This window comes from Homalodisca vitripennis, chromosome 2, assembly GCF_021130785.1.
Source record: "Homalodisca vitripennis isolate AUS2020 chromosome 2, UT_GWSS_2.1, whole genome shotgun sequence".
Classification (NCBI taxonomy): domain Eukaryota; kingdom Metazoa; phylum Arthropoda; class Insecta; order Hemiptera; family Cicadellidae; genus Homalodisca; species Homalodisca vitripennis.
This window is the reverse complement of record NC_060208.1, coordinates 110,376,175-110,664,532: the sequence shown is the minus strand read 5'-3', so window position 1 is coordinate 110,664,532 and position 288,358 is coordinate 110,376,175. Positions and strand designations below refer to the sequence as shown.

General features: G+C 34.1%; 7 protein-coding genes across 10 annotated transcripts; 3 read left to right on the top strand and 4 right to left on the bottom strand.

Annotated features, from left to right (window-relative positions):
• Positions 1–7,600: 7,600 nt before the first annotated feature.
• LOC124354589 (UDP-glycosyltransferase UGT5-like) lies at positions 7,601–23,717 on the bottom strand. The gene is made up of 7 exons (XM_046805159.1): positions 23,561–23,717; positions 17,998–18,236; positions 13,720–14,321; positions 13,322–13,544; positions 12,373–12,481; positions 9,324–9,434; positions 7,601–7,903 (listed from the first exon to the last, which is right to left on the bottom strand). Exons 2-7 carry the CDS (start codon positions 18,224–18,226, stop codon positions 7,612–7,614), a joined length of 1,566 nt encoding a protein of 521 aa, XP_046661115.1. The 5' UTR covers positions 18,227–18,236; positions 23,561–23,717; the 3' UTR covers positions 7,601–7,611.
• Positions 23,718–31,969: 8,252 nt separating this feature from the next.
• On the bottom strand, positions 31,970–40,780 carry LOC124354588 (UDP-glycosyltransferase UGT5-like). Its single transcript, XM_046805158.1, has 7 exons — positions 40,626–40,780; positions 38,372–38,610; positions 36,451–37,055; positions 36,062–36,284; positions 35,274–35,382; positions 33,574–33,684; positions 31,970–32,272 (listed from the first exon to the last, which is right to left on the bottom strand). Exons 2-7 carry the CDS (start codon positions 38,598–38,600, stop codon positions 31,981–31,983), a joined length of 1,569 nt encoding a protein of 522 aa, XP_046661114.1. The 5' UTR covers positions 38,601–38,610; positions 40,626–40,780; the 3' UTR covers positions 31,970–31,980.
• Positions 40,781–47,472: 6,692 nt separating this feature from the next.
• LOC124354587 (UDP-glycosyltransferase UGT5-like) lies at positions 47,473–61,662 on the bottom strand. 2 transcript variants are annotated; one of them, XM_046805155.1, is made up of 7 exons: positions 61,580–61,662; positions 56,881–57,115; positions 56,089–56,693; positions 54,158–54,380; positions 50,693–50,801; positions 49,191–49,301; positions 47,473–47,851 (listed from the first exon to the last, which is right to left on the bottom strand). In XM_046805155.1, the coding sequence occupies exons 2-7, from the start codon at positions 57,107–57,109 to the stop codon at positions 47,560–47,562; spliced, it is 1,569 nt and encodes a 522-aa protein (XP_046661111.1). In that variant the 5' UTR covers positions 57,110–57,115; positions 61,580–61,662; the 3' UTR covers positions 47,473–47,559. The 2 variants fall into 2 exon arrangements, with proteins under 2 accessions (XP_046661111.1, XP_046661112.1); XM_046805156.1 differs by lacking the exon at positions 47,473–47,851 and adding an exon at positions 47,886–48,207.
• An 11,986-nt stretch (positions 61,663–73,648) lies between these two features.
• Positions 73,649–90,467, top strand: LOC124355767 (UDP-glycosyltransferase UGT5-like). The gene is made up of 11 exons (XM_046806922.1): positions 73,649–73,738; positions 77,729–77,967; positions 78,106–78,710; positions 78,903–79,125; positions 80,835–80,943; positions 82,752–82,862; positions 83,986–84,192; positions 84,343–84,474; positions 84,521–84,652; positions 84,699–84,842; positions 90,458–90,467. The coding sequence occupies exons 2-11, from the start codon at positions 77,730–77,732 to the stop codon at positions 90,465–90,467; spliced, it is 1,911 nt and encodes a 636-aa protein (XP_046662878.1). The 5' UTR covers positions 73,649–73,738; position 77,729.
• Positions 90,468–92,755: 2,288 nt separating this feature from the next.
• LOC124354583 (protein Wnt-5a-like) lies at positions 92,756–287,716 on the bottom strand. 2 transcript variants are annotated; one of them, XM_046805151.1, is made up of 7 exons: positions 287,407–287,716; positions 106,411–106,637; positions 105,424–105,604; positions 104,746–104,857; positions 104,365–104,467; positions 95,771–95,938; positions 92,756–95,678 (listed from the first exon to the last, which is right to left on the bottom strand). In XM_046805151.1, the coding sequence occupies exons 1-7, from the start codon at positions 287,499–287,501 to the stop codon at positions 95,491–95,493; spliced, it is 1,074 nt and encodes a 357-aa protein (XP_046661107.1). In that variant the 5' UTR covers positions 287,502–287,716; the 3' UTR covers positions 92,756–95,490. The 2 variants fall into 2 exon arrangements, with proteins under 2 accessions (XP_046661107.1, XP_046661106.1); XM_046805150.1 differs by lacking the exon at positions 287,407–287,716 and adding an exon at positions 268,089–268,604.
• LOC124354584 lies at positions 120,349–123,944 on the top strand. The gene is made up of 2 exons (XM_046805152.1): positions 120,349–120,555; positions 123,597–123,944. The coding sequence occupies exons 1-2, from the start codon at positions 120,410–120,412 to the stop codon at positions 123,868–123,870; spliced, it is 420 nt and encodes a 139-aa protein (XP_046661108.1). The 5' UTR covers positions 120,349–120,409; the 3' UTR covers positions 123,871–123,944.
• On the top strand, positions 125,939–132,793 carry LOC124354585. Of its 2 annotated transcripts, XM_046805154.1 has the most exons (4): positions 126,007–126,065; positions 126,607–126,662; positions 131,504–131,672; positions 132,117–132,793. In XM_046805154.1, exons 3-4 carry the CDS (start codon positions 131,506–131,508, stop codon positions 132,364–132,366), a joined length of 417 nt encoding a protein of 138 aa, XP_046661110.1. In that variant the 5' UTR covers positions 126,007–126,065; positions 126,607–126,662; positions 131,504–131,505; the 3' UTR covers positions 132,367–132,793. The 2 variants fall into 2 exon arrangements, with proteins under 2 accessions (XP_046661109.1, XP_046661110.1); XM_046805153.1 differs by lacking the exon at positions 126,607–126,662 and having other exon boundaries at positions 125,939–126,065.
• Positions 287,717–288,358: the final 642 nt, after the last annotated feature.

Here is a 288,358-nt window from a genome sequence, read left to right as displayed (position 1 = left end):
TAAGACAAGAGGGGGTTTAAATTTCGTCAGGATATTGTCTGGTCATATGAACAAATTCCCAGGGGGGATTAACGTTACCGGGGGGATAAGTCTCCAGGGGGTTATCTGGTCATACCAGGATCTTCCCAGGGGGGGGTTAAGAGATTTGGTGACTGGTAAAATTCGGACATGAGGTCATGGCAGGAAATTCCCTGGGGGGGTTTTAATGTTACCAAGGGGGGTTAACACATCAGGGGGTTGAATGTACAGGAGGTTATCAGGTCATACCAGGAAATCCCCGGGGGGGGGTTAATATTACCGGGGGGTTAATGACACACTTGGGCCTTTTTTAGAGGTATTGTGTCTGTGAACATAATAAATATTCCTCTGTCCCTATCTACTATTGACGCTTAGCTAACGCTCAGGCCAACTCCCGAAGTCACTGAACCTTTTCTGTAGATCACGTGATTTCCTAAATCCCGTTTTAAAATTTGTTTTGAGTTACGACCAACCGTTTAGCCGCTATCAAGCCCGGAATGTAAATTTTTAGGCGAAAATGTCCAATATTTTCACTTAATCGCGTTTTGCGGTCAAACTAAGGGAAATATAGTAAAAAGTCACTGGACCTTTTTTGTAGGTCATCTTATTTCCTAAAATAAAACGTTAGTCTTATTTTTGACCTCCGACCAATGGTTTCGCCGCTATCGACCCCAAAAACAAAAGTTTCGCGTAAAAGTTACAACAAAATTGTACATAATCACGTTTTTTTTTCGGGCCAAACCAATCGAGATAGGGCAAAAGATTACTGGACCTTTTTCTGTAGATCGCGCAATTTGCTAATTTGATGGGTCAATCAGATTTGAGCTACGACCAACGGTTCGGCCGCTATCGGGCTTGAAACATTATTTTTATCGAAAAAATCTCTGGAATTTCAAATGTTCGAGCGTTTTGTCGCTTAACCATGGAAGATAGAGCAAAAAATCATTAGACCTTTTTTGTAGTTCACTTCATTTCCTGACCATGAATTTTCCGTCAGATCCGAGCTAGCTCCAACGGTTCGCTCCGCTATCGGGCTTACAAAAAATGCCTGCAGGGGGTGAAGAATGCGCGATTTTTTTGGGAATTTTTTTGAGGGGTTGAAAATGAAAAATTCTCACTTTTCGGGATTTTCCTGGTGGTTACACGTGGGAAAGCTATCTGTGTACCAAATTTCAAGTCCTCTAACTCATCTGGAAGTAGGTTAGAATTAGTATACGTGAGTGAGTGAGTGAGTCAGTCAGTCAGTCAGTTACACATGCGGTTGTATATATATTTAGACTCGCCTTCGGCTCGCTGGGGGCTACGCCCCCAGGCCCCCCTAGGTAGATGCTTAAAATTCGGGGATAAGCGGAATTCGGTGACTGGTTAAGTCCGGACATTAGGTAAAATGACAAGGGATTTAAAAATTGACCTTTTTCATTGATTTTTTCCGGATTCGTCCAAACTTTTGACTTTGAGGGCATTTTGCGGCTAAACCGTTAGAGATACGACAAAAAGTGACTGGACCTTCTTGTCGGAAATTTAATTTTGTCTTTTGATTCTGGTGTCCGATTTTAGCTACGATCTCTGGTTTAATCGGTACAACGCGTGGGATAAAAAGTCTGCACTGGTCAGCTATCGTGAATTGTTTAGTAGAAACATAATAAAAACCGACCTTAAGGCAGTGTTTTAAGTCGAACAGGGGGTTTAATATCATCAGGAGCTTATCTAGTCAAGCCAGGAAATTCCCGGGGGGGGTTAATGTTACCAGGGGGGTTAACATATCAGGGGGTTTAAATTTAGTCAGGATATTGTCTGGTCATACGAGGAAATTCCCGGGGGGATTAATGTTACAAGGGGTTAATGACACACCTGTCCCTATTTTAGACGGTGTTGTGTCTGTGAAACATAATTAAAAAACACTCTGTCCCTATCTACTTTTTAAGCTTCACTAAACGCTCAGCCAACTCCGGACGTGGAGGGGGGTTTTTAGCCACTCGTTAACGTAGTAATACAAGGTCAATTCTGCAACCAGCATGAATCGCACTAATTATAGTTTGCAAAATTTAAAACACCTAAAAGTTACGACAAAGAATTTGCCATTTAGAGCATTTATCATGCTTACGGAAAGATAAACGATAGAAAGCTGCTGAACCTTTTTTTTTTTGATCCTATCAATAGCTAGTTAGAAAAAATTTTACATTTAAGCTAAGGCCAACGGTTTCGGCCCAATATCGAGCCCAGAATGTAAGTTTTTTAATTGAAATTTTTTCAACATAATCACGTTTTAAAACGGCTAAACCATAAAAGATAGAGTAAAATGTCACTGGACCTTTTTTGTAGACCACATTGATTCGTATTAAAAATGCGATTTTTTATTCTAACCCTAACCTCAAAGGTTCCGCTAACACAGAGCCCAGAAAACAATATCTCACGTAAAACGTAAAAAATCTATACTTTAACACGCGTTATGCGGCCAAACCGTTGATTATAGGGCAAAATGTTACTAGACCCTTTTTGTAGATCACGCGATTTTCTAAATCCCATTGAAAATTTTTTTTGAGCTACGACCAACCGTTTAGCAGCCGCTATCGAGCCCGAAAGGTAAATTTTTAGGCGAAAATTTTCAAAATATTTTAATGTAATCGCGTTTTGCGGCCAAACCAAATTGAGATAGAGCAAAAAGTCACTGGACCTTTTTTGTAGTTCACTTCATTCCTGATTATGAATTTTTCGTCAGATCGAAGCTAGCTCCAACGGTTCGCCCGCTATCGGGCTTCAAAGGAAAGCCTGCAAGGGCAAAACAGGGGTACGTTCGGGAATTTTTTTGAGGGGTTCAAAAAGTGAAAAACTCCGGTTTTCCAGACTTTTCCCGGAGGTTTGAAGATACGAGCGACGTGCGTGCAAAATTTCACGTTTCCAGCACTTCTAGAACTATGTTAGAATTAGTATGATTATATGTCAGTGAGTCAGTGAGTTACACATGCGGCCTGTATATATATGGGATAAACTTTTATATCAGTAGTATTTGTTATCAACAAAATGACAAAGAAGACTTGAATTAATTATCTGAAGTGCTATATGAAACGCTTTAGTCTTTTTATCTGTAATTTTAAATGTATTTGAACAACGGAAACTCTTGTGTAAAGGAGTAAACAATGACTTACAAACCATGAACCTTGAGTGGAAGGGGAGACTTCATAGACAGCAGTTTTACTTGTAGATCACTGGATATTAAACGAGCCATCCTTTCGTCTTCTTTTCATTTCCTTGGCGATAACAAACACCGCAAAGGATGATTTCTCACAGGTCAATGTTCATAATACTATGCCGGTTTATTTTTTTTATAATGTTTATTTTTAACGTAAGTGTTTTTAGTTTTTATTATATAATAATTTACCATAATATTTTTTAGACATAATATCAGAATCAGATAACCAAACATTCTTTTTGATTTTAATTGGCCATTTAAATTTGGTATATCAGTAATATATTTAATTGAGTGAAATCTTTATTCCATATAAAATGAATTTATATAGGTTTTGTTCCATTAGAAATTTTTGAGACAAATAATGAAACAATATTATTTTCGATAAAAAGAGAAAATTATCGGAGATACCGGTACAGAAGAAAAGTAAAATTACTAATTGATTGTGACATGTATATTTAAAGTGTCATGAATTGTACACTTTTGAATAAATCACGTTCATTAAATGCCTTGTTAATTGGTAGATTGTTCATTTGTCGAAGATCCCCATGAATACGACCAAAAACTATTTCTTCCTTTCCGAGTATGCAATCTACTACAGTAGCAACTACAGTTTGTTTTCGTTGTAAGCCTCTGGCAGGTTTGCACACAACTTGTCAAATCTTTAGTGTTCCATTTCTGTACTGCTCTTAGGGAAAAAAAGTTTTTGCTTTCGTTACAAGGCTCAGTGACCAAAGGCTTAATTAATTTTATTTAAGTTTGATTTTTATTTTCTACTGATTAACGTTTTTCTTACACCTCGCAACAAACAGTCAAGAACTCAAAATTAATTTATTTTATTAAGTTAATAGTAAAATGTTAGTTTTAATGGTTAAATGATGGATTGTCTTTGAATCCATTGTAGGAGGTGAACTATGAAGGTACTGCTGACTTTGATGAGCCTGGGATGTCTTGCTAATTGTGCTCGTATCCTCGCAGTGTTGCCCTAGTATCCTGCAGTACGCCATCTTTCATCTATTGGCCCAGAGGAACGAGGTGGTGGTATACAGTGCTTACGCTCCCCCGTACAGTGTAGCCAACCTCACGCACATCGATCTGCCTACCAGCCTCACAGAATTGAGGAGTAAGTCATTTACCATTCCAGTAAATGGCAGTAAAGAATATAAATACATTTTATATCGGTAAGTTATTAAAATGGTTCTTGACGTGGTATTTGTATTCATGAATTTTATCTAATTATATCTTTCAATATTAATCTTTCACATAACAAATTTTCAATGAGTTATGTTAAGGTAATAACTTTCAATTCTGAGTCAACTGTAGGCTAATTTACTAATGTACTATGGTTTAAATAGTTTAAAGTTTACAAAAACGTATGTACTAAAAGATTTCGTATGTGGAAACCGGCCATGGGCCCTCGAAGTGACGGTAAAACTGTTTTAAAATCTACGCCTGTAGGGGCATGTTAATTTTAAGCTAGTTTAACTACAACCATATAGTACCAATGACTGATAATGGGCTGTAATAGCTGTCTCTGAAAATGTCCCAGGAATTGCTCTAATTAATGTTTTCGTGCGTTCAGAGCCAGTTCAATCCTCGCCGTGGGTTTTTGCCGATTAGTATACTTTTGAACAATTAGTTACTATAATGACTTAATACAGAAAAGAAAAATGTACACATTATAACCACACAAGGTTATAGAGAAGAAATGTTTCCCTGTTGAGTTAAAGTTATTGGTTGAACTGTAGTGCGGGAACGTTTGTAAAGTAAACAAAACAAACTTATTTGTGTAAAACAATATTTGTCACAATTATGTATCTACTGAAGTTAAGCGTCTGTTACCGCTATAATTCTCTTATTGAATAAAATTATTATTATAAAATTGACAAATACTGACAATTCTAGTAATGTTTGTATTTGTGGAAAAAGGGCATAAGACACAACTTTACACTTAGTCGTACTAGTCTTAATATCCGCCGATTTTTTAAATGCTATATTTACGGAAATATAAGACACATTGACGGTTTCCCTCAAACTATAGCAAGTGTATTCTTTATGTACCTTTTAAACAAAAAAAATTATGGTTGCCTGTAAAGTCGGTTTTACGGGCGAAGATTTTACGTGACGAACGTCTTTTTCTCGGTAGAATATTTATTGATATGAATATTATTAAATTTCACAATAGGAACAAGGAATTGAATGAAAATAAGAATTGCACAAATTTTAACTATAGAAATATATTTTGTTTACTAAAACATTGTACATAATTTGAAATTAATTAAAATTTGTTATTGTAAATGGTAAAGTTGAATAAAACATTTACTAAAATTGGAATTTGAAATTCTTGCTAAACACAGTTAAATTCTAACTCCGCGCGTGGTGATTGGTCGGTTTAGTTCGTTTGTTTGGTCGCACTGTTATGACAGGTTAGAGGTTATAATTTGTTATTTTAAATGTTTGACTAGCAATACGCGCTGTTTCTTCTCAATCGACTGAATTACGATTGATTGCAGAGTGATTTAAACTAATAATTTACTTAACACTATCAACATTTGTCAATAGTATGACATAACCTATAAACTCAGTTTCTCAACTTTTGTGTCAATCGAAACAATTAATCAATCAATCATAGTTTACGATAATGAAATATCAGTGTACAATTATTTACCTTTATTGTTGTAGTTGTTGTAAATGACGAATCTAAGCACTCCACATTTTCACGAATAAACATAGTTATCTGCTTTATCCCGTGCGGCGGACCCACAGTTATCTGCTTTATCCCGTGCGGATCCCGTGCGGCGGACCCACTGGACGGGCATCGTAACGTTACCGGGCGTTACACTTTTTCATGAGTGACTCCGAGCCGCAACCTAATTTAAGACGTTGTCACGTCAAAATTAAAAACGTTTACCTAAAATCATATAGTTTTTAGCATTTTAAAAAAGTGTTACAGTTTACAATAGTAATATTTTTAGCATTGGAAAATGTTTGAATTCACCCAAGCGTATGGTTTTAGCGATATCAAAAACAAAAGGCCAACAGATTTTTCGCTTTAATGTTGGACGCGATCACTCAGACTTCGTTTTTCACGTATAAACTAACTTAAACAAATACCAAAAACGGATAGAATATTTTTCTTGACGGATTATTAGAACTAAGTATCTACAAGAGTGATCTACAACCATGGCAGTTTAATAAAATCACAAAAGACCATCTGAATGTCTAAATAATTCATGTTATATGTCACGCTAACGTCTCCACGCGTCTAAATATGTGTTGAAGATGTACTGAATAGTATTAATAAAGACGTCTAAATATATAATATTTGTGATATATTTTCCTTTTACAAATAAAAAAACAAAATGGAAATGGAATTTTTTTTGAATGGTTCATGGAGGTTTGAACAGTTCCAAGAGATGGTAGACAAGATGGAAAAAGACCCTGTTTCACGTACTGTTTAAAGAACCATAATTTTATACAAAGCAGATTTCTATTAGGTACGCTGTTACTTGAAAGTTAATTAGTTAAAGTAGTATTTCAGTAATTAGTAGTCAAATTAAGAATTACTGCCTAAATTTCTTCTGGAACCATAAACTCACACTGTATTGACAAACTGTGAAAAAATTGTTTGCTGAGTTAATCAATGCAAGAGATCAGACCCTCTTGTTACGCTTGATTACTCGTAGGCATTCCACCGGCCATCAGGAAATAGTTGGTAAAACACATTTATACTCCTATACAACTTAAAACATTATAACGGATAGGGTAAGGCTTCATACTTAAACAAGAATACAAAGGTGGTAATGAGGCAGAGTTGCAGGTTGAATTCTTTGGAGTTCCTCAGGGTGGTTGCCTAGTTAGTACCTCATTAATATAGTGTACTCATTGATCTTCCATTACTGTTAAGTTTACTGATACGTTAATAATTTTCAGCTGCACTTGACATAGAAGTCCGACCTCATAGCTTTTGCTGTAGATAATATAAATACAGATCTTCCGCGCATTCAGGAGTAGTGAGGTAAAACGGCCTTAGGCTGAATGTGAGGTATTGCACTGTCATGATGAATTTCCTCAGGAGTTTCAGCAGGCCATCAGAGACAAGGTTTTACGTGACATCTAGCGCCGGAGACTTAGTTTTAGATACAAAGATGGTGGATACTTGTGGTTAAAACAGCTGGTGAGCTGTGATTTCTAGCCAAGTGTCTCATCCTGTACGGTCTAGAGAGCAATGGGCACACTGAGAGGTCTGATAACATTAGAAGAGAATCTACTTCCAGAAACTTCCAAAATCATAGCGTTTAGAGACACTGATTCTGTTATTATTTTATGATTGATAATAACACATGTATTGAGATTAGACCAAACTACAAGAAATAGGTAAAAACAAACAACAAATCATAGAAAAATTAGTTTCTTTTCTTTGTACTAGAAACATGTCTAGTATTGCTAAAACAAAGACTTAAAACTCTCCTGATAATGAAATATGAGAAAAATATGATAAGTAACACAATGGCAAACAGAGTTATAACAACATCTACTAGTAACAGTTTGTACCACTTAAGATAAGCCGAGGCAGGCTTGAGATGAGGAGCTCCAGCATGTCTCAACACGTACTCTACCCAGTACACGACCGTGTCAGCTGGAGACATCGGCTGGTCTCTCACTATCCTGGACACTCTCTTGGCGTTCTCCTTGTACCTGCAAGACAACATCAGTCAATAACCCTTGTGTATTAAGAAAGCATGCGTCAATATGTATCCGTTCGTACACCCAAAGATAGAATGAGGCAGACTTGAGATGAGGAGCTCCAGCATGTCTCAACACGTACTCTACCAAGTACACGGCTGTGTCAGCAGGAAACATCGGCTGGTCTCTCTTGTGAGTAAAGTATCCAGTATTGTTACTTGGATATCCAGTAAGGATCCTTGGATATGTAAGAAAGCACCCGTCAATACTGATACATCGCATAAGTACTGATACATATGTTCGTATAAGTGAGGAGCTTCGTGTATCTGCATTTTAATCTTGTATTCTGAATCCCTACTTTAAATATAACAGATTTTCACCTTAACTGCTTTGCATGGAGGGAGGATAAGTATTTTTACTATAGAATAAGTAGTTAAAAGAAGACCACTGTACCCTTTCCGCTATGTGGTATTAATTAGAATCTTTCATAAAATGTTCAATTGTATTTATAACGAGCACTGGGATATTTTTCTGTATAGACAGTTTTCTGTTCGTCAGAGAGAGGGGCTGCCAAATAATAATAAATTGAATCTTCAAAATCCATATTATTGAAATCAACATGTCATTTATACTCGTATAATAATTTTAATATACAACTTAAAAATCTTTATTAGGAATTCAACAAGAGTTTTACTTACGGTACGGTCGTGACCTTCTTACACAACTACCTAATCCTTTCACTGCTCGTCTGGCTCATTAAACAGGGAAGAGTGTAATGATTCAGCACTCATCCAATCCTCTTATCTAGAACCTCGCTGAGATGTGCTCTCTGGTATACAGCGACCACGATCAAGGAAGGCTAGATCTGTTTCCACCCTGGGGGTTGTACAAGAACAAGTGCAGATTCCACCATTGATTACTGACAACTTACGAGTATATCAGTTGTTTTATTAACCTGACAGTAATTAAAATTTATTAACCACGTCACCCTTCCTTTAATTCCAACCGCTGTTAAAGTTTGTGTGTGCTTGTGTGGCCCACTGCTCTGTCCTATCTAACTATGCAATGTTATTCCATTATAACTTTTAATATATTTACGCTATAACATATTTTTGTTTGTGTTATTTATTTAATGTGAACAACGAATGTTACATAATCTAAACTAGTGCTGCAACTAAAAATAAAGTGCTGCATTTTTCATTCAGGTTATTTGTGTTTTAAATAGGTCTGAAAGGCTATTTTTATTTGCATACTACAGTCTCTAGCTTTAGAAATTTAAATTATAGCCATAACTGACATTCCTTTACTTTTTAATACCAAAAAGTAATCTAAATATTAATTATAAATTCAACTATTGTAAGAAATACTATAACATATTTTGCAAGTCATTTGAGAAGTTAAAATTAGTAATAACATATTGATAGTAGAGTACCTTTGGTCTTTTATTATTGTTGTTATTGCATTGTATACAGTTTCCTCCGTCACTTCGTTGAGTTCCAACTTGACTCCGACACCAAGACTTTCGTAGAACTTCATGTTGAATCTGTCAACAAGTTTCAACATTGTGAGCAATTAATGTGATCACGACTTCACGCATATTGAAAATATGTTACGAATAGCGCTATATTTAATAATAATACTTTTGAATTGTATTTACTCTAAAACCAATCTTAAACCATGATCACAAAGAAGATGTATAGGTTTTTGTATATGTATAGGCGTATTTTGAATTTTGATATTTTAACTCACAACTATTGTTCCACCAAACCATACATACATAATATATTATACATATTTAAAATACACATACTCGCTCGTACAAATATACTCCTTAATATATATATTCTCTATGCCTCTAGCGAACTCTCTTGATGTAAACGTCAGGACACTAGGCTACTGTAATTATGTAAGTTGTAAATATGCTTTCATAATGTTTATCATAATGTTATTAATATTAGCAGGCTAATAGAAATTAAATGTTAAAATAGGAAACTATCACTCATGCAGCAAAGTATTATGGGTCACTTTTTGTATATTCAGATTATCTCGTATGTTTAGATCAATACTGGTGTTGTTTGTGTGTGTGTGTGAATGTCACTATTGTTTTAATTTATCATTGCTGTTATTTAGTTATGGAATTCAAAGAGAAATGTGATTTATGTCTCTACTAGTAGTTACCCGCGGCTTTTTCTTAGGTTTTGCACCTATTTGAGGACTTCTGGTCTGAGTAAATTATATTTCCGGCGACTATGTCGAGTTTGCCATCTTCCCACGATCAAGAAAATGTGTTAAGAAGAGTATATATGGCCATTGTATTTTCTCCGGTTTTTGCATGCTTTTACATAGATGATTTGACTTATTTCTCAATCATGAAAAAATATCACAGATCAGAGAAAGTCTACGTCTGTTAAAAGACAATTAAGATGGGTTTTTATAACAGTGCTTAAATGTATAGTAAAGGTTAGATAGTTCCATAACTTTGTCTTTTATATTTAATGATACAATGCTAAAAATGCACAGTTAAAAATACATTAACCATAATTATGTATTTAAGTGTTTGTTTCTTTATAAAGTGAAAAATATTTCAATATTTGAGAACATTTAAACCTGGAGTTAATACATTAGTCAAACGCACAGTCCAGCACACTTTCATCTAGCATAATTCTTGTTACAACTGCTTCAAAGGCAGTCTACAGAGCCAAATTCTGACCATCCCATTAGGACATTTTATAAGATAGATTTCAAGGTATTTTACTTACTTAATCGGTGAAATTTAAAAACGACATGAAAACCAATGCTTAATCCTTAGAGAAATGACACACTATAGATGTAAACAAATTGAAGATAGTGGTTACATAAATTAAAATGTGATTGTGCTGTCATAAAACAAAGTTTACACAGAAAATGTTATTGAAATTGACAAACTTTTTCAAATAACTTTAGAGACCAAGATGGGATTTTAAAGACCAGTAGGAAGTAGCCCGGAGGGATTTTCAAAATAAGAATAGGGCTATATTTATCCCAGGCACCCAAAGAATGGCCATGTAAAATTTCTAAAACATTGGTTCAAAAGTTTACGCGTGAAAACAAAACAAAAGTACTTTCGCATTTATAATATTATTAGGGTTTTGGAAATTAGTGCTTGTAGGTCTATTGTTTGTCTTCTGTGTGTAAAGCAATCTACACCTTTTCTGCCAGATTACTAAAAATCACGTCAAAAAAAATCACTTCCAGAATCATTTGGTTTGTATAATTTTCATTTTAGAAATACAAAATCTTTCGTCTCTTACTTATATATTAGTCCCTTCTTCCACAGATAAAATCATGACTTTCATTTAATCAGCATATGAGGCGATAAAAAAGGTTTTGAGTCGAACAAAAAAGTCTAGTTAGTTATGAATTAGAAGAATAAAGCAATATAATTGACCACTAATCTTTCTGAATTCTAGTCTTGAATTTTTTGTATAATTAAAATTAATCCAATATTACCAGGAGAGTATAATTTATAATAACCAGAAAAAAGGCTATGGTGACCAATGGTTAAATAAAACTAGGACTATGCGGTGGTTTATTTTGTAAAATGCAATTGTGTTAGGTGAGTGTACACTTATAGAAAGATTTTGAATAAATAGTTTTTATAACTTTAAGATATGGCTAGCCTAAAACGAAAAACACTAAAATTAATTTTGTTGCTACTTAGTTAACTAGACAAAGTTATAACAATACTGTGAGAACACATTTTAATCAACGCTAATATAGGTTGTTTTGCAAATAATTAAAGTATATACCCAAAATTAATGCTTCTAGCCATTTAAAATCCAACTCATGGCCTAGCTTTTATGTATACTCTCCCGTCCGTCAATCAGAATAACTTCCTCTATTTCACAGTATTGTAATTGTTTATGTCACTCCGTAGACTAAACAAATAATAAAACTCTTATATACATATTTTTATGAATAACATGATATTTGAATTCTTGTCTATATTATAAATAAATATTTTATACTTGCAATGAGTACTCTCAAAAGCCACCGAGAACCCTCCTCCGGACCCACCCACCACCTAGTTTACCCCCTCTCATCGGGTATTGTTTGGGCCGTTGGTAACTAGGATGAAGCAACAGCAATAAGGGAATCAGCTTAGCACACTCCCCAACAAGACCTTCATACGTCTCAGATAACAGGATTTGACATTGACCATTCATCACATGAGCTATGGTGCATGTATCATGATTGTCTCTTTTTTTGTTATAATCTGACATTTGATAGTTAATCTCAGGTATGTGGTGGAGTATTTTGATATATTTGATCTCAAGTGTATTTTTAAGTATTTTACCACTTGTGTTCTATTTGTGTGTTCATGGATAGTATATGCATGCCTAACCCCAGGTTTTGTCACATGAAGAATAGAGCAGATCTTGAGATACTGTAGTGTTTCAGGACTATCTTGTTATTGTATCTTAACACTTTAAAAGGTTTACCTTTGTTCACTAAAGAATGGTATGCCAACGACTGGAACTCCTGCATAGAATGCCTCGTGTTGGCTGAACAGTCCTCCATGAGTCAGGAAGAGAACACAGTTAGGATGACCTGTAAAACATAACATTTATTCTTGGTTCTGTAGACGGAATACATTAATTTACACACCTATTTTTATTTGATGAACAATAAATATATTGCAGGAACTGAAAGACTAAAATAAAATAAAATAATTTGGTCATTAACAAAGAGAAAATGTTAATGTTTTAAAAAAGTGGTTTTAATAAAATTGAAAATAATGGATGGTTAGATAGGAAGGCGATTTTTGCCATTCTTGCTATCTTCATCATTGATCTCTGTCAAATCACTTCAATATTGAATTCCTAGTGGAAGCATACATTTTGGTCCATTAGTATTGGATGTCTCGGCGTTAAAAAACCTACTTTCAATTAAATATGTATATTTAATTGGAAATGCGTTCCCAATAATCGACAGTCAAATAATTCACTAGTATATATATTCCACGATAAAATATTAAACATAGTAGTAAGTTTAAAGATTTGTGGGCTTCCGTTTTTATTTGGAAACGGTAGAGATTAAATGCAAACTGTTGCCATCTTACAAAATTAATAGGCACTATAAATGCCCAAATTGTTTTTATCATAGCACCTTGTTTTCAAGAAATAGCTAATAGCCATGCAAAAACTTTTAAATTTTTGTGAGGTGTATATATTATTTTAGTATTTCAACGACTATTAATGGTATGCACACATTACATTGTCAGTAATGTAAAGTTTGAGATTTCTAAATAACAAGTAAAATATCAAAATAATAAGATATTCCCTATTTTACCACTTCAAAAAAGGTTATAAAAGTACATATCTTATAAAGCAACAATTAAAATGGTCACCAGTACAACGGATTATTAAATATATACTTCTGTAAACTTACCCAACACTGTTGGCTGAGGCACCCATTTCGTGAGCTTCACATTTACAGGAAGTCCAGGTATATTGTCAAGTTCAATTTTCCACAGGATCTTCTGAGGCAATCTCTTAAATGCATTGACGAATGCTTGAAAATATTTACTTGGCATAACATGAGCAGGTACAAATGTACCCAAACTGAAGAAAATTACTCCTTCTTTAGCATTGTCAATAAATGATTTTATGTCCTGAAAAACACAAAAAATTTTATTTAAAATAACTGTGTTCCTCGATCGGTAGGTATTTACTCTGGTGATAAACCAATATTGATCATTATAAAGTATCTAATTTTAAGAAACAAATATCAAATACGAAAGTATTTAAATATAAATCAAAGACAATTAATTGAAGTGTTATACGTACCTGAGGTAGAGGAGTCATGTGAGAAGACATATGGGCTCCCCCAATGGGTATCATATTGGGAGTGTACGGTCTGGGATATTCTAGGGTTTTATGTGAATTTATAAGAGTTATAGAGATTTCATTCAGCATTTCTGAGACATCGGGCATTGTGGGATCTTTATAATATTGTTCAACTAACCTTTGGTGATTAGGAAGGTGTTCAAAGTGATAGTATATAAAAGTAAGAACTGTAGACAAGAAGTTCTGTAGTCTTTCCTTAAATGACATGTTGTTCGTGAATGGAAAGGAAACTACTTCTGGGATGTGTGAAATGGATAAGGAGTTTCCGGCAATCCAATCTACAAGACTCCAGGTAACAAATCCTTGGAAATTTATGATAGGAGCATTAAACTTGTGGCTCAGCACTGAGAGAGATTCTTGACCCACAATTTCAAGGAAAATTAGGTCAAACCGCTGGTCTGATTTTAGCAGCTCCTTTATGTTTTCATTTTCAAGGACTTCTTTGCTAGCCAATGTTGTCATTTCATAAAAGGTCTTCATTGAAAATCCATAAAATTTTGATTTGTCCATTATCTCTTGGAACTGTTCAAACGTCCATGAACCTATAATGACATGATAAATGTGTTATTAATACATTAACTCAATTTAATAAATTATAGATAGAACAGAAGATATTTTAGCTGTATGTCTATGTACTCTCTGTAAAAGAGGCTTTTGCTAATTATAGTTGAATAGATGTAACTTCCGTATTGGAAGCGTGTGGAGGGGCAGCGAGCAGTGGGGAGACTGATGCCACGGTGTTGCCGCGTTGGTGCGGGCACTGCCGTGAGCGTCACTTTCTTACCGAACACTGAGAAGAGAACATCAGACGGTGCGCGCCAGCGTACTTACCAACAAACAACGCGTCAGTGTGTGTTGTCTTTTGATTGTTTACACTAGTAATCAGAAACGAAATTTCTCTAATTTAACACAAATATGTGCGATATTAATATGTTACCATTATACTATATAATAATCTACAACTACTAAATAATTCGGATATCGTGAAGGACAAAATAATTTGGGTACTCTGAAAACCTAATATTGCATGCAATATTGCATTCATAGCACGAATATGTTTATTGCGGGGGCTGTCAAAATACTTCAAACACCGTCAGCATACATTCTGTTGACGTATATTTCCTGTGTTCCTTGGTCAGTTTGCACTCTATATTCGTCAGCAAAATCTTCAAGGTCACTAGTTTCACTGTCACTGTCATCTCCATTCACGTGAATTATCATTTCCTCTACTGCTGTTTCAATGAGACCTTCTTGTGACCCACGCTTCTAAAATAGATTTTTTGTGTGCTTTACGATATCCGTCCATTCTAGGGTTGTAACTTGTTGAAGTCCTTCTTCGGTTAACCTCCTAACTTCAGTCATGTTAAATGTTTTATTGTTCCGAGCAACGTATCCCTTAACTTGTGCCCAAATCATCTCTATTGCATTGAAATGGCAATGGTAAGGTGGCAGTCTGACAATTTTATGTCCTTGGGCTTTAGCCATCTCATCTATAATATACTTGGGGACCGGTGGTTTATTCATTTCACATATTTCTAACAACTCGGCTTTTGTAAAATCTTCTGCAAATTGTATGTTATGCTCGCGAAGCCACGCCTGAATTTCCGCTTTTTTGTTACGTTGCGTTGGGGCCTTATCTAAAATCTTGGAGTGGTATGGGGCGTTGTCCATAACAATAACCGATGGAGCAGAAAGGTTAGGTAGAAGTGATTCTCTGAACCATTTTGAAAAAGTGTCATGGTTCATTTCTTCATGGTAGTCTGTGGTTTGCTTTGAAGCAAATAACAAGCAATAATTAGGAACAAACCCTCCAGATGTACCAGCGTGCAGTAAAATAAGCCTACCGATTTTGCCAATATGCCTTTGCCGATGTGGCAACAGTGCCTGTTGCTATGGCAACCGCGTCAGACGCTCCTCGCTCCTATTGGTCAGGTAGCCAACCAGGCAGTTCTCCCTCTCACTCCAACGTCAGAACGCCCCACCACGCCGATACAGAAGTTATATCTATTCGACTATAGCCAATACCCAATATTCCCAATTGGGAAGGCGTTCAAAGTGGTAGTACAAAAAAGTAAGACTATTAATACAAAGTCTGAAGCCTTTCCTCAAATAATATTTTGTTTGGGAATGGAAAACAGCTAATCTCTGGATGTTGGAAGGACCATCCATATATAGGTGTCCCACGAGTAACCTGACAAACTTCTCAGGTGGTTTTCTCTCATAAAAATAATTAAAAAATTCGTATAACTGTATGTCTGGAAAAGCTTTATTAGCGAGTTACTGCTAGCGAAAGATTTCGCTCGAGTTTCTAGGAAAGGACGAAAATAAATGGAAACTGATTCTTTGTTTGAAGTTTATTTTTGACGATTGCAGGATTGTGAAGGGAACAGAAATTTTCCCGACATTTGCCATCGTTTAGTGAATCAAAAAATCAGTAACACTACGTTTCGAGACTGTTATCCGATCTCTTCTCCAGGTAAATATACAAACTAGGCTAAATAAACAAATCATACCAAAGCGTTGTGACACGCCTGACGTAAAAAATAGAAATAATAGAAGTAAATAATAAGTAGTAGAAATAATATAAAGTGTCTTTTATTCATGGAAGAATCATTGTTTACAAGATATGGAATTCTAAATTTGAAAAATAGTCACCTGTGGTCATCTGAAAATGCAAAAGCAGTTGCAGAGTCGACATTTTCAATTTGATTTTTGATAAATGTATGGTGTGGTATATTTGGGAACAAGTTTTAGAGAAATTTTTAGTGAATCAACTGCCAGTTCTATTTGAAAATGTACCACTTAAAAGAAGACATCACATTATATTCTAAATTATTTACAAAATGTTAGAGAACACTAACAGATAGACTATCCTTTTCCAGGCAGAAGGATAGGTTGGGATGCACCAGTTAATTGGCCTGCATAGTGCTGTTGACGCACGTAGTGAGGTTTTTTTGTTAATTCAGAACTTCATAAGTATTTTTGAACTCTACAAGAACACTTAAGGAGATGACGCACTATAACAAACACTGCAAATCCATACTATTTGGACTAACATACCGAGCGCAGCGAGCGTCTGTTCATTGCGAATGGAATCATAAAGTAATGTACCAAACTGAAAGTGAAAATTTTAGGGATGAGAAAGCGTTGAGGGGCAGCGAGAATGTTTTGCATTGATAGGGGGATACGACATTTAAGCTTATAAAAGCTTATATTATAACTAGATTCAGCAAGGGAAAGAAGGTTGTGTAGCGGGGAGAGATCAGAGAACAAGGAATTACAATGCAAGCATTAGGTTACAGGTGTTGTTATTTTCCAGGAATGGAAATCGAGGATACAAATGAGCTGGTTGGCTTGCAAAAAAGCAAATATCACTTTTGATATATTATTTAATCGGACATATTATGGATATGATTGTTTAGGTTTTTGCCCCTGTCACGTAATAGTTACTACGTACGAATTTGTTTAAATTTATCAAAAACGCTAAAATAATTTGTTCCTCAAATATGCTTACTTTAATTTAAAAATTGTTATGGGGCTTCTTCATGTTACTTCACAAGTCCTCTCACTAACAAAGCTAACAGACTTCAGAATTCCTCTCCCTTCGCTCAAGATTTTTTTAAGTGATACTGATATCTTTTAAACTATTCAATAAAAGATGAAATATTGCACAGAAATTCAAGTGAGACTATCTTCCAATGAATGCCCACTTATCACTTATCTCATGAGTTCTATGTCATTTAGATAAATTTGCGTCCATGTAATTCAGCAGAAATTTGCTTGCTATGGCGCGGGTAACAACTTTAAAACAGTGACACACAAATTTACAAACATCCACAATAAACATTAATGTGAAAATAGATAGAATTGGTGGTACATACATGTATGTATGTATATATATATATATATATATATATATATATATATATATATATATATATATATAGCGATTCAATGTTTATTGAAATTAAATAAGGCAATTGCCATTTATACAATTTAAAACACACACACACACACACACACACACACACACACACACACACACACACACACACACACACACACACACACACACACACACACACACACACCCGCACGCACGCACGCACGCAAGCACGCACGCACGCACGCACGCACGCACACACACGATCGATGGAAATCGCAAGATGATAGATTATTGATATTTATTGATATTTATTAAAACGGTGCATGACTTACTCGCTAATTCTGCGATACTGGTAGGTAAATCGATGTACGTGAGGTTGGCTACACTGTACGGGGGAGGATAGGCACTGTATACTACTACCTCGTGCCCTCTCTGAGCCAACAGACGAAATATGGCGTACTGCAGGATACTATGGCTCTTACTAGGGATTGGCAACACTGCGAGGATTCGAGCACAATGCGCGAGACATCCCAGGCTCATCAAAATCAGCAGTACCTTCATAGTTCACCTCCTACAATGGATACAAAGTATAATCCTTCATTTCATAATCATAACCAAATATATTAATACTTTTAACTTTAAATGTTGGTAAATTAAAAATGGTTTATTCATTATTATAGCGGTGGAAGAAATATTTTTGTCAGCCGCCAGGTTACATAATTCAAATAAGTTTAAAGAAACCCTGCACTGATCATTGGATTGCGTTTCTCTGGGCGTTCTTAAAGTTTCGATACCAAAAAGTTGATAAAAATGGAATAAGCAGGCAATTACACACTTACATGGCAAGAGTATCGAAAATTAAGAATCAATTCGTACGAGATAAGAAATTGACCAAAAGCTATGTACTACAGCAGTTTGCATTTAAACAAGAAATGAAATGAAATTAAATGAAATGAAAATGAAATGAAATGAAAAATGACTTTATTTACAGAGGCGAAGTTAGGACTTAAAAGTCCTCTCTACCACTTAACCTCCAAAACAAAACAAACAAAGTAAAATATAATCATACCTATACACACACATCATCATACATTGTAAGTGACACGTAAACTAAATCACTTTAATAGTTACTTACATATTGGATTTAACATAATAATGTATATATATACCAATTATAATTAAAATAAACCATGTCGATTAAACTCTAACAAAAATCTCTCTTAATGCAACATGCAACTAATAAAACTATCCTATCCTAACAGCATTCATTCCCCATCCACGCAACTTACATACAGTTACCCCAAGTGTGACCACAAGAACCACCAACCGTCACTCCCGCCGAGCCCGCAGCAGAAAGGCCCTAACCTCCGCCCCAAAGCGATCGCTCTTGTCAATACTTCTGATGTTGTCTGGGAGAGCGTTCCACAATCGACATGCGGAAAACAGTGAAAGATTTATTATATAAGGCTGTCCTATGAATTGGAAATTGATAATAAAGATGCACCCCTACGAGTTCTACGTGCACTAATATCAGACATAAAAAACGAAACTTTGGGCCAGATAACTTGGACAACCATTGTGGATTAGTGCGTGCAACAGACTAAGTACATGAAGATCTCTAAGTTTCTTTGGATTTTAATAGGGATTAATTGCTCAAAATAAGGAGATACGTGTTCATCACGTCGTAAGTTGAAAATGAACCGAATACAATAATTCTGTGCACGCTGAATTTTATTAGAAAGGTCAACAGTTCATGTCATTGATCACCACGTCACAGTAATTGAAGTGAGGTAAAACTAGAGTTTTCACCAACATCACTCTAACATCCAACGGCAAGTACTGTGCAAATCGCTTGAGGCCATGTATACAGTCAAAAACCCTATTACACATTAGTGACACCTGATCAGCCCATCCAGGCTTTTGTTGATAGTTATTCCCAGTTTTTTACTTTTTCATTGTAAACTATTTCTTTGTTGTTCAGTATCAGTCTTGAGCAGTATTAATGTCGATTTTAGTAATAAGCCTTTGATAGGCCTATTAAAATACAGTTAGTCTTGGTTTCATTAAGTTTCAGTCCATGTCTGCAAGTCCAGTAAGCTATTGAATCAATATCAAAGTTCCATTACTTGTACCACAAGTGTCCATCTCATTAGGTGAAAAGTGGCGGTAAATTTGTAAATCGTCAGCGTAAAGATGGAACTTTGAGTGTCGGATACTAGTAGTTATGTCATTAATGTAGAGTGTAAAAAAGAAGTGGTCCAAGTACAGAACCCTGAGGCACCCCTCGGATGACAGGTTTCCACTCGGAGCACCCATTGTCAGTCTTGACACGCTGCTGTCGCTCGGAGAGATATGACCCCACCCACCTGACACAACCATCAGAGAAACCATACTCTTCAATTTGATCAGTAAAAGAGGGTGAAACACGCAGTCGAAGGCCTTGGAAAAAATCGAATAGAGTCAAAATTGTAGCTTGTCGCTTTCTTGTCCATAGCAAGTCTTATATCTTCAGTGATTTTTAAAAGGGTGTGGCAGTACTGTGGTGAGGGCGAAACCCAGATTGAAATACCGACAAAATATTTCCACTGTCAATAAAACGGGAGAATTGTTGGTGGACTATTCTTTCTAAACACTTGGATAGTGCCGGCAGTATACTAATAGGTCTTAAATCAGATGGAGCTTTAGGGGAAGAACACTTATTTAAGGGACGGATTTGAGCACGCTTCCATATATCTGGAAAAGTTGAGGACATTAAAGACTTATTAAATATTGCAGTAATAACTGGGAGGGTGACTGGCAGAGTGCTCTTAATGAACTTGATTGGAATGTTGTCGGCCCCGACTGCATTGCTAGACGTCCTCATGACCGCCCTGAACACCTCAGCCTCAGTCACCGGAGTGAAAGAAAAACTGATGAACAGGTCTGTCAAGCGGAGAGAAGCCTCTAGCTCTATGACATAATCACGAGCACGGGACAGATCAATGGGGACGTTAGCAAAAAGTTATTGATTATATTTGGATTTTAAATGGGTTTGTTGGTCACCATCAGGTTTGCCCACTCCCAGCTCTTTCAAGTTTCGTCCACAGGGTTTTAGTTGATTGTTTCTGAGAAGGGAATTGTAGTAAAATCTAATTTTAGAATTTCTAATTTGCTGCTGTGTCTGATTTCTCAGTCTTTTATATAAGCTCCAATCGTGCTGATTCTTTGTTCGCTTAGCCTTGCGGAAAGCGGAGTCTCTCTGTCTTTGAAGATGGCGAATAAAGTCAGTAATCCAGGGAGCAGGCTTTTTTGTTACACGTTTGAAGACTATTGGAGCATGTTTATCAAACAATTGAAGAATTAGGGAATTAAATTGAAAAATCATATCATTCACGTCATCAGAAAATAGTATTTCATGCCAAGAAATATTGGAGGTATCGAAAATCAGAAGGTCAAGATCAATGTTTTTGTAGTTTCTGTATTTAATAAACTTTGGATTAGGTTTTGGGGAGAAGAAGTTTGTAGATGCAAAATATCAAATCATGTTTTGAAAATATCAAAGAAAGGAAGAGTTTTGAATTGCATTAAATGAGAGATCGTCAGTAAACGACTAATTTACAAATTAAATAGACAACTGTTTATGCAGAAATAAATTACTATTTATGGCATTTAAAATAAAACAATGTTTATAACAAAAATCGTGCCTTTATTTTTATTCTGCATCTATCTTCTGTAAATAATTTTCATTTTGTTTTTTCTTAAGAAATTCTGATCGAGATACCATTTTAAAATGTATTTTTATATCTAATAATATGGTTTATTAAAATTTTTTAATTGTGGATCAATACGAAATAATAATTATTGTTATTATTAAGGGTTTAAGGGTACCCATAAACTTATTAATTCAATACCCGTTTAAGCAGCCTATGCCAGTAATCCATTTCCTTAACAATTCTCATGTTAGGTAATTCTCAACTACGGGTACATCAATAAGAAATATTTCATTATTGCACTCTGCACTTTTTCGTGTCCATATTTAAGTATTTCAAATAACTAAAACCGTTGGAAAATGTGATTTTATTTTTGGAAGATGAAGGAAATCTTTCAAGAAACAACGTAAAACAAGCCTTAGAATTTGAGTGCCCTGAACCACTCTCTTCTTCCCTATGATATACGAATATGAAATATGTGTTACTTTGTTACTCTTATTTTGTTTGCATGCATCTCATAACAACATTGAGATTTTTAAATTATCAATCCTTGATTTTTGTAAATGTTTAGTTAGGTTTATAATAATATTGTCAATCAAATATACAGTAACACTGTCTCATGGTCAACTGATTAACAATGATCAAGCAAACCAATCATTATTAAAAGTGCAAACTCTCATTAATTTTCCCGCTATTCAATGTTGATATTTTAAAATTATAATGGATTTATCCACATTAATTTTTGAGTCTATAGTGCTCCAGTGGCAGAATCATAAGCACTTGCGAAATTAGTTTCTCATCAACTTGTTAATAATAATAGGACTATTGCTACTATATGAAAGTGAACTAAGAAAAAGATTTTTGGGGTTTTTTCCAAACTAGATTCTACTTATTTTGACTTACGTTTGAAGGCTCTACTTTGTTGATGGAATGTTCTTTTGTATATGAATATTTTAATTATTTTTCTTTAATCTGAAATAATGTATTTTATTTCACGTTAAAAAAATAAAAACGCACACAATTTCCTGACAGTTACTAATTTTAAAATAAAAACTTACTTTCAAATAAAAACAAAGGTGCTATAACCTTCACAGTGTAGGGTCCGTAATTACGCTTGATTGAGATCAGGAGGTAAAGACAGTAGTTACAATGATTAGACAGGGGGAGTCGATGTTAGGCCGGCTATTTAAGTTAGTGAAAATTTATTTTTGTGTTTAGTAATAATAGGTAAGAACATGTCATTGTGAAAGGCATGAAATTAAGAAAATAACGGAAGAAGACAATAAACTTATATTAACGTCACCACAAATATTTTGTAACCTCATTTGTGAATTCATTCATTAAAATGCAAGTAGGATATTGTTCAATATATATATATATATATATATATATATATATATATTTATTTGTATGTCTATCTTTAAAAAAATATATATTTTTGAGTAAAATAAAAAAAACAATGGTGGAAAAATTAGTATTGAAATTTTTATACATATTTGTTTGTATAGTCATAATTATGTTAAGCTCATACTGTACTTATAGTATACATGTAGGTTTCGTATCAGATATATATGTGAATATATCTAAGACACCCACTACGTGATTACACTCAGGCAGGTTTATTTATGTTAGAATCAGTTTAAGTTTATATTAGATTTAACAGTTTTAAAATATATAAATATAACCTCTATCGGCTAAAAATAGAAATATTTGTTTGTTGTCACACTATACTACTAAAAAAATGTTTTCGTATCACAATAATTATTTATAAATTGAAAATTCGGGTGTCTATTCTTTCTGACTGGTTATATAATATACTCATTAAAATAATTAATTAATTGCTTATAATTATTTATATTTTCCGATAGCTGTAAGTATAGTGATAACTGCTCAAATTTATTTAGATTTAATAAGCGTTTATCTGATTTAGCTAACATTTACAGGTAATTTTTGGTCAAGGTAAAGTTTTAAACTCAATATATCCATATTAATTTCATCTATGGAAGAGATGTAATATCAACAATAGGTAAACACATTAATAACAGACGTAATAAACGGACTTGTAAATGCAATTCCATGGTATTCCAAAGGTATTGTTTGCACGAGAAACCCAGCACGAGAAATATTGTTCTGTGGTAAAACAAAAAATATTGTTAAAATAAGCTGGTATTGGTATAGTTGTTATACATAAGGTATGGACATTTACCTGAGCTGAAACCAGACACTACTGGTGTTGAGGACGCGCAGAGAATGACTGGAAGATAAACGGAGAGTTCAATTGTTGTCCAAGGACCTAAAATTGCTTTCAATGATTCCTCCCCCCTTTGAGTTTAAGCTTTGCAAGTCATTGCTTGTATCCTTGCATAACAGTTTCCGTTGTGTAAATATACATAAGAATACACGGAAAGGCTGGTAGATTCCAAGTAACACTCAAGATTAAGATAATTAATCCACGCCTTCGTTATAACTATTTGATAACAAACTGTGATGATATAAATGTTTACAAGAGTCAAACGTAGTTCCGTATTTGATATCTAAATCATTTCCAGAATAGTTTAAAAAAATGACTGAGCATATACTTATCACGATGAGAATAATATGTGTGTTCTATAAATTGCTCGTGTACCAATTTAATGTGTTATTAAATTGGTTTACTTAGCAAATGCCATGACTGGGTTCTTGAGGGGTGAGTAACTTGTAGATTGTCATTAAATATAATATAACATTAATTTTTATTACAGTGAAAGTTTTCAAAACATACAATTTTATTAACATTTAATGTAATATAATATTTCTTCACCTTCAGTACTTCGTGTATTTTTTACGTTGAAATATTGCAAAATGAATAATATAGTTTAGTATCCGTATTCAAAAATCAATTAAACTAACCTGCTACAGAGATAAACGAATAAATAAATAATATATTACATATAAAATCACATTTGAAAGATTGTAGAAAGATTAATTTTATAAAGTAAGTAGTAAATTACCCAAAAACCTATGACATTAAAGTTTAAATAATTATATCGAATATACAGATTTGTACTTGGATGGAAAATTTGAGGTTTTGAAACAAATCCATTGTTGTAATTAATTATTACAATCGGTCGGCAGTATTCAGATTTTTATTAAATCTAGGTTTGATGATATTCTACCTAATTGTAATAAATACATTTAATACAGGTATTATTTAAATTATTTTAATATAATTTAAAAATTTAATCATGACAACGGTCGCAATTCAAAACTCATCTTTACGAAACTTGGTATGGACGCTCCACATTTAAATAGTAATGTCAAGTTCGTTGATTGGGCCATTCAAACTGAAGAGACCTGAGCCCCAAGTCAAAACCTTATCTTACATAACTACTATAAACACCTACTGGTTTGATGAGTTTTAATCAAAATAACAATGGCCATATCGTGTTATAAATGTTAATCCAGGTATAGGTGTCGTTGCGGTTTTATTCAGATAAGGAGGCGCAGCTCTAATGTCAAAACCATTTTATGAGCAATTACGCTATACGCCTTGCAATTGGATGGATTTAAATCAAAAGTGCCATGAACGTTTTATATAATAAACTAGCAATTACACGCGTCTGCGCACTCAATTTCGAACGCCTTGCTCGTGTATGAGGTCTTCTGGTTCATGTGAATTATGCAGTCTCCGAAAAAGAATGCCGAGATTTGAAAGGCCGTTACTTTTCAAGATGTCTAAACGATTAAAACGTCAAATTTAAATTAAATTTAATTTAAATAACTAAGTTTTGTTTTCCGTGTAGCATGGGAGGAAAAGTTGACATTGGATGCGCAGAACAGCTGCGCCTTGGCAGTCCGCTATTGTGACTGATACGGTTGGATCCAGTCGCGAGTACGTTTACGGCGCAGTGGAAGGCACAATGTGTTCTGTGATGCGCAGAATTGAAATCGATTGTTAGTGTGCAGCACCGGTTTCGTGTTACGTATCGAAGTCAAAATTCTCCAGATGGTAAAGCAATTCGTCTCTGGTTTAATCACCTTCGTGACACAGGAAGTGTGTTGAAATGCCATTCAACTGGACAGCCAAAAAAAGTAATAGATTTGAAACAAGGGGTGCTGTTAATCGTCACAAATGTCGGATATGGGGTTCAGAATGTATATTTCCACTTGTAGACTGATGTTGCACTGTTTATTGTCCACCAGAATATTATTGAGAGAATGTGTTCCTGTGAAATATGTCTTACGTTCAGAGCGTGTTGAGCAAGGAGTTTAGTCACCAACGTATCTTGTTATCCAACTGTTATCCTTGATATCCATTTGTGACATCCACTAACAGGTGGAAGATCCTTCAAGCTATTGACTATTGATGGTTCACACTATTACCCTGAAGATGAAAATAAGAGTAAAGTAAGGATATTGAGAGAGAGGAAACCCTTATGAGTAAAACATCACAATAAAATCAGAATTAACATTTTAAGCGCTTAGTTATCTCGACTCACTCTACAACAAAGCTAGATACATCATTGAACCATGATAACCTACTGTCTAAATTTATTTCCCAAAATTGAACTGAAGCTCGCTTTAATTTCCAGCTTCTACATGGAAACAATTCCAGGATTTTCGTTTAAGGTTAGGAATTTCATCAAACTAAACTTGCTTTATATTACCATAAGATGGTTGACCTATGGTTTTGACCAGATAAGTTTTGCAAATAAAAATAGCTCTATTGGAAAATTGATTTACTTAAAGAATATTTACTTTATCTGTAGAGAGTTTGAAGCCACGCGTATTTTAAAATTTCATCGTTCTACTCTTTAAGAAGTTGAAAAGTATAGTTTCTCCAGTAGTTAAAATTCTTTGTAAACCGTTATGGATGGTTGAACTCCATGAAATTGATTTTGTTTTTTTTTTGTAAGTCATGAGGCGTGTATGTTAAATTTCATCTTTCTTGGACATCAGGAAGTTGGAAATACAGAAATGTAGTTCATCAAGGAGTTGCAACCCAATTTCAACCCAAATGGATGTTCATATTTAAAAAAATTCTTCAGTTTTTCTTTTAAAGTCTCTATTAAAGCCATAAGTCATACGAGTAGCAGTTTTCAACTTGTTGTGATATTGAGAAGTTGCAGAATTAGTGGAAGTTTGTGAGGGTTTTGCCTTTTATATAGAGATTTATTGATAAAAATAAGTATTTGTTTTTAGTTGAAGCTCTAGGACCAAAATCTAGAATACAATAAAATATTTTATTTGTTAAAATATAAACAATGTTGCGAAGATTGTGAAAATGTATAGATATACTTTTTCTCGAAAACCCCCTTTATATAACACAAAAAAATGATGAGATACTTCATGAGCAAAGGTTGAGAAATCCTGATAATTTATAAAATCAAAAGTTGTACGAAATTATCCTAACATGGATTAAAGAGTATAGTTCAGAACAGTTGAAACAGGTAAATAATTATATATTTTTAATTCCAAATACAGTAATAGTTTTTTGAATAATTTTGATCAATCCTCAGTAATGTTGCGATAAGTTTTGATTGTTGTTTTATACTAATGTAAATTCAAGGAAAAGCGATTTTTTTTTTTATTAAAAGTTTAAATCGAAGTAGATTAAAAAAATAGAGACCCGAGTCAAGATCCTTTTCGATGGAAATATCCTCTACAACGCGCTCTTTCTCTAATAATTACCATTTATTTATTTCGTTATTGCTGTTCAATTTATTGTGGATTGTTACCTAATTTCAAGTTATGTTTAATGTTACAGTCACATTTATTTGTAGTTACACTTTTTATTGTTGTTATGCAATCTACCTTTACTATCCTATTTAGTATTGTTAGCTATTTATTACTATTTATCCGAAGTTTATTTATTTTTTTTATTCTTTACAAATTATCCATGGTTGATAAATGTAAGATATCTCAAGTTTTTTTGCATTTTTTTTAGTCTAGTCCTTAGTTTAGATACAATTTTATTGTTTCTCTATATGTGTAATACGTGTTTATGTAAAAATGCATTGCCGGTTGTTAAATAAATAAAAAATTCAAAAAATCTGCTGTTTGCATCGGAATATGCTAAAGTCTCAGGATCTCAATTTTCACAATATTGACAACAAGAATTGTGCAGTCCTTAGGTTTGCGCTTCTTCCGACTGCTTCGAAACCTCAATTTTATATGCTAGAATTTTTAAATTTAAATTCGGCTAGCATGTCACTACATGTGTTTTTTGTGTTTTCTTAACCTTATGTCCTCATGTGTGACATCTGAAGACAAGGATGGATTTCAATCCTAGAAATTCATCGCGTCAAATTGATTAACTTCATATAATGGCAGTATTTAACGCTCATTGGATTCTAAATTGAATTTCAGCACGGCTTTTTAATAATTCCTATTCTAGTTCACTAATAGTTTTGTCCTGACAAGATTTAAAAAAGAAATAAAAATAAATTGATCAGAACCTTTTTAGTTAACAAAGCCGTAGTGTAATTTAAACCTGGAAGAAAACCAATCTGTCTGTTGATTATAACTATAACCTTTACTCAATTACATTGGGCCTAACCTTAAATTCATTTAAAAAAATAAATTACGTAAAACAGATTTTAATATAAATTTGCTGAAGAACGTCAAACCCATTAATTAGACTTTTTAACACATATAATTTAAATTTAATAATGTCAAACGACAAAAATTTTAGAATAACGAGATATAGAACAACAATAAATGCTGTTTTTACTGAAATAATAAATATAAATTCTGGATTCTATTCCAGAATTTATATTTATTATTTCAGTTATTATAAACCCAGAGTTTCATTTTTAAATATAAAATAATAATGAAAATGAAAAAAATTATTTCGGAAATACATGATTATAGTGAAAAGGATACTGACCAAACTATAGAAACTAATATAAACGATAATAATGCAATGTATAAATATTTATTACTTTAGTATTTAGAAGTCCGTGATCATTTTAATATTTGACATGTAAAAAATATTACAAAAATACGTAAAACTTAATAAAAATATGAAAAATTGTATTTTAAGAATTGAGTGTGTCATATTATTATAGAATACAAAAAGTAACCATTTAATAATTAGCAAACGCACTTTCTCAAGATTTACATTCACTGCCTGTTAAAAGAAGTCACTTCTGTCGGTCATTCCCCTATCCATTTTTGTTTGTGACTGTTTAGCCTTATGGATCACACTAATCACTTCCTCCTTATCATCAGAAATATACGTGACTATTTATAGATTCTACCGAATCCAGGTAGATACACTCAATGAAAGCTGTTGCGTCAAATAATACTTCTATTATATTATACATTCGAGGTAAAATTGAAAAAAATACTTCGCATTTCACAAAATGTTGTTAAAACAATTCGGTTTGGTAACATAAGTTATGAATATTTACCTGCAATGAAACCTCCGCTGATTGAGGTCGATCAAAGAGAGTAAAAATCTCGGTCAAAGGACATGGAAATTGTCTGAGATATTTTCCTCCCAAATTTCAAGTATTAAAACTTTGTATATGAGAAGAGCTTAGGTTGTGTACTTGAATTTAATGTCACACTCAACGTCTGGGTGGTTGGTTCTATAGCTATTCTTTCATTGAGAGCTATTCTTCTCGTATAGCTCTCAAGTTAAGGTAATGAATCCACGCTATGGGTAATTCTTGCCATGGTATGTACAAGAACAATCCAGAAAAATCAAGTAACTGATAATTGAAGTATCTTATACAGTATTGTATTTGTGCAGTTAAATTGATCGATGCGGCAGCACTGACTGATATCAGAAGCCAGCGCGATTTAATGCGCGATAATCGTATTATTTATTAAGTAATTTTCTGTTTAATAAACACTGTTAAAGTTAATATTACGTAAATTATTAATATATAATACGTTAGCCTACTTGTTATGACTGTTAGATGCATTATCAGTTTAATTAAGAAAACTGCCGAACTTCAAGTACAGATGTGTACGGGCCAAACAACTGTAACCCAGCTATTACCTGAGTCAACAAGCAGTGGCAGTAAGAAGCAGCAGCAGAGTGGAGGGGCGCTGACGTCCTTGATGTAACAATCGGAAGCTGTGCCTGCACAACAGCGACAACTGTATACCCACAGTGCATGGTGATGATTCTCCTGCTTGCCCAATCGCCCAAATAATTCACTTTTAGTGTGCACCTGGAATTGCTGTGGATACTGTTTCAAAACTCGATATATTGAAACTTCGATATGTTAATGTCGTCATTAATTCATTTGTTCCTTATTAATAATTACTATACTTTATTAGTGTTTATATTGTTCTTGATTGCCGCTTTTTTCTATACGGTCTTTGTTTCTGTTTTGTGTGTTATGTGTAATTTTAATGATACGACCTATTTATTGCTTTCTGTCATTTTTTACATTAAATTATGTTTTCCTCTACACTTATGCCTGGTCTATATTGCCATTATACGTTTAATATTTAGTTTAGTAATTAGTTACAGTTTTATTATCACTAAGAACCCGACAGGGCCTTCACGAAATCGTGTCATTGTCCGTCCGTCCGTCTGTCTTCTGTCTGTCCATGTGTCTGTCCTTCCTCCGTATATGTGATAACTCTTGATATAAAGGTCCCATAGACTAATGGAGAGCTCTATTGATTTTGGGTTAAAAAGCCAAAGGACAGTCTGTCTGTCTATCCATCCATCTCCAAGCGAAAAATATAAAAATTCGATTTTTCACGATTGGTATCTTTAGTCACTACATAATGCATAATATACATTCAAGATACAAGCCTCTTACCGCTTTTCTAAACACTCTGTAAATATATTAATTTTTATGTGGGAAATGCGAACTCCACGGAGGAAGTTTTTTAAGTTTTCGATTTAGAAGTAGTATGTATGGAGTTGACACAATAAGTTTATTGTTACGTTATGTACTGTTTATTATAAAACTGATGAAGGGACCAGATTGCAGATTTAGAAATGTAGTGATACAATTTATGTCCGAAATAATAGTGATACTTTTAGTTTGTTGCTGTAGTATTTTAGAGAATAACTAAAAGGAACTATACATTGATAGATGACGATATAAAAGTAACTTCATGGATAAAGCACGAACCTTACGAAGTGTAAAGCCAGAACAGAACAAGTGAAGACCCATAAAATTTCCCATAAAAATAAGTAACCATATATGTAAATTGGATAAAAGCTATTGTTAAATAATCTTATGTGAAAAAAAAAACAATTTTGATCAATACCAAAAGAATACAGAAATACAAGCAAATAAATGCAGTAGAACACTCCCATATGAAATTAAAATAGACGAAATTAATTGTTAGGAAAGAAATTGAGCTGCTTCAATACGAGAAAGATCAATAGTTTTTTTTGTTTCTGCAATAATGTTCATGGATGGGATCGTAATTTGTGCTGGTTTTTCTAGGGTCTCATAAAGTAAAGGGTTGTTGTGGGCAGAGTGACAGTCACATACAGTGAGGTACAATTCAATATGAATATTATTTCATAAACTATATTAAATTTTACGCATCATTAAATATAAGACTAAAGAGAAGTTTCCGCAAAGTTGGAAATAACCCACGTACCGCTCAAAGAACCATAATTTTGTTCTAAATTTAGGTAGGCCGATTACTATTACGCTGCTATGTGAAAGAAAATTTATTTAGTAGTTTTGGTAATTAGTAAAATACATAAATAAAGGATTACTGCCTATGCTCCTTCTGGAATCCGGAAACTCACAATACTTATTAATAAGTATATATTGACAAAGTGTGAAAAAATTAAATTTCTTATTTTTATTGAACCACTGCAAAAGATCAGGCCCTCTTGTAACGCTTGATCACTCTTAGGCATCACCATCAGGAATAGACAGGTAAAACACATTTCTGCCCCTATAAACTTTAAATACTATAACGGATTGAGTAAGGCCTCATGCTTCAGTAAAAAACACGAGAATACTAAGACGGTAGTGAGACATCACAACTGCACATAGAATCTCTTAGAGTTCCTCAGGGTCGTTCCTTAGGTAATTCCTCATTAAACTAGTGCACTTATTGATCTTACATTATTGTTAAGTTTCCTAATACGCAATTGATTTTCAGCTGCGCTTGACTTACAAGTCCGACCCTATAGCTTCTGCTGTAGATAATATAAAAACATCAGTCCGCATTCTGGTCTGGTAATACGGCCTCAGACTGATTATGAGGAAGTGCATTGTCATGCATGAATATAATGAGGAGGTTGAACAGGCCCTCAGAGACAATGGTTGTACGTGTTAAACCTAGTTCATCAGAAAAGTTCATCAGAACTGCAGATAGAATCTCTTAGAGTTCCTCAGTTAATAAATAGTTGTACGTGTTAAACCTAGAGTTGAGAACTTCGTTGTGGTTATAAATATGGTGGGCTCTTGTGGTAAAAAAGGTGGTGAGCTGTGATTTTGAGCCAGGTGTCTCATACGTTTGTTAGAGTAATGGGCACACTGAGAGGTCTGCTAACATTAGAAGAGAATCTACTTCCAGAAACTACCAAAATCATACCGTTCACACTAAATTTTGTTACTATTTTATTATTACCAATAACCCATGTGTTGAGATTAGAATAAACTAGAAAAAATAGGTCAAAACAAACAACAAGTCATAGAAAAATTAGCTTCTTTTCTTTGTAGGAGAAACATCTTTAACATTGCTAAAACAAGGACATAAAACTCTCCTGATAATAAAATATGAGAAGAAGATGATAAGTAACACAATGGCAAGCAGAGTTATAACAACATCTACTAGTAACAGTTTGTACCACTTAAGATACGCCGAGGCAGGCTTAAGATGAGGAGCTCCAGCATGTCTCAACACGTACTCTACCCAGTACACGACCGTGTCAGCTGGAGACATCGGCTGGTCTCTCACTATACTGGACACTTTCTTGGCGTTCTCCTTGTACCTGCAAGACAACATCCGTTAACAAAATTTTGTAGCATCTAAGATACACTGATACAGGCTTGAGATAAGGAGTTCCTCCATGTCTCAACACGTATCAGCTAAAGACATCGGCTGGTCCCACACTGTAATGGACACTCTGCTGGCGTTTTCATTATACCTGTAAGACAACGTTCATTAATATCCTTGGATATGTAAGAAAGCATCCGTCTATAACTGTTGATACTGTTGATACCTCACTGAAGATACAATGAGGTACGCTACAAGTGAAGAGTCCGTGTATCTTCATGTTTAATCTTGTATTCTGAACCTCACAGATTTTCAGCTTAAATGTTTTGTATGGAGGAAGGATAGGACTTTTTACTATAGAATACGTATTTAAAACAAGACAACTGTACCCTTTCCGCTATGTGGTATTAATTAGTACCTCACATAAAATGTTGAATCGTCTTTATTATTATGGGCACTGGGTCTTTATTATGGGGGATAGAGTTTTCTTTTCGACAGAGAGTGGGGATGCCAAATAAGAATGAATTTAATATCCAAAATCCATATAATTGAAATCAACATATCATTTCCTATATTAATTTTAATATACAAGTTAAAATGTTTATTATGAGTTTAAGAAGGGTTTCACTTACGGTACCTACTTACACAAGTACCTAATCCTTTGACTACTAGCCTAGAAAATGAAAAAGCGAAGAGTTACAGGAATCTCCAACCCTCTTATCTAGAACGTTGCTCAGGTTTGGTCTCTGGTATACAGCGAACACGATCAAGGAAGGCCAGACCTGTTTCCATCCGGGGGGTTGTACAAGAACAAATGAAGGCTCCAGCAACGATTATTGACAATATATATAAGCAGCTTTATAAGTATTAACCTGACAGTAACGGTAACCTGTTAACATTTATCAACCACGTCACTCCTCCAATAATTCAAACCGCTGTGTTATTTCATTATACCTACTAATATATTTACGCTATGACATATTTTTATTTGTAGTATTTATTTAATGTGACTAAGAATGATACATAATCTAAACTAGTAATGCAACTAAAATAAAGTTTTGTAATCATCGTTAAGGTTATTTGTATTTTAAGTTTTGAAACTCTATTTTTATTTATAATCTATTGTGTCTAGCTTGACAATTTAAATTTTAGACATTCCTTTACTTTTTAATACCAAAAATTAGTCTAATTTAATTTTAAATTGAAATATTGTAAGAAAAATTCTAATATTTTTTAATAATTATAGAAAAAGTTAACAATGGTAATACAATATGGATAGTAGTGTAACCACCTTACCTTGGATCATTTATTATTGTTGTTATTGCTTTGTATACAGTTTCCTCTGAGACTTCATTGAGTTCCAACTTGATTCCGACTCCAAGACTTTCGTAGAACTTCAAGTTATATCTGTTAGCAAGTTTGAACATTGTGAGCAATTAATGTGATCACGACTTCATGCATATATTGAAAGTAACGTTACGAATAGCGCTATAATACATTTGAATTGTATTTAATCTAAAATCAGTCTTAAATCATCATCGCAAAGAAGATGTTTAGGTTTTTTTGTATATGTGTAGAAGTGTCTGGTTAGATTTTGAATTGTGGTATATCAGCTCACAAATTATTAATCCACTAAACCACAAATTATACTATAGAGATTTAGAGTACACGTACTCGTTCGTACACATGTCACCCTTTATGTCTGTTCCTATCGTCTATGCCTCCATAGAACTCTCGTGATTTAAGCGTCAGGACACTTCTACCTAATTATGTACAGTAAGTTGTAGATATGTCTTCATAGTCTTGATCAAGTTACTTAACCGGCTAAATGAAATTAAATGTTAATATAATACAACTATTACTTATGCCGTAAAGTAATAATTAGTTTGTGTGGTACTTGTTATAATGTATATTCATTGTTAATATATCTAGATGAATCAATAATGGTGTTGTTTTTGCTATTTTTTGTGAATGTTAGTATTGTTTGTTTTACTTCATTATTGTTGTTTATTAAGTCTTGGACTTCAAAGAGAATGTATCGATCGTTACGATTGGTTTTCTCGCTATTTTGAAAACTAGTGTATTTTTCCTATCGTTTTAACGTTATATGAGTAGGTTATTTAAAATTAAGTCTCCTGTCAGAATCATTTTTGTTGCACATTCTTTATTTTATTAAGTACAAAATCTTCCATCTCTTTCTATGTTGGATGGAAGATAGTAAGAGATGCATCTGTCCCTTCTTTCACAGATAAACAAATTACATTAATTTAATTGGCATCTGAGGCGATGAAAATGGTGTTGAGTCTAGTCAAATAATCTCCTATTTAGTTATAATCAGCAAATATAATAATCCTAGATATCACCCTCCGTTCTAGTCTTGGATTGTGGATTTGATTAAAATAATCAACATGTTCTCAATTTGCTAACCCACCCAATCTAATACTACCATTTGAGTATAATTTTAAATTACCATGACCACGGTTAAAGAAAAACCATGCATATTATATTGGTGAATTAAACTTAACTGCAACACAAGGTTGCCTTATTCTACGCATAATACACAATGAACAGCACAATATTATTCAAAAGCTAAACTGAACAAAGAACCTAACTAAATCCCAACTCAATTATACACATACTGACTGAGATGGAGTTTAAAATCATTGGATACCTACTTAACTTTTGACGGGGAGGAGAAGTATTGTATGTCACATTCCCAGTTATTACTTTTAGATGCTGACACCAATCGCGTACACTCAACGACTTTTGGGAAGTCGATAATTAATCTCAGGAATGTGGAACAGTATTTTGAAGAACTATTTGATCTCAAGTGTACTTTGAAGTATTTTATCACTTGTGTTTTATTTGTGTGTTCATGGATAGTATGTGCATGCTTAACCCCAGGTTTTGTCACATGAAGAATAGAGCAGATCTTGAGATACTGTAGTGTTTCAGGACTATTTTGTAATTGTATCTTAACACTTTAAAAGGTTTACCTTTGCTCACTAAAGAATGGTATGCCAACGACTGGAACTCCTGCATAGAAAGCCTCGTGTTGGCTGAACAGTCCTCCATGAGTCAGGAAGAGAACACAGTTAGGATGACCTGCATGACATAACAGGTTGGTTAAAATGATTTGTCATCAACAAAGAGATAAAATTGGTGTTTTAACTATAATAGTTTTAATAAAATAAGAAATAAAGTTCAAATGAAATAAATTATTCGTAATAAATTTTGGCATTAAAAAATTGTGCCTTTATATTTAATTGTAAAGTCTTCCCAATAATTGACAGTCTAATAATTCACTAATGTATTTATACCACGATATAAATATCATTGCAAAACATATTAGCAAATTTTTAGGCTTTCGCTTTTATTTGGGAGCTGTAGAGATGCAAACGGTTATTGTTCTTATAAATTAAGAGTTGGCTGTAGGGAAAATGATCTTGAGGAATCCCTCATACGAACATTGTCAAATCTCATGCACTTTACGACCTTATTTCTTTCATCCTAGCGTCATTGGATTTGTCTTGTTTTAACGATATGACTAATACATCCAAACACTTTTCTGTTCTTTTTAAGTTTATATTTTTCTAGTATTTCAACGATAAATTTCAAATAATTTTGAGATCTTCTCTGAATAAAAAATACAAATATCGAAGTTAATAAGTCTCCCCCTATTTTACGACTAAAGTGCAAGAAGTTTAAAAGTGTCCTTATAGGGTTACAATTATGGTAACCGCTAGTACCAACGACTGTTAAATATATACTTCTGCTTACTCACCCAACACTGTTGGCTGAGGCACCCATTTCGTGAGCTTCACATTTTCAGGAAGTCCAGGTATATTGTCTAGTTCAATTTTCCACAGGATCTTCTGAGGCAATCTTTTAAATACATTGACGAATGCCTGAATATATTTACTGGGCATAATATGTGCAGGAACAAATGTACCCAAACTGAAGAAAATTACTCCTTCTTTAGCATTGTCAATAAATGTTTTTATGTCCTGAAAACCCACAAATATTTCAATGTAAAATCATTGTTTTAATCAAAATAATATTTACCTTAGTAATAAAGTATATATGACCATTAAAAAATAACTCATTTTAATACGCTTTTTATAAATAAAATATTTTAATATTAATCTAAGTAAATTGACATTTTTGACGTACCTCAGGTAGAGGAGTCATGTGAGTAGTCATATGGGCACCCCCAATTGGGATCATATTGGGAGTGTACGGCCTAGGATATTCTAGGGTTTTTTGTGAATTTATAAGAGTTATTGAGATCTCATTCAGCATTTCTGAGACATGAGGAATGCTGGGATCTTTGTAATATTGTTCCACTAACCTTTGCTGATTGGGAAGGTGTTCAAAATGGTAGTATAAAAAAGTAAGAACTGTTGACACAAAGTTCTGTAGCCTTTCCTTAAAGGACATTCTGTTTGTGAATGGAAAAGAAGCAACTTCTGGAATGTGTGAAATGGATAATGAATTTCCAGCAATCCAATCGACAAGACTCCAGGAAACAAATCCTTGGATATTTATGATGGGAGCTTTAAACTTGTGGCTAAACACAGATAGAGATTCTTGTCCTAATGTAATTTCAAGGAAAATTAGATCGAACTGCTGATCCGACTCAAGCAGCTCTTTTATATTTTCCTTCTTAAGAACGTCCTCGCAAGACAATGTTGACATGTCAAAAAAGTTCTTTACTGAAAATCCATAAAAATGAGTCTCGTCCACCATCTCTTGGAACTGGTCAAACGTCCATGTATCTGTAAAATCGAAATTAAATAATATTAATTATATACGTAAATGCCTTTATTAATCACTATCTGAAAGTATCTGTACTCCGCTATGGTATATTATCGCACAAATTACGTGTGTGGCGATAGCTTTTGGTTTGTTAAGATACAGCAACACTTTTATTTACACCAGCAGGAAGTTTCCGATAGTGAAAAAACACACTAATTTTCATCAAATCTCCTGATAAACAATGTTTTCGTTCCCCCCCCCCCCCGACTACAATACTACTAGGCCGTCAGGGCAGCTTACCACTGGATACACCTTATATAAAATGGCCCATGGGAGAAAATGCCAATTAACTCCTGCCACTTTGAAAGATTGGCCTTGGGAATTATTCATTGTCATAGCGAAGTAACCTGTATTTTGTAGGTAGTTCCAGCTGTTTGTTTGAACGTAGTTGAAAGTAATAGTCAAATGGAATCAATTTCTATGGTTATGGTGCGATATTTTCAAACCCGTTTCTTAGTGAGCACTTAAGAAGTCAGATGAACTTGTGTACAGAGTTCCACTAATACCCGATCTGTGCTTTCAGAGATTTCGTGATGAGTCAGCCAGTGGATTTGGCGTTGATATGGATAGATGTCATTAAATGTATCGCGGTTTATCTTGGATTTGCGTGATTAGATTGCGATGTTTAAAAACCATTTCTTACCGAAACGAGTTAATCACTATCTGAAAGTATCTGTATTGCGCTACTTTGAATATCAACAACGCTCAGAAAAAACCATGAAGAATAGACATGAAACTTGGTATACAGGTTTATCTTATGCCCTAGAAGTGCACCAAGCAAGGATTTTTCTCTTGGCCATTGGGGCTAAGGAACACTGGCCTCTAAAGCTGCGAAACTTCCCTAAGAAGTGTATTGTATCATTGTGTTTTTGTTTATGATTTTTTAACGACTCAGGCTATGGTACATTGTTATAGGCCTATTTTTAACTGGTGGTGGCTAATTATGATCCTAAACAATCTTCAAGGTATTTACAGACTTGTATTTCATTATCTAATTAAGCTATATATAATTTATAAATATACGCCAGGTATAAAGTAATTATTTAATTTACATAAATAATATTTATTGTCCATTTTGAATACCTTTATTGTTTATTATTTATTTAGAGGTTATTGTACACTGATGATGGTTGAATAACAAATTACGTGTATGGCAATAAAAACATTTTTAAAAGGGGTTTAGTTGACTTTTTATTATACTAACATTTGAAGTAAAATAAATTGGAAACACATTATAAAAATGTAATGATATTTATTGACATTATTCATGACTTACTCGTCAATTCTGAGAAGCTGGTAGGCAAATCGGTGTGCGTAAGGTTGGCTATACTGTACGGAGGAGGATAGGCACTGAATACCACAATCTCGTGACCTCTCTGAGCCAATAGACGAAATATGGAATAGTGCAGGATACTATGGCTCTTACTAGGGATTGGCAACACTGCGAGGATCCGGGCACAATGAGCGAGACATCCCAGGCTCATCAAAATCAGCAGTACCTTCATAGTTCACCTCCTACAACAAAATCAAATTATAATAATTTACTTTACCATCATAACCAAATATATTAATATTTGCTTTTAAAGTTGGTAAACTAAAAATTGTATATCAATAATTTTAACAGAGAAAGAAATATTATTGTCAGTGGGCAGGTTACATCGTTCAAGTAAAGTCCAAAGAAACCCTGTACTGATCCTTGATGTGCGTTTCTTAGGGCGTTCTAAGAGGTTCGATAATTACAATGGATTTTCCCTTAAAGAAGTTTATAAATAAACACAATGTTTACAACAAAACTCGTCGGTGTATTTTCTGACGTATTTACTTCAAGTTTACTTCCTTTTTGTAAATAAGTTGTAAGTAAGTAAATAAGATACCATTTTAAAACGCATTTTGTATGTAATAATATCATAGTATTTTTATCATTTATGTTTGAATTTTTAAAGCTACAAGAAATATTAGTATAGTTTAAGGGTACCTATAGAATTTTATTAATTCTCTACCCGTCTGAGCAGTCCATGCTAGTGATCTATTTCCCTGACGATTCTCTAGGTAGGCAGATCACATATTTTTCAATAATTTGGTCCATCCATAAGAAATATTTTAGTATTACTCTCTGCAATTTTTCTTGTTCATATTTAAATATTTCCAATCACTGCAACTGTTGGTACAGGTATTTTTATTTTCAGGAAATCTAAGAGAACTCTCAAGAAATACAACGTAAAGAAGCCTTTAGCATTTGAGTACCCTATTCTCTTCTTTTAATTCACTTTTATAAACATGACCACAAATAAGTACCTGAAGAGCGGTACTCCTTCCAATTCATTTTTGAAACCTCATTTATAAATTCATTCATTACAAGGCGAGTAGGGCTGTTTCCAATATATGTATATTTGCATGTCTATATTAAAATTAAAAAAAAAACACACTGGTGGCAAAATTAGTTGCAGGTTGAGTGATTTTGATATATGTTGAGGGTATAAGGGCTCTAAGGTATAAGTATTTACCTATTGTTTACCTGATGTTAACACTAATACATTTTTTGCAGAGTTAATGCTTTCTAAATGGAATAATAACAAAAGCGAACGAAACCAACGGTTAAATAAAAACCTATTTTTGGACTGTTATTGTTTGTTGTTCATAAGTAAACTCATCCATAAGTTTACTTATGGATGAGTTTGCAACAAGCTACTCGGAGGTGAGGTATTTGGAAAGTTAAGATGATGAGACAAGGCTATTTTAGAGCCGGTTGTGTCCACGTGGTGTTCCGGTCAGTGTCACAACTTAAAACCCATGTCACTATAGTATTGAAATATTTATACATAAGCTCATACTGTACTTATAGTATACATTTATGTTTAGTTTCAAATACATATATGAAAATATCTAAGACACCCACTGTGTGATTACACTCAGACAGGTTTCATATTAGAAACAGTTTCAATTTATACTAGGTTTAACCTTTTTTAAATATATAAATATAAGCTCTATCGGCTACAAATAAAAACATTTGTTTGTGACAGATGTTCTTTCGTTGATATCACTATACTACTAAGAACGTTTTCGTATTGTAATAATAATTGAAAATAATCAAATTCGGGTGTCTATTCTGTTTTACTTGTTACATAATATTATTCATTAAAATAATTAATTAATGGCTAGTAATTATTTATAATTATGTGATAAACTGTTAAGTAACTTTTCTATTGTATTTAGATTTAATAAACTTTATAACCAATTTATTTGACATTTATATTTAATTTCGGATTAGGTTAAGACTTTAAATTCAACATTTCATAAAAATTTCATCTATGAAAGAGGTTCAAAATGAACCATATAGGTAAATCACATTAATAGTATACGTAATTAACAGAGTTGTAGATGCAATTGTATAATATTGTAAAGTCATCCCAACGTTGGACCCACGTGCTTTACACCCAGCACGAGAAATATTGTTAACCGTGGGTAAAACAAAACATATCGTTAAAATAAGCTGGTATTAGTGTAGCTATACTTAAGATATGGGCATTTACCTTAGCTGAAACAAACCGGTAGTGATGTTGAAGTCGCCCAGAGGATGAATGGCGAGTTCAATTGTTGTCCAAAGACCTAAAATTGCTTTCACTGATTCCTCCCCCCACCCCTTTGAGTTCACGTTTAGCAAGTCATTGTTTGCTTCCTTACGTAACAGTTTCGGCTGTGTAAATATATATAAGAATTACACGGAAAACCTGGTAGATTACATGTAGCACTCAAGATTAAGATAATTAATCCACGTCTTCGTTGTCATACTTGGGTGATAACAAAGCATGATGATATTAATATTTACAAGAGTGGAATGTAGTTCAATATTTGATACCTCAATCATTTCCAAATAAATGACTGAGCATATACTTATCACGATGTGGATACTAAATGTGTAACTAATGTGTTATCAAGTTGGTTCACTTAAAGTGTCATCGCTGAGTTCATTGATGGATGGGGAATTTGTGGATTGTCATGAAATCTGTTTCGTGTTTGAAGAACCAATAACATTTTGCTAGCACTCACAGTCCAAATGCCTTAAAACTTTAATCACAACTCATCATTAGCCGTCAGCTCTAGACGAATCTCTTCAGAAAGTTTAACGATCTTTCTAAAAGCATCTTCCCTTCTGCAATTCTAAAACGGGAACAACTGAATAAGGCGGTAACCCTCAGTTTAGAACTGGTTACTTTCGTTGTATTATGTCACAGCCTGTTATATTACAACTCACTTGAAAGCCAGACACAAGCCTCCGAATCACACTAATCACTTCCTCCTTATCATCAGAAATATAAGTGACTATTTATAGATGCTACAGAATCCCGGTAGAAACACTCAATAAACGCTGTTACATTAAATATAATTTTTGTTATTTATAAATTTGAGGTAAAATTTAAAAAAAATAAAAATACTCCGCATTTCTCAAAATATTGTTAAAAATGACGGTTTGGTAACATACGAGATATGAATATTTTACCTGCACTGAAACCTCCGCTGATTGAGGTCGACCGGAGAGTGGAGAGCTCAATAAAATTGTTGTTCCAGCATTTGAAATTGTCTGGAACGTGTTAAGACCTCCCAAACACCAAGTGTTAACACATTGTAAATGAGAGGAGCTAAGGTTGTATACTTGAATTAAATATTACACTCAAGGTCTAGGTGGTTCCGTATAGCTCTCGCGTTAACCCATTAATGCCCAGAACTATTTTTTTCTCAAAATTTGTTTGCATTGTAATATGTTGTTAATTACATAAGTTTAGTCACAAAAATAAGTTTAAATAATTTTTATACTCAATATTTGTTTAATTATAGCATGGGTCAAAAAGATCCCGTGGGCACATGGACATCTAAAACACATAATTTTGAGAAAGCAACATGTTTTATTCAAAATTATAAGTTGTACATACTGATATAGTTTGGACACTGACAAGAGCTTGGTTTAGTACAGTAAGATAACATTACATTATTTTCATGTTTGATTTCTTAGTTTAAAATTAAATACAACACGCAATTTATAGTTGAACTTGAGGGCTGCAAAACAAGTCAGCTGTGGTAGCTAACAAAGCATTTGTCATGAATTGGAGCAGGACACCGCTGACAGAACTTCGTCGTTTTGCTCTTACAAACAGCACAACGGGGACGAGGCTGGTTGGGAACAATCAAGTGATTTTTTGGGTGACTACGTGAAGTTTCACTCACTGAAGTTCGAAGTTTCCTCTGAGGGGATGGTCCAGGAACAGCAGGAGGTGCCCCATATTTTTGAATTAAGCCTTGTACAACTTGTCTTCTGAAACCCAAATTATCCAACTGGAGGCCCTGATTCCTTGATACCATCCGAGAGCATCGTTCATTGCAATGTCAAGTATCCAGAGTAAAATATTGGCATGTACCATTTTTTACTCCTCATTGCAATTCGGTAGTTGGAGACATTGTTGTCCAGCTGATCTACGCCTCCCATGTTACAGTTGTAATTGTGTATCACATCTGGCTGAGAAATGGGGTGAACCCCAGTTACATTTGACATAACAGTGACAACTGAATTGTCATTCCACCGCACTGCAATTACGCTTTCTTCTTCACACACGTAATTGTCAAAGTCATCTCTCTTGCATGTCTTTTTCATTTCCTTGCTCTCAATCAAAGGGCATTTATTTGTTCTGTTGTCACGTACAGTACCTGTAGCTCCAAAATTCAACTTACCGAGGCGAGAAACCAAAGATGCACTGGTGAAAAAGTTGTCAAAGTACAAAGAAAATGTTGTTCCAGAAAACTCACTTTTCAACAGATCCACAAACTACTGATTCACCTAAGCCTAATTCACACTTTCTTTGGTCTCGGCCCTGATAAACATCAAAACTCATACAATAACCTAGTTTTTGAGCAAGAACCCAGGCCTTAAAACCAAATCGTATAGGTTTCCCACGAATGAACTGCTTACACCCGTGCCGACCAAAGTAAGGAATCATAGATTCATCAATTGATAAATTAATTTCCATGGGTGCAAGTTTTATGAACTACTCATTGAGTAATTCAATAAGGGGTCGAAGTTTGGCCATTTCGTTGCCTTCTTGAAGATTGCTATTGTCTGCTACATGAAGAAATCGAAATATTTCTTCAAATCGGTTTCTTCTCATGGATTTTGAAACAAGAATGTTGTGGGAATCATCACTTTCCTCCCAAAACATCCTCCGACGTGGTAATGGTACATAGCCGCTCAAATACAAAATACCAAAAAAAACTGTATAATTCATCAACTGAAATGCATAAGTTAAATATACCTTTGGAAGCTGCATAAAGAACAGACTGCCGTGCAATGGAATCAACAATTTCCTCTGTCAATACAGATGTAAAAAAATGAACGGGATGGGATTCATCTGAGAATGTCATGGGCAGTGTTTCAGAATGTTTTGTAATAAGAACTTTTGGACTGTCTAAGTCACATTTCTTCCACTTCCAATCGGGTTTCTTGGCCTTTCCTACCTTGCGAACTTTTGGAGGGAGTGGGCCAATCTGGCTGGTAGACGGCAAATCAATGTTGGCTACAACGTCAGTGCTAGTATTACTAACGTCGTTTCCCTCAATGACCAGTTCTGCATGCGCTCGAAGCTGTGAACCGCTCAGTTTATTAGGATCATTACAATTCTCGTTTCCCGAGTCACAGTCTGTATCAGCACTATTTGCGTCTTCAGGTGGAGTAATAAATATTGTTGAGTTTCCACCTACTTCGCCTTCTTCCTCCAATACTTCAAGTATTTCTGCCACTGTCAAGTATGATCTGAAACAAGAAAAAAAAACAAATTAGATAATTACAGTAAGGTTAGAGTAAAATAGGTTAGGACTGTTTGGGTAAGATAGATACATTTGTTTTAGGTAATTTAGGTTAGGTATACTAGACAAGAAATTTAATATATTTGTACAATTTTTGTTATTGTGATTACATTATAAACCGATATGAAATGCACAAAAATGAATTCGTAGTTGTTGGAAAACGAATTAAACCATGTTTGCAACGAAAGTGACCAATAGCAGTGGAAATGCCCAAGGGGTCAAAAACGACCCATCGGAGTTTGTTCTAATTTTATAACATATCTGTCAATAATTTGACACATCTAAACTGAAAACTTGTTTTTCACATCATCTAAGAACACTGTGGCATGCACAACTTCTAAACAAAAGGTTTAGATTTACACTTACCTAGCAATATTTTCAGTCATGTTCAAGGTCGTTGGTTCATCATTTACAGAAAGTTAACTGAAACAAACATAACCTCAAATAACCGCGACTGCTGTGCCTGGCATGTGTTTAGAGGGAACTAGAGAACAGGGCCACTGACTGCTCGAGTCAAAACTACATCAATTGAATCTTTTAAAAAATATATCGTGGCGTGGGTCAAAAACGACTCCTTGGGCATAAATAGGTTTTAAGATATAGAATCCAGGCCTCCTTTATCTTTTCAGTTGATAACAAAAAGTAAGGAATACAATGTATACAAGAGTTGAATGCCTAGAGGAGCACTAAGAGAAGCTTTTTCTCTTCGTCCTCAGAATCCGACCAACTAGCCTCTAAAATTGAAAAATTCCCATAAGAAAGGCATTACAGTAACCTCATGTTATTGATTGAAATAGCCTGTTAAAATGTAATCAAATGTTCTTTGTAATCATTATAATATTACAATACAAATGTTTGTTTAATAACTTTTTATTATTTGAAATATCATTACATTAATAGCTTGGAAGCATAGAGTAAGCTTGAAAATAACAAAACTTCCTACTTCAATATTTTCTGTAATCACTGTTGAGCATACAGCTTATGCAGATAATAAAATAGGAAGTTGTAGTTAAAATTTACTTTTAACTGTAAATTTTAGCGAATAATTATTAAGCAGTGCTTGTAATAAATCAGTTGTGTAATGTAAAATATTAAAAAAAAAAAAAAAAAAAAAAAAAAAAAAACAATTCCTATCCTACTTTTTTATAGGTTTAAAGACTGTCATAAGACCCAACTTAGTACAGTAATGGGCCAGCGCAGCCCTCAGAGTTGTGTAGTGTACTCTCTAGTGGTAACAGTGCAGGGTTCGTACCACTGAGGGCGTAGTAATGAATACTCGATTTGCAAAGTTTACTTATATGTTTAATTGTGGCAAATAAACATAAAAGCACCGCTTCTAGATGTTAAAAATAAAATAACTTATTGCCACGTTGCTGCCAAATAGAGTGATAATGAACTAAATGATATCATGGGGGTGGGACTAATGGTTCCAATGTTCTAGGGAAATGCTGCATACGAACTTAATAATTATTAAAACTTTAAAATTGACTTCCCTTCATGTTTATGTCTGCTCACAAGCGCGAGTGTCAGCATCTTGGCTCGTCATTGCAGTTGTAGTCGGAAACAGTGAAAATTAGTAAACTAAAAATCTAAAATATGAATGTTACAAGCACTCGAAGTTGTGCTCATAGTTAAAATTAAACTCAGAAACTAGAAATTAAACTCGCATAAAACATAATCACGACGGTATTAGCCAATTATCGATACAAATTCATGACAACGTAGTCTCGTCAGAAAGACATCACCACACTATTATTTATATCAATCTGCCGAATAAAACATCAACCAAATTACGTTACTTTACTTTTATTGCATTACACATTTTATGTCTCGCTTGAAAGGGCTAATTTATATTATGAAAAAATAAATTCTACTTACGGACATGGCGCGCGAGGTGTTGCTTGGCAGAAGGAATGGCAGCTGCATAGGTCACGAGAGAAAAAATAATACACGTGCCAATTAGGTTATTAATCTGCCAAGAATTTAGTTCCAAGAAGATCGGATGCCACTTATATTAACCAGTAACGAGTAACAGGGTTGCAAAAATATGTATCATACAAAATAAAATTAAATAACGGTACGAGTTTAATGATTGCATTATTTTTGTGAATATTTTAAACATTTTATATTTAGATAATAATGGTGATGCGGTATATTATTATTAACTTTCCCTTAATTATTTTTAATTTATATCATATTTACATAAAAGTGTCAAAGTTTAGTTTAATGTAATCACGCATTGCATATGATTCTTGACTCGATTAGAGAAGAGCTTCGGTTGTGTACTTGAATTTAATATCACACTCAAGGCCTCGGTGGTTCCGTATAGCTCTCAAGTTAAGATAATGAATCCACGCTGGCGCCGTGTGTAATAGGTAACTTGCCGTGGTACGTACGAGAACAATCCAGAAAAATCTGGTAACTAATAATTATTTAAGTAGTTTATATCAGTGAGTTAAATTGATGGATGCGGCATCACTGAATCAGAAATCAGCGTAATATTAATTGTCATGTTAAATAAGTAATTTTCTGCTTAAGGTAATATTGCATAAATTATCAATATATATAACACGTTACTTGTTGTGACTGTTAAATGTATTTTATCAGTTTAATTAAGAAAACTGCCGAACTTCAAGTACATATGTTTCCGGGTCAAACAACTGTAACCCAGCTATTACCAACAACTAATTAGTCAACAAGCAGTGGCAGTAACTAGCAGCAGCAGAGTGGAGGGGCGCTGACGTCCTTGATGTTACAATCCGATATATATATATATATATATATATATATATTCAATATATATATATATATATGTTTTCATTTAATATATTAGAGGATCACTGACTTCTAAATATTGAAGTAATAAATATTTATAGATGTTCATTATTACCGCGTAAATTATTATCTATAATTTTGTCAGTCTTGTTGAAGATGGAGCTTTTACTGGCTACTTTTAACTTCAATACATTTAAAACACACAAAAACAATACTTAAAATTTATTTTTGTGTGTTTTAACTGTAATTATGTTGGTCATCATTGTCATTACAATCTTGTATTTCTGAAATAATTATTTCATTTTTATTGTCCTTTATTCTAAAAATAAAATTATGGGTGTATGAACTGATATAATATGAAATAAAAATTTGAGAATAAATCTTGCTAAATATCTTGTAAACACATCATCTATTGTTTTTCTACATCTCGCTGTACTTGTGTTTTATCGTTTGACATTTTAAAATTAATATTTTCTTATAAAAAGTCATTGAATGGTTTTGACGTTTCTTTAGCAAAATTTGTATTAAAATGTGTGTTTACGTAATTTATTTTTTAAGCGAATGTAAGGTAAGGCCCAATGTAGTTGAGTAAAGTTTATAATTATAATCAAAACACAGATTAATTTTCTTCCAGGATTAAATTACGGCTTGGTTAGCTAGAAGAGATGCAATCAATTGATTTTTAATCCTTTTTTAAATCCCATTAGGACGGAACTAGCAGTGAACTGGAATAGGAAATAATATATTCCGTGCTGATATTCAATTTAGAAATCAAATCGTTTATTTGTCAATTGTTATTTGAAGAGTTAAACAAAAATCAATAAAACACACAATCACAGATCAACTTCTTTTCTTTGTAATAGAAACATATCGGACATTACCAAACATAAAATTTATTAATCTCTTAACAGAGTAGTAAAAGAATACGACTGTCACCGAAACAATAAGCATCAGAATAATTACAACATCCAACAATAACAGTTCATACCACTTAAGATAAACTGATGCAGGCTTCAGATGAGGCGCTCCTCCATGTCTCAACACGTACTCTATCCAGTACACGGCTGTGTCAGCTGGAGACATCGGCTGGTCTCTTACTATACTGGACACTCTCTTGGCGTTCTCCTTGTACCTGCAAGACAACATCCGTCAATAACAGTTCTTACATCCAAAGATAGAATGAGACAGGCTTCAGATGAGGAGCTCCAGCATATCCTATCACGTACTCTAGCCAGTACACGACCGTGTCAGTTGGAGACATCGACTGGTCTCTCACTATACTGGACACTCTCTTGGCGTTCTCCTTGTACCTGCAAGACAACATCCGTCAATAACAGTTCTTACATCCAAAGATAGAATGAGACAGGCTTCAGATGAGGAGCTCCAGCATATCCTATCACGTACTCTAGCCAGTACACGACCGTGTCAGTTGGAGACATCGACTGGTCTCTCACTATACTGGACACTCTCTTGGCGTTCTCCTTGTACCTGCAAGACAACATCCGTCAATAACAGTTCTTACATCCAAAGATAGAATGAGACAGGCTTCAGATGAGGAGCTCCAGCATATCCTATCACGTACTCTAGCTAGTACACGACCGTGTCAGTTGGAGACATCGACTGGTCTCTCACTATACTGGACACTCTTCTGGCGTTCTCCTTGTACCTGCAAGCAACATCCAATAAATAATAGTTCGTACCACCTATATAGGCAGGCTTGAGATGAAGAGTTCCAGTATATCTCAACACATCTATATACAAAAAAACTTATATATCATGGGAGGACCTTGAACTTAAATCTTAATACTGAAAAAAGTAACCTAATTACATGTGTTACTATGGCACTTGTTAAAATACTAAATGACTGTACCCAGTTTGTTTACACATTTTTTTTACTCTATAATTTTGTTATTGCCATAATGATTACTTATAAGACGAATATAAGAATGATCGCTAACGTTCAGCCAAATCCCTTGGAGTGACATGCACTATAATCGAACTCGATGTTGCCTAATGAAATGAATCTTCATTCAGAATTTCAAGTTCATAGATCCGTTTGTTCTCGACAGAAAGGCGTATAGACAGAAAGATGGACAAAAATAAAAATTTTCTTGCCTCTGTAGTGATGAGTGATACGGTTAAAATGTCTTTAAATTGTGTAAAATATAATTACAAATTTGTAACATAATGAAGTTTTAACTTACCTGGGCATTGCTCTGGCGATCTTGTACGTCTGCAAGAGATCAATTTAAACGTTACCACCACCTTACAAAGATTAACCGAAAATGGATATGACTACGAAAAAAAAATTAAAAAGGACTTATATATACATATGGTACCTCAAGAGACTAATAATTTATTGAGTAAAAGGTCTAGCAGATATAGAAGATAGTGCTCCTACAAGAAGTATTAATGTAATCTGTATTAGTGTTTATATCTTTCAATATTCATGATTTACCATGTATTATTACCTTGGATTACTTATAACCGTATATATCTTCTCGTACACAGTCTCCTCCGTGACTTCATCCAGTTCCAATTTGAGTCCAACACCGAGATGCTCGTAAAACCTCATGTTGTACCTGAAAAAAAAAAAAAATATTTTACATAGCTAGCTTACATAGTAATCTGCTAAAGCCTATTGTATTTGGTAAATTCTGTTAAATATTATTAAATAACAAGCAGTTTAAAAATAACTGTGTGCAGCATAGAACAAATATGAGCCTTTTTTATACTATCACATTTTATTAAGTCTATAAAATTATGTGTAAAATGCAAGTTGTGTATTTTTTAAGGATTGTACATTTAAAAGATTCAAACGAATATTCAGAATAATGCAAATATACGAATAAACCCATATATAAATGTACCCTTTATTAATAATATCAATATACAACAGTTCAGCAAAAGTAGTATCCAGCAGTACTGAGTACTGCTGGATATCCAAGCAGACGTAGTGACAGTATTTGATAGCTCTAAAGTCGATAAAAGGTCGTAAGAAATATGACAAATAAGCCGTTTCGGAGGTCACTTTAACAACCTAACCCTTAGCGCGGGAGGGTTACATTGGGAGCAATCTTACCCTCTACTCTTCTACTAAGTGAATATTTTAATAATTAACCAAAGTGACTCACTTCTTTCTGAGCCATCTAACAATTTCTTTGTTAACGGGGTTAGTCGAATCCTCTAGGCTCTGACGACGAACTGGTGTAGGTTGCATGTGATGTAAAGAGCCGATGGCCGAGTGGTTTAATAAGGCGTCGGAATTTGAGTTTCAGTTTAGAGCAGGTTCAAAATTAAATATGAAAAAGCAAGCAGTCTGCACTGTATCGAGTTTCTTCTTTATTCTATTTGATCCTTGTAGAGCCTAGTTACCTACGAGTATGGGCAGAATAAGGTAAAAAAGGAAAATTGGCCTCACCTTTTTTACACAATAAAAATACATTATCTTAAAGTTAAATTGTAATTTGGGATTTATAGCTTAAGGGAATGTGACTTTAGAGTTTTGTTTATATAACATTTAATATTTTAAAATTTGTTTTACTTTTATCCGAATTTGGATTTGGTTCCCAGTACTTTAGCTAGTAAGATAGTTGCTCTGGGTCCCGGGCAACAATTTCATTGCATAGTAAACGTTGCTTTTAAGCTTCACATTTATAGTACGATTTTTTTAATTTCAAGCGGCTATTCTTGTTCCAAAATAATACCTTACCAACCGGTTAATATTAATATGCCTTTCCACTGTTATGGTACTTTATAAAGCACAATGTACGAAGTGTAGTGGCTGCTGCCAAATAAAATATAGACATTAGCTCATGGAAATATACCTTAGACACTTCCATAGCAGTATCGTGGATAGTTAGCATAAATATAATTCTAGTAGCGATCACTGCCATTTCGTTGCCTTAAAATACCTCCCTCATCAAATCTGTTATAATAGCTATCGCCAATCAATGTCATGTGAAATAACTACCTTTGCTCGCCGGTAAAAGGTATGCCAACGACTGGAACTCCTGCATAGAAAGCTTCGTGTTGGCTGAACAGTCCTCCATGAGTCAGGAAGAGAACGCAGTTAGGATGACCTGCTTGACATAACAATGGTTGTCAACGTTGTCATCAATATATAAGTCAATATATAATTTTTTCCTCGCTAGTTAAAACATACTACAGTTTGAGTAAACTTCCTCTTTGAACAAAATTTATATGGACGTTCCAAGTAACAAATTTCCGCCGGGAATAATGTTCAACGCCCTTTGTGTCCATTTGTTAATTGAGAAGGCTTGGCAAAACGTGTTTTATGAACGTTCTCATTGCAAACATTTTTACGTAAATTTGTGATTTGGCAATTGTGCTATGTTTATGTAAATAATTCTCAATGATCTATGAGTCATCACAATAATTATTCATAACGAAAATAGTCATGGGCATTCTATTGATGAATGATAAATCCAATCAGATCCAGGAAATCGAAACCCCATGACCTTATATTGCGTTCTACACAACGCAGGCTGTATTAATGGATTTTAAGGTGAGCTTGTGGACGCTTATTGGATGAAGCTTATGAATAAAAATAGTATTTAATAAAACTGGCATCGAGTTGTAACCAAAGGCATTATGAAACCGAATTTAACCAAACTTATTATTACAATTTTACAACTCAAATCCAGGATTATTACATCAAAACCCTGGTGTACTCAGAAGGTGAGAGTTGATGGAAACCAGAGCTCCAGTGATAACTGATAATCACAAAAAGAGTTGCGCATCATAATTACAATTTTACAACTCAAATCCAGGATTATTACATCAAAACCCTGGTGTACTCAGAAGGTGAGAGTTGATGGAAACCAGAGCTCCAGTGATAACTGATAATCACAAAAAGAGTTGCGCATCATAATTACAATTTTACAACTCAAATCCAGGATTATTACATCAAAACCCTGGTGTACTCAGAAGGTGAGAGTTGATGGAAACCAGAGCTCCAGTGATAACTGATAATCACAAAAAGAGTTGCGCATCATAATTACAATTTTACAACTCAAATCCAGGATTATTACATCAAAACCCTGGTGTACTCAGAAGGTGAGAGTTGATGGAAACCAGAGCTCCAGTGATAACTGATAATCACAAAAAGAGTTGCGCATCATAATTACAATTTTACAACTCAAAATCCAGGATTATTACATCAAAACCCTGGTGTACTCAGAAGGTGAGAGTTGAGTTGATGGAAACCAGAGCTCCAGTGATAACTGATAATCACAAAAAGAGTTGCGCATCATAATTACAATTTTACAACTCAAATCCAGGATTATTACATCAAAACCCTGGTGTACTCAGAAGGTGAGAGTTGATGGAAACCAGAGCTCCAGTGATAACTGATGATCACAAAAAGAGTTGCGCATCATAATTACTATTTTACAACTCAAATCCAGGATTATTACATCAAAACCCTGGTGTACTCAGAAGGTGAGAGTTGATGGAAACCAGAGCTCCAGTGATAACTGATAATCACAAAAAGAGTTGCGCATCATAATTACAATTTTACAACTCAAATCCAGGATTATTACATCAAAACCCTGGTGTACTCAGAAGGTGAGAGTTGATGGAAACCAGAGCTCCAGTGATAACTGATAATCACAAAAAGAGTTGCGCATCATAATTACAATTTTACAACTCAAATCCAGGATTATTACATCAAAACCCTGGTGTACTCAGAAGGTGAGAGTTGATGGAAACCAGAGCTCCAGTGATAACTGATAATCACAAAAAGAGTTGCGCATCATAATTACAATTTTACAACTCAAATCCAGGATTATTACATCAAAACCCTGGTGTACTCAGAAGGTGAGAGAGTTGATGGAAACCAGAGCTCCAGTGATAACTGATAATCACAAAAAGAGTTGCGCATCATAATTACAATTTTACAACTCAAATCCAGGATTATTACATCAAAACCCTGGTGTACTCAGAAGGTGAGAGTTGATGGAAACCAGAGCTCCAGTGATAACTGATAATCACAAAAAGAGTTGCGCATCATAATTACAATTTTACAACTCAAATCCAGGATTATTACATCAAAACCCTGGTGTACTCAGAAGGTGAGAGTTGATGGAAACCAGAGCTCCAGTGATAACTGATAATCACAAAAAGAGTTGCGCATCATAATTACAATTTTACAACTCAAATCCAGGATTATTACATCAAAACCCTGGTGTACTCAGAAGGTGAGAGTTGATGGAAACCAGAGCTCCAGTGATAACTGATAATCACAAAAAGAGTTGCGCATCATAATTACAATTTTACAACTCAAATCCAGGATTATTACATCAAAACCCTGGTGTACTCAGAAGGTGAGAGTTGATGGAAACCAGAGCTCCAGTGATAACTGATAATCACAAAAAGAGTTGCGCATCATAATGGGTCTGATGCTGAAGGCTTTATGCAGTTTTAAAGGGATTTATTAGGATATATTCCAAGTGGATATTTCAAAGACAGAAAAGCACCCAAAGAAAGATATCTCTCTGAGGTTGAAAGCTCCCAGAAGTCGAAGTTCTAAAATGCAAAGTTTCCTAAATCACAGACGGAAGCTTCTAAGAAGGTTTGGAGTTTCAAAAGGCCTTTAGCTCCGGGAGCTCGCATTGGCAGGATATACTGCAAAGGTTGAAAGTTTATTGAGATTGGGGTTTCTTATAAGCACGGAACTTTCAAATGATGAGAGTTTGAAAGCTCTTTAAACCTATAATATTCGAAATAGAAAAGTTAAATATATCTCTCTTTAAGTTATATTAATTATATCATCTACTCGTATGTATAATATACCTATGTATAATATATCTATGTATAGATATAATATATCTATGTATTCAATTTGAAATATACAAAATTAACTGCAGTGACTGTGAAGTTATTATATTGGACAAACTCGCAGAAATGTTAATAAAAGGTTTAAAGAACATATACAAGCTTTAAAAACAAATAACATGTCTAGAAAAAAACCAAATTTCACTGAAAATGTATTAGAAACTGACCATAACTGCACAAATTTTGAAAAAAACGTGAACATTTTTAGATATTCAAACGAAAGGAAAAAAATATTACGTATCTATGTAAATTATAATAAACATCCTCATAAAATTTTAAATAGCAACATAAAAATAAGCTAAAACGTTTTGGAAAAAATTATTAAATTCTAATTTTATTAACAACTGAGTCATATAAAAATAACATCTGTTTGAATGGTCCAAATGTGTACAATTAGTTGTTTATTGTTTTACTTAGACGTTAATGTACACTGATGATGGTTGAATACAGAAACACATGTATAGCAATACAATAACTTTAAAAAAAGGGTTTTATTTTACTATACCTTATACTAATTCTATCATATATTCTATAAGGCAAAATCTAAGATCTTGTTATTACTAGCGAAACGTTTACCTACCTATCACCGTTGGCTGTGGCACCCATTTCGTAAGCATTATATTCTTAGGAAGTCCGGGTATACTTTCAAGTTGTGTCTTCCATAAAACCATATATGGCATCTTCTTGAATGCAGTGACAAATGCCTGAATATATTTACTAGGCATGATATGAGATGGAACAAATGTTCCTAAACTGAAGAAAATCACTCCTTCTTTAGCATTGTCCATGAAACTATCAATATCCTGTAAATACGTAAGCCAACTAAAGTCCAAAACCAGTTAGATTATCTCAGTTTATCTAAGACATCAGTATAATTATGTTGTAACATTTAAAATAATCTATCTAAATGAAAATTACTGTTGAATCAATAAATAGTATAAATATTATAAATTAAAGTTGCTTTTTGTGTTTGTCTGTTTGTACATCAATATTTTATAAACTAGTTAACAGATTTTGATACGGTTTTCACTGTCGGCTTCTATGTGAACCAGGGCATGTTCCTAGGTATGATACATATTTTAATCATAGAAACTACAGAAACATTTGTATAATGCGAAAATTTATGTTTTAGTGCTTCCTTTGTTAATAGTGAAACCTTACGATTTAAAACAAAATAATGTACTACGAAATTTTACATTCCAAAAAGGCCTTAAAAAAGACCGCGGTGGCATATAACTTATATCTTCAAAGAATAAAGTACAGTAATCAAATTTGTCTTTTAAAGTTTACAATTTTATTAGCATTTCCGAAGCTGTTTATATAAATAAAGTTTTCATATCAATGCATTAAGGTACATTACGAGTAGGTTAAATTACTCTCCAAGCAAATAATTTCAATCCATATTTTGGTAGATAGGTATTACGTTAAAAACCCGCTTGTTTTGGTTGCGCGACTTATGCTTAAAGAACGGCAACTGTGCTCTGATTGGTCGAGCGGGCATCACACCACACTTCATTGCGAAGTATAGTAATGAAATCCAAGAATAACTAACATTTAACTAAAGGTAAGTAAACCCGATTAGTAGAGTTACTACCTTAGTATATTTTTAGATTCTGAAATTTAGCAGTTATTGTTATTATATTGTTGAGGCATAGTAAAGAAAAACATTTTATTTTTCAACCATTTTTATTCTTGACCAGAGCTGCTTTTGTAGGTATAGTAATTTATGTAGTAATAAAAAATTACACAATTTTGATAGCAAGGTCACAAAAATAACCTTCCAAGAAATTTGTGTTGTCCAGTGAAAATACTATTTTAAATATTGCTTATACATATACTTTGTAGTTATTAGTAGTAATAATATATAATGTTAGATAAGTGATCATGAATTGATCTAATTTCATAAAATCATTTGATTTGGTTTAGCGATTGGTTATTATTAGCTTAATCTGGTACATTATATTGTTAGAGGTATTATAGGAAGATTCTTATAAATATCAGAGTTTTGAAAATAAAAATTAATGATTGTTTTATGATTTAATTTAGAAATATATATGTATTGGAAAAACATGTATTGAACCCGTACGAAGCTGGAATGGGTCGCTAGTTTAAGATAAATAAGAACATTATTATATACGATTACTATACAAATATCATTCGGTTCAATTTGAGGTGAAATAAATGCTACATTAATTTCTTAAGAAGTTAAGTACGTTCTTAAGTACGTTCTTAAGTTCTTAAGTACGTTCTTGTGGTATTCAGGTTTTAGAAAATTGCATTTGGCTTTCACGATCATTCAACCATAAATGATTAGAGATAATGCTTTTATTAAGACTCTGCACTAAATGATTTTGGAACCATTTAAAAGTTTATATAATGAATTTAGATCGTGTGCTTGTGTATTATGGACATAGCAGTTATTTTGTTTCATTCATCGCAATGATAAGGTATCGTTTGTAAGATTATTTTAAATTATCAAGATAGTATATACAATTAGTGTATGAATATTACCTGCGGCAGAGGAGTATCGTGGGCACTCATATGTGTTCCTCCAATCGGTATCATATTTGGAGTGTACGGTCTGGGATAATCCATGATGTTGAGTGAATTTGTAAGGGTTATGGAAATCTCTTTTATCATTTCCTTCACATGTGGCATGCTAGGGTCTTTGTAGTACTGTTGAACTATCTGTTGGTGTCTCGGAAGATGATCCAAATGATAAAACAGTATAGTGATAACTGTTGACAGAAAGTTTTGTAATCTTTCCTTAAAGGACATGTTGTGTGTGAAAGGGAAGGAAGCGATATCAGGAATGTAGGAAATGGATAGAGAGTTTCCAACTATCCAATCTGTAAGACCCCAGGTTGAAAATCCTTGGAAATTTATGATTGGGGCTTGAAATTTGTGACTAAAAGCGGTAAGAGAAGCTTGACCCAACGAAACTTCGAGGAAAACCAGGTCAAAATGTTCATCTGATTCAAGTAAGTCTGCGACATTTTGATTTTTAAAGACGTCTTCACAAGCTAATGCTATCACATCCCAAAGCCCCTTAATCGGGAATCCATAAAAGTTTTGCTCAAGGACTTTTTCGTTAAATTGTTCAAATGACCAAGTACCTGCAAAGAAAAGTTTAATTATCATTATACTATTCTAATTATTTCATATAACTATTTTAAATAATAATATTAATATTACTAACACATTTACATCAGTGTCCAGTAACGCCTTAACAATTTGCATAAGGGTTTTACTTCGAGATCCACTTTATCATTTGTATACTGTTGTGTTAAAACTTTACTTAACTGTATATGTCATTCAGAACTGTTGGTAGGTCGATGTACGTAAGGTTGGCTATACTGTATGGTGGAGGATATGGACTGTAGACCACCACCTCGTGCCCTCTCTGAGCCAGAAGACGGAATATGGCGTACTGCAGGATACTATGGCTCTTGCTGGGGAATGGCAACACTGCGAGGATCCGTGCGCAATGAGCAAGTCCGCACAGGCTTATCAAAACCAGTAAAACTCTCATTGTCTTCTGCAATGTAAAAGTTAACCCACCATGCTTTAATTTTGTTTCTTAAAACTAATACATTTCTAAGAATATATATATATTACCAAAAGCAGAATATGTTTACCATCTGCAATTTAATATATTGCTATGCATCACTGAGAATATGACGAAAAATTTGTCTCAAACGCTCTGTTGTTTACAATGATATCCTTTTTGAGTGACACAAACTCCTAAATACGAGATAGGATGAATAATCCTGTGTACCCTCACAGCGAAAACTGCTCGGTCCCTTCTTCCATCTGTTATCTGTTGGCTGTTCAGACAATATTAGTAGTTTGAATGAAAATGTATATGGTGTAAACTAACATTTCTTTATTGTATGGCGATTAATTCCGTACAAAGGTTTTGGATAAGACTAATATTACAAAAATCAGTGTACATTCAATGGTTATCACATGTGTTATCGCAAGAAATGTATCTACTCAGTTTATCAGTTTAAGAAGGAGGTTTTTTTCGCTTACTAAATTGTACTATAAGTTGTTATCTTATCACTGTTCCTCCACCACCTTCCAACAATCCACTTACAGAGCAAAATATTCTAGAGCGTCGTGATCATGATATTTTTATCGTAACAATAGTGGTGAGTTTTAACTATTTATTTATGCAATTAAAAATGCCATTGTAATAGAACTGTTATTTTAAGATAAATAGTAAAGTAGAATATTATTAATTAAACCCTATAATTTTATAAACACTCAGGCAAATTTCACGAAATCGTTAAATAATCTTATTAATTAGTTGCAAACTGATAACGTGGTTGATATAATACTTAGTCATAACTAAGGTATTCGTTAGTTATTTTCATTATTCCAAAGGCCTCAATATTCAACTCAGCTAAATTTAAGCAGTGTATTGGCGGCACATAGGGATCAGTGTGTTGCACATCTTTATATTTCCATCTGCACAAATAGCTACCGACTACCATCTACATTTTTCCGGCTCACACATGGTTAACATGTAACTAAATCTTGAGGTATTTTAATTGTGTATTGATTTAATCAGTGTTGTTCCAAAATAACCATCCTGTTTATTTAACAAAGGATAAAGTAATTAGGTCATAAAATTAAATAGTAAAATATTATCATTACTTAGTACGTATTACAAGTTGACATTTATACAGAATTAATATTTTTTTAATACTTCTTAAGAAGATTCAGTACCAAATATGTTATTTGTAAAATGTTCTATTTTTACTGTAAATAACAATAATGTAAGCAAGCGCCTTCCCCTGATTAGAAACCACGACCTTTTCCATAAGAGAGCTGTGGACTTATAATAACTAACCTATGGAGGAAGCTAATTGACTGTTTCAAAACATTTATTGATAACATTCTAAAGTTGTTAAAAGTGTTAATCGTGTTCTATCTACAACGACTTCTGTCTAACTTCCAAATATAAGCATGTTATTGGGCCGCTATACTCGGACACTGAGGAAACAACTTGGCAACACCGCTTATTGCATGCTTAACATTATTATTGGCTAGTTAAAGAATACGTAACTGAGAGGCTCCTCCCCTCAAAGGACTTCTTTACTAGAACTTTCTGTAATTAGTAATTTAATTGTTATGAAAATGTATAGCAACAATAAAGTTGATACTTCTATAATTGAAACTGAGTGTACGAATCATAATGTCAATCAATGTGTGTGGTAAAAAGTAACTTCACCAATATTGGCCGATGTTGCTAGTGAATATTAAAAATTCAAGATATAATTAAGTATTATTGCTTAAAACATCTAATTTGAAATAAAGTTAAGTTACATCTTCTTTTAATCTTACATCAAGTTCTATACATCAAGTTAATCTTCTTTTAATATACTAAATGTGGTATGACACTGTAACAGGATATTGTACTTTAAGAATTCCGAATAACCGTTTCTATACAACATTTCTAAAATTATTTTTCATTTTAAAAAATAAAATAATTGGTTCTAAAAAGAAGCAATGCAATTAATTTTAATTTGGTTTACAATACGCGTTACAAAGTTTTCAGGTTGTATCTTTAAAAATCTATTTTTAAGACTAGGCGTTAAAAAATTTTAGACTTGTAGTATTTCCACCTCCTCGAGATTCGAACCCATGATTTCTTCCTAAGAGATCCCTGGATCTTAATTACCAGACTAATAAAAATTCTATGTACTTATTACGTTTCTTAGAGTATTTATTGATAATATTTACAGCTGTTATATGTGGAAACCCCATTTTATTCTTAGTGATTTTAGTCAAGCCGCAAAATGTAGTAGATTTGGTCACCTTGTATGGGCAGTGGGCACTGCATTCCAGGACCTGTTAACTCACATATGATGAACCGAACAAAATTAATGGGAGCTACTTGGGTCAACGACAGGACTGATGGTCGAAATACCTATCAACCTATTGCACGTATTATAGTACATTATTACAATTAATGATTATTCATGTTCTTTAGAGTTTTAATAATTCAAATATTACCATAATTATTATTCAAAATTGTATATGAGTTATTGTAAACCACGTGTTTATGCTACACTAATTGTTCGTCCCAATCCTCTTATCTAACAGACACTATTCATGTTATATGCCATTTGATAAAAGAGCAATAAAAAAAACAGTTGACCAAAATTGTAGTGAAATAAATATCTATAAACCAAATAAAGTAGAACATAAGTTTTTAGTAGATCAAAACATAATGTTGATAAATTTGAAATTGACACCCACAATGTCCCAAAACCTAAGTTTCCGTTTGTATGTCCTATATGTTTTAGATTAAATATAAATACTTATTTCTTGAGATATTTCTCAAGTTGGTTTTACATTGCAGGTATGAAACCTGGGTGATTATATTAATTTCAGGTGTGCCTTATTGAAAAGTAAATTTACCCATTTAATCTATATTTAACCACATTTTACCCATTTTAAAATGACAGGGTTTTTCAACACTTTTCAACTTGAAAATTTGTTATTACTAAGTTAATTTTAGGCTGTTACTACGACAGGCCTAAAGTGTAAAAACCTCAATCAAAACCAGATTAACGATCTAAATAAATAAAGTGTATGAAATATAATTTTAATCTCATCAGACGGCACTAACGGTGGATTTAAAACTGTGAACCTGTTCGGCTTTTGGTACAAATAGGATCTTCATATAGGTACGGTACTTAACATATAACATATAATAAATGTCATATGTTACTTTGTCTACTTTTATTTTGAAATTATCAAAAATGAAAAATACAAGCGCGTTCCTAAATATTCTAATGTGGTTTAGCCTTACCGAAATGTACCGGTTTATCTTACGTTGTAAACAGATCGAACATCTAAAAATATTAAAATATACTCTAGACCCGTGTACATCTCCGGAGACTTTGTTATATTGTCTAAGCGGTAAAGACTGTCCAGGAAGGAAGAGCCGTTTTATGCAATAAGTCAATGATGTCAAGGTTATCTGTAATTTTCAAGTTTGTGAGTCAATCTAAGCCATTTAGATAAGATAGAGATGAACGTGAGTAATTGGGTGTAAGTGCTTTGCCCTTGAATCTACCCTTGATCTTCTTTGAGTATCTTTCTTTTAATAACAATAATCAAATAAGGTTTACAATTATCGTATATTAATGAGTCCAAAAATAACTGCCAAGATATAACGCCATTTTAAGGTGTTTGGGATTTCATTGCATTTTTTCCCAGAAGTCTCAGAACACGGAGCTCTTGGTTAATTCAGATCTGACATCTCGGGACTGCTAATTCTCTGCCTGCTCAAGGGAACTACATGAACGACTCCTTTAATGTCCAGTATTAAATAGAGTACAAAAGTTGGCGAGGTCAAATAGTTCTTCGATGTATCCAAAAGATATTTGCTAATGTTAGCTACTAGGTCTGGCCGTGAATAGCGCTGTGAAACAGCGTTCCAGCGAGAATGCTGTGTTCTACCTTTTTGTGGATGCCATTGTGGAAGTGAACATTGGCCCATACTTTTCAGTTCTAAATATATGTATTAGTTGGTTATATTGATTGATAAATGAGAAAAGTAATGGTAGTTCCATAAACTCGTTTCCTTATTTATTAAGGACCTGGCAAGGACCAGTTACAAGTTAAATAGCACATCATAGCAGTATACCATGACGTTTACCAGGTGTACAAAACCATTATGATAAAATAGATCACGCCTTAGAAATTATTTATCAGCAATCTTTATTTACTTCAAGTTCTTGAAACAAAATTATTTATATACGTATGATCAAATTACGTAATTATATTAAACTCCCTTAATTCTAAGTGTAGCTACCAAGAAATACAGATATTTTCTTCCGTTCATTTACTCAAAATGAAAACAAACCATAAGTGGAGAAAAAAATTCCAGTTCAATTTAAAACCGTATTAGTATTACTTTGCTTGGTAAAACTAAGTACCAGTGAAACCACTGATTTTTCAGATTAGTATGAATAATAGTTACCTGATCTACGTGGTTACCAGTGCCGTAATCCTTGTTGGATGATGAATATTACTTACAATATTTCTATGTCAACAGAAATGCACCTTGCTGATTATCTCTTTTTGGATACGAGTGGTACTTAAGATATAAACGTGTCAATAGAAATGAAGAAGGTAGACATTTTATGTGTGTGAGAGAAGAGATTACAAATGCACAAATAAGACAACAGTATAAGCTGCAATTGTCTTCGTATTGTTTTGAATTCATTACGAGTTTGCCACGTTACCGGTAAAACCAATGACCAGTTTAAAAATATCTGGATAGGAAATATGTACCTTGGTTGAAGGTTAACTACTTTTAAACTGTCCTTAATATCATGATAAAGCAATCTCTGAAGTTCTTACTTACTTAAGAAATTTCGGGTCAGGTCGTTAAAAACGAAAATGTCAAGAAGTAGGGCTATATTATTTCACACCATACATAACACGAATTTTAAAAGTACTCATCCAATTTTGAAACCTATAGTTATTTTTGGTTCTATCAGTTCTCAACTGTGGATAACCTATATTTGATCCGATCTTTATAAGTCTTAATTACTGTACTGCATGTTGTATTTTTAATCGTTTATACATTTACTAATAGTGAAATATAAATAATAGGAGAAGAGAATGATGTTGTTCATATTGTAAATTGCTTTGAATTTATTAAACAGAAAAACTATTGGAATTCGATTTATGAAATTCTTATGAAATGCAATCTCTATTTATACCTTAAAATAATAATCCATAAAGAATGTTTATTCAACTTACTTATAATGGAACCACAATGGTTAACTTAGTGGACCATTAAATGAGTAAGAGAAGTGTTGGCATGTGCTGTGTTTATGCATGTGCACTACAATCCCACTAATATTATAAATGCGAAAGTTTGAATGTTTGGATATTTGGATGTTTGGAGGTTTGTCCTCGAATCACGCTGAAACTGCTATACACGGATTGTGCTGAAATTTGGAACAGGTATAGCTTTTGGGCTGAATTAACATTTAGAGTGCTTTTTACCACCCATAACACATTTATTTCACCAAATAAAGTCGAATTCAAATTGAAAAATTAGTTTGTTTACATTCGAATGTTATGATAAGAACGAAACTTATTTTGACAGCTGTTGACAGCTATAGTTCGACAAACTTTCTGAAACATCTGTTTACATTTAAATTTTATCAATTATAAGTGAACAGTGCTTGATCGGTAATGTAATGCAGATAGTAAATAAAACATTAATACATAAATTTTACTCCAGATTGCGCCAGTGACTAATTAAAATCATCTAATGCATTAAATACTGTTATAAAACTAACCTTAATGAACAAAGTTATGAATGTTTTCACATAAGTTACTTTAAACTGGCGGGCTTCCTTGACATTATGATATTACATTTTAACAATGGTTTATGGAAAAATAGAGGAATGAATACCAACATGCCTCAACAATTCATTCTTTCCCTGACTACAGTCCAAAAAACAAGTGTAACGCAAAACTGTTTAATGAGTCTAACTGTTTAACAAGTGTAACTATAACCAATACCTTAATAAGAATTTTCCTCTTATACCGAAAGTACATAGTAAGTAGGTAGAACTCTCCCCTAGGTCGTAATAGGCTTTTCAGTCCTACTTATGTGTGTATTTTCTTCATCAGGACAAGGTAAACTCAACTATGTCAACACGACTTTGACCAAAGTAGATTTCCGAGAACTAGATAATCTAACGTATATAAAATTTGATCGAGGCAATATGGCAAGCTAAACTGTAACATAGTAGGTAAGTGAATTTAAATGGTCTTAAGTAGGCACTATTTAACCGAAGTAGGCATCTCGGTCCTACGTAAGTATATATATAAGGAAATGAAGGAAAAATATAATATATATATATATATATATATATATATATATATATATATATATATATATATATATATATATATATATATATATATATATAAGGAAATGAAGGAATAATATTATATATATATATATATATATATATATATTGTTCCTTCTGATGAAGGAAAAATATAATATAAATATATATTTTTTTTCCTTCGTCAGAACAACAAGGCAAACTCTACTACAGTACTGGAAATATACGCTTTTTGACCGAAGTAAGTTTCCGAGACCTGTGTGATCTAAGATTTGTGTTTTCTTGATCGGGATGACAAGGCAGATTCAGCTGTGACGTTATATATATATATATATATATATATATATATATATATATATATATATATATATTATATATATATATATATATATATATATATATATATATATATAATTATTAATTAGAACCAGAAATGCTCCTACACGTGCCAAACATGATATAATAATTTAGTTAAACTCTGATACTATTTATCACGAACTTAAGTAACATCTACCTGATCTATGCCTACTTACGTTTTAAAATTTTTATAGGACTTCCATCATATTACATCATAATTGCTTTTACTAAGTAATATAAGGACTTTGGTTCTAAGATTGCGTGCGAAGCCGCGGGTAACAGCTAGTAAGTAAATAAATGGAATACTTACGAACCGGACGGTTTTATTTACTGCGCTTTAATAACTAAATACCTGAAACCAACCAAATACTCTAACTGAAATAATCATATTTACTGTGATTGTTAATTAGACTGTTAGTTTTAATTAACCAATTATTGTTATCTGTAAGTATGTAATAGTCATATGTAATAGTATTATCATATATGTCCCATTATGTACGTTCTTTAATTAGATTAAAGTTGGATTTTAAATTAGTTTACTTCCCCTAAAATTATACTTTTGTATAATCGGAATATAATACAAAGCTTAACTCATGTATTATAAATGTTACTTTACATTTGTTATATGAAATTTCACTTTCAACTCAAAAATTGTATTGCAAAGTAGTCGTAATCTCTCAATTATCTTTCTCAAAACATAAAGGGGTTAAGTGGGACATACGATCTTTAATGTATTACAAGGTTAAGCTAAAGCAAATATTAGGTGCGTATAATATAACTAATAGACATTTTTTTATTTAAACACAATGCATGACATTTTTCTAGAATTATGAATTGTTGTATAAAACTGTATTTAAATATAACAATAACTACTGGCATCTATACTATTAAATACAAATATAATGGTATTTAGTATTTAGGTAAATGGTATTGGTGTTCATGTGTGGGTTACTCAATCATGTAAAAACTACTGACCCGATTGCACTGAAATTTTACATGGACATTCTTAGGATCTCTGGTTAATGCGTTTATTTTTTTCAAAATGAAATTGTGAGTGAAGCCGTGTATAACTCCGATAGTAAATTAGTACATTCAAATTCCAATTAATATTACAATAAAAATTTTTGGACCTTTGTTGAGAATCATTTTTAATTAATTATTTATTAAGTAAAGATACACTAGTTGGTTAGTTTTCAGTTTCGTTAAGCAATAGAATAACACATTTATACAATACGTAACATTACACTGTAACTAAGAAATGTACTTTCTTTCACATACATTGTGTACACATATACTTCAAGCTGCATGTTCAAGTACCTTTCTCTACAAATTACAATGATAATATAATATAATATATTTCTTTGTCCTTATTTTGTTTTTACATGATACGCCACTCATGACTTTTGTGCTATCGAGTTTTATTTATTGTAATAAAGGGTTTTTCTTTCATACAATATTACACTCCCTTAGGGATGGTGGTTTTTATAAATGATTTTGAAAAATGTCTTTTCTTTGGCTTCCCTTTTTGGCATCACATTCTTCATCTATAAATGTTTCTCATGTGTTTCTTCTTTTAACTCTTCGTCGTATTTGAATCGTCCAATTAATTTTTTCGTTCCTTCTTTATACTGGTTTATGAGACGTGGAATGTAGAAGAACAAGTGTGTTATTTATTCTTTGCTAACTAATTATGTAATTATGTTATCATAGATCTATAAATTCATCTGAGACATGCCATATATTTTAAACTTGTATTGATGTTTTTTCGGTATTCGTAAAGAAATAAAGGTTTGAAGGAGACATCTATTTTGTGCTTAAAACAAGAATAAACACAGAAAGAAACCTGCTGGTTGGTTCATGGGCCAAAAAGTCATTCTCGAAAAATCTCCATGTAAATTTCATTAAATATGAAGCATTAAATATCGTTGACCTAAAAACAACAGTATAAATCTCTCCTAGATAATATTGTTTTCATAGAAATTTCACAACGATGCTTATTTAATTTACATGGTTTTAAAACAGGTAATATGTAATTATAAAAAAACAGTTCAAAAATACTATTTATTAAATAATGCATCTTAGTATGAGCAACAAAAATATGCTGAAAAAACTTACTGGGACGCCCAGAAATTAGAAACAAGTCACAAATAGTAGTAAATGTAAAAGAACACTTTTACACGAGACATTTTTAGACGAGAATTGGTTTTGTAGAGTCACCAAAAGATAAAAATCTTTGGACTTGAAAAGACTTGTCCAAAATATAAATTATATTGGAAAAGTGTTTCAATAACATTTACTACTATTTAAACATTTTCCAGTTGCTCCAAGATTCTTTAGTCACAAATAATTTTGTGTTGATACCTAATAGCAGATAGTAATATGGAGGTCTTAGTGTACTTTTGGGAAAGACCGAAAATCTATGTAAAATACTGTTTAAAGGACCATAAATCTCTGCAGTATAAATTCTGTGTCGAAAGTACCATAGATCGGAAAACTTAGGTGTGAGCTTCTAAGCTTAGCATTCAAAAAATCTTGATATATCGTGAAAAATTAAAGAAAAATCTGTCGAAAATCAATTAAAATTGCTTGAAAAAGTATTGAGAATTCTCGCAAAACCAATGCGAATTTTCGTTAAATCAATACAAATTCTTTAATCAGAACATGATTGATGAAAAATATCTTCAAAATAACAGAAAATCTGTTGTAAAACACTGACGGCAGAACTAAATCCTGGTGTAGAACACAATTGACCATTTTCGTGCTTTTTCACTTTGCTTGATTTTATTAACCATCCTATTCAACTGTTCAATTATTGATTGTTGAAATCTGAATCTAAATTAAAGATTGGAATCAAATTTAGCTCAGTAATCAATGGCTGCAACAATTTTAAAAACAATGTTCTAAAAGCAGGAAGAAATTGGCTTATCGGTCTGTATGAAGAAACCCGATGAGGTGGTTGCCAGGTTTCGGGAAATCAACTATATTGGTTACCTTCCATTGAGGTGGAATGTACTCAAGTCTTAGAAAGACACTAAGCATTATAGGTAGGAATATCACTTATTTTATAAGGAACTCTCGTAACACCCTAAATAGGTCGCAAACCGGAAGATATTTTAGTATTAGCTCTCTTATTGTTTTCTTCACTTTTGAAGGTATGAACGGGCTTATCGGCATTGAAAGCTATTAGGCGGCTGTGGATTTGTCAATAAAAATACAATTGTGTTATTACTATTCCAAAGAATATCCAAATCTCATTATTATATAATTTATGACCATTTAGTTTTTCAAATAAATTGTCATAGTCATATTAGACACAAGAAACCATGTCCAGCAGGGATATACCAAATATTTATACAGACAGTACTGAATGGCAGTGACAACTAGAGGTCAAGGCAGTCAAGGTCAGACACAATCAACAAATTCTTTATCAGCTGAACAGCTGGCGAGCGTCTGTTTATGATCACCACCACAACTCCTGTCTGTCGATAACCGGTCTCTATTCACCCGGAACAATAGAATACAGGAATCATCAAACTATACGAAAAACCATCCGCAATCTATTAGATTTTGCTTCTGATCCCAATCATAATCACGACACAATAGAAAAGGCAGGGGAAAGAATATTCCTAGTTACATGCCACAAACAATCCTATCAGACCGACCTCAACAAAAAATTTGGTACTTCTGAACCTCAACCACCAAGATGGAGTTTGACTTTTTCCCAAAGAATGAGAAAAGCAGTACTCCTACGTAGCATATCGTCAGGACAGAAATATCTGGAAAACCTATGGCACTGTCGATATATACTGCCATAATGTATATTGTTATTTCATAAACATTCAGACATATCCACTCTTCTAAATTGAAACCGCAAGAATAAACTAATTTGCAAAATATAAATAGTTGGTTTGTGAGAAAGAAGTATAATTTAAATACAGGGCACAAGTTTTATTTACTGCACAGTGGCAAGCAAATTTTTACCTTTCTCTTCCCTTGCTTCTCATTAAGTTATAACTTTAATGAGCTCACTATTTAGCTTGTTAAACCAAATAATAAAACTATAAAATTATAAAAGCTTATAAAAATAAACCAGATTTAATTATATTTTTAAAAACGTACAAGTACTTACGATTAAAAGTAGTTTTTTGTACTGTTTTATTAAAGATTTATATTGTAAGTAAAAATGTTTTACCAAAAATAAATTATTGTCTGATATTCTCTTTGTATTTCTTTTGGTTTTACTATACCTATTGCTATCTAATCGGTAAGAAGCAGTTAACAAATTTATAAATATTCTGGAAATAGTCAATATCAATTCAATTATCAATATCAAATAACCTTTAATTATAACCTGGAAAACCTACCAACATTTTAATTTAAGTAATGATATTCAGTGTATTTTGTAATTTTAATGTTTATTGGATTAACCAGTTATTGTCATCTGTCAGTTTCAGTTTTAACTGGTAGATCAAATTATGTTCTTTAATTATATTAAGGTTGCCTTTTAACTCGTATGTTACCACACCAAAAATCTTTGTTTAATCTAATTGAGGTACAACATGAAGCTAAAAAATGTATGTATATAGTTAGTACTTTAGTATATTAAATTGCATTTTGATACATTACATTTTATTGTAATGCATGAAATTATGTTTGGTTATAACCTAAGGGATTTAAATGGGATTTATGATCTGTAATGTGTTATCTAAGGTAAAACTGAAGAAAAAATAAATTGCAAATAACATAACCACCAAGGATCGAGTACATGTTACGATCCTAACAGGCTTCGCTAACATTAAAATCCGTGGCTCACTTCATTCTTGAGATGTCCTGTGGACAGACAATCATAAAAAAAAGAAATGTGTGTGTTCCCCGGCAAACAAAATTGAAATTGAGTTAGCCTACTGAGTGACAGTCTTATTCTTTTAAGGGGAGCCTTATTGCTATTCACTTAAGCATCAAGTCCTTTTGTGCACCTCGGAATTATACCACGAGGATAGCTAGTTAACAGTTCCCTAAGTATACAAACAAATGATGTGCAATGAAAGAGAAGATGTTCAGCATTTTCCTCCTGCTCGTCACACTTTCTACATAGCAGATGCTCTCGGAAAATGACGACTCTGAAGACGCTTCCTCGTGTGTTCCGCAATCAGATCCATAAACCCAAGAGGACACCGATCTACATCCGATCTTTATATCCTGGGAGAAGTTGTCTAAAGCACCAGCATCCTCATCCTCAGACCAGGATTTAGTTTCCACCTTCTCTCATGTTCGGCATATTGATTCCACTTCGAGATGGCTAAATAAGTTACCTAGGAATTCCACAGAACCGCTGAGACCTCGTCATGTTAAACGCTGAGCTAACTAACGTTGGTTAGGCATCAGCTCTTCATTCCCAAATAGCCCTTCACAACCAAGAACTCAATAAACAGTCACATTCGTAATAAGTTTAACTGTCGCAAACCTTGAACTAAATCCCATTTTGACGTGCACCGTCAACGAGCTTTGCATCGCTTATCTGTAAATGAGGTTTCATGCAAACTTTCAAGTCATTAGTTTTCGAGATATCGTGCTGGGAGACAGTCAGACAGAAATAGAGTAAAAGAAATTGTTATTGAACCCCAATACAGTATACATTGGTATGAATTATTTATTGTATCCTGTCATCATCTGATCAATTCTTTATAAAGCTGATTTCTGGCAAAGAATCTTAAGGATCTCTTTGGACGAAATTATTAGAACTTGTTCAAAATAGTAATGTTTTTAACAAATACCTCAAACCTTGGTGGTATATTAATAATAAAAGTTATTAATTTTTCCTGTATGCTGTGTGTATGGAAATTTATATCGAGATTTTTCAGTTAATTAAAAGTCATATTTCTTATATAATATGTTGAGGGTCTTTTGTAATTTTTGACTCTACATTAATATTAAGTTTGAAAAATATATGTATGATTGGTTGATTGGCTAAAATGATTGGTTAGGGAGAGGTTGGTAAGGAGGGTGTTCTTCTAAGGAAAAATCCTAATCAAGAGGTACGGAGGATAAAACATATTAGAGACTACATATCAGGAAGTTGCAAAGAAAAATATGACTCTTCTGTGGATTGAAACCCCATTTCGACCCATATAGATGTTTCATCCTCTTAAAAGTGCTTTTATTGTTTAAAGCTCATATGGCACATGTTAGTAAAATTTCATCTTTATAGGACATTCGGTATTTGAAAACAAAAATATATCTACTTTAGGGGTTTAATCATAATTTAAATCCCTGTAGATGTTTGACCTTTATAATATTGTTTTTTTTTTCTAATTAAGTTATGAAGCTTAACTTTTTAAGGAATTGGGAAGTTGAAGAATGACAAAGGGCTTAGCCTTTTATATACTGAGATTGTGTATATAATATTATTCAATAACATTTTCTTTTATTCTTAAAATAATATGTCAAACTCAAAATATCTGTTAAAATCCAGCATAATTTTGAAACGTATATAAGTAATATTTGGTATTAAAATATTTGTAATGGGATAACAAATTATAAATATTGTATACATATACAAGATAGAACACATATATAATAGAACACTAAGTTTTGAGTATTGCAATCCACCCTCTTTTTCAGGTTTATATATACCCGAATGTAAGATTTATATACAGATGAGGTTAAGACAGTACAAAATAAAAACCTAATATAAATAAGTATAGCTACGAACTCACCAAAGTTTAACTAACAACAAAAAAAGGTATATCAAGTAAATATATGTATATACATATGTATACATTATGTATACATATCCAGGACAGTCAGCATGAGGACAAACCATAACACAGAGCAAAACAGGAGTACTACATCTATACATGCTGCACGCACAACGTAAGTTGAGAGACTGGGGAAAATAAATATCGACTTTCCTGCGGTACGTCAAATGAAAAACAAAATAACGCAATAACGATGAGAGAGTATTTTTATCCAGGTCATAGCGTGTGTTAAAATGTTATTGGTTCATATTTCTTAGGATACTAAAATTGGTTTAGGGTTTGTAGTCTACTTAATTTTTTTAGTATTGGTAGCTTAAGTGGCCTGACTTCAAGAGAAGTTCAGGTTAATTTTATGTATGAAGCCTCAATTAGTTTACGTCTTACTTTTACGACAGTATATTTTGTGTAATATAGTTTTCACTTATTTATGATAGGCTGGGGTATACATTTTGTATATGGTACGATTTAACGTTTTTGATTTCCTCTTTTAGTCCATCTATGTCTGAGCATAAGCTCTTTAAGACGAAAGCAAAAAATATTAAATTCGGTGTATCCATGAAGTAACAACGAAAGTATCATCCATATATAGCCTATCTCTTCCAGATCAGTTTGAACTAAATTGAATCCAGGGATCTTTATTTAAATTCTTCCATAAAAATATTGGCAAAAATGGGCGATAGTGGTCACAAATTACACTCCCTTAACTTGACGTTGAATATTATTATCTAGTTCGAAATAGTTACATTGAGCTCATAATAATAACAATTCAATTATATTACGAAAATAGGAAGTTCATTTCTCCCCATTTTTATTGATCTTCTTTTAACCTATATGCAATAATTTTTAGTATTTCAAGAATTGTATCAGCTAACGTAATTAAAACGTTAAAACTAATTTATTATAACTAATATATTGGGTGTTTAAAAATTGTTCGATTTCTCAAAGAAATCTTATATTTTGTTATATCTTTAAAATTTGTAATGTATACGAGTCTATAGGAACAAGCCGAATGTTCTATAAAAAATCCTTATTTTATGACCTTCAAAATTAAGTTGCACAGATGAACTTAGACACCGTATTTATTCCTTGACAAAAAACAAATACAACTAGATTTCTTAATTTGTTTATCTTTTTGAGATTAAATAAAACTGTTTTTGGTGTGTGTTAGATTATTAAAAGTTCTTTCCAGCTTTTTCAATTGGAAGCGGACAGTTCAACACATTTTATACTGACAAATCCAATCTTGTATTGCGTTAAATTAACATAGCATAAAGGAAAAGAACTTTCTCTTTATACATCTTTGAAATAACACTTAAATAATAAATTGACGTATATTCTATTTAACAGTTTCACCCTAAAATTGTACCCAGTAGTTAATAAAAGCAACATATAATAATCGTGACAAAGTTTCACTAGATAAGAACATTAAAAAGGAAATTAACTTTACGTTTATTTTAGGTTTCATGTAATATTATGCTATTGTTTTTTTAAGAGCATTGTGAATAGTTTGTTTCTTTTTCATTTGTGTGTGTGTAACACATTGATTACTGTAAATGGAACAGAAATGATAGTAATATTTTTTTAGGTTATAATAATTGTTCAGTATTTTAATAAAGAACCTTAAAAAGTTTATTCGTAAAAATCTACTACATTGTTGTATGTACTTGCAATGCATGGATTTAACCTGTTTTTACGTTTGGAGCTGTAACTCAGTTATTTGTTATTCAATCTTTTTGAAACAAAAATTGTTGAATTGGCAATAAAATATGCTAAAAAAAGTTATCCTGGTGAATTTGTTATCAAAGTAGCCGTTTCAAAGCTAATACAATTTGAAAATTTTGAACGGCCGCCATTTTGAAATGCAATGAGATATTTGTTTTATTTTTTTCACTGAAAAGGACCAACACTAGGTTAACATAACTGTTAAGTTTGAATTCTGTATCTTAAGTGGTTTTTGAGTAGTAATTTTTTTCCCAAAAAACACATACAGACAGACAGACGCTAAACGAAGTGAAATAGGGCACCTGTTATATTGCATTATTTGTTAGTTTTGGCCTGCTGAACAATGTGACAAAGTTTGTTCGAATGGTTGCTGGACACCCTGTATAGGAAATGTGAATGTCTACATCTTGGCTACTCGAAATTGGTTTCCTTTGACATTGTGGGACGGCATATTTACAGTAGCTGAAAACAAAAACGGAGGGGCCGGACACTAACATGGTAAACAAATTGTTTACTTCTTGACTACCACTGGAGGAAAATCGAGTGCATTAGCCCGTGTACGTAGAAAATGGAATCATGAAGCAAAAAAAATAGAAATTAAATACAATTTTTCTACTAAAACATCGTCGAGACTATAATGCCTATGATCGTCACTGACTGTGGATACAATACCGACTAAATGTGTAAATATTGATATAATTCCTGGATTGAACCAAGGAAGTAGAGTAATATTGGGAACAGAGATTGGGAAGTAAGAGCATATACAACTGGTGTAATGCATTAGGTTATATTCATAGCTTAGCAAACCGAATGCCGAGGATATATACCATACCTAGTGTCCTACAAGGTAGGCATACATTTTTCTTTAGGAAATAAAACTAATCGTAGATATTATCAGTAATCAGGACAGTTTGAAAGGTTCACATCAGCTCGTTTTAAAATCTAGGCAACCAGTCGATCTAAAGGAAAGAACTCGCCTGTTTAAAATGTTTATTTCTTTGTATAAACTTATCGCTTATATTTTATAAGTTTTTGGTATTCGACAGGAAATTGTGCGCCAAGCCGTGGGTAGGTGAAATTTGTAATAAATGAGAAGGTAGCAATAAATGTAATAAATGAATTCAGATATTTAAAATGGGCAAATAAACGTCAACTGATTAATAATAAATAACGTCGTTATAAATAATTCCTTCAACTTGTACTACTCCTGGGATTGTTAATTTATTCTCAATTAATATTACAGTCGCACGTAATTCGTATTACAGTCTTCCTTATTATTCGACTGGACTAACGTTATTATTAGTTTAACATGCCTCTAGTTTAAAATAGTTAGTAGAAAACAAGCGATGACTTGCAGAATTGTCTAAACGTGAGAGGGGATCTGAGACCTTGTCAGACAATCAACACCATTCCTCTGTCGGTGTGCATGTGAGTATCATCGCTCCCTGTCATTCAATACACTAGTACATGTTTCACAGTGTGCAAAATAATGTATAATTTTTGTTTGACCTTACAAATTAATTACTAATTTAAGAAAAAGTACGAGCAGAGCCGCAGATACATATTCTCCCTTTTCTACGAATCAATTCAGTCAGTTTAAAAATGTAATTTATGCTGCTTCTACATAATCCAGGAGCAATTAGTAATTATTATTATATTCGTGTTATTTTGTACATAAGATAAAACTGAGGTTTATAACTTGATTATTGAAGGATGGGAGGACAAACGATAACAAAGTTATCGAGGACATACGTAACGGTTTATCTCTGCGGTTAAATTAAAAAAATGTTAATGTTACCATAATTATATATTAGGAAAATAATATTTACTAATTACTATTTTCAAATTGCTCACAAAGGCACAACAAACAGAACGAATTTGTAACAAATTTAGGCAATCCACTAGTTATGTTTATAAACGAAACGAAGACACAACTCTGAAAATAAAAAATAAAATAAATGTTATATTATAAATTAATACAATTAAATTTTTGCGGATTTTTTATTTAAAACATATTGATTACGTCAAATTAGATTTGTATGTTTTGTGTTCAGCTGATACGGTACTAAAATTAATTAATGAGTTTGTAGTGCTTCGATAATTTAAAATTAATTTTAGCTTGCTCTCTACCGAAATGATAAAAACTGGAAGAGTAAAGAATATTTGAGATTATAATGCGATGTTTGGGAAGCATTCGTCAAGCGTTACTCAAAAATAATAATTTTAAAGTTAACTGAGTTATGACATTTTTTTAAATTATTATCTACTTGAAGTTATATTGAGATGTTTTTGAAGCCTTCGTCAAGCGTTACTAAAAAAATAATAATTTTAAATTTAACTGATTTATAACATTTTCTTAACTGTTATCGACTTGAAGTTATGTTGAAATGTTAAGGAAGCCTTCCTCAAGTGTTGCTCATAAATAATAATTTTAAAGTTGACTGAGTTGTAACATGTTTTTAATTGTTATCTATTTCAAGGCCTTGCCTTTATAAATCTTCTACTTGTACTCCTTTGACCAGTTCCTCTTTTGTAATCTTCTAGACAAGTATAAGACAATATCTTTGCTCTGTTTCTGCCAATGTCTGTACCCTGTCTGATCTTTAAGCCCTTTAAATCGATTTCGTTTATTTGAGAGCAGTAGCGTATCCAAACAAAACGCTGAGCGAGGCGTGGTCGCGGGAAAAAGCCATTGGTTGCGCATGGGTGCACCTTTTGCTACGATGATTGACATGGGACATAGGTAAAATTTCAGTTAGGTGTCCGACATTGTTACAGGTGGCTCACAAGTGTTCTGCGTGTGCGGCAGCCTATTCGAATGCATGGAGAAATAGATGTCTGACAAAATAGTAATTAACTCGCGACTCTTGCTTCCGACAGTTTGCTCCTCCAATGTGCATTCAGACTTAGTGTTTAAGGCATCCTAGCTTGAACTTGGACATCCTATCCTGCCCGTTTTTTTTTATTTATTTTAGCTATAAAATATTTCATATTTAAACATATTTATAGTTAAGGTTAAAAATTTCAAGAAACAAACAATTTAATAAATACTTTATTAACATTTCACTCTTTTATTATTAATGTTTAAAAAATATTTTAAATTTTTTGAAACATCATCAGGTTGATATTTTACAATTAAAATTACTAGCAAGATTTTTCTGCTAGAATTGCTATTAATTAGAAGACGGAAGTATAAAATTTGAATCTCGTGTCATCTTGACCGGATAAAGAGACAATTTTGTACTGTAAAAGATATTTTTGTTGCTTATTTTTACTGCCCAGGACGGAGTTGCCTCGGTAGCTTGGTGATGTTTGTGTTTAAACGAGCAGGCTCAGACTGCATTTACAGTTCACCACCAACTCTGGACAGGGCTTCAGCTTAAAAGTTAATACCCTCATTAAAAGTATGCTCCAACAGAAAAATTAAGATGCAGAATTTGTTTATTTCTTATTGCTATTATGATTAATATAATGAAATGGGTTACTTTAGTTTGAACATACATTCTTTCCTCCAAATGATGAGTAAAGCCCAAAATCAGTGTAAAATGTTGCATATACAGACTGTTCCGTAACGGTCGCCACATATTTCAGGTGACGTTGAACTTTTGGTGACGTTTTTTAGAAACATTTGTTTTAGTCGTCAAATGCTTCTACAGTGTCCAAATGTTGTAAATTTATCGTTGGTTAGTTACCAATACAAACATAAATTTATGTCTTGTAATTTAAATATTGCGGCAATTAAACATTTAAATTTAATGTAAAATAAAGTTATTTTATAATAATATTAATTATTATTTTATTATAATATTAGTATTATAATAAAATAAAGTTTAATTAAAAGCTTCATATTTAGTACTAATTTAAAAATATTTGCTACAAAAGACTATTAAGATTTTATAGAGTCCGATGAGGTTTACGTTAGATACAAGCTCAATATTGCATTAACCCTAATACATAAACAAAGCACATGAATAAACACATGAGGAGAGTTCAAATTTCGTTCTCCTGCCATTATAACTAGTTTCTGTGCTGCACATTGTGTTCAATTCCAGGTTTAAATTGCATTTACTGGTGTCTCTATCAATATGATTATTTTACTTTACTAGGATATGCAAGTATACTTTTTAACCAACTTCATCTATGAACTGTGAGACCACAATGTTCGGCCAGGAGTAAAGAAATGCATTCATTCCCCATATACCTAATCGTTTACTAGGATTACTATGAAATGGATTGAATATTTTGTAAACAATTTTAAAAGCATAAAATACAAAAGAGTTCAATACGTTTTAGTTTGTTTGGAATTATAGAACAATTATATGAATTTAATTTACTATAATGATAAATCAATATTTTCCTTAGTAATATGAATTTATATAAACGGAGTCCTTTTGGACTTGGCTTATCTTGAACGAAGTTCAATAATTTTAAAAGCATAAAATACAAAAGAGTTCAATAAGTTTTAGTTTGTTTGGAATTATAGAACAATTATATGAATTTAATTTACTATAATGTGATAAATCAATATTTTCCTTAGTAATATGAATTTATATAAACGGAGACCTTTGGACTTGGCTTATCTTGAACGGAGTTACGAAGCCCTAGACAGAACGTTAGGAGTCATTACCGAACTGACTGTAACTCGTCCCGAGTATTACAAGCGCCTTCCGGCATTCTCAGCATCTTGTATACTGTACTGCGTGCATTGCAGACTAGACGCATTGCCCTTTGCTTTTTTGTAAAAAATTTGCTACCCTTCACCTTTTTACCTCAAATGCAATTCGAGTTTTCTTCCGAGCAAGAGAAACCACGTGTACCACGTTTTAAGTGTCTAGGACCGCATCAAAACTCATCGCATAGACGGACTGCCAGCAGAGGAAGAAAAGGCGACACGGGTTTAAGAAGGACCTGTCATGTCCCTGATATTGATATTAAATTTTTAATTTAATATGTATTTTGAAAGTATAAAAAGTACTGCCCTTATATTATTTCGCTAAAATTTAATCTAGCTTGTATTTGTTATAGATCCTTCAAGCGTTTGACTCTGTTCGATAAACATAGTGAAAGCCTTTGTAGGTCATGATATTTTTGATTCAAATGTGTAGTTATATTTATACATTTTATTATATAATTTATTTCTGTAACAGACATTTCAGTGTACTCTAGCAGCAGTACAGAAGTACGCTTATCTTCTTGAAACTACTCAAATTACATTGATTTTGTATTCAGTTTCAAATCTAATAATTTTTTTATTGTGGTTGCTATTCAAATTAAGGCTTTGTCTCGGAACACACCCGCTGTTTACTAAAGCCAGGCGTCCCTGTGGTTTATTATGCTGAGGTATTTGGTAAATGGTATCACCAATCAACAGATATACTCAAATGTGTGCATTTTACTCCTTCTATAATCTTGTTCCAGAATGCCAATAATGAAGGTATTGTTGCTATTATTGGGCTTCGGAGGGCTCGCTCATTGCGCTCGGATCCTCGCAGTGCTACCAATCTCTAGTAAGAGCCATAGTATCATGCAGTACGCCATCCTCCGTCTGTTGGCGCAGAGAGGTCATGAGGTGACAGTGTATAGTGTCTATCCTCCCCCATACAGTGTAGCCAACCTCACACACACTCTGCTGCCAACATTCTTCTCGGAGATAGAGAGTATGTTTGTTTTCATTCAGTAATAATTATTTAAAAAATGTTACTGTAACTTGTTAGTACGTGGCCATGAAAAATGAATAACTGTAAGTGTAAGTGTTTTATATAAAAAATTAAAGTGAATAAAATGTTTTTTTACAGGTTCATGGACGTTTGAGCAGTTCAAAGAGATGGTTGATGTGAATAATTGTTATGGGTTCGGTGTAAAGGCGATTTGGGACATTGCAAGTTTGGCATGTGAAGACGTTTTCAATGATGACAATATAAAAGCCCTCTTCGAATCAAAGCAAAGGTTCGATTTAATTTTCCTTGAGGTTACATTAGGTCAAGAATCTCTGGCGGTTTTTGGTCACAAATTTAAAGCTCCGATTGTAAATTTCCAAGGATTTACAACTTGGAGTCTCATTGATTGGGTCACCGGAAACTCCTTGTCTATTTCTCATGTTCCTGAAGTAATTTCTTTTCCGTTTACAAATAAAATGTCATTTAAGGAAAGGCTACAGAATTTTGTTTCGACTGTTTTAACGTTTTTGTTTTATCATTTTGACCATCTTCCCAGGCATCAGAATATAATTAAAAAATACTTAAAAGATCCAAACATACCACATGTAAGTGACATGTTGAACAACATCGCAATAACTCTGGCAAATTCTCAGAGAACCTTGGAATATCCTAGACCATACACTCCCAACGTTATACCAATAGCAGGAGCACATATGTCATCTCACATGACTCCTCTACCGCAGGTAATATACAACTTAGATTGCTACTAAAACCCTTAAAATAGTGCACTTTGTCAAATTATTATTTATTCGGTGTTGAATAAATTTAAAACATGATTAATACTTATTAATACTATTATAACACAACTTTCATTACTGTCAATGATTCAGATCTTTAAATATTCCAAGAACTCAGTTAATTTGTTTTCCTTACAGAATATAAAACACTTTATGGACAATGCCAAAGACGGAGTGATATTCTTTAGTTTGGGGACACTTGTTCCCGCACACATTTTGCCCAAAGTATATATCCAGGCATTTGTCACTGCGTTCAAAAAATTGCATCAGAAAGTCTTGTGGAAGATTGAGCTTGAAAGTATACCTGGACTTTCTAAAAATGTAATGTTGACGAAATGGGTGCCTCAACCTACAGTACTAGGTAAGCGGAGAATAGTATACACAATGAAGATCGAATGTATTATTTATAGTTTTTGTCTAGATGGTGAATGTAAATCTAGCGATAAAAATAATATCTATGTCTGGTTAGAAATAAAAATACTGTTTAACAATAGGACTTTATTTAAACGCTGCTTTTCAGGATTCTCTACGAAAACCTTATTTCGTATTATTTTCAACTTTATCATCCTTTTATTTCATTTACTTGAATTCCTTTATAACTATTCCTTTAAGATCATTCTAATAAGTAAACATACGAGGTATGGCTATTAAATAACGGGACTGACGCTGCAGTGGAACGAGTGCGCATGCGCCAACCAACAATGACCAACAGCTGTGTAGTTTGAGACTTCCTCTTCAGAATGCAGTTAGTCTCGTTTCTGTAAACAACATCGTTGTGTCATAACCTTCATTTATGTAAGTGTTGTTATTTTGTTTTGCCGGAAAAATGGTTAGCGTAATAATAGAGCAACGAATTGTTATTAAATTTCACGTTAAACTTGGAAAAACCGCTACCGAAACCTATAATTTACTAAAAGAAGTGTATGTCAGTGAATGTTTATCGCGGACTCGTGTTTTTGAATGGTTTAAGCGTTTTCAAGATGGTCGACAAGACGTGGAAGATGATTCGCGGCCAGGTCGTCCTTCAACATAAAAAACGGAAGACAATGTCGAAAAAGTTGCTAATTTGATTCGGTCTGACCGCGGGACGATTAAGCATTCGTGCAGTTGCTGAATCTGTAGGCATTGATAAAGAATGTGTACGGCAAATTTTACATGACAATTTGAACATGCGAAAAGTGTGTGCAAAAATGGTACCAAAAATTCTTACGATTGATCAACAAGCAGCTCGTAAAAATGTTTGTACTGACACTTTGAATGCCATTGAAAATGACCCAAATTTATTGGAAAGAATAATAACATGTGATGAATCGTGGTTTTTTTACTTATGATCCGGAAACGAAGCGCCAATCCATGCATTGGAAGACCTCAACTTCAACGAGAGCCAAAAAAGCAAGAATGAGCAAGTCAAAATTTAAAGCAATGATGATTGTTTTTTTCGACATTCGTGGGATTGTGTACCTTCACTGGGTTCCTGAAGGTCAAACAATTAATCAACATTACTATATTGAGGTACTTAATAAACTACGTGAAAGAGTAAGAAAAAAACGACCCGAAATATGGAAGGACAAATCATGGATTTTGCACCAAGACAATGCGCCAGCTCATTCCGCGTTATCTGTCAAGCGGTTCCTGACCAAGTACAGCATCCCAGTGTTAGAACATCCACCTTACTCGCCAGACCTAGCACCATGCGACTTTTATCTTTTCCCTAAGGTGAAATCTGCATTGAAAGGTACGAGATTTGAATCCGTAGAAGCTGTTTGAAGAGTTGACATAAGACGACTTTCAGCATTGTTTCCAACAATGGAAAATTCGCATGGAGCGTTGCAGGGATAGAGAAGGGGTGTATATTGAAGGTGATAATAAGTAATTATGTTTAAAATGAAAATATTTGTTTTTACAATATCAGTCCCGTTATTTAATAGCCATACCTCGTACACTTTCTGTTTGGCAATTGTACGTCACAACATTTTGTTTCCCATATCTACTCGTATTTAATAGGACGTCAATGGGTGTTTTCTGTGAAACATTACAAAGTAAATTGTCGGCTATTGTTGTGTTGTACAGGTCATCCAAACTGTGTTCTCTTTATGACTCATGGAGGACTGTTTAGTCAACACGAGGCTTTCTATGCAGGAGTTCCAGTGATTGGTATACCATTCTTCAATGAACAAAGGTAACTTATCATATGGAAGCTAAAACCATGAATTTCCCGTAGAAATTGTGTTGTATGATGATTATTTTACACATATTAATATAAAACACATTAGTAACCTTTAAATTGCTATTTTATTTTGAAAAAAAAATCACGCCAAAAACCGTGATTGTTGCCACTTCACAGGTTTGGACATTTAAAATGCCTGCGTAGGAATTTTATGGTTAGAATAAAAGTTTGATAGTACAGAGCTGAACACTCTGGATTCTTCATAGACGTAAATACGTATATACTACAGTCTCCATATCTTTTTAGAGGCTATATAAATGATATGATAGATTAATAAGAATATTCCGGAACTTTTGCATCGTTAATATTAGACATAAAAAACTAAGAACAAACTCAGGCATTATCTTCTATAAGATAAATCTAATCAAGACAGTTTTGTTAAGCAGTTATAAGTTTAAAATACATTCCCTCCTTAATTTATAAGACATGGACTTTTGAAAAACTTATGTCATCTGGAAGGGTTTGGTCACTGGCAACTTCCGGTTAGTGTTGAATGTCGGGAGCTAGAAGAATTATTTCCCAAAGGTTCTAGCCTCTAGAAGGTTCTGGCATCTGAGAGATTTCGGTTGCTGTACCTAGGTGCTTTCGGCCTCGTTAAGGTCATGACTTCTTAGTGATTCCATCCTCTAGAACCTCCAGTATTCTGTCGGTTAGTTTTTTAAACTCCCCAAGTTGTATTAGTTTTTAAAATACAACTGTCGGGTATGATAACCCCTCCAAAGTTCAAGTTTTGTTAAATAATGATAAAATAAGCTAAAACGTTTCGCTACTTTCAAGAATAAGAAATATGAAGTATGTTACACATATAATGATAATATATTTATTAATATTGTTAAAAAGTTTAAATTTGTATTTTGACATAGCCTCTTCAAGATGTGCACCGACAAGTCCACGATAGACAGTTAAGCGTTCAACTTACGGTGTGGTGTTACGAGAACATAGGCAATGAGAAAATTGCATAATACATTTTAATTCATAATTCTGTAAACAGGCAGAACAAATGTGACATTTTAACACGAGTCATTGTAGCCTAACCGTACGTCAGATGACTCGAAATTATGTCATCCGTAAACTTTAAATTTTACAAGAAATTGAATTTAGAAATAATATAATAATGATAAGAAATAGCCAAGAATAAGTTCACGATGGTGTACGTCTATCTGGTTTGGATGAGCATAATTTAAATCACTCAGTAGGATGGTAAAGTTTCTCTTTCGTCTTCAGAGGGGATTTAACAATTTCTTTTCTGTATGATTATCAGTCAGCAGAATATATGTCCACAGGATATCTCCCGAAATCTATCTATCCGAAATCTTCCATGCGACCCTAACGACGCGTGGTGTAGCGGACTCCTACCTTGTGGTAAAATAGTAATTATATGTCATAGATGAAAATGATTGATCCATCCTACAAGGACTTCATCTAGGGTATAATTACCGTTGCAATATAGCGTGTACAAGATCTACCGAATCTCTTTGATTAAAGATAATGCACAGTTGTAAACTAGAATATATTGTTTAAAATTGAACTGAATTTTAGTAATAATTGTTGGCCAGGATATCATTTATTTGTATTTTTTGTAGCCAATAACGTTTACAGTCTCTATATTTCCATGTTAACACTACCATGTTATCTGGTAATTATTAATAGTACAATTTGTTATATTCCCTGAAAATAAGCGCTCCCCATAAGGGTAAATGTAACATCGTCTCTAATGACGTGCAAGTACTGATGTCTCTATTTTATAACCGTGTTGACAGGTACAACATGAAGTACTATGAACAACTCGGCGCTGGGATTACTCTGGAACTGAATGCGATTACAGAGGAAAGTGTTCACAATGCAATAAATACAGTGATACATGACCAAAGGTAATACTTACTTCTGAATACTTACATAATGGTTAATTATTTACAGTTATTAATTATTTATGTTGTTTTAAATTGATTTTAACGTACTTAAAAAGAGGAGGAAGTTTCAGCCATGCCTCTTTTTTTATGTTTTTCCAGACATTTTTAAGAAACTCTAATTATTAAAACCGAACTATAGAATACAGGTCACAATAGGTCTGCACTCAACTTCTAACATAATTATCATGCATTAGTTTAGTAATTTACCTGAGAAACAGGTCGGATTCCAGATCTCGAAACGTAGTGTTACTGATTGTATTGCATCACTAAACGATGGCAGATGTCCAGAAAAGTCGTATTTTCCTCACTATCATTCCATTGTCAGAAACAAACTTCAAAAAAATAAAGTACCAGAACTGTATTTATTATTATTTTTTTAATGACAAGCCCTCTTAAGCCTATTTTAATTTTGTAAGGATAGCATTAGAAAATGATCAGTAAATCGTTTTAGAATCATCACATATAAAATTGCGCGGAACATACCCGACAGAGATAAATCACACAGACGACCTTCAATATGCCACTTTTGAAGCATGTAACAGAGTGAATAGACGTAACGTATTTTGAAATAAATTACTGCAAGAGACAAGTAGTAATCTCCAGTTGACTCATTCGAGTTTTAGGCAGCAAGCCAACGGCTGATGTAACAGTGACACCAACACCGTCAAAACCAACATATCGGTGGCACTCAATGCTAGGTAGCAGCCCATGAACATTTTTAATCTCGTTTCATAATTACAGTGGAGAATACAAGCTGTAAGTTACTAAGAATAAAAACTAAATATAATAAAAAAAGTATTGTGAGAGACAAGTCTTTTTGGAGAGAGTTCTTTTGTGATTTTGTCGGTAAGGGGGGCTTATCATTTCATATCAGGCTCAGTGTACGAATACCGTATTCTGTAAAAAAGCAAAATATATGGATGTTGTTTTGTAAATACAAGGAAAATGCCACAAGAGTGTCAGAGCTGAAACGTCTGTGAACTGGGTAGAGTACGTGTTGAGATATGCTGGAGTTCCTCATCTCAAGCCTGTATTATTGTACCTTATATGGAACAAACTGTTTTTGATGGATCTTGTCTTGCAGGTACAAGGAGAACGCCAAGAGAGTGTCTAGTATAGTAAGAGACCAGCCGATGTCTCCAGCTGACACGGTCGTGTACTGGGTAGAGTACGTGTTGAGACATGAAGGAACTCCTCATCTCAAGCCTGCATCAGTGTATCTTAGGTGGTACAAACTTTTGTTAACAGAAGGGTTCTTGCTGGTACAAGGAGAACGCCAAGAGAGTGTCCAGTATAGTGAGAGACCAGCCGATGTCTCCAGCTGACAGCAGCCGTGTACTGGGTTGAGTACGTGTTGAGACATGAAGGAGCTCCTCATCTCAAGCCTGCATCAGTGTATTTTAGGTGGTACAAACTTTTGTTAACGGAAAGGTTCTTGCAGGTACAAGGAGAACGCCAGAAGAATGTCCAGTATAGTGAGAGACCAGCCGATGTCTCCAGCTGACACAGCCGTGTACTGGGTTGAGTACGTGTTGAGACATGAAGGAGCTCCTCATCTCAAGCCTGCATCAGTGTATCTTAGGTGGTACAAACTTTTGTTAACAGAAGGGTTCTTGCAGGTACAAGGAGAACGCCAGAAGGACGTCCAGTATAGTGAGAGACCAGCCGATGTCTCCAGCTGACACAGCCGTGTACTGGGTTGAGTACGTGTTGAGACATGAAGGAGCTCCTCATCTCAAGCCTGCATCAGTGTATCTTAGGTGGTACAAACTTTTGTTAACGGAAAGGTTCTTGCAGGTACAAGGAGAACGCCAAGAGAGTGTCCAGTATAGTGAGAGACCAGCCGATGTCTCCAGCTGACACGGCCGTGTACTGGGTAGAGTACGTGTTGAGACATGGAGGAGCTCCTCATCTCAAGCCTGCATCAGTGTATCTTAGGTGGTACGAAGTCTTAATGCTGGATGTAGTATTGGTTTTGATTTTATCTGTAGCACTGATTATATATACGGTATACTACGTTATCAAGAGAGCACTCAGGTTGTGTTTAAGCAATACTGTGACAGTGTCAAAAAATAAAAAAATAAAATAAAACTATTGTTGCTTTTTGTTCAGTGCATAAAAATTTACACCGACCCCTGAAGCATTCCTTAGTAATTATTTTGCTTTCTACAAATAATTATGCGCTGAATTATATTTATTATACCATATATATATATATATATATATATATATATATATATAATATATATATATATATACATTTATTTATTCAAACTACTCCATTTCTTTAGAATAGCGCAATTTGAGCCAATTCGAATCATGCATTTATTTTCTAGATTTTCTTATGAAACCACTTAGTTTATAAAGAATGTATCGAGATCACTATTACATAATTTGTGTTAATAAGACTTTATCTCACACTGGCAGTTACTCGCGACTTTGCACGTGATATCCTATTTTATAACATGTATGTTATAGACATTTCCTTTTTAAAGGGCTAAAAAATAAGTGATACTCAATTGAAGATATTCCAATTTCCTAGTCCACTTCAGAATAATTAGACTTTAAATTAAAAGAGCAATGTTTTGGGGGTGCTGAGGTAAATCATATATTTTAGTAACATATAACAAACAACAAAATACACAAATATATCTGCAACAGTCTATAACATCGGAGTGAATAGCTAAAAGATTTCAATAACACTTCAAATATTTCACCTTTGAAAGCAAGAATATACATGTTTATGTTACGAATATCAGGATTCATTGTTAAGGGGTTCAAAAGCAAACCAAAATTGTTTCTGACTGTTAATTGAGGTTTATCATGTGAAAGCATGTCTTGTTCAAGTAAGTTATATTGCATACGTTATAGTAACGTGTGTATTGATGCCCCGTCCAAGAAATATATAAAAACAATTAAAAATATATACTATTCAAAATAATCTACTTCCGATCTAGGTTATTTTTGGTGCAGTTAGTTTATTGAGGGATATTACACATGTGTGAAAAATTTCAGCTTTCTAGACCAGCGGGAATTTGAAAGGAAAATATATAGTTCTTCTAGGGGCAAATCTATTTCAGCTCCTAGAGGTATTTGAAATCCTTTACAAATATTTACTTCATCTGTTGCGAACATAAGGAAAGTGTATTTCAAATTTCATTATTATAAGGCAGAAGGAAGTTGGAAACAAAACTATAACTCTCTTAGGATTGCAACCCTGTTTCAATCCCTAAGGACGGTTGATATTCATGAAATAGTTTTGTTTTTCTACTTAATTGTGTCAATTTTCACCTTTCAAGGACATTTGGAAGGTGAAAAGCAATATATAGTTCTTTTAGGGCTTCCAACACCATTGCATCCCCTGTTGATGTTTGATGTTTGTGAAAATGCGTTATTTTTCTATTTACGTTATGAGGCATATTTACAAATTTCAACTTTCTGGGCTAACGGGATGTTGTAAAATTAGTGATGAGAGGTTGAGTGAGGGTCTTAGCTTTTATGTATAGAGTTATCCTACATAATATCTCCCTTTAACCATCAATAAAACAAATCTATTATCCTCCTGAAATTTTCTTGTTAGAAATAGTACTTTAGCTCCTCTTTGAACCAGCTTTAATACAGTTTTGATGTTATATTTTGTTTAAAAAAATATACCTAAGATTACCTAATAAGATACGAATAACACAAAGGATTGCATTCAAATAATAGACCGGTTGTATACAAACAGGTCTTCAAACAATTTTTATTTCGCTCATTGCGTGATTACACATAAAGAATTTAAATAAGGGTTATAAGAATTAATGAAAGTTAATCACTTAGATACGTTTCCCATATATGTTCCTATATACATTTCTATTTGTGTTTTAAACGTGTACACAATACAGATAATACAACGATAACACATAAAGGGAACATAGCACAATTCCTTAGAAAAGTGACAATTCCTTATAAAATTTGTTGTTTTCTTTGGATTTTACATAATCTGTAATGCCACAAATGTTTGAAATAATATTTACCGAATAAATGCATTGCAAATGAATTACTTGATATGGCGTGCTCCTGTAAGTAAGAGATACATTAAGCATCACGGTACCGTACAATCGTTATCACGATTTCAAAATTGCAGGTGCCAGAGTTTAATTCACTCAATTATATTCTAGAAAAATCTATGGAACTAAATGTTCATTGCTTTTTGTATCTTGATGTTTAGGTCATATTAAAAAAATCGTCCTGTTTAAAAATGGGTTTGTAAAACGTAGGGTGTACTTTTTTACAGCTAAGGCCGAGTTTAATAAGAATGACACTTTAATTAATACGTAACTTGTTATTATAAATATTATTATGTATACATTATATTATTATGTATTATATATGTTAGTATTATAATATGATTATGTATAAATCACCCCACAACCGAACATAAAATTACGTCTGTAGCTAATACAATATAGTTTCCAACTGTAATTATCACATGCAGTGATGGGCGTTTAAGGGCGACCCATATTTGACGCCTAAGGACGAAGTGCTGATCTTAATTCTGCTCAGACGCTCATTCAAACATTGATGTCGAAACGATGGAACATCCCAAGTGTTTTTGAGACCAGTCATTGGGACAAATTTTGATCTGTTTTATTTTTAGGAGAGACAAAGTATCTCGTTGATAATAAAATGAAACAATTTTTTGGAAGTCTACGATTAAAGTTTCGAAGATCTTCTGTAATTTCTTATATAAATTTGAAAATAATCTATACTTATTGCATTTTGAACGTAAATGTGGTTTCTTATATCACATACAAATTATATTGTTTAATTTCAAATCAAAACTCCATATACAGAAACATTAATCAAATGCACCTTGAGTAATTGCCAATTCAATACAGTGCTACAGATTAAAAACTGTACTATTTAAATTACATAATAAGTTCATAAAATTGTTTTTTATTAACTTTAAATTGACTGTACGTCACTATTGTGAAACAAGTAGATTAATTCATGCAGAATCATTACTTTAAACGTTAAAGAAGCCTCATTTCTATATAGGCAACACTGATTTCGGTGTAACTCCAGGGGATTTGACTGATCGTTATCGAATATTTTTTACATTGGTCTTATGGGTAACCATGGCAACAGAACATAGTAAAATTAATTAATATGTTAACAAACTCAAATGCACCCATAAGAGATTCAAACATGTGACATGTTATTAACACAATTAGCTTAACTATTCCAACATTTATTATAGAACATAATTTTATAGACTTAGTGTGTATACTTGTACAATTAAAACCTTTACGCGAAAACCAATTTAGTAAACAAAAAAGTTAATAATTAATTTCTAAAAAACATTTTTTTTCTTTTAACTACAAAGTATTTATATGTTAATTTAATATTTATGTGATAGATTTTTCGTTTTGTAAAGCAAACGATTTTTGATTTAATTTATCTTACTTTATCATAAATCGAAAAGAGATTATAAAAGAAAGAGATTGTATGAATAGCTGACTAACTGAAGAAATACTTTCATACTATGCCACCAGAGAGCAGTAGATATAGTTCTGCACTTGGCCACCAGTCTCCTGGCCACATTTAGTTCAGATTTTACATGCTAGGTAGCGCGCATGTTATTTCTCCTGTTTCTATAAGTATATATTATATTATTTATTATTATTATTTATTTCATCGCTCATTGTAATAATAATAATAACGATAAAAACTATACTGCTTATTTCCACGAATATACAACATGATAAAACTTATTCCTGTTGCATTCTTTTTACAATGGACATTTCTGCTTTTGAATCATTAGTTTCATTACTCAATTTATGAGAAAACTGAAACATAAAAATCTAAATTACAATTCACATGTGGCAATACAGCTGAAATTAATCATATGTTTAAATTTTTGCAATATTTACAAATTTACTTAGAATAATAAGGGATTGCAGATCAAGTGTCTTCGATGATAAATAAACTTATTGAAACAACATGTATATGGTATATAGATATAAATTAGATGATTAAATATATAGATTAATCTGGTCTAATATAATGTCAAGTTTTGGTAGACATTTTGCCACAGTCTACTTCATAATTTTATTACTGTGTGTAATTATTTACTTCTAATGAATGAATGAACGGCTATTTAAAATACAATTAAACCCATATTACACCCATGTTATTCTTATGGTGTAAAACAAAACTTTGAAGGCCCAGAATTTTAATAAATTAACCCACTTTGCATAACTACAGATAGAAGCAAATTGTTTGATACCGCAATCGCTTAAGGTTCATAAACGACGGAAGAGTTTTATTTACAAACATCGCTCTGGCGTATTACAGATACAGATATTGTATTACCATTATTTTTATTATCAAACACGCAATATATCATTCTCGTTCTATAACACTGTTATTAGTTATTTGTTTCTTAAAACGAAGCTTTCTAGTTATGAAATTAAGGGTCATTCTTAGTCTAGTCTAGTCTAGTTCTATTCTTCTAATTAATAGTTAGGTCATTCTTCCCATAACTAGAACAATTAACGCATTTAACAACTAAACCAATTTTATTGTGAATTTACTAAACGTATTTGTAAACGTTTAAAATATAATAACTACCAGACTGCTTTGAAATGTCAAACAAACACGTCTTATGCCAATATAAATAATGTGTAATTTAATTTTTTTCTATTGCATTAAGTGTACATTTTTAATCGAACAATTTACAAAATCACAATATTGTTAATTACATTTTATAATGACAGGACCACGCGACGTGATCATAGATTGCGACATCAGCAAGTAATTTAAAGTTATAGATCTAGTATATTCACTCATACTTAATTTAAAATAATGTTCTAAAATATAATCGGTAACAAAATAAATTAAAATACTATTGAAATTCAAGATATAAAAACGTTTACACAACCAGTTTAACTAGAAAAGGTGCTTAAAATAATTTGTATATAAACTTTGAAACTTATAAACATAGTGTGTATCCGAGATTGTATTGCATTGTGAATAAATCACACATTTTTTAAAGTATACTAATATGCATAGTTAATAATTTTGTGCGCGCGCGAGACTGTGTCCATATGTTTTAATCTTAAAATTTTGCATAAAAACTTTCGGTCTGAAGGATGTTGATGAGTTAACGGATTAGGGGATGGTTTTGAACGTACACGTTTTTTTCAAAAATAGTTTAATACACACAATATGAACCTAATATGAACAATGAGGACTCTATGATGTAGGATAATGGGTACAAATAGAAGGCCATATCAGATATTAAAACTATTAGATATACTCGTAGACCTGCTGTGGCTATTCCAGTTTCAACAGAAATTGGGTCTCAGTATGAGTGATTGCCTTAACATTTTGGGAACTCGTTACAATGTCGTAGAGCTTCTGGAGGCGACAACTGTTAGCATTACTAGTGTTAATAGTCATTTTATAGTATAAAAGGGACTAAGAGTTTCTAATGATACATCTATAAATGTCCTTTAATCATTTATTCATATTGTATTACTTGCACCTTTTAGTTTTATTATTTGTTTCAGCCAAGTGTGATTAACTGTGCACGACAATATGTGCAATCAATAGTAATGTGATTTCCCAGTTCAAACACGAATGCAAGAGTCGCTATGTGAATGCAATGTGTAAATACTAGCAGTTACCCGCGGCTACGTATCAATTTCACAGACTTTGAACGTGTATGACTACTTCTGGTTCGAGAGAATTATATTTCCGACGCCAATGTTGAATTTGCCTAGTATCCACATTCCACAGTCAAAAATATCTGTCAAAAAGTGTTTATTTTTGGCCACTTTAATTTATTCCGGTCTTAGTACTTATGTTTCCATAGTTGATTTTGCCCTTGTCAGCGTATTCCGCTGGTGAATGAGCTCGCACAACTAAAAAACTCAACCATAAACAATTTAAACACCAACTATAATAACAAGCCCAGGTATCAATCCCTCTCGGTGTTTTTCCGCATAACTTCAAAAGGTGCCTACTTAAGCCAACAGAAGGCTCCTACAATATCAGGCCAAAGCCTGGACAACACCGGGACAGTATTACCTATCTTCTCTCTCTTGGTTCACAACCCCCTCTACAAATGCAGAAATACTCTTCCACATCTGTCTGTAAGAGACATGGTCCTATGGCAATCGCGAGTCCTAATCTGCCGTTTTCCTAACGTCTACAAAAGAACATGTGGTTGGCGTGCTCCGCGTCTCCATAAGGCACTCCGAGCTTTGAAGCCTGAAATAATCTAAAATAGTTACATCGTAAGTTGCCATGGCCGGTGAGGGACAGGATCAGGTAGAAATTGACCACCCTGTGTTTCCGCATCACCCATCCGCTTAGGTCTCCGATCGGACGACCAAATTGACAGCCCAAACGTCCTCGGCTCTCTCTCTAGCAACCATCTCGTAGTATAAACTCAGGCCACGGTGAATGATGCCACTTCAATCACCTCGTATCTGTTTCTTTTCGATAACCAACATGTCGGTTGGAATGGCCCCGCCTATTAAGAGGAGAGTTCAGTAAGCAGTCGCTATCCAGACTGTTGCCTTTCTCTGAGAAGCTCCCATTTGACACGCCTCTACACACCAGAGTAGCCGATATGACCACTTGGCGTTCCCGGAGGCTTCTAAAATTTGCGCAAACTCGGGATCTCAAATACCTTTACTTATGAGGGCCAGGCATTTGACCTTCAATCGAGGATCTTGTGTTTTCTTGCAAGCGGTGGATGCTCACAATCAACAATAACTACGGACAGGTTCAAACATTACCATCGGGCCCGGGCGCCTACGGAACGTATCTTGGAGAAGGCCTGGAACTGCTTTGCCTCCGTGAAGAAGGTTATCTGCCCGAAGTATCTAATATTTTCGTATTTCCAGACAGAGTTGGTCGGAAACATAGCTTCCACTATGTTGTCCACAGAGAGGAACTCATGCTCTGATTGGGCTTGAAATCTTCGCATTGGGACTCAGTAACCCAGTCTCTATGGTCGTTGTTCATGCGCTCTCTTACTTAACTCATTTCTCTCATAGCAGTTGCTCCGAGTGATTCCTCGCTTCAAAACCCTCTCGCTGTACAGAACTCCACGGTGACCTCGTGACCTATTCCCCCCTCAAACCCTCTCGCTGTACAGAACTCCACGGTGACCTCGTGACCTATTCCCCCTCAAACCCTCTCGCTGTACAGAACTCCACGGTGACCTCGTGACCTATTCCCCCTCAAACCCTCTCGCTGTACAGAACTCCACGGTGACCTCGTGACCTATTCCCCCCTCAAACCCTCTCGCTGTACAGAACTCCACGGTGACCTCGTGACCTATTCCCCCCTCCTGGGTCACTCACCCCTCAGTATCTTACAAGGTGCGGTGGCACGGAACCCTCTCGCTGTACAGAACTCCACGGTGACCTCGTGACCTATTCCCCCCTCCTGGGTCACTCACCCCTCAGTATCTTACAAGGTGCGGTGGCACGGAACCCTCTCGCTGTACAGAACTCCACGGTGACCTCGTGACCTATTCCCCCCTCCGCCGGACGCACAATATTTAATAATAATCTCTCAGGCACAATTCGTTAATAACTATGGTTTCTGCATTGAAAGTGACATGAGAGCCATTTTGAATGGTCTCGATACCTGCTAATGCACCCTAACAATTTTGAAGGCATACTAAAACTACAAGTTTCAGAATGTGTGTGTATAATTCAATATTACCAATCTAATTTAGCCTTGTATAACGTAAAAAAATTAAATTAAATAAAACTAAATGGATGTTGAATTAATTCTTTGATAGGTTTAAAGGGTGTCGTGTAGACAAAGGGGGAAATAAAGTTTCCTAATGGCACAAACATTTCAATGTCTTCACATTTAATAACAGCCTGACGCACAGTAAGATGAGCGCTGGGATGTGTACACATAAATATGAACATACAAAAGAAATATATCAAAATACAATAAGTACAAGTTGTACAATTCATCACAACACAAAATACTTCTTGGCACACCAACTTTGAATTTACACAAAGAAACTTTTATTACTCGAAATTGTTAAAGAAGTATAGATAACTATTTACAACAGCAAAGTTATTTGTACAAAACTCTTTTAGAAAATAAATTAACCTAAATTACTTAACATTAAGTGAAATATAAAAACTATTATCCTCATTTGTACACAAAAGAAAATGATGTGGGATACATTATTCACATAAAATGAACATGAAGTTATAAGCTCCTATAAATGGTAAATTGAATGAAGGTAACAATATAATGTCTATATGTACAAGAAAATAGTGGAAATAATACTGGTACAATACATTTAGGTGTATATAACAGAATGTATACTAAAAATTGACAATTATTTAAACGATATAGAACTTATTTACAGGATTTGAACTATAATCTTAAGATGTATAGTGTAAACAGGAATTAATAGATACATTTCATCATGCTTTAATATCGTAGAAATTACGTTCGATTCCAATATTAAAAATGAATACAGAATGAACTTTTGTATTCATTTAATACAAAACTTTGCTATAATTACAATGAGAAGTAACGCTAGTAATTTTTAAAACGTGAATGAATCTGATACTTTAAATGTTTATATAGATAATCAATTATTTACGTTACTAACGTTGAGTCATCAAGGTCTAACCGTTTTAAGTATGCTTTAATAATGTAAAAAATAATCTCATTGAAAACCTCTGCACTGTATCGCTATAATTTTCTTTATAAATACACAATAAATTAAATAAAACAACAATATTCTGGGTAATTAGTTCCAACTAATCGTTCAAAATATATAAGAGCACACAGAAAATGTAATAGTCTTACAATAGCAATACTTTTATTTGTTTTCTTCATTTTTTTTCTTTAGAATTTGTTTGTTATTAAATGATAACAATTAGTGATAATGTCAATTAAATAGGTTTAATAGTAACAAGGAGGCATGGCAGTACGTTTATAACAATGGGTTGTACAAGACAGAGCAAGTATAGAAGTGAGAACGTTTATTACATTTCTATCAGTTACATTTATTTTTTTATCCCGTAACAGTCATAAAGACACAGAGATATAGTCAATCCTCACACAGAATGTTCATTTCTCACTTTATTATCTGGGCTGATACGGGTTAACATGTTATTCTGAGTGTAGTGCACAAGTACACACATAACAGTCTTTAATCCCAATATTAAAAATTAATAATTTAATTCCTCTAAAAGTGTAAAAATATTTTTAAAAACTGAAATAAGCATACGTGGAAATAAGCGGCAAAAGATATTTAGATTACCTTTGATGAGGAGGGTAAGTAATAAAGTAAGCTTCACTAATATAATGACAATACTTAACTGTTTATATTAAATATAAATAAATATGTTATTATGAAATACTGAAATTATTTACGCAAAGAAAATTCATCTTAGATATCTTCAAAATTGTCTAAATTACAGCAAACTTCCACGAAGTTGGACATCTCAGCAGGATACAAGGATACAATTAGTGCAGCGTGCCTTGTATGCTTGGAGGCAGTTTAGTGCTAGATGATGCTGACTTACGTTGTAAATAGGACGGGGTAGATTGGAGATATTTCTCTCACAAGACAAAATCTTGAAAAGGGTGAATGTCCCGAATCATTTGACTTGACACCCATTGAGATTCTATTCAGTACAATCCGTTAATTTATAAAAATAAAGTACAATCCGCATATACAATACCACTGTATTGTACATCTGTACAATCTTATGCCAAAGTATAAGAGCCGCTTATGAGTATTGATATCTTCAGTCTTGTACTCACAAACTTGAGTACGTAATATTTCACGTATTACGTAATATTGGTACATAAATAAAGGGTAGTAGAGTCAAATATGATGAATATCTCCAGGACATTGGCTTGGTGCATGTTTCTTATCGACAGAGCAGCATATTATTATCCACGAGAATATTAATATCAGGATTATACAGTCAAGTAGAATGATTAGGGAGAGTTTAAAAATAATATACAACACTGTTCTGTTCAATCTTATTACAAGAGTCTTGCATTAGAAGGAACCGTAACACTGACACCCAGTCTTAAATGTTTTGCAATCGACGAAGTAGCACCAGTAAATCCCATCAACATTACTGTTATCAATATGGTTAAGTTGAGGTGCAATAAAGATTCAACAAATTACTACAGGTATGCCCTCTTCCGAAAAGAAGATCTTGTAGCTGTTAGAGTAGTGGAATTAGGAGTGTATTAGTTTATAAAATTGTATATTCGTAAATAAGTGTTCCACGATAAATACGGTAAGAAATGACTGCAAGTGGAGATGTCCAAGATCTTGAATGTTTTCAGCCAACCAAGCAGATCTCATACCTTTGGAAATACTTTTAATCAGGATGTACAATTGGAATAGTTTGGGAGAAACCCAGGAGAAATAATTAGGTGTGGATGTGTACCGATCACCTGTGCTTGATAGTCTTGTTCTCGAAGAAACAGCAGCAAAGATTTCGTTATTGCTCTGTAAACGGCGATTTCTGGACAGCAGGTAAAGTCGAGGTGGGATGGTATGGAAGAGCTCCAAGAGAAGGAACTACTTGCAGGTGTGGATGTCCACAGTCTTGATGCAGGTCTTGCAGTCGACAAAACAGCACCAGTGGAATTTGCAGTTGCAACGTTCTTTGACAGTGACCTTCTGCGTGTTGTAGCCGCGGCCGCAGCACATCAAGTTGCAGCCGTCCATGCCGTGAGAGGTCCTGTTGCAGACTCGCCCCTGAGTACCTGGTTACAGAGGGGAAATGATGGATTATCACGGTATGTTTGAACTTAAATACTATATACAATGTTCTATAGAAGGTTTTGAGAAGACCCACCGAGTGAGCCCAGTGTGAGGTTGCGAAGGCAATAGTTAGGTGACTCCTCGATGTACACCAGGTCGTTGGCGGTGGGCAGGTTGAACCTGCGGTCTCGAATCTGGAGTTTGCCGCGTTTGTTGGCTCTCACCTCTGTAGCACCGTCGTACTTATCTTTCAGATAGTCACCTGGAGCAAGGAAACATCCAGCGTTAGTATTTAGCGGTAGAGAAGTTTCACCAGAATATTTATACTACACTATTTTGAATTTATAAGGAGGCGTATCGGTAATGTAATAATAGTCAGTAATATTTGCTATGTATTCATAAGCCACACAAAATACTGCTCCAGCCTACCTGGTAGTAAATTTACAATGCACCTTCAAAGATTGAAATAGTAGAACAGTTTCTTGTGCTATCAGGTGACTAGTACTAGTCTTACTCATGAAAATTAGGATACTGATCTTTTTATTATTTAAAGCATTTATTGAAAACAATTTTTACATTTTGACTAATTTTTTTTATTGTATAGTACCTGTAACATAATTTTTATACTAGTTATTTTAGTTGTTATAGGGTTTGTAAGAGTAGGTAGGGGTAAACAGATTTAAAAATAGCATTTTACATTTAATTTACTGCAATGCGACAGATACTAAAAAATTGAGAAATATAGCTTAACAATGTTATGCGGCCCTTAATTTTAAATTAAGAGATGTACGTAACTTTGGAGATCAAGTTCCGTTTAACAAATGAATGATTCTATTAAATGACTGGAACAGTTATTTTAGGGTTCAAATAAAGAAACCTACAATAACTTAATTTAAATCGGCTTACAATAATAACAATCAATCTATTTTATCAATCCAAGGAAAGAATGCCTTTCCTTTTGGTTTGTTTTACTAAACGCAGAACATTCAAATAGAATAAAGGTGAGCGTCGGTAAAGTACGAGGTAGAATGTACTAATACAAAATATTACGGTCATCATATTAGTTGAACCTGAACTATCTCTATCTCAGATCTCAAGATGGATGGACACTTTAGACAGTGCGGTAACCAACTGTCCAACGTAAATAAATTAAGTATTCAATATTTACCTCTTACCTGATATACAGTATGTTTTCTTTTCCTAATCACAGTTCATTACTCTATTCATAGATTGTTTCTACATACAGCCTAGTTTTGAATCTTACAAGGCGTTACGTAGAAGTGATTTATTCAGAACATTTTATTAGCCAGTTTCAGCTTTCAGTTTGTTTAAGTATATTTGGTTACGTAGTATTTTTGAGGCAACATATTTTATGTAATCAGTTTTCCTATTTGGATTCTGATTTCCTAACATGGAAGAAATTTATTGCTTTTACATAGCTTCAGTAGGTATAAGGTTTGATTCTGTATTTTTCGTATATGTGTTTTGCAACGGAAATAAAAACTCATTAAGCGTAAATTGTTTATGAAAGAATTTAAGTTATGTTTGTGGTTTGTTATAATTAATAATGAGTCTATAAGAAGTATGAACCAATTAAAAATTCTTCTGAGTCAGAAACATAGCACTAACGAATTTTTCTAATAAGAAAGCTACATATGTAATGTCTCAGTGAATTCATGTAAATTAATTAATATTATATCGAGTTATTAAGTATGAATGTATTGTACTGCAAAACTGTTTGAACTGAGAAGCAATATATGGTTTAAGCGCGTTATTGCAATCATACACACCATGAAGATATGTTCTAGATATCTAAATATTTTACAAACCAACATCTTCATCCTCATACAAATAATTACATTGACAAGGACTTCATATAAATTAAAATCTACATCGATTTCTTGTTTCAGAGACGATAGTGCATATACGATTGATATGTTAGCATAAGCATACTTTTTGTTGACAGGCCGCAGTTGCTTCACAACAGGGATATCCCGGATTTTATCAGGTAAGGGCAACCCAAAATGGAAGTAAAAATAATCTCTCCTTTTTCAACATTCCATAAAAACACATAACTTCCGAGCTGGTTGATATTGTGTGTAAATGATACCATGCTGTCTCTCCATAGTTGATACATTTAATAAGATAACCTGCATGAATATTATATGTATGATTGTGTGATAAATTTCCTCCGTATCACAGCATCGTAGCAGTCTCTGTTGATAAGAAGAGACGTGATTTAAATCGACAAGGTGAACAAGCTCAGACAGAGCACTAACTCCTCTAGAACGGTACAGCCACACCTCAACGTCTCACCTCCAGGCGTTTCAATCAAGGGTTTGCACTGGGCCGTCCTTTCACCTCCAACCTTCCTCTGTAATGTTTCAGTGTAAGCGGTACATACTGTTTTGAATGGTTATTTGAATTTCCATAAGAGGTTGTGATACTGTGCAATAAAGCCGTGAAGCCCAAGTAACGCTTTACAAAGTCAACTCTGCTCCATCCCTACAAGTGCTTTGGTGTTTTTGTTTTATGTGATATTACAAAAAGGTTATCCCATTTTCCTTGGCTCAGTCAACCAGCGTTTAACACAAACTCAGTGTTTAATGTGATGAACGAATGAGAGCAGACACGTTTTTATAGTTTTTAACCATACAATAGGTTTTTTACACTCTTAACACAATTACTTTTGTGGATCTTTATTGTGTCAATTACAATATGAAAACTGTTTAAATCCGATTCCAAATGTGACTTATAGTATTCGTAACATAGATACGCAAATATTCTAGACAAACCTCTTAAAAAAGGTACACAGACGAAAATACCATGCTGTCTCTCCATAGTTGATACATTTAATGAGATGACCTGCATGAATCTAATATGTATAATTGTGTGATTTATTTAGTCATATACGAACATTTTACAAGCGTTAATAAAAATGTTTACATAAGTTCAATTGATAAATATGAAACTGTATAACAACAAATGATTAGATTATATTTACGACTTTCTACCACACCCTGTGAGTACATTCAATATCGGCGCAAAAAGAAGTATTTTAGTCCCGTTATAACATGCAAAGTTTCATATTAATCAGTCAACTAGCATCTGTTAATCATACACATAATTATATTATTAGATTGACCTAAAACGCATCAGTTGTTTTACCATGATTTTATTTAGTACCTATCGTAAAATAAATACCTAAATAAAGTTATTTTACTTCTGTAGACTATTGGTACTGTACTAGATTCGCAAAACTTCAATTTCAATGTGTTAGTTCAGAAACTATATATTAACGATAGAGTCTATAAAGGAATAAATATTCTCAAAGCACTTCCCGAATCGTTGTCCAAGAACAAATTTCTATATTTATTATAAGAATAGTGTAGAGTCTGTCTTACTTAATAAAGACTTCAAAAATTAACGAAATCTGAAATGAATTACAACTTAATTAATTTTTTTTAAGTTATTTGCTTGGTTAAATTAAAAGTAAATAACTAATTTCAAATTATAATTCAAGATGGGCATTTAATGTCGAATAAGATTTTTAAGTTTGTAGCCTAAATGGAAGATCTCTTGAAAGCTCAAGAGCCAAGATAGGAGAAGACGAACGGTCCAAGAAGAAAGGATAAAGTGTATTTGCGCTGGTGTCGCCCTAGTGAAGCCTGGGTGTTAATTCAGCTATCCACTTGACGTGAGGCGCGGCTGTTGACGGTAAATATTGTTGGTCCTAGGAATAAGCCTTGCGGTAAACCAGTTCAAACATATCGGCCGCGCCGTGCCTCGCCGCATAGAGGAAGTACTCGTCAACGTTACCGGGAGATTTAGACAAGAGTCGACTAACCCGAGCTCTCCAAACTGACAACAAGATGGCGCTTGTATCCCTTTTATAGCAGCACTTATCAAAGAGTGAAATTAGAATGAGGCTAATCCCGTTTCTCAGAGTTGTTCTGCAAGTGGGACGGATTAAGCTAAGTCTTGTGAACAAATAGACGACTCTACTTTATCTACAGTTGGTTTATCCCCGCGGCTTGTTCAGTACATAATGTTAACTCCAGTAATAGTTTCACACCCAATTCTAATACTGACAAATATGAATCCGTTGTTCCTATTAAACCTTGTACATTTCTAAAGATAAGCTTGCGTTTTTTATTGCAAAATAGATGAAAATTTCAGTTTTAGTGAATTTATTTCTGGATTCTTTTTACAACGGATTAATTTAAAAATCAAGAGTAGCAATATTATAGTTTTATTACATTACGTATATTTTGGTTATGACTTTTAATTTCCCTATTATGGCATCAGCGCTTTGATATTTCAAAATTTCTTTAGAACTGCTACGTACATTTTGGCATGCAAAAAAGTTTAATTAGATTTAACAAGTCGAAATTCTTTAGATCCTACTATAATGATTGTAAGAATTAATTAACCTGGTTACGATGAACATTTTAACCACTCTGTGGTTATCCAAATATGGTGATTGCTTAACCCATTATCTTAACCATTATTGTAACAAAGCCCATATATGACCACAAGTTAAGATGTCCGAATACTAGAACCAAAGTATTTCCACACAAAATTCGAGCCTTGGAAAGGCCCTGGCTTCTGGAGTTCCTTTGTGACATTCCAGCGTTAGAATGGTGTGTAAAATATTCTGATTTCTGGGAAAAAATGGATTTTTCGGCTAACGGGAGTATTTGGATATCGAAACTTCAAGAAGTGCTTTGCCTCTCAAAGATCGAAGGCCTTTGAGGGATTACACCTTCAAGGCCTAGCTGACTCTGATAGCTGCCTGCCTCTGGGGGTTTTCAACACCTGTATACGCTGCTGGAATCAAAAGGACTGAAATGTATTTTTGTTTAAAAATTTATTATTGACGATGAATGATTTGAATAATTACATTATTTTGCTATTGTTATATATTACGGTAATATAACCCGTTTCGAGGATTGGAATATATCCCCTTTTTCAGGAGACCAAAAGTCTTCTAATATGAGATTAAAGCAATTAAAAATCAATAAATTGTAATAAACTTACCAACTTACATAAGTTACAAGAATTTGTTAAACAATAATTGATTTGCGATTGTTTTGCATTATGTAATACGTTTTACTGACACATGAAGAAGAGGACCGAATCCAATCATCGAAACGAAGTGATCTATTTTTGATGAAATGTTCAGCTTCAATGGTTTTAGTGATTTGCTAACCTTTATAAAATTTGTTTTTTAATATAAGCTTTAGCCTCAGTAATCTAATAAGTCATTAAGTTCCATATTTCTGAAAGAAGTGCATTTTAAATCATGACATTTTAAACACAAAATGAGTATGGAAAACGCAGTTAGAAATATAAAGTCCATTTTATTACTTAACCTCATCAGGGATTGGAAAGAAGATTTTAGATTGAATGTTTCTTGCAAATTTTCGCTACTACTAAAGTAGTTTGAAGTCCACTAGTACAAAGAACAACTCACAAAACCACATAAACTAGAGGCGCCGAGCTTGGGCACTAGAACATGCTCACAAGACTCGGAGTGCGTGGGTTGGTACATTGCCATGTACATGACGATATATAGACCTTTATAACAGATATGTCCTCCAGGGTCAAATCTGAATTATTCAAAGGAACACATGAATACCTTTAACAAGAAATAATACACACGTAAAATAAACCTAACAATAAACAATGGATTTGTCCAGATAATCGAATTAAAACACTTTCCACGTCCATAAGAAGGCAGAAAACAAATAGAACTCAACCTCTTAGAATAAAGGACCTTTCGAATCTGATTTTCATGAATTACAATCAGGTCCAGTGTGTCACTGAAATCTGCAATCAATGACGACTTGTAACTTCATTAATTTTAACAAGGATTGAAATTTTTCTCCTTTTCGTATTCTGAAAAATTCTATCAAATGTACAGATGATCTGTACATTTATAAAGTATTTATCTGTGGTGGTTTTAAAGTTGTACCATCAAATTAAATTTAATAAAAGATCTTATTAATTTAATTTATCAGTACAACTATAAAACCATCACGGATAAACTTTGACGGTTAGGTTTACTTTTACGAGGACATGATTTCGTTTGACATTTGACTTGTTAGAATTAACTAAGTTAGCTGCGGATCAGGGTTAAAATTTTTTATAAATATCTTGCGATAATAATTGACTTTATAAACATAAAATAATATAATGTTATTAGAAATAATTGTCTCACGTGTATTTAAAACATTTGTATATATTAAATATTAGTATGTTACACTTTAGAGGATATTTGACGAAATTTATCTTTGTTAGTTTAAAAGAAGGATCCCAATTTCAACATGTAAACTCATAGTGACGACAAAACAAATTCAACCCAAGCAATATTTCACGTTATGTTTATAAAAATAATTTAAATGTACGATAAAACGTATCGTAATATATTAATTATTTGTATTCGAAGAGGAGAGGTTTGTGTATATAAGGCCTTGCTTTAACGAACGAACCCAACAGATTACGAGTTTAAATAAAATAATTTAGATCAATAACACATTTTACGCTTCCGTAATGTACGAGACAATATATTGATATGGATATGTAAAAACGTATATAAATAAGCATAATTCTACGTACAGTTATGTAAGCGGTATGCAATAATGGGCTAAGCATTAGCGACAGCACTTGCCTATCTGTATGTCTCTCTATCGTGTATGTCTTGAAAACTAATTAAAGTATGGATTTAAAATTGGGCATGAAGCTTAATTTCCATAGATGCAACATCGAGTTCGATGACGATGCCTATCCCTCAGTAGGGTTAGGCTAAGTGCTAGTGCTAACTCTCCGCAGGATATCTCAACAACGGAAATATATAGACTTGGAATTTTGCATATTTGGCTGAAAAAATATATTCTTCTGTCTGTCTGTCTGTTCCACAGAATATCTAGAGAACGAAATGTGCTATCGATTTTAATGTTGCCTGAAAATTAACTTCTACTAAGTTAAAAGATTGTGCATAAACATCTTTTGGCTGAGCGTTAGTGAAGTAACGGATAAATATTAATCTTTATCAAATACTTTTTGATACTGTTTCTGTTGTAAATAAGTTTCCTTTTTCCATCTTGTTTGACTTAGTTCTTTATGAACATATTTAGCCTCAAAACCCACCGTTATCACCACTGACAGCAAGACACCTAAGATCTAATATTTTATTATATATATATATATATATATATATATATATATTATATATATATATATATAATATGTCTGATATACGGTACTGTAAGCTAAAATAATTGTGAAATAATTAACTTAATTATCTTGAATTGTATAAAATTATCTACCCATTTTTTAATATTTTAACATTATGTTCTGACCATACCTAAACATAAGTTTTACTCAACAACAAAACACAATCTACACGTAAATAAATTTAACATAAAAGACAAAAACAAACCACACATATTAAATAAGATTATTACATTTTCAATGCACAAGATTACAACTTTATGTGGGTCCGCGGTATCTGGATACGGAATAAAAACAAACCAAAATACAATTTATATTTGAAATGGAATATATAATTTTAGTTATAGTGCTGAAAGTTCTATGGACTTGAGTTTTAGTTAGCGTAAGGATTTGATACTATCCATTTCACTACACTGAAGTTCTAATATAAAAAGATAAATATTAGAGTCAAAGTTATATTATACAGCATTGATACGTCAAGCCGGAGTCGCGTCGGTACGACTACAAGGTGTCGTACAGCATGATGCGTGTTTTAAACTCAACACTATATCAAACTAAAAATACATTTATATTTATGGAAAGCTTATCATTCGTGCTACTACTTGTATTCAAAGAATTTCATACAAATAAAAAAGTTGTGCAACATTTAAATTGTAGCAAAAATGGAAAACGCGAAAGAGTAAAAATGTTGGTTAAATGATCTATTATACTATTAAATTTAGCAACATAAATAACATAAATTTATTTGTATCAAATATAGCAAAATGAAATAAATATTAAAAGGTTATACATCCTGAACGAATATCAATATTATTAACTGTATACCAAAAGCTTGCGAACGCAACCTTTAAAGAGTGTGGAGAAGGAAGCAAGATTTTGTAGGGGTGGAGACAAGTGCCAGACACTTGTGTACGCGGTAGATGAAAGAAAATTAACTTTATTATAATTGGTTCCTTATCGGCTTTTTTATTGTTCACATTCACTAGATTCAAACAGAAAACTAACAGAACGCGTAAGCAAAATCTTGATCAAACAAAACCCTACAAAATTGTAATAAACCTTATCCCACTCTTAAAAGGTAAAAATTGACGAACATAATTCTACGGATCAATTTACAAAGATTATTTAGTGGTATTAGCATAGACAAGCATGTATGGATGATAACGCAGAGAAAAATCATAGTATACAAAAATGTTTAACAAAAACTTGCCTTTTGAGTAACTAGCTTAAGTTTTACAACCATGAACTATTCAGAAAATATTGTTTTAATGAACAAACCAAAAACGATAGCATTACACAGAATTTACTAGAAATTGTTTCATTCGAAGAAAGATTTTAATAAACAGATATGTATACACGGACAGCTCTTTTTACTTTGCCGCGGACACTTATTTGCAACTATGAAATGTCCTTTACTAACGAAACAAGTGAAGGCCATCAAAATGGACTCACCGATCCGCCGAAAAGAAGGCATCTGCTGCCAGCACGTGATAAGGCTGCAGGATCCGGAAACCCCGTGACACTTGCAGGTCACTTGAGCCGTCTTGATCACCGCCTGCGGATACAATTGAAAATCAAAATGACAATACTATAAAGAATATTTCCCGTAAGTGGTGGAATTAAATATACGTTTATTAATTAAATTCAGTTAGACAAATATGCTTCCAGCCACAGTACCACTTGATATGGTTATAAAGTTGGAAAAACTCATGATTTACAATGGAAAAGGTTAATGAGACAAACTGTGTTGCAGAAAATGTTCATCCATCCCATTTACAGACTTGGAAACTTGGCATTATGATTATGGAGTCTTTCCGAATGATAAAATCTTACCCTTCGACCAGCTTCGTTGTTGTGGAGGTTCATTAAAGCACGTGCCTGCTCCCTAGACCCTCTTCTGAACGTCCTCTCTCTTTCCCGGACGTCAACAAACCCCTGAGTAAACCTGAAAAATATTATAGTTTTCAAAATATTCTACCAAATATCTGTAAACCCTTACGTTTTGGCATACGATTAAAAAGTAAGCAGCCAAAGCCTTTTTTTTATTCAGTTGTCGTTATTGCTGCCCATATAATAAGTTAATTTTAGAAGTGATTGGTAAGTGGTAGTGGATTTAAAAGTCTAAACAACTAATAGAATATAAAAGTATAATTTCAATATATGGTTGTTGTAAGGAATAGTTTTTGGTATGTTTAGTATAAAAAAAATACTTTTTAGATTATTTACCCTTTTAAGTATTACGTAGTAGACCATTTTGATACGACCTAGGTTAAGGTGAAGCTGGACTTTGGGAGTAAAAAGTTCAACCACTATAAATGGTACGTGTTAGCAATTATAATTGTGGAAGCTAATTATAAAATAGAAATAAGCACCGTACACCTTCATTTTAGACACAACCAAGAGGTACGGGATAGAGATGGTTCAACTCGTATAGTTTAAAATCCAACCACGTGGTAAACATTTATTTTTCACGACTACACCACATGAAATTCCCATCATAAATGATCTCACCTATATCCATACTCGAGGTTGTCTCCACACCCTCCCCATATCCAGTCTCGGTGCAGATCTCGTGGTCTCCCTGATCTGGAGCAGCCGCAGGAGCTAAGTTGGCCATCTCTGCAAGCTCTCGCGATGGAGTAGACCACTCCAGCCGCTGCGATGGCGTGGGTGAATGCTGCCTCCCTGCTGGCTACAACAAGATAACATCTAGGTAGTTGTCAGAAAAAAATAAATTCTTCTCTTAAGAGATTCTTTCTGTTCCCCTTGGAATACCAAGTCGGGATTACTTCCTGACGTTCGAATCCCTCACCACGCGGTTATGCAAGAGAGAGAAGTAACAATGCAGTTTTTACTCCTAAGCTATCTGTTGTCGTCCATCAACGTGTGATATAAATTGCTATATGCTACTCGATGTAGTTTTATCCTATTTAAATAGTACTACTGAGGTAGATTACGTTACTACCAGTCAGGGACTGAATGGACCTGAAGCCGTTTAAGGGAAATGTGAACCCAGCAATGTGCAGTCATTGAAGAGCAGTGTTGATAACTGGTGTTACATTTCCTCTTAGTTCTAGAGGAAACCTTCGGCCTCTTGTACGGTTTACCATAAAATTTGTAAATCAGGCAGAATAAAGAATATAATTTTACAAATTCTGCTAAAGGCTAAGTGAATATATGTGATGCAAGACAGAACACAAAGCCGATAAAAGGGTGATAAATAAAGCTTTAGAGAAGAAATTACTGTAGATGCCAGGACGTTTCAACCAAGCTTGAATGTACTTTTGCAAACTTAAAAAAAATTAAATTATGAACTAGAACCAATCGCAATATGACAAGGTAAAGTGCCAGAGATAGCCTGAGAGAATAGGGACGCTAGGTATCTTTCCCACTGTATCATCTCTAGTCTTGCTGTAGATACACGATAACAAGTTAAAATATTGTTGAGGAAACATGTGACCAGTAGAGATAAAATCTTGTTTACAAAAATAAACGTACCAATTTTGACGACAGGACCGAAGACGGTGGCGTCATTGACGATAGAGCAGTTCCATCGTCGGTGTCGAAACTGCCACTGGCACTCGTCTATGCCTGCCCTGGCACCTCGGCCGACCCCAGGCATGTGGTCTTCGTAGAGATGACACAGTTTGGTCTGCCCAGGTGATAGGCCCGGAGTCCTACCACATGGTAGAGGCTCAGACGTCTCCTCCAAGAGTCCCATGTGCCTGCAACAACAAGGGCTGATCTGTGATGGCAAATCAAAGCAACAGAAAGAATGCAACAAGTAACATACATAATTTTGTACGTTAGCATAAAACGTACTCTATTCCAATTCTGCATGAACTAATAAGGAAAATAGACTGACGGGTATGTTTATGACTGAATGACAATTTATCAGTCACTACAATTTATGTTTATCTCAGAAGATGATAAAAATTATTCCACCACCAACTTTTAACATCAAAAACACAATTAATAAATTACCTTTATTCACTGATATATCAATAGAACTGTAAATGCACTATCTAAATACAGTAAACGTACTTAGTACATGATACAGGCCAGTGTGTTGTAAACCATCCGCCAATGACAGTAATGCGGTCGTTTAACTGCGCATTTAAAAACGACACCGCCCGACAAAAGGTGAGGTTATGTTCATGTTTATGGCGGGAACGACGCCACGTCTCTCAGCCTAGTGCCTGCAGTTGTCTACAGCCAGTACCAGAGCGAGAACCAATCAGCTGGTAAAATACGAGCTTGTGGAGGCGAGCCTGGTCGGTGAGGCCCCGAGTCATAATTAAACTGGGAGTTATCTTTCCTCCTTGCCTACGTCTTCATTAAACCTGGGTAATTAGACTCACCTGCCCAAACACCCCTCTCTCCCTTCCCGCCAAGAATCTACTGCTAACACAATTAACTCTTTGTCTCCAGTGATTGGATTTGGAAAACACCTCCGCCCCCTCCTATTTTAATTCCTCCTGCTTCATCCGGACCTTTCAACAGCGATTGAAAATTATGACCTGAGCAGAGGATAAAATCAAGATTTCCTGAATTTTAAAATTAAATTAGTAGTAAAATATCAATGTGCCATGATATTATTTTTCTTAATTCTTCAGTAATAATCAATGTTTGGTGTCTTAAAATGTAAAACGTTTCCAACAATATTTTTGGACAAATAAAATAGAAACTAGACCAATTAATAAGCAAACTAAAAAACAAAGTGATAGTGTCTAAAGGTTTGAAAAGGATGCCACAAAATAATTGTTACGACTATTTTATTAATGTCCATTTAGATTAAAGATATATGTAGACTAAACGTAATAGATACATAAATTATCAATTCATTTGAAGCAGACTGATTAGCTATATTCTCATTTACCGCAAAGCCATTTGTTATAACTTAACAATAAATTAATTATCAAAGCACAATGTAATCTATACTATTATATAGAAATATAATGTTATGTGCGTGCGTACAACGCGTACAAACGCGCAGGACTGTGTTACTCAATTACTGAAACACTTCTGGACCGATTGTACTGAAATTTTACCTAGAAATGCTTAGCTTCACTGGTTAACATATAGTCCTATTTCTATTTTTTAAATCCCTCTTGACCACGCCCCACTGGTTTTCGAAACTTCCTTTAGGCTTAATCAGCGGATAGTAATTGCGTTTTTAATACCAGTCAAATTCAAGAATAATAAGTATTTATTACTTATGGAAGTGTTATTACTATACACATTTAAACAGGTGATAATAAATGTTGTTATTTATCCGCCAAAGTTATTTAAACTTTAAGAATTTCGTATTACGTGTAGAATGTTTTCTTTGTCTTGGTTTATTTTTTTTGAGATTTTAATCAACGACAGTACAATAACGAACGCTACGAATAAGTGACGCTAATCACCCTAAGTACTTACTTAGACGATCTTTTTGGAATGACAATCTTCATATCTTCATACATTTACTGAATAAGGAAACTTGTCTAGTTTCTACGAGGCATATCGTATGAATGACAAAACTTGTCTTGTTATCCTTTGGCTTTAAACACGCATATTCAGAGAACACATAAGGATTCGCAGGAGTACTTATCGTGGGTAGGGTTTTTTTAGTGATATCTGTTGAAACATCGTGATGAAGTTGCCTAGTAGTATTATTTGACTAAAGATTTGGATTCTTCTCCTATTCGTCAAAAGATAACATTAGTTGGCAGTATAGGACCAGTATTACGATCACTAAGTGTCACCCAAAGTATTTGTCGAAATACAAAACTCTTCTAATAAAGTTAAGGCGACGCGGGAAATACTAAATGAAAATAGATTAAGAAATGGGTTTCTTCTTGTCCTCAGACCATTACAAATGAAAAAAGTTCTTGTTATTAGTGATCCAAAACAAGTCTCGAACTTAGTTCGTATTTACAAGGGAGTCGTAACACTTCTGATTTATTTGTATCGCCTGTTTCCAAGAGATAAATACAATATATAATCTCACGTAAACAAAATACACCTTTAATTGTTATAAAATAATATATAAACTGCTAAAATCATGTTGGAATTCCTAATCGATTTACCTCTTTACTTATTTAATTTTTTTTTTGAAAGTGGAATTTTCCCAAATAATTTAAAACTGTCTATCATAAAACACTTTCACAAAAAAGTCAATGCGGATCTTGACAACTTAAAAAATGTCTATTACATCAACGTGTTCTAAAGATTTTGAAAAAGAAATTGTAATTAGATTGTGGTGTTTTATTACTCAAAAATAGGTTTTGTTCAACAATACGTTTGGATTTGTCAAAGATAGTTCAACTGTCAGTGCGATGTTCACACTATATTAGATAAGGCAATTAATGCTCTGAACAAAGGTACATCTGCTTCAGGTGTCTATTTTGGTCTACGGAAAGTATTTGATATGGTTTCCCATGATCTTTTTGTAGATAAAATTGAGAGCATTGGTGTACGTAGCCTGCATAGAAATTGATTTCATCACATTTAAAGGAACACCGACAAGTAGTTAAGATATTTCGTTGATGATTTCATTTTAAGTTGTTATTATGATGTGGAAACAGTGAAGGCGCGAGTCCTCCAAGACTTCTTGCGTTCTCGGACCTCTCATGTTCATGTTATATATCAATGACATCAGGGATTGTGTTGTAGATACCCTGTCTAAAAAACAATCTAGCAGAATTTTATGGTCAAAACTAAAAGATCTTGGAGTCGGCAAGCCTAACACTTATTCCCCGGTTTCCCTTAATCTCGATGATATCAACAACTTCTTTGTTGAGATTCCTGTTGATCAGTCTGGGGCTCAGGAGTATGTCTCCGAGCTCGAAGGGTGCTACTTTTGATAAACCTGAGTTTTCAGTTCTCTTTCACTCCGATAACAGAGACAGATGTGTTAAAGGCTATTATAAGGATGTCCAGTAACGCAGTCGGGGGCCGATGGCATTCCTATAAGGTTAATAAAAGATACTCTTCCAGTCACTCTCTTCCAACTATCACTGCTATTTTCAATAAATCTCTGGCTACTTCAATGTTCCCACTGACATGGAAGTCTGCTTTAGTTCGCCCACTTCAGAAGTGTTCCTCTCCACAAAATCCTTCACAATTCAGGCCAATAAGTATACTCCTTGCTTTATTAAAGTGTTTGGAGCGGATCGTTCATCAGCAATTTTCAATATATATTGAAAGTAATAAAAATTTTATCAAATTTTCAATCTGGTTTTCGCTCCAACCACAGCACTACTACTTACTGCACTTCTAAAAATAGTTGATAATATACGCCTTGGAATTGATAAGAGTCAGGTAACCATTTTTCGACTTTTCAAAGGCTTTTGACTGTGTTTATTATCCCCTTCTCCTCATCAAACTTAGGAAGGATGGTTTCTCTGATGGTAGTGTCAAGTGGGTTTGAGTCTTATCTTTCGGGACGACGCCAGTGTGTCAGGTCGGGTGAGAAGCAGTCGAGATGGAGACCAGTCACTCGTGGAGTTCCACAGGGTTCAGTCCTGGGGCCATTTTTATTTTCACTGTACATCGATGACATTACTACTCAAATTACTCATTCCAATTTTTCACTTATATGCAGATGACTTACCGCCACTTTTCTATAAGAGACATACAAACTTGTGTGACTCTCATGAATTCCCGATATTGACGCTGTTACTCATTGTACTTGGAAACATGGACAAAAATTAAACGTAGATAAAACTCAGTGTATTATGATAGGTCATTCAAAGCTTGTTTCGTAAAATTGACTTTACTACGGCTCCCAAATTAAAACTAAATGACCAAGAGCTAGAATACTCTGAGAAAGTAAAAGAATCTAGGACTTATTATTGACAAACACTTAAGATGGACTGAACAGGCTTCTTTGATATGTAATAGGGTCTTTGCCCGGTGTTCACAGGCTTCATATCCTACCACACAAAGTTAAAATAATGCTGATAAAGACTCTTGTACTGCCTCACTTCAACTACTGTGACATAGTCATTAATGACATGTCTGTGGAGCTTTCAAATAGACTCCAGCGGTGCTCAGAACTTTTTGCATTAGGTTCATTTTCAATCTCAGACGTGATGATCACGTAACGCCCTTCTTCAAACAATTATCTATCTTAAAATTACAAGATCTTCGAGACTATCACTCACTCATTCTGTTGCACGCTCTTTTAAATACAAATTGTCCCAGTTATCTTTCAAACAACTTTCAATTTATGTCTGAAATAAGTGAACGAAGTACAAGGAGGGGGTACATCCTTATTATCTATCCCAGTTCATCGAACAAACTACCTTTAGTAAGTCGTTTACAGTTTTCTGCCCTGTCGATTGTGGAATGCCTTACCTATAAACATCAGAGCCATTGAAGGGCGCGCTCGCTTTGGGGCGGAGGTCAGGGCCTTGATGCTGGGGGCTCAGGGGGGTATAGCGGTTGGCGGCTTTGGAATGTGGTACTTAGGGCAACTGAATGCAAGTTGAATGAATGCGTGTATGTCTTATTATAGTATTGTAAATATTTAGAAAGTTACATTAATTATAGATTTTTTATTTTTTTATTTTATTTTAAAGCTAAGATTCTTGTAACGTATAAGGTTAATTAAATACATTTATGTTTAGTTATACATGTATATGTATGTTAGTTTAATTTTTTACGAGGTTAAGTGGTAGAGAGGGACTTTATAGTCCTAACTTCGCCTCCAATAAAGACATTTTTCATTTCATTTCATTTGTGTTTGTTTGTATACTAAGCGTCCACTATTTTAGACAGTCAATGTCGTTAGGCCTTGGAGGTTAATACGTTTGTGGAATCTAATATGATTGTCCAGTGTTTGAGATAGAATGGTTTGAATACAAAAAAAATTAAACCCAAATTAATAGATTTCATAGGAAAGCGCTATGATGGTCTCAGTCTTTGGATTGATGAAGTGGGGGTAGTTTCTGAACAGAATGTTAAGGGGGGGTCTGTCTGTTGAAATGAATTAGAATTAGAATTCAGATATAAACAATGTAGAACGGAATATGTGTTCTGAAATTTTGTACTGCATAAACTTGCACACCTTACAAACATTGCTGTTTTTCTTACAATTACTGAACTGCAGTGAAGGTGTTATCTATTGAATAGTATGTTTTATTCTCTCACATAAATTCGACACTGGCTATAACGGTCTAATGGTTTAGCTGTTAATCTATAATAACCGAATCAAGCACCGAACTTAGCTGATCCGTGGATAGCCTACCACCTGCCTTGATAGCCAGTTCACAGGTAAAACTTAGCTGTTGAACTACTATGTCTGTTAAAGAGGGCCTTACAGCCGCAACTTCCTTTGTATGGTATATATCATCCACCGTAACTTGTTATTTATGACGTAACATTTTTGGAAGTGCTCTTCCTAAAATGTAAAACCTTATATAAATTTTAAAATTTCCCTCCTACTAAAAACCAATATTATTGCCTAGACCACCTTGTTTGATTTTTATAGTAATCAGCCCCAACTGAGCTGTTAATGCCTAAAGAACACCAACATGTGCTCAAATGGATAGTGGCGTTAAAGACATCTAACACTCTGAACATCTGGCCAATGATGAGTAACTATTAACTAATGTCCGCCGCCTGTCATTAGCGGTCAACACGTTAACTAGAAGAGTTCACGATTGATTGAGACAAGCCCGTGGCAGGTGAAATCATTTTGAATAACCTCTAAACTTCAGCCAGACGATGACAATCATCATCAGTTGGAGACGCAGGGTCAATCGGTGTATTTTAAAACGAATATGAACGAAGAACGAGTGTAAAAGGTGATTTATGTGAGGTGGGGCTTTATAAGGTTATCAATATTATTCCTAAGTAAGTCAACATTAATCAATAGCTCAATCTTCAGTATCGGTCCTTAAGTTTTGCACGAAGTCCTTAATTCTTTTCTTGAACATTTTGGAGTTTCCTGAACCACATTTCACAATGCTCAATTCAATGTTTCACCAGAAGTTTCATACCATTTGATGATCAGTGCAGAAGTGAAACGATAACAAACGGTTCCAATCATCCCAACCTCAAATAAACCCGAATATCTGACATCTGATTAGCTACTTACAGTAATACGTCACAAGTTCAACTTACAGCGTATAGAATGCGATGTATAAATAAAGTCTCTCTCCACATAAGCATTCAATTTTTTTCAGATATTAATACAGAATCAAGGTCGATTATTGCTAGGTATTAGGTACTTAATTTTGACATAGTTGATACCATGACGGAATGGAACTAATTTTATTTTATTGTATTTAATTTGCTGTATATAAAAAGTAATTTCGAATTACCTTTTAATTCTGATTACTACAGCAAACTTTTTTCCTTTATTTTATTTTCTCAACATGCGATGGAACTAGAGACCAGCTTTGCTGTGTAGGTATGTTATTTAATTTGTATTGGCTTAGAGTAGGGGAAGTCTAACAATCAAGGGCCTGGAAACATTTTATTTCTGTCTGCTTGTCTCGAAAACGAACGGACTAAATTGACTAAACAAATAATGCTAACAACTTTTAAACTGTAGGTTTCCCTAAGTTTAAGATATTCGTAGATTCTCGGATGTCCTCTTTAAGAAAAAATAAATCCTTAAATTAGGTCAGACTTGTAGCAATAAAGCGTGATAAAAGAAAATAGACAAAATACAAAGTTAAGTGGGATTTGGATGTGGTATATCATCTATTCACGGTGAACTTGGTTGCTAATTGAAGAATAGGTTGTTTAACTTCCGTACACCTTATATAGGAATATTCTTTAAGACACTATGTTGATTACTGATTTATTATAGGCCTACCTTCTATATGATAATGTTACGATATGTAAATCTGGAGAAAGTTTGGAATCGTCTTTTGTGATATCCACACTTTATTCTTATCTCAGAGTTGGGTCACGCCCCTCAATACTAGATCCGAATTGGTCAACCCAAGCTCTCAGGCGTGGATCCAGTGTAGTAATGAATATGCATGGGCGAGCTACTGACTTGTTATTGGTTTTACAATCTAACTGAAAGGTTCGGAAACAGCTGATTTATAACACTCCTGGAATATAATTACAATGTAACTATTGATAACAGCATCGTCAGGGCCGTAGCAAGTGAGGGAACTTAGAGGGTCCCCTCTCCCGTAATAAAGCCTGAGAATACGTAATTAAATAATGGCCACAGTTGAGTCTGAGGAAAAACAGTGATGTCGGTTTTATACTTTCAAACATTAAATAATAATTAGTGATATTGTTTATAAATTTTTAGTACAACTGTTAATACATCAAAAGAGAATAACATTATTACCAGCTCGTAACTGTTGTAATCTGTATGATTGCTTATTAAGACATAAACATACAATTAGTTTACGTTTGAATTAATTTTTAATATAAAAATAGCCTCACCCCCTTAAAAATCTTCCCTAAAAATAAAAGTGTATAATTTATTATTTAATAAATAATTGTAGTAGTTGAGAGTAGTTTCGAGAGCATCTTAAGATAAACAGAATAAAGTTATGAAGAGACGATTACAGTGAAAGATAAATGAGGTCAATAAATAAAATATTTTATATTTAATATATATATTTAGTTTTATAAATAAATGTTTTATTCTTCAATGACATTTAATAAAAACCTAGTTATTTCCTGAAGTAATGTACGTACAAATGTTGGTAAGAACTAAAATGCTTATTTTGTGATATTTCTCCTCGAACCTAGCTACAAAATAACTCAAATTTTTTAAGTTTAATGCCTATTCTTATGCTATCATTAAACACGTCTTTCACTTGTCATTGTCTTTGGTGAAGACAGAAACAGTCAATAATCTTGAAATCAAAAATCGCCTTAAAAAGCCGACAGAACCACCGAGATAGCGTACAAAACCCACAAGGAGTTATTTGTATACCTTTGAAACCTTAAATAAGTAAAAATGTATATATATATATATGTATATATACATATTTAAATATAGTAAATTATGTATAAAATGTAATTGTGTTGTGTAATTGTGGTATTTAGTTAGTTAATTGTATACTATTAACACTATTAGCGACAACCTGCTTTGTGTGTTTAGTATGATGACGCTAATACATGTAATAAGTTAAAGCTATTATTATATTATAGTAACGAGATATGTATGGCACAATATAAAATAACCAGATTACATAAAATTAAAAAGTTTTAACAAATTTGTAAAACTTAAATTTACCGCTTAATTGAAATATATTTTTGTTATTCCACAAAATTACATCCTTATTCCTAAAGTAATAAATACAAATAAAAAAGTGTATAATAATGTTAAAGGGGTAAAAATGGCTTCCAATTAGTACAAAAGGATTTAGTGCTTAACAAAAGGGTCATAACACTTAAAAATTTCAAAAGTATCGTAATGCAAAATAATGTCTATAATTAAACTATACGTTACTGAACTTGAGAAATAATTAACTGATATTTTGTGATTACCTGAAAACTACTTTAAACTAAACAGTGTAATAATAAATCTATGAAATTATAGATGTGAATCTTTTTGTTGCTGATAAAATATAGTACATGTTATTATGTAATTTTGAAAGCATTTGAAAACCATAACTATAGCTAAAATTATAAAATGGAGCTAACAGAACCACTTTTTTACGCTTTTTAAAATGTCTCTTTTACATTAAATAGAATGTAATGAGTAATTTTGTTATTTGGGTATTTTTTAGTTGAAAATTGGGCTAAATGAGACAGCAATGACAAACAGTTTTCGATTTGATCTTAGACTATGTCGTATAGTATTATTCCTCAGTGTTCTTTGACTCATAAAAAATTAATTATTAATTTATCATTAACATTAAATTATCGAAAAAAAATACATTTCGATATCAGAATACACAAATTCACGAGCAGTATATAATTATTTTTCAATTCCTTAAATAAGTGTTGAGAACAATATATATATATATATATATATATATATATATTGTTCTCAACATAACTGTTTTATTATACATTGAAAAAAATCCCTCGATGTAAATATCAGTGAGCTTTTTAAAATGTCTCTTTTACATTAAATAGAAAATGTAATGAGTAATTTTGGTAGTTGGGTATTTTTTTTAATTGAAAATTGAGCTTAATGAGATAGCAATGACAAATAGTTTTCGATTTCATCTTAGACTATGTCGTATAGTATTATTCCTCAGTGTTCTTTGACTCATAAAAAATTGGTATACAAATTTTAAATTTGCTTTTTGAAAGCGGATGTTGTTTTATAAAATAGCTGATTTCCTATATAAAGAGTCACGCCTGCGGAATCCTTCCCAATGGTGTGACAATATCGGCAGTGAACTAACCAGATCGATGGCGGCATCTGTGAGGGTTTCAAACGGACTCAGATAATAATCTAAATGGATCAGAAAATTGTGCAAGTAGGTATATTAAGCATGAGTAGAACTAGCGCTTGGAGTGATATGTACACAATACAGTGAGACCTGCACGTACCTTATGACACATATATTACGTTTCGGTAATAATTTACTCTAGATTTTAATTCATATATTTACATACACATTTAATTTTCATTAATAAAACTCCATAAATTCGAATCTTTATTTGTACTGTCCTAAACATTTTACAAATGCTGACAACTTCAAAGTCAATTTGTGAGTTAAAAGCCTACAGTCAAAACATTCCATGCTTAATTAATAAAGAAATATGTAAAATTAATAAAGCTCCAATAAATAAAAAAATGTATGTGTTTAACTGGAATAATTTAATAATTTAAATGAATAAATAGAACTAAACAACACTTGCTGAGTTCAAGCTACAAATTGTTTGTTGTTAATAAATAAAAAAGGGGGTACTAGCTAGCGTCACTTAATCTGATGAGTTATAAATGAACTGAGCCAATAACTCAAATTAATAACAAAAAAAAATAAAAAATAACAATATAAATATAATAACTAACAATTTAAAAGCCAATAAAACTTAAAATGAAATAAGTAAATATAATAGTTAAATATGACAGGACAGTAATAACAAAACTATTAAAACATGCATCAGTAATGAAAGATAATTCATAACAGCAGTATTCTCAACATTAAAATAGTATATTTAATGTATAAATACACAGAGAGGAAAAAGAGCTATAAGGGAGCAGTCAGTTAAAATGTAGCAATTGTAAATCTGAAACATTCTCCTACAGAATAAAATGTGGCTAACTGTATAGTTTTAATTTTAACCTTTGACAGGATACAGTTTATTGAAGTGTATTAAGGTTGTAAACTTTTAATGATAAAACTGTGTAATGTTTTGTGTTTTGCTTGGAATTCTTAGAATTGCGTAGAATTTAATTCATGTGTCTGTTGTGTAACTATAAAGTGAGATTTGAAATGTCAAAAATGTGAGTTTTAAAGAGTGTAATTGATCATATCATAAATGATGATATATTTTACAGATTAATATTGAATAAAAACTACAATAAAAAATTGTCACGCACAGTTAAAGTATTATAAAAAATTAAAATCCCCAGAAGCGTATTTACCGAGCATTAACCTCAACAACCGGTTTCACTGTGTGATGAAATACTGGTTTATGCACAACAGTTTCTATGGGTCGTTAAGATTTTATTGCGGCCTGTAACAGGTTGGTATAATGTGTTCAGTTACAATCACTCACGGCATTGTAAATACAGTAGTGCATATCTCTATTCAGTGTTAATGAATACCGGTACCGTAAAAATAATTAGAGCATGTTTAATTTAAGACATTCTTAAAATAAAATATTTCTTTCGAATTTCACTCCTTTTCTTGAAGTGTTGTGTTGTAAGTGTTTGTTTTGCGCTTGATAGATATTTATGCAAAGATTATTTTATTAATAACATACAGTATACATTTTAATATACCATAATTTCAACCATTCAAGCCAGGCTTTAACTATGTAGCCCTTAACTATGAGGACACCAGTGCAATTAGGGTTTGACGGGACGTTATGGAGATCGATTTCGATTCTTGATTAGGTAAGGAAAGCTTTAAAATTTTTCTAAAGTAATATAGAAAACTCAAAATTGATAGCCTTGGATCATTATGATTTTAGTTTAACTATATAATAGTTTGAATGTTGTACTTTTATGAAGATTGATTGTTACGATTATACGTAAATTGAAACTATGTATTGAATAGCCATTGTTAACACATACAAAATTAATGCTATATATATATATATATATATATAAAATTTTAAAAAATTGTTATATTGAAATATTGAATCACAAACAGTACTTGCTCCGTCGGGACTCGAATCCGGATATCTCAATTCCTGGATAAGAGCGCTAACACTAAACCACAGAGCTCTTAATTTTTACGATTCAATTATTTTGTATTTGGCCGTTTCTGTCATATAACTTTAAATAACCAAACTATAATATAATCGTGTATACAGGGTGTAAATTAAGTCCTTATACGCTTGGATATATTCAAAACTGATAGAGATATCAATATAAAACCTTCATCATACTCATTAAACACTTTTGTAGATGTTTTGGTGGATAAGACAGTTTTTCCTCCTCTTTTCAAGGGGTTAGAAGGGGTAGCTTTAAATTTTCTAATTGAAACCCCTCTCTTGTAAAATATCATTTTAAATATCTATTCAATATTAACACAATGACATGAAGAAAACATCTCTACGACGTTCCTAGCAAGAGTTATGGGCAAATAACGCCAAACAATAATAATCTGTAGAGACAATGCAAATGACTTGCGCATATCAACACAATGCATACATAATATCTTTTAGTAAGACTTTGAGGTGCCCAGTCCTTTTACGTAGTATACTCGTATAATTTTTGTGGTGTGCATAGTTTTGGTAAGAAGTATCTTTTTGGTGCTATTACTATCTGAAGTAACTATCTGGTGCCATTACAATGTAAGTGGTTATTTGCCCATAACATTTGCTAGGAACGACGTAGAGAGTTTGTCTTCGTATGATTGTATTTATATTGAATAGACCTTTAAAATGACAAGTCACAAGATAGGAATTTGCAATTTGAAAATTTAAAGTTACCACGTTCTACCCCCCTTTGAAAAGTGCGTGCACTTTTTTACCCTCCAAAAATTCACAAAAGTATTTTAATAAGTATGGCGAAGGTTGTACATTGATATCTCAATATGTTTTAAATATATCTAAGTGAATAAAGGCGTATATATTTAACTTCATAAAGATAAATATAATTATAATATTATTGGGACTTCTTACTTCACAACGATTTAATATGATCTGTGTACATGTATATAGAGCTTAGTATGTATTAGGTCAGTTATCAACCTCGAGGAAGGAATTAGATTGTAGATCAGAGGAGAACGTCTCAAAAATAGTCATACTGATTATTTGTATTACCGACCAATATAAATTTAAAAGAGGTTCACAACATGTATGACACAATTTTCATTATAATCATCACTAACAAAAAACTATTTTCTTATTATTAATTAAATTGAAAATTTTACAATGGAATTTTACGTAGTCAATCACAGTCAATGATAATTTTTTATCAGAATTTAGAACCCAAAGATTCATATAATAATAGTTTCTTGCTGTTAAGTTGAAAGTTTTGTTATTACAAAAGGAATACTGCAATTATACTTCAACTCAATATATCTGTTTTTAAACAGCAATTCTCAAAAAAAAATTAATTTTAAGTTTCATACTGTTAAAATATATTATTGCTAAATTTTACTGAGTTTGAGCGTAACTTTAACACTTGCAGAAGGTGTGTAGGAAACGGTAATATCATCATTCATCGTTTCTTTTTTCGTCCACAGTGCCAAACAATAGAACTTATAGAATTTAAATTTAGCAAAAATATACTTGCATATATTTGTTTTGGTATATGCAGCTCCACATATATTTTTGGTAAACGAGAATGGCTAAAATTGTGGAGATTACAATGACAATGGTTTTGTAATAGTGTTTAGAGCAATAGTATTATTTACATCTATTAGTTTAAATTCAAAATAAAGGGTGGAGTCTTTAGTAAAAAAGTATTGAATATAAATTAGAAGGGCATTGTACTGTGAATAATAAACAAACAAGAAGCATACTTTGGAAATTTACCATACACATTTCTCTAGGTTTTTCTTTTGGAGAGACATAGTGAGAACTTCAGAAATGTGTATTGGCTATTTTCATATAAGGAAATCAACAACAAAATTCATCTTTGTTGTTTCTTCTTATTGGGATAAGCCATTCTCAATGTTCCTAAAAACAACTCTAGTCTACATAATATTTACCGCGAAATAAGATTATAATTTAATTACACGGAATAAATTTTCAAGTGCTGTTAAATATGTCACCGGCTTCGTGACACGTTTGCAGAAGACACACGAAGTGTCAGTTCAAGGTATAATGACGCAGAGAATCTGAGTCATCTGCATACTTATCAACGGCATTATTTATGAGCTACAGGTTGGAGTAGAGCAGAGCTACTAATGGCAAGCTGGCAGTGATAGCTCAGCCTCAGTCTGTCATGGTCGGAAGAGTTAGTCTCGCGACACTGGTCGCCCTGCTGTCGCTGTGCCTTGCTGTGCAGGGAGACAAGTTTGACGAGAAATATGGTCGACATAACATCACTCAGGGTATGAGGAGACTTTACCCCAACTATCCTGTGGATGTGTAAGTTCACAGTTTTACTTACGTTATTATTTTATTTATGCTAAGAAAAGTATGTAACATCTATTGGATGTATGCCAGATTTAACTAATAAACATGTTATACTTATTTGAGATGATAAAGATTAGTAATTTTCTCATTGACGATTTCTCATAACTAGGAACAAAGATAGCTGTATGAACCGTGCAATTTTTATGGCGTGTATTTATTTTATAAATTTCCATGTGTTTCTATTTATTTTTAAATTTAATACTTCCATTTTGCTTTCGGCCTACCTTTCTACGTGTGGTTAACGGTACTGAAATTGACAGCTTTTCGACCTTTAAAAAATAACGTATACCCATGCTTCCGTGAGCTGTCACCACAGGTACCATGTGTTGATATTATGGAAACTGTTTATAATAATACCTTGGTGTTATCTACGATGGCAACAAGGTAGCCACTTGCAATCCACCGTCTTTTGAGATTTCAGTGGCAGTAAACGAAGACGGTAAAGCCAATGAGTTGGAACAATAAGGTCCGATACCACGCTGGTTCCTTAGAGGAGCAACACATGTGTAAAACTAACCCGACTAGTGATGCTCTACAAGTCCGAGGAACGCTGTTTGTAGATACCAAGATGAAAATTGTAGGCATCCAGTAAAACTTATTTATTATAAAAACGAAATTTATATGGGTTTTGGTCTATCCTTCTATCTAGTAGGCCAATCTCTTTGCTGCTGATACGTATTAGAGTGACAATGTATTAGTTCATGTGATGACTAAGTAGAATAACTTTACTTGGCCCTTGTAACTAGGCTTAGGAACCAACTTCTGCCCAAGAGTGCAATACCATGGCTTCAGGAGTCCCAAGTAATCTCCCAATCCAGATTAAAACTGTTCTTATGGTGTGGGGAGCTGTGGACTTTCTCCAGTTATATGACTTATTTCACAAATGCCGAAAACTTTCTCGTCATTCTGGTCAATATGTTGGATAACATCCCTGTTGAGGTTGGGGTCAATGCAGTGAGACAGGGTGTGAAGAGTTTCATAATCACCGTCGCTTATCTCGAGATGCTTGAAAACATCTCTTCTTCCACGTAAGATTGCCTGATGACAGATCTTTCATAGACCACGAATCTACTTCACTAGTGCAGCAATATATGGTAGGGTGCGGTGGGGACTTCTCACAGTGAATGTCATCGGTCTCATTGATGATTTATGACTTCTTGGCGTTCGAGTAAGGAAGGCTGGATGTTCTATATGTTATATGGAATCTCATGGCCTCTGCAGCGAACTTGCACAACACGACAAAATAATTAATGAAAACAATACTCTGACTTTCATGGGAAAAAGGTTTTAATTTATTATTTTGAATGTGTCATAAATTGTTAGATATGTTTGAGACAATGCAAAACCTCGTATAGAAATTATTATAATTGCCCAGTTGTAATAATGCTAAAGAAGTAGAATAGGACTAAATCTGACATGTAAGGTGTGTTGCTTATCATGAGTTATTATTTTTTACATATAGGTATTAAATATTTGTTGGAAAGCAATCTCAATGATAAAATATCAATAAGTTAATTTATTGCACTTTGATCTAAACTAATTACACTTATCTATGAAAACTATTACCAATCAATTGAAGTACTTCATAGTAACCATGTCATCATGTAAAACGAAAAGCATTTTAGCTAATCAAGGCAACCTAATTAGAGTAATAAATTATAACTTCATTATGTACACAAATTAATAGAAGAATTATAAACCAAGTGAAGTAGGGATTATTACTGAATATTATGTCTACCTATCTGTTTAACATTTACAGACAAGTGTTTATAAATTATTATCTTCTGTAATTCAATTTGTTTTATAATTATTATGAATAGTCTGTAGCGTTCCGGCAAATTTTCGCATTTATATTTGACAAGACGATAGTTTTAAGTAGTTAGCAAAGGATTATGAATGATCTATAATCTGATTAAATCTGCTTTCAAATCAGGGGAAATAATACGTAGATTATGATTCATATAATTCTTTATGTATACTTTGTATACATAATAAGCCTATTTAAATTGTTCTCATGGTAGCTGACATCAAAGATTTATGCAACACTTTACCAAATTTGATCCCACAATACCCAAATTCACACCCGTTCCCTATGAATATTATAAATGCAAAAGTTTTGAAGAATCTTGGATGTTTGATATTCAATAACACAAAAAACCGTCGACATAATATTTGACGAAATGTAGCATGTCTTAGATACCAGAATCAAACAAAGGCATTTTAATTCCGAAATACCATCCACACATTTTACGATTACTTTATTAAAAATAATTTAAAGAATATATTTACTGTAAAGATAGTGGGTTTTTTTACTGCTGACCGAGTCTAGAACGCTATGTGCCACGCAGTATCTCAGTACTTTTTGTTTGCATTAATAAATATAAGTTTTCGTTGTATGACACAAATATCAATCACAAGTAGTATTATCTAATTTTGATAATAGATGGCAGCAATGATGAAGCTAAGTCTAAATAGTTAATTCTGAACCAACCTCGACATTTATTTAATGAATAAAATAGGGAATATGTATACTTTAGGGTACTCGAAATTAATTGTATTCCTTAAACATTGTGGGACGGCATATTTACAGTAGCTTAAGGCACAAAAGCCTTATCCTTCCCCGCATAAACTTTCTATTTCTCTTCCTCCTACTGTTTTTATCTTCGTAATTAAACAGAAACATAATAACAATTCTGTGCTTTATTGATATAGCATATAAATTATGATATACTTTAATTTTATTATAGCAAAAAGGTATTTATACTGAATATTGTTGATATTTTCCTCTATATCTGAGTCCCTGCTCGCCTGTCTTATTTCCATGCTCAACAGCTTCACCGTGACACGAACTTTAAGAGAGACGGTATAGCAGTATAATGTGAGCCCGTCGCAGTCAATCTGTTAGTCTTAGAAAAGGATAATTTTCAGCGTCGTGTGTGTCCTGGTAAAGATTATACGTATATCTAGTTCTACAATTTGTTCTGTTTGTGCAGGCTATTGTTCCACGACACACCGAAGGTGGACGGCTCCTGGTTCCCTTACCCGAAAGTGAAGTCACACGACGTCTGCTATACGTCAGCAGGAACTGGAAACCGCAAGTTCTCTATCACGGCGTTCAATGTGACCGACCAGATTCCCGGGGGCGATGGAGGCCTGGCCTACGTCACCGGAGGGGGTGTTAACTCTGGTAAACTCTGCCTACATCTCAAAACACAGAGGAGCAAGGGATACAATTTCATTATCGATATCTGGGGTTACTTCATATAAACACATACGATATTCTGCAACATTAGTTGTCAACTAAAGTCATTGTGATATAAATATAAGCTCGTTAAACAAAACAATGTCTCATTTCATTTTGTGCCCAAGTTGAATACTACTCTAATGTTTCCATAACTAGTTTTATTCAAGATTGATCTATATAGTGTACAAGCGTCGTACACAGATAATCCGGTATTATAAGCAGTCTTAGCCTGGAGTAGCAGTGGTAGCAAGGAGTAGCAGTGGTAACTGAAGTAGTAGTGTTAGCAAGGGGTAGCAGTGGTAGACTGGATTGGCAGGGGTTGCCTGGAGTAACAGTGGTAGCAAGGAGTAGCAGTGATAGCAAGGAGTAACTGTGGTAGACTGTATTTGAAGTGGTAGTCTGGAGTAGCAGTGGGAGCCTGGAGTAATAGTGGTAGACTTATTGGCAGGGGTAGCCTGGAGTAGCAGTGGTATCAATGAGTAACAGTCGTAGCAAGGAGTAACAGTTGTAGACTGTATTGAAGTGTTAGTCTGGAGTAGCAGTGGGAGCCTGGAGTAACAGTGGTAAACTTATTGGCAGGGGTAGCCTGGAGTAGTAGTGGTAGCAAGGAGTAACAGTGGTAGACTTATTGACAAGAGTAGCCTGGGGTAGCAGTGGTAGCAAGGAGTAGCAGTGGTAGACTGACTGTATTGGCAAGGGTAGCCTAAAGTAGCAGTGGTAGCAAGGAGTAGCAGTGGTAGCAAGGAGTGACAGTGGTAGCAAAGAGTAACAGTGGTAGACTTATTGGCAGGGGGAGCCTGGAGTAGCAGTGGTAGACTGTATTGGCAAGGGTAGCCTGGAGTAGCAGTGGTAGCCTGAAGTACGAGCAAGGGGTAGCAGTGGTAGCTTGGATTGGCAGGAGTAACCTGAAGTAGAAGTGGTAGCCTGGATTGGCAGAGGGTAGCCTAGAGTAGCAGTAGTAGCCTGGATTGGCATGAGTAGTCTCAGCAGGGCGTCTAAGTTTGGATTGTTTTTGGTTTGTATAATGTAAATTATATTCGGAACAAGTAATTTCTGACTGTTAGAAATGTATTGTGGTTTCGCTTTTCTACTGGAAAGGAATACCATCCTGAACATCACAACCTCCAACCTTTTAGTAATTTAGATTTAAGGAGGCCTTTCTATCTTAGCATTATTCTGCCCATACTCTTGGGTGTGCGAGAATCTTAATAAGCAGAATATATGAAAGTCAATACATTACTAAATCAAAAGATCTTAAAAACGTGACATATATTTTAAACCTGCGGCATATCAACTGTGATTCAATGTCTGTAGACAAACCGTGCGGCAACCTGGTTCTTTCAATTTTATCAATCTGTAGCATGCACTTGGTAGTTAATTGATTACACTTAGAGTTACATTTGAGCACAAGTTAAAGCAAGTGAGATTGATTTGTCCCATGCAGATTAATTTCCAAATATAAAAATGTTTAAGTGAAACATGAGAAGTTATTAACCTCGACATGATATAATTGCTAAATGTGGAGTTTTTATTGATTTGACATAATTGAAATTACTTCTAAATCACAAACAATAATTTGCAGTCGAGAGAAATTATTAAGAAAGCTTAATGACATTGGTTTTCAACACATGATAGTGACCACATGCTCGGGTGTAAACTGGAATCACTTGATACAATATAATTCAATACTTTCATATTAACGTAAATTGGACATTTATTTGATTACTACTAAAAAAAGAATCAACCTCACATTTGGGACTTTATCACATGTTATCACCAACCTTGGGCAACACACCGTAACCTAATATTACAACGATGTGGCCACTCAATAAGCCTAATACACTTTGAACTTCATCACATGGCTGCAATAACGTTGGGCAAATAAACACCCACAGCAGAGCTACATCAAGACACACTGTTTGTGGACATACGTACATAGTTTTGGGGAGTTCATGCAATTTAAAGTGTTCTACTAATTCGTACAACTTTAAAGAACATTTAAGTTTTTTGTTGACTCCTTACAACGTTGCCAATATTTGCATAAACAATGTTAACCCAGCTGTCACTTCACCTTATTTACACGGACAGTGTCAAAAAGTGACATTACCTGAGGGAGAGTCTCGCTAATAAGAATTTACATGTCAATGGTTAGTTAAGTTCACGAGCTGAGTTAGCCAGTTCTGTGCAGGCCGGCGGTTGCAGTAAGTCTGGGTATTGGGTACGTAACTGTTATTTGTTATGTACGAGTAGTTTTTACTACAAATCCTAGCTAAATAGATTTAAGGATCAAATTTACTCATATTTATGTTACAGTAATGAAAAGTTCGTGTTTAATTATTTATTTATTTGATACTACGGTACATGCACCATTTATATGTATGATATATTATGCATATGCAAGATGACAGGGACTGACAAGGTAACATACAAAGAGGAAACAATGCTGCTGTCACTGTCAGCCAATCGCAACGAACGACTATGCAAAATGGTAATGACATGCAATTAGTCTAACACACATTAGTGAGCTAGTTTTGCAACAAAACTGTACTAAATATCTGTCACGAAAATGACAACTAAGGTATCATGTTCGACAGCTATAAGATTTTAGACATTTGCAATCGTTACATGTTACCAAAATAAAACACTAAGTTTCGAGAAATAAAATCTGCCCTTTTCTTTAGGCGTAAAAACACGTCAAAACATTCTTGCTTGACTTAAAATATTTTGCAATTGATTATTTTTTTTTTGTTTTATTTCAGGTAAAACAGTGTATACAACAATTGGCATTGGTATTTTCACAATCAATAAGTTAAAGGTATTTCAGACATAAATTTAGTACATATAATATGTTTTAAATAGTAAGATAGAGTAATTACTAACGTAATTTTGTTTTAGTTGAGTTTAGATTAGTTCTATTTACTAATTTAGGAATATCAAATTATCATAGCATATTTTTATGTTAAACGCATGAATATTAGAACTGTGATATACGGTGCATAATCTAATGGTTCCATTACCTACATCAGTAATTTTTGAACTAATCATAAAGTCCAAATAATTAAATATACATTACTAAATGTATAATACAAATTTTTAAATGTACTCAAACGACATTAATATTTTATTCCTAGAGCTATTCCCTGAAACCGTTACACGAATTGTGTAATCATAATTAACATTCTTCCACGTAAGTTGTTTTCTCAAGTTCAAGATAAACTAAATATAATTTACTAGGTGATTTATGTTGCCGGGTAAGATAACATCAACTGCACAATAATATTGTCTGAGATAAGAGTTAAGCGGTTCGTGTGATAACTGAGTACAAGGTCGTGTTCTAACAACTGCAGCTGTGAACAAAGCAAACAATGCCATTACGTGTGGAGACAACAGCGGCTGCCAATCAACTTAGAAAAGTTAGGTCTATGCCTATCATATCGTGCATCTTTTACTTTCGCCTCATGTGGTCATGTGAATGTGTTCTTACAAAGTAATTGTTTTTTTGTTTTTTTTTTTTTTTTTTTTGTAAAGTTGTGGGAAAGTAGTTTTTCAAAGTTGTACTGATTACTTTTTACAATCCATCATCTCTCACAAAGTTTTTAAATAAAACATATATTTTAAAATCTAAAATTAATTAATGAATTGAGTTTTAATATAAATCGTGCGTTTCCATTTTTATTTGGATGGTTAATTAAAAGGCTGAACTCCAACTATCCAAAATTTTGGTCAAACATTTTTCAGCTGTGTGTGAAAATTCATTTTTAGGAGATGCAGATCCCCTTTGTAGTCTTGCTCTGCCCGCAACTGTGAGGATATCATTTTACAAAATAAAGGGGAGATTACAGTGCAATGTTCAAAGTAGCCTACTAATACAAAATTTAACAGTAACATAAGAGATACATGGAGTTTTTCTCGGACTGAAAGTCTGACGCCCGACCCGCTCGGCCATAGGTTCACCTGATACATGAATCAATGGTAGAGACCATGCTTCAATTATTACATGAAATAAAATTCTAAATACTTGTATCTTTTGAAATTTCTATAAAACAATATTCAAACTCTTAATAATTTTTAAGCTAAAAATCAATTTATTAACAATTTGATTAAAACCATACGTATAAAGGTATGGTTCTTTTGACGCCTTGTAGATCATTTTTAGGCGTCCTTTAAAAATGACTTGCTTGTTTACCAAACCTTAATTAAAATAAGGGTTTTTAGAATTGCTTCTATTCATTCCTTTTGTACACCTTGCAAGGAATGGAAGACCAAAATTCAATAAGTATAATTTCAACAAAAATCTATGTAAAGGGTCTGGCAGAGATTTTATAAAGGTTTGAACTGCCCGTATCTGAAACCTCACTGGATTGGACATAGACTCACTACTATTATGAGACAGAGACACCTCCTTACCTGTAACACCCTATCGAGGCAGCCAGATAACTTCAGATTAATATTATTAACCTCAAATAAGTAAGCACGGGACCGTCAGTAAAGATTGTTGCTGTGAATGTGTACGCGGCAGCGAACACCCAAGTAATGGCGGAACAGCACAAGGTCACAATGTACCGAACTGTTACGCTAAAAATGATTAGATCAATGAACACGTGATTTGCGCCGTTTCAATTTTTTATATTTCTAGGGTTTGTAACCGTGCTTGTGTGCATACAGGCCCTTCAAAACTAACCCATATACTGACAATCATGATCATGATCAATATGCAATAAAGATCTAAATAAATTCATCAGTCATTCAATGAAGCGTTAAATGGATTTTAATACTGTCTGGAAAGATAGTAAACAGCAATGTGAAGTTATTTTATTTCTGTAACTATGCTTTATAAGAGAGAAATACGAATATTTGAGATAATAAAAACTAAATAATTCACTATATTCCATACGACGAATCCTCCGCTAGCAGAGAGGAAACCTATTCTTGTTACTTAGTTGATAATGTATTCATTGCATTATAAAGTATAAACCGCTATCAATCAAGAAAGCTTGAAAGTGGCCTTTGCTAACTTGTGAATACTCTATATAAACATTTTAATTTATTTAAATTGTGCATAATGTTGTGTCAATATTTTATTACTTACTCAATATTTTCTAAATTGATTTATTTCACACTTATACGATTGTTTAGAAATTAGCTTTATATTTCCGTTAGAAACAATAAAACTAATAACTTAGCGAGGTGTTTGTATTTTAATAGGTTTTAATATCAATATATCAAGTTTTAAATATCAATTTGTTGCTATGGTGATGCATTCGCTATGAATACTTTACAACATTCAACGCATTATTATATATAATTTTAAGTGCTTAAAACTCCTATAAAGATTATAAAAATCAGTAGTTCAGCTGTATTATGAGTTTTTAACATTTAGAAGAGTGATGGTGAAGCGCCTTCATCTTTTAACAGGCAAGAGTTGTACGCATGGGAACTGCATGTTTGCCTACAACACCGCACCGCATTTAGTACTAAATAAATGATACCACCAGGCTCATCATTATCATATTTACATGTTTGTAAAGTACAATAACATAAATATTTGTCAATCACAATTGTTTTTAATAGTGTTGCTGGTAATAATATATTATCTTAACTTACTATTACGAACTTCTTATTATACATTTTTAACTACATTACATTTCCGACGATTTGGAGCGTTGATAAAACACTTTTTTTTGTGATGCAGTGCCTGTAAAATTAATTAACTTTAACCAAAATGCAGTAATAGCACCATTAATACATTACTTATGTATTGAATCTGTGTTGCAGCGAGAAATAGAGTTTACTTTTCCTGGTATGATAATTCAGGATTATACAAAAAAATAAATTAAAATTAAATTAGGATTTAAATATAAATATTTAAGTTTGTATTTTATCGTTCCCAGGAATATTTTTAGTTTTATAATTGTATTGAAAGAAATCGTCATATTATTGATATTGTTATGGTTTAGTTCAATAAGCCTAATAGAATTTATTACGTAAAACATGTACAAATTTAAGTATAAAATAGTCTCAAAGAAACATTGAGGTAAAAGCTTTGGACACATTTCTTAAAACGTGCTTTTGGCAAACACAACCTCGTTTGTATCTTCTCGTCACTTATATACAGTGAGCATAGTGTCTCATTTAAGTAAAGTACTGTTATAATACAGTCAAATATAATTTAACTTTTATATTAAACCATTTCTGTAATACGCATCATATAATACACATAATGGACGTCATATAGCAGTTTTTATTAACGTTAGCAAGCGATCACAGTTACGATATAAACAGAATGTGTTTTTTCTACAATGCCATATTAAATTCCAGTCACTTTGATCTGATTAACAGTTGTATTATCTCTACCGGCCAACAAACAAATCTATGTACGAATACATTGGGTATTTCAAATACTTACAACACCTTCGCTTACTCTCTACAGACATACTCAAGGCGGTATTTAGCCTCAACAACTACACATCTCTATACTCGTAATATTCAGCATCCTCTTCTTGGTCCTTCCATCGTTTCTAGGATTCTTCCTGTTGGATTTCCTCTGTATATTTCCTTTAACATTTTTCTCCGTCTCTTCTGATTACGTGCCCTGTCCACCTTAACCTTCTTGTCCTAGGACATACAATGGCCACGCCGATGTCCAGACATGATTTAACCGCGGCCTACAAATTCTTGCTATTGCCGAAGTCTCCGTATAAGACACTGTGCCGCTAGTAACACAACATGTAATGGTTGTTCTAGGAATGTGTTCACTACACCCAGTACTTCTGCTGTGCTTGAGCGGTCTCGCTATTACCGAGGTCTCCGTATAAGACACTGTGTCGCTAGTAACACAACATGTAATGGTTTGTTCTAGGAATGTGTTCACTACACCCAGTACTTCTGCTGTGCTTGAGCGGTCTCGCTATTACCGAGGTCTCCGTATAAGACACTGTGCCGCTAGTAACACAACATGTAATGGTTATTCTAGGAATGTGTTCACTACACCCAGGTACTTCTGCTGTGCTTGAGCGGCTTCGCTATTACCGAGGTCTCCGTATAAGACACTGTGCCGCTAGTAACACAACATGTAATGGTTATTCTAGGAATGTGTTCACTACACCCGGTACTTCTGCTGTGCTTGAGCGGTCTCGCTATGGCAGGTCTCCGTATAAGACACTGTGCCGCTAGTAACACAACATGTAATGGTTTTTATAGGAATGTGTTCACTACACCCGGTACTTCTGCTGTGCTTGAGCGGCTTCGCTATTACCGAGGTCTCCGTATAAGACACTGTGCCGCTAGTAACACAACATGTAATGGTTATTCTAGGAATGTGTTCACTACACCCGGTACTTCTGCTGTGCTTGAGCGGCTTCGCTATTACCGAGGTCTCCGTATAAGACACTGTGCCGCTAGTAACACAACATGTAATGGGTGTTCTAGGAATGTGTTCACTACACCCGGTACTTCTGCTGTGCTTGAGCGGCTTCGCTATTACCGAGGTCTCTGTATAAGACACTGTGCCGCTAGTAACACAACATGTAATGGTTATTCTAGGAATGTGTTCACTACACCCGGTACTTCTGCTGTGCTTGAGCGGCTTCGCTATTACCGAGGTCTCCGTATAAGACACTGTGCCGCTAGTAACACAACATGTAATGGGTGTTCTAGGAATGTGTTCACTACACCCGGTACTTCTACTGTGCTTGAGCGGCTTCGCTATGGCAGGTCTCCGCATAGGAACGTGGGCCACAGCGAGTCCAGACCGACCCATAGGGTTCGGGTTCGGCGCTCCTCTTGTCCACAATCTCACCCTCGGCAAGCCGGGGAAATATGACAGGTGCGTTTAAGTAGATACAAAGTTCCATAATAGTAATAGTACCACAATTACTATTATGGAAAATCCACAAATACACTCTGTCTGTATTTCAGCTGGTCGAAATTAGTGATCTCTCTTTGTTCTTTTTATCAACTAATCTGGAAATGTCCTGAGTTACAAATGGAGGCTCTGTCATATGGTCGAAGTGGGGAATTTTACTTTATTGAGGGAATCGGGTGAATAATAAGACGCCAATATAGATATTGAGATTTTAAATTTTTGTTCTTTATTGCTAGCTTTCATAACTGGATTTTCCATAATCGCAAACTCTAAAAATTTTATGATTTTTAACATGGAAATAAATCACTATCATTATCAATATTATGGGGAACACTCGTTCCTTGCCTCTCCCACAATTTATTTTATTCCTTTACTTTATTGATGTATTTATTTATTTGACCTCAGGCTCCTGTACGTCCAGCGGGTGAAGCGGCCGGCCCGGCGGGGCGGGGTCCTGGAGACGGTGCACTATCCTCCCTCCTGGTCACCCCTGGAATTTTTGACCGCCATCCAAGTGGAGGACATGTGGAGAAATGGCTCCAACGGTCATCCCTACCTGGCCGGTGGGGGACTGTACCAACGGGAGGCCACAGTACGCCTGGAGTCTGGACCTCGCTACGGCATAGACTTCCTAGTTAGATTCTACGGCCACTAACCGCTACGGTGACGAGGGTTCTGCTGCAACTTCCGCCCATGGTCGAGTGTTACGATGTAGGCATCGTCTGAGGTATTACGGAAAGGAAAGGGAGTGGAATAAAAGAGTAGCTGAAGAAAAGGACAATAGATACTTCAGTCCTCCTCCACAATGAGAGGCAATTGGGAGGCAAGAACACTATAAAGCCAACAACCACGCAAAAACTCAGATATTCCATCTTGTTTAGGCCCTTCCTCAGCAATTTTATGTTGCAATTCTTTTGAAATGTTTACGTAGCCATGAATGATAAAAAAATTCAAATATTTCTTTTTAATATTTTAATACAATTGTTGAATTTTGTGATACCTGATACCTTTTCCAAGAGATTGCTCAATGAGCTGCGTAGTTTTATTGTCCACAGTTCATAAATAAAAAAAAATATCGTCCACTCGTTTTCTTTTTTCCTTTGAATTCTTAAAGCCTGTCATCTACTTAAGGTTTTTGGCACTTCTGCCTCAATTCAACCACCACTGATATAATATAATTTGGAAAACAATTACAATTTTATCTATATCAAATATGGGTTTTTGCTTGATACACAGCCATATTTAACTGAAAATGTAGGGAAAATGTGAGTTAAAAGTAGGGATACACTGCTTAGTTTTTTAAGGATAAATATGGAGGAGTGGAACTCGGGGTACCTTTTTAGGGCAGATTTTTTAGTCACTTACAACTTTGCTCATTTCACCAAAATCGGATTCTTTTGAGGAACGGCTCAAAATTTTTAAATGTAAATACCCATTAAGTGACACACTATTTGAAAGGTCTTGATAATGGGTAATGGGTCTTTACATTTTAAAATGTTGAGCCGTCCCCCCCCCCAAATCCAATTTGGGGAAATGGACAAAGTTCACACCTTCCTCTTAGTTCAGCGTCTGAAATCTAACGCTGTCACAGACGACTTGACTGATTCCATACGCTGCACTAAGAAGAAGATGAAATGGAGCTAAAATCAACATCCTCACAGAATCAACCGTTCCTAAGATAGCTACTTAAATAAATCTACTTCATATTTAATATATATTATTATTACTTGAAATCATTAAATAAAAAAATGTTTTTTATATTTTTGTAGAAAGAAAATTGCTAAAAGAAGTTAAAATGTATTAACAGATTTCCAACTATTATACGAGTACTACAATATACAACAATTTGAGCTATGATGAGAAGGTAGATTTCAAGACGCTGCACAACTTCTTAGTCGCCAATTTTTTTTTATCTCTTCAGACGAATATGACTATAGGTTCCACGAGTCAAGTTTGTGACAGGGTTAGATTTCAGAAGCTGCACTAAGAGGAAGGTGCACTGAGTTAAACTCCACATTTATATTTAATCATATACTAACATAGGCATCCATTCATATTTTGGTACTTCTAATGTTTGACTACATCTCACACTTGTAACACTTGGTTTTAACGTCCCATAACGTAAGTTGTTCCCTATATAAGTCAAACTCTACCCAAAGGTGATTGTCGTTGAAAGACATATTTAACCACACTCGCCAAAGAACTGCCGGATAGTCACCACAAGTAACGTGGACCGTGTCAGACGAACCTCTCAAATTAGCTCTAGCTGTCCAAACGAGCGTTCTGTCCAACAAACCCGTCGAGCAGTTGAGAGGGTTTGTATGCGACACACAGTCGAATATATTCGACGAGCCATTCGACCCCAACATTGTCATACAACATGTTTGACAAAACATAAACATCGTTGATATATTGAACAAGGTAAAATACTCCACATACACACCACGTGTAGTAACAGACTTCACCGAGGTTGCATGCAAAATGTCTAATATATAGTTCATTCAATTCTCGGAATGTCCTTTAGACAGATATACAGACAGAAAACCAATACAAAAACTACTTACCATAGAACTCGCTCTTGTAGAAATGAAGTTTCATGCATAATGTAAAGTCTATATATGAAACTTTTCTCGATATATCTTGCCACATAATACATTCAGATATTTTTTCATTACATTGGTTTCATATCAAGGTTTAAATAGTAAAGGTCTACTCACCAAGGCACTATAATATGTGCAGGGATAGTTTAGTGTTAATATGTCACATGTATGAATCTTTATGGGTGTATTGGGTTTGTTTACAAATTAACTTTATTGTGTTATTTTCTCGTTGTCCTCATTGCCACCCACAAGACTAATGAGAAAATATTCCTTCATGCTTAGCCAAATCCCATGTACTGACTGACATGTGTCATAATCGAACTCAGTGTTCCTCATAAATAAATGAAATTTCATCCACAATTTCAACGCCATGAGTCAGTTCGTTTTCAAGATATCGTGCAAGCACACAGACAGACAGACAGAGAGACAGAAAGTTAGAGAGGCAGAAATGAAATTTTCCCAGTCCCACGAGTGATAGACTTCACTAAATATAAACCAATCAAAATTGCCGATAATTATTAATAACTTGGTAGTTGTTTGTTTGTTAATAACATTGTAAAAGCTTGCTTCTTATTACATTATATTAACATTTTAAAAACAAACAATCCAATAATTATTCAATTTTATTTGTATGAGTCCTTTCATTTTCATTATATGGCAACGAATTGCCTCACACAAATAAAATTGAACTATTATTGGAGTGTTGGTTTTTAAACTATTAATACTTAATTTTCATTTCGAGAACTATAATATATAATATAATACTATAATATAATGGATCATATCATTCAGTTCGAAAATAATAAAAGCAAAAATATCCTTTACTGCACAATCTTACAATTGCATACCATGCGTCAATACTAGTAAAATACTAATTATATAGCAAACAGTAAGGGTTGGGATATCATTTTCTTTATCAAAACTGGAGTTTTATTTTGCGTATTACAATATTCAAGTATTTTCTTACCCGGAGCCCATGACGAACTCTTCAACCGAGGAATACGCCTTTAACGCAAAGAAGTGCTTTGATGGAGATTTTAATTGTGTGTGATTATTAAGATGTTTAATACTCTCAGGAGGCTTTTTGATTAGTTCACGCCAATTTGAGACGGCAATCGCTGAAACGGTGCCGTTCTGTTGTTGATGTCTGAAGTCGTACCTGCCTCTTTCTCGCCTTCTAATGGTGGCAGACCCTGACTTCGATCCCAGTTCGCATTTGAAACGATAATCGATAATAATGTATGTTGCTCCATGGGACTTGGCTGAGAGTTACCGAATAACTGCACATTGGTCTTATGGGTAACCAAGATAGCAGCAGAATAAATCAATCTGTAAACAAGCTGAATATAAACATAAAAGATTTTAACATGTGACATAATAGCATTCACGTAGCCCAACTACCACAGAAAATACATCATCTTGTGGTGGCTTGGTGTGTAGTTTTTCTTTATTTAAATACCGCTATGAAACCCAATTATAGAACAACAGTGTGAATATATCGATTTTATCTGTAAACTGGAAATTTTGCATGGAACTTCACTTTTACATAGACAAAAATGTGTTCTATGATGGCATATCCAACCATGGAATTTGGCTGAGCATCAATGAAGCCTACTGTCATTTAGTAGGTTGATACAATATCTCTTTTGTCTGCCATGGGAATGTGAAAGTTTCTTTTCTGTATGATTATCTGTTCATAGGATCTCTCGAGGATGAAAGAAACCCTCTGTTTGGACCCTTGTAAACCAATCACGTATAGTATAACAACATTCTTCACCTCTACGGACACGTTATGTGTAATCAAAACCTTCATGAGAGCTCTGTTATGCATCAAGCCGAAGTTATGATAGAGACTGGCAAGTATAAACAATATTTTCTATAGTAGCATATCTTGAATAAACCAGCACCAATGTTCAACCATGTAGAGCTATTACACTGAGTTTAGATAAAAAGCCATGAAATACGTTTTGACTTCCGTAATTTGAAACTTGTTTGATCTCTGGGGATCTTTGTTTGACAGCTGATTTTTCATACTGGGGTTATTGCAAGGAAACCTAATTTGGGCTATAGGGTACATTTACTTAACTGTTAGCACCCTGCCTCATGCTCTCTCCCAATTTTACGGCCCAACTAAAAAGGATCGATATTGTCAGTTTATTCTGAGCCACCTCTTACCTTTTTTGGAATTATCTTTTAATCTGTCCTAACACGGCATACGTTATACACCTACTAAAGATTTTGTTTGTATTTGTTTATTTTGGTGCATATTCTCATTTGGTAAAAATATTCCTTGGTTTCAGACATACTTGGTAAGTACTAGTATTGGGATTCCAGGTCTCAATCCCAAAGGATAAAATTCCTCTGGGTGTCACTGAAACAGTAAAGGACCGTCCTATGAATATATAAAAATAGTAGGGACGATTAGTAATTTAGGAAATAATCTGTCTTACATGCTATAAAATAGCGCTGGATCTAGAGTGAAAATCAAATAATTGTTATCGGGTCCTCCGGAGATGCCACTGGCTGAACTATCTTTCATATTCACAAGGGGGGTTGCCAGATGGTTGGTTGGGATGAAAGATGTCTTACTGCCATCTGTATGTACTAATCGAACAACATTCATATAATTCAACTACATTTACTGACTTCGGGTTTACAGGTTTTTCAACTTCCACCAGGACTTCAGGAAACGACCAGCGCATTTAGTGAAAGTCAGTAAAAAATGCCGACCAACGAGAACGTGGAGCTATTAAGTCAAGATGGCGGTAGATAACCGTCCAACAGGAGCTAAATGTAACCGGGTCACGGATGTGGTAGTAGTCGTGGTTGAGCCACCGCTCACGCATGCGCATGCACTCCGCGTCACATTTACATTTCAATTTGTAGACGTTATCAGAGTCACGCACAACCCTCCAGATTAAATCCTAGTTTGGCTGAGTGTAAGTGAAGCTACTAACTTAGCTGCGCGAAATGCTTGTATCTGTACGTACATATGTGTCATGATATTTAGATAACGTTTTTGCACTACCTACTAGAGTATTAAAATGTTATAAAATGTGGATGGCTATCTCTGACGTAGAAAGACATCCGTTTCTATTCTGACACCTACATCAGGATTGTACGCAATTCGTCGTAAAAAATAAAATTTTTAACATAGGGTTATGTTTAACTAGTATTTCTTTGACATTGCAGAGTTCGTTAAAATTGTAATTTACTTTACAGGCCTAAACCAATCAATTCTAAGGAATAAACTTACAACTAACTTATGAAAAATCCTCTTGGTATACTTTAACAGTATACTCTGTTGGTTTAGTAATTTGTTTATTAAGAGTTTTTTTTTGTTTCCACAATAGTTACTTGTAAGACTAGTTTAAGGATTGTCATTGCCATTCAGTTGTAAGTTACGTTTACATTTTCAGGTTTCTAGGTCCTCAAGAAGTTTGTTTGAAATCGATTAAAAATTGTTTACTTAACAAGGCAAAATGATAAAAAATGTTTTGAAACAATTACATGTAATAACAAAGATTGGGCACCTAAAGCTGAGTTTCAAGCAGAATCAATACATTAACACGTTATACTAGAAGGTGAACAGATATGTATAAACTTTGATTTTATTCTAATATATATAATGGCGAGTAACTTTATATATGGTTTGAGTTTTATATATTTCCCACGTAGAAACGATTTTCTGCGAAACCTTTAATATTTTCGTAAATACCGTAACAGACTGGGCAAAAAATATAACAAATTCTATTTTTTATATTTTTGTCGTCTTCCTACAGTCAAATATATTAATTAACTCGAGAGTTATTTAACTTGTAGAGAAATTCCAAAATCGAAAAGAAATTCCATATGACAATAAAAAAGCAAAAACTGTTGCTAATGAACTTAAACAAGATGTATTAGATTACCTTTAGTATATATACTGATTTTACTTGTAGCATGTTTATTGTAAACAGAATTATATATATATATATCTTCGTTTTAAATGTAAATTTCTAGTGGGACGCAAAATTAACTATTAAAATACAAGATTTAAATAGATTTCCATAATCCCACAACGTAAATTGAATGTATTTTGGAAATATTTCAACTCAACCAGAGGAAAAATTTTCATTATTTTGAGATATTATCACCAAATCTTGATTAGTCCAGCATGGACCTACCTTAACTTAAGAGCTCTCTATGTAAATGAATCTGAGATAAAATCTAACGAAATGAATGTTTATTACGCATAAGTGTTCAAGGTGAACCAGGTCGGTAAAGAACGTAACACTAACATTCACCTTGCCATTCATCACGACGCCGGGTTGCGGCAAATCTCGACTGCTCCACGGCCCAATAACTGGGATAATCACGTGACAAGCTGCTAGCCGCCACTGTAGAGGACACTACTGACCCACTCACAAAAATAATTAATTGTTACCCATTCAATATTGTACTATAATCTATCAATAATACTTCAATGTGGACTTCGAGTTCGAGAAGATGGGTGGGAGCAATAGTTTGTATCTTTATCGTATAATGATTCCTTCTTTAAACTCCTTGAAAGGCTTAACAATGTTGTGCTAGTGTTTCTTCCCTTCTTTTGTTTTAATTTGTTGCTGAGTAATTTATTACAGGATGTTCTTTAGAGTTCCCAAGTTACAGTATCTTGTCAGGCGTCTTCACTAAATTTCATAATCCTTGATCTGATGCCGTATAGATTGCAAGCAAAACTTGCTTAGCCATTGCCTCCCTTTGTTACTACGGATATTCTAATTCTAAGTAGATTCCAAAAAGCGAAAATCTTAGGCCCAAAATGCTTTTACGCGACACAGCAAAGAAAAATTATTTCCTGGGTAGCTTTTGGAGATCAGCGAGAGTGCAAATGTCGTAGGAACAACGGCAGGGATGAACTTTGGTTTCTCTGGAATCCTATATCAAAATTAGCCCCGTATCATCCCCATTGAAATCAACAGAAAGAACGCATACTATATAAGATTCAAGGAATTCAATTTTTACACAATAGAACGAATTTTGGCACACCCTTCGTGGTAGTCGTTGTAGTCATCAGGGTGTTGCATGTCATACTTTATCATAGGATCAATTTTTGAACGGTGTTCAAGAAGATAGATTTAGCCAGCACAAGAACTGCCATTCTGTACTTTAAGATGGTTCTGGTAGTAAATAAAATGTTTCTGTACCGAGTCTTTTATACAAGAAAGTGACTAAGTATTCGAAATGCCAGCTATTCAAGTTGGCCTGCATCAGAAATACAGCGTGATATTGAATTTTCCACAAGCACAATATTTGGCGCACACTTTAGTCTGTCACAGAATATAGAATCCTTGGTAAGTTTAAGCCTCTACTGCTTAGAACAATCAACACTAGTAAGCTATTCCAGGACATCCATAACATCTTTGGAGTAAGATGACCACCAAATAACAGGAGTTGCACGAAGAGAGCTATGCGCCCACTGAAGCCCACCCTCTCTCTATGGTGGTAGTAGATGATCTCAAGGCAACCGGTATTGTTGATAAAACCAGTGCTCCAACACGGCTCTTCCAATTCCCATTCCCTTCTTCGCTGTTTTCGTTTATGTTTTTGGTAACATACTACATAGTTAAACCTTATCACTCAAATTTGCAAACGTGTGGGCCTAATATAAAATGATCTTCTCAATTCGCTAATAGATTTCTATTAGTGCTTTGCGAGAGTGGACGCATCGTGGGCATGACTCACCGCCCGATCAGTCGCGGTCGGCGGGCCGCACAGTTAACTGGCAAAGATCAATTAGCGGTCAAGACATTCAGTCTTCATTAATTAAGAGCTAATCTACCAGCAGGCCTACAATGCCGATAAGCCGTCGGCATAACAAGTTCGTGAAAAGTGGTCAACACCAAGATTAGCCTACTAACGTTTTCTTTCAGCAGAAACTACATTTCAACGAGTTGGTGTTTATTTCAAACTTAAAACTTTAATGATTTACCAATAGTAAATTGATAAAAATACTTTATCGATACCTAAAAGGTAAAAATTAGTTTAAGCAATATTAAAATTATTAAAATTTAAAACGTTTAAAAACAGATTTTTGAAGCTAAACTCAAAGGCTTTTGTTTAGGTTAAAACTAAATATAGATCAAACTACCAATTTTATATTTTGCTCACATGTTAATTTCATTTATATTTTTCAAATTTGATCGATAACATTACTTAACTTGACGATTACGGTTGTTTTATCGTTAGCCAAAGCTTACTAAAGTTTAAATATGTATGTGTACAAGAGCGTATGCAATATAACGCGAGATTGTGAACACGATAAATGCACTATTTTTTTTAAGTATTCAGACTGAAATTGGTACAAAGGCAGTGCTTGCACGTTGCTGGGATGAGGTCGTTAGTCAGACTTAACTTATGTCAAATGTTCCCGATGGAGGTCACTCCCGAGTACAAATTCTAACTCGAATAATTCACTACATTATTTAAACTATACATTTTTTAATACACTACGTCATCTCAAACATCTTGGATTGTCTCAATTTTTCGATATCCCCTAACGATTCAAGATGGCATCGTTTCATAATTTGGAAAAGGGATGGTTAGATATTAGTTATTCTAACACCAAAGAGTGTTTTAGAAATCTGAGATAATTTGATTAATGTTTGTTCCTACGTATTTTTTGTAATCTAATAACATTTTCAGATAGTGGGTGTATAAAGTTTTAAGTAGTATAACATTAAATAAATAATTGTGAACACGAAAAGTATCGAAGTTCCTAATAGATTCAGATTAAACTTGGTACAGAAGCAAGATTTGTGTATAACTTTGACGAATTCGTTAGCTAGTCTTAACCATGAAAACATTTCAAGATGGTGGTTTTGAAAAACGTTTATTCTTTATTTTGTTCGATTTATTTTAAGGTTTGAAGATGGTGACCATTTAAACTTTTATTATGCATTATAGCACAAAACTGTGTTTTGTGCTATAAAACACAAAGTGTTTTAGAATTGTCATATAATTTACAAACACGCTTACAAATATGTTTTTGATAAATCATAAGATTTCCAGATAGCGATCGTACAAAGTTGTTTTCAGTACTATTCAAAATTGTGGTAATCATTGTGAACACGATAATTACCGTAGTTCTGAACAGATTCAGTCTAAACCTGGTAATGGAACAGTATCTTACACATAGCTTAGTCGAGTTTGTAAGCCAGTCTTAACCAATAAAACCTTTAAAGATAGCGGTCATTCGCTTTTGGGCAACATTTTTATCTCTGCTAGTTTATAACATAAATCAAAATTGACATTTTTCTAAAGATTTCCAAGCAATATCAAGACATTTGTTCTAGTATATTTTTTGATACCTCTAAGGTTTAAAATTTGTGGCCGCTTAAAATGATACAACTATACAATTAAATCGTTGTAATAGAATATTTTTAAACATAATTTCAAATTAATTCAGACTAAATCAAGTCCACGCCTATACAAAGAACATTAATGCTTATAAAAATGTTTGTTTTGTAAGGTTTCAAGATTTTGGTGTTTCTAAATGTTTAAATGTGCTACTATAAACAAACCAATATTGAGAGTTATTGTCCCAGCAGTGTTTTGAAAATTAAACATTCAAATTAATAATGCATTTTTATTTTTAATTTAGAGATGCAAGCCACATGTGAAATGTAACCTTCGTCCGGACTAAGCCGGAAGGGATGTTTTCAACATTAGTTTATATTGTATAATGAACTTTTGCTATGTTTACTCAAACAGCTGTCAAATATACAAGTTTAAATTCATCGTAAATGTAGAAATGAAAATAGAAATTGTATATAACTTCTATATGTTTCACATGTTTGTCAAATTGTATTTGAAATGTTATAGTTAGTAAAATTGTTAATTTTTCAAAATGTGGAGTACAAAGTTGTAACCATAAATATTAATAACTATCTTTGGTTTAAAACAATCCTTAAAATTATGTATAACTTGACCTATGTTTACATTTGAACTTTACGGGATTAGAACCCATTGCCCTTCCTTTCTGGAATCCCATTGAAACAGGAGTAAATTGAAACTACTACTACTACTGTTAACAGGTATTCAGTGTATTATTTAGAGGGATTTCAATTTATTTGGTGATTCTAGCTCATATCGTTCTGCTTAAATAAGTAGCAGACAGGTTGGCTGGAACACCCTGTATGCTACAACGCAGTACACCTTCATCTCAATATATGGTGGAATGTAAAGAAATGTGTTTAAGCACTACCCTGAAAGGAAGATTAGTTCCGAGGAATCAGAAGAAAGGATTACATGCCAGTCTCCACCTCCTGATTTACTGCCTCGCACGGACGTTGTGAGGGCGGGTTCTAAAAAAAACCTTTCAACACCAAATGGCATTTCGCACGTCTCGTATGCAAAACCACGTTCTTATGCAGAAAAGCGGAGTGCCATAAGAAACGGCGGGAGTGCGCTCTAGCGGCAGCGGCGACAAACAGCGCAGCGTGTGGTTGGTTAGCTTGAGTAGTAGCAGGTGTACACGCGAGAGCGCGCCTTTACATCTGATACTGCGGGACTACTGATAACTGTGGACAAATTGAAATGTAAATCTGCTAGAGAGAGAAAACCAGTCTGCACTCGCCAAAGCTCTCTAGTGCAAACAGAGTATTGTGTTAAAGTCACGGAATTTTTGGATAATTTCTATTAGTGCTATATTTTTTTAACTCTGTAAATCATTATTACTTTAACATAATAAATAAACGCTATCTTTCTCCGTGCGGCCCGCACACTGAGATTCTTCGGTTAATTCACCTCAGATCTCTCACAATTCCTGATATTGTTCATAGCCGCTAGAGGCAATCCCCACTTCCTTATCCTATCACGGTTTGTTACATCAGACGTGAAAACAAGATACCTTTCTCAGAGGCTATTCTTATTTGGATAGTGAAATGTCCTTAAACATTTTAAATTCCCATAGGAAAGTGATAGAACCTGCGGATCCCAGCCCACGCACTCTATTAAATTTGACTCACAGCTCCAGAACACAAAATAAGTGGCCTTCAACAGGGATTGCAGTACATTATCACCGAGAAGTCTTGCGGATGTAAAAAGCTCGATTTTCCGATTTTAAAGTGGGCAACTGGACTAAGTGATTCTTACTTTAAACATGGGGATTAGGGTTGGTAGTTGTGTATGCCTTTCAATTGATAGTATTTACCCTGCTATCAAGCTTTAGCCTTCATTAACCTGTTGAGGACCAATGTGGTTGACACTACTCATGAATCGCATGTGTCACTATATCTGGTGCGAATCTCACCATGTTCCAGTAGGAATTGGAATGTTAGTATATTTTGGTCTTTCTTGGAAATAAGGAAGCCACCAGAATTCTACTACCACTTAAGTGGTGGAATATACACATAAACATAACTGGAATTGTGTCTACCGTCAATTGAACATTCCTTTTGCATCTAAAACAATCTTGCTCTATCATCGATTTGAAAAATAAGTGCATACTATAATACATGGATTGAGAAAATAATATTTAAACAGTTCTGAACACCAAGGAAATGTTACTAACAGCAAGACTGGATGAAGTTCTGTCGTTCTGGATTATATGGATTACCCTTATATATTTATCATACAGTGCTTATTTAAACAAATTTTAAGGGGTGGAAGCAGATGAAGCTACAGATAACACGCAAAACCAGTAATTATTACTCTTTATTGTGCCCTTCCCTATATCTTTGCTCCTATGTTTTCTGTATTTCAATTATACATTAGACCTTTGTTTGTTCAGTAACGAATATAATAAATATTTTCATTACATCTAACATCATACACTATCACTATTACAAACCACTTTGGTAAACATATATTTTTATTTTTATTCAAGATGTGAACCTAAGGAATGTTTACATGCCATAGAGTGTTAATTATTGGTCTTATGGTTAAAAATGGAGGGAGCAAGAAAAAATCTGAATAAACAAATCTGTAATTAAATTAGTAGTCTAATTATTCTAACACCAATATAATTTTATGGTAATTTGGTGTGTAGACTTTTATTATTTAAGCACTGACATGAAAATGAATTTAATGTACAACAAATTATGAATGTATTAAGTGGCAAGATATCTCGAGAAAGATTTCATCTATTATTACAATGTTGCATTGAACCTCAAGAATCCTGTTACGCGATACGTGGTTTGGTATATTCATACTTTGTTCAATATCCCCTATAATGGATTTATAATTTCCATTGCTTACTAAGTCTAGTAGTATGAACATAATCGCCCATAAATACGCAATGATTTACACCTGGATGGAGTATACCTCTTCAGTATGATCAGATGGACACGTGCACTGTTGTTTATGTTGAGACGTCGACACTGGACAATGAGAGATATATCACAGTGACAGTGACTCGGCAGTAACGGTGACATTGACGAGCGTTCCTGCATATGGAAGCGGTTGTCACTAACTTGACTCACATGGAGGGGTATAATTCAGAGACCAGAAGTCAATTCAAACTAGTACTCGTTAATTATTGCAATGTAATTTACTTACACAGATAAGAATCATTCCGACAGCTGCTTTATAGAAAGGAACCGGTTAGCAATATCAACAGCAGTCGGTAAAGAATAACAGGCGTGTCTCTACGTCATTCCGTCATGTCGGTTACAGTCAGCATTTGATAGCGGCTTCACGATCCAACGAGTGAAACGTTTAACACAATATTTATTCGTTCCATGTGAATACATGTTAGTTTTAATACATTCGCAGTTGCATATGTTTTTGGTCATTAACTGGACTGGGATCAGATAATCTACTACTGCAGTAGTTGGGATTCAACCACTATAAATGTCCACCTGTATAACTTTGGCAAAACCGTTGTAAATAAATCAAATATCAATAATTCACTAAGAATTTCGTAGATAATCTTAGAATTCTGTTTATTCTAAACTGATTTCCCATTCACACTATATGGTTCTATATCAAAGTGAACTGTCTGATACACACATTGAGACCACACAGAAGAAAGGATTGTGGATGTGCAAAATGATCTCTTCGGAATATTTAGTTTTAGTTTTCAAAGCGCACTGGAAAAAAAGGAACGTCTCAAAATGTCATAAATTGTTGCATGACAATCAACTTTTCAATAGAGAACAAAAGACTGAGAGTGCTACGATATATATTTATACTATTATATAAAAATATAATGGTGTCTGTCTGTGTGTTTGTGTGTGTAATACTCAATCAAGTAAAAACTACAGTACCGATTGCACACAGGTTTTGTATGGATACATTTAGGTTCCATGGTTAACATGTAGGTATATTCTTATTTCGAATATTTCTCCGGGCTTCGCCCTGGGGATCGAAAAGTCCCATCTTGGTACCTAAAGTTGCACAACAGCAAACAAATAACTTATTAATAATTGAATGATCTTGTTAAACGTAATCAACAACTGAAAATGTTGTTTTATGACAGCACAACCGTATGTTTAATTAATTTAACCAATATTTTCAATTTGTTAACATTTATAATCTTGAAAGCGGAGAGTAAGCTTGATAGTAGCAACACTTGAGCATTTTATGCAATCGCTGTTCAGCACATAGTATGAAAATATCCGAATTATAAAATGAAATGTTTTAATAAATAATATACATAAATAATATTACATGAATTTAACAATTTGTTGTAGTATATTGTATGTAAGCAGCACTTTCGTTTATACAGTTGCAATTTAATATATATCCTAATGTTCCATATTCTGGTGTTTCCGATCTTTGTATGGGGACACTTCCGAGAACACAATGTCAATTTTATAAGTCCATTAATTTACAAACTCTATATGTAAAGCAGTAGATACGAAAATATAACACTTCGTTTAGAAAATCTTAATATTAAATATTTTGGACAATCAAACAAAACATTTTGCTGCACCCATATGCGTTTGCCAAGGTCATGCTATCTCAACCATCTAGACATTGATTAGCTGACCACGACCAGGTGGCAGCCTTATCTGATACTTTCACCTGGTGGCAGCCTGCAGTCAGCGCTGGTTGTGTTGCGTCATGTTCACTGTACTAGAAGGTTCCCCCGGCCAGTGCGATCATTCCATTAAACAGTTCTCAGATAACGATTACTTAAACAATCTCAGAGTGGAATTTAACTGCTGGAAATTTACTGTGCTAAATCAGACTGAAGGATTGATTCACCAAGTTTCACAAGATTTAACAGTTCATTAGAGGTTACACTTAGCAGAGCAAATCATACCCATCAACATCATCAGATAAGAGCAGTTAAATGGCAACCAATACAGAAGGCTGGTTCTCATTACAGCGCTAAAGGTCGAGTCGTGCTCGGGCATTAACAGCTGATAACTATCGGTTTCACTACACAGCATTGTTGTACGTACGGCAAGTGATAGGTGACTACGTACTGTAGGTAACACCGAGCTAGCCCATCTCATCAGATGTTGTTGATTAATGACCCAACACTGATGGACGCTTGCCTGTTAATTAGCGATGGGCAGATAGCGATAAAACACCGCCTCGTGTTGAATAGAAAGCCTGATATCGATGATTAATGTCGGATGACCTATTGGGGCCATCTTACTGCCAACGAACCTTCTTTGGTGGTTCCTTAAATGGAAAAGATATTTGTTTGCATCTTTCTATTTTCTCCTCCATTAAACGTCAGATCACAATAAGTACACTTCATTAATGGCTTCCATTTAAACTTATTAAGACGGTTTGTTACCTTATTAGATTTGTTATTTTGAGTATTATAACTCACTGGAATTTAGTCTAGTCCAGTCAATATACTAAGATGTATTTAAACTACACACCCATCCATCACACATTCTTTAGAAGCAAAAAATCCTACTTAAATAACACTGAAGCTGTATTGCAATAATGTAATAATAACAATGCACTAAACCTCCACGACGTCTAAAGCTTAACAATGCAACTCCAACAGAAGTCCCGCAGTTCTATCATTCCTAACTCGTTGCCCTACAGCGGTAATAAAGTGACGTGGAGGCGTTCTGGAGGCCGCCACTGTTGATTACTTCTGGTTAATAGCTAACTACTGTGTTCCAGTTATTACCGCCGAGTGTAAGCAGTGTTGCAGAAATTATAGACTGTTAAAGGGTGATTGTTTAACAAAGTTATGTGTGGTGTGTTCCCTGCAGTTAATTGAATTGTGGTACCTGTATATACGTTACGATACGAAGAGTTGCGATCTCAAATAAAAGATACTCGTACAATACAGATGTTTTTCTGTCATAAATAGAGCCCAAAACCCTTGTTTACAACCTTAGGGTTACCTAAAATTGATTTTTGTACATGTCAAAATCCCAACAAAAGAAAAGTTCTATCGATGCAAAGACAACAAGGAATAAAATACTGAGATGTAAGAACAAAAACTTTCGAATGTTCCAGTTTATTATCTCAGTCGTTGGACCGTGAAGCCGCTGTCAAAAGCGGGCTGTAACCTAAAACATGATGGAATGGCGTGGAGAAACGTGTTATCGTCTATCGACGGCTGTTGATTTTGCAAACCGGTTCCTTTATGTCAAACAACTGTCGAGCTGATTTTATCTTTGCAACTAATTTACATCGGAATAATTAACGAATACAAATTTGAATTGTTCCTTGTTACGCAGAAGTTCGAGTTATACTCTCCAAGTGAGTTAAGACAGCGGTAACCGATCACAAACCACGGGTCGCTCCGCTGCCTTACTGCCGAATCACTGTAGCCGTTACTACCGTGTCGTTGTCTCGTCATGTCACGGTTTAATCACTCTTACTGTTACTATTATTTCACTGTGATGCACTTTTATTTATCCAAGTGTTGCCATTCTCTCCAAAGAATTATATGTCGTATCCTATAAATAAAAAATCTTAGCGATCATACATTGGTCATGTCGTCACCTTTTTCTCATTAGAAATTATTCCAACTATTGTTAAATTTTTAAATAAAAAAGTATGCTTGAGTACCACTAATTGTATGGATTCAGTTTATTATCCACTAGTGAATCTACAACACAAAACAACAACAATTAACGTACAACTTACAAACGTAATTGCTATGAATATCTTCACTTATTTATATTGGGAAGCCTTATTGAAGATGGTCACTTATTTTTGATAACCTACTTTTTCCTTTTTGACTGTTTTAAGCGTTTTCTTGAGAACATTGCCTTAAAACAGTCTATCGATTTAATACAACGTGAAATTTTTCTAGTTTAGGTACGAGTACAAAATATACATGCCTTAACAGCCAAATGGAGTTTTTAAGAGTGAGGATTTAATCTGGGGATTGTATTCAACAGGTTCGTCATCAAATTAACCTACAAGAATATAAAGTAAAAAGGTATTTAAATTGTCAGTACTATTTCGTATGTCAAAGACACACACGTGGTAAGAAGCTGCCGACGTTTGAACATCGTCGGTGATGCTTGGTATGACTATTCAATGCTAGTTGGAGTATGGCGCAAACACAAAAGACATTAATAAAGGACGCCATATACAACTTCTGCAACATAAGTTACGAACTATGTGTTGCTGACATTCAGGTAGCGATCTGAGTGTCTGCGCACAGTGGTTTGCACGCAGCGAAGGTGTCCGACGTTCAGCCGTTTGTGGAAGTCACTATGTGGGTTTTCTTGAGCAGCTGCATATTTTTCAAAGGCAAATAACCTCCAGAGCTGTAGAGCTTTGCGAGATCAGGTAGTCCGATCAACCATCCCGCGTTTATGTGTTGTACCTCGCTCTTCCTACAATTCCTGTTCTCTCCAATTACTAACCCACATCCATATTTGTTCTTATTTGTGTTAATTAAAAACTAAATAAAAAACAAAGTAATTTGAATTTTAACTGTAGCCGAACTTCATAACACTGTATTACTTTATATATATGATTGCAATCGTTACATGATACAAACATATAAATCTACGTTTCAATGATTGGAATCTATCCCCTTCTTCAGTTACCAAAAAGAGACATACTAAATAAGGTTACGCAACTAAACCAATATACGTGATCAACTTGTCAAAAGTTTGAAAATAGAATAAGTTGTACGCCAAAAGAATTATATCATATGCATAAGATTAGACACCTGAAGAAGAGGGTGGAATCCAATCCTTGAAACGTGGTGTTTTATTTTTGTATCATATAAACACGTATCATATCCACACAACATAAAATTGACATCTTCCCGAATGCTGTTATCTTTTCAAATCATCCTTCATCAATAAATCGTTTTAAACAAAGAAGTATACAAGGTTTTATAGTCAGGTACAGTAATTGAACTCATACCATTTATTCGCAAATTACTTTAGTAATATATTTACCATCATTAATTCAATTAGAACGATGTGCGCGTGCACAATGCATTGCAGGAAGCATAATGTATCAATCAACTACATAGTGTAAAACACTGATGTGCTTACACTGTAGATTTGTTTGAAGATGTCCCATACACACAGCTCCATGTAATTAATGTATCCTTACTGGAAAGCTACTTAATTAGTGGTAATAAGCTATAGTTGGAGAGGGTTGATCAATAATGTTGAACAAGAGACAGAGCTAATCACATTCAGTCGTACAAAAATATTTACTTTTGTTAAGTGGTAAGGCAATTTTCCACTAGCACTTGTATAGCTTTCTTTTAAATTTGATATATTATCAAAACGTTTATACATTTAAATTTCTTTTTTGCTGATAAAGCAAAATCTTTATATAGGGTGATTCAAAACTAAACGGCAATCTCTCGGGAGCTTATTCTATAGCTAAAAACAAGTAAAAAAGTTCATATAACCATATGCCCGGAAACGCTTCGTTAGCGAGTTACGCCTAGCGAAAGATTTCGCCCGGATTTCAGAACCCTTGGTGAAGTATTTTATACACTTGTATAAAATATTTCCAAATAATCACAGGATCTCACAAAATACAATCTTCACACGCCACAATACAAAAACCTCCATAAAGGTTATTCAAATATTACTTCTTGAACTTAATTGTTGATCAGCTGATATTGCCAACCTTTGCAAAGAAAATATGACAATAAAAAGTGTTGAATAAATGATCAGCTGTTACTCACAACCTAAACATTAGTTAATATTTTATGCAGATAAGAATATGCATTTTTGTGCGTCTGTTTTATTTTTAAATAAAGCTAAATTTCAATACCTATTATTAATTTTTTTCCTAAGTAATTCACATGAATCTTTTCAGAATTAAATGTTCTACAAATCTGTTTAAGAAAAAAATGACCTTTATTTAACATTTATGGAAGTAATCTTACGTTAAACACAAAAATGTGTTATTTCTTTGCACCAATTCTTGTGTTTTACGTAAGATATCTCTGAAAGTATTGCATTTACAGCTCTGGGACGAATTTTAATAAATTTTTCAGATATAAAAACATAAAAAACAATCGTATTTGTATCTTTGTAACTACCTTTACCATTTTTATACGGCCTGACTTCACCAAGGGTTCTGAAATCCGGGCGAAATCTTTCGCTAGGCGTAACTCGCTAACGAAGCGTTTCCGGGCATATGGTTATATGAACTTTTTTACTTGTTTTTAGCTATAGAATAAGCTCCCGAGAGATTGCAGTTTAGTTTTGAATCACCCTGTAGATAAGCAAGACAGTGGGGGCATGTGTCTCCACTAGTTTCTATAATAATCTTAGATGTTGAAAGTAAACATGTATTAAGTAATAAACCGTCCTTAGAGAGTCACCATTCCATTAATGGCCATGTACCGTTCAAAGAATCTATGACGCACATAATACACCACACATGATATCTAACTCAATATTCACTGAAGGACTTTCATTATCAGTACGGGTAGCAATACTACCGTATGATGTAAACCACTAACATCTTTTATTATATTCTTTCATATAATACTCATCGTATAAGGCACAGAATCAGTATTCTGCGAAGTAATTTGGTTTCAAGCGTTATAAATAAAATATCCAGTTTGAGAACACACCATCTCGCTAACGTGTTTACTAGACAAACATCGCACAGGGCGACTGGACTGGCAGGCATCCGCAAACAGCTGGAATAACATTTCCACCTCTAACGTGCCAACATCAGCTGATTTTATGTCCGGTAATAAATCTCTCAAAATTACCAATCGGAACATTTGAAAACAGCACACGAATTCCACCACCGGCACATCTTCGTCGTAGCTTTAGTTACTTTGATTAAAATAGTTACTTTGGCGATGAATCACTTTAGAGGTTAAAATGCTGGTTTCTGTTCCATTTAAAGAAACTAAGAAGAAGGTGCGAGGGAAAAGGTTCTGAGGAGTTCACCAGACATTAATCATCGGTATCAAACTTTATATTGAAAACAAGGTGGTGCTTTATCGCTATCTGCCCATCGCTAATTAACAGGCAAGCGTCCATCAGTGTTGGGTCATTAATCAACAAAATCTGATGAGGTGGGCCAGCTCGGTGTTACCTACAGTACGTAGTCACCTATCACTTGCCGTACGTACAACAATGCTGTGTAGTGAAACCGATAGTTATCAGCTGTTAATGCCCGAGCACGACTCGACCTTTAGCGCTGTAATGAGAACCTGCCTTCTGTATTGGTTGGCATTTTACTGCTCTTATCTGATGATACTGACAAGTCTCGTGTGTTTAAAATGCAAGTCTTCAGAGAACAAAAGGCCTGTTGCGAAAAGTTAGTGGTTTAACCTTTATTTTAATTTTGCGGAGTAGAAATGTCCAACGGGGTAAATTAACGGTTGGGATTGCTATCTACTTAGGAACTCTCGCTTAGGCAAGTGATAACGACATGAGGACTGTTCAATAGAATGGTGAGACCAGGCGGGTACCTTCTAGTACAGTGAACATGACGCAACACAACCAGCGCTGACTGCAGCCTGCCACCAGGTGAAAGTATCAGATAAGGCTGCCACCTGGTCGTGGTCACTTAATCAATCTGTCCGAGATGGCGCTGATAAAGGATGACCTTGCCAAACGTCAAAGGATTAGGAGCATTCGTTCTATAATGGCTGTCAATTCGCAAAATGGTTATGTTTTGCTTGTCATAAACGGCGGCATTTAAGTAATACATTTTAAAGGAAACTGTTGAATGGTTGTGGATGCCCTGTGTAGTTCTACTATCCAAGGCTGTCAATTCTTAGAACTCTAGGAAGAATATATAATTACCGTTTTAAATTATCTGGTACTTTATTATAATTTATTACGTGAAAGGCCTATACCAGGACCCACTGTTTAACGAGGGCTTCGAACCCCTACATATGAATCTGATTGTAGTGACTTGTTAACAAAACTGCCTTTCAGTTATAATGTTCGTTGAGTAGTACTTCGTACAGTTAATTAAGAAAGATTAGAAACAAGAAATAGGAAAATCCTAAAAAGTACATTTTCCAGTATAATTCTTACATTTTGAAAAATGCGCGTATTTAACTAAAAGGAACTCCGTCCATGCAAAATGAAAGAGTTCAATCTAAAAAAAATGTTTATTTAAACTTTGTAATGAATACATGTTAACAGCTTCTTCTTATTGGAAACCAAATGCCTAATTTATGAAAAAACACTCCAATAATTGAGAATGTTTTATTTTTGTGAGGCTTTTCGTGTTCAATGAACACATCATCAGAGCCACATACCTGAAATAAAAGTAAAGTAATAATACAAACAATTTAGACTTAAATAAAAACGCATGTCATTAAAAATATAAAGACATACAATTTTAATGGCCAGGAAGTATATCTACTGTATATGTAAAAATTAATATTTAATTAGATTAAAGGCAGTAACGGTGAATTTTGTAGAGGTCCAGGCTCATTATTTACTAAATCATTTTGGTTCTTCTGCATAAAAATAGTTTCGTAAACATCGAGGAATTTTTTGTTTTTGATTTCTGTTAATAATTTTACTTTTGAAAATCAGTGTCCAGTATGAAGTGCATGTTTTGCCATAGCCGATCTTTTCTCTTGTCAGACATGTTTTATGTCCTTGACTCTTTTTTTTATCTTCATTTTTGTTTGGCAATTGTATTTTAAATTACAGTTTTCATAAATTATTTGATAGATTCCAGATTTTTCATCATCATCTGTTTTATTCTTTGGATTTCCTAATACATTATTTAGTTTGATTTTGGAATTTGAGGATACATTAATACTGGCATGTGTTAGTGATTAAATAATACAATTTCTTTAATTTTTTTTTACTTCTTTTTGATAATTTTTCATTGATAGAGAGGTATATAAGAGCCAAAGGGTAAAATAAGTTAATTATATTGTCAATTTCTGTAGTTTTATCTCTTTGTATTTTTAATGACATGTGTTTTTATTTAAGTTTAAATTTATTGTTTGTATTATTACTTTACTTTTATTTCAGTTATGTGGGTCTGATGATGTGTTCATTGAAGACGAAAGACCTCACAAAAATAAAAATTTCTCAATTATTGGAGGGTTTGTTTATACATTAAGCATTTTTAATGAATCCCTGTTTTTGGATAATCGCTTATTTTCTGAGTTATGAAAGGTGCAAGTTTAACTACGAGTATATATTGTTTTCAACTGAGGATCGAAAAGTACTCTCCAATGACGATATACGTTGGAAAATAACCAAAATGACTTAGAAACTATGTAGAAAATGTTATCGTCTTAATTTTGCACAGTTGGAAAACAAAGGAGTCGGATTCAGCCACTCCCCCTTCAGAAAAAACATATAGAATGTATGAAAAACCTTGAACACTAGGGGGCTGAATAACGTTAAGACCACCCTTAACTGGATACACCAAGTTTGTTTACTTGTATCCAGACTGAACAGGAGGGCTGTGTGACATCTAATGTGGCAATAACTCAAACGTAATACCTATACCAAACTATATAACATAAACATTATGGTTTACTTACAAAATATATGTTATATAAATAAATGTGTACTTACAAAGAATGTATAAACTTTATTTCAATGACTTACCTGCAAAACAAACATAAATAAATATTAGTTCATTCAAAAGGTTCACCGATAACATAGTTTGTAGTTCAATTTCAATCTTACAAAGTTGTATAAATTGGAAGTTTTTCTTACTGGTACACAACATTGACACATTACTAAACACATGACAATTTACTCATATTCAAAGTGTAGAAAACTAATCTTTTATTCCTTTGACACTATAGATGTATCACAATTAGAACATGCACTGTAATAAGAAGTTGTAATTGTGTTTTTAACTACTCAAGAACACAACTCTATTTGAAATAATTGTTATAGAACACATAATTCAAATGTCCATTGTGAGAATGCAAATAAAGTAGTAACAATGTTTAAATGATTTAAATTAAGATTTTCCGATTTGTTAAAGTATTTGTTGTTGGAACAAAAATTATTGCGAGCAGGGTTCAATTTCAAAACAGGAATATGTTTGGAATATCGATCAATAATGAATTATGTTCAAACAATAATTAGAAATTCTTATTGCTATTTACAGTATTAAATTTTTTTATTAATATTTATCAATACAAATAAAATAGTACCACGACTGTATTCTTGAACGTTGAATAAGCCCAACAATTTCATTATAATAACTCAAGAACTACATTGGTCGATTGATTTTTCTTCTCTAGTATTTGATAGATATGCACAGTCAATCATGGCTAGTAAAACACTTCACTTCTCTATAAATAAAGTGTTATCTTCCAAAGATGCCGATGTTATCAACAATATTGTTATTTATTGTTGACAAGCGACATCCGTAAGTATAAATCAAGTGTGGGTGTTCGGAGGCGCGAAATTCCCTTTATCGGGCGCCCAAGACATGATTAACGGCCTCTTGACGTTTCCTGGCTCAGGTTATTGATGGGCACATAGACTTGGGTGGCTTCGGAAACCGCCTAGTTGCAAACAAAAACGGAACTATTTATAGTTGTTGAAAAACATTGAGACAGATGAATGATGAAATTTCTTAGACTGTAAACGATAAGTAAAAAAAAAAAAAAAAAAAAAAAAAACAGCTAGGTCAATATCAGAAAGGTGTTTTCACACCTATTATGTAACATAATTACTGTCTAGTTCCAAGACATATCAAGTAGTTTAAAATTGAATGGTTTCACATTTTAGTAAACATTTTTTTAGGATAAACATAGGAAATAAAATTACATTTTTACGTAATAATCTGCACAAAGATTATACGTCGTATTAGACCGATAAAGGCACAGTTGGAGGAGATGTAATCTTATAAAAGAATATAAACAAGAAACGATCCAAATCCAAACAAATGGTAGGAATTAGAGTTCATTAATCATGTCATTGTTACTTGAGTAAATAATAATGGTGTATGTTTTAATTATTACTTGACGATTCGTAAAAATGGTCAGTACGTAAATAAGCAACTCAAAATTAGATTACACTCTAATATTAGAGTTTATATTTCAAAACTTTTGCTCACCAAAATTATGAAATAACAAACTGTCCAATTAAATAAGTTTTCGTAAAAGTTTTAAATTAATGGCTAAATAAATTCCTAAATCAAATATGCAAAATCGTTTGGGCTATTAAAACTGTTAAAAACTATAAGATTGAAATAATTAATTACAGACTGTATATTAAAAAAATATAATTTTATTTACAATAAAAATCCCCTTCTTTCCAAATTACGTCACAATTTGGTACCTTTACAAGAAAAGTTAGAGAATAACTCGTATGTTTTACACAGCCTGTTTAGTTGAATTATAATCTAAATTTTTATTTATAAACTACTATGAAAAAATCTCAGTTTTAGTGTTCCACGTCTGTATTCATTTCTGTGTATATAACACAAGATAGTACAACTCTTAATTGTTCTATAATATTTGTTTGGATTCAGTTTTTCCACTGTTGTGATAACTAGATCAAGACTTTACTCAGTTTCAAATGAAGGCAGGATGATAAATTTAGACAAACTACAATATATAGATAACAATAACAATAATAATAAAATAATAATAACGTGTTTCGTCAAAGAAGTAATAATACAGCATTTCCATTTCCAAACTGTTTCGAAAATCGCATTCCAAACGCAAATGTACCCTAAGTGTCTCAGAGACATTAATCAGGGTCGGTAGAACATTGTATGTTCACTATCTGCGGTAACTTGACAAGAATATTGATTTTAAAGGATAAAATATTTTTTTTAGGACGAAATCGAATCAAATGTGCTGAACCAATTTGCAACAAGAATAGTGCAATAATTGTAGTATATCAAAAAAGTACTTTATAAAATGACATAACTATAATAATTTTGAATGTTAATAGGTTCTACATCGTAACTAGGTTCAGTCTGAACCCATTAACAGTTCTCCGCCCCATTTTATGTGTTCCACTAAACCGGTCCATATTCTAAGAATCGCATATTGTAATTTATGTTCAGAAATTCAACCGGGTCTTCTAGTTTCTTTTGAAACTCCTTCGTCAGATTATGATTACTGAATATTAACTAGTTCCAGTAATACAGATCAACAATAAAAAAGTTTAGTACATTGTTTATAAGTTTGTATGGATTAATGTGAAAATAGAAATTTTGTAAAGCATATAAAGAATAAATTATAAGTGTATCAATGGTTGAAAATATTCTGCCTTTACACTTTCTAAACATAGTTCAGAATCATAGTTTCAACAGCATCAAAGCAACAATTTCAAGCAAAAATGTTGTATGGCTATTTAACCTACACATTGCTTACCGATTTCGTTTCAATGTGTAATAAAGGGCCGTGTCGTTATGGCTGCACCTATATAAATTATACATTCATCGTACTACATTATTTGATTTGAGTTTTTAAGATTAGAATAATTTAAATGTATACTTAAATATAAATTGTAGCTATCACACAGTTCTTCGAGTAAAGTTCGTTATGGATTCCTTAGAAGGGCAACAAGAATCCGGGAATTTGCCGTCGCTGTTCGCCATAAAAATAAAATACGATTTTGCGATGATTCTCCCTCCTTCAGCTGACAAAACCTAAAAAAAAGTTAAGCACGTATAAAGACTAACAGTTAAACATTTATGGCGATGAATATGCCAACACCATACATACTTGAAAACAAAAATTGTAGCAGTAGCCTACCACTAATCAAAAGAATCACATACAAAATACACGATATATTTGATATATAAGAATCAGATGCTTACGTATACAGAAATACATTTGACATTATTTGACCTACTCAACTTTATCATCTAGTTTTACAAAATAATCACATACAAAATACACGATATATTTGATATATAAGAATCAGATGCTTACGTATACAGAAATACATTTGACATTATTTGACCTACTCAACTTTATCATCTAGTTTTACAAAATAATCACATACAAAATACACGATATATTTGATATATAAGAATCAGATGCTTACGTATACAGAAATACATTTGACATTATTTGACCTACTCAACTTTATCATCTAGTTTTACAAAATAATCACATACAAAATACACGATATATTTGATATATAAGAATCAGATGCTTACGTATACAGAAATACATTTGACATTATTTGACCTACTCAACTTTATCATCTAGTTTTACAAAATAATCACATACAAAATACACGATATATTTGATATATAAGAATCAGATGCTTACGTATACAGAAATACATTTGACATTATTTGACCTACTCAACTTTATCATCTAGTTTTACAAAATAATCACATACAAAATACACGATATATTTGATATATAAGAATCAGATGCTTACGTATACAGAAATACATTTGACATTATTTGACCTACTCAACTTTATCATCTAGTTTTACAAAATAATCACATACAAAATACACGATATATTTGATATATAAGAATCAGATGCTTACGTATACAGAAATACATTTGACATTATTTGACCTACTCAACTTTATCATCTAGTTTTACAAAATAATCACATTTTAAAAACATCACCTGGGATCTATATGGGTTTACAATGTTACATTATACATAACATACTCCTATATTTTAATAAATTTCGAGTAATAATTTACCGATTAGTTATTGAATCGGATTTTGTAAATACATTTAATATTATAAGTGTAGTTAAATACGTCTAGGCTTCATGTGAAATTATTTTGCTGTCAAAACATATCTAGACTTACTATTCTGCCTATGAATTCTTACGTAAAACATAGCTACAATACATGAAGTTAAACTATTAAATAATGATATGCATATATTGTATTTTATAGATAGAATCAAAATATGATATATATAAATATTGAAAACTACTTATTTTCACAGGTATGAAGAAGCAAGAAAAGAAATATAGGTACTTATTCTCGACGGTCGGATTAGACAATAACAAGAGAAGATACCAGAGGTAATACACAGGTAGATAACTTAGAGAACAAAGAGATGGAAGTAGCAGGACAAGAATGTCCCCGCCGTAACTGTAGCCGACAGGCTGTTCGTGTCGCCGCCACGTCGTTACTGTTGGCTGAGGAGGTGTTTGACATGAATTTGAGTTATGGTAATGAAGCCACTGTGACTCCTAGGCTAGAGATTCCCGCAGTCGTGATGTCCAAGAGGGTGAGGAGAAGATACCAGAGGTGATACACAGCAGATAATTTAGAGAACAAAGAGATGGAAGTAGCAGGACAAGAATGTCCCCGCCGTAACTGTAGCCGACAGGCTGTTCGTGTCGCCGCCACGTCGTTACTGTTGGCTGAGGAGGTGTTTGACATGAATTTGAGTTATGGTAATGAAGCCACTGTGACTCCTAGGCTAGAGATTCCCGCAGTCGTGATGTCCAAGAGGGTGAGGAGAAGATACCAGAGGTGATACACAGCAGATAATTTAGAGAACAAAGAGATGGAAGTAGCAGGACAAGAATGTCCCCGCCGTAACTGTAGCCGACAGGCTGTTCGTGTCTCCGCCACGTCGTTACTGTTGGCTGAGGAGGTGTTTGACATGAATTTGAGTTATGGTAATGAAGCCACTGTGACTCCTAGGCTAGAGATTCCCGCAGTCGTGATGTCCAAGAGGGTGAGGAGAAGATACCAGAGGTGATACACAGGCAGATAATTTAGAGAACAAAGAGATGGAAGTAGCAGGACAAGAATGTCCCCGCCGTAACTGTAACAGACAGGCTGTTCGTGTCTCCGCCACGTCGTTACTGTTGGCTGAGGAGGTGTTTGACATGAATTTGAGTTATGGTAATGAAGCCACTGTGTCTTCTAGGCTAGAGACTCCCGCAGTCGTGATGTCCAAGAGGGTGAGGAGAAGATACCAGATGTGATACACAGGCAGATAATTTAGAGAACAAAGAGATGGAAGTAGCAGGACAAGAATGTCCCCGCCGTAACTGTAGCCGACAGGCTGTTCGTGTCGCCGCCACGTCGTTACTGTTGGCTGAGGAGGTGTTTGACATGAATTTGAGTTATGGTAATGAAGCCACTGTGACTCCTAGGCTAGAGATTCCCGCAGTCGTGATGTCCAAGAGGGTGAGGAGAAGATACCAGAGGTGATACACAGCAGATAATTTAGAGAACAAAGAGATGGAAGTAGCAGGACAAGAATGTCCCCGCCGTAACTGTAGCCGACAGGCTGTTCGTGTCGCCGCCACGTCGTTTACTGTTGGCTGAGGAGGTGTTTGACATGAATTTGAGTTATGGTAATGAAGCCACTGTGACTCCTAGGCTAGAGATTCCCGCAGTCGTGATGTCCAAGAGGGTGAGGAGAAGATACCAGAGGTGATACACAGGCAGATAATTTAGAGAACAAAGAGATGGAAGTAGCAGGACAAGAATGTCCCCGCCGTAACTGTAACAGACAGGCTGTTCGTGTCTCCGCCACGTCGTTACTGTTGGCTGAGGAGGTGTTTGACATGAATTTGAGTTATGGTAATGAAGCCACTGTGTCTCCTAGGCTAGAGACTCCCGCAGTCGTGATGTCCAAGAGGGTGAGGAGAAGATACCAGAGGTGATACACAGGCAGATAATTTAGAGAACAAAGAGATGGAAGTAGCAGGACAAGAATGTCCCCGCCGTAACTGTAGCAGACAGGCTGTTCGTGTCTCCGCCACGTCGTTACTGTTGGCTGAGGAGGTGTTTGACATGAATTTGAGTTATGGTAATGAAGCCACTGTGTCTCCTAGGCTAGAGACTCCCGCAGTCGTGATGTCCAAGAGGGTGAGGAGAAGATACCAGAGGTGATACACAGCAGATAATTTAGAGAACAAAGAGATGGAAGTAGCAGGACAAGAATGTCCCCGCCGTAACTGTAGCCGACAGGCTGTTCGTGTCGCCGCCACGTCGTTACTGTTGGCTGAGGAGGTGTTTGACATGAATTTGAGTTATGGTAATGAAGCCACTGTGTCTCCTAGGCTAGAAATTCTAGCAGTCGTGATTTCCAAGAGGGTAAGGAGAAATCATCATGATCAGCTCAACGCTGAGGCAAATGCTATTTCATCAATGATATTCCAATATTTATGGACAAAAGAATTCTTATGATTCATGCACAATTGCATAAAATATTCTATTTTAAGGTGGTAGTTTTCTTTTCTTTTAGATATGTAAACATCAGCAATAAAAGAAGATTGTTAGGCTCTGTTTTTTGCCTTGAACGATTAAGACCTTTGTAGTCTTTTAAGCTTTATAACATGATAATATGTCATATGAGAAACTATTAAAGGTGTCTAACAATACGCCGGAACTTTCTTATGATCGGTGAACTAAGAAACCAGTGGTGTTAGATGCTGACGGCTTGTTGGAGTTTCTACACAAAGTTCCCTAAACCAGTAGGTTGTAAGTATAGGGAGGCTTAGAAGAGGATAAGTTGCAACTAGGAACTAGATGTGTTTTGGAACTAGGTGGTTTAGAGTCCGCAGGTTTTAAAGTATAATTACTGTATGAACCACCACTCAAACCTACCTGAAACTAATAAGGAGACTACAGCCAAAACATCTTGTCTTAATTTAGATCTGGTGTTACTGAAAACGTGTCTGTTTCATATTTCTTACACAATTAAGTTCCTGAAATATCTCAGCCTCGCTGTGGAGTACCATCTTCAATTGACATATTATATTAAACCAAAACTACCAATCAGAGTCCGAACAGGTACGATAAAAGGGGCGGATCTTTATTGTAATTGATAAAAGTTTAACCAACCTACGGCTAATATCAGCAGTACTCAACCAATATAGCTACTTTGTCCCACCTTTTCTACAATTTGAAGATATCTTCTTTCATGACTTTTTCTAAAGTGCTTCTTATTATTCTTCTGTGTTTTCTTTTTTAATTACGTTCCTTTTAAAACCTGTCAAAGACTCAATTTCTAAATTTGTATGATATACAAAGTAATTTTAAGTACACAATGCTAGAAAAATTAATTCGCTCAAGTAGATATTAATTGGTTTATTGGTTCGTAAAATACAAATTTGTTAGCAGAAACCCCAAAATGACGGTGACAGCTAGTTGAAATTGTAAACACCACTAAAAACTATTTTCTCCAATCTAAGTGTAGAATGTGACCGTATACAAAACTATCCCAACATTTATGTAACGATGTTAAGCTTTGTTTATTTATTTGTAACTGATAAAACTATTATTTAATTAAATCTAAATCTAATTAACTAATATAATTAATTGTATTGTTATTATTATTTATTATATTATCAGTTATGATTAATTTTTAAAAAATCCATTCTACCGTGAACTACTCCCAAAAGTAAAGTTCTGATTTTATTCTAACAGTCCAGATAAGAGAGGCTCCAATATCCGATGCATAAGGCGCCCAATGAGTTCGAAATAGAATTAGTCTCAAATGGGCGTTCAAAATGTGTTGTGACAGCCCCCAAAAAATGGCTATCCGACAATCCTTATTAGGACCTATCACGGTGGACCGATAATCGGAAAACGAGCCGCCATCATCTCGGCCTGCGCGGTGTCGAGTAGAGAGTATTCAGGGGTCTGTAAATCCGAGGCTATTTCCCGCTAAGTTACATCCGGCCAGGCCGCTAATTGCATTCAATTTATACACCATTTGTCATAATAGAGTCTGAGTCCGGTCCTGTACCCCGGGGTCCTCGGCCGAGTCTTCTCACTGAGTTAGTGAGCCTCACTGAGTTACGAGTAGTTTCAGAAGAGTAGATTCCTAAGTAGTGGCAAGTTTTGTAATTAAAGCTCATTATGGTGTGTAGTGATGCGAGGAAAGTGTTCTCAGTACGTTCAAGCCAAGTGCGCACGAGTGACAAAATAACATTAAAAAGTAAAGGACGGAGATGAGAATCTTATAGATGAAGCCACCTGTAGATATCCTCCTTGTTATTTATAGTAATCACGTGAAACATAATATTAAACATTTTTGTTAAAAATACAGTATTCTAATGTGATAACATAAATCTAATAAAAACCTCGAAATATGTGTAAAGTTTGAAATGTACACATTTGTATTCAATATATTATAGTTTTAGGGAAACCCTGAAAAATGTTCTAGTAGGAACTGAACTCCTTCGCTTTGAGAAATAAAAATGTTTCACTGGTGTTCATAATACTGAACCGTGTTAAAAACTGAAACTTTTCTACGGCTTTACCCTCAGTAAACTTGAGTACTCAAGCATCCAGCACGTACTGAGTCTGCCCCAATCAACGTATTGAGAGGAAAACAAGCAGTGAAATTAAATTAAAATTGAGCGAAATTTTGCTTTATTGGACAATAACTTAGGGCTATGAAGTTCTCTTTTCCACTTTACCTCAAACAAAAGGAAACCCGTCATTAAAGTAAAGAACTCAAAAACAATGAAAGGACAATTCTAAATAATTAGAAAGGATATTTTCTAATTATTTAGAATATGTGATGTTGTGGCTATGATGATGTATGATGATGGCTATATAATATATGATGAATTCATCATAATATTATGATGAAGTATGAGCTCACAAGATCTTGAAAGCACCAACTTATGTTATCAGTTTGCTATTACTATAGTGGAAAATAAAAACAATGAATTTACTATTTCCATGCGGTGTAAACCAAAATATTAGGTTTGGAAAAGATGTTTGGTTTTAAATGTGATTCACAAAAATCGAGAAGTCTCATCAATGTTTTAAGAGGATATAAACGATAACTAATTAGATAATCAATTACAAAATCAATAATACAGGGTGAGTCAGAAATATGGTAAAATATTTTAAGACGTGATTTTAGAGCTAAAAATAAGAAAAAAATGTTATATAAAGGTAGGTCCGGAAACGCTCCATTACTAAGTAATGGCTGGCGAAAGATTTTGCTTTGTTTTCAGTTCACCTGGTGAAATTAAGTGATTCTGAAAGGTTTTGTTCTTAATTTTTAACTCAAATAAGATGGATGTATAAAGAAAATCGCCTGAAAAAATCAAATAAAACCACTCTAGAGGTTGTAGTGTGAACAGTTTTTGAGAAAAAGTGTGAAATTTGCCAAAAATCTAATAACAAAAATACCGTCTTAAATGTTTGATGTCGAATAACATTGTTAAATGACCAATAAACAAATTGCTTTTCCTAATAAAGATTGAAGAGAATTTAATTCTGAAAACAACCATAATAAACAAAGTTAACTAAATGTGTAAAAAAGTTATGATATTGACTCGTCGCGTATCACACTACACAGCAATGTTTTGCTGTTTTATAATAAGGAATGAGTATCTGATTGGTAACAGCTGGTAATAATTAATTATTTAAACAACAACTGTTTAAACATTTTTAAATAATAAATAATCAACTGGGCATTTATTATTGGATGACATGTGTCACCTCATTGTCACCTGTTTTATAGTAAGGAATGAGCATCTGATTGGTAACAGCTGGTGAAAAATAAATATTTTTTAATTCACAATTTTATTTTTTAAATACAATAAACATATACAATCGCTTTTAGTCTCACCGGAAGATTAAAAAGGATGCTCTAAATGACCTCCATTGTTCAAAATGCACGCGTTCAGGCGTCTTCTCATCAAGTTTCGGACCCATTCAAAAACTCCAGGTGTCTGCTTAATGGTTTCTATTCCATTAGAAATGTTTAATCGGAGTTCTTCAATGGTATCTATTGGGGAATAGTAAACTAATTTTTTTTAATGTCCCCAAAGGTAAAAAAGTCCAAAGGATTTAAGTCCGGTGATCTTCTGGCAATAAAACTGGTCCACCTCGGCCTATTGATTGATTTGTGAAACTCTCATTTAGGTGTCCATGAACAGCCAGAGAGTAGTGCGCAGGTGCCCCGTCATGCATAAACCACATGTTTTGGCGCAAATGCAGAGGTACATCATCAAGCAGGTTAGGTAGCTCGTCTCTTAAAAAGTTCAAGTACACCACGCCATTAAGCCTGGGAGGAAGCACGAATATGACTAAATGATCTGCTAAGATTCCAGCCGAACATTTACTGAAAACTGATGTTGTGGGCGATCAGGTTTGATAGCATGAGGATTTCTGTCTGCCCAAATGTGGTTGTTATGGAAGTTAATGATAGCTGTTCTTGTAAAGTGAGCCTCATTGGTAAACAAAATTGTATTCAAAAAGTTTGGATCAGCACATTTTAACAGAAGCCATCGACAAAAACAACATGGGGAGCGTAGTCTTGTGGCAAAAGAGTTGCTGGAACATGGAATTGCTTGGACATGCTGGAAGTGGTATGGGTGTAACCGGTACTCGTGTAGTATTCTCCGAATACTAGATTGGCTGACATTGACCTGTAGTGACAATTCTCTAGTGATCTTTTCAGGATAATCAGAAATTTTATTAAGAACAAACTCACTCTAATTCAACAGTCCTATATGATCGGGCGATGCCTGCATTACTATGCTCCGAAGATTTCAAAGAATCTGTTTCAGATAGGCGTTGATAAATAGTGGCAAAAATCTTGCGCTTTGACACCTGCGGTTAGGAAAGTTCTTTTGCTAGACAGACGTCTTGCAGAAGTACTATTGCAGCGTTCCAAACCATATATTAAAATGCATGTCTGCTAAATCAGAGTTTGAATACACATGAATATTACCTTCCATTTTTAATAAATGAAACACACAACACAAAATCACTAATAAAATGGATGGAAATAACTAGTTAAAATACTTAACACAAGCACATAGTATCTTTACAGTTTGTTGTTTTGTTCAACAATGAGGTGACACATGACATCTAATAATAAATGCCCAGCTAATCAGATGGGCATAATTCTTTACCATAATTCTTACTCACCCTGTATAAAAACTAATAAATTCATTCATTATTAAAGTTTTTTCTCTTATTCAATCCATGTAGGATTATGTGTAGGAGCCAGGATAATATTACGCTTCGCCGCGACTACTATACTAGACAGTACACAAAATGGCATTCAATAACAGTTTCATTAAAAAAATCAACTAGGAATTAAATTAACATAAAGTACCATAAATATATAACAAATTTCTTATTAATATGTTTAGTTGTATATGATGTAAACGATACGTATTGAATAACAGAACCTGCTAATAACAAACCTTATTTACTTGATTATATCCTACCATTATTGGAGTAATTTATTTTTGATAGTTACTCTCACATTATTTTATTTGAATTTTGATTACGGGTTATTAAAATGTTTCAAATTATCTATAGGATGAATATTTCGTAGATAACCTAACATTTGGTACACATAATAAACTAAAAGAATTAATTTTGCAATAAAAATATGAAAGATTTCTATATTAACTCCAATAGTAGTGTCCAAATTGAAAACATTGGAAGAAAATATGTCTATGAAGAATTATTTTCCATTAACATTTTATACTACAAAAGCAGTAAACTTTTCAATGGATAATATACTTATTAGATATTATAATGAAGTTGACAATTTTAGAAGTGTAAAAATAACGGTTAAAAATACATGTTTGAATTTGTTAAACAATAATTAAATAAACTAAAGTAGATATTTTAATTAAATAATTATCGTTATAGTAAAGTAAAACATAATCGTTCACATACAGTTTAAAATATGTATGCAAAAAATTCTGGAAGAGTGTTCTGTATGATTGATTATAAATTATCAGAGTAGTAATTAAACGTATTTTATTCATTTATCACTAATAAATGGCTCTTTGTACTTAATAAATCAGGGAAGGGATGTTTAGCACTATTCTACACGTACCCGAGGACTTAAGGCTCATGTAAGGATCAAACCCATCAAAGTAATGGCTTGACTCAAACAGTATTATTTGATGGGCGGGATATCAGTACTCGTTTTGGGATTTGTTGTCCACCGGCTCTTCTTTGCGAGTGTATTTGTCTTTACCTTTTATTACAAACTGGCTTTTGAAAAAATTTTCAATTCTCTTTCAGCGTGTCAACTTAAGAACCCCGAGACACAAGATGCCCAGGATATACAGACTCAGGACTGGTTCTACAGTACCGTTCGATTGATGTATGGCCGGAATCGCGCCTCACGTGCAAGAATCTCCCCGGAGTCTACGGCCGTTCAGCTGATTGATGTCCCCGCAGACGGGGAAGATTTAAACTCTTGTACTCAGCTGCTGATCGATCTGGCTCGAACTCTCTTATTGCATATTAACCTGCTTGAACTTTGCGAAACTATGTACGGACGAGAGATTATTTCTAACGGGCAGTAAAACTTCAATAGCTTTTATGGAGTCCTAATATCGTTTGAAAGTGAAAATTGACCATTCACTATGACCCTCTTTCACAAGCAAATTATAGACCAAGTAAATGAACGAGCTGCGTTTATTATTTAATTATATACAACTAAACTCATTATTTTTACTATGAAATCATTTAACTTCTACTTCATGTGGCATTAATTTTGAAATTACTAATGGCCGAGTACAGTCCTTGAACATAGAGGTAGAACGAGGTAGAAATCATTGATGTACATATATCTTATTTATATAATTAATTGTGATTATTAGTTGCTGGAATACATTATTAGCAGATCAGCATATCATGGGTTCGTCTTTTCACATTTCCATAAAAATAACTAATTATTATTTTTATTTTAATACCTAATTTTAAAATACGCATAGACAATTTTATTTATAATTGTTCATCCGCAGGTTTTCCACATCACCTGTCATATTGAGTAATGATATTTTTCAAACCTACGTGGAAAGTATCGTCCTTAAAGATTTCCAATAGAGAATTTCTTTCCCTTGCATATTCGCAGATATCCACCACAACCACTCCCTCCAGTGTTATCCAATACTCAGAGACGGACAGATGGTCTCCCCAGGCTCAAAGGGTTCAACTCCATATCTTCCGCCTGGACGGGCTAACTGCTTTGTCCGCTCCACCCCCGCCATCCACTACCCCTGTTTGGCAGGGTAATTGTTGTCTTTACCCCCGCAACATTACCCCGCTCCACCGGCTGACTGAGGGTCGCTACCTCTTCTCTCTCTCTCTCTCTCTCTCTCTCTCTCTCTCTCTCTTCTCTCTCTCTCTCTCTCTCTCTCTCTACCTCCCTCCACTTCGGCGATATATACGCTTCGTCGGTTCTTGAATGCGGTAAATGAATTGAGTAAACAGTTACCCCACGTTTGTTTGCAGATGTCTGTCCACAATCTCGAGATTGTCGAAATGATTTTATCTCCCTTGATGCACAAAGTCACTCAAAGCTTTGCATTAAATTACATATGAGAGCTCTGTTGACGTTGTTCATGGATATGTTTATTTATTTGACAATAACACCGGCAATACTAAGAGTATTTTATGATATGGTTACAAACTTATGTGTAAATGAATTTTGTTTTAGTTTTCGTACCGTCTAACGTTTCTGAGTAAGTTTTAAACAACCTCGATGTTTAAAACCCTTTACCTAACATACAATAGCTGTAATATCTGAAGTTATGTTTGCACACTAACTAGTACCATACGGCTGCGTAAATGACACTGATGGGATCAATGTTCTATTGATGATCCAGTATTGGCTGGCTAGGCTGGCATTGGAATATTGGCTGCGGCACTCGAGTGAGCAGCGCCCAAGGTTAGGATTTGTTAGTTCAGTCTCAGTCCTAGAGACTCATTAGCTCTCAAGTGGTTCTGAGAGTCGACTCAAGATGTCCTAGATTAGCCAACTCTTGTTGCAAAATCGGTTAAATAGACATTGATCAACACTGGGCTTGAAGTTTTAAGAAAATTATTTTTGGTAATGAGAAGTATGGAACATCATATACAACTGCAGGACTGCGGAATATTGCAATTAATTCGCTTCATAAACGCTGACACAACAGACAATTTCCAAAAATTTATGCAATAGCAAATATACTATACACTTATTAGTTTCGTTTGACTGTCTTCAATTTTATCAATAACTATTTAAGCAAGGAAGAACTTTTTTGTTTAAAAATTTCTATTTTGACCTTATTTTGCCTGGAGTTTTTCAAAATTACAAGTAATTAATCGTCACAAGTTCGTAAGTGGGATTTCCTAGTCAACTATCTCATCCGATCATTGTAAAATTGGTTGAAACATGTGGTCTACAATTTTGTTATTCGTCTACTGTGTGATAATTGGCTACACACTTTACTTGCAGGGAAATGAGATATTGCAGCTGTCCGAGGTGGTGTCTTCTACATGTGGATTCATATTCGCGCGCACGTACACATTACAAATGACTCGATACGTGTTCTAGTAGCTAGGGTAAGCATTCCACACTGCTCGGGTAACTGCAATATCTCATTTACCGTCAATTTAAATTGTGTAGTTAATTCTAACAGAAAAATTGATTAGTTGAATGAATGTTGTTGTAGCTTAATAGTTCTAAATAACTTAACGCGCAAAAATAAATCAAAGGTGGTCATAATACATGTTGAGGTAGGAGAGCAATGGTAAGTTAAAATAAGAGAACATGTTCCATTATACATCACCGCCAGCTCTCCCAATAAGACTGGCCTTGTTGCATAAATTAAAACTTTGCTTAAACCATGAACCAAAGAAAACCTATCATAATGTTTTTAATTACACATAAAAACTCAATCACTGGAAATATATTTAATAAGAAGAATACATATTTTAAATATAATGCTATCCTTAATAGCTCTATTGCGACATTGTTTTATTATCTTAAAGGATATTTCATGACATGTGGATATACCTACACAAAATACAATAGTAGTAATAAAATTATATATTTCACGTAAAAATAAAACTGCTTATTGTAACATCGTAAATGAGCGATACCCAGTTATGCATTTGAAATAATGTATAAAATAGATTTTTACTGAGCACCCTATAACAATAAAAATAAAATTCAATTTTCAGCATTTTAAAAGCATAACTTTAAACATGTTTTAATTTCTGTATTGAGAGAGTAGAGAGAAAAGCTTACAAGTAACTTGTTTTTAATTTTTTATTAATGTTTTTAAGCTTCACGATTTTTTTAATGTGAAATTTTAAATTCATATTTTCACATTAAATACATGAACCGCGCTTTTTCATTAAATATATTTTATTATATAACGGAATATTAAGAATAAAATCACTTTCTATGGCGGAAACAGGTTGATCACAGCATGCCTCAGCGACGCGCGACGGCGCACGAGATTAGTTGCAAGTGAGCACGCGAGAGCGCGCCTTGATATCTGATATTGTGAGACTACAACATTACTGATAACTGTGAGCAAATTGAAATGTAAATTGTCCAAACCTGTCCTCAGTCACAACAAATGCAGCGCGGGACCGTGGCCAAGGTAAGGTTCTAGACCTGGTTATGATTACGGTTGCCAGGTGCGTCGCTATCTGCCGCCATCTTGATTAAATGGCAACTCGTTTTTCTACCTCAGAGGTGGTCTCCATTTGTAGTCGTAAATGTTACTTGTCAACCTGAACTGCACTAACTTTGGCAGGGCCAACTTCTAAATTACTCCACTTGTAAATATATTTTGAATTAATCTAAAATCACGCTATAGTAGCTATTTATTTAAATAGTTTTAACATCATTTTTTAATATTTTAGATATTTAATAAATAACCAGAAACATGTTTTGCTATATATTACAGGTTAACTGAGGAATACATTTAAGCAACCGAGAAATTTGTGAAACCAGCCATTTGTAGCAACGACCATATACAAACTTTTAAGTATAAAGGTACGTAACCATTTCATTTGCGATTTATTAGTTAATAATTAATTAAATATTTTTTTGAATACCTCAGTCATGAAGAAGATAGGATAACTTCAAATGAGATTCATATAAACTTGTGGTTGTCATATACTTCGATTTATCGAAGTATCACATTAAATATGCATAAATTATTTAGAGGAATTATATAAAGAATAATTATACAAGGTCATTCAAAAGTCAGTGGCCCTCCTGTCATTTCCAGACGGTTTGACGAATTGAAATAAAAATGTATTGGTCTTTGTAGATTAATAAGACCTTCTTTTAGCCGTATCAAAATGTGTTGGGGGGCACTCCAACGCTACATTTCATATGGACCCCCACCCACATGTAAAACACTAAATAGGGAATGAAAAAGAAACATTTTTGCTTGAACTGTAATTCGCCGTTCGTAGATGGTGGCCGCTATAATATATTGGTAGGTAAATGGTGTTTCCCGCTAGTTGCAAATAGATATCCACGAAACTTGGTTTGTGAGGGTTTTCGGGTCAAAAAATACGTATCTGATATCAGTTAAAAAAAATGATTCACTCATGTCCTAGATGGCAGCGTCAAACAAGGGGGAAGGGGATCAAGGGATATTCTTCGTTACCTGGTCATTTTGTGGCGGATCTGAATGAAAACTGGTATCTGGGGCTTTTAACCGAGAAGCACGAATGACTGGGTGACACGTATAACAATACCTTATTTGGTTGACATTATCGCGTTATAATACTTAAAAACATCTTTTCATCTTGAAGCTTTTGAAAACTGAAAAACCTGAAACCGATGTTTTTACGACTAATTTAATACATGATACAATACAGGTTCAAATAAATCAATTATACCAAACTTTGTGACAGTCATAATTCAGGAATCACAACTGTGTGGCAGTTTATTTCTGAAATTTTATATTATACAACCAATTAATAATTGAAACAAACGCGCCAAACCGACACTTCACCACACGTGTAGAACCCATATATTTTTAATAAAGTATATTTTGAATATAATAAATAAATAGACAAATACATTAAATAGATTTTAAGAAAAGCTTAGCGACCAAAACACCCTTATTAAACACGAATTCTTTTAAAACTAAAATTTATTTAAGCATTTGTCTATAAAAGTTGACAAAGTTACTGTTAATAGTTGATAAAGTTACTGTTAATAGTTGATAAAGTTTAACGACCTTAATATTCTTAATAGTTGTTCTTATTTTATATAATAATACAACTATTTTACTGTTAGTCTTCCCTGCTCTTTTATCGTTAATTTTAAAGGAAATTCCTCATGATTTTGATATTTGTAAATTTAATATGGTTTCTTTTAATGTTTCTTGTAATTATTAAGCCTTTACGCCCATATTGTCCACCTGATTTATATTCTGTTGTGAGTTGAGTGATTGTTGTATCATAGTTGACCTTTGATATTTGTTAAGTGTACCTGATAAGCTTTAATGGCTTGCTATTTCATGAAATTTGCCAATCACACTTATTTGTTCAGAAGCAGTACAAACCTTTGTCAGTAGTCATTGTCATACATACATAACATGTTAATATATTGAGAGATTCATTTATTTAAATCCAATTCAATCGATGCTTCATACATTAAATTAGCTGTCTAATCCCTCAGTCAACCATCAGTTTAAATTAGGCTACTTTGTTTGCCAATTATAAAAAACGAATTATAAAGGAAATTTTAAAATACAACTAAATATAGATTTCTAATAAAACAATGTAAATTCACGTTATAGTTTTGAGAAATTAATTTACAATGAACCAATAATAAAGTGTCATTCCCGTCCCTAATTAGCTGTTATAATGCTTCTGACGACCACCGTTTAATACATACTACGACTAATCAATGGCTGCTTATTCCATTTCAATCTTTATTCTTTAGTTCAGTTTTAATAAAAGTTAAATTCTCATAAATGTACCATACAATTAAGAGTATTATTCAATTTAATAAAAATATTTCTTTATTAACTTGTAATAACTTATTAGTGTAATAACTTAGACTTAAATAAAGATATTACTACTTTATACAAAATTATTCATCACGTAAACTAATTATCTCACTTAAGAAGAACATCATTCGGTCAGTCATTCCGTTTAAGTAACCTTGAGGGAAAGAACGATCTAATAACTAACTTATACCACCAAGGAACATACAAGCGTGCACAAAACAAGCTCTTGTCCACGTCGAAACTCATACAAAGTTATGTTTGTTCTTTGTTTAAAGTTGGTTTTGGAGGATGAGAAAATAAGAGGATTTTAATAGAAAAAGTCCTGTTGTATTTAGTATCCAAACACTCTTAATAGGTTTATAAGCAGCACTATGCATATATGTAAATTAAGACTGGTTGGGTAGTAAATAGTATCACACAAAGTAGTGGTAACAATTGTAACTGTAAAACACAGGATGTTCATAAGTTGTAAACGCTCTCTAACGCAAAAAAACACACGTTATCTCTGGTAATCTTCCCTTTAAAAACTACCCTGTTATGGTTGTAATATGGGTTGGTTCTTGTCATGTTAATGGCCGACATGTTGTATCATGACCGCTTTGACATTTCCATAACCGCGTAACAATTCACTGTTGAACAATAAATTCATCTTACTCGGTAAAGAGAGCACTTCTTCAGCATTCTGAACATTAACTGGTCACATTATATTTCACTCGCTTATTCAATGTTAATAACTAAGAGATTTTTAAAGAAAAAACTCTATTTGTTGACTAAATTCCGTTTTCCTGCGGTCACTAATGTTATATTAATAAGATTATCATAAACTTATTTGTATTTTTTGAAAAATTAATTAATAACTCCTATATTTTTATATATCCTAATATAAATTTTATTGCAAATATACGAGAAATAAAGCTATAAAAATAAATCTTGCTATTTTTACTGTTTGAATTATATAAATACGGTATATCGATCTTAAACCAAATTGCCACCTAGAGTTGTTCATGATTCAGATGGAACCTTTTAATTACGAGTGCTACTGCTTTTCGTTATTCTATTGTATAGGACTTAATTTTTAAATCACGTTTTTAACCATATCTTGTCCTAAATTCGTATTTGAAAAGTAAGAGACAGATATTAGAATATTAGGTATGATTGATTTATATACTGTATTATTGAGATAATAGATAGCTTGAATTATATGTTTGAAGGGAATTGAACCGATGAAGAAAGTTAAATTATGATAAAAACGTGTTCACTAATTAAAATTGTTTTAAGAATTTTATTTCCTTAAATTGAAATCAAAATTGTGTTAATAACTGACACTAGAATATCACATTGAATAAAACTACATATCATTTTTACTCATATGAGTACTGCAAGGCTCCTAGTATGATTAGAACAAACTGGTTCACTAGTAATGTCCATTATTTGTCAGAAAGAGAATCCTATAACTAGATAAGGTTTCAAGAACCGCTACACACTGGAAATATTTATAATGATGAAATATCCCTCTCAACATCTCAAACGATAAAGCAGCACGAAATTGTATTCCTAGATCAAAGTGGATTCACCTAGTTTGCACTGTAAATTATAATAAATAAGTTCAAATACCTATCAATATGACTGAAAACGACAAGTCATATTATTTTATTTCAATGGATTCATTTTGATCTAGGTCCAAGTCCTTTCTTTTCACGTTGGTCAGTTCATTAATCCTTAGACCTGTCACAGACCACTGACCTCTACTGTTCCACACACTCCAGTGCCGGCGCCAGCTCTGATTGTTCTGACGTGTGTCCGTCCACAGGAGAGCAGAGGTGAAGGGAGACTTAAATTAATTACCAGCGGAAAGAGAAAAGAAAGACTGCTCGCCTAGAGAGACGATCTTTTAGTCACGATTTTAAACAAACGTAACCTATCTTTCCATGAATGGATAACTGAGATTTCGATAAGGATAGTTGATCCTTCTACGGACGAAGGCTAAAGATAGTTATATGAGCATGGGAATAGCTCAAAACCCAGGAACCATTCAGATAATCCTATCCACAGGAAGTATTGTCTATCTACAAAGGTTTATATAAAAATACAAATAATGCCGTGCAAACACTCTTTGCACCAAGGCGGGTTTTATACTAAGTTGATTCGTTTACTAATTTTATAAATGTTTGGATGTTACAGCACTATGTGTACAAAGAAGCATAAAATTAGAGTTGTTCAAATTTACGAATTTCTATAGTTTGTATTAAACACATATTTATAAAATACAATATATTATTATCAGAATATAGTATAGACATACATTTTTAGTATATGGGACATTGCACAACTCATAAAAAACACACCAATCAATACTTGTCTAATCGGAATAACAATAATGTTGTCGGTTAAGGGACTTCTATTTGTGTCCAATCGAGTTTCTGAAACGTTTAAATATATTCACGACCCCAGTCTCGATAGACCCGCCCTCTTAGAATTGGTTCTGTCACTCCGGTAAGAGCGAGGCGTGCCCCTGGAAGTTCCCGTTAAATATACATGTAGCAGGTAAAGTATCCAAGTAATTAAAGAACGAAATCCAGTCCCTTATAAGTTGGTAACTATAACAAACTATTGCTCGTTAAATAGTGCTACAGACCATCATGTGTGTACGTGCAAGCCCTACAAACAACAACTGGTCTGCCGCATTCAACAGTTGATTTATCTCCAAACACTCTCTAAGGAATGTTGCGAGCCGGTGGCTGGAGCCCATTCCCAGTTTCTTTACTTGGAGACTTAAACGCTTGGGCTGCCGTATATTCACCTACCTACCTTCGCCATTACTGTTGGTAGCAAACCTCCGTTTCAAATACAGAAAGTTCTGGATACTCTGTCACTGCATCATAGATTGTTAAATAACATACAAAGCACTAATTGATATTTCAGGCATTTAAATAAGGCGTGGCATATGAGCGATTTGAAGTCACTGCGTAAAGTTGGCATGTTTTAAATATGCTATTCAAAATCTAGATAAAACATTATTATAAAAATTACATAAACAATTACGAGCATTTAATTAAACATAATTTTTAATCATGATTTCCTAAAATTTAGTGGTTACTATAACTAGTTTCATATTTTAAGATGAACATGAACATTACTAATAGATAAATGTGAAGAGAATAGTCGGTGAATGAATCTAACGAGGAAAAACCTTCAGTTTTACATGGAATTCAACCCAAAGGCATTCCAGTTCCTCTTTGTAATTGGTAGCCTGCTGAAGAAAAGATTCCGATCCATTATTGATTAGGAAAAGGCTACAATTAATTATGATAGCGGCATTTCATTTAGCCATAAAAGGTAAGCGTTATACTTACCTACCAGAGAATGTAACCCTTTTGGATGGAGAGAACCAGTTTTGCACCTAGGCAACGGTAGTGGTCTAATTACACTACTTTACTCAATTGGGGTTTGGAAGGCTTTATGTTGTACAAATTGATTAGTCCAGATGTCATGTGACACAAAAGTCCCTCCTCCACATCATTCAATACCAAACTGATGTTGAAGAAGCTGGATTTAAGGCCCAAACTACCTTTCCAAGTGTAGGCTGTGTTAGTGGTGTCCATTATAATATGTTTAGCATTACTATTTAACCCTGAAGAGTCGTTTTAAATCCCAGTGATGTTACTGCCGCTATAAACGGTAATTTTAAGTAAAACATAGTCGGCCTGTGCGATAAGTAAATCGTTTCCTATTTCATTCCCAGTGTTAAGTAGTATACTAGTTTTTACCATCTGCAAAAGTTGTCTATAATCTAAAATAAATCCCAAAAAATGTTTTCTCGACAGTATTTTGTTATGTAAACTCATTCCATTTTTTTCTATACAAACTAAAATTATTTTTATAAATATGATGTTATGCACATGCGGTCCTGTCCGAACCAGGGACAGATAATACTCGTAATCTGAGTTTGAAAATACTTTTGGGCATTTCTACCTGAATCAAAGTCATGATCTGCCTTAAATCGGTTAATTTTATAACAGCTGGTTCTTAATTTTATTAATAGAAACAATGGAGAAAATAAGTTTCATGTAAATTTGATATATTTAACAACAGTTGAAATTACAGAATTTTAACTAACAGTATTACTATAACAATGTGTAGCACAGTCGCGAAAGGGGTTTTCCATATGTGGTTTGTGTCCTCAGTTAAACTCTACCCAGTAATAAATCCATAAAGGTAGACTGAATACTATTCACAACTTTTAATGACAATCAAACTTTTACTTCAAAAAGGATTTTGCTTCTCCCCACATACGCTAAACAATGTTCATATTATCTTTCTTTTCGAATCACCAGACTCTTTCTGAAGATAGGATAACAAGAAATAGAATAGCAATCATGTCTGTTTTCTTCACTAAAAATGGTTTATAAACGATTTTTAAATTTGTACCAAGTAATGTAGAATGTATATTTTTACAATTACGATGCATAAATAAAATCCTAAAATTGTCAAAAAATTTCATTGTGAAAGGTCACAATCATACTTAAAAAAGAGAATTATAGCCAAATACATAAAACCTATTACATCATATAAGTTATTTGCTTATTCACACGTACCGTACGGTAAGACATACGCCTAGATCTGGGAACGTTAAATTAGAGACTAATCATTAAATTATTGTTTCTTATATATAGAATTAAAAATAAAGGGTGATTTTTTATTGGTGTGGTTTTTAAGTTGGCACCACTATTAAACACAACAATTAAATTTGAATAAAACAGCTGATATTTGTTTATTATCTTATGTCATTTCGATATTTTTATTGTCTAGTGCGTATTATTGTATAGTAACCATGAACAGACTTACAAAAGAAGAGCGTTTGCGAATAGTGCAAATTTATTTTGAAAACCGCAGTTCAGTTCGGGCAACTTACCGAGCTCTTCGTCCGATTTACGGACCTCATAATCGTCCATCAGAGTCAGGTATTCGAGCTTTGGTTAATCGTTTTCGTAATACCCTTACTCTTGTTGACAAGCATCGGCAGAGACGCCGCACAGTAAGGACCGAAGAGGCTGTTGATGCTGTTGCTCATAGTGTTGAAGAGGATCCAAGTGTGTCGATTCGTCATCGTGCGCAGCAATTAGCGATCTGCTACTCAACTCTATGGAATATTTTACGGAAGGATCTACGCCTATATCCATACAAGATTCAGTTGGTGCAAAAACTGAAACGATTAGACTATCGCAAGCGTCTTGATTTCGTTGAATGGGCTCAACATAAGATAACACGTGACCCAGCTTTCGCAGGCAAGATTTTTTTCAGTGATGAGGCTCATTTCTGGTTATGCGGCTTTGTCAACAAACAGATTTGTCGGATTTGGAGTGATGAAAACCCAAAAGAATTTGTTGGTATGCCCCTTCATCCACAAAAACTTACCGTTTGGTGCGCCATTTGGGCAGGTGGTGTTATTGGCCCTTATTTTTTAAATACAATGCTGGCCAGACTGTTACGGTAAATGGTCAACGCTATCGGGCAATGTTACGGGACTTTTTCTTTCCTCAGCTAAACGAACTTGAAGTGGATTTAGAAAATGTCTGGTTCCAACAAGACGGCGCGACGTGCCACACGGCAAACGACACAATTGGCCTCTTGGCAGAAACATTTGGTGAACGTATCATCTCATTTAGAGGTAGTGTCAACTGGCCCCCACGGTCGTGTGATATCACGCCAACAGACTACTTTCTGTGGGGATATGTTAAGTCTCAAGTATACGCTGACAAGCCACAAACTTTAAATGATTTGGAAGCTAACATTCGCTGAGTTATTGGCGGAATTCAACCACAGCTGCTAGAAAGAGTATTCGAAAATTGGACTTCTCGATTGGGCTTTCTACGCGAACGAAATGGAGCCCATATGCCAGAAATCATTTTTAAACGTTAATGTCATGACACTGTAGTTCAAATAAATGCATTTTTATGTCAATGCAGGTTGTTTTTCATTTTTTTTATTTAGTTTTAAAAACCGCACCAATAAAAAAATCACCTTTTATAAGCCTATGACCATGGCACTAATAAATTAGCTTATATTTATGACGGCTTTAATAAGTTAGAGCCCATTACATAGCCTGATGAGTTATCTGCGAGTAGTCTCACAGTTTATTAAAGATAGAGCTAAATAGAAAGGCGTATCTGTTGTACCACGTTACACTCACCGTAAAACCTCATAATAATCGTTGCTTTCTAAGTTTATGCAAGGATTGTTGGAACTATATGTCGAGGTCAGAGGTGAAGTGAGCAGGAGAGCGGAGTAAACATTCTTCGTCAAACTAGTTTTAGAGCAGATTTTCAAATTCTAATGCCATTGAATCTTTTTCAGTAATTAGGTTCCCAACATATTGATAGGTTTACCACGTCTATATAATATTTTGATTGAGCAAATCTATTTATAAAATAGTTATTTAGTGTTTAAAATGTGATTGGAAACAAAAATTGCATAAAATAGAGACTTTTAGTAAGGGTTGGAGGCTCCTGCAAGATGATTATCATTGTAATTATAACAATAATAAACAGTGATCCGGAACCTACGTTCAGTTTTACCTTGTAATTAACTGATAACACTCAAACTTGTTTTATTCTTGTAGCTTCAGTTAAGAGCATACAGTACACTACTCATTTTTAAGCTAAATTATGTTTTTTATTCTTGTTATTTATTCTTGCAGGATTAAATTCTCTAGCCTGTTCTTGTAAGCAAGTAAAGTTATTAAAATTATAAACTTTTGAAAATAAAACATTTTTGCATTGTAAAATTTTATAACATACTTATTATTATTTTTTTATAAATGTAGGAATATTCATTTGTATTTTGAAAAAATAATAGAATATTTTGTATAATTTATAAGATCTTAGAAGATTTCATATGTTTTTGAAGTGTGACTGAGAGCATTATTTAAATTAAGAATTGCGTTAGATTTGTAAATATATTTAGGGTAAAAAGAAGTTTTGTTTTATGTTCAGAAGAAAGCAGGACGAATCTTATGAAAAATAGGAACCAGGGAATCCTACAGGGATCATTCCAGAGGACTTGAATTGCTAACGCTCCCAGCCTTCTACTCATACGAGCCGGCCTGCACTATCGTTACAAATGTGAGGTGACGCGGGACAGACACGTTCACGAGTACAATACCACAATACCAGAGAGCCGGATGTGCCATAAAATACACAGCTCTAAACATGTTTACTGTTCACACTAACAAATGACCATGTAAGCTTACATACACATATTCTATCCGCTCAGCTAGACTACTGGCTCACGTTCACGAGTACAATACCACAATACCAGAGAGCCGGATGTGCCATAAAATACACAGCTCTAAACATGTTTACTGTTCACACTAACAAATGACCATGTAAGCTTACATACACATATTCTATCCGCTCAGCTAGACTACTGGCTCACGTTCACGAGTACAATACCACAATACCAGAGAGCCGGATGTGCCATAAAATACACAGCTCTAAACATGTTTACTGTTCACACTAACAAATGACCATGTAAGCTTACATACACATATTCTATCCGCTCAGCTAGACTACTGGCTCACGTTCACGAGTACAATACCACAATACCAGAGAGCCGGATGTGCCATAAAATACACAGCTCTAAACATGTTTACTGTTCACACTAACAAATGACCATGTAAGCTTACATACACATATTCTATCCGCTCAGCTAGACTACTGGCTCACGTTCACGAGTACAATACCACAATACCAGAGAGCCGGATGTGCCATAAAATACACAGCTCTAAACATGTTTACTGTTCACACTAACAAATGACCATGTAAGCTTACATACACATATTCTATCCGCTCAGCTAGACTACTGGCTCACGTTCACGAGTACAATACCACAATACCAGAGAGTCGGATGTGCCATAAAATACGCAGCTCTAAACATGTTTACTGTTCACACACTAACAAATGACCATGTAGCTTACATACACATATTCTATCCGCTCAGCTAGACTACTGGCTCACGTTCACGAGTAACAATACCACAATACCAGAGAGTCGGATGTGCCATAAAATACACAGCTCTAAACATGTTTACTGTTCACACTAACAAATGACCATGTAAGCTTACATACACATATTCTATCCGCTCAGCTAGACTACTGGCTCACGTTCACGAGTACAATACCACAATACCAGAGAGTCGGATGTGCATAAAATACACAGCTCTAAACATGTTTTACTGTTCACACTAACAAATGACCATGTAAGTTTACATACACATATTCTATCCGCACAGCTAGACTACTGGCTCACGTTCACGAGTACAATACCAGATGAGCCGGATATGCCATAAAATACACAGCTCAAAACATGTTTTACTGTTCACACTAACAAATGACCATGTAAGCTTACATACACATATTCTATCCGCTCTCAGCTAGACTACTGGCTCACGTTCACGAGTACAATACCACAATACCAGATGAAGACGGATGTGCCATAAAATATACACAGCTCTAAAACATGTTTTTACTGTTCACACTAACAAATGACCACGTAATCTTGACATACACATATTCTATGCGCGCAGCACAGGCTACTGGCTCACGTTCACGAGTACCAATACCACAATACCAGAGAGCCGTAAGTGCCATAAAATACACAGCTCTAAACATGTTTACTGTTCACCACTAACAAATGACCATGTAAGCTTACATACACATATTCTATCCGCTCAGCTAGACTACTGGCTCACGTTCACGAGTACCAATACCACAATACCAGAGGAGTCGGATGTGCCATAAAATACGCAGCTCTAAAACATGTTTTACTGTTCACACTAACAAATGACCATGTAAGCTTACATACACATATTCTATCCGCTCAGCTAGACTACTGGCTCACGTTCACGAGTACAATACCACAATACCAGAGAGCCGGATGTGCCATAAAATACACAGCTCTAAACATGTTTACTGTTCACACTAAACAAATAACCATGTAAGCTTACATAACACATATTCTATCTAGCGCGCAGCACAGGCACCTGGCTCACGTTCACGAGTTCAATACCACAATACCAGAGAGCCGGATGTGCCATAAAATACACAGCTCTAAACATGTTTACTGTTCACACTAACAAATGACCATGTAAGCTTACATACACATATTCTATCCGCTCAGCTAGACTACTGGCTCACGTTTCACGAGTACAATACCACAATACCCAGAGAGCCGGATATGCCATAAAATACACAGCTCAAAACATGTTTACTGTTCACACTAACAAATGACCATGTAAGCTTACATACACATATTCTTTCCGCTCAGCTAGACTACTGGCTCACGTTTCACGAGTACAATACCACAATACCAGAAGAGTCGGATGTGCCATAAAATACGCAGCTCTAAACATGTTTACTGTACACACTAACAAATGACCATGTAAGCTTACATACACATATTCTATCCGCTCAGCTAGACTACTGGCTCACGTTCACGAGTACAATACCACAATACCAGAGAGACGGATGTGCCATAAAATACACAGCTCAAAACATGTTTATTGTTCACACTAACAAATGACCATGTAAGCTTACATACACATATTCTATCCGCTCAGCTAGACTACTGGCTCACGTTCACGAGTACAATACCACAATACCAGAGAGCCGGATGTGCCATAAAAATACACAGCTCTAAACATGTTTACTGTTCACACTAACAAATGACCATGTAAGCTTACATACACATATTCTATGCGCGCAGCACAGGCTACTGGCTCACGTTCACGAGTACAATACCAGAGAGACGGATGTGCCATAAAATACACAGCTCTAAACATGTTTATTGTTCACACTAACAAATGACCATGTAAGCTTACATACACATATTTTATCCGCTCAGCTAGACTACTGGCTCACGTTTCACGAGTACAATACCACAATACCAGAGAGACGGATGTGCCATAAAATACACAGCTCAAAACATGTTTATTGTTCACCGACTAACAAATGACCATGTAAGCTTACATTACACATATTTTATCCGCTCAGCTAGACTACTGGCTCACGTTCACGAGTACAATAACCACAATACCAGAGAGCCGGATGTGCCATAAAATACACAGCTCTAAACATGTTTACTGTACACATAACAAATGACCATGTAAGCTTACATACACACATATTCTATGCGCGCAGCACAGGCTACTGGCTCACGTTCACGAGTACAATACCACAATACCAGAGAGACGGATGTGCCATAAAATACACAGCTCTCAAAACATGTTTATTGTTCACACTAACAAATGACCATGTAAGCTTACATACACATATTTTATCCGCTCAGCTAGACTACTGGCTCACGTTCACGAGTACAATACCACAATACCATGAGAGCCGGATGTGCCATAAAATACACAGCTCTAAACATGTTTACTGTTCAACACTAACAAATGACCATGTAAGCTTACATACACATATTCTATGCGCGCAGCACAGGCTACTGGCTCACGTTTCACGAGTACAATACCAGAGAGACGGATGTGCCATAAAATACACACAGCTCTAAACATGTTTATTGTTCACACTAACAAATGACCATGTAAGCTTAACCATACACATATTTTATCCGCTCAGCTAGACTACTGGCTCACGTTCACGAGTACAATACCACAATACCAGAGAGCCGGATGTGCCATAAAATACACAGCTCTAAACATGTTTACTGTTCACATTAACAAAAATGACCATGTAAGCTTACATACACATATTCTATGCGCGCAGCACAGGCTACAGGCTCACGAAAATCTTATCATCTGAGATCTAAGCCATTACTCGTTCAACAAGCTTGAATTAGATGTGCGTGTTGAACGTAGGAAAATTAATATTTTTAAGAGAAAACTCATGTGCGTACTGGTTTAAAGGACCTGCTACTCTGTTCGCGGGTTTGAAGATCATGAAGAGTATTGAACTATGATAGGTCAGGTGTGCCGTTAAGTCTAGCTCTTTAGGAGTATAATAATACCAATCACACATTATATGCTTATATTATAATTACTTCATTTTTCAAATTTAAAGGCTACTTATTTGTTCATTTAACTTATTTCCATATAATATCTGATATGCATGTTCTTAATTTGACGCATGCCATACAATATTGTACATTGTCTGTTAACAGCAATAAAGCAATTTTATTATAAGTACTATTGCCTTCATTGCAGAACAGGATTTGTTAATAAATGGTGAGTTTTTAAATTTTACCAATGTAAATTATTGCATTTTATCAGTACCAAAATATTTCAGGTAAATATATAAAGTGTGTTTTATATATATATATATATATATATATATATATATATATATATATATATATATTGCATACAGTGGGAACAGAATGAATAATTGGGACATCCTTTGCCACATGATCAGGACGTAAATGTGGGTTGGGAATATCAGGTTCAAATCTTTTTTTTTACCAATTCTGCACAGAACGAGAACACTGTATTGTGCCGTTTCTTCCTATTTTGCGTTTTATATATTAATTGATTTATTATTATTCGTTACGATCCAAGAGATCGATTTTGTTCCATCGTCAGTGTTGAGGTCAAACCGAAAGCTCACACGGTGTTTGTGGAAGCCAATACACCAAATGAATTATGGTAAGTGACCACAGACAACGGCGCGGTGCGGCGGCTAATATGGCTAGAGGCACCGTGTAATACACTGACCGGTGAATGGTATATGAGATAAGTATATGAGATAAGTTTCTAGAGCGACCCGTCAACAATAAATCAGCAGCCAGAGCAGGCAACTGGAATTAACTCGGAATTAAAACATGGCCGGCACTCGCACACTGATGTAACCCTGCTATTCGGAGTTCGGGCATTCAAGAGATCGGAGGTGGTGAAGTCTGAAAGGACTATCACCGGTTAAATCTGTGTGTGCGTTGGGTAGAATTAAGTTATTACGTAACCCTTTAAGATAACTTATCTGGATAAATTTGTTGTTGTTACTAGCAATTACAGAAATGTAAAGCAGGGAATGCAGTTTCGAAAACAGGCACAAAAAACCAGTAGTAAATCAAATATGATTTATTACAGAACGTATATCAGTAAAATCTTCAGAAAGTGACATGTTTTAATTTCGAGTTACAGGAACACTTTCTTGCAAATAAAAAAGTCATATAATTCCCCGATTCAAGTCACCTTTGCTCTACATACTATAAAATATCATTCCATTATTTAAATATAAAAATGTTTTATTGGCCTGATTATCGAAGCCCCTGAATAACTCAAGGTACCTGTCGCTCCTCGCTCGTAGATTGAATTTTCCGTCCTGTCTTCGAACGGCATCTTAAAATTACTAAAAAATTATAAAAATAAAAAAAATGTAACTGATCACCGATTACAACATCTTAAGTAAGTCCATTACTAGATTCATCGACAGTAAAATATTCAATCCATTCAGGTATAACCAGGAATCCACTGAAAATCTCTAGGGTAGGATTTCGGTTAATTGGTCAGAAACTACTCTAAAAAAGTGAGTTCATCTTCCATAATAACAAGACCATACGGTGCATTCAATCTCAAATGTTTCGAGGATTTACATCACTCAATAGATTCGCACCGTGCCCTTTAAAAGCATTAAACAACGAGAACAAAATAAGTATAACATTTAAATGGGCCCGTTAAATTAAAAGGAAACTGAAGTCTTCACCAGTTACATGTTTTAGAGACACTCCCCATCAGGCAAACAGAATCCACTGATGGCTTCTCTTAAAGTGAAAAATTACGAAATAAAACAAACAGTCCCAAATATGATTACTGTTCATACTAATTAATTACCACGTAGACCTACATATACATGTACTACACGCATCAGTGTAGATTTAAATATACGATAAGGCAAATAACACTGCCGTTTCTAGATTACGCGGAATTTAAAAATGCCAATGAACTAAAACTTAAAACTAAAAGAAGAACATAAAAATGAATTTTATTCGAAAAATTAAAGACCTTACAATTCAAACAATATTGTAATACCGTGTTTTGCTTGTAGTATTTTTACCACTTTTTTATGAGCACGTCAAATTAATTGCTGATTTTTTTTGAAATGTTTGAATTTACTTTAAATTGAAACTAGTAAGTAACTTTAGATATAAAAGAAACGCGTTTTGTGAATGATTTTAATAAACATTTTCTGAAATTATAATTTTACACGTTTTAAGGTAATCCGATGAACAAATTTGTAAAATATAATAATAAAACAAAAGAATGGTATTATTACGTAAGTTTGATTTGTATTCAGAGTGAGTAACCTGCCGCTCTCCATACACGTGACTATGCTGCAGTTCAGTTCTTCTGTGAGACAAGACAACCCGCCCGGGGCTCACTGGTACATGTAGACCGGCAGTCGTCATGTTATTGTCAGCAGCAATGTGCAGCAATACGAGTACAACCCCTTTCACTAATGAACACGGATCGGGTTTCATATGTTTCCGACTGACAACTAACCGGTTAGTTTCACAGTCATTACCGTCACAATATGTAGTCAGTATTGTGTTCTCTCCTTGCTGGAGTTAATTAGCTTTCATTACTTCACATCGCCGACAAAAATTCCGGAGATGGTAAAAATCTAATGTCTTTCTGTGTGGTTGTGTGTGTGTCTTATTCGATTACGTTAAACCATTGAGCCAAAGGTACTGAAAATCACCGGTTAAATCTGTGTGTGCATTAGCTATTGGCTAGGGTTAAGCTATTGAAAACTATTTTCCATCGGTTTAATACACAACATTTAGATATATTTATCTGGATACTTGTTGTTGTTACAATAAATTACGGACATTTAAAGTATGGAAGGCAGTTTCATGAACAGGCCAAAATAAAACCAGCAGAAAATCAAATTTTTTACAGAATGTCTATCAGGAACAGCTTAGGGTACTGACATGTTTTTTAATGGACATTCTTAGGGACTCTGGGATATATATATAGACCTATTCCTACTTAAAACATCCCTCCGATCTATGCCCCACTGGTCTTGCAGATTCCCTTTTGGCCTAATCAGCAGATAGTAAATGTGTTTTTAATCACCTGTCAGTCATGAATATACCCACTGTTTTGCACGCAATGTCATTCTGAAAAATAGGGACATCGTGGGCATATTCCTTGTAAATGACATTCTAAACACTCCTGAGTTGGATAATAAAAAGTATTCCAATCTTCTGATCCATTTTAGATTAAAGAGTTTAAAGAGCAGTGTTTTGAGGCCCTCATCTTGAGGTAAAATATCAAGTTTACAATGTAAAATAATATGACACGAAACATATTTTAGTTTTCTTTATTGCTAGTTTGTAATCAATCTTGTCTCCAACAAGAATAATAAAAAGAGGAACGCTAGAATTTGTTTGACTTGGTTATCTTGCGATAATCGCTGTACTCACTACACTGCGCCATTACTCTCTAGAGGGCACAAGAATCAGTTGTACGTAACGTAAATCTTACACATTTAAAATGACATATTTCAAAAGACCGTACTACGGATATGAGGGATTAATCAGGTTTCGCATTTGTGTTATGGGATATACGAAATGGTCACCATTACACCAAGCACAGGAAACAAGAATGTCAGATCCTTTCTAGACACCTTATCTCATAAGAACCTGTACCAGTCATCGCGCTGGCAGGTTCGGACAAGTGGTACAAGCCACTATCACCTGACAGCGATGCAAGTATCAGATCACCTGATCGATACGTACAGTTGCTGATAGCAGCCGGTCAGTACACCGTCACCGGCTGATTTATCACTGTCAGTGCTGAGGAATGCTGCTGCAGACTGCAGACTGTTACAGTCACAACTCTGAGCACATCTGGTCTCTCCGTTTCAAGGTGCATTATAAATATCCAATTCAACACGGCCGTTATAAATTATATAATTTGTGCATTAACATACCAAATCTTTAGCTGGTCAAGACGGAAGTATTTTATTTTATAGGAATATACTTTATCGTACAATTTGAACAGTTTTTTTCGCTGACATTGATCTTTTACAAACAATACTTATAATTGTATTAGTACAGTTCAGTTGAATTTGAAATTCGTAGGTTCCAAAATTATCCCTTCGTTATGATTTACACGTCCTGGAAATTAAAAGTCAAATTGTCTATTGGTTTGATATTTGCCTTTTACACTCAAAATAAAACACATAATTTATCAAATTATTTTGAACTGACTAAAAAGGTATAATTTCACTGCATCATTCTTCAACAAAATATTTTGGTATTGTTAATCAACTCTGGTCAGATGATTTTCAATATCTCCTATAAATTCGTATACATCCTGGTTAATTGTCTTGTAAAGGTATTGTACAGAAACAGGATATAAGCTCAAAATGTTTATATTATCCAGCATTTTAAATTTCATACTAGTTTCAAACTTTAATTGATTTTTGTAGTACATTTTGTAAATCTAACTACGCAGTGGATGATTAAAAAGTACGTCACCATATAAAATCAGGACACATTTATTATATTGCAACACGTACTAACATGACAGACCGATACAGGTTATCACAATAATGAAAGTTTCCAATTACTTTTTCTGATTCATATTCTTCAGTATAACCTAGTTGTTTCCCTCCTGAATATTCAAATTCTGGTTGACATTGATGACATCAACACAGCGGCATTCTTAGCTCTTTCACCAGTTTGGGCACCTTCTTAATGTCTGCCCAGTTTCTTACAGTGTGTAAACATAATAGCCAACTTCCAGTAAAGGTTGTTGACCTTGTACTCTGTGTACACACAACATTCTCTAATATAAAATACACGTAACAATATAACGTAAAGTTTAAATATCAAACAAAAAATCAATTGTTTTGTTATGTGCTATACTTATGAACGTGCTTCTTTGTTTTGTTGCTGATCACATGATCGAAGAACTCTAGAGTATGAAAGAACACAGCAGGTGTTCCCATGATATTAGGTCCATTTGCTGGGGTACGTGTGGTTTTGTTGCCAAAGAGAAATTCGACCCATACAAACTGCCGATACGTTGTTGTAAAACTTGACCTATATCCTGGCAGACAAAACAATGCCAAACGACCGATACGATACAAAGTTGCCCCCCCCCATGTCCTCGCCCCACTAAACCTCTTAACTTCCACCAACATCTTAGTTCTGGATATTTCAGCCACGGCATCCAGTGGGTGGACATCATATACCTCTCAGCCAAGTATATCCACATTTTGGTATAATTTCAAAATTAAAATAAAATAACATTCTAGAAAAACACTATGAATATTTTGTTAAGCGTTTACCAATTGGTTTAAGTTGTCCTAGATAATTAATAACTTTTATCCAAGGCGCTTTAAGATTATTGTATTAAAAATGTATACATTACAAAGAAAATTAAAGACAACACATGTCATTATCAGCCATTTTATCCAACATTTTTTTCACTTTTATACGTTTTAGGCAGTTACATTAAACAATACATAAGTACTTACAAGGTATATCTAAGGTAAGTATTCTATTTATTATACTTATTCTATTAGTCCATGAGCCGAGAGCCAATTTACAGGGTATATAAGCACACGACCAAGGTTTTATTGAAGTCCATAGAGGAATTTCTAGATTCGTTCGCCTAATAAAGAAATTCAGCTAAGCAAAAGTTGACTGCAAATTTGGAATGTTATCTATTTAGTTGTCTGGCTGTGATATAACTATTATTTATGTGTCTGACGATCGGTCCTAAGTGTGCCAAACTAAAAAATGTGATCTCAGAAAAGATTTTATTTAATATGTTTAACCCTTTTGATGCACTACCATCTCCATCTCCACTGAGGTTAGCGTGGCTGTCGATAGATATCCAATTTTAAGTAAACCAGGTTGTGTGTTTATACAATACAAATTGGCTCTCGGCTCCGAGATTCTAACTACCTTCTAAGCAACAAATAAATAATTTGAAATATGATATGAAAATATTTCTACTGCTTTCAGGTGTTGGTTAATCAATATTTTAAGTATAAATTTGTTGGAAATGTAGCCATTTATCTCGAACTGTTATTTCAGACGCAAAGATTATTCATGGAACAATACCTTTGCTGAGTAACCGCGTTTGGAATCATATTTATTTTAAGCCCAGCTGTGATGATTGCTGGGTTTCTTGAGCTCAACAATAAGATTATCACTCAGCTCGCCCGAGCGGTGTTTGTGAAGGATTAAACCTTGCCTCACTCCCGCCGCAGCACTATCTCTCTTGAGCCTTTGATCACGTAGCCGCGATGGAAGCGTCCAGTGCCGTAGCTTGGATTTCAGTTCGGAGGGTCTAAACCGACTACATGAAATTTCATGAGGAAGTTGGGAAGACTGGCGTCTTTATAGGAATATTTATTATTTTGTAAATGTAGATAAATGGTTAAGTAGACTTTTGATTAAACATTTTATCCTAACGTTACAACTCCTCGTACATCCTAACAGACCAAACCGAAGCACAATGCTTGTTTTAAATAACTGAAGTTGGCCCTCTCAAATTGAAATACAACTAAAAAAATAAAAGACGACATTTTTAGTTAACAAGGTCAAGTGACAATCCAGCCAGTTTTTATAGACATTAATTAACTGGGTGTGTTAGCTATCATGAGGTTATCCAGTATATTTTAGCGCAGGCTACAAGTTAATAACGAAATGTTTATCTGAACGAACAATGTGTGGGTCAAATTCACAGTCGTACTATCTTACAATGGAAATCAAAAGTCGTATAATGGCAATGATGAATTACAAATTTCAATCTGGCTGTTTGTCTATACGCACAATGCCGAGACAATAACAGACCCGTAGATATGAAACTTTGTATAGACCTTCATTTATTACAGGCAACACTGATTTCGATGATGGTGCAAGTTACTCAATGGGATTTTGGCCGTCCTTTAACGAATATTCTGACATTTCTCTTATGGGTAACCATAATTGCAACGAGAAAGTAGTAGAATAAATAAACAGGTAAACAAATTGAGTACAGTCATATGAGACTTTAACATGCAACATATTTACATTCATGTAGCAAACTAACCCAAGATATATAACATCGTTTGTTGACTGGATGTGAAGACTATTGTTGTTTAAACACTGCTATGAAACCCAACTTAATGAACAAAATCGTGAATATTTTATATGGCTAGAAATCTCGTGAAATATTTCATCTGTAGACTTATTTTGAATGAAAAATGTCTACATAGACACGAATGAGTTATATGATGTTGCATTAACAAGTATGGAATTTATCTGAGCGCCATTGAAGCCTATCCCTCAGTAGGCTGACACAATATCTCATATATCTGCCAAGGGATGTAACATTATTTATTTTGATATGATTATTTGACAGTCCATCTGTCCGCTGGACGCGTCGAGAGTGGAATGTGCTATAGACCTCAATGGCGCTTGTTACGCGACACGTGGTGTGGTGTACCCCTATCTTGTATGTAGAAGATTTGAACGAAGTCAGTCCAGTAGGAAGACCAGTGAATACACGCCCATTCATAAGCACACGCGCGCGAAACTCTTGTATGCATATCAGTTCTGAAACAACGTTCAAACTGGTTCTATAGATCCTAGGATTTTCAAACCGATAACATTACTTACTCAGGTACTTATGACTACTGGTGACGATGTTGACCACATCGGAGCTAAAATGTTGTGTTAGCAATCATTCGACACGGTATGAAAACTAGAAAATGTATATAACAGCCATGCCCTTTGGCTAAGAAATAAGAACTAGGTTGAGTAATTAAATCAATTGAATTCATGCAGACTTTTGAAGGGAGTGATTATCCTTTGAGTGAAGTACATGTATTTAAACCATTTATGTTTGGCTACCTGGAGGCAAATCAGAATTACTTTAATGTTCCTTTATATTAAGGGTTACAACTGATAATTAATGAAAAACAAACTGGGTGTGCCGGTGGCTGAAAGGTCTACAGCGTTGGACTTTTACACCTGACGTAGAGATAACGCTTGTTTAAATCCTGTCTGTGTTCTTAGCACTTTTATCAGTACTGTCGAGCTTGTACTGTATCGACTCTCTCCCTTATTCTGTGTGATAAGATCCCCGCTAAGGCATGTGGCCCATGAGGACGGCCAGAATAAGGCTAAGAAGTGGATCTGCCACCTCTAAACAAATGTCTATTCTAAACCAATAATAATATGACACAACATATAGAGATTGGCTAGAAGTCTCCTCCGGACTAAACCCACCTGAGATGATAGAATAAAAACAAATCGTTTGTCAAAGGAAAAAACACTTGTTAACATTCACGCCTCGGGCAATAGACATTTAAATAGCTCAATATAAATGCTAATGGTAATCTGGGTGTCAATGGGTATGAGATCTATCACAGTACATTTGCAACTGACTCAGTGTTAAATTTACATAAATAATTGATCATTCATTTAATTATATTTACACTACCTCTGAGTTATATCAGTACACTCTGAGTTCTGTCATATGAGTGTATTTTAACCTTTTCTGATGTTTATAACTATTCATTTATCAAGAAACCTAGCGTTTTTTATGTGCCCTACAATAATTTAATATATATTTTATTTATTACTTAAATTGTAAATAATTTGCAATTTGTGAACTATATTTATGTGTTAATGATAGTGATAATTTGTAGGGATTTGAACAGGACATTACTTTACCAGCTTCATAGATACTAGGAAATATAACAGTGATACAAAACATTTTAAAATTCACTAAGCCGATATAGTACATTCACACTGAACACTACTACTATAAGATGAGTAACCGGATGTTGGGAGGGAACATCTTAGTTCTTAGGCTTAAAAGGCCATGTTGTTGCTACAACATAGGGGGTTTAAAATGTTTTAATATGTGATTCAGTTTTAATTTACTATCTGGTGAGCTAAGATTGTAACATTTCATATATATTTTTGTGTCGATAATGTTTCGACGAGGTAAAACCGGAAACCTTAGAAAGAAGTTATTATGTTCCAACGCTTATTTATTCCAAATACCTTTATAGCCTCTTAGTAACTTTGCATGAGATTTGAATATGTAAAATTTGTTTTAGGTGTCTTATTTTTAAATTTCATTTAATAACAACGATTGGTACTTGTAGTCTCTATTTCCCAAACAGTTGGTAGTACTTCTACTGGCCTTGTGGATTTTACCTGTGTTTTTCATATTTTGGTGGATTTGTGTTGTGAGACACTGGAAAATAAATGTACTGCATTCCTTATGTGCGATTGGAGAAGGGAGTAGACTTATTTATGGAAACATATAGTCTGAACTATTTCGTACATAATATTTTTTGAATATTTAATGTAACATAAAATACAAGGTATAAATGAGTTTTTAATTTTATCTACAGATCCTCTTAATGTGCAAATTAAACATTATATTTTCTAGGTGATGTTGACGGTTTTCATTTTGGAATAATCTTTTTGCAATCTTTAAAGACTTTTACGATACCAGCACTTCAACCAATAACTTAAATATCACCCTTATCTGAAGCCAGGAAAAATAAGAAAATTAAATTGATTATAATTACATTGTATGAGGAGTTGCAAAGAGTTGAACCAGAATTTTGGAATATCATATACAGTATTCAGACCCCAAGAATCATATATTGAACATAAGAATATGAATTTTTACAATGTACCTACATAAAATGTAACTGGAGAAAGTGACATATTTTAATGAAGTTTTCTTGAATATTTAATTCATAATTAAAAATAATACAAATTTAAATTTAAAATACATAATTTTGCCATAAACGTCATAAACAAAACTAACTGGTCGCTCCCTGAAGTAAACTCATGTGGTTCTCATTTGGGCCTGATTAGAAAGTTTCCTAAATTGCTTACGTGGGTATAATCTTTCGTAGAGTGATCAAAAATCATTGCTTCTACTTTTTGCCTTCATAGATGTTATTTTAAAAGGGTTGAATTTCAAATGAAAAAATTTCACAACCGGAAATCTATTGCACTACCTTAATCTTACTTGCCTAAAATGAAGTTTCTCATCGCCAGGTAACAACATACAAGATGTCCGACAACAGTAAGGTTACATCTGAAGGAGAGATAAATTGATATAATTGGCTGACGATCGTTGCCTCGGGGCCGGAAACTGTCACAGTCCGGCCAATCACGGGGCTGATAATTGGCTACAGGTGATTGGACTTTTACGACAAACATAACAAACAGATGGGGATCCCAGATTTCTACAGAGATTATCCGGATGTTTATGACCTGTTTACTTGAGTGATATTAAACAAACTAATAATACTGTATACATGTTAATGTGCAAAAAAGACAAATCGGCAACTAATTCAATTAAAATTAAATCAATTTTGTTATAATTGTTTTATACAAATCCATAAATAAACGCAACGTAAACTGAACAAGGTTAAAAATACACACATAGAAAGATGTGTCAAAAACAATTACTAAACGTTATTTTTTACTTGATCTTATTTGTACTTCTTATTTGTAATCTTATTAACATTATTCACAATAGCGAATCTCCGTAGGGAAAATGATCTAATAACACTGAAGTCCGAAATAGTAAGAAATATTAACAATGCTAACATAACAGAGATGTTCAAAACATTGTTATCGACAAAAGTTTAATATAAAAAATGTACTTTAATATTTTTTACTTACAATTTACATCGTTTTAGTTTAGATCTCATTATTAACAGTTTTTATAAATGTCAAAACATGATTTGTGATAAAACATTTTCCCGAAACTATAGAAATAACTTACCTTTATATATTAACCCTTATCTTTTAACGTACTATAGTAAAATTCGTCTAGACCCGTTGTTGAACTTGTAGATAATGTATGTTTTAAGTTTGATATCAGGAGTTCTGGTCTAGAATTGTCAATAGTATTGTGATAATTCGTAAGCCAGTGAAAATTAAAGTCCGAACAAAGATTCGAACCTAGGTCTAATGGCGATAAGCTGAGACGCTAACAACTCGGTTACTAGGATGACTGTAAGTGTAGTATAATACGCGATCTTGTTGTATCAACCGCCACTCAAGTTAACATTAGCATTTATATTGAGTATTTAAATCTTTAGTGCTTCAGGCGTGAATGTTAACAAGGAGTTCTTATTTCGGTGAATTAAATAATGCGTTTTATTCTTTTAGGGTCTTAAAGGCAAAAGTTCAAACTGCATTTGTCTTGTATTTTGTACTCTTTGTAAAGTAAAAATCATCAGAACAGTTTTAGTACCTGTAGGCATGAACATAAAAAGAAATATTTTTCCATGCTCTTGTATTTGAAACGGAAAATTTTAACGAAATATGTATATAAGAAAATTATGTCTATTTCCAAGTTTTACAAAAAATAGGTTATAAATAGCACTGAATTTGCTAAAGCATATAGTACGGTACGCTACTAATGAACGCTGTAGGCAGTGCTGTCTCGATAGCGCTGTACTGTCGGTAATCACAGGTCACAGTCACGGTTCGTTACAATCACTGTAGTATTACACTAATGATCTGACATCTTAAAAGATCTGTATCACTGTATCACTCCAACACGTCACTCACACTAGTGATGCAACTTCTCTACATCACAGTGTCACAAACTGAGTTTCATTTTGAGTAGAAAGTTGTTATACAAGATCACAATGTGCTCTTCAGCTAGACCAGTGTTGTGAGGAGAATTACATATTATGTTCTAGGTTTTCTGACTTTCCCAAATAACTCTAGATATTTCAACCTAGATTAACTCTCAACAAACCATAATCTAGGTTTTAGTGCAAAAGTATAACGTTTAAAGAAAGAATATTTAAGAAATTCTAAATAAAAGAGAACATGTGAATTCCAAAATATGAATTTAAAATAAATGGATTTTTAATACGGTTTTAGTAAGAAGAGTAAATAAAGTTCTGAAGTTCCAAACTAATTTGTGAATTGTGTATTTTAGAAAGTGAAATTTGGTGATGGGAACCTGGGGATAAAAATTATTTTTTAAGGAAACCCCAATTTGCAATAAACTATTATTATCCACTAATTGTATTGAATATAAACTTTCTTCAACTGTTCCGTTGTTGAATAAATTTTAATACAAAACGATTAAATTGGTTTTACGACATTTAACAAACATATTTATACCATTGTGCTTTAACTCGAGCTATTCTTAAATTCAGGACATTACACCGATTACTGAAAGAGCGACCCTCTACAGAAGTAAAGATTCATCTATTTTTAAAACTCTTCAGGTTTTTACGTTATGTTATAAAGAAAATCATTCAAACAAATATCATTGGTTTCAAGGTATTCTAGCATTAACATGACGACACCACGAGTGAGCAGTGTATATATATCACCAAAAATCTAGCAATTGGTCAACGCCATGAAGTGCCAATCGAGTTACTATAAATCACAGAGCTGAGTCGATTACATACGTACTATTACACAACAGGATTCGATTAGTTTGGTTAACTTTCGCCACTTCTAAGTGAATTAATATTGACTTTAACAGATAATATTATAATTCCACAGTTTATCAAGTGAGTGTACTCACCACCTCGCTTGTAGTCATTGTCATATTGGACGTGTTCTCATTTACTACCAGGGAAGGCGGTAATAGACTTGTCACCGACCGGTGGGACCCCCCGGGCAGAGCGTCTTCTTTCCTCGCCTTATCGTCCTCCACATCTACATCTCCTTGTAGTCACTTCTTCACTCCACACGACCGCCGAGCCGGGGAAAGTTCATCTTCCCCTCACACAACTCCTGAATTATCAACGTTTAAAACATGAGACGCTTGGTATGAGCCCCAATTCCTATAGTGAGTGGTTGCTCTCATAGTACGCACCAATACATAAACGCGAGAGGATGGATTGTAACTCTAAAAAGAACCTATTTTCAAATTCGGCAGAAACTTTATTGGGTGAGTTTTTTAGGAGCTAACATATTGCTTAAATAAGATATATCTCAAAGTGCAGTTTTTACAGAGTATTTTGTTAATGCAATTCCTTCATCAATCTATTAAAATAAAAAGAAGTTAGTTCTTTTAATCTATCTAAGTTTTGAGGGCTCAGTGGTGCGGGATTTGAATTCTCTTAAAATTGAAACAAAATTAAATGTTTAAAATAAATATGTAATAGTATTACATTACAGAGATCATCTTGTTCATCATGTACGGTCCAACATAATTTGGAAAAATTGTTCAGCTTATTGGATTTTGTCTGAGATTTCCTTCCATAAAATTAAAATAAAAGTGAAAAAATTCCCTCCTAACTTATACTGCTCTTAATTTTTAGTCAAATTACTTTATTAATTCTGCTCCAAAAATGATTAGTTAAGTTAAATAATTGCAGTATTTATATTGAGCCACGTATTTGCATAACCTTAATTTAAAAAGTTTATTCGTGTATTGTGCAAACTGAAATCTGTTATTAATCATATGTAAATAGGATGTATAAATTTGTAACTCTATAATAAGTTTGTAATATTATAAGTGATTTAAAGCCTAACTATCTGTTCGTCAAAATAACACTAAACATTTTGGTGGTTTTGCCAACAATAATAATAAATTGAGTAATTAAAGCTTTATCTCCTTTTCTGATGAAATTTAAAAGTCATAATTATTATCCTGAGCTGCTGCACAGTGATAGAAACTTAACAGTTTTAAAATTATTACTTCTTGAACCCCTTCTGCAGCACCTGTTCGTTGTGTTCTGACTGCAACAAGGTAATGTTTAATATGAATAGTTTGCCACGGCTGGAAGGTAGCGGGCAACTGTTGATATATCATTGGGAGCTGCTGAGGAATGTTGACCTAGCCGAGCGGCGTAGACGTCGGTATTCTGCTGGTCCCTTAGGTTTCTTACATACCAACAAGGAAACAGTGCAGTAACTCGTGTTGTATTCTTGCTACCAGACACATAGTGTATGGTGTGGCGTACTCCTGCCTTGTATTAAAGTATAGGTCGTTGACCACAGCTGGAAAGAAGCGGGTTACTGTTAATGTATCATTGAGAGCTGCTGAATAATGTTGATCTAACCGAGCGACAAAATGAAAGTTCACTTCTTTCGGGCGTACCTTTCAGTTATATATATATATATATATATATATATATATATATAAACCGGACATAAAAAAACCTGTCCAACCCTATCATTGTGTTACTTAAACCAGGCCAACTATATCGGTGTCGGTGTGTCACTTAAACCAGGCCAACCCTATCGGTATGTCCCTTAAACCTGTCCAACCCTAAAGATGTGTCACTTAAACTAGGCCAACCCATCGATGTGTCACCTAAACCTTTCCAACCCTATCGTTGTGTCCCTTAAACCTGCCCAACCCTATCATTGTGTCACTTAAACTAGGCCAACCATTTGATGTGTCACTTAAACCTGCCCAACCCTAAAGATGTGTCACTTAAACTAGGCCAACCCATCGATGTGTCACTGAAACCTTTCCAACCCTATCGTTGTGCCCCTTAAACCTGCCCAACCCTATCGTTGTGTTACTTAAACTAGGCCAACCATTTGATGTGTCACCTGTCCAACCCTATAGATGTGTCACTTAAACCTGCCCAACCCTAAAGATGTGTCACTTAAACTAGGCCAACCCATCGATGTGTCACTGAAACCTTTCCAACCCTATCGTTGTGCCCCTTAAACCTGCCCAACCCTATCGTTGTGTCACTTAAACTAGGCCAACCATTTGATGTGTCACCTGTCCAACCCTATAGATGTGTCACTTAAACCAGGCCAACCCTATCGATGTGTCACTTAAACCTGGCCAACCCTATGGATGTCCCTAAGCGGCACATGATCACTGTTGAAGTAGGTGAAGCTCCCTTAGAGGTAAAGGCTTGTTGCTAGCCTGTACGTGAGGAAGTGCTGTACATTTGAAGTACAGGTGGACCTTCTTCTAAGGTGATATGGCTGAAATATAGTGCCTCATATCCCTCCTCATGGGATCTCTACAGGAGGCGAGCCCTACCACTGATCTTACCTGTCATACCCTATCACTCCAGCAGCAAGCGCAAAGGTCGTTTTAGAAGTTACTGCAATGAGAAATTTCTCAGCTTCTTGTCCTAGGTTAAAAAACGAGCAACGTCAGTATTCTGCTGCGCCATTCATACTTACCATGTAACTCGTATCTTGTATCTAGTGTTGTGTTCTGGCTAGCAAACGGAAACAGGTCGTTAACCATAGCGGGTCACTGTTGATATACGGGTTTTCTACCAGTTCTTCTTACATAGGTTTACGTACGCTCATTACTCCGTGTAAAGTTTACCGTTTTCCTTCATGCGTGTTTGGAAAGGGCAATATTTGGTTAGAACAGCAAGGTTGAATTACAATCCGTATATCAAAAACATATTATGTATCATTAAAGCTTTATTGAGATTATAAAGAATTATCTTGAATATATGAAGAGTATTTGTAAAATATTTTTTGACGTGACAACGTCTTAAATTAGGTTGCGGCTCGGAGTCACTCATGAAAAAGTGTAACGCCCGGTAACGTTACGATGCCCGTCCAGTGGGTCCGCCGCACGGGATCCGCACGGGATAAAGCAGATAATTGTGGGTCCGCCGCACGGGATAAAGCAGATAACTATGTTTATTCGTGAAAATGTGGAGTGCTTAGATTCGTCATTTACAACAAGTACAACAATAAAGGTAAATAATTGTACACTGATATTTCATTATCGTAAACTATGATTGATTGATTAATTGTTAGATTGACACAAAAGTTGAGAAACTGAGTTTATAGGTTATGTCATACTATTGACAAATGTTGATAGTGTTAAGTAAATTATTAGTTTAAATCACTCTGCAATCAATCGTAATTCAGTCGATTGAGAAGAAACAGCGCGTATTGCTAGTCAAACATTTAAAATAACAAATTATAACCTCTAACCTGTCATAACAGTGCGACCAAACAAACGAATTAAACCGACCAATCACCACGCGCGGAGTTAGAATTTAACTGTGTTTAGCAAGAATTCCAAATTCCAATTTTAGTAAATGTTTTATTCAACTTTACCATTTACAATAACAGATTTTAATTAATTTCAAATTATGTACAATGTTTTAGTAAACAAAATATATTTCTATAGTTAAAATTTGTGCAATTCTTATTTTCATTCAATTCCTTGTTCCTATTGTGCAATTTAATAATATTCATATCAATAAATATTCTACCGAGAAAAAGACGTTGTCACGTAAAATCTTCGCCCGTAAAACCGACTTTACAGGCAACCATAATTTATTTTGTTAAAACATACACATTAACATATAAATATGGTAAATACGTCTGTTCGCTATTTCTCTATCTGTGAATTTTAGTTAAACATTTATAACTAATATAGAAAGGCTATTTACCATAGTTTAAAATCGATATTGACCGATACCTAACTTACGGTCGTGTCGAAGGTAAAACTAATATTGAATGTAATTCAAATATACAGGTACTAATTAAAATACTATAAAAACACGTAATCAAAATGCTGAGATACATCAAGTGTTCATAAAACGTGTAAAATAACGTGACAGAATAACTAACAGTCTTTTCTAATGGTTTTTGGGAGCTTTAATGTGTTTTGGTGGTTTCTAGATTTGAGAGAAATTTAGCAAGATTTTATAGCTTGGTTCTTCAGTGAATATATATAAATATTTTTAATTAAACTATTAGCAGTTAATGGTGTGTAACGTCTCACAATGAAGTCTAACCCATACATTTAAAAACATAATCATACAAAAAATTTACATTCAATTGAATACATTGGATGATGGAACATAAATTACATAATTTAAACATAAACATAGCCTCGAAAAGGCAGAAAATTGGTTTGTCATGTGTTACAATCGTACAAAACTATGTATAATTATCAGTTGAAAATTCACTTTAAATGTTGAAAATATAACGCTAACTTTTATGTTAATTTGTTTCCAAAATATCAAAAATTTATCTATCGATCAAATCCTTTATAATACGTGATCAGTTTTGTTCAGGACGTCTGCGTATTATCGCCAAATCGATGATTACCAGAGTAATTAAAGATTTTGCCTACGCGTCTACATATTATTTTTCACAAGATAAATGAACGGGCCAAATTAAATTGAATCCTCTGCTTTGATGTAGGTGACCCTGTAAAGTGGTTCTTAGATCTAAATAACTCATTGACTTACAGATTCACCTCATTAGAGAGGTCCATTAATCAAAACGTCTGTCTGTCGCATGTCAAGGGACTGTCACAGGAGAGGCGTTTTATTCTCAGTTCATTTAATATTCACCGTTCCTTTTTCATTCACCAATAAGAAACTGGGTCCATCGGATAAAGTGGGGTTCTCACTCCTACAGTGTAGTATAAAGATAAGATAAAGAAAATGTATTATTGTTATTATGATTATTTAAACACGTATTCATTACATTAGTACACATTGTACACTATTACATGGAAGCGCAAAATAACTTTCAATCATTCAACACGACTGTACCAAAACCACAGAATGGATTTGTAAACATGATAGTGCATTTCTCTTGCAACTCCTCAAGACACGCTTTTATACATTGACAATTTAACCAGACCTGCGAAAACCACCGAGTTTTTGAACCCCAAAGTCTCTTTATTTATTAGTACTACCAATTTCTTTGGTAACAGTTAGGTTATGTTAGTTTTTACCAAAGAAATTATTTTGAAATTATAGTTTTGTAACCACAGAGGTTCGGGAAATCTACTAGCCTCATCAATGACGAATTTTTCAAATCATTGGCAGATTTGTTCTTTCAAAGATACGACTTTGTATAACTTTGGCAATGCCATTAAATATATACCGACCGACCTCAGGGTATGACTGGGCTTGACTGGAGGACTCGAGGATTAACGGTCATTGATTCGGTGAAGTGTGAGACGAGATATTGAGTAGAGAAAAGGACCTTTTCCAGTGATCACTGGTATTTACTTTATATATGTTTGCGGTAGTCTCAGAATTCACGTATGCGAGCCCAATGATTCCCAGTGATATAACCGCACGGAGGATGCTACTTGATGAAGAAAGATTCAGGAAATCTGAGTTGAGGTTTCAGAATAGTTCTAGATAACATGTTACAATGTTGTTCGTCATTGAACAATCTTACTTCATTTCCTACACAGTTCCTACTCTGTAAATATCGTTTTTAATACTAAAAGTCCTTGAACGGCACTATTTGCTTCACTTTCACCAGTATACTACCTGTAGGCGAGACAACACTCTTGTACGCGACAACCACTGCGCTACAGGTGGGATATCCTATCACTGAACGATCACTGGTAACCTTATGTTTAAATGATTATTGTTACAACCCAAAGAACAATAAGATGCTACCTTGACGTTCATAATCTCAAAACTAATCCTTCATTTATTTTACTTTAAAATATAGTTATTTAATAGTTTAGTAATTTAGCATTGTATTAATGTAGAAAAAACACACAAAGTACAGAAACTTATATATTTTAATTTCTTCCTAAGGTTAGAAATCAATGTCAAATTTTTGCGTATTTTCAAACAAGCTATTTTAATACATAAATTTGATTTCGTTCACATGTTTTGGCTGAATATACATAACAAATTAATGAGTACAACAAAGAATTTTTTAATATTAAAATACATAAAAAATAAATTCGCCAATTCTGTATTCACTAAACAAAATTAATTGTATCTAAAACGTGTTTATCTTAATAAAATAGAATGCTTGGTTTGACTTTTGAGGAATATTAATATGATGGAATTAAACAATAGCAGTTATGAATTCACGAGTCTTATGTACCTTATTATAATATATATATATATATATATATATATATATATATATATATATATATATATATAAAAGTTTAACAGTGATTCAAACATACAACAAAAGGTGCTAATCATAATCCATTAATTCACCGAAACCGTTCTAATTCCCATTGCTTACACAATATTATAAGAGCTCAAGGATGCTCTCCAATTGACTCTGCTGTTTGTTGCTTGGGCATTGATAGTTTGTCTTTCCCACATAATTTGTTTGTTAACCTTAAAAATCATATTTCAACTCTTTTATTCTCATCTCTCAGTTTATTGTAGTCAAGAACAAATGTGACGTAATTGTAGTTGTAAAAATTACTACAAGCTTGCTTGCCAGACTAGGGTCAGCGTGAAAGACATTGAGGTCGCCCCACAGAGACAATATCCGGGCCCAGAGAACGAGTCCCAATGAGCCGATGTTTGCCATTTTTACCACCAATATAGCTAAAACTATTTTCACACAAAACTAAAACCATCTATGTGTCCTCGGGCCATAGTTATTGTGAGTACAGACAGACAGATGTCGAATGTAGTCATCAACAACTTTTTCTGGAAATCCACCAGGGATCACTTCTGTCTGGTTTATACCTTCCAGTTGAACCTACCACTGGGCACAGCAAAAACCGATGTATCACTTAAACCTTATGGATGTCCAGGAGCGGCACATCACTAACCGCAAGTGTCGAGATTCTGGGGTCAAGGGTAACTCGAAAGGTTACCCTACTGCGGGAGATGACTGTTGGAGTTGGTGGGGTTCGTTCCCTAAATATCTCAACAAGAGTATGCCACCCCCTGCCTGCTTTGAGTAGAGAGGCTGGTTCAGAGCTGGCCTCCTTTTCTTCCGGGGAGACATGACTTTGGGATTAGTGCCCTAATTCTTCCTCCGGGATCTCGGTAGAAGGCGGCGCTTACCCCCTAAACTTACCCATCCTGTATATCCTGTCACTCCGGAAGCAGCCCTAAGGTTCTTACAGGACTAAGTACAATAAGCTTCTTGTCCTAAGAGAACAAAAAAAACCTTTTCCTCGACTTTTCATAATAGTAAGAGACTTCACATATAGATACCTCAATCTATACTATTATATACAAGTCTCATGGTATTTGTGTGTCGCCAGGACCCGGCTCTATCAGGGATCTTCTTAAGAATAACAAACTATACACTGGTTAATGGTTAAAACCTTCTCTGTTTTACGGTGTGCCTGATCAGTGTGTTCATCATGTTGCAAAGTTTACTACGGTACTTCTTGTCAGTCATATGGTTAACCATGAACGTTGCTTCTTGGTTGTAAGTAGGTTACGCATCGGCCGTTGGTTGTAATGAATAACTTAATTCCAGTCAGCCTCCCGACCGCCAGCGTTGAGTTATGGCCGGACAACCTCACTAAGAATGTGACCTTATCTCCGTAGAGAACAGGACAGAGTATTATACAACTCCTCTTGTGACATTTACCGTTACATACTACAACTTATGGCTTTACTTTGTTTCAATACTTAGTTTTGACTCGTTGCACTGTCTTGTGAATGTTGCCTCGGGCAACTCGTCTTGAAGCTCCGAGCGCTGACGCGATTGTTGCGAAACGCAATCTTAAAGATTATTCAAGCAAAGGATCGACATCTAATATAGTTCGTTATTAACAACCCATCAGTTTCGTCCGTCTTTCTTTCTGTCGTCTGTCTGATCATTCTTAGAAAGGTCCTAGAGAATTGAAACTTTTACTTTTGGCGGATGAACTCTGTTGATTATGGGATCAACATTTAAAAAGCAAGCGGTAAAGTAAAACTAACATTTTTATGCTAGTTTTATGGGTTAACCATGACGTCAACGAAAAAAACGGCGCAGATTAAAGAAATTTGGTTACTGATGTAATAAATTTTGGATTGGTTACTCACCTTCTTACTCCCATTAAGTGTGTCATGACTACCATCTCGATTTTCAGTTTCACTTAGCATCATATTATCCAAAAGCTGGCAGCCTGTAATGAAGAAGCCATATAGATAACTGATCGATCAGTACCCGGCAGAGTTCCAGCCAACCACGATAATTCTTACTCGCTTTAATTGTATGTAGATTTATGCCACTTTTGGTTTAACCTCTTTTGACTGATATAATTTTCCATAGCGAGGCCGAAAATCCCAAAATCAAAATGTATTAGCAATGTTGAAAATACTTTTGTTTGAATTTCTTTATGATAAACGGTTCGCAGTGGTTGTTTATCTAGAATAATGCCTTTGACTTTGAATAAAATGTTATCCAAATTGGTTCTGATATTTATAATGTGTAGTACAGTAATACACGAAATGCTAAATTTTAAATTATTACTAACCGCATGTAAGTTTCAGAAGTTGCACATTCACAACACAATCGCTATCCTAATATGCGACGACACAGATCAGTAAGTATTTCCGTATAGAGAGTGAACGCCGTGTACAGCCCTGACAAGACTATTTACTCCATGTGCCACCCCGTGTAAGCTGTCTTCAGTATCTGTACACGGACCTACTTACTCTACACAGGTGTAGTACCACTGCCAGGTTATAAACTCAGCCCCCACATAAGCTGTCTCGATCTGTACACTTGTCTCTTGTTCGCGTTATCTCGATAATTTTTATAGAATAGTATTTACACCGTACTTCAAGGTAATAACTTGTCGATAGTCCCGTGGATTGATAATAACGTATGTGGAATTATCCAGTCTTTTCTTAAAATTGTATGTGTTGTTTATGAGAATACATAAAAACAGAAATGTAGAACTACAAATATATGGTGTCGTGTGATGGAACATTTTCCCTCCAATCTTACAACGACCAGATTTAAATTTTAAAGTGGTAAAGTAAATTTGACCAAATCATAAATTAACTGTCAAACAACACGAGAAAATCAAGAACACTTTTGTTACAAATGAACGTTTAAGGAAGACGAAAATCAGTCAGTTTACGAGGCATTTCGATTTATTTTCATAAAATTAGTTAGATTATATTTTTAGTTATATTGCCCCCTGTTGGTTTTCCCTATCACACAATATTTAATGCACCGCTTTGATTGGATTTTTCCATCCAACTTTGAATAAATATTTTAAATTTTGAGCACGAGAGATAAACAGAAGGCGTTGTAGTATTTATCCATTCGCCTTATTAGTTTTACTAGACTAAGTTGCAAGACACATTAATTAATACTCATACTATGAAGATAATCGCATATATATTTAATGATACAAGAAAACTTAAGAGGCTATATTGAAATAACAAAAATAAACATCATTATAGTTTTAGGCTTACGAGGCTGTAGCATGACAACGTCTAAGTTTCCCGGTTTATACTGCGCCAAAATATTCTTTACAAAACATTTTTTTTAATATTTTGGCCATATTAGGGAGAGAAATAATATTTAACTCATATGTTAAACAGAATTTGCTAGTAGTAAACATCCGTCTGTAAGTTTCAAGGGGCGGAGCTCTATTGTAATCGGCTAAGCTATAAAAAACACTGTTCTTTACGAGGGGCGGCTACTACTGTCTTAAGAATTGCCAATCCTTCTCTTTCAGGAAACAGATTTTAATAAACCTTCCACCACCAATTAACAATATTGGTCGCTATTGCTTTGCACTTATTTTGACTGAAGATTAATTACTAAATTTATTTATATTCCTTGCACTCGTATAATTATAATGGGCAGTCCAATAAAACTTGATTCTTTTTAAACAGCTGTTTCCACGGTGTTGTTATGTTGAGAATCTTGATTGTTGCAATAATTAAAAACACAGCTGAAGCCATTTCAGTAATCATGGAGCAGTGAACAGTTCAACATCGTGCTTTTGTTACTGAAGTTTTCTTTTAAAATAATGAGTCTGTGACTGCTATGCAAAAATAGTTTAACAATCCTATAGAAATGACTCCACTAGTTTTTTTTTTTTTTTTTTTTTTTTTTTTTTTTTTAATTTTTGGGGGGGGATGGATGTAGTTTTAGTGATTGAGTTACTTTATCCATATAAACTAACAAGAACCTAACGATATCTCATATGCTAGCAACATTCAGTAGTTATAATTGTATTTAATGGGGGTAAGCTATATTTCATGCCGTTGAATTAACATTTAATATGTTTATTTTTTGAACTAATGGTAGTTTTATGGGATCAGGTAGTAGCGAAAAATCAATCGCACATAAGCAGAAAACCTAATTATCATTCCTTTGATATTGGTAAGTTATTTCTCACGCTGTGAAGTTGGCCATATTACATTTAAGCTCTATAATCATCATATATATATATATATATATAGTATTGTAGAAACTAACAGGAATTACTGAGAAAACAAACAACAGGTTACGATGGGAAGGGGAGATGCCAATGGACAATAATTTGCACGATTTGAAGGTGATAATATCGTGATAATGGTCTGGGAACTGAAAGCCACTTTGTATTGCACAAACAGACACCTTGGCTGTCCATGAAATCGTTAGAGAAATTTTCTTAGGTATGAGATCGATCGTAAGAGACGCTAGTTTTTGTGGAAAGTGAAATGAAAGGTATCGAAAATCTTTAAATTATGAAACGATAATTTTGTTCAAATGATATTCCTTCTAGCTTGACACAATTAAAACCGACCGTTTTAGATATAAATAATTGTTATATTACGGTCATAAAACTACATAAAGAGGTTAAAACTCATCACTTTAAAGGTCTGAAAACGGATAAGGTGACGTTTATTTAACGTTTATTAACTTATCTTAAAGTTGTTTTAAAATGTGCCAAGCTAGGATAAAAGTGAGCAAATAACGTAATAATAAACGTGGGCAAAAACATGTCGTTTCAAATGTTGCACTTTTTTGGTACCCTCCATTTTGGTCTCCACTAAAACTTACGATCGATTTATTTCTTTGAGGAAATTCCTTTACTGATTCCAAGGTATACCAGGTTTTATGATTATACAATACAAATTCCCCTTGGATTACGGAATATATCCATTTATAAAGAATATTGAGGGCAGTGTTGTCATCTAATTGCCTAATCAGGCTAGCGCTTAGTCACTTCCGCGCCTTACGAAAGTGACAAGAATTGAAATATACACGACTCTGTTTCAGAAACCAATCATTGGTCAGATAATAAACCCGTATTTTGATAGGTTCGGATGCAATTGACTAATATAACTAAATTTTTTTACAAATATACATTTTTGTCGTAATTTCGGTCTATTGTTTTATGATGAATATGCTGTCGTAAACAGTTTTTACATATTATCTATTTCAATATATTTCGAAATTAACGGATCATGACGTTTTAAAATGAATTAATTGTAAAATAAATTGTATATATTACAACAAACAGTTACAGGCACCTTTCCATGACTGTTCTCCTCCATATATACATACGAAGGACTAAGAAGCCTACTTCGGTCAAAAAGTATCAACATCCAGTCGTTAAAATTCACTTCCGGTGTAATATTTTTACGGTGCCATAGTGAATTTTGCTCTGTTACCTTAATAAAGAGGGAAAATATATGAATAGGTCACGGAAACATGCTTCAGTCAAAAGGCGTCGACGTCCGTTCTAAGACATTTCCAGTACCATAGTATAATTTGCCTTGCTGTCCCAATAAAGAGCATTTATGTAAATACATAGGACCGAGAAACATACTTCAGTCTTAAAGTGTTTACTTCCGTCCGATTAAGTTCAATTCCAATCCAATGTATTCACGATGTAACATTTGAGTTTGCCTTATTGTTCCGATTAAGAAAATGTACATTTGCAGGTCTCGGAAATGTATTTCGGTCAAAAAGCGTCCATTTCCGGATCTTGTACTTTCGGTGTAAGATATTTCCAGTGACATAGTTTTGTTTGCCTTGTAGACAAAGAAGAAAATATAGTAGACCTGAGAAAGATGATGTAGTATATACGTACAACTAAGAAGCTTACTTCATCAAAAATGCATCTGCTTCCGGTATACTATAGGAAAATCCTTACTAAGTTCATGCGACATTTCGTTTATAATAGGTATTGCGGTATAAAAGGCTGATGTTTATCGGACTCTAATCTGGGTAAGAATAGCTCGTTGAAACATGTTAGTATTTATTCATCTGTTTTTCCTTAAGCCACTGTAAAATGCTATATCACAAAGTCAACCAGTTTCGTGTGCCTCTGTGTGTAAACATTCACACCTATGCTCATTAAGGTGGATTTCGTAAGTGTTTACATAGTACTCCCTATGCATTTAAAGTTTTAAATTCGTCACTGACGCAATCTGCAGTTCAAATTTAATAGTCTGGCTTTGCAATCTGCATTATACTACTATAAACCACTATATACCTAATATTTTCTCAAATTTATTGAAACATATTTTTCAGTATTTCTGATGAACTTCTGTTGAAAGCGTGAACGTTTAATCTAGTTTGAAATATAAATATCAACATTGTTTATTCAAATTTTAAAGTATTCCAGGATACTTTTCCGATCTTTCTCTTCATATAAACCTTCCGCGAACTTAAACGAATATAAAAAAAGAAATTAGGCAAAATTGTTTAACCGTTCTTAAGATTAGAGATTAGCAACACACTTGATAATTCATTTTTATTTGTAAGATCTCGTAAGCTAATACAACGATCACAATTCTCAAAACTTATTAACAAAGCAAAATTAGTAATAAATATATAATATAGCTACATTTAAATACTATGACAAAAATTTAGACTTATTGTTATTAATAAATTGTGTCCCTTATGACCAGTTCCATCTTAAACTTTGTTTATCCTCAATCTCTCACCTGTTTGGAAATTGTAACGTGTATGATCAAAACTATTTAAAACCATGATTTCAAACAGAATTATCAACAACTTTTCTGAAATACAGGAAAATAACGGTGAAGTTTGAGGTTATGTGCTAAATGATTGCGTAATATGCCCCAGAGTTGGTAGGTTGGCGAACATTGTGAATCAATTCTCCGACCCCTTAGCACCTCATGGCTATCTCAACATGAAATCAGTTACCGGCGACAGCACACCGGGACCGCTCGCGGGACCATATCGCATCTGATAAGAGGTAACTGATAAACGCAGAGATAAGATAGGTCAGAGTATTGACTGTCTGAAGGACTCATAGCTTAAACCAGTTACAAACGGTGGCAATGGGTGATAAAAATGTTTCGTTAATATTTATATCGCTATTGAGAAAACGTATGGCTTATGACGTTAGCAATCGTCTTAAAGATAATCAAATTACAGAATCTAGCTTCAACTGGCTGTTAGACCTAACTTTGGAGTAGTAACTATTGAAAAATGTCGTATTCCAGATAATACATAAAGAAGCACTGTATCTAATATTTCTAAGAACACACGAATAAAGAGACAATTGAGTAAAAATAAATTGTTTTAGTGGAGGAATTAACAAGGTGTGAAGTAGTTATTGCCTGAACTAAAATTTCAGCAATGTTTAGGCTACTTAAAAAAGGCATTCTATTTCACCGGTGGATTTTGAATACCAAATAAATTTTATGGTATTAATAACTTCTAGCAAGACACCAAATTTATACAAGTATCTACTAGAATGTTAGTTTGTCTTTACTAGAAAATGATAGCATTTGATTTTGTCTATCAATATTTCAGGTTTTGGTAGCATCATAGATAAAGAAATACTCTAAGAGGGGTATATTTTTATCAATGGCATTGTGCCTAATTTAATTGTTTAGCCATCAAATCCACGTGAATAAATTAAACTCTGCCTGTGTTCTACGAATACCGTGTAAGTTAAATTCTCAAATTTATATATTTTTTATATAAATCAGTAACAGAATATACGAAAAACTTTAAACTATGTAATCGTTTTTTTATAGTTATTATTTATGTAGTAGTTATTTCGGTAATGTTAAATCATGCATATTATTGAAAAACATTCAAAATATTCATATTGTCATTATTCTTATCTTAATGTCATTTGATATTTCTTATTTAATCGTTAATTATTTAATAATTCATAACAAAATTTGCCATTCATGTGAATAACAATGCATGTACATGCTGTATGGAGTTCATATCCTTTATCCTCAACAGTCGGGTTACAAAATCCCTAAAAGAAAAAAATTAAATCTTTGGAAGCCTATATACCACGTCATCATTGTAGGGAACTGTACTCATGCATATTCCAGCCTTATTAAAAGTGAGATGAGATGTTTATTCCGCTAAAATAATAAACAGACACGGCAATGTTGTAATACACGTCCAAGTAAAGTTCGCTGTGCGGTCGCGAATGTTCCGGAGAAAGTAAGATTTATTAGCGGCCTGGGTCTACACACACGATAGCTCACTGAGCTGTCTTGTATAGCCTAGAGATAGTCATTACAATACTGCAGTGGGGTGGTGAGAAGGGGAGAGGGAGGGGAGGATTGCTGCAGGATCTTCAGTAATAATCAGCAAATGAAATAAATCAAACGTAAAATTGAGCTTTCGAATCTACTTATGATGTATTGTTTAATCTGCGTAACAAATATTTTTTTAATACATATCATCATATTCTTGAGTTGATAAAGTTTGTTTTGTTTAATACTCTTCTTTTCTATAAGATCAATGATTCATCCTCAAATACGTTTCTTGTTCCTTACGAAATAGTTACAATAATAGTGCTACGAACACAACAATGCATAATCTCGTAGATGTTTTGACAAAATATTATGTTTATTCGTTTATGAATTTTAAAACTTTTTCTGTTTTGATTTATAATATAGGAACCCTGTGTATTTCGTGACCGGAAGCGGACCCCAGGAAAGTTATGTATGACACGTATATTATATCATTCGCCATTGGACTTAACATAGCAGGATGGTGTAGAAGAATGATTAATAACATGAAACTTTGTTAATAATCCTTATATCCTTCCAATACCATTAGAAAATGGTTCTGAGTAATACTACATGTTTTTAGTACATCCTGTAATTTTTGGAATATTTAAACAATGAAATATAAAAAAGATAGGAATGTATATTCTGGGTAAGTGGTAAAGTCATTAAAATCCTAAATACATTTGGATGAGTGTTAATTATATCTTTAAAATGAGATATTTTCACAATTCAACTACTAAAAACGTAAAATGTTTGAGGTTCAATAATATTCTTATAAGACTAAAGTCAAGATAATTACCAGTACTACATTTCCGTGATAATACAAAAAGGAAAGTGGTTTCCAAAATTGAAAACTGCCGGTCGAAATGCGGCCTGAACTGGTTTAGGTCAGTCTAAACGTGTTCTAGATTCTTTTATCGGTAAAAGGTTTATCTTCTCAAGCCCTGGGAATATAACCACACTAATCTATTATTAAATATTGTAAACTAAAGGAACATTTTTACCTCAGGTTGTGAATATTTAAAAGTACAACCACAACGATTGCACTGAAGAAGATTACAAGTAAGCACAGCCACATTAAAGTACGGTATGCAGTAATGAGCGCGGTACGTCACTCAGTAATGACAGGTCACTTGCCGCGATAATGCTGTACTATCGGTAATCACAGGTCAGAGCCATGCTTGGCTACAATCACTGTAATACTGCACTAATGATCTGTCTCCTGGAGAACCTTTACCATACATACTCCGCAGTAATAGCTCGATAACTTAATGGTGCGATTACTCTCATCAGGTGACGTATTGTTTGGCCGCTGCCCCGTGCTGAGCTCACGTTTCTCTTGGATTTGAGCGTGTAATGAAGTGAATTCTAGACTGAATTATCTTATGAATACAATACAGTATCAAACACATTTGGCATTAATTAAACAGCAATGGTTTTGTGCAAGAATTATTCCAATATAGAAATCATTTTCTAAGGCTACTAAGGTTAGCCTTCTTATCACATCCAAAACCAGGATTCGTGTATCATTCTTGTCCCTAGATCGTCTGTGTAGGTTGTTCGTTTGTGTGTGAATATTTTCAAAATAAAAATTTTCATCCAATTTTATCAGACTCTGGTTCAAACTGTCATATTTTTTAAATTGTAATTCTGTATTAAGTACATGCAAATATTAAGCTTTGGGGTGTGAGAAACTTCTTTTTTCGTATGAATATTAGCTACTACGCCAGCCTTCTTCAAACCAGGATATTAGTGTGTCAATCCTATCTCCTACATCAGTAGTTTTTAGTTTATATGTGAAAATTGTTAAATTCACATCGCCAAGCAGTTTTGTCAGATCTGGTACAAAATGTCCTTCCTAAATAGTTTTTGATAATTTCGTTAATCGAGTATATCCAAATAGGAGCATGATGGTATACAAAATACAAGTAACTGTAGTTTTATTATATAATTTCTCTAAATCCAACAACATTCAATTCCAGAATTCATTCGTCAGAAATGACAGACAGTAGAAAGATATACTGAAGTTACCTTTCTTAAAATAATTTGAATGATCAAATTCTTGTATAAAATAACCTAATGTCATTTGTATACAAATAGGTCATTCCGTTGTTTACGAAATCCTACTAAGATATATGGTAGAATCTCACTAAAACCTCCTACTTAAAGATGAATGAATACCTGTCCAGAGTTTATTCCTAAAAAATATCAGTTAAGTCGAAATACCATATTCAAATCTCATCCACTCCAACATTCCGGTGATGCAAGGATTGAAATGAACTCGTCACAACAACTCCAGAACCTCACCACTGACAGCGACAGGAGAGCAGCGGGGGTCAGAGATTACCATCTGTTATGATTTGTTTGGCAGCCGCCCGAGTTCTCTGGTAGCCGCTGCCGACTTGATTGTTTTCAACCGCTTCGCTCCTCGACAGCTGTCGACCCAAGTACGGCCGACCATCGAACAAACTGATCGGTGGAATTTACTACTGGTTGGAAACATCTTTTTTGGGTAATTGACTCTTTTTACTTCTACATAAATGTAACCGATATCACCGATCCCCTGTGTTGTAAAATAGTTAAGTTATTTACTCGTATGTGGTTCATAGCTTGAGAACAATCGACAAATATCCTGCCAGCCTGGAAATACGATTTACTGATCGAATAATAACAACCGAACTAACCTCGAATCACCAAAACTCCTAAATTCATCTAAATATATTGAACTGTACTTTTTCAATTCTAACCTAATCCAAATTTAAAGCATAAACCAATATTACAAAAAAATGTATACTTTTGTTATCTCTTTAACGACAAGAGATATAATTTCCAGGAGAAGCGTAAGACTGCAATTTTGGTTAGATAGTGTCCCACTTCACAATGTAAAATAGAATATTGCCATGATCAAACGTGATTATTTATAATGTAAACGCTGCAGAATGTCGGAATCCACGTTGTCAGCAAAGCGATCACTATCACGACGTGAGATATAATCACAAGGAAGGCATAGAACTGCAATTGCAACTGCAGACCTTAAATCACCAAGACAACATCTGGCGTGAGGTGAGTGGTTAAGGTCTAATTAACGGCCTCTGACCTCGGCAGACGCACGCACGCACGCGTGCAGTAAGACATTACCCATCTGAAGAAGTCAAGTGGTTTTTGCGAGTCATCTCCACGGAGAGATTGCAGTAATGCCAATAATAGAGAACCATATTTACATAGAGAAGTATAAAAGTATAAACACAAAAAATTAAAACTATGTTAACTCAAAGGTTAATACACGGTAATCCTGACTTTCTAACGTAATATAATATCTTGACTATACGAGTATAGCACAGACATCACCGTACTGTACTGAGGACGAGTTGAGGTTAATTACTGTACATTCAACTTTCATGTAGTCTATATTAATGAGAGGTATTTATACTTAACAAATGTATTTGTTTTGACATTAACATCTAATTTTAACTTCTTTAAAGGGTATGGCCCGGATATCTAAAGTGTGATTATGGACTAACCCTTTCACTTTCTCGTCTTATAGTTGACTATAATAACATTTCAGCTTTTAGATATACAGTAGCAGTAAAACTGTTATTAAATGAATGAATAGGCTTTTTATTTTTACAAACGAAGTTGGAAAGGAATTACGTCCCTTCTCACATGTAAATTGCGTCCATACATATAAACTAATATTTAATAGTCTAAAGAGAACATTTGAGATACCTGATAATCAGTTTAATTGCATTGCCGAATTAGTAAGACACGGAATTGTTAAAAATGAATTTCTAAAGTGCAGCTGATGTAATGTGCTCAGATGTTATTCCGACTATGTACAGCAGCATTATGCTCCTGAAATTCACAGCAGACATGCAGATAACAGTTCTTAGACTCTCTTAAAGGCCGAAAGCTTCCGAACTTGTAGACAAACGGGTTGGGTTACAGATCTTCTTCGGCACATCTCGTTAGCTTAAAGAACGATAACTATAAAGAAAACTAACTTTTAGAACGTCCAAAACTGTTCTATCTCCCATTCATCCAAGAAGCGACTGATAAACAATAGACCATTAAAATGACAGTAATATTAAAATTGTGTTCAAGACGGCCAAAACATTAAAGAAGTATGAAATCCGTAAAGGATAGATTCCATTGTGTACGCCCGAGTCTATGAAATTCCATGTTTAGCTGGTCAATCTACATTGGAGAAACAAACTGACCTACACGAGTCTGTGAACAAATTAGCCATACAGCACGTAAGGATGCGGAGAAGTGACTTGTATTATTTAACTACTAATCCAATATGCAATTAATATAGACAAAAACAAATGTTTTTTAATCATTATATTATCCAAGATATAATCCTAGAAATAATTAGGAAATAGAAAAAAACCATATTGATCACCGGTTGATCCCTTTTCAGCCAATCACGACACATCTCGATCCCATACTACAAAGTTAATATATATTATTGTAAGTTTGAGTTTAACATCTATAGACTGAAAATGGTTCTCCACAGAATGCCAAAAAATTTCAAAATTTTAATTGCGTTTCAACGCGGTGCAAACAGGAAAATATAGTCGCTGTTTTCATTGCTTGTCTCAGTTTTTACTCGTTAGCTCTTTGTAAATTACTGCTTCAATATGAGTTGAATTTATTAGTAGTACTTTATTTTATAATCCACACTGAACTTAAATTTGGTGTGTAAATGTATACTATTACGTGTCACATAAGTAATATTGAATCAAATATTTTCCTGCTGATAATTAAAACTAAATTTGGAATTTATGACTACATTTTCGTTACGTGCCGCGTTATGCATATTAGCTCGTTTTCTTATCACGAGAGTAGGGCTTTTAGTAAATTGCAGTTATAAAAGCTGATATGAGGTTCTTTTTATTTTATAGAGTATTATACAAACATCGAAGATGGTTATTCGAAAAATGTCCTAATTTCTAATAGGTATTAATTAAACATGTCTAAGAGTTCAACATTCACATTGATGTTCAATTAAGCTCGTACAGTCATTGAATTATTTTTCGCTGCACTGTACTTTTTTCACACACGAAGTTGTTTACTTAAAATGTAATTAATAATTAACACCAACAAATTTCGATTAATGTCACGTGTTCAACAACAGCCGATATTTTGAAGACAATGAACCAAAGCGGATCTCCGATAGAAAGATCCAAGGTAAGTGAAGTAAGCTTACGGATGGAATCTTTGGAATACAAAGCCAACTGGCAGGAGGACGATCGACACCAACACAGAAGAAGGTGAAAGCGGATATTTGTAGGACAGAGGTATCAGTAGTTCGATAACATCCTAAGGGACCGGTAAGCGGCTTAACACTGTTAGAAGCATAGTGAGCCGGCGTTAGTCGTATAAAGGAATTCTTCGTCACCCGTACGCACAGGTGGCTTTCCTCTCGAGAATAGTCGTAGTTCGACAGTTGAATAGTGGAGAAGGGGAGATATCGAAAGATGGTTCTTTGTCAAGGTGGAAGTATTATTTTATATTCTTTCTAAAATGGCACATTTTTATCTCAAAAGTAAACCTTCAGGTATTTATAGGCTCAAAATGGTAGATTTTCGAGGGAGACAGAATAACGGAATATTATGTTTATCAGACACTGAGGGAGTGTTTTCGTTTGTAAGGATTCCCCTAAAAGTTATGTTTTGCGCCTTCGAACACAAACCTCTTCGAGGTTGGACCTCTTAACGAATTGGTAAGCACTAAAAGAAAAAGTTAGGTACTTTCTTTAATGAAGTTTCCTTCTAACTCAGTTATCTCTTTGTTCGTCTAATGATAGTATGGATGTTGTTGTTTGCTACGAACAAAAAGGCATTTAGTTCAATAAATAAATAAATGAAGCACACCAACTAACACTGCACGATTAAAGGCACTCTACATGCTTAGTCTTCGCGACGCTACTGTCCAACATGTCAGTGAACTCCAGTTATTTATTCTTATGTCATTGCCCTTAGATAAGTATTACTACGTAAAATCTGTTTCTTACTATAATTGACAATTATGTATTAAAACCAGTAAACGTTTAAGGGATTGTTATGTAATCCAAATAAACTCATAAATCAATTTCATAAATGGTTTTTAATAAATTTGTATGAATTAACAAAAATGAATATCAGTGTTAATAACATCATATTTAAGGGGTTGACAACAGAAATAAATGTATTAATAGACACAGACTAATAACAGATAAATAATAGGGGATATAACTGTTCTTTTTATAAATGGACGCAAATACAGTCCTGCCAAAGAGCTCTCATAGACGAAGTGTAGGTATTAGGTATTTTTAATAGTGATCCAAGAAAATCATGACAGTGATAAGGAGTGGATGTAAAACCAACATAGCGTCTGAAAATTAGATTATTTTAAAGCTACATTGATTATGTTGCTATCAGAAACAAAAATCTAAAATCTTTAACCATTTGCAATTTCATTAAATAATCAACCATATCAATAGATTTTAAACATTACTCATACATACAGTGTGGTAGAAAATTACCGTGACAGCCATTAGCGTTACTCACCTGTAACAGCAAACACAACATAAGATATGAGAATTAGTAATCCGTTTCACCAAAGTATCTAAATGTCAAAACTAAGATGATGTAATGATTGAAACTGACATAAATCTTGCTTATAAAACCCTCAGTTTGCTATTTCTATTGTATTACTAACTCTACAATGCAGGTTATCTTTATAATTAATGTAAAAAAATAAAAAACTGAAACCCATGTTCAACATTTAATTTAATGTAAACACTTGTTTCGGTATTAAAAATTCAGTAAACATTTATTAGAAACTGACAATAGCCAGGTATTGAAAAGAAAATGGAATTTCCAGATTTTGAAAGCAAAGGAGAAAAATGAAACACAAAAGAATTGCGTATGTATGTAAAATATAGTAAAGGTATTCTTAATATCTTAAAAAACACACAATCCCAAGTTGAAATAATAAAAATTAAATATTAATTAGAGAAAACTAATTAAAATTACAACTATGTATATGTACAAATTTACAATACATTTCAATGGTACATATGTGTATATGTACTTTTTTGTTTATAGCTTAGTCCCTAAATACGTGTCTAAAATATATTAAATTGAAAATCCATACTTATTATATCAATTCTTATTTTTAATATATCAACAAAACTGATAAACTTGGTGAGGGGAAGAGGTGAGGTGGTCACTCACAAATGAGCAAAATGAAATAGGTTCGTTTTAATCATCACGCTTGATTATTACTCAAATTGTTTAATTTCACATTTAATATTATCTAATTTTCTTGGAAGAAATAAACCGTTGAGTGTTTCAACTTGATTGCAATAATATGGAAATTTAAAAACAATTCCTAAAATAATTCATTTGTGGGTAATCAAACAATGTGTAATCTAAGTTATTTATTAAAAATAACAGTTAAAAATATAAAAATGTATAAAGAACCCAAAAGTTTAATCACACAAGCTCGTACACTAAAATCATAATTCCTCTTTGCATGTACGTTGACATCCACGTAACCACTACTCAAACTCATTTCTGTGTGGAAACAAGATTGCAGTAATCTAAACACTCATAACTGGCAGAAACTTAAATTAAAAACAAACTAATCTGTACACGCAACTCTCAGCTAAGATGAGGCTCGGCGTTTTATTATTAGCTATAGATAACGCTCACCTTCCTTTAACTGCGCATTTTGTGTGGCGAAAGACATGCGCGCGGTGACATGGCGAAACGGTAAAATCATAGTAGGTAATCTCTACATGTCTTGTAAGATCAGATGTCCATCCAAGTCAATCCATAAGCATAAAATGAATATACAATTTTATTGGAATTTATCACTAATATAACCTTGGCTCATTCATTTATTGCAACCCTCAATGGTAAATAATTAACGTGTCCCAATATGGCGTTTAAAATGTCACCATAATAAATTTGGCACGCTGAGCAAAATAGGCATTACCTATGATAAAACTGATATAGCCTTTACCAACCTGAAACTGTAACGTTTTTATTTCCATTCATTCGGAAAGAGATGGTGGACATCCTGGAGAGGTTATGTCCTGTCTGATAATTGAAGTTGCAAAAGCAAACCACCTAAAAAATCCGGCTCTACCATGTCCTCGACGGCGTCCAAAACTTTGTTTTGGGTCCGACAATTTTAGAACCAAGGTCCCGTTCCATAGGATCAGTTCCCACCAACTCTGCTGGATTTATGATTGCAGCACCAACTCTGACCAGCTGAGTCGAATTGGGAACAGCCGGTTCCATGTCATGTTTTTAGAAGTAAATAATGAGAAATGAGTTACGTAATGAGAAATGAATAACACGAGACAACCTCCGTTGTTTTAACCTACAGGCAGGTCTGTAGCGGGACTTTTGACCTTTCTCATTTGTATTCATACCTTGCGTAACCTAACAAAGTGCATAAGAAAGCCACGATCATTATGTATTAGCTTTTCCCGGGGAATTTCGGTTTCAAATTCCTCACTATCGAACTGTGTATTGTTCTACCGAACAACTCAAATCATTTTGTTGGAAGTTACCACTGTGCGAGACCGCAGAAGATCGTTGGTAAGGTCGGCATTTCAGAGATCAGGGTATATTCTCAATACACAGATTCCCACAGATTATTTAGTGTTCTACCACCGCCATTCTATATTTTAGGTTCCCCACTACTCTTGTTTGCTTTCAACGTACTTGGATATAACCGGGTCTCCTGTGTATGATTAGGAATAAAACATACATAAAAGAGCAGATACAACTAATAAACGTATATAAGTGTCTGTAAATGAATGTGCAATCGCAAAACTATCAATAAAAGTAAAAGTTTGCTTACCTTATTACCTGAACTCTTACTCCACGGAATTAGTAGTAGGTTAGAAACGAAATTTACGGATTGTTGTTTAGGAAGATGAAACGCGGTCAAAGAGATGATTACGCTGCGCAAAAGAGACTAGATTACTCTGCATTAGTAATTGTATCCCCGGGGTAAATGATAACAGCTTGCTGACCAGTTTTGCTCTCTACTTTCTCTCGACGTATCAGCACTAAGCACTCACGACCTACCTCACTATCACAATAGCTACAAGGTTCAACACAGCGGTAACTAAGGTTTCAAGAACTTGTTTGAAGTTTTCTCTGATCTGAAGTTAGTACTCGTAACTGGTCAGAGATAGAGTTTTGTTAATTTTGTCAACTAAAGGACTAACTAAAAGTAGTCCCTAAAGTAAATTTAACTAAAATATACCATTACCTGCTTCAGAGGCGTATCTGAAAAATTCTTTCAGATTTTAACGAACCCAGTGGTGTGGTGAAAATTATTTTCATTATACACGGATTTTCCTCTTAACGAAGTACACACGAATTCCAGAGTGACAGTAGTCTTTTAATGTATAAATTGTAATTTGGGGGTTATTTTGCTGGCATTATACATGCCTCTGCAATAATAAAAACACCGTTTATGAGCTAATAAACTATAAGAGAACAACCATTTATTTTATAATAATAATAATCATCACAAGACTTGTTTTAGTAAAATGGACATTTTTAAGTTGTGCTTAGATTTGTGTTATAAAAGTAATAATACTACTATCTGTTATGAAGCATTGTAATTCTAAATGGAATAATACCCGATGTAGTTAGAAAGTAAGAAAACTGGAAAAGATTCGCCGTCTGAACTTTCTATGATCAAAACATTGAACACGATACTACACTGTACCAGCTTTTTAATCTCAAAATAAAAACTTTTACATTTAGATACCTTGTCCCATAAGAAAAGCTATTATTATTAATAGCTTGGTAACTTTAAAAAAATCTCGATTCTAAATTTTAGTAAATCTAAAACTTGAAACGTGTCATTTGGTTTTTCTTAATTAATGCAAATGTAAACTTCAAACACGAAAGAATGTTTAGGGATATAACATATTCCAAACAAATTGAGTTGTTCTTATATTAAATTTATGAAGATACGGAAAATGACTATTTTATTTTTAAAATGCCATAATTTTAAGATATTCTGTAGTATTACTTCTTAAATCTCCACCATTTTGTGGCCAGTACAAAGTATTTTAAAACAAATTCTTACACTTTTTAAAGGACACCCTGTATATAGCTTTAATTAGAAAGAGAAAATAAAACATTAACGATTTACAATTTCCGCGTCTGTAAACTTATGCAACCATGCATTATCAAAACTACACTGCGTACACACAAAAAACTACACAGCGTGAATATACTTATGCAGCACATAGTTAAGTAAAAGACTTTTTGGATCATCTCCTTTTCGAAAAATTGTTTAAAACTATACAGATACAAACAAAACCCAAGTGTTGCTTTCTGTGTAAGCTTGAACATTTCTTGGACATAAACTTTTTTCTGAAGTATCACGATTGTAGTTTAACACTATACAGCACTCAAAATATTTTAAGTAAAGTATTTACCTCATAAACCTCATAAAGGTAATTGTTGTTACTTGGTGAAAAAATCTCCAATGGAGGTATCCATTAAATCATCTTTATTATGGAATGTCTGGCTCCAATTGTTTATCCAAGATTTCTTCATTTTTAATTACTCGAAGTTGACAGAAACAGTTAGGCAGTTTTCACCGCTGCGGCATTGAGTCATCATTTAACGGACGGAAGACTCGTACTTGTCCGACAATGGTCGGGGAATACAATGGAAGAGACGGCATTACACATGTAAATTATAGAGTCGAGCGTCGTCCGTCCCACTGACAACGAGGGAGGGCCTACAGTCTGGACCATCATCCTCTCTCACCCTCCTGTCAGTCTTTCATACCTCAATAGTCACAAATATTTGTCTGGATATTTCATTTAAAGTTCCGTAAATAATTCGTTATGTCCCACATAGAACCTTTAGACCAGAATTGAGAAATTTATAGTCTGAAACTCGTTGTAGTCTTCTTAAACATAAAATCTTAATGGAATTGAGTGACTATCTTTTTAGGGGGTTCCTCCAATTTCAATGGAATTTAATTGATTATACTAAACGTTTTTAAGGAGGGATATGGTCTGAACCATTTTCAAATTCTTTACAATACAAGTATGTGTGTGTGTGTGTGTGTGTGTGTGTGTGTGTGTGTGTGTGTGTGTGTGTGTGTGTGTGTGTGTGTGTGTGTGTGTGTGTGTGTGTGTGTTGTGGTTGCTAGAATTACAACAAGTAAACTACGGAGACAGTACTTCAGCATGAAATTTTGTATAACAATGAGATGTATAAATTTGAAAGGTGGACAACAAGAAACAATTTCTTGTCATCTAAAACAGTCGGCCTATAAGAATATTAAATACTGTTGCGCAATTTTGGTTGGCCTCATCGGAAAAATAAAAACAAATAGATTTATTTTTAAAATTTAACAAAAAAGTTATATTTTGGTTGGAAACTGAAGCCTTGTTCTAGGCTAAGTTACGGGCAAACTTCAATCATTCCTTGCAAAGAAGATTCATTTTCTCTTTTACGTTCATTGTCGTAGATGACATATTTTCTGGATTTCATGTCAGGTAACTATTAAATTTGTCCCTCTTTTGCACCCTTTACAACATCATCTTGAGAGTTAGGATAATAATCGGAAGAATCGGACATTATCAGAAGAATCTTGCAAAAAATAAATGACTTAACTCTCATAACGAATTTTTACTACCTAAGTGACACTATACAAACTAATAAGTGTCCCGCAGTAATATGATTATCAATTTTTATATAACTCTACATGATTTTTGTATATGTCCCTAAAATTCTATTTGAAAACTACTATGGCGCTTAATGACAAACTGACATCGTAGTGGGTGGGGGGTGGTGTGGGACGAGCGGAAGAAGAAAGAACGACCCTGATACAGTAACCCAATTAATTTGTTGTCGATCGTTGCCTCGGGGCCGGAAACTGTCGCAGTCCGGCCAATCACGGAACAGATAATTGGCTACAGGTGATTGGACTTTAATGGCAAACATAACAACTAACTGTAGGCAATAAAAGGAGATCAGGACTTTCTACTGCAGTATTCTGAAACGTTTACGTGCAATAAGTGCAGTCGTTGGTAGCAGAATGATTAGCAGATGGAAGGCGAGCAAACGTTGTTTGATGAGTTTACACGTATCAGTGAAACTTTGCAGGATCAGAACTCCAAGTCTAACCAAAAATCATTTTGATAGACTCCTTTATTATCTTTCAATTTTACACTATCACAATATTGTAAACAGTAAACACGCCTGAGTCCATTTAACAATAATGAGGCTTCAATGATATCAGAGATAAGGAAAACAATACAAAAATTACAATAACTTAACAATGACATCTTTTACTAGAAGACATTTAACTAAATTTGAGTCTTTTTAAACGTATTAGTAAAAGGTGCCAGGATCAGTAGGCTACCTTTCAACAATCAGCGAGTTAAGTTTTGAAGTTTCAAACAAAGAATAAAAGTGTTTTAAGGGGAGTTTCATCTTTAAAAAGGTAAAAACCGAATAACAACATACAACATCAAATAATTAAACACGGTGATGAGTGGGGTTCAAAAATGATTATTATTTAAAGTATACTAAATTAAATTACAAGCAAGCTGCAAGCTGCAACTGTATTCATAGATTGTTTTATTAATAGGTATTCTCATTCATTTCACGATTTCTCACGATAACAAAACTGTGTTGAAAGTTATTTCAATCTTGCTAGAATTTCAAACAATATTTTACATTTTTGTTCATTATTATTGCATTTTTGTGTATAAGAATATATCAAAAATATATTTCATAATTAATACAACTACTGGGCCATTAATTTGGAATATAAACTACTTTCGGTTTTAAAATCTCATTTTCACTTTTACTGATAGTCTGCAAAATTCTAGAGACTTTCGAGATTTATAGACATCTATGATGCCCACTTGCCAGATAGTTGATTGAGAAAGGCCGTTATCAAACTTTTGAAAACTTCTATTTTTAGTTTTCCTTACACTTTTCGATGACATTCCAGGAAAGGAATGAGAACTTATATTCGATTGCGCACTTTAAGAAAGATTTATGTATCACAGGAGAGTTCTGATAGTCCAAACGAGCTGAGACAGCTGGAACCGTCCGAATATAAAGGAGCGGAAGATCTGAGGGATAAAAGTGGATCCTTGTGGTACAGTGGTATCAATGGACCGACGATATCTACAAAGGGACCGGTAAGCTCCTTAGTGAGTGAGACAGAGCCGTGTGTGATAGCGTAAGTGTGGTGATAACAAACGAATGTCAACCAGGCTCTCTCGGCACGTTCTGAGACATAGAGGAAAGGGGACTCAAGTGTCTTGTAATCTAAACAAAATACATTCTTTAAAACATAAATTTGTAACGCTTTCTTGAATGCGATTTTAATATTTCTTCCACAAATTATTTAGGACTGAAATATAAGTAAGAACAACTGTTTGAATTTACAGAAAATTACCTGTAATTACGTTGTAATACCTATAATTGGCTGAGTTTTAGAGAAGCTCATCACTCGTGGAGCTGGAAAAACATTTATATTTGACCTATAGACTGGAAATTGTGCATGAGGCTTCATTTCTATATGAGAGACACTGAGTCGATGATGGTGCATGTTACAAAGCAATTGATAAGTAAATGATTGAGCGTTAAATAATATTGTTTACATTGTTCTTATGGATAAACATAATGGCAACGAAGAAAATATTAGAATACATTTGTAAACAAACTCATTGCACATATAAGAGCTAACTTCTCCTTTTATATTTAACTATTGTATCTAAACATGTTTATTACTAATTCATCAAACCTACAATCAAAAGTATTTTACGTTTTTACGAACCGTGTTGAAATAAAGACAACTTTAAAACCGACATTGATTGGATTGGCTATTGAAATATTTGATTGGATAACAAATATATTATTATATTAGGTATTTTAATTGGTTTTTAATCGGAACACTTGCGTGTTATTGTAAAGTATGAGGATAATTTTGAATGATGTGATCAATCCTATCGAACATATACAGAGCAACACAATTCTGATCAATGCATTCTAAAAAAGGCATTAGTTATTCTAATGGATTTGGGAATATGACACACAATAAAAAGGCAAACAGATATTTCTGTATTTTAAACTAAAGAGATACTTATCCCATGCCGCTCGTACGCAAGGACAGAATAAAATAGAAACACTTCTCCCTTGAGACAAAATAGGGTCCCTCTTCCATTTAACCTTGATTACATGATTAAAGGATCATAGAATATTGAGCCAATGTTATATCAAATAGAATAATGGAAAGCATCAAGAAGCAAACAGAAGCGATTAGTCAGCAGAAACTCCAGACCATAACTGAGTCCTCCAATCCAGAACGTTTTGAACCTACGTTGTCTATCCCAAATTCCATGTATTTCACCTTACATCATAGGTTTTTACTAATATATATACAAACATTTCAAAGATAGAGCACTAACAATAAATCGTTTAATTTTAAACAATTACAGTACCAAATATACTAAGTATCTTTTATTTGTAATTTGAGACAGGGATTCTTCTTAGTTTATAAATATACTGTTCGTTACATTTTTTGTTTAAAGTTTATTATTAAGAAAGTTAGTTTAGTGCTTTAATTCTAGCTTCTTTGTAATTCTACTAAATGCATAATTCTAGAACTTTAATCGTACGCTATATACATCTTACATATGTTGTGACTTATGACTTAGGTTGTTAAATAATTTATGTTATAGACATTCAACATCTTCTTAAGGGTAACACTCAAAATCATAATTTGGCAACGCTGTGATGCTGTGATCTAATACAAATTACGTTCTTATCATACACTTAATCTACGATACCAAACCAATGAACGTTTTTATGATTAATTGTAGTGGTACGATGTCTGTTTAGGAAATGACCAACATCATCAGAGGCTAAGGAGTTATAATTTGGTGACAAATTTATTAATAAATTGAATAAAAGATTAAATAATCATGTAAGGATAACACTTGACATGTGAAGGCAAAGATATATTTGTTATTGTCCCGTTAATCTAAAGATATTGTCAAAACTCTCTCTTTTTTAAAGTTTATTATTAAGAAAGTTAGTTTAGTGCTTTAATTCTAGCTTCTTTGTAATTCTACTAAATGCATAATTCTAGAACTTTAATCGTACGCTATATACATCTTACATATGTTGTGACTTATGACTTAGGTTGTTAAATAATTTATGTTATAGACATTCAACATCTTCTTAAGGGTAACACTCAAAATCATAATTTGGCAACGCTGTGATGCTGTGATCTAATACAAATTACGTTCTTATCATACACTTAATCTACGATACCAAACCAATGAACGTTTTTATGATTAATTGTAGTGGTACGATGTCTGTTTAGGAAATGACCAACATCATCAGAGGCTAAGGAGTTATAATTTGGTGACAAATTTATTAATAAATTGAATAAAAGATTAAATAATCATGTAAGGATAACACTTGACATGTGAAGGCAAAGATATATTTGTTATTGTCCCGTTAATCTAAAGATATTGTCAAAACTCTCTCTTTTGGATAGCAATTTAAAATAAAGAAATTAATTAAGCAATTTAATTAAATTAAATTATTTTGTTATTTATTTGGATGGTGGTAAATGTATTATTTATTAGATGTTATTTATTAATAATTTTTTATTAGGTGGTATTTTTAGTTATTTATTAATAGGTGGTAAATTAAACTTCAGCTGTTATTTAATATTTTTCATATTATTTATAATTAATCGATTTTGATATTTATTTTTATGTAGGCGTTAATTATGTATATTATGTTAAACTTTGGATATTTGATAACATTGTTTTCTATTATCTACAATTAAGTTTTGGCGATATTTATTTGGATTTGTTAGTGTCTGGCATGCCATCTGTTACTTAGATATGCATGATATGTACGAAATGGTTTACCGTTGACTAAATAAATAAATTTAGAGGCATACATTTATAATACAACAAGGTAGGAGTAAGCTACACCACTTGTCACGGAACAGGTTTCGCTGAGGTTCCGTGCAAAATTTCAAGTGTATAGTTCAGTTCATTTTCGAGATATCGTGCGAACAGAGAAATAGACAGAAAGACACTAATACAATTTTTTCCAATCCTTTGAGTAATAGGCTTCGCTTACGCTCAGCTAATGATAATATGCTCAAAACGTATTGTAAACATGTTGCTATTGCACGTATTTAGACCTTAGTGTGTTCCTGCTCATGTACTTTAGCAAAACAAACACATCATCAAATCCCTGTTGACCACACCCCAAATACGAGCGTACCATTCTACCACATACCACTGTTTACCCACCGTAATTGGTGATAACTGCAGCACTATTTGTCTAGACAACCGGGCGCCTCATCGCCTCATCAGATCGCGACTCGAGCACAGGTGTTCGCAGTCAACAACTAGACTACATCTGTAGCTTGTTACTGCGTAGGCTATTTATTCTTGCACGTTCTGGAGGTCATCTTGTATGTGGAGAACTTAGTGTGTTTAAATGTATTTTCCACACGTTATAGGTTTCCTAAATGTATAATTGGGGTACAATTTTAATTTCGCGAACCTGATTCTTTGAATTCTGTTCACTTTGTTGTAAATTAGGAAGAATTGTTGTTAGTTTGTTGTTTACATTCCACGGATCCAGTATTAACACAAAGTAAACAAGACTGGTAGAGCTCATAAAATGAATTACGTTAATTAGGCTAATGATTTAATTAATTTAGTGGCAACTATCAGTTGCTCTGCTCCATTCCACACTCAGTTTGAGGGCTTTATCAGAGATTAAGAAAGTCATCTGAGTCCGGAGGACTACAGGTTTTCTACATTACCGCTATCAAAGTAGTAGTCGGATAATTGGGTAATTAGGCTAACGAAGCAGATAATGTCTTCATCTGAGAGGTCTAATTAATTAGGCTTCTAGTCGGACCGCTGTTACCTGGCGAGGCTCCGGTACAATGGTAGGGGAACAGCCCTTGCTTGCCCTTGCCCTCGGGTCAGGGTCGGTGTCGGTGGGGTGCCTTTGCTTTGTGAGCCCTTCGGCCCTCCGCCCTTGATATGCCGCCGGCTAGTTAACGAGGGCACTTCCCTGCCATTTCAAACAGGACTCTTTGCCGCCCAGCCCTATGACGGCTTAATCGCTGTCCAAATTTTCTATGCGTGAGACCATACGATAGGAACTTCTTCAACACTGTCTTGAAGATGATTCCGCATTCAATCCACAAAACTTGGCTAATCAAAATTCTTGTATTAGTCGTCATGGAAAATAAAAATCAAGTTACCTCGAACTTGAAAAAGTGAATGAATGATTAGTATTTTGTGAAATTTTTACATGAAATTGATTATTCTATCACAAATTAGAGTTCTGAACATAAAAATTGTTTATCCTCAACTATTATTTTTCTCTTACTCAATACATTTTTCTCTTAGTCAATCTTGGGAAAAAGGTATGTAATAGTCAAGACATCTTAACTCCAGATGATAGTGAAAGAAAATGACAAAATGATTTCAGATGTCTTCCAACTAAAAAGTTAACATTGTATTATATTTCACGTGGATTCTGAAGTAATTGGTTACTGGTCAGTGTATGTTGGATAATATACTTCATTATCTTTATCTTTCGTAACTTTTTGAGACCTGAAAGATGTGCATTTTAATCATCCCAGATATAATAACTGTGTAGGTGTTGAAACTTCATACTTTTGCAACACTGCAACATACAAAAAAGCACATTGCAAAACATATTTTCAGAATTCGGATAATAGATTTTCCACATCCCGTTGTCAAATTCATGAAGATCTACTTTGTTACGCATACAATTACGTCTTTCAGCCGGGAGAGCCTAGAGACAAATAGAAAACCACGCCTTTCGGCAGACAGTTTGGTGGTAGTAATAGTCTAGTCTATCACGAGTAGGTCTTAACGTCCATTAACTTGGAGAAACGCTTCCATCAAAACTCATCGTCTCTGAAATTAACCCCTAAGTGGCTGGGTAAAACATTTCACTGCAAGGGTTGCCAAGTATGGTGGGTTGAAAAAAGAACAGAGAATTTATATATCATTACTATCAAGCCTGATATGTTATTGACATGCTAAGCAGCAAGTTGCCAATAAAGTGCAGAGTTGACAACATCAGCTGCTCGCCGGTTACTCACGGAAGGATTTCCGCGGTGATGATCGTTTCTATTCCAGGACCCGCCTGAGCCGCGATGGCAGCGAGATTATCTGCTCTGCTGGGGCGCTAAATTATGGACAACTTTCAAATTCCTCGAATTTATCCACGGTAGAGTCGGTGCCAACAGAGGCATTCATTTCCGTGAACGGCCTTTAACAGCTTCGGTGAAGGGAAAAATAGCTCTATCAGAACATGCCGCACAATTGCCGCCAGTTCTGTGTTCCTTGAAAAATTAATAATTTATATTTATGACATAATGTAACGTTCATTTATATTGGTAGTAGCTAAAATAAAATAAAAAATACCTAGAATTTCAAATACAACACAGGTTTGTTTCCAAAATCATCGAAGGACAGTTTATGCAAACTGAATCGTTTCAGTATTTTACCAACTAGCCTGAGGATTATAAAAATACTTGAACTAACTTTTGAAAATATTATCTACACTCACATCTTCCATGAATTTGGAACGCTTAGTAGCTATTTAAAAATAAAATACGGTAACTAATTTTCAAGACTAATTTTAATGGCGTCGAGTAGTGCGCTTCTGTTTCAACGAGATTTCATTCAAACGTTACTAAATGTAATGTGTGTATAACCGATTCGAAGTTTCTAGTTATCCTCAAAGGAATTGCTGCCCTCAGCAGTTCAACCTTCTTTTTCGTGATAACATAATCAAGCTTCCTTTCTTGATGCGCACTGTAGCTAGTTAACAAGTAAATATATTAAAACGTGTAACTATTAAAGAAATTCCTAAAAACATTAACTGAGCATATACAACGTAAAAATCTAAAAATAACCTAATCACAATACATCACTTGGAAAACGACATAAATAACAGGATCTAGTATCAAGAGACTATATTTTATGATGAAGTACTCATATTTTATTTCAGTTATTTTAATCCAGCATATTTTTGAATACAAATAGCCACAAAAGAAAGGGTTCCCACGCCTTCTCAGCTACTTCCTGATCCCTGAAGACATCAATCACCAGAGCCGCCGTACGTGTCCGCTTTTAGATCCTCTCTGATCCTAATTATATTTTAATTGCTCCGATCGCCGTCAGGTCTGTCTGTCTACTGACGACGACGGACGGTTCCTGGCTCTAATTACAGTTCTCGAAGATGTCTTCATCTCTGCACCGCTGACTATGATGATCCTTCTAGTTATAACAGCTATAATTCCTCGGATTAAATCTTGTTCCATCTTGCCCCCGCTCTGGTGACAGCTGGCTCTCCCGACCGGTATTTCTATGGACTCTAGAATTTAGTTCTGTGGACAGTCATGTTTTACGTGACTCTATAGTTTTCGATATCAGAGATCAGAGGATTTCGAAATTATTTTCAAAGACGTAATTAAAAGATATCTAACAGATGACTAGGTACGGTTAATAGATAAGGCTGTGACATAATAATTTATTCTCCGATGTCATCAATCAACCGATAAAAGGAAAATGATATGAGATCAAACAATTAGGGTAGTTTAGTTTGCACCAGAATTGGGGGGAGCACCAGGGTTTGATAAAAAATGAGAAAGGGTAACAAGTGGAGAATTCTCCTTGTTACGGCCCGGAATCTGAGTAATATTACGATCACTAAAGCCATGGTATCAGCATCCAGGTCGACCAGACCAGTCGGCAGGCACAGGTGTGCGAGCTTAACTAATTAACTCAGCCAAGTACAAATGTCTCAAGTCCAATAATTCTCGCGAACCCGTACTCACTCTCTAATGGGATTGTCACTGTGATAGATCTAGTTCTGTCCTTGCTAATGTGCAGTGCTGTCAGCTGCAAATGTCAGCTGTTGCGCGTCTCGTCGACCGGTTCACTGGATTTCTAACTCTTTTTTGCTTCCTTTAAGATTGATAGTCTGCAGTTTCCAACACTTGCTGAGTTGTTGTAAGATAATTAAATTAATCTTATACTAGAATCAGGTCAACCCACTGGAGGCGATAAAAACAATTGACTGTGTCGTGAACACTCAAATTGTTTAACTGTAGATTACATAAATCCAATCTTCCATTTATCAGTATTGTATTGCGTACTACCGCTTACAATTTTAAAGTAAATTAGTAGGTTTAACGCCTCCCCAATTTTTTAAATTTGAGAACATTAAATTCTTTGTAACATCTATCTCAAAATATATACGCAACCGTTACTGGAATCGTTGAAATAAAGTATTTAAATAAGTAAATAAACAATTCTATATTTTCATGAATTAATTTACTTTCTAAAATAGAAGTTTAATGTATTTTTGTAAAAAGGTACGGATACATTGATCTGATATTGTTCACCAATGTCATCATTAAAATTGAATAAAGATTATATACTAATTAGTATTAACTTAGGAGATGCCACTCCGCTTTGCATAGTAGCACTTATTGGCAATACAAATTATTTATGCGTAAACGTCGCTAACAAATTTTATGTCAAAATTTGATAACATCTAAGACGAGTAAATTAAATTTCAGGGTATTAATGTCATTCCTAAATTATCGATTAAATTAGCATCTATTATTCTTGGTTTAAGTTCATTATTGATGATGAAATATTTAAGGGAATTCCAAGACTACATAATCGTGTTACGATATATTATATATGACGTTTCAAGGACTGGAATCTATACTCTTCTTCAGGGATCATATACTAAAATAAACATTTTATCATGCATGAAATAAACTAATAAATCTTTAGTGATTATAGTTAAAGTTAATATTGAAAGCTGTTTTTCATAAAACGTAAATCTAACTAAACCCCGGTCTACGTCAATAGAAGCAAAAAAAAACGTACAACAACACAGATATAAGCTTCTAGGTTAATAATTGTTTGAATAGATAGTTACGAACTCAATATAATTCTACGATTTCAATTTTAATTGTGTCATTAATATGTCAAACAAGTGATAAGTTAACGAGTAAATGAAATTAGAACACATTCTTTGCTTCCGTCAAAATAGGTATCAGAAACCAATAGCCGAAAACACAAGTTACAAGTTAAAGAGTCAGCAGTAGTTTACAGCAAGATTAACTTAATATGACCTGCTAACACGTGTACGAGTATAATCATTGTTCTGACAGCTATAGTCTCACCGCTTCTGTGCCTACGTCGACCCCTGCAGTTTTAATACCAATAACAATCCATTCAAGGATCTCTCTACATCCTACGTCGCGTCATTCTTAATATCGGATGAATGGAATATTTAATCCAATACATCTTTTAGATGTTTAGGTGTTTCCTTTAAATATGTATTGTGATCGATAGTAAAAACGTAAAAATTGAAAATAGTAAACATTTCATGTTACCTCATAAAATCATTTTTAGGTTCACAATTTTACTTCGTATCTAAAAAAAGAACATGATAAATCTTCTTGGTCAAGATGTGTGTGCCTGATAAGCATCAAATTATTTACCCTCTTGGTATGATATAGGTTTTGAAATTGGAGGCCACAGTTCCACAAATAGCGACCCTTACAATTAATCACGTAAAGTGATTTTGGACAAAATGAACTCTCTTTACTATTATATTCAATATTTAGAATCAATTACACCAAACCTTACTGAGCAATAAACCTAATCTAAATAAATATGTATATACAGTGTTTAAACCTCACTACAACGGAGTGGTGTGGTGTAACAGGTGCGCGTGATAAATGAACGATGTGAGAGGTCAGTCGATACAGACAGCTGATGAATACCAGCTGATTGAGCACGGCTGCGTCACAACAGCTGAGTGCCATCTGGCCCATCAGATCGATATCAATCATAAATCCGATTGCCGTCTCACAGTTCAGGTTCGAGTTCCGGTACCCCTCCACATGATCAGGCCCGGAGGACCAGAATACCAGCTGATTGAGCACGGTCAATGCTCAAAATACGGTGAAGGCCAAAATACAATATTACTCGTAAATCTATTTTCCGATTGACACTTCAGGTTAGAAGGTACCAATACCACCTGGTTGAGGATGGTTGCTTCACAACAACTAAGTGCCATGTGACCCATAAAATCGAGATCATTCATAAATAAGAATACCATTTTACAGTTGAGGTTAGGATAGGATCACACTTAGGTTACCAACATTACAAAAAGTCAGTGCCACGCATTATTATATTTTATAATTTGGTAGTTTTGGGCAATAAAAGCTGATGTACGGTTGAATTACACCAAATTATTCAATAACTTGCTTTTTAGTTTTAGTTTCATACCACTCCCAGTAGTTTCAAGAAAAACTTTATTAAGGTATCAATTCTTTTAATCAAAAATTCTACTGAATATACGAAGCAAATATCTGTTTCAAAATGGCTTAGATTTTATGATTTTATTCAAAATGTCTTATTACATTCATAAAAATTGCAAGTTCGTATATCTTTACTCTAAAAATGATTATATTCCAATGTTTATAAAGTGCTCTCAGTGGTGCAGTAACCAAGAAGAGACTCTCAATAGTACTCGAAAACCACTCTGACAATGTACACGCAGCGCTATAATGGATTAGTCTCTTCAGCTAATTCCGACCTACAATACCGAAATGTGTACATTTCATTGTTCCCTCACCACAGGGGACATTCTCTTCAGAGGGAGGGATGGGGCGTCGAGAGATGTTTTGAGGGAGGGTGGAGCGGGGGTAGGGCCTACCGCCTATTTTGGGAAATCAAAGCACGCCTATTCTCTCCTATGCTATGAATCTGTTTCATAAGTATTTTTAATTTGTTTGAGATTATAGATATACATTTTTATAGCAACAAAATTTCATAGAGAATGAATTTTTTTTATTAATTTCGTTATTTTGAAATGTGTTTTGGCAATAAATATTCTGCAGAATATTTTTTGTAAAAAAAAATATTTGTATAAGGGGTTGTAAACCTTGTATACAGTATTAATTATTATTATAAAAAATATTTTCAACTGCGTAAAGAAATTAAAAAGTCGTCTAGAATGAACTGCCTGTGTTCAAAAGTTCATTAATTAGGAACAAATTTAATGATTATTGAATAAATAGTTTCGGATTATAAATTAATGCTAAATTAACTTCCAAGACAATTTCACTACAAAACACGACGGTAAGAGTTATGGGCCACAATAATAATGTCCACTCATGCTATGTAGGTAATAAGTAGTTAATTATAGTAAACGCACTAGCACTGTGGAATGTTACGGCAGAACATGTTGCATATCTGCGCTGCGCTGCGTCTGCACCTGCGTCTGAGACTGACCTACTTCAGATGATCTTTACTCTCTGCTCGCTCACACTTGTTACCGTGTGAAAGGCTCGATATAGCCAACATCGACCTATATTACCATTGAGTAATCGTGACAGATTATATTGTAACAGCAGGTAAAGTTTTGGCTTTTTAATTAAAGAGGCGCAAAAAGAGGTCAACTTGTAATATACTTATATATTGGTGAAAGCTACTACATTGTCAACAATTTTGATCGATTGAAGGAAAGTTAGTCCGCAATCGCCTATGTCGATATGTCTCTCCTTTATTATACCAAACACGTTGACGTATTGTAATCACAAACGCGATCGTGTCGGTTAATGTATTCTGCAGGAATATTGTTTCTGATTCTTATAGTGAACTATACAGACAAGTAATGAATGGTGAATAAAATGAACACAAAGTATGAAGTTGACAGATTCTTAGAGAATGTCAATAATTAGTAGCTTGTTGGTCTCTAGAGAATCTACAGTAATTGAATCACTGGTCAAGTTGTATAACGTTTTTGTTTTCCACGCTTATTAGTTGAGACACAGTGAGCATTTGCAGAACTGCGTGATACCCCTACGAGCTAGAGTAAGGAGGAGAACAGGTGGCACAGCACGAGATGGACGCACAGTTAGACCACAGGGTCGGAAGTTGAATTTTGAGTCTAGGGTGTTTGGAATCCTGTTTTATTCGGAACTTAACCCCTTTTGCCTACAATATGCGTTTAGTTATCCGACCTTTTCCATTAGAAATTTGAATTTAGCTGTGTAATAACGGTCCAGAATACATATGGTTCAAATTAAAGATAAATCTGTAAGATTTCCTAGGCTGCAATAGGTCGTGATTATTATTTGATCACACAAAACTACTACCTATGTAACCGCATAATAAAGCTATACCTCGCTCATACATCATAAACAATGTTCATTCATATTCTGGGTTGATATTAAGTTATCTTGACTGCTCTCACAATACAGCACACATTATAGCTTCTTCCGCAACCTACATGTTACATTTCCGGGTTATATCTATGGGCAGTTAGTCCGTAATTGGCTCGTATAAATAAGAATTTAAAACGCAAGATTCAGGGCGAGCTCACGCCGCACCCATCCATGATGAAGAACTTCTCAAGTCCGATCTGTCGGTCAACGGCGTTTACAATTAATATATTCAAAAGAAGAAGAGGGAACAAATATTCGTGATCAAGAACCGTAATAACGCCATTTAAAACTAGTATATGTTTTAAAATTTAGTGTTCCAGACTCTGAAACAATATAGTGTCTAAGCAGATTTCTGAAGGGAGGTAGTTCTCGTATAATCTCTCTCCGTTGCCAATGTAGTCTAGAGGCCGCAGTCGCTACACACAGGGGAAGTGAATGAAGAGTTATTGCAGTCGCTGCGAGCTTAAGATGTAATAATTCCCCACAGTGACAGCCGTGTGAATTATAGCAGGATTCGTGACTAATGTATCGCGCTGTGCGGGGGAGTTAATGTACAAGCGTTTCGAGAAATCTCTAAAATATTGTGACAAATATTGTGATTTACTGGGGCCGGCTGATTTGAATTCAATTCCGCCTTACACCCACAACGTTTGTTGTATCATTTAAATGTCTGTAGTGTTCACAGACAACGTATATTTGGAATTAAAAGACTAAACTATTAGTACAGTGGCGTTGAAATCTATTTTTTTAATACAAAGATTAGATAAAAAGAGAATTATATTAAAGAAACCCAATTTCAGTGATTTTGTATTTTGTGTTTCCTTCCCAACACATACATTATAGAAAATTAATAAAAAATATCAAATTTAAAACGTTCAGAGTTTTTAGATTGTATGTATCTCATATAAGTATAATTCAACAAATTTCTTTGTCTAGCAAAATTTATATGCTTAAGTATAATATTATTACTTTCGAAGTTTTTAAAGAGGTATAATGAATAGTAGTAATGAATTTAATACATGAAGGACATATAGTAACAAATAAAAATACAACTTCAGTGAATAACGATTTATTCAAATACTCGGCGAAGCGTTCCTCAACAAATTGTAATACTTTAACTTGCCAAAAATTCTCTCAACAACGTTTGATGTAACTATATAAAATAATAATAAACAGCGCTTTCAATCCCATTTTACCCCAAACATTTTGCAACAAGTCTGGCGATTTAGTGCAAAGTATTTGCTACAAATTTTATAAAGATTTTAATTATTTCAAAATATCTTGTAATATTTCAATGTATTTGTATTCAGCATAAAATATACTAAATTGTATAAATAATAACTGTAAAAATACATTTATTCTTGCAATATATTATGCTAAAATTAACAATCCTATAAACACTTCTTTCAAACGTTTACACACTTTTTAATTATTATTGGTATATATAAAAACGTAAACACTTATATGATCACTTTAATTACAGTTGAAAAGGGTAACCATACCAAATAAAATTAATGTAACTCGGTAAATAATTAAAATTTAGGATTTGTAAACTTGTATGTTTTTTAAGTATTGAAAATGTATTTAATGTTACTAGTGAATGTAACATGTGAATGTAATGTGTTTTAGCCCGAGTTAAATTAAATCGGGCTAAAATTAATTTTAAAAACAGTTGTAACGTCACCGATCATATGTTCTATAGCATTTTATAAAATACCGTATAAAGTTTAGTTTACAACTTAGTAAGAAAAATAGTTTTTTGTGGTTATTTTAGTATATCGCAGATGTCTTGCTATATTTTATGTTGTAAAACAATTAACTGGTAAACGTCCAACACACAATGAACTTGAGATTTTATGCAGTACAATGGACGTTTGTTCATACAGATATTAAGATTAGTTGCAAATGTTGACATCTGTATAAACATCACGTCGTTTGGGATCAAAATTGTTAATTTCCAGATACTTAGTAAATGGCCATTCAATTTCCTAAACTGGTCCGAACTTCAATCGGCTTTCTTTATAAAATATTTTATATTTTCCCCAAAATAATATAAAATATAATACATATAAAAAATTCATCACTCCAGAAAGAATGGAACACATTGGAACATTAGGTTTCCGCCGTGTAAATCCCACATCAAACACAAGTCGCTCTGTTCCCTCACAGATCAGAGATGTATTGTTTATAAACAGGCCTCCGATCACTTTGATGGGGAAACGTGAAATCTGATCCGTCTCATAAGTAGCTCACTTGTTAGACCTTTTTGATATTGCGTTTACTTTACGAGTTGTCAAAAAATAACTATACTGCGGTTTAATGTCAGTCGACAAATTTTATTCATAATAATAATATAATTTCATTATATCTATGTAAATCGCTGTGTTTTGTTGCATAAATATCTATATTAAAAAAAGTTGTTGATTGATTTTATTCGCTTTTGTTGCATACTGTTAAGATTGACAACATAATTTTTTGTCGATGCATCATGTTTTCTATTGTGTTTTCTTCATGGGTTTTTAGAATTGTATACGAATTATTCTGTGTTGTAGCTTATTGTTCATAGAATTTATCATTCATAATAATAAAAAGTGCTCTCTTGGTTGCATTATTATTAACAGTATTATTCTGTGTATTGTTATATGATCTATGCCAGAAGAGTTTAGGCTTTGTTGAAAGAACTGCTAAGAACAAAATCGTATAACATATATAGCAGCAAAGAAGAATGTAGTTTAAAATAAATCAACCCCTCATGAAGCGCCTTGCAGATCAAAAATAAATCACCTCGGCGGGTTTTTGCTGTAATCTCTCTGGTGCCGTCGTCTCAAATTTAACAAGTCGACAAAATAAAGCCGCCTGGCGAACGCGCTGGGAGAGGGGAGTATTTGGTGTAGGGACAAGGGTAGAGTAGTGAAGAATTATTACCTCCAAACCGACTGAAGAAGGAATAAGTCCCGGTTCCGGATAGTGACAGTGGGTGAAATATGAGGCGAACACCGCACTTGTTTGTGTGGGGCCTCATAATTGTTAACACCTCTTGGTTGAAAATAACGCCGGGACCTGCGTGTTTGTACCGAACGGTCAGGTAAAACGTAACGTAGCCAATTCAAATCTTGTCTTGTTAATGTACTTCTCCTTCGGAGAGATGACAAAAACTGAGAAGATAAAGAGATGTATATTTAGCTCGATAAAGATGTACAGGTATTTACCGCTTTTAGTATTGGTCTTTTTAGATAACGATAGTGTTCTTACACTGTATGTCATCGTAACAATTAGTCGAAAGTAGAAACGCATCATGCAAAATTTGTTTTAAATATAGTTATTAAATTTCAATGCGATGAGAAATACTGTGTAAAAGTTGAAAAGTAAATGTAACCCCCTGTTTTGGCATTGATCAGCCCCCTGTAATTGATTGTTCAGCAAATCATTATTTAGTGTACCCAAGTACTCGAAGTACTACTTGTAGTGATAGACTTTGTGGCGAATTTAAAAACATAACTGTTAGAGTCGTATTCAGGCACACTTGTGGACAAAATGAGTTACACAAGGTTTTGAAACAAAAAGACAACAGTGTAATGCTAAATTTTAAACCACCATCCGCGACCATTTACATTGAAATCCAAATTCAATTAATTTTAAAATTAATTAATTAATTATGATGTTTATTCTTATTATCATGTAATAAATTATTATACACATTCTTAACAAAAACGTAAACAAATTATTTGTTACAGGAACAATTAATATCACGAGAACTTATTGAAGAAGTTTTGAGTTCAATTCAAGCAAACGTCAGTATTGGTAGATAATTTGTAAAAATGTATCGATCCTATTTTATAAGCAAAAATTATCTACTCAATAAATGTATCGATCCTATTTTATAAGCAAAAAGTATCTACTTAATCCTGAAAATATAAAATTTGAATCGACTTCAGCTTCTAAATATGTTTTGTGTGTATTTATACATAATTTTCCAACCGATATTTTTAAACCGATGTTGTCCCATTTTGTGTTTTATCGTGGCTGATTTTACCTAACGGATGTATTCGATCATGGTAAGTCGATATTAAGGATTTTTAACAGGAATTTTTATTTTTATGGAATCGGTTTTTAGCTCACTTATTTTAATTTTAAACAGACATTTTGAAAGCTAATAATTCGAAATTCAAAATTATTCAAGTCTTAAAAATTTTGATGAAAAAGTAAGCTCCAAATGCAGAGATTGACGAATAGGCTATGGTTGTAAATATTCGCAACTTTCAAAACCATACCAAAATTTTGGGTTTCCACTGATATTGTATTAAGACTGAATCACAATGGTCGTGAGGTTTGAATTAATAATTATTTAATAACTACTTTAATAATAACCTACTTAGTACTTACGTTGGAAACAAAGTACTAAACATTGCTATTGCTCAAATGATTTGCCTATCGTATTTGATGTTGTGGGCAGTTAAAAAACATATACACTTTATTCTATATAGAAATATTAACTGAAATATAAAATAATTCCATAAATATTGCTATGTAATTTTGTAGTGACATTCATGTTAGATACGAGTATGAACCACAGCTTCTGAGTTCCATCATTATGGGGTTTTAAACTAGAAAGTAATAAAATTATGATAAAATACTAAATTGAAAGTTGAGAATCTGCACAGTCATGCCTATATTGTAGTGAATGTATATTGGATGGTTTGCTACGCAGCAAATTAAATTATTTTTCACTGCCATGCAGGGGCGGCCCGTGATATACGCGAACTACGCGGCCGCGGGTGGCGCCGCGAGGAGAGGGGCGCCGTGGGGGCGCTGTGCACGTGCGCCCTGCACTGACTAATGCACCGCTACCCGATACACACGCCCCACCCCTTACGCGAGTGACATGGAACCGTCCGCATGACTCATATGTCTAATTCCTGTTCACAGTTTGAGTCTCGCAGTTACGTTACGGTCACTGTTAGCGCCGCTTCGCAAGCACCCTCGCCGTGACAGCTGTCTGTCTTACTATTTTATATAATTAACATTGATGTGCGTTGTACTGTAGTAAGTTTGTAAAATTAATGCCGTTTTTTAATTAACACGAAATGTCGAGCAAGAAAAAAACATCTGGAGCCTTTAACCGCAAAAGAAAGTTGCAGCAATCTAAAGAAGATGAAAAGCATGTGTAAAGCACTGCAAAGGTTTTTTTAACAAATCCACCATTATGTGCGAGTGCATCAATAAGCGTAGAGACAACCGAATTAGATCATGATGTTGACAATAATTTACCAATAACTTAATCTGAGGTTCTGCCTGGACCGTCAACCAGTCAATTCCATAGTTATCTAGCTACAGAAACACCATTTCCACCATCAAATATTGATTGTGACGATTCTGTAGCCGCCACCAAAGTTGTGGATGATGATTTATTAGTTGATACAGTGATGTCATCGTCATCCTTCATCTACGCATAGTCAACAAGTCATTGAAATTGTAAGTTGACTTATTTAACTTACTTAGCATTTTTAGGATAAATATAGGTCCCAGCAATAACCTCGGCCAACTTAGTTGGATTATTAATCATGAATATGATATGATTAGGCCTACCGTTTCAATATGGTGGCCGCAAACAAAAAACACGCAAATGTTTAAGCCCTTATTTGACTTTTATTTAAACCAATTATTATTTTTACCACCATAACATAGAATAGGTGTAAAAGATGTTTTAAAAATGTTTACTATATTTTAGTTAAACCTAAATAGGAAGGCCTATTTATTATAGACTATAATAAAATATAGATATAAATATTGCATTAAATATTTGAAATCCTGAAAAGGTAATTTAACAGAGTTATCACACATCATACATCTCTTGCGATTACACCACGATGCCAACTATAATGTTTTGTTTTGTCTTCCAGGAACCGAACAAGGACACAAACACATTACCTGTGATTTCAAATGATTGTGGAAGTGGCCACCCAAAATAAATGACGAGGTACGGAAAGTGCTTGTTGAACGAGGGCCTCAGCAAGTCACTGACAAAGAGTTTCCTGCGGACAGTAAAGGTAAGAGATTTTCTTCAAATCATTACACAAGGAAGCTGTGCAACGGAGAACAAGTTCACAGAAATTGGGTACTATAACTCAACATCGAAAAATGCAGCATTTTGTTTTCCTTGCAAACTGTTTGGAAACACGAATTCTCTTCTTGCTAGTGACCAAGGGTATTCTGACTGGCAAAACGTACACAAGACTTTGACCAGTCACGAGAAATCCTCTGCTCATGTTAAAAACTGTACGTTTTGGTGCGTGAGCTCTCTGTACGTTTACGATTAAACAAAACTATTGATGAAGAAACATGAAAGACTTATCAATGCTGATACAGAACATTGGCACCAAGTCCTGAAACGATTACTGTGTATAGTACAGTTTTTTGGGGACACAGGGTTTGGCCTTTCGAGGGAAAAGGATGTTCTTTTTTGAACGTAACAACGGAAACTTTTTAAAATTGGTAGAACACATAGCAAAGTTTGATGTTTTTATGGCTGAACATGTGAGAAGGATCAAATCAAAAGAAACACAACGTTCATTATTTGAGCAAAAATATCCAGAGCGAGTTCATTCTGTTCTTGTCAGCCAAGATCCAAGATAAAATCTTGCAAGACCTACAGCAAGCCAAATATTATTCGATAATATTAGACTGCACTCCTGACGTTAGCCAAACTGAGCAAATGACGTTTGCGATAAGATTTTGTGAAGATTACTGAAAAATGAAGATGTGGTAATTAAAGAACATTTTTTAGGTTTCATTCCTATTAAAGATTCATCAGTGGAAGGTCTCACAGAAGCATTATTGAAAGAACTAAAGGAACGAGGAATTCCTTTAAAAAAAATTAGGGGTCAGGGCTATGATAATGGTTCGGGCAATGAAGGGAAAGCATGTTGGAGTTCAGAAGAGGATCCTTGATCTAAATCCTAGAGCATTTTATGTTCCATGTGGAAACCACTCCCTGAACTTGGTAATTAACGATGCAGCTCTGTCTTGCAATAGTGCAGTAGACTGTTTCAGCACCATACAAGAAATATAATAACTTTTTTCTAGTCTAGTTCTACTCAAAGATGGAGTATTTTGCTGAAAAACGTTTCGAGTCTAACAGTCAAACCACTCTGCAAACACTAGGTGGGAAAGTAGAATTGAGGCATTATTACCCTTGAGGTACCATATTAAAGAAGTATATGATGCATTATATGAAGGCTTCTCAAGACAAGAACCTTGATGCATTTGGTAGACATACTGCCGTAGGACTAGTAAAAAAAATTACAGTAGCAGTCGTGGGACTGCCGATAGAAGTGAAAACGGAACTATTAAGTTGAGAGAGTAATTAACAATACGTTATAGTAGCCAGTACATCTGTAATTGTAAATGTGACGCGTTTTTAATTTTCCAATTTTAAAATCCACGAAAAAATATTATCAAATAACTAGAAATCTATTTTACCACGCTAGTAAGATAAATCTTATACTGTAATAATACTCATTTCATGATGAAGAGGTTAAATATTAAAAAACATAATTAAAATGAATAATACTAAATTTTAAATACAAATATTCGTACAAATATTAAAAATGTTTAAAAATATATTCGTTGTTTTCATTATTCATTTATCTGTATAAAAAATATGTTGTAATTGCTCAATATAAATAGTTAGTTAAACATAGAATACAAGTGAGTAAACACCGAGTGAACAACAGTGAGTTGAACACCGTTGTAAATAATACAGTTATTGCTACGATAAAGTATATAATTGCAATAACAATTAAACCCACAATATTTTTAAAACTAATAAATTAGTTAAATTAACTTGGTTCTTTCGTAAAGGTATTTTTATTGCACAATTAAACTAATTTATTGAGTTAATACGGTATCAGTGAGCCAATGCGCCAACTACAGTTCCGGCAGAAACATTCACTCATCACTTCATACGCTACTACAGCTAAACTAAACTTCCAATAAAAAAATGATAAATTACAAAAAAAATATTCATCTATTTTTCACACAACTTTCTCGCTGACAAATTTTGTCTGACCCAAAAAAATAAAAAAAATCCTCGCTTACTACTTTTTTTCTTGTCATTGTAAACACTATGTAAAATGTAAACAATAATCAAAATTATTTCGAAATTTTTTTTTAATATTTAAAAATGTAACCAATAGATTGCCAATATTAAGAGCTTTAATTTGACGCATCTTACAGAATTGTATGACATTGGCTTCACTTTTAAATCTCGAGAGAAGCCGTAATGGTCACTGATTTTTCGCAGTCTGTTTTTCATACTCCGCCGGGACAGTTTTAACACAAGCGAGACTGACTTTTTCATGCAGGTTAGTAGTCCCGCGGCCAAGTCTACGGTTAAAAACACACAGCGAGACTGACTTTTTCATGCAGGTTAGTATCATTAGCAATGTCGGTGACGCGAACCGAGGATTTTAAACCCTCTACCAAAACGCTCAACGCGCCCTAAAGAAGTTTTCACTTCAAAAACTGCAAAGCTTCAAGTTTCTGTGTTGTATTGTAACTTGGCATGAGATCCTGTATAAAACAAACATGGTTAGTAAACTGTTGCAAAAGGTTACAAATGATGTTCAAAGTTCAATAGATCTTCTTAAGAGTGTAAAATCATTTTTGGAAACTATGAGATCTGAAGAAGGACTAAACAGTGTCATTACTGATGCAAAGGAACTTGCAGAAAAAATTGATGTTGCAGGTGACTTTGAACAAGAAAAAAAACAGTTAGACCAAGAAGACAGTTAAAAAAACAATTTTCTTACGAGAGTGAAGATGAGAGCTGCAAGTTTCTGGTAAAGATTTGTTTAAAGTAAATTTCTTCTTTGTTGTGCTTGATAGAGCAAATATCCTCGTTAAAGGAGAGATTTGAACTGATGGAAAACCATAGTGAAGGTTTTAAATTTCTCTATGATATTGCTAGCTTAGGAAAAGCATGGAGTGAATCAGAGTTAAAGAAAGCCTGCAAACACCTTGAAACAGTTTTTGAGCGGTGGTGATGGAGATGACAAACCAAAAGAATATGACATTAACGGAGATGAGCTGTTTTGATGAGCTTCAAATCTTTGGACCAATGCTGCCCCCTATAAGGTCACCCAGCTGGAGCGTTGTATTTTATAACCAAACGTGGTTATGTGGATACTTTTCCAAATATTTTTGTAGCATTGAGAATCTTGTTAACGCTGGCCAGTATCCGTGGCCAGTGGCAAAAGAAGTTTTTTCCAAATTAAAACTGATAAAAACTTACCTACGATCAAATTTGAGCCAAGAACACTTTAAGTGGTCTAGCAACTTTGGCGATTGAAAATGATGCCCTAAATGAAATGGAAACGGACATTCTACTGCAAGAGTTTTCAAAATTAAAAGCCAGACGAATTCCTTTTTTAATTGCAACATTGAGTATCTTAATTGTAATTATTAGGCTATTATTTTTTAATTTGAATTGTCTGTAATACAACCTGACGTTTAACAATGACTTGTACACACAATATTGACTGTAGAATCGATTTTGTGTTTTTCCATCATACATCACATAACTTATACTTAATAATGTAATGTATCGTAATTGTAGTCTACAATGTGTCACTGTATTTGTAAATGAACACTGGTAAATAAACATAAACTCTGGTTTGTCAGCTATTTTTTTTCTCCTAATTTTTTCCCCTTTGTTTACTATTTAGGTACAAGTATGTGACATTTACCGTTCTACGGTGTAGTGTAATGACGGTTTATCGGGGGGGGGCGCCAAAACTACTGTTTGCTTACACTATAAAAATTAGCTAGGGCCGGCCCTGCTGCCCATGTCTCGATAGAATTGTTATGCTTGTTTGTCAAATAATGAAAACAATAAAGCTTTATTGTTTTCATTATTGTGTGAGCTCACTTTTAAATTATTCTTTATTCGTATCAGCAATAGTGTCAACTACGATTTATTACTAGAATTCCATCTACTTTCTGTGAAATTTTAAGTGGTAATTAGAGTAAGTGGCCTAAAGTGTAAAATTCAAGCTTGATTAACCCAAAGATGAAAGGTAAGGGTGTAGTCTAAAACTATAACAAATCATCCTGTGTGTCACCATTCATTGATAATAATTTAAAAAATCCTAAAAAGTAAAAATATTGAGTTCTCTCATTTACCCTACTATTCTCTCCTTCTACCAAATTTTAGAGCCAAGTAGTTACGCTCCTGCCGATATCATCACCTTAACAGGTCTTCTGTGGTTGGTTATTGGAAGAGTCATTCACTAAGTACACCTACCAGACAATCACTAGCAAAAGTACACATTGGCCAGAACATGCAGCAGAGCACACACTCCACTGTATAGAGGGTGCATTAACATTATTACACTGCCGATAACGATGATGTGGAAATAATGTCTTCGTTACATAAAAATTCCGTGCCTTTAAACATATTATTTAAATAATATGTACTTACTGTGCCTATTATTTTTAAATGTAGAGATACAACATTTTAGGCTAACAATAAATTTGTTATCATACTTAACGAGTAGGTTATTTTTATTTTGTTATTATTTGGGTTTACACTAGTATTATTTTTCAATCCTACTCGTTACATTATTTAATTGTATAATACTGTTGAACAATTATTACATACAATTATTACGTTCCCAGCTGTAAAGCAAACGATTTAAAGCTGGTTTCAGTATGTTTTATATACATACCATACAAATTGATGAACTCTAACGCTCTTGCAGACGGCACAAAATTAACGATAGCAAATCATAAAAATTCTCCAGGGTAAAATTACTCCGAACCCGGACTATAAGTGTAGTTTACTTCTCCTTTTTCAGTCAACAAGTATGTCAAAACGTTTATAATAAAAACGGAAATAGCCGCGTTTAAATCAAGGGGTAATGAAACATCTGGAGTATAAACTTCGGTACTTCAAAGCGGCACCAGTCCGCTCTACTCTGCCGGCCTGGCCGCCAACCCGGGCCTTGCCGACATCGTTCTGCTCTCCGTTCCCAGCAACCTCTTGCTCTACGTTATTGGCGTTTCCTGCTTCTCTATACCTTTATAAATTAGACTCCAGCCCTAAATAGTGAGGTAAGCGAGGTCGAAACTCGCAACAAAGAACTGTATTCAGGTACACTGAGGTACCTGGTTTCAGATGCTATTTGAGTCAGGCAGGTTTGATCATTGGTGAATATCTCTTACAATATCATCAAGAAACATGTCAGTGCAGACACGCGTTTTCAGTGATGGCCATAAAATAGGACGAATTATTTGTTAACTTGCGTTAAATTGTAAATCCTGATCATGTCTGATCAATGGACACATAGATAGCGAATGTGTATTTGGAACCTTTTCCATTACAGCAATCTTTTTAGTTCTTTTAAAAATAATTATATAAGTCTGTTTCTTTTTCTAAGCATCTTAGTAGCTTCTAGTTCCCTAGAAAAATTTGAGGTTTGAAATTGTCGAAAATAATCTGATACAACGGAGTATAATCGTATCAGAACTTAACAACATTGCATGTTCACTTTTTTTAGGAAATTCAAGTGTACATGAACATTAAGTAAGAAATAAACCTAGAATTTGATACTTAAATTCTGCATAACAATTCAGTACTCCTGTAATATGTTAACGTCCTAAACCATCACATTTTCTAATTTTTAGTTTTGATTTCGAGGCACAAAATCGGTTGATTATGAATCATAACGCATATGTTTTTGCCCGCGTATGATTTTTGTTACTTATTTACGTTTAATTACATCAATTGTGTTTGGATATGTTTATGAAGTATATACTACGATCTTGTTTCAATTTGAGAGTTTTTAGAACTGCCATACTAAGAATTTACATGAATTTCAAACATATTTCCATCTTTGGTAATATTCCTGACCGTACGTTTTTGATCCCTCACCTCCGAAAAGTGCAGGATGGACTTTTTGTTGGATTAACAGCTATATAAAGTTTGTTATGTTCTGTTATTGGTTTTTATGGCTATTTCAAACTTTCCTGATTTTAGGGTATTTTATCTTTAAATTTCCTTTATGAAAATGGGCCTGAAATAGAAATGGTTTTTATAGTGCTTGTATTCAGGGCTTATCTCGAAGTTCTGCCGAACCAAATGGAGTGAATGGTTTGTTCTAGTTTAAACTGCACTTTACTTTCTTATTTGCTATGTTTTATCTCATTGGTTTAATATCACATTTTATTTTTACAGTCGTTTCCCCTAAAAAGTCCTTACGAGAAATACTTATATATAATAACTTCTATATTGATCAACGTATTTGTTATCTATTAATAGTTAACTATTATAGTTATAGTTAACTATAACAATACAAATAACTTTTAATATAGTTACAGTTGTTTATTATTATAATATTTCGTAGTTACTTATTTCGTCAACTATCCAAATAATGATTTTGTGGTTTTAACCAAAACATGTTGGTTTAGTATAATAACGCTAATATAAATCTTACTGCAAGAGGCATAACGTTTGGGCAATAGCACAGTACAGACTACGCAACGGGCTCATGTAGAAAGCAATAACAGACGTATTTACGTAACGTCAACCGCAGCGACATTGTTTTCATTATTTCCGTCATTGACACTTATAACAAAGTCATGGCGGTAACATTTCCATGTAGTACTTAGTCTGCGTGTATTCCACGTCAAACACTTAGGTCGAAGCAATAGATATTTGTAAATTTCTGCTGTAAAACATTACATGAAAAGACTATTAATTTGTCTGGCTAAAAACTGTAATTCTTTTTCTTCACATTATTGAACTAATTTTAAGTAACTGCCCCCTAATTATTCAGGCTCGTCGACAAGGGGGAGGGGGTGTCCTAGGAATACTTCCTACCCCAAAATTTGATCATTATTTTTATTGCATTATAATATCCGAATTAATTATATTATTGAAAACATTAATGATATTTTAATTTTGTAATATATTTTCTTAGGTAATAACATGAAAATGAGTTAATAGGGATTTAAATATAAAGCACACGGCCGTAAATAATGCGTTCTCCTAATAGAAAAAGCATTATAACCAAAATAGCCACACGAACTTTATTTTACTGACCAAAGTTCAACGCTGACACAGAACACACACCAGCGATAGCAACCAAATTCAGCCAAGTAATTTCCTATCGTCGGCTTGGATCCTCCTTGCAGCAGTTAAGTTAAAACAATAATGTTGTCCTTTTTATGTAAAGGAAATTTAAAATTTGTGACTAAGTGATCAAGTTAATACTAACAAGTTGGCCAAAACAGTATTCATATAATATTTAGCACAATATTGACGAAGAATTATAGTGTATTGAATTGATTGTAAGTAAATAAAATTTGTTGTAAGTAAATACTAAACATTTGTTTAAGTATTTATTTACCGAACCTTTATAAATACGGTTTTACATTACAAACTGTATATTGGCATAAAATACAGTATGATAAAAATTAAATTCGCTGTAGTAGAATAATATATTAAACATTTCAGTAGTACGCGATACCAAATTATAAATTAATGTACGTAGGCCTGTACATGAGCAGTTCGATAAATCCTGATAAAGCGTCCATTAATATTCAGCAAAAAAATAACACCCTTTACATCAACGCAATGAACATCTGGTGTATACACTTCGAAGTTCAAAGAAGAATACTCTTAAATACTACGACTGTGCCATCTCACCTTCAAACTGACCACACAGGCCTTCACTATGACCGTATAATCTCATTACAGCAGGTCACACTTTTCTCCGTATGAGGCTGAGCTATTTGTCTCATTCTAGGTAGTAAACTCGGTAATGTTATAACTTCACAAATTTATGTGAGTCTTCTCAAGTAATGCTAATTTACGGAGGTATGAAAATCTAAATGTAAATTAGAAATGGATGACAGATGATCTGGATTTCTTTAAAAATTTAAACGTAAATAAACTTAATTCAATAAACAAAGGTTTTTAAAACTGTTACTATGAGTATGTTTAAATATTCATATTTATTTGTACCCTCCCATTATTCAAAACCCTACTCTTATTACATTCTTTTAAAGTGTTACACCATGAATATTATAAACGTGTTTTGTTACATATATGAACACGTGTGTTTATTTGTTCCTTTATCAACAATTTTGCTACAAGACGATCAAATTATTTTAAAACTCCCAAAATTGTACATTTTCTTATATTCCTTGCCTACTAATACTCCTTACTTAGGAGGGATTTGTAAGTCAATAAAGGTTTTTATTTGGTAGAGGCATGCATGAAATTATATTGGAATGCGGTCATATAAACACAGATATTTTGGTTCCCTAAATTACTAGCTTCGCTGACGCTCAGCCAATGTAAATGAATGAGTGTTGTAATCTACAGGGAGTAAAGACAAATGGTACCACTCCAACGATAATCCTACACATCAGTCTAAAGCTGCGGCACTGTCCACTCTAATATACAACGTTTATCAATGGAGAGCCATCCATTTATTCACCTGATACACTTAGACAACATCATCCACCGATCACAACCAAGATTCTCATCACTTAATGTTAAATAGTATTAATGTTTCAAGGCTCAACATTATGACTTTCTATTTATTTGAGTTTTTGGGTTAGTACTTGAAAACAAACATTCTGCGATAGAGTGGTTCACAGAATTATACCAAGTACAGAACAGTAAACTGTATTCGTTTGGGTTTAGGGTATCTATCTCATCTTCACAACAGCTTCTTTTGGTTGGCCTGGAATCTTCTAGGGGTTTAGTTCAGCATCTCACCTATGCTCTATAACTCCGTATACCTTGGTTGTTATTAGTTCTTGGAGTATCAATCTATATTAATAAAAGAATTTATTGAGCTACTATTTTTTAATTCTTATCAATAACTGTATTTGTACTTTAGATCTGCCTTTTGTAGATTAGAAATCCATCCTACAGGTAGTATACGGCTCTGCCTTACAGCCTTTCAAGGTTCCCATCTTAATCTTATGAGAGTATAAGATAGTTTATGTAGTTTAAAACAGCTGATTACTGAAACACTTATTTATAAGTTTTATTGCAGCGTGAATGAAACATAAAACCATCATGCTTTATAATGATGATTAAAATTTATTATATCCTGTCCCACTTTTGATGGTGCCAGCAAGAAAGAGCCCCTCAAAAACTACACAGTGGCAAGCATACAAGGACAATGATCGGACAAGGACAAAGAATATTTTTCAATTCTTATTGCCTCAAATCATCCAGGTTTCTCTTTATATTTATACTGGACAACTCTATCGTGGGGTTGTGGTTGTTAATGCTCGTTCAATAATCAATCGTAATATAAGACATAATATTCTAAGCCCATTATTCTTCTCGTAACAGTTGGCAAACCTGAAGGTGGAACGTGTAGACCGTCAGCTGATCGGTCATCATCTCTCCCGCCGGTATAGAAACGATCAGCTGTTCTTGCCTGGACGGGATATTGATGGCGTCGGCACTCCAACCTCTGTTTCCGACGATAAATCTGTACCCAGACATTAAGTGACGTCACGGCCATTCATCACTTGCTCCTGTCGTTTTCTTCTACTGTTTACTCTTACTGACACGGAAAGTACAGAAAATGTCTGAAGATCTAAATACACTTTCTACAGCCGTCACTTACAGTAGTGAAATGCGTTATAGGCTAAGATTTTGGAGGTGCGTCATTAATAACAAAATATTTGTGTATATTATATCCGTAAAACACTGACTGAACATTATGTAATAACGTAAGTACTCCGAAAATATTCTCGTACAGCGTACAGTCTAATTGAATTAAAAAGTTTCACGTGATTAAAATAAAAACATTTTTAGATTTTAGGCCTATATACATATATATTTGTACTATTGTTATATACTGGTCTTTGCATGTTTTTTTACAAGTTGTATTTATTGTACATTCTGTTCTTACATAGTTTATCTAACATGCTTATCCGACAGAAATTAAAATATCACAATTTTTATTATTCTTTGTTTTAAAGATACGGTCCTGACATTTTTATACAGATTTGATATTTTTACTTTTAGGTTGCAGTTTTTATATTTTTTTACATGAATATACTAACCTAAATAAAAAAAGTTAATGGGACTTTGCACTTCTCTTTTAACTTTTAAAACTCCGAGGCCAAAAATTTCAACATTTCTTTGTTTCACAGGCAATTTTGAAAGTTTAGTGTAATTTTATTATTCACTTAACGTAATAAAAATCAACGTTGTGGCAATAGACACCACATCTTCTACTTTGATAATTTTCTACAACAATTAATGATGGTAAGTCCTGTGTAGCCGTGTAGCCAATTATCTACTTATAGGTCATTGTAAAAAGTTATGTTAATCCTGAAATTAAAATTCTGTCAACAGTTGTAAATCCCTTCAGAACTCAGTTCAGAACTATCAGTTGTTTCGAGAACTTGTACCTTACACTTTATAACATTTATGGTACTTGATCCAAGAGGATTTCCCTTTAGATTTTAAAGGAAAGACCCTCTTATTCATCTTGTTTGTTATAAGACTTTTGCTGTCACACTTAATAAATTATGTTTCCAAAATTTTATATAGTAGTTAAATACATTGTGTTAGAATTTTATTGTTTTTATACTCAATAACTATATTTTTAAATATTTGTTAATTTGACTCTTGAGGTTGTTTCTGAAAACTTTGTTTTTGTAATCCTTACGCGGAGTTTTAAAGTGGAATTTAACATAGCACCCAAATTATCGGAACTATAACTTGCTCTATAATCGTTAACCACTTAAGTAAAAGTTTACTAACAAAGTTTACTACCAAAGTTAAGGCCAACTAATAACCATTGCAATTACAGCATTATTTTCATAGCTGTTGAAGAATTATTTAACTTCAAACAGACTAAATACTGTATTTTAATATCTCTCTAGGCGTTTAATAAAACAATATCAAGATTATGATTCATAAAAAATATGCCTTAATATTGATAACGATATAATTCAAAAACCAAGGCCACCGTTACTACTTTGGGTACGTATATCCAAAGCTGTGTAGGATTTTTATTGATCGATTTCAACACAATATTAAAATATGAAATTTAAATTATTTTATTTGGTGACCAAATACCTAAAGTCATTAAACAAAATATACTATTATGGAACTGATACAGGTGGTTCAGATTCGAGTGCTCCACCAAAATTGTATAAGTTAATGAAGGGATATTAAAATTATTTTATTTTAATGCATTTATTCTTAAATGTTAAACTAAATTAATATTTAATATTCTAATAATAATTTAATAACTAAATTAATCAGTAAAACTGTGAGAATTCGATGGGTCACTGTCTAGTTCTTTACTTTGTTCTTTTAATATCTGCTATAAAAAGAATCAGTGGGAAACTAAAAGTACACGTCCGTTTTTACAAATTACAAAGATCCACACTACCAGTAGATAGACCGCAGATGGGTTTCTAACAACCGTTTAGGAGGAAGGTAGAAAGCGGACGGCCACTTCGATAAAACGACCGGTCGAACGATAAAATCTTGTTTTAAGATCGGCCGTCAAGAGGCGAATGTTTCCTCATCAGTTTGGTTTCAACAGCGAAGACATATTGCGTCACCGAGGGTCGTAGCCGTGGCAGTAGTCGTGGCTGCTGGTCCTGGTCGTATACATGTCCGACCGCTACGTCGCGCTTTGATCTGTATTTACGGCTATCCGGTCGTTAATGTACGGGATAGCCCCGTAAACGACAACTAAGCGCTGGACATGGATTCATTGAACTGTTTCGTGAATGTTTCGTTTTTTTTATTATTTCTTGTTTTTGTACCCGTTTGAACAGAAAACTTGTACGAACTAAATAAAATATGTTTCGTTTGTTATTAAATTCTCTGCTGTCAAGAGAATTTTGTATTTCAAACGAGCAGAGAATTTAATAACAATGTTCAAAGTTGTAAGATTTTCAGCAAACTCTTTATCTTTCTACAAGGACGTCAGAAGAACACGTTCGCGAATGCCGAAAGTATAGTACTTTTTGAAATGACTGGGCAGTTTCGACCAAAAATTAAAAGTTCCCGTCATGTTTCCAACAAGCGTGAAGTGAGTAATAGTGTTTCAACATCAAAAATGCAGCCAGATAATATTTAGAGAGTATTAGAAACCATTGTTGCGTGACCCACCAGCGGACCACTCCGCGCCGCAGAGAACAATATTAATATGGCAATATTAATTATTCGTATAATTAGAGCGTTACAGAAGTAAATTACTCAGGTGATCAAATACTCATATACAACTGTATGTATATATCCCTGCGTGTATTTTAGTATGACAAAGATGTTTGTAAGTACCTAATAAAAAGATAATTTATGTCCTTTGTGTTTGTCGGAACTGATCACCCTCCTGAGGATTTCTAGCCTTTCCCAAAGAGTTGGAGGACCGATATTTCTGAACATACTCCCAGTCATAATTTATGTTAAAATCGACTGATTTTGTAAAAATTTGAAATGAGTATCGTTTTTTTACCTTTTTTCAACTTACGTAAGTTCCATTGGCAGTGTGTAAGTTTTATTATTTATCTATATTTTGTCTATATGTTCCATAATATTTCACAATCATACTAGTGTTACTTGTTCAACATAAACATTCACCACTATCTAAAATAATATTAACAAAACTTGTGAAAACGCTCACAAATCACACACTTCAATAAATTACATAATTGCGGACAGTAGTAGGTAATTTTACAATAACCTAACCATAAATAATCAACTGTTTGACGTGATGACTGACCCACAAAAGAAAAACGGCGTGAAAGGCGACGCGGCGCTTCTGCAGGCGCCCGCAAAACCACACTCGCTACTCACTACTAGATAAGAAACAATTCCACAACATCCATATGGTCCTTCACATATAAAATAACTTTTGTAAAACTGGCAAGCAAGCAGTACGGTATAAAAATGTATGTATGTAACAGTATAGATAACAGCATTTCTGGTTCCCTTGGGCCTGCGGACTGTCTGTAAATCCTCCACTGGGCTCGGACTACATGAGCGTATTTCCGCGCCGAAATGTGTCGGACTAGACGAAGTCAAATATCGGCGGCGGATTGACCTGGCGGCAGCGGCGGGTCTGGACCACACCGAGCAGTTGCTACGTGTTTCAGCTATTTTACGGGGATTTGTGTACAAAATCAGCCTACTTCAGTTGTTATCATGGTAGCACTTCCAAAAAATATCTCCACAGTTTTATTTTACTGATCATGACCTCCGGAGCCCAAAATCAATTCCTTTTCGAAAGTAATGTAAAATACATATATTCAACTGATTGTATACAGTATACGTACAATATCGTAATAATATACATTCGAAATTTGTTTGTTTCGTTTTCACGCGTAAACTACTCACCGACTATAATTTTACATGGCCATTCTTACTGGTCCTGGGATGAATATAGGCCTATTCTTATTTCCAAAATCACTACTAGCTATACCCCAATCGTCTTTAAAGTAACAAAAAATCCCATCTTGGTCTCTAACTGTTCTGTGTATACATTGTTTATTATTTTCAATTTGTTTACATGTATAGTGAGTAAATTGTCTAGAAACCAATATGTTTCCGTCTAAGCAATTTTAGTGATTAGGTAAGTACTAATCTACCTTCGAAAATGCCCTAAAACATAATAATATTAGAGTTTGACTCCGAAGACTCCCTTTGAAGCAGTCGACAAGAACTATGCTACTTTCGCTGGACTGTTCTTTTAAATAATATACCAATTCCAGCTCTAATATATTAAATAATATATTATTTTATTATTTAGAATATACGTTCCCCATGTTCTAATATATTAATAAATTGTTACTATAAATTTGAAGACTGGTATAAAATCCAATCTTGGTTATTTTTTTATAAATAGGTTTTTCTGATCTTTGATACATATTTTCTTGAACTTTCTTAGCCATAATGTTAAACTTTGGCGTATTGTCATGATCGTCGCAACAAGGCTAACTAAAACATTGGCGTCGGAAATATAATTCGCTCTAACCAGCAGTGGGCATAAACGTGCTATGCCTACAAAATTACGTGCAAAGAAGCGGGTAACTACTAGCGGTGCAGATATAAGAGACAATGTTGTTTTATGATATGTGTGTGTAGTAACTTTTACTATACACTGTTATTAAACCTATCTAAGTTGTCTTTTAACAAAAGTAGGGTTTTCAGAGCTGTGTATGTATATTTATTTTCTTGACGGGAGACAGGCAAAATCAGCTTTGGGACAAAAAAACACCTGATTCCATTAAAATGACTATCAATATACAATGTTTAACATATTTTCTTGGTTGTGGGAAGAAGGCACACTTAGCATTGGCGTCAGAAGTATAATTCACGCGAGCCAGAAGTGCTCATACACCAATGATTACATAGTATAGGTTTTATACTATGTAATCATTGTCATACACGTGCAAAAACTACGAAATTGTGTGGAAAGCCGCGGGCACTGTTAGTATGCTATGTAACATGGCTTGTGGGAACTATAAGTTCCCCAAATATGCCTAAAAATTTAAACATGGTACAATTCTGGTACCCCATTTTGTTTAAATATGTGGTCAAACTTATGTTCTAGAATGCTTATTATAACATTTCTTTAACCTTTTGATACAAACATTTGTAATAAACTATTTTTGAATCTTTAACGATTTCAAGATATCGATTATAGGTAAATCCCACAGGATTTTTTCAATTACCAAGATCTCGAAAAATAAATAAGGAAAATCTTCAATATGTTGGTTAAGGTCATTCCCAATTGGTGCACAATTTCATTCTAATATTGCAGCTTTTAAAATAAAAAAATCACTACTCGGTTATTTATGAACCGAGGTAGATAAAGGGGTTGTTTTGAAGAAATTTAAAATGTCCTTAATTTTCTTGTTATCAATATTTTTGTGTATCTAGAACGAGAATGTTAGTACAAAAATAACGTTTTGTCTAGCTCACAGATAATTATGATTTTTTAAATAATTTAAACATTCTCTTATGAATATAGAACCATCTAACAAGTTACTTACTATATTCTCACGCGTCTATTTATCATTAGAATGCTGTCATAGATTGATGTCATGTTTTTAATTTAGAGTAACAAAAGATTGGTGTTGAAGTGCTTCGACAACTTTACCTTCTTTACTACTCAACTAACACCAAGTTTAACCTTTTACAGAATAAAGAAACGTAAACTAACTAATATCAACTAATATATTCAGAACTGTTTGGAGTTATCTTAGGAGTAAAGCCCACTCATAATATTTGCATTTCAACAATGAAAAAATTTCAAAAACATTTTCCCCCTTCTTGAACATATTAGTTTATAAATTTTTGGCTTGTTTAATTTCTCCTTATCGGGAAGAACTTACCTACTATCCCGAGTGTAATTAAACACAGCACATCTTCAGGATTATCTTCACTTGCCATTGTTTCCTCTCCCGGGAGGAGACATCTAGAGGTATCGCACTCAGCCCTCCAGCATCCCCTCGCCGGATTAAGATATCACAGTCCCCGGAGAGGTAATGAAGATTTACCGCATTGTACGTCCGATAACAACATTATCCTGATTAATTCGTTTGGGGGAAGAATGCAATAAATTACGCCTCATTGGAGGGGTCAGGATAGCGCGGCGAGGCGCGGTGTGTTGCGGTTGGGGACCGAGGGATCCTTCGGTTTGTAGAAACCGCTGTTTATCCCGCACCACACGCGTGACGTGCTGTACAAATTTATATATTCTGTTCGATTTTGACTTTATTTCCAAAATATTTACTAGCCAACGGGGTGTTGACACAACATATCACGCACAATCGTGTCAGTCGAATAATATGGATTGGATGTCGTGTTTAGGGTTTATTGTTATAAGTACGTGATGTAAGCCGTAGAGCCATTCTTATGTAATGTTTGGACTTGGACAATAAATAATGTGCTAGTAGTGAAAGATGTAAACAATAATAAAAAGGATAAATATTATAAGATCATCACCAAACCTTAATTCAGTAAGCTACAAGCGACGGTCCTAATGTTACTAAAATTACCGACATTCAGAAGATACCAAGAATGTATTAAAGGAACTCAACAGAAGATTTCTTCCTTTCAGTTTATAGCGATCATGTTTCTACATTAAAACTTTGCAACATTCTTACATTGGGCTTAGAACATACAAACATGAGTTAATCACAAACAATATAAACGCATAACAAGTAGTCCTTTCTGCTCACTGGGAAGTGGAAAGTAGATTGAGTGATCACTTAAATATTAACAGTTTAAATCTTATAGGATTTACATGTAAACGATATCTCGAAACAGCTGGAGACACAAAAAGAACGTTTTATTCCAAAACTCTCCCAGCACATTTATAATTGCAGTATATTTTTGATATTTCTCTAGGTCCATATAATAAGTATTTAACTTACTTTAAAGTTTAAACGTCGGCTTTTTATGAAACGGCGTATGGAGAGGCTAAGAAACATTGCCAAGACATTTATAGGATACGTTTTTATACTAAGTTTCAACTTGTTCCGGTTTTTTTGATTCTACCAACTAGCATTGGCACGTATCAAAAGTTTGGATTGACTGCACGTTAGTATAACATTTTAAATTGGTTGTATGGGCAACAAGAGAATCATCTAATTTTGTAACATTATAATATGTGTTATAAGTATTGAGGTTGCTTTACTGGATTTCTGTGTATATACATTTATTTACAACTCTTCTTTAAGTTATATTTATAAATTCAGATTTTAATTAAATAATGCATTTTAGGCTGTAATCTTTCAATGTTTTTCTATTCTTACCAAAAAAGACTTTATAAATTAGCTCTCCTTCAATATATTCTTCACTGATGCTGTGGCAAAAACCAAAAAGATGGTATTCCATAAAGCAAAAATGAATGTTCAATCTCTTGAAGTTGTTTTGAAGGACAACAGTATCTATGTTCAGCTATATTCCCTACGTTTCTTCCCGTTGTCTTAAGAAAGAGCCACAGATATCCTACGATATAGATATAGGAATCCAGTTGAAAAATTCTATTCCACATGTATTGTGAGAAATCGTTTCGGCAGACAAATAATTGAACAGATATAGGGCACAACTTTCGTAGCTCGAGACATTAAACGAATTAAACACCTTGTTTAAAAAAAGACAGTTCCTTCTCAACTTAAAAGAAATCATAAATACTTCTTTGGTATTGACCAGAGACTCAGTGGGCTAAATATAATGTAAACAGGTCTGCAACGAGATCTGGTAAGTAGTAGCAAATGTCCACATTACTTATGTCACACACACACACACACACACACACGCGCGCGCGCGCGCGCGCGCGCGCACACACACACACACACACACGCACGCACGCACGCACGCACGCACGCTTTAAAGATATGGAATTATTATTTACGGTGGTACATACACAACAATTCTAAAAAAGTATAATTAGCTGCCAGCGAAAATCACTTCGAATTATTTTTTCCAGAAATATAAGAGACAGATTAAGTTACATATTTCAAGAGAAAAATATTTTAACTTTTAACCAAATTTATAACCAATGCTGTTTATCATACACACATAAATATTTCAATCAATTTACTCTGAAAGTTGTCAATAGAGGGACTAGGGCCTCTCAATTTATTAAAATTCTAGTACCAAATTTAACTAAAGAAAGAAGTAGAAACCAATTTTGTTACAAGGGACCTAAAGTATTCAACAATTTCGTTGAAAATTTTGGTAACGAAATTATTTTGCAAACAAACCCAAATTTAAAATGAAAGTCAGAGAATTTATCCTGGAACTGCCTTAAAGATAGTTATTCAAAATCTGTATATTATTTATTTTTAATCTTGTTTTTTATATAAAGATCATTTAATTTGTTATTTAATATTATTATTAGTGTTGTTGTATTTGTTATTTATTGTAATTTAATATTATTATTATTGTTGTTGTTGTATTTGTTATTTATTGTTTGCATTGTTACTTAATATTATTATTATTGTTGTTGTATTTGTTATTTATTGCTATACTATTATTTATTCCAACCATATATATATATATATATATATATATATATATATATATATATATATATATATTAGTTGCTATGTTGATATTAATTATATTTATTTAACTTTTATGTAAACTCAGCCTCCGCAACCGTTTCAATCAATGTAATATGTGTTGTTTTTTACTATATTTATTTACATGTACATAGCTTTAGTTATTGATATTTATTATGTTTAAAAAGTAAGTAAAATGTGGAGTAGTATCAGTGCGTGGTTGGGAGTGGAGTATACTTTGGGGTTTGTTGAAGTATGGTTTGTTAATATAATTTGTTAAATGCATTAAATGTATATATTTATTATTTATGATATTATTTTTGTCGTAAATATATTTTGTCTGTATTTTTTGAAATTGTTATAGCACTGTAATGGATGTTTATTTATTTAACATAATGATTATTTAATGAATTCTGATGATACTTTTGACTGCCTACGGAATGTTGTGTATCTTTGAAAATTATTTAGAAATGGTTAAGTGACACTGTTTGGACTGCCAATATTAATATAAGGTGATATTTACGATGTGCAATGTGATATCCCGCACGCGTCCTGCGCGACGCTTGGGAATTTAAATAATGTAAAAATGCAAACCATTACTGAATAAAGTGTTTCTGACTTCTGACACACACACACACACACACACACACACACACACACGCACGCACGCACGTGCACACGCACGCACACACACACACACACACACACACACACACACACACACACACACACACACACACACACACACACACACACACACACACACACACACACACACACACACACACACACACACACACACTGGAAATCGTGTCAGCCTATATTTCTGTGCATAACGAGGGAATATGTTCCTGTTATTTATTTGAAACAAGGAAGAGTACGCCAGACCACATGTCGCATACAGGCTTCTCTGAAGTTCCAAGCAAAACTTCTAGTTTATAGCTCATTTAATTCTCTAGATGTATTACGGACAGACAGACAGACGGGCAGTTAGCCACAAAATAAATTTTTACAACCTCAAGGCAGATGGAAGAGAATGTTTGCCATCCTACTCAATCGGCTTTCTTAACGCTCAGCCAAATCCCATGGAGAGCACCATCGTCGAATTTTATTTTATCTGTACACAAATAAAGCGATACATATTAGTATCGAAATAACAATATTGTCTTTCTGACCAATCCAACAAAGTAACCTCCTTATCTGTGTTGTATGTATTCCTAAAAACTGGACGCAACTGTGCTCACTTTGTTCACAAATTGACATAATTTTCTCGTTTCCATAAAAACCAGTGTAAACATGTGCGCTGACGCTCAGGTATTAAACACGTCTGCTGTAAACGGTAGTTGGTAGAATCCAACTCATATGATGAACCATACAAGTAATTTTTAATATCTACGCCTCAATGCTAATGGCATCGACCGCAGTTTAGTTTCAAAACGCAGCGTGGTCTCGGCTTTCCGCCCACCAGACATCCAGCTGTAGAGAGCGTCCGTCGAAAATCAATTACTTTGACCAAGTGACCCCTGCTCAGGCATTGTTATTCCTGTTCTCACATATAGTGAGTGGTTCAGGGCCGTAACAATACATTCGGATACAAAGGGGCACTTGCTGATCTAGCAAACCTCGCTCTGGGTCCATCGGGCTCCAAAATTTCACATTTTTATTGTACTATATGTATGCCGATTGTGGAATGTGGTTCCAGAAAATATCAAGAATATCCTCAAAGATACTTATAGTGTTCTTCAGGCTCAGCCGGGGTGGTTTGTTAAGTCTCATATTACGTCACTATTGGGATCCTACTTTTGGAGGTATTTGTAAAGTTAATTGTTTAATAAATTAACACAGAGAACATAAATGTATAAAAATCAATACGGCAAGATAAATTTGTTGTTCTTTATCTAAAATAATTTGCACTACATTATAAATACTCTGGAACACTTGTTATTTTTAGAATTATTCATTGGTTAATGGTTTGGTTCCAGTATCTATTATATCATTAATTCTAGCTCCATTCTCAGTCCGCTACTCTTCCTATTGTATGTCAACGATGCTGGTTCATCTTTGCACCAAGGACGAATAGTCCAGTATGCCGATGACACGACTCTCTGTTTCAAAGAAAAATCAAACACACAACTTGAAATGACAACATTCACTGAGCTCAACAACTTAATTCAACATTTCAATGAGCTCAATCTTAAAACAAAACCCGTCAAAATCGGTGTTTGTTCAATTTCGTTTGCGGCCGACCGTCTCTGATCAAAGTCCTATAGTGATGTTGGAGGAGACTGAGATCGAAGAAGTCTACTCGACTAAATTCCTTGGTATACACCTTGATCGAGGGTTGACATGGGATAGTCATGTAGACGTTTGTTCAAAATTGTCCTCAGGCATTTATGTTTTGAGGCAGCTATCCAAATACTGCCCAACTCAGGTACTGATGACGGCGTACTATGGATTGATATACCCCCACCTGTCATACGGAGTGGTCTTGTGGGGAGGCTGTGCAAATACACATTTCTCTAGAGTGTTTACACTCAAAAAAAAAGCCGTTCGAACAATTGCAAAACTACAATGGAGAGAGTCGTGCAGACCAGCATTCAGAAAACTGAAACTGTTGACATTACCCTGCCTCTACATTCTAGAGACGTCTATGTTTTTCAAGTCAAAATGCAATCTCATCAGAGGTAGTGATATACACTCATATGAGACTAGAGGCAGGGACAACTACCGAACTGGGAGACACAGGACGGTAGTACATGAGCGCTTGCCTTCTCAGGCAGGAGCTCAGTTTGTCAACAAACTGCCAAATTTCATAAAAAGTGCCGCAATGCCTAAGGCATTTAAAACTCGTCTGAAAAGTGCATTGCTCTCAGAAGCTTTTTACAATACAGACGAGTTCATGGCACATGTTTGGGTGACCACATAATTGGCTGACTGACGCTGGTGCTAGAATGGGAAATTCGAATAAATGAGCAGTAGGATGGATGGAATAAATTGTATGTACGAAAGTAACCTAGATGTCATGTATGAATCCAAAATTTTAGCTTATTTTCTTCTTTGACAATTGCTATAACATGTACATGTTCTAAAGCAATAAAATTATTATTATTATTATTAGTTGTAGTTTTTTCTCTTCAATACATTTTGTTTCTTTTATGTTCAGCCTCTATTTTCAATAAAATAAATCCAGATATCTCAGATTTTTTACAATATAACATTCTCTTTTTTATTTAAAAATATGTAATGTTTTAACTTTTAATTCATAACATTAACTTCAGTATTAATAGTTTGTATAGGTGATAGCCGATGAGAAATGTGTTAGTTCTAGATTCATATAATATAAAAATAGGTTTTGTATTTTATCAGAGCACTACCCCACCTTTAGGACATGGGGTTTGTCCCCCTCACCCTCACATTAGGACCCCAACTGTAACGACGACCGCCACCAAAGGACCGATAACGTCTCTGATCTCTCCGCCACACCGCGCCAGATTCCGAGGTCCCGGGAAGAGCCCCGGCTCCAGTTACTATCTTGATTAAAATCGTGGTTTCGGCTCCTTTTCTGCCAATCAGTTCGGCATCGTTAAACATGACAACTTCAAAACATTATCGTAGAACGAAACGACAGGAAGGAATCGTTATTGAATTCAATGAAATTCCCGCACCTGATCTCGCGGTCCGATGTGGTGGTAATTCGATTCCTACAAGAGTCTATATTGAAAAACAATTCAATTAATGATATTGATTTTTCTTCTATAATTTAATGACGTAGAGCGAATGAGATGTCGTTATATGACTGAAGCATCCAATTCTATAATTTGTCTTCCATAATGACAAGTCTTGACTAATGTGGCATACTAAAAAATGGTTTCGCCTCTTAACTCTAAACTAGAGGATAATTCTACATTTATTACAGATATCCATAGGAATGACAATAAACTGTATAGAATGGGAGAACCCATTTGCATTGTATAAGTATACACAATAGTTTGTCGTAAAATAATTATAACAATAAATAATTATATTACCAACAGATAACGTTATAAAAATATTGAAGTCTCAACTTTCAGCCAAATAGTAAGTCTTATAACGTTGCCTGAAGCTTATTTAATATTTATTTGCATGTCCAACTAGTTTTAAATGTTTCAAGCTTAAAAGCCAAGGTCTTGGTCCCATTTTGTAGTTCAAGTTTCACGATACTCTTGGAATGTCTTTGTACTTGGTACACTGCCTTACACTGGTTGTCCTGGCCCCCTCCTCACATTCGAATACCACGTAAAACTACATTGATCCAATCCTTACCTATTATTTTTAATTACTATTTTGATTTTTTTTATTATGTTCTCATTTTAACCTACACAAAAAACAGCGTAGCCAACATCCAACAATGTCTTTTTTACAGGCTCTCGGCTGGGCCCTGAGCTAGAAAGAAAAGACACATTTTAGGATGCTGCGATAGATTAGGATTATTATTTATTGCCATTTGTCCTGTGTTAGCTTTTTAAATGTTATTCCTAATGTACTTGTGTATGAAAACTCAGATCTACTCTTAAGAGAACAGAAGATTGTACTGTGTGAAAATAATTGTACAAAACGGAATGGATATATCCTATACTGTAATGAAGATCTAGAAAAGTAATTGGTAGTAGGCAAATAAGGATGCGATATTCATAAAACCGTGGCGTTGTCCGTCCATCCGTGGAATGTCTCTTGTTGTCTTCATAGGTAACTCTTTGTCCAAAGAACTCTAGATTTTGGGACCATAAAATCCAAAATTAAACGAAATAATAAAATTCAGCTTGTTACATTGGTCCTATGGGTTACCATACGTATGTAACGAAAAAATATCAGAATCAACAAAGTTTTAAACAAACTTAGCAAACCGTATGACTTTTGGAGTTATTGTTGGATTGGTTAGTAAAACTTTTGTTATGTTTTGTTGGATCTTTCGATAATACATTATAACACGTTATTTGCTTATTGCTTGTAGCACCGAATTATTTTTCTTCGGTGTTATAATGTTCAGAAAGACTAATAAAAGTAATCAAGTTATTTACTGATGAAACTAAATTTTATACATTTTTGATCGAACGTTTTATGGTACCGACTTCTTATGTAAAATAAATCCCTTAGCCAAAAATCTTTAGAATTAACTGGAATAGTGCAAATATTTACAGCAAACGTGAGAACAGCTTTACATCACACCCAATCGTAGTTGTTCCGAGAAACTAGATTGTTTTATAATATGACACAAGTACGGACACTCGTTTTCAGTACGTTTGCAAGTACACATTCAGCGACCAGACGGACAGCGGTGGGTGAACCCGAGTCCGTAGCTCGCGGCAGCGGAGATTAGCAAATAGCCTCGCCTCTCCCCTCCCCACCAATCGTTGCCACTCACCAATTGAAAATCTGCATAATTGAATGATTATATGTAAACAAAACGCCGTGTAAACAAGTCTACTGTAATATTTTAACACTCTGGTTTATAATAATGTCCTTACGTTAGCATACTGATGGAGTTCCGAAACCTACCAAACCTACGAGGAGAAATCGTTTATCAGAGTTATACTTAATGTCATGTGCATTCATTCACTACTTTTCTCGGTTTCTACTGATATCATTCAGTAATTCTGGAAACAGTGGTTCAAGATACGAATACTGGTTGTATCGAACATGGATAACAATTAATGCGACGTTAATTTGGAAAATCATAACGGACATTTCACAATCTGGGTGAAACCCAATGCCGCTTCACATGTCTACCCCAGCCACGATGGTTTCTTGTTTGGAAACAAGCGAACTATCTACTCAAAATTTGCTCAAAATAAATGTTATTTGAATGTACTATCTTAGACAACAATACTCATTATTTACTATTGCTTACTATTTACTATTATATCTTACTATTTCTATTATTTAAATCGATGTAAGATATAAAGTTGCCAAGTAACCTATCAAGTTTTAACACTTTGACACTCCGATCATGGTAGACAGTTATATCACACCAACGACACCGGTGAAGATGGTTTATAAGGGCATTACTTAATAATTAATAAATTAATTACTAAGTAATTTTAGGTTCGTTTTAATTTTATAACATAATATGTCAAGATAAATAAGATTTCTTTCATTTTGCTTTTCAGATTTAGCTCTTAAATATGAGGTCTAAAGTCGTAAATGTCAAAGTTAATTTTAATGAAGCTATATTACTCGATTTATTTCAAAATTTATTTCACCTGGTATAGAAAAAGTTTGGTGGTTTCGGAATAACAATTTTTTTTAAACATTTTTATAATAACAGAACTTATTATTTATATTATTTAAATTGATATAAGATAAATGATCAAGAAGAAAATTCTAGTTAACAAAAGTCTTAGAGCGCGATCTTCTCCAAATCTAACACAGCCTATGCTTTGAAGGCTTTTAAATTTATTATTGTATGCGACACTCTGACTCTGTACGGGAGGGTCCGCATAATCTGAGCTTTAGTTATTTACTAATAGTTTTTTCAGTTCAGCATTGGTGTATATTATCGATATAAATTTGTTTTTTATACTATAAGTTGTACTATACAAATGGTTCAGAAATGGGCTGACATAACATAATTGAATGAACATTACTCCACAACAAGCCCCCGAAGGGCCATTTAAAATGTATAATGTTTTAAATATTTTTGTAATTAAATTAACTGAATGTAAATTCACTTTCACTCTAATCTAGTTACGGTTTCACAGTTGAGTTTATGTTGTTGCACTGACCAAGAAAATGACCACATATGTGGGTTTTGGAAACCAACTTAGATTTAAAGGCGTTTATTTGCGGTCTGCAATGTTTCTGGTATTATATAAGCAATATTGATATTTACCCGATTAAGAAAATATTAGTATACATAAGGTAAGAAAGATTACTTTAATTAAAATAAATCTTTTATCGCTTGTATTCTGCTTCTGATACAAAGAGAAGGGTGTACCGTCCCTGTTTTTTTTCTTTAACTACAGTAAAATTGTTAAGGATACAAGCAGTTCCGATAATCTTATGTGCAAAACATTCACAGCTTTGTTCATGAAGGTGAGTTTTAGAACATAATTTAAATATAGTTTTCAATGCATTACATGGTTTATTGTCACTAGATAGAAACCTTGTCTTTGCAATCTATATAACACTACTGATCAAGCACTGTATAATTATTCAATATTTTCTAAAATGTAAATGTAAAAAAGTGAATTCCTGCCATTTTGGTGAACTTCAGCTGAAAGTGTCAATAGCTGTTTAGGGTCAGTCAAATGTGGATTACTTGTCGTAAATATTATAAATAACTATTGTAAATATTATAAATAACTATTGTAAATATTTGTCATAACTATTAAATATTCTGAGACATTTTTAATGCCTAAATCTAATTTTTGTAAAACCAAATAAAAACACTCTTTTAATTTATTTCCAAAATATTTTTGCGTAATTTCTAACCTGGGTTGTGTTAAGAAACAATGTTTGCTGAATGGCATTACATTGCTTTATTTTCATTAGAACAGATTTTTTTATTATTGTATTACCCGATGCAAGATTATCAATTTTAATGCCAGAGAACAACAGAGTTTTATGGACAAAGAGTCCCAAAATCAATCGCTTCCTTAATATCTGTGTAATGCTATAAACGACTTTTATTAAATTATATTTAAATAACTTCTCAAAATTTCCTTTTTTGCCAACGTTGCTACTTGTGTTTCTTTACGTTATGGAACTACACTCCAAGCTTGATAAGCCATATTCCCCTTCTGCAATAAGGTAATTATAAGGCATAATACTTTGGCAAGAAGTGGTATATTATATCAAAGATGTACTCTACAAGTAGTGGATTAGCTTGTGAAACATTAGACTAATAATACTCGAACTTATTGAAAGCTACGCTTCATAAAAACTTGAATCGAAATGTATTCTACAAGTACTAGTTACTTAGCTTGTGAAACGTTAATACTCGAAATTAGTGAAAGCTACGCCCTTAATTATCGTATTAAAGAAAAATCTTTAATACGGATGGGAAGAGTAAATGGCCAAAGCAAGATATTCACATAATTCCTCAACATACTTCAACTGATCTTTGATATTGTTTCTCGATAATATAGATGAATAATTCTAATTGATCATAAGAGATTATCTTTAACACGTGGTTCAATAAATTATGTTGAAATTAAAATTCCATTTCTAAAACGTTCTTGGCCTGTTTTATGTCATTTCATTTTCCCAAAATACTTTAATTATGTTGCAAAGTATACTACGCATTCTAAAGTGTTCTTACTCTGCATAAAAGTTGTTTAACAAACTTTTTCAACATATGTTCTATAAATTGTGGGCATCGGTTAAAAAAAAAATAAAAAATACTTTGCCTTCTTCAAAAACGACGAGCATATTCGGATTTGTATACAGAATAACAGTAGGATTCTGAAGACTCGCTACTAAATAATATTGGTCCAACGTTTAAAACTAATTTATTTTCAAAATTATTTGTTGTTTGGACCGTTAGTGCGTTAAACTCACAGGTATAGAAAAAGCCAAACTATAGTTTGATGAAGTAGAAATATGTACTTTTGAATTTTAATGAACTGTTTCCTTGTATTCCTTATTTGAGCCAATTTGGATCAATGTGGTAACATTAAGCAAGATATTGAATCTTCTTGTCAAGAGCCTACGTACCTAATTTCACATTTAAGGGCAAATGATTTTTCGTCAAATATAACATTAAAGCCAACGTCTTAGTCCCCTTTTGTAGTTCAAGTTTCACGACATTCTTGGAATGTCTTTGTACTTGTTACACTGCCGTACACAGGTTGTCCTGGCCCCCTCCTCACATTCGAATACCACATAAAACTACATTGATCAAATCCTTACTCAAAGTTATTATAAATGAATAATTGTTGAAATCGACAACATAATTCTATATGAGTGTTTTTTGTGTGTGAACGATATAAAATCGAATGTGTTGTATAACATTAAAATGTTCATAAATAAAATTTCATGTATTTTTACTGAAAGCTATTTACTAACCACCGACAATTTTTCGTCGTAATCGTATCGAAAAATAACAAGAGTTAGACAGAATGCATCGTTTTGGTTATAACAAATTTGAATCTACAAAATAGAACAAGGAACGATTGGATACAGTTTTACTTACATCCAACTCCCAAAGTGAGGTTCAGTAACAGCGAGTGTTGCAGACACCAGCGTGGAAAACACCAGAAGAATCCACGAGCACCAAAATATCGTCCACATCTTTATTCCAAATAATCGTTATCACATGTCCGAACCCACAACACTAACACAGAACGCTAAAATACACGCAATAAGCTTAGTATACTCCACAATTGAACTAATTCAAGTATGAAAACCGTCTAGTCGATAAACAAGTTGGAGAAATGCTCAGAAAAATTATTTCATATCATTCAATATTAAAATGTCAATATATAATTTAAATATTAAATATTCAAAAGGTTATATTGACACATAAATTAATTTGTTATTTATTTATACTAAATTATAAATTGAAATATTAGTACATGATGTATGTATGCATATTCAGTCATTTATTAAAGACTGTAGGAAATTCTTTGTAATTTTCTGCCAGTTTCGACTACGTGATGGGAGCGCGTAGGAACACGTCTCTAGACAATACAACTACGTGCTCTCCTGGCGGTGGTCGCCGCGCAACTGAACGCTTGGCTCGGCCCATGCTCCCCGCGCTTGTTTTTCTTCTTCTCTCTTCCCGCGGACCACCTGGCTTTTATTTACTGCGGTCCAATCAATTCGGAAATCCTAATGAATTGAATTTATAACCTACAATCTGGAAGGCGTTTCGGTTTCTAGCCGCCATCCGTATGCATATCCGGCCTAGATGCGGTTGCGATCTTCCAAACGAATTTTCATTGAAATAAATTGTATTGGTTGTTAAGTTTTTTTCAACTTAAAGAAGTAACAAAAAGGGTGTATTTTTGAAAATGTGTGTAATCATTGTTGAATAAGTTCAGTAGGGGATGAAATAATTGAATTTATAATCATCCTTATTAAAAAATAAACTCCACATAATCTAATGTAGCAAACAGTCGATGAATGATCCAATTCTAGCTATCACGCTGACATTTGATCTATTCATTTTGACGATTGTTCATATCTCCAAAAGAAGTTCAGACACCTTTTGGAGCGTGCTTTTGACACAGTTTGGTAGACGTTATGACACACGTAGCCGAGTAATCACACGCACGCTTAAGGGTGCTTTTAGTGCTGGAGCAATCCCTTGACGGAGGGAAATTAGTAAATAGTATTAATCTTTTTATGACCACACGTAGAAGGAATTATAGTTTTAAATTTGTTAATAGGATTAAAAATTATAGTCACTGTACGTTTGTGATTCAAAATTGCATTGTACCATTTTTAAAACGCCACTTTTTTGAGTAAACAATGGCTAAAACAAGTGCAGATACACTTACTAATTCTCTCCTTTGGGCCGAGCTCAAATTATCGTTACATTTATTTAACAATAAATATTCACAGTCCACAATTTCAGGATACGGTACACAGTCATATACAATATTAATATAATCATTAGCTGAGTGTTAGCGAATTCTATCACTCGATAGGTGGAAAAAGTTCATTTCTGTCTGTAAACAAACAGAACACAATCATGTAATATTTTAACATATGATTTAGTAACACTTTGTAGTCTAAGTAACTCTGCGCAAAATATATCAAGAAAGATATCATCTGAAGTCTTAAAATTTTGCATAAAACACAGATAAGAATGAGTTATATGCTGGTGCATTTCGATCTATGGATTGTAAGACATCTAATAACTTCGAGATATTTATAGTAATTCGTTAGATCGTTAATTGTATGGAGAACAATTCTTGACTCCACACCCCATACCTTCCATCAGTGGCAAAACCTAATATTCTTGAAGAGCTAATTGAGATGTATTATTTATTGACTTTAAAAGAATTCTACGATCACAATATACTGCAATACTGTCAGCTTCTTACTTCCTGTACGGAGTTCTGCACGTGCTATTCTGAATGACAAAGTGTACATTTACAAAGCGTACTGAGTTCATTCATCCGTATCGGGAGGTATCCCCAACTCTGCAACTAAAACTGTCTCGTTGCACAACACCCCGTAGCCAAAATTTAAATTAGCGATTAGTTAAAATGTTGATATATTTTTTTACTCTAAATACAAGATTTTCAAAACATTTTGTTAATAATTTAAAATTAATTTCATCGTGAAAGTTCTAAACGTAATCACTCCCCCTCACATGATTAGTGTATGTCTCAACACCGGACTGCAGTTTTGGTCAAATCTTCTATAGTTTTTGCTTAATGTTTGTGAAATTCCCTTCCTACCAACCACCAGTGCATATCGTCTATTGTTTGCTGCTACTTTGAAGATGGCATAGAGCAGATGAATGGCTTATTTTAGATGCCCTGAACTATGCTATTGCTGATATATTCGTGTTTGAATAATTGTGTGTTGTATTTATGTGTAGATGAGACCTATTTATTGAAATAATGTCACGTACAGAAATTGAATGATACTTTTTAGTTTATTGACTGTTTATTATGGTGTATGTATTTTTATTTAAATGCGGGGTAAATTTGGAAAGGAATAAAGAAAGGACCACGTGGATCAAACTTTGCCTGTTCGAATAAATATTTGTCATTTCAAAAACTTATACAGTCTGAAATAGTCTAACTTTGCACCACTGGGCTGATGTTATTGTCAAACGCAATTGGAGAAATTATAGGACAAGTTATGAATACCTATTTAATAATCATCTTTTTGCGAGCAAACATGGTAACACACAATGAAAGTAGTTGCATTGCCCACCGGTGAGAAGATGTAACATTATTATAACATACCAACTGACAGGCAGAATTAATTAAAATCACTGTTACTTTTTTGGTATGCATTTTGAGAACTGCTTTAGGTAAAATATACAAATTCAGTATGGAATTCAGTACGGTCTTTATCATATGACCGTCTATGAAGAATCAGTACTCAAATCTAAATTAAGTATAAGACATTGTGAGAATCATTCATGTGTTAAAAAGGAATTTTGGACTACCCAACAAAATTCATATTTAAAGTTTTTCTCATAATCATGTGACACATGGCAAAAATAGTATATCGCCAACTGAGAGCCTCATAAAATCTTGACAAAAGCTTTAACGATGCTGAATAATTAATTGCATAGTATTGAATATAATGCTATACTAAATTAGTAGGAAAATCTGCTATTGCCTGGAATAGCAAATAACGTATTATTATATTAACAAACTTAGTTAAATAAAGCTTTTATAAACTTCACGACTAGTTATATTTATTCCGATAATTTTTAAGAAAGGAATAATTTTACTTGTTTCTATAATGTTCTATTATGCCTAAATAATAAGCACCTATTTTATACACTTTAATTAATTAAATACGTCTACTACGTGTGACCTTTTAGCTCTCTATTTTCGCATACGATATTCTCGAGCTGGCACCAAGTCAGCATACAACACACAGACAGAGTAAATTTTCATCTAGAGAGGTTTGGTGAGCATGGGTTTGGAGACAGTGAGACTTGGGAAAATGAACACAGTGAGTCGGTTAAGACAGATAATGTAGTAAAGAAGTGATGTAATATATATTAGTATACTAATATTATATTATGTAATATTTTACAATATAATATAAATTATTACATAATATTATTAAACTAATATATATTATATCACTTCTTTACTATATTAAGTATCTGTCTTAAAGAACTTGAGACACTGTATTCATCCTCCCAAGTCAAAATGTCACCCAAACCCATGCTCACAAAACCTCTCTAGATGAATTTACTCGGTCCGTGTGTATATATAATATAGTGCATAATACTTAAATGTACAGCTAACACAACTTTTGTATATTAAATCTCTTAAGTCATTTCTCCAATAATGGTGGTTTGGAACTCATACTAAATTGCAGGTTCTTTTTATTACTGAGTTAACACAAGAGCCAATCGATTTTAAAAGACATTACATGGAACATATACGCCCATTTTTCACAACACCTATCTATGGGCCATTAAAAAGATGTTTTAAATTCCACTAGCTTCCACTAGGAAAACAAGGGAAACAATTATTATTTTCAATTTATTATTTAAGCTACATTTATTTTTAACTTGGTCATCGAGCGTTTGAAATCAGAATATTTAAATAAAATTACTGAATCAAGAAATAAGTATCTCAAATTGTAAATACGAAACTGTACTGACAATACTGTACTCCATAAAATCTGTGGTGACGTGAATAAAAACACTCATTTGCTCTCCTGGGTTGCGGTCCACAGGTTTAGTGGAGTGCGGAACAAGCAATTGCCACGGTTTCACAATAATTTAAACCTATCAACTAGCAAATTGTCGGAGTTAATTGACAACATAGCCGTGGCCGGGCGGAGGAAAGCGGCTTAGCGACAGGACGACATGTCGCCCAGCAGGATTACCTCTGCCGGCCCACACTCTTGTCTCCTCCTGACATGACAATGTAGGAGAGGATAGCAGAGACTCATAACACAAGGTGGCGTGGGTGGACACGAGTGGAACGCCTTGATTCACTCTAATATCAAATCTAATCATCTCCACTATAGTCGGAATGGATTATCGGAGCGAGGAACAACACAATTGTAAGTTTTGTGATTGTTAATACTGATTATACAATACGGTCTAGGGGCCGAGAGCCAAATGGCACTGTACAAGCACAAAACCTCGGGTTCCTTGCAAACGATAGAGGAATATATCCTAATAAAGAATTCGTTCGTCAGTCACGCTAATATCGTTGGAGGTCGAAATGAAAGAGTGTCGAAAGGGTTGAGAACTTCAAACTAAATTTTTTACAGATTATATTTTCCTAGCTTCATACACCTAAAACCGACCATCAAACACATAAATGATAGATATGGCATGGGCAGATGACTATATAAAAGGACAAAAGTCACTACTTTAATTGTCTGTTATATGTGGTTAGTTGACGCTAAAGTAACACTTGTTTAAGTGTCTGACAGTTGGTTTAAGTGTTTCGACCTAAGAAAAATATGATGTTTGAAATAAATTATTATTTAATATTTCTAACTCTTTCGATGCCCTCACATTTCGATCTCCACCAAAACTAGCGTGACTCATGGTTGATTTCTTTCTTAGGTGGAATTTCTCAATCGACTTCTAGAAAAATAAGGTTTTGTGCCTATACAATGTAAGGAAGAGCTTGGCTCCGAGACTGACGTTACTTGTTGAAATTAAATAATTGTTTATTTATTAAGAGCCTATACACTTTTAATACAATAATTTCAAATTTTCAGTGACCCAACAACTTACAAAATATTATAATTTATAATTACCGCTGCAATTACAGAAATGCACAAAAGTGCATTCGAAGTTTTAAGATAAACCGTATTTGTTTATTTTACATTTCGTCTCCCTCATTTTAAGGTAATATAATGTTGCGTGTATTAGGCCTAAGGAAATATAAACACAATCAATTGTTTATTTTTGTGAAAAGTCTGTATAATCTATGGGTTTATTTCTTTCCTTTTAGGAACTGGTCAATTGAGAGTAACTTTCAGGTTAGTTCAGAAGTACATACACTCTTACATACGATTTTCTACTATACAAACACATTTTCCTACCAACTGACTGATTTTGCGTACATAACTATTAATGGGGTTTACAAAAATCGGACAAGTTACGTGGTTTAGGAGGAACGTCCACTAGAAGAGCTACTTCGACAGATTTACCAAAACAATCCCGTAACATACTCAAAACGCAGGATCTGTTATTGTGTTTAAACTAACAAAAATTTTAAAAACAATTCGGTTTAAAACTTACACGAAGAAGATTTTCACAAGACATTAAACAATGGATAATCATCGGTAATATTTAAAATTTAATATACCACCATCTATATCTGGTTCTAAGATTAATCACAAACCATTATAATAGAGGTGTCTGATAATAAGTAAGGTTTGGAAGCAAGTGGAGAGATTAGGATTGTGCTCCTCTTCTCTAATGCTAATGTTCAGTGACAATATGCTGTACAAGTTTATAAAATATTAAAGCGGCATATTAAGAAAATTAAATTCTAACAATAGAAATCGAATATTCTTAAATATTTTGAAAGAATTTTACGTCAGGAGCGTAAATATAACTTCATTTTGGTAATAGAGGAAGGAAGACAAAACTACACGTTTGTAGTTACTCAAAATTACAAGTATAATATTACACGTTTGTATTTGCTATTACAGAGTAACAATATTTCTCGGTAATAGCTAGACAGATTGCAGAGTTGTTCTAATTATCACATTTAGATGACGTTGTAACGGTAAATATGAGTAAATTTGAGCTTCATTAGTGCATTCACCAGTCATAATAGATAAGTGGGCTGTATCCTTGTTACAAGGTGCGATAGCCTGTTTTATGCAAATACTCTTAATTAATACGCAAATACGCTTAACAGCAAAGCAACCAATAGCGAACGAGCAAAAATTCTGTAGTTTTAAGTGGGGTCCAAACCATGGGGATTACAGTTATGATAGTTGCCGAAGTCCCGTGTACAAGACCAAGTTCTCTTCATAGACGTAAGACCATCAGGACATGTGTACAAGGCTCCAAACGTCAAATTCTAATAACACAGTGCCCACGTCCTGAAGGACACTTAGGGATATGTAGTGCGGACTCATTCATTACACGGAAACTCGATTATAAAACGACCTAACTTCAAATAACCCTTCAAAACCTGACTTGCCTGACCGCACCACAAGTCTTAGCTAGCACATAACTTCAGAATGAATGTACCAACTGCCGTCCACTTAAACAATGTTATCAGCAAGAGCTCCAAAGGCTACTTGTCCGGTCTCTGGACTGGAGAAGGTCCTGGAGTCCAGAGACTGACAATGGGAAAGCTGAGACAGGACAGCTGAAGAGAGAACAGTAGCTAGACAGATAGTATCGGATCGGAGCTCCGCAGATCTGACGATTATATGCAAATCGCAGTTCTCTGTTGTAAGTCAATACCTATTGTGTGTCCACCGTACACTCCCAGTCTGTTTAACGAAGCGCTTGATCTGCTTGTAAGGCTCCTTGCGGATTTGGGCGTAGGCCACTACAGTCTGTTATCAATAATCAACTGAGTTAGGAGACCGACTTAGTCCAAACTAAATATGAGTGCTATGATTAAAATATGTGAGTATATCTAGTTTTGAAGTTCGGTAAGGTCGGTTGTTTCTTGGAAAAACTCGAGAAATATTACTAATCACAGGTGGTAGCTTGCATAGAACTCCTACGATTTTCCTCTATCTGAATAAAGTAAGAATAACAACATGCCTGCATTTTTAGTAGGCTGCTCTAAAACCAGTTGTAAATGGAAAACTACCCTTTTTATCAATGATGTGTACAACTTGACATCGAAGGAGAAAGTTAGTTTGAAATAAGAAACTGGACTTCAAAAATAGATCCTAGCCTCAAAACTATTAAAAGTCCTATATTAGAGACTTATGTAATCAATGATTTATGAATGAAGTGGGAGTGTTAAAAAAGAAAGTTCCGAAATTAAGTAATTGAGATACCTTATTAACATGTTTGCTAGGGTACAATGCCGCAATCCTTGGCTTGATTTTTGTTTCAATCCCTATGATTGATTGCTTGTTGGCACAACTAGAAAGGTTGGGACGCAGTTTTATCAACGTCTAATCTAATGGAACGTCCCAATTACAGTGGATTAAAATGAAAGTTGTGCGAAACAGAATGCACAGTACAATTTGGTTTGTAATAAAACGTACACAACGTGGAAGTACTCTAAACTACTGAATGCCACAACCTGATATCCTTAATTTATACGATAATTTGATTTTGACGTAGGAACTGGTAGCATATATGTGTATTTCACTAGTATATATTACAAGATGGCCTTAAGAGATAGAGGAAAACAATTGATGGCGTAAATAGGTGATTTTCTAAATTTTAAAACAGACTATTACTAACAAATTCAAAGAATATTTCCATAATAGAAACTATATGAAGCATTCCTTAGAAGCTAGATTTATTGCTGTCTTATACAAACATTCTTGAAAAATTAAATTAAATTATTAAATGTGATAATCTAATATTTACATGTTTAGATCGACGATTTAAACTTCAAACCGGCCACTATCAAGCAAAAATATAATCTTTTGTCAATTGGCCAGTTCCTAAAAGCAAAGTACATAGGAGTCTTGCAAAGTAAAACATATCCTTAAAAATGATTTTCCATCCTTGCCCGATAGTTGGAAGTAAATTACAATTCTGAGTTACTGATGTTAGATTCTGAAAAACTTTAAGGTTAGATTGTATAATTGCTAAATGTATCATATACTAGCTGACCCGGTGAACTTCGTTTCACTTAACTCTTAACATAAACCATATTAATTTAAACCCTAATTATGTATTGCAGAACCGGTAACTTTATAAAGGCATCATCATCATAGTGTAGGCCATGCTATGGCATCTTAGAACTGTTCAAAATTCTATGAATACAGCGCCTTCTACACCGCAGCTGTTGAACAATGCCACAATAATTAATAAAAATAAACATACTGTAAAGGTGTCTTTAAAAAGTTGTTTTAAATTTCTTTCAGATCGCTTTGTTTTTATACTTAATTGGCTGAATTCCTTTGTAACGTGATAGTCACTTTCCTTTAAATTGATTGATTGATTTGTTTTTATAGAAGAAGAACTTTTACAATGTATTGTCCCTTTGGCAAAAAGTGGATAGAACGGCAGAATAAAACAACTACCTGTCCCAGTTGCACTAAAAAATTGTTAAGATGCGACGAATGTTTGACAATAACCGCTGATACTTTCAACTTTTGTATCAAATGCGGTCACAATTTGAGCCGCATAATAAGAATTAACAGGGCCAAGGAACAAAACAATCAAGTGAAACATCAATATTGTTATCAAAACCGAAGTTCGTCTCAACAATGCTATCATCATCATCATCATCTGAAGGAATAACATTTTCAGAACTTAATTTAACTGGTGAAGAATTAAAATATTTGGATGAGATAGAAGAAAATCAGGAGCACAACATCAGCAATATTCTGACTCTGCCAGACTTGTCCGAGTCACAGAGGTCTCCCGCCACACCGTCAGGTCCTAGCGAGCAAAGTGAAGACATCATTAGCAAGCCGGGTTTATAAATAATTTTGATATAGAGGTGGAGTTTAACATTTAATTTTAAACCCTCATCATTCGAAAGTTATATTGTTTAAAGATTCAAGTGCCGAGAAATTTAAGAAAATATGTTTCTTACCATAAAGACTGATCAATATATGTTTAATTTGATTTGTCGGCACTATAATCGATTTCTGGATCGTAGGAGAATGCTGCTCGTTCCAGCTTAACAGGAGCATTGCGTTTGCGGAATCGGTCAATTTCCTTTTCCGGGGCTCGCTGCTGTTGTGATCGATGTGCCCGAACTCGTTGAATTCTTTGTCTATCCACTTCATCCTGATTTACTGTAGAACGCAAATGTACCATACCAATACGACTGTTATCATTATCAGTCTCTTGCTGGTCATCAGTGCGATTAGCGCGTGAGGTAGCTCGCCGCAAATTCGATCTACTTCGACGACCTATGTTAGGTCGTTTTCTTCTCGGCATTGTAAGCAGTATCTAATAATTATGTTTTCTTGCACTAATAATGTTAACCTATAATGGCGACAGCTTTTTTTTTACCCAAAATTGCATGCAGTAGTAAGGAAACATATGATACTGAGACACTTCGTCATTATTGTATTTGCTACAGCTGTTAAATTAAATTTAGTTAAACATGAACATCAATCGTTTGACAGGTAAGGAACAATTTGTATAGGAAAATCAGATTGTCGTTTTTAGTATTTTCCTTGCAATATTGTTATATTTTCTCAACGTTTAAACCTTCCTTGGACTTCCACGAACATTTCAAGACCAAATTTAGCCAAATCGGTTCAGCCGTTCTCGAGTTTTAGCGAGACTAACGAACGGAAATTCATTTTTATTTATATAGATAACTGGCGATTTGCCTCCTCTTTGCATAAAATATAAATTCTTATCACTTTTACAAGAATGGAAATAGAACATCATATGTGCATGATCTAAAACTATATAAAAATATATTAGTACAGCTTTTGACAGTATAATCTGTTATTTATGTAATCTTAATGTAACGGTCAATGTAATTGTAAATTTGCATTGGATTAATGTGTATAATTTTAATGCATATTGAGTCTTTGCAGCGACAGATCTTAACAGGCTACTAATGAAGCACGAAGACCGACCATACCGCGGTGACAGTGACACCAACAACCGGTATCTATATGGCATCAGACAGCGAGTTATACAGCCACTGAAGCGTGGGATCTCTGCAGTGCCAATCTGATCATCCTTGACCTACTTATGTATATTTGATCCACCTTACACGACTTGGCCATACCACGGTGACAGTGACACCAACAACCGGTATCTATATGGCATCAGACAGCGAGTTATACAGCCACTGAAGCGTGGGATCTCTGCAGTGCCAATCTGATCATCCTTGACCTACTTATGTATATTTGATCCACCTTACACGACTTGGCCATACCACGGTGACAGTGACACCAACAACCGGTATCTATATGGCATCAGACAGCGAGTTATACAGCCACTGAAGCGTGGGATCTCTGCAGTGCTAATCAGATCATCCTTGACCTACCTACTTCTCATCCACCGTTACAAAACTTGTCATACCGCGGTGGCAGTGACACCAACAACCGGTATCTATATGGCATCAGACAGCGAGTTATACAGCCACTGAAGCGTGGGATCTCTGCAGTGCCAATCTGATCATCCTTGACCTACTTATGTATATTTGATCCACCTTACACGACTTGGCCATACCACGGTGACAGTGACACCAACAACCGGTATCTATATGGCATCAGACAGCGAGTTATACAGCCACTGAAGCGTGGGATCTCTGCAGTGCTAATCTGATCATCCTTGACCTACTTATGTATATTTGATCCACCTTACACGACTTGGCCATACCACGGTGACAGTGACACCAACAACCGGTATCTATATGGCATCAGACAGCGAGTTATACAGCCACTGAAGCGTGGGATCTCTGCAGTGCTAATCTGATCATCCTTGACCTACTTATGTATATTTGATCCACCTTACACGACTTGGCCATACCACGGTGACAGTGACACCAACAACCGGTATCTATATGGCATCAGACAGCGAGTTATACAGCCACTGAAGCGTGGGATCTCTGCAGTGCCAATCTGATCATCCTTGACCTACCTACTTCTCATCCACCGTACAAAACTTGTCATACCGCGGTGGCAGTGACACCAACAACCGGTATCTATATGGCATCAGACAGTGAGTTATACAGCCACTGAAGCGTGGGATCTCTGTAGTGAACAGATAGACAGAGAACCTTTATGGTACTTAAAGCGGTGGCAGTGCTACCAATCAACCGGTATATATGGCATCAGTTTATACAGCCACTGAAGCGTGGGATCTCTGCAGTGCCAATCTGATCATCCTTGACCTACCTACTTCTCATCCACCTTACACAACTTGTCATACCGCGGTGGCAGTGACACCAACAACCGGTGATCTATATGGCATCAGACAGTGAGTTATACAGCCACTGAAGCGTGGGATCTCTGCAGTGCCAATCTGATCATCCTTGACCTACTTATGTATATTTGATCCACCTTACACAACTTGTCATACCGCGGTGGCAGTGACACCAACAACCGGTATCTATATGGCATCAGACAGCGAGTTATACAGCCACTGAAGCGTGGGATCTCTGCAGTGCCAATCTGATCATCCTTGACCTACTTATGTATATTTCATCCACCTTACACAACTTGGCCATACCACGGTGACAGTGACACCAACAACCGGTATCTATATGGCATCAGACAGCGAGTTATACAGCCACTGAAGCGTGGGATCTCTGCAGTGCCAATCTGATCATCCTTGACCTACTTATGTATATTTGATCCACCTTACACAACTTGTCCATACCACGGTGACAGTGACACCAACAACCGGTATCTATATGGCATCATACAGTGAGTTATACAGCCACTGAAGCGTGGGATCTCTGCAGTGCTAATCAGATCATCCTTGACCTACCTACTTCTCATCCACCTTACACAACTTGTCCATACCGCGGTGGCAGTGACACCAACAACCGGTATCTATATGGCATCAGACAGTGAGTTATACAGCCACTGAAGCGTGGGATCTCTGCAGTGCTAATCAGATCATCCTTGACCTACCTATGTTCTCATCCACCTTACACAACTTGTCATACCGCGGTGGCAGTGACACCAACAACCGGTATCTATATGGCATCAGACAGTGAGTTATACAGCCACTGAAGCGTGGGATCTCTGCAGTGCTAATCAGATCATCCTTGACCTACCTACTTCTCATCCACCTTACACAACTTGTCATACCGCGGTGGCAGTGACACCAACAACCGGTATCTATATGGCATCATACAGTGAGTTATACAGCCACTGAAGCGTGGGATCTCTGCAGTGCTAATCAGATCATCCTTGACCTACCTACTTCTCATCCACCGTACACAACTTGTCATACCGCGGTGGCAGTGGCAGCATCAACCGGTATCTATAAAGCATGATAGACAGAGAACATTTATGGTACTTAAAGGGCGGCTAAATCACGGATACAAGTTTTACATACAAACTGATTGGCTGTTACAACAAACGGACTTAATTGGTTCCACATCGAACTATCGGAATTTCTCTTTGTATATTACTCTAAACATTCTTTCTACAGCTTATCCCCATCTTTTTATGTTACATGTTATACGGAATATATATATATATATATATATATATATATATATATATATATATATATATATATGCTATACTGTTATAATGCTATACTGTACTCCTAAGCCGACGTGATACTGTCTGGAAACCGACTAAATCCAGTCCCCTTGTCTTTTGCCCCAAGCGTTTATTGGAGAATTATCGTAATTTGACAAAAGACCATCAACCAAGGATAGTTATATAAACTATTACTGACAATGAATAGATGAGAATAAATCCTTAACTCAACACTGGTTACATCTATGATGAGGTGCTTCTGGGAGACGGTTGCGTCAATGGAATATTCTGAAAGCCACCGGACGACAACGCAGAGTCTATAATCTTCAGCTACTTCTAGATCGTAAGATGAAATCATGACGAGAGTACCATAGAGTACAATATCTCAGATATTTCTGACAGCCTCGTGATCTGTTTTGAGGCCAGTTATAATCCCACTCACCCTCCTGTTTGTTTTTCTCTCTCAATCGAACTCAACGCTTCAATTGTCCATAGTCGCTGAAGCTCTTCTTAAGTACGAACCCCCATTTGCCTAAGTAAGTTGTGCCTGTCAGCTATGAACATTCCATTCGATCTTGGTTGTAGATGGTCTTAGGTATTTTTACACTTAACAGTTTTGAAAATTACGCAGCGAAGATAAAATCTAGTGAGATAACTCTTCCCAGTTTAATTTTCTTTACATTCGACTGATAAAAAAGACGCTTGTAGGCAGCGACGAAAAAATTATACAAAACAATGTATAATACACTGGAATGTTGACGGATCATTGCTTACTCATGAGTCTTAGATATTACTTAATAACACGAGACGGAAACAGCAGTTGCCGGGCTGATCCCAATCCTCTGCGCTCGTGGTTGTAGGGTGCGAGATGACTACCAGGCTATTCAGAAGTAATCTTATTTGCTAATAATATAGCTACGGAAACAAAAACTCTAATTAGAACTGTAACGCAGTGGCTGTGACACCAAACTTCTGGTTTGTCAGTGGATCAGACAAAGAGCAACACGGCTACTGAAAGGCGTGGCATGGTGGAATCGAGGAACCTGCCCGGTGCCAAGCTCGTTATCCTTGACCTAACTTTGGATCTTTGATCTCCCTTACATAGCTTTTTGTTGCAATTATTTCCTACCTACCATTAATTCGCATAACATGCTTTGGTATTTTATGCAACTGAGTATAAAGTAGTCTTGTTATTATATTTTTTAGAGAGAATGTGCATTTTTATTGTTAGCACGAAAAGAAGGAGAAAGTTACAGTTTTTGGATGAGACTTTTGCTGGACTACCGAATAGAATATAGTTATAGAACCGTAGTTAGGCTTTTTGCTAAATGTGAACTTGAGGGTTGAGGACTGATGTCAATCAGTACTGAAACAATGCTTATAAAACAGGGATAAATAGATTAAACGTATAATAATTTTAAAGCTTACTTACTTAAAAATAATAAACTGAAACTTAAGGTTACATGCTGAGTGTATGTGATTCCATGTAACACAATTCTAGGATATACGGTACTTATATTACAAAGATCAAAATAAATTGTTTTAACAACGTAAACTTTGAAATTTGATGCCGTCCAACGCTGAATACAGAATATTTAAATATTATCTTAAAAATGTAATGGTAGAAACAAATAAAGTCAGCTATTTAAGGGTTAAACTATTATAGTTCATATATTTTTGGAAGAACATTTGGAAGGTTTTGGAGATTATGTGGGATTAGCTTTATTGTTTGGATGAATGGAAGGAACATACGGCTCGGACTTCAAACGTGAATTGTCGATACAACTAACAAGGCAGGATTTGGAACTTGACTTATATGCTTTTCTTACAAAATGTATATGTGTATCGTACGTATATTACAAATTAAACATTTCAGAATATTTTTAATTTTTGCCATAAATAAGTTATAGACGAAGCGTTAATAATTATACTTTTTATAAATAAGATTAGTATTTTTCGTTCCTTTGAGATAAACCTGTAAAACTCACTATAAAAGTTAAAATGTCATTTTTGCGTGTCATTTTTTTATACAGAAGCCCTCCAAAGCCCTCATAATATAAGGCACGCTATCTCAATAATTTGTCTGTATATCGTTAGTATGTACAATAGAAGAAGCCTTATTTTTATGTCTGGAGTATGTAGAATCATGTATATTATATACAAATATATATATATATATATATATATATATATATATATATATATATATATATATATAGTATTTTCAGGAAGAGGTTGAGCTAAATACATATATATGACACTTTGTTCTAAGATTGTATTTTCACATAGTGAATAAAATAGCATTGCTAGTGTGTAACTATGTTAATTCATAAACATAAAGACGACGAATTCATTTTAGTTTTATTTATTGTGTTATAAATTTATGACATAATTTGCTAGTTAAAAAAGTCAGTGAAAACACATCGGTTAGTAGAGTGAAACGCCGCCTACCGCATCAGAATACGACGATCCAGTCAGAAATGGCAGCGTATAATGTACTTCACAATGTGTACCTAAAACAACCCGCCATTTCTGATTGGATAAACCTTTTTAGATGCTGTTTGCGGCATTCAACTTTACTAAGTGAGCTCTTTCAAATGAGGTATCACTCGACCCATGCTTTAATTTAAGATTTCCATGTTTTCCTCTGTGGGCCGTCCCCCCATGGTTGGCATGTCATGGTAATAGCAAGGAAAAATAGTTTACATAGCCATATGACACTGTACAAAGTTTATAGATGTTATCTGCTATGGTTTGTAAAATATTAAGACGTACCCAGACTTTTCAAACACCTTGTATATACTCGTACACATACACACACTCACTCACACGGTTGTTACAGACCATCCGTGTAGTATGTATAGCAGCTAAACAAACCGAGCTGCATAATTCGTTTCAACAGCCCCATTTTGACCTCAGAGAATTCATTAAAATTACGTTTTACCCGGAAAAGTTATCTTGTTCAAAAGGGCAACTTTTAGTGGGTAGGAGATGATTTTTGAACATTTTCAAATGGGAACATATGTCATCTGATCCCTTACTTTAAAGTACCTTGAGCATTTAGGCGCAAAATAACTGGCGAATATTATATTTATCCTTTTTAACAAGGTATGATAAAATGTCTTTTATTTAGTTTTTAATCATGCTGTCAACCCCCTTGCTAGGCACACCCATTTTTGGTATGATATTTATTACATACTCTATAAGGAAATATACTCGTAGAGTGGCGTAACTTTTTACCACATATTCTGATTTAAAAAATCATAAAATATTTATAAATTAAAAAACGCGAAAAGTCAAATTTTAAATAACAACCTACATTGCAAAAGTACACCTAAAATACTAAAATACTATTAAAGACACCCATGTTTTTGTATACCTTGTGTGATAGGGCTTTGTAAGCCATGTAGGACGTAAACAGCCTGAGTTCTTAGTTTACTCTGAGGATAATCAAACCTTGCCTCAGAACTTACAATTAAAGAGTGACCCATAGATTTGTACACAATAATTGTAAACTCCCTTTAAGTACTGCATTGAATCCTAGTTATACTCTCACAAAAATACGTTCACACCGCACGTTCCAATTACATGTTAATTAGTTTTAATGAAGAAACATCCAATGCATGTCAGTGTGTTGTTCTCCGTCAGTTTTTAGACAAGAAGCGCGTAAAGGTTGTTTCAAGGATATTAAAAACAACTAAAGTTGATGTCGTAAAAGTCCCGGAAGGTCGTTATAAACGATATTAAATGGGGGCATAAACTTCAATAGTATTATAAAGATCTTAATTTCATCAGTCAACGTACGGTATATAGGAATATTATGCTTGCGTATTATTGACAGAAATGTTAGCCGATGAAAGTTTGTTGATATGGAAACCATATCGATTTGTATATACGGCAAACTAAAATTGAATTAGGACAGTAACGAGAGTAGTATGGCAAGTGGATGTAGTTCTTTAAACAAGGTTTATCTTCAATCTTCCCAAGAAGAGCATTGTTAAAATGTTGTTTTAGGACTTTCTTATTTTTAAATCCAGATTTATGGTAATCCGTGTGCACTGTATAGAAAATCTTTCTTTCTGATAAAATGTATGAAAATTTCTCGGAGACTGCTTTAATTATTGAACTTACGCTTGCTTGTTGGCAGTAAAGGATAATATTTCATAAATATAATAAAATATTAAATAAAATCTTAATAGAAAAACGTGAAAATTGATTGTTTAAAAGCTTACTCTACTCGTGTCTCGAACCCACACAAAGGCGTCTTAATTAGTTGACACAGGTGACTAATTGGGGTTTCTCTCTTTATTGCCTCAGCTTGTTAATTATTTTACGCTACTAAAAGAGGTCTAATTGTACTAACAGTCTTTACTCATATTAAAAATGTATGTGTTCATTATTACCGAAAACTTAAGCTATATAAACAAAATCTAATATCTGATATTTCAATAACTGCGTTGTAAAAATATTTTATGTGAGTTTTTCTCCCTTTCGAAATTTTGAAGACTTTTCAAAACATTTACAGTAAACAACATTAACATTAGTAAACATTATTACAGTTGATTAAATAGTTATTATAAAATTTATTGGGATAAAATACGACAGTTTAAAATTATTCATACGTCTCTAAGTTTCCTTTACTTAATTCTGACTTGTCTCATAAAATATTCCTAATTATCAAAACTAAATCAAGTGTTATAATTTTAATTGAGTTGCTCTCTCGAAATCTCTTATTTATTCATAGCTAATTATAAAAACTTAACTTTTTAAAACACCGAGTTTTATTAGAAAATTACGTTTTTAGTATTGTAGAAACATATTATCAAAGATATAATTAAAACAATGCCAACAAGTTTGATTAAAATATTGATTTATCAGGTAATATTTTAGTATATTTTATTTAAATTTGATATTTTCACATATATAATTATTTCTAACTGGATTGTTAGTATTTCTCTATTCTATCTACGAAACGTATTAAGAAATCACCACACAAATTTATTAGTACATCAGAACTTACAGTCATGAAGGCATCTCATTCATAGTTATATATTGTAGTGATGTTAACCTATCTCCGACTGAATTGTAACAACGTTTTAAGAAACCCCCAAAACCTTTGTTATGTAACACATCACTATTGATATAGTCAGTGGCATGCTGTGTCAGAGTGACCAGAAAAAAGGCGGCTCAGCTTGATCGATTCGCTCTAAGTACACACATTATAGGAGTGATCAACAATTATTGTGGTTTTAATGCAACTACAATTTATATAACACTATCTGATGAAACCAGATGGAATATTTTTATGAATAATGCAACAATAGAAAGAAGAAACCAATATTATTATAGCAGCACAATAAATAAAACAAACCTTAAACGAGATAACCGATACCTAAGAGACAATGTAAAACACATCAAACTAAATGTGATGATAAATAATCTGAACTAAAAATTACACTAAAACACAATGGTAGGTATAAACCTACCAAGTGCTGTGTGGGTTTCTGCTAGGGTATTGTAATAGAAACGCATATTACATTTATCTTGACAGTCTTCACGCGGTCAGCTATATAGCGGAATGGAAAAGTTAGTAAGCGGTTTAAAAAGATTTTAAACTATCCCTGATAGTTGAGTAATCGGTTCCGTGTTCGAATCTCGAGTAGGGCCCGAGATTTCCGCTCCCTAAAAATATTCAGTTGAGACTGTCCCGAGAATTGTGATAAAATTTTCCGAGCTAGAACTCTAGGCAATCCAATAATTAGACGCTTTCTTAGTTCTATTATGTGTAAAATCTGGTTTTGATAATTAACACAACGTGTGTTTAGGACCGCTTAACCATGATCTACTCAAACTACATTTATCTTTGAGTAACTAAAATAGAGAAACCAGAAAAGTACTGGAAAGTAGATTGAATAGTTAACAGATAGCATTTGAACATATTACTGTCTTAAAAACTAATGTACACACCATGACGCTCATTCTCGACATTTACTGCTGCTACTTCACTTTTAACTTCGTGCATTACGGCTCTCATAACACGGCATCCGTGTAAACTTACAGTATTGGAGAGTATCTTGTTAATCTCTTTCTATTTTTGGTTCGTTTATTGCAGCTTAGTTAGCAATTTATTTTTTACTATCCTATTGATGGTTCAATTTATTAATTTTCCATGTTGTTGATTCAATTCCTAATTGTTCTGTTAACACCCGCTGGCCGCAGTCCTGTGTTAGGATCAGTATGAAGAGAGGAGTTTATACCGTATATAACGGACAGTACTAACAAATGTGTTACTGAGACGCTAGTCTGCTGGCTCTTTAAAGTCGTGCGAAAGTTAGCTCTCCTTTAAATTGACACAAAACCAAATAAACTGAGATTTAAAAAAGTGTTTTTCTCAAAAAAGAAACATTACGAAAGTTTACGGTAAATGCTTGATATGACAACCCAACTTTTAATTCTTCTTCAAATAAAGACTGATAATAGGATCAATAAAATACAAAACCAAAAACAATCTAAGGTTTAGAGAAATTACTCACATCCAGGTTCCGTTGAATTTCTTGTACCGCATTCGTAAAGGAACCAGCCCTGGGGTTATCCAGAGAAGGATGAGTAAGAAAAGAACTCTCCACATGTTGATCAAAATATCCAAAATCACTGCACAACATTGGAATCACAACACAAAGATCTGTTCTTGCTGTAACGGCTGTTCATGGTCGGATGTAACTTTATCAATTTTAGCAGATTATAAAATACGCGAATTCAAATATCTCGCGGAACATTTCCGCGAATTCTCGCGCACACTGCGGACCGACTCTCCCGGAGGCAGCTCCAAGACTGGCGGACGGGCGGTCCCTCTCCACGACCCGCGACTCCGGAGTAGTTTCCCGTGTCCGCCCAGAGAATGTGCCGCCACTAGAGGACTGGTCTCGCCACCGCCGAGATAAATTAGGTTTGACACTTCCTCTTTGTTAACCTCAACTTCGTTTAGGTTTATTGATATTTCGTGTACCCGTCCCATCCAGGATGTGAAAACGTATCTTACGATAGTTAGATAATTCTTCTGGCATGCTCACTTCATGTCAGTCTAGCATACCTTACTTGGTATTCTTTTAATGTTGCATGGATAAGCTTGAGATTGTGTAAATACTTCCCTAAGAAAACTTGTAATAAAGATGAACTTTAATTGTTACACACATTTTAAGATCTTTCTACAGAACATTAAACCGAGCTAGCCAAATTGCCAGCCAATTGTAGTATGCCGCACCGTAATTACTCCATAAATAGTATATCTCTACACTTTTCACCAAATGGTTTCTATCACTAGCCTCTGAAAGTTTTCCAACGCAAACTTATGACTGCTTTCCATGGGTAATCAGTTCCATGCTTACATGATGTAGCCTATTATGTGTATTCCAAGGTTAAAATCTACTTTTTGCTCATGAAAACTTTCTCCAAAAACACGTCCCTTTGTTGTTTGTCTAGGGTTGT

What these genes read in the sequence shown, in the direction of transcription:
- LOC124354585 (XM_046805153.1), top strand. Translation starts at nt 131,506, where the DNA reads ATGTGTTCACTACACCCGGTACTTCTACTGTGCTTGAGCGGCTTCGCT. An exon ending in AAGCCGGGGAAATATGACAG is followed by an intron (nt 131,673 to 132,116) that starts GTGCGTTTAAGT and finishes ATTTGACCTCAG; the next exon opens with GCTCCTGTACGTCCAGCGGG.
- LOC124355767 (XM_046806922.1), top strand. Translation starts at nt 77,730, where the DNA reads ATGCCAATAATGAAGGTATTGTTGCTATTATTGGGCTTCGGAGGGCTC. An exon ending in CCATTCTTCAATGAACAAAG is followed by an intron (nt 80,944 to 82,751) that starts GTAACTTATCAT and finishes CCGTGTTGACAG; the next exon opens with GTACAACATGAAGTACTATG. An exon ending in GAACGCCAAGAGAGTGTCCA is followed by an intron (nt 84,193 to 84,342) that starts GTATAGTGAGAG and finishes AGGTTCTTGCAG; the next exon opens with GTACAAGGAGAACGCCAGAA.
- LOC124354584 (XM_046805152.1), top strand. Translation starts at nt 120,410, where the DNA reads ATGGTCGGAAGAGTTAGTCTCGCGACACTGGTCGCCCTGCTGTCGCTG. An exon ending in CCCAACTATCCTGTGGATGT is followed by an intron (nt 120,556 to 123,596) that starts GTAAGTTCACAG and finishes CTGTTTGTGCAG; the next exon opens with GCTATTGTTCCACGACACAC.
- LOC124354583 (XM_046805150.1), bottom strand. Translation starts at nt 268,186, where the DNA reads ATGTGGACGATATTTTGGTGCTCGTGGATTCTTCTGGTGTTTTCCACG. An exon ending in CCTCACTTTGGGAGTTGGAT is followed by an intron (nt 106,638 to 268,088) that starts GTAAGTAAAACT and finishes TTGTTGTTGCAG; the next exon opens with GCACATGGGACTCTTGGAGG. An exon ending in CCTCACACTGGGCTCACTCG is followed by an intron (nt 95,679 to 95,770) that starts GTGGGTCTTCTC and finishes CTCTGTAACCAG; the next exon opens with GTACTCAGGGGCGAGTCTGC.
- LOC124354589 (XM_046805159.1), bottom strand. Translation starts at nt 18,226, where the DNA reads ATGAAGGTACTGCTGATTTTGATGAGCCTGGGATGTCTCGCGCATTGT. An exon ending in CAGTATCGCAGAATTAGCGA is followed by an intron (nt 14,322 to 17,997) that starts GTAAGTCATGCA and finishes ATGTCATTATAG; the next exon opens with GTTCATGGACGTTTGAACAG. An exon ending in ACAATAATAAAAGACCAAAG is followed by an intron (nt 7,904 to 9,323) that starts GTACTCTACTAT and finishes GTTGTCTTGCAG; the next exon opens with GTACAAGGAGAACGCCAAGA.
- LOC124354588 (XM_046805158.1), bottom strand. Translation starts at nt 38,600, where the DNA reads ATGAAGGTACTGCTGATTTTGATGAGCCTGGGATGTCTCGCTCATTGT. An exon ending in CCATTCTTTAGTGAGCAAAG is followed by an intron (nt 33,685 to 35,273) that starts GTAAACCTTTTA and finishes ACTTGCTAACAG; the next exon opens with ATATAACTTGAAGTTCTACG. An exon ending in ACAATAATAAATGATCCAAG is followed by an intron (nt 32,273 to 33,573) that starts GTAAGGTGGTTA and finishes GTTGTCTTGCAG; the next exon opens with GTACAAGGAGAACGCCAAGA.
- LOC124354587 (XM_046805155.1), bottom strand. Translation starts at nt 57,109, where the DNA reads ATGAGAGTTTTACTGGTTTTGATAAGCCTGTGCGGACTTGCTCATTGC. An exon ending in AGTTCTGAATGACATATACA is followed by an intron (nt 56,694 to 56,880) that starts GTTAAGTAAAGT and finishes TTTTCTTTGCAG; the next exon opens with GTACTTGGTCATTTGAACAA. An exon ending in CCTTTTACCGGCGAGCAAAG is followed by an intron (nt 49,302 to 50,692) that starts GTAGTTATTTCA and finishes TTTTTTTTTCAG; the next exon opens with GTACAACATGAGGTTTTACG.